Below are 288,358 nucleotides of genomic sequence, written 5' to 3' on the forward strand. Positions count from 1 at the left end.
AATTCTGTTATGGTACAGCTTACACTCCTGAAGATAATATAACACTTTGTGATCAGTATAGATGATGATTTTATGACCTAGTAAATAATTTTTAAACTTGTTGAATGCCCAATGTGCAGCCAAAAGCTCTTTCTCATCACAGTGTATGTCTCTTCATACTACTGCAATACTCTACTAGCAAATGCAAGAGACTGATGTTCAATAACACCTTCAATTTCAACTCCCTGAAATAAATGAGTACCCAATCCAACATCTCTACTTTTGTCATAACATAAAAAGGAAGAGACAAATCTGGTTTCTTCAATATTTGACTTTGACACAACTGTCCAATCCCAAACAGTATTCTTCTTCAAAGTTCACACAGGCATGAAGCACTCAAAGTTTGGCTGCTACAGAATTTTTTATAGAATCCCTGTAATCTAAAAAATTATTTAAGCTGTTTTTTGTTGCAAAGAGCAGGAAAATTAGCAGTAGCATCAAGTTTCTCTTTATCATGTGCAATTCCTTTCTCAGATATAACATGTTCTAAAAATTTTACTTCATCCACAACAAATTTACACTTACCTATTTTCAAAGTCATACCTCCTGATTCCAACACATCTCTTAACAGATCTAAGTGTTGTTCCCAAGTCTTTTCAGTGATCAAAATATCATCAACATACACAATTAATTTTGAACTCAGTTCACTTCCCAAGACAGAATATATAGCTCTTGTGCATTCAGCTACAGATACATTTAGCCCAAATGACACCACACAGTATTAAAAACATGTACATCCATACAAAAATGCAATATACTTTCTAGTACCAAGTTGAATCTGGTGAAATCCAGAGGTAAAGTCCAAACTATTCATGAATTTCACGTAATTATATTTGTGTAACAGATCGTCCATGTTCTCAAGATGGTCATTCTCACTTATGAGAAACTTACTTATTAGAGTCCAACACAATTCTCACTCCACCATTTTTCTTACTTACCACAACCAAAGGGTTATTGTAAGCACTCCTAGTTCTCTCAATTACTCCCCACATTTCTATTTTCTGAATTTCTTTCTCTAAATCTTTCCTTTCTGAAAAAGGTATACTATATGGCTTGAGAAAGAAAGGTTGATGATCTCTAAGATAAAGCATGTATTGATAACCTTTCACTTTCCCTGGTCTTTCACTGAAAACATTTCTAAAATCCAGTAACAAATTCATAAGTTGTTCCTTTTGTTGGTCATTAAGAGCTTTAACTTCCCTCACTTTAGAATCTACTGTTGTTGTTGTTGTTGTTGTGGTCTTCAGTCCGGAGACTGGTGTGATGCAGCTCTCCATGCGACTCTATCCAGTGCAAGCTGCTTCATCTCCCAGTACCTACTGCAACCTACATCCTTCTGAATCTGCTTAGTGTATTCATCTCTTGGTCTCCCTCTACGATTTTTACCCTCCACACTGCCCTCCAATACTAAATTGATGATCCATTGATACCTCAGAACATGTCCTACCAACCGATTCCTTCTTCTAGTCAAGGTGTGCCACAAATTTCTCTTCTCCCTAATTCTTTTCAATACCTCCTCATTAGTTATGTGATCTACGCATCTGATCATCAGCATTCTTCTGTAGCACCACATTTTGAAAGCTTCTATTCTCTTCTTGTCCAAACTATTCATCATCCATGTTTCACTTCCATAAATAACTGATAGTAAACAGATAGCAGACACATTTAACAACTACTTTCTAAGTGTCACCTCTCAAATAGGTTGCAGTGGTGCCCTTGGGGAAGCTTTAGATATTCTGAAACTTAACCTCCCACAATGTTTTAATGATATAAATGTAACACCCATAACTGTTAATGAAATTTAAAAAAATAATTCACTCATTGAAAAGTAAAGGATCTTCAGGTATAGATAATATCTCTAATAAACTGTTGAAAGCCTGCAGTAATGATGTAAGTGTAGTACTTGCTCACATTTGCAACACGTCTCTTTATGAGGGAGTTGTTCCAGAGAGAATGAAATATGCCATTGTGAGACATCTTTTCAAGTCTGGCGATGCTACAGATGTAAAAAATTATCGTCCTGTCTCTCTCTTAACAACATTTTCAAGGGTTCTTGAAAAGGCAGTGTATAACAGGATTATGATACATCTAGATAAACTTAATATTATTAACCATAGACAGTTTGGTTTTCAAAAAGGCGTTTCCACAGAGCGTGCCATATATTCACTCACAAATGATGTCTTGGAGTCTATTAATAGTAAGAAGTCACCAGTTGGTGTCTTCTGTGACATTTCCAAGGCCTTTGATTGTGTAAACCACAAGATACTCTTAGAGAAGGCCTATCATTACGGAATCAAAGGGCCTATAGGTAACTGGCTAAAATCATATCTTGAAGACAGGAAACAAAAGGTGGTTCTAAATGGCTGCAACAAAGGATCTCCTAATCTAGTGGATTCTGAATGGGGCAAAATTCAGCATGGAGTTCCCCAGGGATCTGTCCTTGGACCTTTGCTGTTTTTAATATATGTTAATGATTTACCCCTGTCCATTAGTAAAAATTGTGAATTCACAATGTTTGCTGATGATACAAGCATTGTCGTACATGGTAAGTCTACTGCTGATCTGGAGACTGATGTTAATGATATACTCAGAGAAGTTACAGCTTGGTTTTCAATTAATTCTCTTTCAGTTAATATTAAAAAAACTAATTTTATACAGTTCCACACAAAAAATAAAACTCTAGAAAATATAGTAATTGCTCATGACAACCAGGAACTAGAACAGGTGCAATCCACTAAATTCCTGGGGGTTCACATTGACAGTAGGCTCAACTGGGAACAGCATGTGTCCCTTACTCTAAAAAGGCTTTCATCAGCAACTTTTGCTCTAAGAATAATTACTCATTTTGGGGACATCAACATTTTAAAATCATCTTACTTTGGGTACTTTCACTCATTAATGAGTTACGGAATAATATTCTGGGGTAATTCACCAGCCTCAAAAAAAATCTTAACTGCTCAGAAGAGAGCAGTCAGAATCATGTGTGGGGTTCCTCCACGAACCTCATGTAGAAAACTTTTTCCACAGTTAGGTATTCTGACCACAACATGTCAGTACATATACTCTCTGATGAATGTAGTTAATAAAGACTATGCTCAGTATGAAACCAATTGTTCATATCATAACTACAATACTAGAGGTAAAGATGATCTACATGTTGAACTAAAAAATTTAACACTTGTACAGAAGGGAGTAAAGTATGCTGCTATAAAGACTTTTAATGCATTGCCTAATTATATTAAATGTACAATAGAAAATGAAACGCTGTTCAAAGGTATGTTAAAAAAATACCTGCTCGACCATCCACTGTACTCGTTAGATGAATTATTTTCCAGAAGTAATGCCCTCCCTTAATAATAGATGTATTTAGTCTCTTAGTTATTGGATGGATGATACAATATTATGTTAATGTCATAGTGTTAATGTTATAATGTTATATTGAGAATTGCTATACTAGTTTAATGACAGCTTGTAAATGAGATACTTATAATATCTATATCATTGTATTATATTACTATTCTGTAGCATTAATTGTATTTGTACAATTGTATTGACACATTCCACATCCAGGCAAATCACTCGCATGTACGGATCTATGGAATACGCATACCAAATAAAAATAAAATAAAAAATAAATAAAATAATTGGCTACACTCCATACAAATACTTTCAGAAACGACTTCCTGACACTTAAATCTATACTCGATGTTAACAAATTTCTCTTCTTCAGAAATGCTTTCCTTGCCATTGCCAATCTACATTTTATATCCTCTCTACTTTGACCATCATCAGTTATTTTGATCCCCAAATAGCAAAACTCATTTATGCCTTTAAGCATCTCATTTCCTAATCTAATACCCTTAGCATCACCCGAATTAATTCGACTACATTCCACTATCCTCGTTTTGCTTTTGTTGATGTTCATCTTATATCCTCCTTTCAAGACACTGTCCATTCCGTTCAGCTGCTCTTCCAAGTCCATTGCTCTCTCTTAAGAATTACAATATCATCGGCAAACCTCAAAGTTTTTATTTCTTCTCCATGGATTTTAATTCCTACTCCAAATTTTTCTTTTGTTTCATTTATTGCTTGCTCAAGATTGAATAACATCAGGGATAGGGTACAACCCTGTCTCACTCCCTTCCCAATCACTGCTTCCCTTTCATGCCCCCTTGACTCTTATAACTGCCATCTGGTTTCTGTACAAACTGTAAATAGCCTTTCGCTCCCTGTATTTTACCCTTGCCACCTTCAGAATCTGAAAGAGAGTATTCCAGTCAACATTGTCAAAAGTTAAGCCTACAAATGCTAAAAATGTAGGTTTGCTTTTCCTTAATCTATTTTCTAAGGTAAGTTGTAGGGTCAATATTGCCTCAAGTGTTCCAACATTTCTACGGAATCCAAACTGATCTTCCCCAAGGTTGGCTTCTACGTTTTTCCATTCGCCTGTAAAGAATTCGTGTCAGTATTTTGCAGCTGTGGTTGACGTTTTTATTCCTTTTTGCCTGCTTCATTTACTGCATTTTTATATTTTCATCAGTTAAATTCAATATATCTTCAGTTACTCAAGGATTTCTACTAGCCCTCATCATTTTACCTACTTGATCCTTTGCTGCCTTCACTATTTCATCCCTCAAAGCTACCCATTCTTCTTCTACTGCATTTGTTACCCCCATTCCTGTCAATCGTTCCCTCATCTTCTCCCTGAATCTCTCTACAACCTCTGGTTCTGTCAGTTTATCCAGATCCCATCTCCTTAAATTCCCACCCTTTTGCAGTTTGTTCAGTTTTAATCTACAGTTCATAACCAATAGATTGTGGTCAGAGTCCACATCTGCCCCTGGAAATGTCTTACAATGTAAAACCTGGTTCCTAAATCTCTGTCTTACCATTATACAATCTATCTGAAACCTTCGAGTATCTCCAGGCCTCTTCCATGTATACAACCTTCTTTTATGATTCTTGAACCAAGTGTTAGCTATGATTGAGTTATGCTCTGTGCAAAATTCTACCAGGCAGCTTTCTCTTTCATTTCTTTCCCCCATTCCATATTCATCTACTATGTTTCCTTCCCTTCTTTTTCCTACTATCGAATTCCAGTCACCCATGACTATTAAATTTTCGTCTCCCTTCACTATCTGAATAATTTCTTTTATCTCATCATATGTTTCATCAGTCTCTTCATCATCTGCGGAGCTAGTTGACATACAAAATTGTACTACTGTTGTAGGCATGGGCTTTGTGTCTATCTTGGCCACAATAATGCGTTCACTATGCTGTTTGTAGTAGCTTACCTGCACTCCTATTTTTTTTATTCATTATTGTACCTACTCCTGCATTACCCCTATTTTATTTTGTACTTATAACCCTGTATTCATCTGACCAGAAGTCTTGTTCCTCCTGCCACCGAACTTCACTAATTCCCACTATATCTAACTTTAACCTATCCATTTCCCTTTTTAAATTTTCTAACTTACCTGCCCAATTAAGGGATCTGACATTCCGTGCTACGATCCGTAGAGCACCCATTTTCTTTCTTCTGATAATGATGTCCTCCTGAGTAGTCGCTGCCCAGAGATCTGAATGGGGGACTATTTTACCTCTGGAATATTTTACCCAAGAGGACACCATCATCATTTAACCATACAGTAAAGCTGCATGCCCTTGGGAAAAATTACTGCTGTGGTTTCCCCTTGCTTTCAGCTGTTCGCAGTACCAGCACAGAAAGGCCATTTTGGTTAGTGTTACAAGGCCAGATCAGTCAATCATCCAGACTGTTGCCCCTGCAACTACTGAAAAGGCTGCTGCCCCTCTTCAGGAACCACACATTTGTCTGGCCTCTCAACAGATACCCCTCCGTTGTGGTTGCACCTAATGTACGGCTATCTGTATCACTGAGACAAGCAAGTGCCCCCCCCCCCCCCCCCACCACCACCACCACCACCAACGGCAAGGTCCATGTTTCATGGGAGGGTAGAATCTACTACACTTTCACAATCCCGATCTTCAGTCTCATCAAAATTTATTTCATCATAAAACGCCTGGTACTCACCTTGGTACACAATGTTTTGCAAATGGTTACAACTTTTCCCACAGTTTAAAACACAGAAATTAGTTTTCACATAAGTGTTACTTTTAGGTTTCAAAATAAACATTTCTTTAGCACTCCACCCAAAACAAGCCTCAACTTTCACTACCCAATCCATACCGAGAATTCTATTTCTTCCAGGCTAGGGATCACTAAGTATCCAGATTCAAAGGTCTTGTCTTCTATATTAAAAGTACCACAGATTTTACCAGTTTACCTCTGCTTAACTGTAGCTCCTCTTATCTTTACACCTACAATGCGCATTTCCACAAAATTCTTACTATACTTGATCTTGTCTCCAAATCAAACAGTTGCCTACCCACTGATCAGTCTTAATTTTAATGTAAGGACACCCAAAATCTGAATAATCCTCTCTGTTTCAGACACTTCATGCAAAAGATCACTTTCAATTTCATCAAATGCTATATCCACACTGTCTTCACAAGGTTTTATCAGCTTTGCAGGTATCATAAAAAATGGTTCAAATGGCTCTGAGCACTATGGGACTCATCTGCTGTGGTCATCAGTCCCCTAGAACTTAGAACTACTTAAACCTAACTAACCTAAGGACATCACACACATCCATGCCCGAGGCAGGATTCGAACCTGCGACCGTAGCAGTCGCACGGTTCCGGACTGCGCGCCTAGAACCGCGAGACCACCGCAGCCGGCAGGTATCATAACATTACTTTGACAACTCATGTTGTCATGTAAAGATTGAACACAATGAATACATTCCATGGCACAACTTACATCACTTGTTACAGAAAGTTCACACAACACGTTAATGTCAAAATTACACTTCCTGCTTAGATCCTCTTTCACTTCATTCCACCAACTGGGATACAAATTCTGACTAACCACAGCTAAATTATTCCAAAATGCACCTTTACCTAAGTTATCATCAACCTAATGCCACAGAAACTTCAAAAAGTTTTCACCTTCATTCTCCAGGCTCACAGATACCTCACCTTCACTGTTTGGGTCATTACTCTGCATGACATTAATGAAATACTGTTTTAACTGGACTGGTATTCCATGACCCTCACTTACAACATCATATACATCACTTACCTTACCCGTATTGTCAACGTCATTTACAAATAACTCTGAAACTTCATTATTCTTAACACTTTTGCTGCGACACCGGTGCAGGCGTGCAACTGTTCAGTGCGGCCCGGCAACGTGCGAGTGCGGGCCGGTAACACTGAAACGGCAAGTACCGCTAGGAGCCGATGCTCCTAAGCGCACCTGAGCTACAGGCTGCGTCATGCCCTTTTAAGATCTGTAGGGGCATGTTCTATACTGACTTAATGATGACATCTTAGATGCATTACTTCAAATAAGCTTCGACTGCATTGTGGTCATGTTTTAAAGCCTGTTTCCTGTCTGACACCTATAGGGGTCACAGGCGTCATTCAACTGTTCGTGATTTGTTGATAATGGAACAAAAAATACGATTCAAACAAGCAACAAATCCACTGCATTCAGGAAAAATTTGGATTCAAAAACGCAAATTCTTTAGACGGAAAAAAAGGAAACTGGATTCATTTGAAATTATATTTACTTCAAATGCTTATATTTAAGATTGACTCTGATAGAGGTCGTCAATTTAGTAGCATGTTTGTTCCTGGTATGAGAGAATTATCCATCTACGTTTATCACAAACGCCCAGGGGACGCCCGGATGTGTAGAAATTAGCGAAACACATCCTACGTGGAGGCTTCTCTCGTATCCCCCATCACTTCAATTGCAGTGCTATTAAAACAAATTTAGCACAACAAATTCTTTCGCAAAAACTGAAGTGAACGCTTTACAACATAATAAGAAATAAGTCGACTTAACACAAAAGAAAACCCCATTTTCTGAGTACTCGTGAAAAAAAGTTCCAACCTTTCACGTCATAAAAAGAAAACCATGCAATGTCAAAAGAAATAAAAGAAGTTGTCTTTGACAATCGGAATTTCCCCGATATTTTGGCATTTTTGCTACTTATGGGAAATTATACAGATATGAAGGTATCCTAGTAGATAAACCCAAAACGGTGGCTGAGATTTTTAATAAACACTTCCTATCAGTAACTCAACAGATTGGTTGCAAGCCTGATGTTGATGAAGCTGTAACTCTTTGTCAAGCTGTATATTCAAACACAATTTCAGAAATGCGCCTTAATCCTGTCACTGCAGAAGAAATTCAAAAAATCGTCTCTAAAAAGTACGAATTCTGCAGGGGCTGATAATATATCTAGTAATTTATTGAAATATTCTTGTGTGTGGATAAGGGACTTTCTCTGACATATTTTCAATGCTTCCCTTCAGAAAGGTGTTGTTCCCAGTAGACTTAAGTATGCCATTGTGAAGCCCCTGTATAAAAAGGGCGATAAAGCTGAACTAACTAACTATCGACCTATCTCTTTGCTGACAGCTTTCTCCAAAATTCTAGAAAAGCTAATACATGTAAGAATTACTGATCATCTCATGAAGAATGGAGTTCTCAGCAAGAGCCAATTTGGCTTTCAAAAGGGCCGTTCAACAGAAGACGCAGTCTACGCACTTGCAAATGAAGTCCTAGAAACCCTTAATGAAAAAATGCTAGCACTTGGTGTCTTCTGTGATTTATCCAAAGCGTTTGACTGTGTTCATCACCAGATTCTCTTGCAAAAAGCAAAATTAGTAGGAATAAGTATTGTTGCAGGCAATTGGCTACAGTCGTACCTCCAAGACAGAAAACAAAAAGTTGTGTTGAATAGCTCTGGTGGAGTATGTGACACTTCCTCAGATTCTGAATGGAGTTCCATTACATGTGGAGTGCCCCAGGGCTCAATTCTTGGGCCACTATTATTCCTGATTTTTATAAATGATCTACCATCATGTACAAGCCTGCCGTGTAAATTTACATTATTTGCTGATGATACCACAATTTTTATGAGCAGTAGAACAGACAACAATCTTGAGGAACTCATTAATCACATACTCTCAGATATGGTTAATTGGTTCAAGGTGACTGGTCTCTCATTAAATTCCAGTAAGACCAGCTTTATTCAATTCTGTACAAAAACAGAAAAAGAGAGAGAGATAAGTGTGACATGTGGTAATCAACCAATAGTTAGAATGGAAACAACAAAATTTCTTGGAGTGCACATTGACAAGAAAATGAACTGGTCTTCACATATTATTGATCTCTGTAAGAGGCTTAGCTCTGCTACCATTGCTTTACGGGTTGTCACTACATGTGTTGAACCTAACACTGCAAAAGTGGCATACTACGGCTATTTTCATTCTCTCATTGAATACGGAATTATTTTTTTGGGGCAACCAGCCATTAGCAAGGAAAGTGTTCATTTCACAGAAGCGAGCTTTAAGAATTATATGTGGGTTGCGCCCAAGAGACTCTTGTAGAAATAGTTTTCGTAATCTTAAAATATACACAACTACATGCCAATATATTTTTTCTCTCATGTGTTTTGTTTGTAAAAATATAGATATATTTCAACCAAACAGTAATTATCATGAGCATAACACACGGGGGAAGAATGACATACACAGTGAACTCAGAAATTTGAGCTTGGCTCAAAAGGGTGTCCACTACACTGGAGCAAAACTCTTCAATGCTCTTCCTCCCAAAATAAAGACAAAGATTCATAACAAGAGTGAGTTTAAGAAAGCACTAAAAATATTTCTGCTAGAAAAAGCTTTTTACAGTCTAGATGAATTTTTAACTAAATAAATTGTAATATTTTAATATTATATAATACAAGTTGACATAATGCCACTAAGAATTTTATTTAACCTGAGCTCTGTATCTGTGTGTGCTCTGTATCTGTTTTCTGTAGTGTTTTAATGATTCTAAGAAAATATGTATTTTCTTTTTCTGTATTGCTGCCCAAAGAATTTACTGTATAAATTTTTATATAATTATGTACTCATATTTCTGTATATGCTATAAGATTATCAGATTGTATTTGTAAAAAACTGACTCGTTCCACGTCCTTGCGTATCCAACACAGTTGGACCTATGGAACACGAAATAAATCAAATCAAATCAAATCAGTTCAGGCAGTATCCAGGTTTGTCTGGGCATGTTGTACACTCATATGGAGTATCAGTGCGCTTGCCTTGTTCCGCGCACTTCTTACACTGCTTCCTCATAACTTGCTTCTTCTCCGCAGTAGCTTCCCGCTTTTGCACAAAGTGTGTTTGTTTGTGATGTTTCTTGCTCACATTTCGTGGAACGTTCATTGGTGGAAGGAAGCCTTTTATAATGTTCATTCTGTAATCGTACGTCATTTTATTTCCTGAGTATTTGTTTTATAGATATAGAGAATTGAAAACTAGCATGTCAATGACATGAAAGAATAGTTTTTTCGGCCAGTGGATAGTCTTTCGTTTACATAAATAATACGATAACATCTGATGTTGTTTACCAGTCCCAGACATACAGGCATTGTACCTAATAATATGCATGGGTTTCGTGACTATTTGCTGGCGCGCATTCGTCACTTGCTCCGTAATATTTAGATGTTCTGTGGAAATGTAGGAAACCTCTCGTCAATCCTCCCATTTTCCAATCATAACTCCAGTAGAATACCACGCAATTGTCTCTCCTGTCCCAAGTTTTGCCGATACAGCGTCTTCGAGGGTATATTTCATATTTAATTTCAGAGTACCTGTGGAAAGTGTTGTTAGGTCCAACAGAGTTGTAGCTAAATGAAAACTGTTAGAAACCCTTGGGTAACAGAAGAAATATTGAATTTAATTGATGAAAGGAGAAAATATAAAAATGCAGTAAATGAAGCAGGCAAAAAGGAATACAAACGTTTCAAAAATGATATCGACAGGAAGTGCAAAATGGCTAACCAGGGATGGCTAGAGGACAAATGTAAGGATGTAGAGGCTTATCTCACTAGGGGTAAGATAGATACTGCCTACAGGAAAATTAAAGAGACCTTTGGAGAAAGGAGAACCACTTGCATGAATATCAAGAGCTTTGATGGAAACCCAGTTCTAAGCAAAGAAGGGAAAGCAGAAAGGTGGAAGGAGTATATAGAGGGCCTATACAAGGGCGATGTACTTGAGGACAATATTATGGATATGGAAGAGGATGTAGATGAAGATGAAATGGGAGATATGATATTGCGTGAAGAGTTTGACAGAGCACTGAACGACCTGAGTCGAAACAAGGCCCCCGGAGTAGACAACATTCCATTAGAACTACTGACAACCTTGGGAGAGCCAGTCCTGACAAAACTCTACCATCTGGTAAGCAAGATGTATGAGAAAGGCGAAGAAAAAATACAATAAGAAGAATATAATAATATTCAAGAAGAATATAATAATCCCAATCCCAAAGAAAGCAGGTGTTGACAGATTTGAAAATTACCGAACTATTAGTTTAATAAGTCACAGCTGCAAAATACTAACACGAATTCTTTACAGACGAATGGAAAAACTGATAGAAGCCGACCTCGGGGAAGATCAGTTTGGATTCCGTAGAAATGTTGGAACACATGAGGCAATACTGACCCTACGACTTATCTTAGAAGCTAGATTATGGAAAGGCAAACCTACGTTTCTAGCATTTGTAGACTTAGAGAAAGTTTTTGACAATGTTGATTGGAATACTCTCTCTCAAATTCTGAAGGTGGCAGGGGTAAAATACAGAGAGCGAAAGGCTATTTACAATTTGTACAGAAAGCAGATGGCAGTTATAAGAGTCGAGGGGTATGAAAGGGAAGCAGTGGTTGGGAAGGGAGTGAGACAGGGTTGTAGCCTATCCCCGATGTTATTCAATCTGTGTATTGAGCAAGCAATAAAGGAAACAAAACAAAAGTTCGGAGTAGGTTTTAAAATCCACGGAGAAGAAATAAAAACCTTGGGGTTTGCCGATGACATTGTAATTCTGTCAGAGACAGCAAAGGACTTGGCAGAGCAGTTGAACGGAATGGACAGTGTCTTGAAAGGAGGGTATGAGATGAACATCAACAAAAGCAAAATGAGGATAATGGAATGTAGTCGAATTAAGTCGGGTGATGCTGAGGGAATTAGATTAGGAAATGAGACACTTAAAGGAGTAAAGGAGTTTTGCTATTTGGGGAGCAAAATAACTGGTGATGGTCAAAGTAGAGAGGATATCAAATGTAGACTGGCAATGGAAAGGAAAGCGTTTCTGAAGAAGAAAAATTTTTTAACATTGAGTACAGATTTAAATATCAGGAAGTTGTTTCTGAAAGTATTTGTATGGAGTGTAGCCATGTATGGAAGTGAAACATGGACGATAAATAGCTTGGACAAGAAGAGAATAGAAGCTTTTGAAATGTGGTGCTACAGAAGAATGCTGAAGATTAGATGGGTAGATCACATAACTAATGAGGAGGTATTGAATAGGATTGGGGAGAAGAGAAGTTTGTTGACTAGAAGAAGGGATTGGTTGGTAGGACATGTTCTGAGGCATCAAGGGATCACCAATTTAGTATTGGAGGGCAGCGTGGAGGGTAAAAATCGTAGAGAGAGACCAAGAGATGAATACACTAAACAGATTCAGAAGGATGTGGGTTGCAATAGGTACTGGGAGATGAAGAAGCTTGCACAGGATAGAGTAGCATGGAGAGCTGCATCAAACCAGTCTCAGGACTGAAGACCACAACAACAACAACAACAACAGTAATATTTGTACAAGTAAATGTGATGACCAGCATGCAGGTTTTCTGCCGTCAAATACAAAACGACCTTTTCAGTGCATTGACCTTTTCCCCCCATATCTTCACTACTTCCCGTGTACACAGCGCACGTATTTATGAAACCGTCTGGATTGTTGAGCATAATGCCATATTTATTACGTTTACTTTTTATGTATTGTCTAAATGAAAATCTTCCCCTCCAAATAATCGTTGATTCTTCTTATTGATAAACCTCTTCCCGGGTAATACACTTGAGACATTCATGGTTTCGGCTCTCCTCGCAGTGGATTTTTTGCAAAATGCAGAGAGCGTAATATGATCAAATACCAGTCTCGCGTTGTACTCATCGCTATTCCTCTGTTCTCAAACAGCGGTACTTTCTTCCAGCAGCCTTGTAATCGTGGATATTTAACATTACCCATATGTAATGAAACACCCAGGAAAACTAGTAATTCGCCTATACTTGAAGGTTTCCATTTACATATCCTAGATCCCTCTTTTGTATTTTCGCTCAGCAATATGTAGACTGCGTTATCGTTCATTTCGTCAAGTACAAGTTGCAACAATTCGTCTGTTACCAATAATGTGAAGAAATCCATATGGGTGATACTGCATATTATGTGGTTCTTTATGCCAGGACTCACCTGGATTATCTCCATGTGACAGGTCGGACTCTTTTTCGTCGTCTATTTCCACATAATCATCGTGATCCGTATCCTCAGATTCGGAACTGTCACGAAACAGATTCAAAAGCTGTGCTTCCACGCTATCATCACTCTGCAGTTCTTCTGCAGCCTCTAAATGACAATGACAATTACTCGTCCTCACTACACAGAAAATCAGTGTCGTCTAATACACTAAGTAATTGTTCCTCTGTCAATTTAACACTTTTCCTGCTCCTTTTCACATTGGAAGGTCCAGGTATCGGTTCATTAGCCGCCATTGCGAACAACATAAGTTCGATAACTAACCACACAAAACAAAAGTTTACACGCTTTCATGCTAGCTTTGACGCTGCAACTAGACTGCAAAATCCGACAGTGAGCGCGGACACTTATAAGTGTCAGCTGCACTGGCTCATGGCTTGTTGTGATGCTTATAATTGTTGTGACACTTATAAGTGTCAGCCGCAGCAAAAGTGTTAAACTCAACGAATATCTGATACTCATCATCATAAGCTTCCTCCAAAATCACTTCATCAACAAAATCACCGGCAATACAAATCTCATCTCGATGGAAATCACTTACCTCACCTACATTCATTTGAAATAGGTTACCAGTCTTAGACTTGCCAGCCTCAGTTACTTCACAGCTCTCACTCAAACCCACATCAAAAATACCACCTAGCTCAGATCCAAAACAATCATCATCTGATTTCCAGACGTCAACAACACTGTTTTCTGCCCATGAGAAGAAATCATTACTACATACTACATCAAAATTCTCACATTCTGGTTTGTGATTAACACTTACATCACCGTAATTATCAAAACTTTTTATCAAAACATAAATGAGAACTCTGATATTCCTTTTGTTCAATTGCAGATACAAGTGCCATATCATAAACATTGTTATTGCTATCTAACTGCAAGTATAATATAGCGGTACTGTGTTTGGTACATTTCCTCGCACCAAAATTGTGGACTTTCATTGAGGTGAATTGCCATTTCCCGAGTAGTTACTTCTATGATTCTTTCTTCTATTAAAATACCCATGGTTATTCCCATTATTCCTATTCTGCTGCTGTTTAGAATTTCTGTCTCTGCTGACACTTTGATCATGATGGAAGCTACCATTATTTCTGTTTCTGTGATTACTCCCATTGTGATTTCTCTCATACCCATTATTATGGTATATACTTCTTTCTGCAGCCCTATCCAGCCTGTCAACGTATCGTAAAAACTGTTCAAGACAATTGTCAGGTTTGTGTATCAAATCCCACTGCTATCTTTCTGGTAAGTGCATCAATCAAGGTAATTTCATCAAATGGTTTGTCAAAATGTGCTAATTTTTTAAACTGTTCCTTATAAAACTCTTTCAAAGTTCTGTCCCTATTGCTATAATTAGGACCATTCAAAAATTCACTTCTGATTCTCCTCTGTTCTGCTTTCGACCAAAATTTATATAAAAGACTTTATATGTTTCCCACTGACTTAAATTTAAATTTATCCATGACAGAGCTTCACCTTCAAGAAATCTTTTAACAAATTTAATTTTTTGATTGAAATTCATGTCTGACACAAAGCTCTCTCTGCAGCGGTGCAGAAAATCCACTGGATGTAAATTATCTAATGGAAAACTTTTGATAGGAGTGTTGGACCATGCAATACCATTGTTTGCACACAAATTTTTGTTAATACAACTTTCCTGAACTACTTAATTTTTTTTATCTAAAACAGTTACATTAATTTGTATACTCGCCAGGCTAGCCGAGAGCACTAACGCGCTGCTTCCTGGACTCGGGTAGGCGCGCTGGCCCCGGATTGAATCCGCCTGGCAGATTAATGACGAAGGCCAGTGTGTCGGCCAGCCTGGATGTGGTTTTTAGGTGGTTTTCCACATCCCGCTATGTGAATTCCGGGCTGGTCCCCATGTTCCGACTCAGTTACATGGATCACAGACATCAGAACACATTCCCACTATTCCATGGATTACACTAGACGCAGACTGTTGGGGTACACTAATTTCTTCACGGGGGTACAAGGTGGCAACAGGAAGGGCATCCAGCCACTCCTTAAAATTAACATGCCACATCTGATTAACCAGCAGACCCCACCAGTCGGGATTGATGCTTGGAAAGAGAGTTACATTAGTTTGTATATTTTTTTCTACATTTAAAATTCTTTGGTTTAGACTGGCGACCATTTGTTGGGTGGTTGCTCCCAACACACACAGTTTTCCCACTACAGCCTTCTGTTCAACTCTGATGTCATCAACATTCTTTGACTGTTTCACTGACTCAGCTACAAACCCATTTTCTAAAACAATGAGTTCATTTTCTGAAATAACAACTTTTTCATTCACACTTTTTAACCCCTCTGACAACCCATTTTTTAGCTCTGAAACTTGATTACTAAGTTGACCATCTGATCTTGAACCCTGTCCATTTTACTATTGTTTCCAGTTTTCAAGTCATTTAATTGTCCTTGTAGCAAAGTAAATTTGTTATTTTTATCTGTTCTTATTTCAGTGAAATGGTCATTAATTGCACTAAATTTGCTATTGTTATCTGCCTTCATTTCCTCTAGTTTCGCCAAAATTAACTGGAAAACATTAGTCTTTACTGTTCTTTACTGTCTATGATTTCACTCCACTCAAACATCTACTGACTGGATCCTGCAGCTTTCAATTCTACCTCACGTGTGCCTTCATCCTATTCATTTTGTTAACAAGCACACAAGTCCACAAACAAATTAACTTCACAAGTAATTTGCACTTATCATTCTTTTTTGATGTTCCTGGTTGTAGCTGTAAAGTCCTCCTCACTTTCATTCGATTTAGTCCATCATTATTGATAGTACATTGTCACTGTTGGTATAAAGATCCTTTGTTAGGCAGCTTTCAGTTTTTCTCCATATGATCAAACATTAATTTCATATGTAAATTTAAAAAATCAACAAAATAAAACAATTTCTGCAACAGACAAAACTTCATTATTAGGCAATTAATCACAGATGATGCCCACACTTGTAATCTACCCGCCCCCCCTTTCCACCTATTGTCCACATTAAACAATGTCCAGTCCAAGCAATTAATAACAAAATTCTTTCATGAAGATTTGAGAGGAGCAAAGATTGCAATAAACTTTCTAGCTTACTTAGCTTGTCATATTGAGCTGGCTCCAGTTCTTCTTGTCTAGGCATCTGATTCTAGAAGATTTAAATGTCAATCATGTCCTCACAGTCTTTCATGAAGATTTGAGAGGAGCAAAGATTGCAATAAACTTTCTAGATTACTTAGCTTGTCATATTGGGCTGGCTCCAGTTCTTCTTGTCTAGGCATCTGATTCTAGAAGATTTAAATGTCAATCATGTCCTCACAGTTGGTTTGAACTAAACAAATCTGAAGATTGTTGTTGCAGAATTTTTTTACATAAATATATTTCCTCACATTTTAGTATATAATACAGTATTTTGATTTTTCACATTAAAAAAGACAAAACTACATTGTTCACACAAAAATACATCCAATCGCATCAGAGGCATGCTTACGATACTCACACTCTGTAGAAATAACAATATTCCATAATGGTTTACAATTTTTCTTAACAAATGAATTTATATTAGCTTTAATTTCGATCATAAATTCATAAATGAATCCAGAAATAAACATAGCAACCAGTACAGGATTGCATAATGAATAATAGAAATTTTAAATGTGGCAATAATTCGTAATTTCAGATGTTTCTAAAAAAAATAATTTTAACTTATTGATTATAACATTGAAACTAAAATGTTTTATAAAGTGACTCCTTTTCATAAATTGTAGCTTGAAGTATAACATACTGTGTATAAAATTACATGAAAGTCTTCAGAAAAGCAACTGAGATAATAATGACCTGTCCAAAACCCAAAAAATAGTACTGGTATTGGCAACTACTGCTAAGGAAAAGTAATGATAGAGGAGGATGTCCCGTTACACTACAGAACCACTATTGTACTGTGCATGTCTTTGTCCTAAGCACATCGGTGATCAGGAAAGTCTTTTTTTCAGGGCTCCAAAAATATGGAAATCATATGGAAAGAAATTTGGATTCTGGGGAGGATGTGTAAGAGCTTCCCAGCTGCAGTGTACTTGAAACAACCTTGGCAACATTTGGGACAGAAACAAAATGGCTAACTTGAGTGGAGTTGTGTAACTGTGTGAATGCTAACTAACATGTTGTGAATAAACTTTAAACACTGATGGAACTTTTTCTATGGACTTAAAGTAGTAAATAGTGTCTAGTAGAAACTGTTGTGAATTCTAAAGACAAATCTTGCTTTTTATTGTGTGTTACTGATTTAGTTATGTGAAGTAGTCAGGGCTGGTTCTGGAACATTTTTCCACACAAATAACTCATCACCCTTTCCCTTTGTACACTTTCATCCATGTCAGTTTTTGCCTACTAATTGTGATACTCACTGTATTCAGATCTTGCAATTGGTTACACTTCCCAGTGTAGTGCATAACTAACTGATTGTAATTGTGATATGTCTTGCTTATAAATGTAACACTTGTGGCACCTCTGGTTCGTGGAAGTAAAGCTACCAGCCATTCCTATGAGTCCAATGCAAAAACCAACATGGTAGCAAACTAAATAAGCCAGTATTCAAGAATCAAGATGTTAAGAGTTAACAAGTGGACAAGAACTCTTTTATTTATTCTGTCTCTGTGACATGACTGGATTATCTTTGGCTTTGTTTGAGAAAAGAATCAAAGTTTGTTCTGTTAAAAAGTATGCTTTTTTCTGCATATGAAATTTTTTCTCTCAACAAACATTATTGTGTGCAATGCAACCATTTTATTCTACTCCAACTATGATTATTGGCCCAGGCGTGCTAATAACAAAAAGAGAAAACTGCGTTAGTGTCAATTACACCCAATATAAAACACATATGTGTGGCAAAGATGAAACATTTGCCGATACAGACTAACTATTTTCTATTTTTTGTATTAGAAAAATGTTAATTGGTGATGCCGGGCTGTGTTCGTGAATCTCATGGAAAAGAAAATGTGTTGTCTTAACAACAGCCAGACAATTAGTGAAATATACAGGTGTGACAATGTTATTTGTCAGACAGCATTGGAAAAGTAAATGGAGTGAGTACGCTTCCTGGTCACACCACATGAAAATTATTCTAACATATTGTGATCTGTGGACTGTAATTGAGCCTGGCAAGGCAGGAGCTGGTGAAGGTGCACCAGGTGCTGATAAAAAGGTGGACACATGATGTCATGGACATTATATTCAATAAAAATAAAAAAATTGTGAATCTATGGACAATTATCTAGGACTGATAAACAAAACTGTAACAGATCTAGCAACATTGGTTACGAAATTGAAGACAGAGATCTAGCACTGACTATTCTACGTCGACTTCGGGACAAATGGAATGCAGTAGTTACAGCTTTGTGCAATGTGCCACTTAATGATTTCATGTGCGCCACAGTTAGAAAGCATCTGTTTGCTGATGGTGCTAGACGTCATGAATATAATGACGATAAACGTTCTGTAATGTCCTTGTTAACTAGTATTGGTAATCAAAGGTACTGAAGAAAGCTAGTTATGGAACAACGTGACAAAGAACAAGAATAAACAAAGAAGAAAGCAACGCGACATGGTACTTTTGTTTGTTAAAATTGTCATTAAGTTGGTCACATATTCAAAAATTGCCCTGAAAAGAGAAAAATCACAAAAGAGCGAAAGAAATGAGGTGCTGAACTGGATAGTCGATTCTGGAACCACTTGTCACATGGTTCCAAATGATAATTGTCTTCATTTATTGACAATAACATTTTAGCTAAAAGAATTTCTAGCCAAAAATACAATTTTTGTACCTGATGTCGACCACATAATCTTACTGTGATAGAGCTCACTGAAAATGACAGGTTATTTTCAATAAAGAGGGTTGCAAAATCTATAATGAATCTGTAAGACTGATCATTAGAACTCACAGAAAGGTTGTTTATATTACATACATATGAAGCCGTGTGCGGATGAAAGATCCATAAATATACTCAGAAATAATGAATTTAACATAAAATCACTAGACTTATGGCATTGTCAAATGATGCACATCAGTTTAAGAGTTCAATCAACAAAATGATACAAAAGGAAGTGGTCCTAGGATAACACTGTGAAAAGGTGAATAAATCCATGTGATGACTGTTTGACAGGTAAATTGACATTAAAATTGTTTCCAAAAACTTTATCACAAGATTCGAAGGAATGAATAATCACTTCAAAATCTGTTAATAGTGATCTCTTGGGACATACTGACATTCCATATTTGAGAGGCAATAGATGTTTATTGTTCAAGAAACACAGGACCAAGCTACCAGTACAGGTTTGGTGTGGCCTGCATGGCACAATCAGGATGCTGACAACAATATTATTCATTGTGTTTTACCCTCATTAACCTTTGTAACAGAGTAGACAGGGAGTAGAACATCCTTGGCTGTTTTAGGGTTGGTGCTGGTGCACAGAGAAGGATCTTTGACAGGGATGGCAATCATTCAAAGTAGCAACACAACACATACTCATTAAATAAATTTATTTATCATTGTACATATTTTATGTGAGTTGTATGACTACCAAATCCCTTATACACATATGGATGATTTACACCCGATACCGACTCTTTGTTGTCGAAACCCCTTTCATTATGATTGTGTCCTCTTACATATCGGCTAAAGAGAGACAAGAGTCACATGCCCTCTTGTTCCAGTCACTATTAAATGTATTGCCTGAGGTCCCTAGTTCACAGCCAGCTGCAGTCATTCCATTTATTCTGCTGTGTACTGAGTCTATGGCCAGTGAGCCTAACTACTAACTCAAACAGCCACTCAGCCTAATTATAATATCCCTGGTCCTAACTCATGGTAGGTAAGTCCTATTCAGCTAGTTTTTCTACTAGCAATCCACTACACTGCCAACTGAGACAGACAGACCGTCTCTGTTCAACACTATTCAGTGAAAAAAAAATTATACATATTATACACTTGTACAATTGCTACTCACCTGTCAGATGTTGTGTCGCCTGGTGTAGTACTGTCTTCTCGAGGATGAAGTGCTACAATTCCATCATTATCTACTGTCGTTCAAGTTGCTTGCACCTTCATTAATATTCTGCTTACTATTACTACTGACTACTCACTGACTCTATGACTGTTCCCTACTGCCCACAGATGACCCTTTATGTATTTCCTAAGTGACTTCTTCCGCTTGGATTGGGTTGCATATACCCTCTTCATTATTGTTTCTGGAACATTACATCTATATGTGATCATCTTAATTCTCACCTAGTACCCACAATCTGGAGCTGGCTTCTTCCTGTCAAGTGTTACCCATGTGTTGAAGTCTGGCAGGCCATCAAGTGATGACTGGGAGTCAGCTGCTTCTGAAGGAGTTATAATTTACAAGTATTCGGGTTTGCCTCGCCCTTGTGGCACCTGGCAGCACGTACTCATGGGCCTCTGCCAAGAAGCTTCATCATAACTGTTCCACTTATTTTATTAGATTTAACTAAAATATTCCCGGGTCATGACAGTTCGAACAAAAAACAAACTGATAAATACTTGAAGAGAATCCACACTGACAATGGCCTAGAATTCTGTTCTGGTCACAGTTCTTTGAAACTGAAGCAATTCAGTATAAAGTAACAATGACACACTCACTGTGGCAAAACAGTATAGCTGAATGCCTCAGTAGCATGTTAATGGATACAGTAAAGTCACAGTTGCTACAACACAATTTATTAAAGAGCTCTTGGGCAGAGCTGATTTCACAAGAAAGCATTTTACAAATTGCCACAACAACAAAGCAGCACCTTATGAATTATGGACAGATAGAAAGCCTGGTGTGTGACATTTACGTATGATAGGATGTGAAGTTTTCGCTCACATACAGTACACATTCTTATCGGATATTCTTTATATGACTGTGAATACATGATCTGGATGCCAGAAATGAAGCAGGTCGTGGAATCTAGGGACTGCATATTCAAAGAATTTTTGAATGGAAATTGCTCAACTGAAAATACAAAACAGATATTTTACTGAACTGTACAAAGAAGGAACATTACCATCCTGAAGTACAGAAGATGATATATGAAGTGACAAAGAAGATTGTAATACTGAAGATGAATTTTATGGTTTCTCAGATCAGGGAGAAAATGTGGAAGAAACTGAAGGTAATCAGGAAGTTGTGGAACATGCTGAAACTTCATGAAATCGATGCAGGCCAAGAAAGGATACAACAAAGAAAAAATGGATTTATGTAAATGTCATCTAATGACACAGGTAAAGCTTACACTGAAGAAGCACAAATAAACATACAAGAAAGGAATGATGAGAAACTGGTTTTGTATCATGAAGCAGCTAATTCTGATGCAGCAATGGAAAGGATAGTTTCAATAAATGAAGAATTAACTTCTATTAGAATCATGATGCTTGGTAATTGGTCGAGGTACCATCTGGTGTAATTACAGTAAAGAACAGACAGGTATTTAAAAAGAAGATAATGGGTGAGAAGCAAATTTTTCAAGCTTGTTTACTTGCAAATGGATTTAGTCAAGCAGAAGGTGTAGACTATAAAGAGATTTATGCTCCTGTTTCAATACTGAAACAATTCACCTATTGATAGTGGCCAAGGCTGAGAAAAATTGGCACATTGATCAGTGTGGTGTAAAGAATGCATACCTGCATAGTAAATTAAAATAAAAGATATATATGCTCCAGCAAGAAGGTTTCATCCTGAAAGGCCAAGAAAGTTTGGTTTGCACGTTAAATGAGTCAATATGTCAGCTGAAACAAAGTGGGAGATGCTAGAATGATCACTTAAATACTTCACTAGAAAAACTGAGGTTTATTAAAATGATACAGATCCACGTGTATACAAATTTGGTGCAAAGGAAGGGAAAGCTATTGTCAGTATATGTGGATGACATGCTTACATTTGCAGAGAAAGAGCTGAGACAAAAGGTGAAAACTCTTCTAGAGAGTTGCATTGAAATCAAGCACATGGGCATAGTGTCACATTAGTCTTTCTCAGAGGGAGTATACTAATCAACTACTTGACCCATTTGCACTTCAAAATGCTAAGGGAGCCAATAGCCCAATGGAAATGAAACCAAATTTCCTTGATGAAAAATGTAATGATGGAGTTAAAAATCTTCCATATCTTGAGTCTATTGATGGACTCTTTTACCTTCCACAGAAGACTCGACCACACATACCTTTCACGGTGACAAATTTGTCACAACAGTGTTCAAAATTTAGTATGAGCTACTGGAATGCAGTATAAAGGATATCATGATATTTGAAGGAAACAGCACATTACAAACTCTCATACTGTCCTAATGGTCGAATACTTGAAGAATTTGCTGATGCTGATTGGGCTACTTGTATAGATGATCACGAAAGTACTATCTAACTCCATCCAAACAGGTTTTGGAAGGCCCAACAATACTGACCAATCTCCGTGTTAGCCTAGTGGCATTACTGAATGCAGTTATGGAGGGGCATATGGTAAGCACAGCGCTCTCCTGGACATTGTCAGTTTTCGTGACCAGTGCCATTACTTCTTAATCAAGTAGATCCTCAATTTTCCTTACAAGGACTGAGTGCACTCCACTTGCCAACAGCACTCGGCAGACAATGTGATCATCCATCCAAGTGCTATGCTAGTTAAGCCCAACAGTGCTTAACTACGGTGATCTGATGGGAACCGTGTTACCACTGTGGCAAGGCCGGTAGCACAAAAGTATTATCAGATGTGATAATACTGACAAGAACCCCTGTGTACTGTGTGAGTATGAAATAAGCTGAACTTGCATTGTGCATAATTGAAGCAGAATATGTATCAGTGGCAGCCTGAACAAAAGAGGTGGTGTGGATGAGAAAGTTAATGCAGAATCTTGACCTGAACAACTGACTGGAGAGTCAACACCCGTGTGGTATGATAATCAAGCAGGAATTATACACTTCAAGAATCATATAGATAAATCAAGAAGAAAATATACTGCCATGAAACATCTTTTCATCAGGGAGAAAGTAATGGATGTATCCATTGACATTCGATATATATTTTGATGGACAAAAATCACGCAGACTTGTTAACAAAGCCACTGAATGAAAGTATTCGTGAACATCATTATAAGAAAATGTTACATGGATATACATAGTTACTTTTAGGTATTGTATACTGAGGAAGGGTGTGGAGCAAGTATTGGGGGAAGAGGGCATTAAGACAAGTGGACAGTAGCTCCTTTATTTCTTCTGTTTCCATGACATGATTATACTATCTTTGATACTGTTTATAAAGGCAATCAATGTTTGGTCTGTTATAAAAGAAGTTTTCTTCTCTGCCTTGATGGTGTACACAGTTTTTTTCTGTCAATAAATATTAATGTGTGTGATACAACCACTTTATACTATTCCAACACAGCATTAATCTAAAACTGGATGAAGTGGATGGTCTGTTTCCACCTGTCTGCTTTGACCCAAAACGTCCTGTGTTACATCATGAATTTATGTTGCAAAGAATGTAAACAGCTTGTTACCTGTGGTTGTCTTAGTCATTAGTGTGATCTCTGATGTTTGTACGCTATGCTGTTTAGTCCTAATGTGTCACAGTGTACAAAGGTGTGGTCTGAGTGGAACTTGAGAGCATAGATTAAATTGTTGATAGATTATTGGTTTTCTCACAAATATTGGGCTGTTTCTTACTGTATTTCACATGATTTCCAAAGTTAAGGTTAGGCAGCAACTTAAGAGCACAACTTAAATTGTTGAGTGCAAAATGATTAGTGAATTATAATTATCATTTCTTTCTTACTATTATTTGCCTGTTTTTGTAATGTGGCAAATTTGTTGAGAGTGAGGTCACCAAGGAACCTACGTGCATAGCTCAAATTGTCATGAGTGAAACGAGTAGTAATGTTATTTATAATTCTGGTTTTTATAAATATTTGGCTGCATTTTCCAAATGTGACACCACGGAGACGCTGTGTCTATGAAATCTATTGTTCTTATAGGGGTCATGTTGTTGTTAGCAGTGGAAGTGCTGGAAGTTTGTTTTTATGATGAGGTTTGTAATAATGGTTCAGTTGAATGGTATTGAGTCTTTGGTACTTTCTGGTTTTTTATGCTTTTGGGGTTTTTGACCTGTCGATTTCCTTTGTAGTGTCATTCCAATGCTTTTCATACATTTTCTTTTAGTTTATTCGTGAGGAATTTGTGTGTCTTTTTTTCTCTATTAAGTCATCATTTAATGGGGATGTGTCTGGAATCCCTGTCTTCGTTTTAGCTATATAGGTCAACCACAATATTAGATTTTTTTTCAGTGGCAGGTATCATTGTTTCCATGTTAGCTACATACTGTTTTTTTTTATTTTTTATTATTTTATTCTGGAGGTATTTGTATGTGTTATTGTTAGATTATGTCCTTTTTTAGTGGGGGGTATGTCTGGTATCCCTGTCTTTGTTTGAGTCGTATAGGTGCAGCATATGCTGAAATTCCACATGCATTTTTTTTTTTTTTTTTTTATGAGCTGTGGCCATCAAACTGCAGCCTGTGGGCTGGATGCAGCCAAAAGCAGTATTCGTGTGGCCCACAGTGCTCATCCATATCTTATAATAATATGCATAAGACCTTCGTAATAGTAAATGATGACTAACTGAAACCCTCAGCTGCCGACAGGTGTTGTTGATATACCTCGATGTGGACAGCTGAACATGTGTGCCCCCACCGGGACTCGAACCCGGGATCTCCCGCTTACATGGCAGACGCTCTATCCATCTGAGCCACCGGGGACACAGATGAATAGCGCGACTGCAAGGACGCTTCCCGTGAGACTCACATTCCCAACTGTCCACAATTCTACATATGTATTGTACCTTATAGACATTTGCCCATTCGCTCATTACTCGCGCACGCTTTGGCGATTCCCGTAAGAGTTTGGGCAACCTGTGCGTATTCGCACAAATGAAGGTCAATGGCTGGGTAGCCTTTAACTATAATATGAAGACAGTAACTGTTCTTGAAAGAACAGAATACTGTTGATGACCGTGCAGCTTTTCCATGGAATAAATGATGACTAACTGAAATCCTCAGCTGCCGACAGGGCAAATGTCTATAAGGTACATTACATATGTAGAATTGTGGACAGTTGGGAATGTAAGTCTCACGGGAAGCGTGCGAGGGATAAGTCCCTGCAGTCGCGCTATTCATCTATGTCCTCGGTGGCTCAGATAGACAGAGTGTCTGCCATGTAAGCAGGAGATCCCGGGTTCGAGTCCCGGTCGGGGCACACATTTTAAGCTGTCCACATCAAGGTATATCAACAACACCTGTCGGCAGCTGAGGGTCTCAGTTAGTCATCATTTATTCCATGGAAAAGCTGCATGGTCATCAACAGTATTCTGTTCTTTTGATAACAGTTACTGTCTTCATATACTTCGTAATAGTGTAATTCTAGTGATCAGTAACAAACAAAAGAAAACCTACAGAGACAGTAACATTTTAAGATGTGCTTAATTTTAATTGATGTTGGTGAACTCAGCCTCTCAGCTAAGTACAGTTGGCCACTTGTCTCAGTGACAGAGGGCCACTGTGGGGTTATAGAGGATGTAAGAGGGGGAATGTTTTACCATTTGTCTTCCAGTTCTGACACGCTGATGTGCACAACTTGATCAGCTACTATGGTATACGGACAAATCTGAAGTAAGGAATGCGGTCTGTTGTAATACAACGACATTCAAAACATTCAGTAAAGATTTGTGCTTGTGTCTCATTTTGCATAATGCATTTACATATAAGTACAATTACTGTTATTCATTGATTAATCATCCACTCACATAGACAACAAAACTGTACTTCATCTGGCAATTATAGTACTGTAACTCTGGGGTCACTGGTGTGGTAGTAATCTGAAATGGAGAACAGTCAACATGACAAATTCCGAATTTTGCTGACTTTTAACAATCAGATCTTGTGGGCTGGTGGCCAATTTATTTTCTTACTGTAACTAGTTTACTGGGGGTTAGTGACATACAAATTTATTTAGGTTGCCAATTAATAATAAGATCAGTACATATGCAGGCTGAGGTGTTGTCCCAGTATGCTGGTATTGCTCGTGAGCAAAAGAGTTTGATGAACACTGTTTTAGAGGCATCCATATGTGTAATTTACATGTGGTTTTCTTGGGGGAGGGGGTCTTGTATCTTAGTCTTCATTTGAATTACATAGGCCTAACACATGCTGCAATTTCACTTGTGTGTTTCTTTTAGTACTTACTTTCGGGTTATTCAGAAGGAATTTGTGTGTGTTATTTATCAATTATCTCATCATTTTCTGAAGGTGTTTCTGGTAGCACTGTCTTCATTTCAGTTACACAAATCAAGCAAAAAATTCGATTCCAAATGTGCAATGTTTGCATTTTTTGTTCAGTTTATTATAGAGGCATTCATGTGTGCAATTTCTCGTCCCCCCTCCCCCCCCTATTTTTTTTGGGGGGGGAGGGGGGGGGTTGTATCACGGGTTTTGTATGAGATACATAGGTCCATCATAGATTGTGATTCATCTGCTTTATTTTGAAAGAATTTGTGTATGTCAATTCTCAATTATGTCCGTGTTTTGTGAAGACCTGTCTGATATACCCATCTTCATTTGAGTTATACAGGTCAACTGAAATATTCAATTCCAGTTGTAAGTTCTTTGCATCTTTTGTTTGGTTTATTCTGGCAGAATTCATGTGTGTTATTATTTGATAATGTGATTCTTTTGTGGGAGAGTGTTCGGATCCCTGTCTTCATTTGAGCTGTATTGTTCAAACGAATAATTCGATTCCAATGTTGTGTTTTTTGTATATTTATGTCTGGTTTATTCTGCAGGAATTCGTGTGCATGAGTTTTTGATTGCTTTGGAATGATTTATTAACTATTTTTAGTTTGCTCCTGCCTGAAACCTGCTCATTTCCACAGTTTCGCCACTGATTTTATTTTATCAGCGGATTAAAATATTGTTTTTTTTATGTTTGTTTTTCACCATAATGGTCTATCTGGTGGCCGCCATCTCGAAGAATGTAATTGGCCAGTTATTAAGTGTTACCTGTGGTTGCCTCATTAACTCATGCCAACTATACTCCTTACTCAAAATATATCATCATGGGCTAAAGCAAACAGATGGAACCAGACATTGCTCTATTCCCTTAGAACTGGCAAGTTTCTTCACTGTGGGTTTCTTGTAACAGGACTGAAACAACAAATCTGTGGGAGCAATCACTATGATGGAACAGTTTCAGTTTGTTCACAATGTCCTGAATGAATTCTCATGGGGGTGCAGAGAGTGGAGGAAGCAAACTCCGTCTACCAGCACTCAGCAATGGGCACTCATGGAGGGAGAGGCAGCCCAGTGGAACAAGCCATACTTTTGTCATGCAATGCTGGCAGTATGTATGTGCTTACTGATTTGGCATGCCACTTCTTGACAATCACTCTATAACAGCAAATGTATACCCTGTACTGTAATATTAGATCAGAAGTATCGACAATGGCTGGACACAAAATATTAGCAGGCTGAAGTCGACCTACTTCTGCCAACCCAGAACTATGGAGCCCTGGTTCAGAAGTTGTAACAAACAGATCAAAGACCTCCCTTGGACAGTACAGAAGTGTTCCAATCTCTGGAAGCAACAACTACAAGAAAAATGAACATTACAAGTGGATTACTATGCATGAAAATGGAACCAAAAAATGCTCTGGATGTACCAAGGGAAGAATGAAGAGAGAACATACACTGAACAGTCAGCTGCAATGTCACTGCACACAGCAGCTACTAGAAATGACAAAAGCACCACAAGAGCTGTAGGCAAGGAATTAGAATTGCTGCAGTTGGCAAATATTTAGAATTGCAGCAGAACATGATAACAGTGCCACAATTGTGAGCCATGAAACTTGGCATAGTAAAGCTTACAGGAGAGTTGCATATTACACTCCAAAAAAAACTTGACAACGCATCACATAGGAATGATCCAAATGGGGCAGAAATTGGTAAATGTCATGCATGTGTACAGAAAAACAAATTATTACAATTTTAGGAAAACTGGATGATTTATTCAAGAGAAATAACTTAAAAAATTGAGATAGTCAATAATGTGGTGGTCCACCTCTGCTCCTCATGCAAACACTTATTCAGCTATGCGTTGATTGGTGGAGTTGTAGAATGGCCTCCTGACGGATTTTGTGCCAAACTCTGTCCAGTTGGCATGTTAGATTGACAAAACATAATGTTTGTTGGAGGGCACTGCCCATAATGCTCCAAATATTCTCAGTTGGGGAAAGGGCAAGGCACAGTTTGGCAAGCATGAAGACAAAGCATTAGGAACTCTTGCCATACCGAATGAGGTCGGGCATTATCTTGCTGAAGTGTTAGTCCATGCTGGCTTGCCATGAAGGGAAACAAAACAGGGCATAAAATATTGATGACGTATCACTGTGCTTTAAGGGTACTGCGGATGACAATCAAAGGCATCCTGCTATGAAAACAAATGGCACCCCAGACCATCACTCCTGGCTGTTGGACTGTATGGCGGGAGACAGTCAGGTTTGTATCCAACCGCTGTCTGGGGTGGCCTGGAATCTCATTAACTGGAACAGAATTGTCTCCAGTGACGAGTTCCACTTTGAACTGAGAGCCAATGACCAGCGAAGACTGTGTCTGGTGATGCTTTGGGTAGTGGTGGAATACCAACCTGGCTGTCACTCACTATATGGCCTGACCACCAGGAGTGATGGTCTGGGGTAACATTTCTTTTCATAGCAGGACCCCTTTGGTAGTCATCCGCAGCACTCTTACAGCACAGTAGTATGTTGACGATATTTTACGACCGATTTTGTTCCCTGCATGGCAAGCCATCCTGGTGTATATTTCAGTAGGAAAATGCCTGCCCATACAGGATGACAATTTCTAATGCTTGTCTTCGTGCTTGGCAAACCCTACCTTGACCTCTCACCAATTGAGAACATTTGGAGCATTACGAGCAGGGCCCTCTGACCAGCATGGGGTTTTGATGACCTAGCATGCCAACTGGAAAGGATTTGGCGTGAAATCCTACAGGAGGCCATCCAATAACTCTACCAATCAATGCCAAGCTCAATAACTGCTTTCATGAGAGCCAGAGGTGGACCAATGCTTTATTGACTTGCCCAGTTTATGAAACTCTTTCTCTTGAACAAATCATCCAATTTTTCTGAAATTATAATAATTTGTTTGCCTCTCTATGTGCATCACTTCTATTGATTTCCACCCCATTCAAATAATTCATTTGTGGTGTGTCTTTTTTTGTCTTATAGTGTGTTTAGGTAGGTATGTGGGGATAGAGTGTAAAGTAGAGTCATTAATACTGATAAATGAAATTAAACAAGATGACATGTCAGACTGAGAAGATTATCAGATGAGAAATTTAGGTAACACAAAATTTCTGCTAACATATAGCATCTTTGATGAAGGCACATGAAAAAGGACTACACCTCAAATGGTCACTGTCAAACAACATGCTAGAAAGGAGGAAGAAAGAAATTAAAGTGTCAAACAAAAGAAAAGGCGAGATAGAAAAACTAGAGAATACAAAATGGAGGTGAAATCAGAAATTCAAGCAATAAAAGACCGTCAGGAAAACCAACAGATGAACTTTGCAGATATGTTCAAAACATGAAAATAGGAGTAAATGAGAAAACAGAATCAGTGTGAGAAAAATAGCAGAATATTAACACTGAAATAAACTCACAGTTACAGAAAGAAGAAAAGGAAATACAGGAAACCAGAGAAAACATGAAAAACAGCACAAAACAATATTGAAGAGCATAGAGAATGTAGACATGCAGGTGCAGGTAAACACTCAGAAGCAAAAGGAGATCACATTACTTGTTCAGCAAGCAGAACAAATGTAGACACTCTTAGCCAAATTGTACAAGAAGTGTAACAGACAGTTGAAAAACTTGTAGAAGAAGCAATAGATAATAAACTGCACCTGAAAGCAGTTTCTGTTGAAGGAAAAATTGCTATAATCACTAGAAACAACCATCAAGTAGATTTCAATTGCAGCAGCAAACTTATAAATTTCCACTCAAAATAAAGTGCGTAATTGAAAAGAGGACTCATCAGTTTCAAGACATGCAGGATGATGAATGACGCATAGTACATAGGGCAGCACAGAGACTCCTATGCATCATACCATCAGAGGCACAACATTTGTAACAGTAGAACATGTGTGTATAATGCCCCGTACTTCCTAATGGAAGATTCAAGTAGCAACACACAGGTGCTTTCATTGGTGACTCATGAGTCCAATGCGTGAGCCCACTTGGTGCCCATAGGCGGGGCAAGTGTATATCACCCCAAAAGAGGGGTTCACCTGACGTGCTTGTCTACATCCCTCTTTCAAGTTAAAAGTTTTGGTGAGCCACATGCTGCCGTGGAACTTGCTGCCATTCCTGAGAAGTTTCCTTCATTTGTAGCAATCTTCTGCGAGCTCCTCCCATTTGTTACAGTCTGTATTAAAAGCATTCATATTGCATTTGATGCAATCTTTAAAGCACAGTCCAGATCTTCCAGCACATCTATTGGCAAGTGCTATCTCATTAAGTAATATGTGTCAGGGAAGACCATATTGATCCAGATGATGCAACAGTGGAACAAGAACATGTAATATGTACACAAATCAAATGAGAAATACACAGCCACCAAACGGGCAAAGATATAAAATGGTAAACAAGGAAGAACAATATTAACACAGCAAATACCAATAAGGAGAGAGCCAGAAAATCGAAATACAGTGGGGTATACAAAATCATCTGTTCTGATTGTGACAAATTTTACATCAGTCAGTCAGACAGAGACATAGCAACCAGGCTGGCTGAACATGAAAGCAGCTGGAGGTTGCAGAATTCTGACTCTGCATTTGCTGAGCGTGTACTGAGTGAGGGTCACAACTACCATCCAGCGTCCTTTGTACTTCACTTAGCAAACAAACGCCATAAACTCAACCTGCTGGAAGCCCTGGAAAACATCTTGCTCACAGTCCAGATCTAATCCTAAATGACGAGACACAGCTCAACACCTCCTGTCTCCTAAACTTCATATAATCATCTCTGTTGTTTATTACTTCTCACACTGTCTTTTCCTACATATTCCCATTTTCCTGTATTCATTAAGTTCTTTTGCTTTATTGAAGTTGTCTATGTATTCCATATAACTGCAGTATCAATTGTTAAGACTTTCTTTCAACTGGTATTTGTATTACTGCCCATGTTTAACACCTCTTGTAGTTGTCTCATCTAATATTGTTTATCTTTTACTTGGTTCATTTATTTAATGCAAACTGTTACATAGCGACAGTTTTGAATATAATGCTAATGTTAAAGTTTTATTTATTTAATCGTATGGCTAGAACATCTACTCGATTCTTATAATCTGATGACAGTAGTAAATTTTCCAACTAGAGTTACCGAGAACTGTAAAAGTCTGATTGAAAACATATTTATAGATAAGTCAACAATATAAGTGTACATCCAATTCTTGGCCTTTCTGATCATGGTGGTCAATTGTTTACTCTCACAGGCATCAATCTGAACAAGAGTTCTGAAAATCCTTGGAAATCTTTTAGCATAATAGATGATGAAACCCTCCAAAATTTCAACACCAGCCTGCAAAGAGGTAGACTGGAGTCCAGTTTTCAATGAAACAGATGTGAAAAAAAAAAGTATAATACATTTCTGAATGACTTTATGTCTATCTTTGAAGCCACATTTCCCCCCCCCCCCCCAAAAAAAAAAAAAAATAGAAAGAGTAATGTAAGCACTGTCAATAAGTCAGGATAACTGCAGGAATAAAAACATCCTGCATAAGAAAGAGGATGCTATATTATTCCCTCAGAACTTGTAATGATCCAAAGAAATGTCAGCACTACAGACTTTACTGTAGCACCCTAAAGAAGGTAATAAATAAGTCAAAAAATATGTGCATTAAGTCTGACAAAATAAAAACAATTTGGAATGTAATAAAGTGGGAAAATGGCAAAAAAATGGAGAACAGGACACCCATTGAATTTAAACCTAGAAACACTAAGCACAGGCAAAAATTGCCTGTACATTTTTATTTTTTAAAAATGTTATGGCAAATATCCTTCTATGTTTTTGGGTCTTTTTCTATTTGTCTGTTACCTTATAATACACAACGCTGTATGTTTCTTTGGTAAAATTTTTATAATTACAAGTACAAAATTGGAATTTTACGCCCAAGGGCACATTTTGCCTGGGGTTGGTACTCCACGTGACCATAATTCTTATTATCTTCCCTACAACCACCAAGCATGGGCAAAATTTGCCCGTACATTTTTCTTTCTTTTATTCAGTTGGCAACCTCGAACATGAGTTTCACAGTGGTTTGTTGAGCATCTAATAGTAGAGTTTCACTTTCATTGTTGATTTTGGACTTGCCACTATTACTATTAGCAGTTTGTCACAGCAGAGCGACGCCTTTATTTTAAAGTAGATTTTGTAAGATGAGTTATAGAGGCTTGAACGATGCAGAAGTTCTTGCAGAACTGTTAGCTGATAACGAATTATCAGATTTAAGTGATTTTGAGTCACATCATACAGAAGTAGAAAAGGATTTCAGTGAAGAAGCGGAGGACAATGAAGAAGAAACAAACCATGCAGGTAACGCTCCAAATAAATATGTTACAAGTTCTGGCAGAGTGTATCTTGCCGAAGCTCAGAGACATAGTAAAAGGACTTTTGGTAACATAGTCTTTGAATGGCAAGGAATAACCAGTGCTGAGAAAGTAACAAGCGTATGTGAATCATTTTTAAAAAATTTTCACTCCTGAATTAGTACGGAAAATACTTGACCATACAAATGAAGAAGCTGAATGAGGAAACGTATCTCCCGTTAGCGATTGTGAAATATATGCATTTATGGGAATTTTAATTCCAATGGGAGTTTACTAGGATGCTAATATTTCTTTATCTGATTTATGGTCGAATTTATTGAGAAGAGCTATTTATAGAGGAGCTATAGGTAAGTCAAGGGCATATCAGCTATTGAAAATTCTTCGCTTTGACGATAAAGGCACCAGGCCAGAAAGACGTGTATGTGACAAATTTGCGCCGCTGCATGAAGCATTGAATGGAATATTCCCACGGTACCTCAGAAGTGGACCTGACAATACAATTGATGAAATGTTGTCTCTTTTCAGGGGTCGTCGTCCTTTCAAAGTTTTCCTCAAAGACAAACCTGGAAAATATGGAATATTTGTCAGAATGCTTTGTAGTGCAACTGAACGATACATAATAAAAATGGAAGTGTATGCTGGAAAAGACAGTAGACCTGCCAGAAAACGAGGTCCTCTTGAGATTGTGAAGAGACTGGTGGAGTGAATAAAGAATACAGGCTACAATGTCACAACTGGCCGCTTCTACACTTCTGTGGAGTTGGCGGACATTCTCTATCAAGATTACAAACTTACATTGGTTGGGACACTCAAATCAAACAGAAAAACATGTACCACAGGAGCTTAAGATGACAGCAGGCAGAGATCTGTAATCCTCAAAATTCGCATTCACAGACCCATCTTCTAAGAAGCTGCCAGTAACAATTCTCTCTTACATCACAAAGGAAAAACCAAAGAAAAATCTGTTGATGCCTACACAACGTCGTAATGCAGGAGTAGAAGTTGATACACAAAAAAAAAAAAAAAAAAAGAAAACACGCATAAATCTATACTATAATTCCACCAAGTGAGGAGTGGATGCCGTAGACCAAATGGTTAGGACATACTCTACAAAAAGGGGTACGAGAAGATGGCCACTGTCAATGTTCTAAAGCCTACTTGATATAGCTGCAGTTAACTCATACACACTGTTCAAGAAGAATGCGCCTAAATGGAATGGAGGGGAACCAAACACCAGAAAACTTATCTCCATGAATTAGACCACGAACTTTTGAAACCATATGTAGAAGAGTGAGCCATGGATCTGAATGGACTCCAGTTGCATATTATTTGCGCGATGGGAGAGATCCTAGGAAAGGAACTAGAGGTAAACAAAATTGCTGCAAATGAAGAACCAACTAGGAAAGCAAAGTGCTACTTATGCTTGAAGAATGCAGGTAACCAAAGAGCAAGACACAACATCACAAAAACCAAGTTAACATGTGGAAGCTGTGGGTGCCATCTGTGTAAGTCTCATTCAGAATCAACCATTTTGTGTGCAGGAGGTAAATGTCATCTGTAAGTGAAAATATTCTCTCCAGGTGAAAAGTGTTTTCCGAGAGTTTTCAATGTACAACAACATGTATTTTAGCAAGTGTTTTCATTTCTGTTTCTAAAACTTTCTCTCAATGACAAAGCTGTATTATTCAGTTAATAGCTCAAAGACTGTGTAGAAAATTTCATTGACCAAGATTTGACCATTCTTGGTTGTTATATTCACCCTATGAGTGTTAAAAAATTAAGCTTTCAATTATGTTGTCACTATTTCCTGTTAAACTAATATCTCAATGGAAACAGAATTACATAAAATAAATACATATTACAACAAATTACAAGATTTACAACTTATTGTGACACGGGCAAAATTTGCCCTTGGTTGGTGCTCCGTGTAACCTAAAATACCTTGGTGTTTCTAGGATTAAACAAGGTACCAATATTGTAAAGAAACCTGAAATGGTTCCAGAAATCTTCAGCAGGCACTTTTTGTCAGCAGCAGAGAAGTCAGGCTGTACAGGTTCTGTAGATGACTCATTGGCTCTTCCACAGAAAGCTATCAGTAATACACCCCCACAATTATCCTTACCTCATGTTAAAGTAAAAGAGATTGAAAGGATTATTACCTCATTAAAAAATAAAATGTCTATTGGTGTGGACAATATTTCCTGTAAAATAGTGAAATATTGTTATAAATATGTAAGTCCAGTCTTATGCAACATATTCAGAACATCTCTGCAAGAACGAATAGTCCCCGACAGGCTAAAACTATCTGTAGTGATACCACTCTTTAAAAAAGGTGGGAAAAACAAGCTCCTTCTTAACCATCTTTTCAAAAATTCTTGAAAATCTCATGCACAGGTTGATTGTCAATCATCTTAGCTTCCACAATACCCTAAACAAGAGTCAGTTTGGATTTCGTGCTGGTCTTTCTACAGAACAAGCAGTATTCTATTTCACCAACCCAGTTCTGGAAGCCATGAACAAAAAAATGTCTCCAGTAGGTATTTTTGGTGACCTCTCAAAAGCCTTTGATTGTGTAAACCAACTAATACTTTTGAAAAAGACAGAATATTGTGGTTCGTGGCTCCAATCATACCTAAAGGACCGAAAGCAGACTGTAATGCTGAGGGGCTCATCCAGAGAACCTGCCTCATCTAAGTGGGACTCAGTAAGTTGTGGTGTGCCACAAGGCTCTGTTTTGGGTCCACTGCTATTTCTCATCTTCATTAATGATCTCCCACTTTGTTCTGATACAAACAGTAAATATACTCCGATTTTACAGACAACAACCTTGAACAAACTATGAATAAAGTTTTCAATGGTATTGTAAACTGATTTTCTTCAAATCGTCTCTCACTCAATACAGATAAAACCCTAAGAGATTCCATACTCCACAAATAAATCTGGAAGGAATTAACATTAAGTGTAGAGATCAAGAAATACAAAAAGCTGAGGTTTCAAAATTCCTGGGCGCTTATATAGACAGCAAAAGTAACGGGTCAGCACACATTGTTCATCTTCATAAAACACTTAGCTCAGCAATATTTGCACTACGGGTTATTGCTTGAGTGGCTGAAGTAGACACCATTATGGCTTCATACTTCGGCTATTTTCATTCATTAATGTCACATGCTATTATATTCTGGGGAAACCAACCTCAAGCAAAGAAAATGTTCACTGAAGATGGGGATCCTTACCACTGCCTCACAATATATCTTTTCCTTGTTGACCTTTGTCTGTAAAAACCCTTCTATCTACAAAGATAACAGCCAATTTCATGACTGTAACACAAGTACCAATAACAGTCTGCACATTGAAGTGAAAAACCTCACTATGGTTCAAAAAGGAGCTTATTACTCCAGCATTAAGCTGTTTAATGCTCTCCCACCACACATCAAATGCCTTCACAAAAGATTGCCAGCATTCAAACAAACTCTCAAGGAGTACCTGATAGAGAAATCTTTTTATACAGTTGATGAATATGTGAAAGAAAATGTATATAATCACTAAATTTGTAAGTGTTGTAAACTTAGTATAATTAATTTTAGGCATATGACAATTATTTATTGGTATTCCTGTATTTCCTTTGGAATGTTTAGTTTATCTTGACTCCTATATATATTACACATCCTTAACATGTGAAACAAAAATGTTTTGTTAGCTGAATGCGCTGTTGTTTAGCTATCTTATTTACATTGTATCTTTATTTATGTAAGATATATTTCAACTGTGTACAATCTGACACATTCAATATCATAAATGTATTACTTATCCTTAACATGTGAAACACAATTTTCTGTTAATTGATTGTGCTGATGTTTAGTTGATTTTTATTTACATTGTATCTTTTTATTGTATTTATACAAGTTATATTTGAACTATGCTGAATCTGACACATTCCATATCCTTGCGATTCACTTGATATCAGGATATATGGAACATGAAATGAAATAAAACAAATAAATAAAATAAAAATAATATGAAGAATGGATGAGGAGAGTGGGCACAAATTAGTTGGCTATTGAGGATGCAAGACATTCCCATTAGTTTCTGGAATGAAATCTGTAGAACCATATAAAGCTATTAGCTCACAATTAGTTCACATAATTAGCACAGTAGAAATTAAATGATGAAGAGTAGGATGTGGGAAACAACCTAAAAACTACATCCAGGTTTGCTAGTACACTGGTCCTCATCATTAATCCACTGGACAGATTTGACCTGGTGGCGTCACGCTCTCTGAATCCCGGAAGCAGCATACTAATGTGCTTGGCTGTTTAGGTGGGTAAAATCAGTACTGTTGGTGATCATTATAAAAAAGTGAAGTACTTATTTTTATATGAATTCTGATTTCATTTGTCAGTTACTAAAGAGAAGATTGTCAGTAATTAAACTGACACATACAGGTCTCAATGGTTCAGAATGCATCATCTATCATGAAATGAAACCTCTCAAAATTATATTCCTGTGCATACACCATTTGCACTTACAAGTCACATCTTACAATATATTTCAACTACATCAGCAAACCATCCGGTGTACCTAAAAATAATGAGAACTATATCTACGAAAAATGTTGAATATATGGTTATAAAATAATCTCAATATGAAAGAAAAGCTCAGATCAGATAAATATTTTCAGAACACAACCACCCTTCAATCACATACTCACCAAATTGTGGAATTAAGTTGTTTTTGTTTACTTCTTTTAGGATAATATTTATAAATACTACACTGTCAGTAACAAAAATAACACAAAGAAGTATCACTTATCAAAATAGCAATGAGCTGAATAATAATCAAGTTTTGTGTGGTACTATATTTCAATTTATTTTACTATACTTTGTATTAATGCCTCAAATAAGCTAGTATGGGAAGGAAAGGAAGATGGAAGACTGGAGTTTAACATCACATTGAGGTCATTAGAGATTGTAGTGGCAGCTTAGCTGATAATGGTATAGAAAGATATTGACTAGATTAGATTAGATTAGATTAGATTTACTTTCATTCCAATTGATCCATAGTGAGGAGGTCCTCCAGGATGTGGAACATGTCAGAAAAACAACAATACATGACAAATATTTACAACTAAAACAAATAAACTAATGTACCATTCCACAGGTCCCAAGTGGAATGATCGTCATTTTTTAATGAACACTATATGAAAGTCATTTTACAAATACTAATGCACTGAATTTAAAATAAAAAAGTTTTTTATTTATAAGGTAATAAACATGTAATACAACTACTATAATACTTATTTACAATGAACACATTACTGCACTGAAATGGTGCAGAAGTTAGATTGTACTTACACACACACACACACACACACACACACACACACACACACACACACACACACAAAATTTACAATGAACACATTACTGCACTGAAATTGCGCAGAAGTTATATATATATACACACAAATCAGTTGGTTTTACTGAGAAATTCATCAATGGAGTAGAAGGAGTTGGCCACCAATAAATCCTTTAGGCTTCTCTTAAACTGAATTTCATTGGTTGTTAAGCTTTTTATGGCTGCTGGCAAGTTATTGAAAATGTGTGTTCCTGAATAATGCACACCTTTTTGTACAAGACTAAGTGCCTTTAAATCCTTGTGAAGATTATTCTTATTTCTAGTATTGATTCCATGAATTGAGCTGTTGGTTTGAAAAAGTGATATATTTTTAATGACAAAATTTCATTAAAGAATAAATATATTGGGAAGCAGTAGTTAGTATCCCTAGTTCCCTAAACAGGCTTCTGCAGGATGTTATTGAGTTCACACCACATATAACTCCTACTGCACGTTTTTGTGCCCGGAAAACTTTAGCTTGGCTTGATGAATTACCCCAAAAAATAATCCCATATGACATTATGGAATGAAAGTAAGCATAGTATGCCAGCTTTTTCATTTTTATATCCCCTATGTCTGACAAAATTCCCATTGCAAACAGAGATTTGTTAAGACGCTTCAGCAGTTCTGTGGTGTGCTCCTCCCAGTTGAATTTATTATCAAGCTGTAATCCCAAGAATTTAACACTGTCCACTTCTTCTATCTTCTTGTCATCGTATGTTAGACATATACTCGTGGGACACCCCTTACAAGTTCTGAACAGCATGTAGTGTGTTTTTTCAAAGTTTAGTGACAAAGAATTGGCTAGGAACCAGTGATTAATGTCTACAAATATTTTATTAGCTGATATTTCTAAGACTACGCTTGATTTGCTATTTATTGCAATGTTTGTATCGTCGGCAAACAAAATGAACTTGTCATCTGGTAATGTTACTGATGAAAGGTCATTGATATACACAATGGAACCTTGTGGGACCCCCACATGTAATTAGTTCCTAGTTGGATGATGCCTGATAGCTTGATACATGCCTCTTTTCTAATAACACCTTTTGTTTCCTGCCAGAGATATAAGATTTGAACCATTTTGCAGCATTTCCTGTTACACTATAATACTCTAATTTACTTAAAAGGATATTGTGATTTACACAGTCAAATGCCTTTGGCAGATCACAAAATATACCAGTTGCCTGCAATTTTTTGTCTAATGAATTAAGCACATTTTCACTGTAAGTGTAGATAGCCTTCTCGATGTCAGAACCTTTTAGAAATCCAAACTGTGACTTTGACAGTATGTTAATTGAGATAAGATGGTTATAAAGCCTACTGTACATTACTTTTTCGAAATTTTTGAGAATGCTGGCAACAGTGAAATTGGACGGAAATTTGATGCTATTTCTTTATCTCCCTTCTTAAGCAGTGGCTTAACTTCAGCATATTTCAGCCATTCAGGAAAATTCCACTGATAAATGACTGGTTACACAGATAGCTTAATATGTTACTTAGCTCAGAATCACATTCTTTAATTAACTTTGTTGATATTTCATCATACCCACTAGATGTTTTTGATTTTAAAGATTTTATGATGGACATTATTTCTGTTGGGGTAGTGAGGGTCAAATTCATATTATGGAAGCTGCTTGAAATTTCTGGTCTGAAGTATTCCATAGCAGCATCTACCGAACCTGACAACCCCATCTTTTCGGTGATTAGATTAGATTAGATTAGATTAGATTAATACTAGTTCCATGGATCATGAATACGATATTTCGTAATGATGTGGAACGAGTCGAATTTTCCAATACATGACATAATTAGGTTAATTTAACAACATACTTAAGTTAATATAACATCTTTATTTTATTGTGTTTTTTTGTTTTTCTTTATTTTTATTTTTTTATTTTTTTTTATTTTTTTTAATATTTTTTTTGTTTTTTTTTCTTAATTTATATCTAAAAATTCCTCTATAGAGTAGAAGGAGTTGTCATTCAGAAATTCTTTTAATTTCTTCTTAAATACTTGTTGGTTATCTGTCAGACTTTTGATACTATTTGGTAAGTGACCAAAGACTTTAGTGCCAGTATAATTCACCCCTTTCTGTGCCAAAGTTAGATTTAATCTTGAATAGTGAAGATCATCCTTTCTCCTAGTATTGTAGTTATGCACACTGCTATTACTTTTGAATTGGGTTTGGTTGTTAATAACAAATTTCATAAGAGAGTATATATACTGAGAAGCTACTGTGAATATCCCTAGATCCTTAAATAAATGTCTGCAGGATGATCTTGGGTGGACTCCAGCTATTATTCTGATTACACGCTTTTGTGCAATAAATACTTTATTCCTCAGTGATGAATTACCCCAAAATATGATGCCATATGAAAGCAATGAGTGAAAATAGGCGTAGTAAGCTAATTTACTAAGATGTTTATCACCAAAATTTGCAATGACCCTTATTGCATAAGTAGCTGAACTCAAACGTTTCAGCAGATCATCAATGTGTTTCTTCCAATTTAATCTCTCATCAATGGACACACCTAAAAATTTGCAATATTCTACCTTAGCTATATGCTTCTGATTAAGGTCTATATTTATTAACGGCGTCATACCATTCACGGTACGGAACTGTATGTACTGTGTCTTATCAAAATTCAGTGAGAGTCCATTTACAAGGAACCACTTAGTAATTTTCTGAAAGACAGTATTGACAATTTCATCAGTTAATTCTTGTTTGTCAGGTGTGATTACTATACTTGTATCATCAGCAAAGAGAACTAACTTTGCCTCTTCATGAATATAGAATGGCAAGTCATTAATATATAATAAGAACAACAAAGGACCCAAGACTGACCCTTGTGGAACCCCATTCTTGATAGTTCCCCAGTTTGAGGAATGTGCTGATCTTTGCATGTTATGAGAACTACTTATTTCAACTTTCTGCACTCTTCCAGTTAGGTACGAATTAAACCATTTGTGCACTGTCCCACTCATGCCACAATACTTGAGCTTGTCTAGCAGAATTTCATGATTTACACAATCAAAAGCCTTTGAGAGATCACAAAAAATCCCAATGGGTGGTGTTCGGTTATTCAGATCATTCAAAATTTGACTGGTGAAAGCATATATGGCATTTTCTGTTGAAAAACCTTTCTGGAAACCAAACTGACATTTTGTTAGTACTTCATTTTTACAGATATGTGAAGCTACTCTTGAATACATTACTTTCTCAAAAATTTTGGATAAAGCTGTTAGAAGGGAAATTGGACGGTAATTGTTGACATCAGATCTATCCCCCTTTTTATGCAAAGGTATAACAATAGCATATTTCAGTCTATCAGGGAAAATGCCCTGTTCCAGAGAGCTATTACACAGGTGGCTGAGAATCTTACTTATCTGTTGAGAACAAGCTTTTAGTATTTTGCTGGAAATGCCATCAATTCCATGTGAGTTTTTGCTTTTAAGCAAGTTTATTATTTTCCTAATTTCAGAGGGAGAAGTGGGTGAGATTTCAATTGTATCAAATTGCATAGGTATGGCCTCTTCCATTAACAGCCTAGCATCTTCTAATGAACACCTGGATCCTACTATATCCACAACATTTAGAAAATGATTATTAAAAATATTTTCAACTTCTGACTTTTTGTTCGTAAAGTTTTCATTCAATTTGATGGTAATACTGTCTTCCTCTGCTCTTGGTTGACCTGTTTCTCTTTTAATAATATTCCAAATTGCTTTAATTTTATTATCAGAGCTGCTGATTTCAGACATGATACACATACTCCTGGATTTTTTAATAACTTTTCTTAATATAACACAGTAGTTTTTATAATTTTTGATAGTTTCTGGGTCACTACTCTTTCTTGCTGTCAGATACATTTCCCTTTTCCGGTTACAAGATATTTTTATACCCTTAGTAAGCCATGGTTTGTTACAAGGTTTCTTACGAGTGTATTTAACTATTTTCTTGGGGAAGCAGTTTTCAAATGCATTTACAAACATGTCATGAAATAAATTATATTTTAAATTGGCATCAGGTTCACGGTACACCTCATCCCAGTCTAACTGCTGTAGGCTTTCCCTGAAATTTGCAATTGTTAAATCGTTGACTGGACGTACTACTTTGGAGGACTGTTTAGTATTGCTGAATGGAGCTATGTCATATATTGTAACTAGCTGTGCACCATGATCAGAAAGACCATTCTCAACAGGCTGAGCATTTATCTGGTTAAACTTATCTTGGTCTATAAAGAAGTTATCTATCAGTGAGCTGCTATCCTTTACCACCCGAGTAGGAAAATCAATAACGGGTGTCAAATTGAAAGAACCGAGTAATACTTCAAGGTCATTTTTCCTATTACCCTCTTTCAGAGAATCTACATTGAAGTCCCCACAAATAATAATTTGCTTCCCCCTGTCTGACAGATAGCACAACAAGGAGTCCAAATTTTTCAGAAATAGATGAAAATTTCCTGATGGGGACCTATATACAGTTACAATTATAAATGTGCCTTTATTTAATTTAAGCTCACAGGCACATGCTTCTATATGTTTCTCTACACAAAACTTTTTTGTTTCTATACTTTTTGCACAATGATAACTTTTGACATATATGGCAACTCCTCCTTTCTCCATATTTTCTCTCTTTACATGTGCAGAGAGCTTATATCCACTTACATTTACCTTATCCATATCAGTAACAATGTGATGCTCAGACAGGCATAGTATATCTATTTCATTCTCAGCTTCTAAATCTTCTAAACAAACCAGAAGCTCATCTACTTTATTCTTTAAACTCCCAATATTTTGATGAAATATACTTACATTGTTTTTAATTATACTTTTATGAGAACCTTTCCTTATTCTAACATTTGCAGTACTCTCCTGTCTGAGTTTCTCATTGTGCTTAGGGCTAGTTCCTATACCAGTGGTCACACGGTGTTCAGAGAGGCAGATTATGTCAACTGGGTTGGGTGACTTTAATTCATCAATGCAATTACCTAGGACTGAGATACAACTTGGTGGAGATAAAATTTCTGGTGATTGGTGAAAATTTATAATTGATAGCTGTGATTGGTGATCCAATGTGCTAGAATTGTGCTGTTTAATTTCTTTCCTAAACTGAAGATTTGTTTCAATCCTGACCTCTCGTAGAACTTGACATCTTTCTGTCTTACCTATCCTAAAAAAGGTGCTGCTCCAACACCTGTAACCACTGGTATTTTACCATTCATGGCAGTGCCTCCCCCCCTTAAATTTCCTGCTATTACCCCAGCCAGTTTCCCCTTCCCTTTCCTGTTAGATGTAGGCCGTGCCTGGTATAGTCCCACCTACTGAGATAATCAACAGGAACCACACCAATATGAGCCCCCGCACCTGACCCAAGCAGCCGTTCCAACTCCAAATTAACTCTCCCAACAGAAGAGTTCAAATGAGGCCGGTCATGGCGTCTCAGGACAGATACGAACTCAACATTGGTGTGTCTCGATGCCGACGCAATCTTTACCAGGTCACACTCTATACTGTACCCAGGATCTCTGTCGATGCTGTTCCCTGGCCCTCCCACAATAACCACGGTGTCTTCCCTGGTAAATCCTTTACAGAGTGAACCTAAATCCTCTGTCACCTGATCCAGACTAGCACTTGGTTTGAAAAAATTTGTGACCTGGTATTCTGGTCCTAATTCCTCCTGCAGAAGTTGGCCTACACCTCTGGCATGAGAACTGCCTAACAACAAAACTTTCTTCCTTTTCGATGACTTTCCTACATTCTTTTTCAATTTCCTATTGAAAGTTTGTTGTGTCCTGTCTACACCTACCTCTGCTTGAGGCTCATCAGTTTCTAACTGAAGCAACAGGTCAAACTTATTTTTGACATTCACCACAAAACTGTCAGACTTAGTTCTAGGCCTGTTCCTTCTGCTACCTGTTGCCACTTCCCACCTCTCTTTGCCCTTCTCCCTCCTTAACCTGTCCAGATCTTCCCTAGCCTGATCTAGCTCAGCCTGAAGGGCAGCAATTTTCCCCTCCTGTTCCACTATCTTCCTATCTCTGCTGCAAATCCTACATAACCACTGATGAGCCTGATCCACTTTCCCAACACCCACGCCACTGCAATCCCCCCAATGAAAAAAACTACTACATCCATCACACCAAACCCCGGAACTAACAATTCTACGGCAAGTCAGGCACTTCTCACTCATGGCAAAAATAATACTTTAGCTAGAATAAATCAATTAAATTACCGAAAATCAAAAAAGACGTTACAAGAATTAAGCCTATTCACAAATGTATATAAGCAAGTTTCTGATTTAAAATTCCGCTGTTTTTCTGAGATCTGTATTAAAACAATGAAGGTATACGCTATTTATTATATATTTCACTCGATTGAATGAAAAAAAGGACAATTAAACGAGGTACTTTAACTTTGATTCTCCAAAAACGTTACGAGAATTAGGCCTATAAACAAATGTATATAGGCGAGTTTTTGATATAAAGTTACGCTGTTTTTCTGATATCTGTATTAAAACAATGAAGTTATACGCTATTTACGGTAGTTTACTTATTTGTTACCGAGAAACTAGTTAAATTACCGTGAAACAATAAACAAACACGTTTACAAAATTTAAGCCTAAGCGCGACTTCGCGAAGTTACGATCTTTTCGTGTTTTCTGAAAAAATACGCAAAGAAAAGTCAAACCTTTAATGGCAAGACTAAACGATACACTAATGCACGTATTTAATTTGTTGTCGGCGTTAAACTAAATTATATTCCTGTATAAATCACTTAACTTTCTGGAAATGGTTTCTGGCGTCACTTACTCGGCGGCCATCTTGGAACAACCATGACAGTTATAAAATGTTTATTAAAAAATTCTGCAACACTATACACATCTGTCACCAATGTATCATTTACTCTTAATGCTATTTGTTCCTCTTCATGTCTGGTTCTACCGGTCTCCTCCTTCACTATATCCCATATTGTCTTTATTTTGTTATCTGATATGACTATTTTTTCCTTGTAATATATTTGCTTTGACATCCGTATTACAGTCTTTAATATTTTGCAGTATTTCTTGTAATGTGCTATAGCATCAACATCGGAACTGTTTCGGATTGACAGATACAGTTTTCTTTTTGTTTTACAAGATACCCCTATTCCTCGAGTAATCCATGGCTTTTTTGTAGACTTTGCTCTAACCTTGTTAAGTTTTGGGGGAAAACAGTGTTCGAATAAGGTAAGCACTTTATTAGCAAAAGTGTTATATTTTTCATTCGTGCCATGAGCACTGTAAACATCAGTCCAGTGAATGTCTCTGAGGAGTGTCCTAAAATAATCAATTTTTGGCTTATTGATCACCCTCTTGAGCTCAGATTTAACAGATTTTATATCCTGTTCAGTATTAACATTTAACAGAAGGAAGTGCATGTCATGGTCTGAGAGGCCGTTGACTATTGGTTTTGTAATATAATTTTGTTCATTGGACTTTTCTATGCAGATATTATCAATGGCTGTTTGTGAGCAAGTGGCTACCCTAGTGGGGAACTTAAAAGACTCATCCCAGCCTCTGTCTGAAGTATTTTATGGAAACAACAGAAAACTTACACTTAAATGTCTAGGCAGCAACTTAAATCACACTCCCACTAAACAGAAACCCCATCATATTACTGTATGCACCACCTTGCTTAGTAAAAATACAGAGAAATTTATGATAATTTAAAATATTCTTTGGTGTGCCTGAATAGTGCTTCTAAAACAGTTTACCATTTGTCATGCTCATTTTATAGCTGCAATAATATTGCAACTCATACATATTGATATCTAAAGGTCACTAATCAATTCTTTTCCTCCTATTAGGAAACTGGAGAAATACATGATTTTATACAACTTACAAACAAGATGAACTAAATATTAAAACAGAGTTCCACAAAAAACATCTAAAACTTCTCAATAATAATGTCATATATTAAGAAGATAATAAGGTATGGGAAAATAACATACAATACTTTGATAATGTTTGCTTTAAAACCATTTATTCCACTCCAATCATTTTGTAAATTCATTCTGGTTCCTGACAGTCACTAAAATGGACTTTTTAAGTTAGTTACACCACAATATAAAAACATGTATAAAGCTTATGTATCATTTCTGCTTAGTACATATTGAGTAAATTCTTTAATAAATAACTATTTGAAAATGATGATTTTTCCTTTGATTTCCTACAATTAAACTTGTACATAAAATAGCTAAAAATATTTAAAATCACATGTTTCAAAAACACAACATTTTCTGGATTCTGGCAGCTACAAATGCTGTTGTACAAAGGGTTAAATGATTGCATTTTGCTGCTGGACTGTCAAGATTTACCAGTAACTTTTGCACTGGTACGATGTTGTTTAAGGCACTCAATGGAACAGAATTTATACATGTTGTATTCAAATGGGGTACAGCCAGTGATATCTTTTGCACACTGAAAACAGCGAGAGATTGTTGGAAGAACTCCTCCGTTCTTCTCTGCATTCAACAGCATTCTGCGCTCTGCTGCCAACGCACACTGTCATTGACAAAAGGAAATTGAGTATGTCATGCACTGAAAACAAAAACACTGTGAGGCAGAGTAAAAAGTTATTCTGAAAAATGTTTGAATAATTTTCAGCCTATGGAAGAAGGTGGGGATACAAGCAACCAGGTTTCTGACGCATTAGCATTCAGTAGCAATGGAGCAATGGACATTGCAGCACAGCATGCATACTGTCAAAGCATTTTACCAAAAGAGTAGTTCTTATGTGCAGTCCTGTCATGCTTTTCACACCTATTTCCAAATTAATTGTAATCTATTGGTGCAATATTCCTGCGGGAATAAAAAGTGGGTTAAAAACTTTGCCAACAACAATAAAAAAGCCTGGAAAACCAAATACAGTGTGTGCTCTTGAAAACATTGAGCAAGTACGAGTTGTATTTGAAAGAAGCCCACATCACTTAGCTCAACAGTATGGCACTGCACTTGGGATTTCCAAGAGAATAATTAGGCGGATTTTTTACAACAATCTACACTAACATTCTTAAAAGATTCAAATTATTCAGGTTCTTGAAGATGAATTGGTGAAGACATGCTGAATTTAATTTATGCAGACAGAAATACTATGAACAATTTATGAATGAGTGACGAGGCCCATTTCCATTTGTCTGGTTACATGAACATGCAGAACTTTAGGTTGTGGATTGATGTGAATCCTACAACAAGAACTTCAGCAACCTTCTCATTCCACAAAAGTTGCTGTGGGGTACATTACATCTTCATCGGGGATCATAGGGACCTGCTTTTCCAAAGATTATGTGACAGTGACTTCACAAAGATATGCAGACATTTTGGAAAACTTTTTTACTCCATAGCATCCTCAGTATGAAGTAAATGAGGGAACTTTTTTCCAGCAAGATGAAGCAATCTTTCTCATGGCAAGAGTAAGCATGAATATCATTAATGCTTTGTTTCGAAATCACGTGATCTCTCAAAATAAGTTACTGCATGGTCTGCCTGTTCAGCGGACTCAGCAATGTGCAACTTGGGGGTTAGCTGAAGAGTAAAGTTGAAGCACTGAATGAATGGCTGAGAGGAGGTGTTCCATATCCCATTGGAAAAGCTGTGGAATGAAATGAATAACTTCAACGCTTGCGTGAAAAATGTCTAAGTCTGAACAGATATCATATTACTGGATTTATTTTTAAAACTTAGTTACATTTACTTAATTTTCTTAAACGAATTTTTAAGTAATATAAGGTGGTAAAAGTAAAATTTGGAAACATTAATCGGATTTTTTCTGCAGCTTTTTCAAAACTACTGCTTACTCTGCCTCACCCCTTACTAAAAAGTACACAGTTATTCCTAATATGCAGACTGTCATATAATTTCTTCACAAAATTAAAGGTTATAGAACATTCTTTAATGGACAAAGATTCTTCAGTATGATTCAATGTTAGAAAATTTGATGTTCAATGTTCCAAAATACATATAGAAAATTGTAAAAACTAAAAACAATACAATATTTTCTCAGTAAAATAAATCTATATTTTAGCAGCAAGATGATTATATCTATTTAAAACAATATTATAGAGTCATGAGCCAATTTTGTAGCTTTTATCATAGTATGAAAGCTCAGCAATAAGGAGACTCTTTAGATGCCTAACAAAATAGTGAAATGTGGCTAATGATCTCACTGTTCATGGGACAATCTTACTTTCATCACTTTTCTTTATCCTAGTTCTCGCCCTTGCCCTTGCTCCGTGACCCCTGCTTCTTTATATTCAGAAAGCATACAGCATAGGAGGGAATGTCAACCAGATATGATTTGAATGTTTGAAGTTATTTGTGTTACCTGTAGTCTCTTCACAGAGAAAAGTAAGTGGTCAAAGCATTTTTATGATCAAATACTTCACTGTCTTCTATGACATACTGAGGTACAGTGATGGATACTGTAAGTCATTTCTTTTTGTAGCATAATATTTATGAATGTTGCTGTTATTAGAAGAAAAAGAAAAAAATATTGGTGGAAGTAGTACAGGTATGTAAGTTGATCAGGTGAATTATCAGATATGTTAGAGAATGAGTTCCTGTTTTTGAAAGTACTGATGATTAGCTCCCAAATAATTTTCACAGTACAAAGGTTTTCAGCAAGTCCCCCTTGACATGAAATTAAATACTGTAAATCTTCACAAATTCAAACAAAAATTGGTAACACGTCAACTGACGTATCCACAAGCTGCCACCCATGACATAGCCACCAACCAGTCATGTATGATGGGTTGCTGCAGTGCCGGCCTGCTAACAACTCTTCCTCTGGAGACTGAACAAAAGCAATCTGACAGTCACACAAGGTTGTTTACAACTGAACTCCCAGCAGACGCCATGGTACTGTGTGGCACCAGCCTCACTGCCAGAGGCGCAAGCATCACTACAAACAGCACTGTCAGCACAGTACTACCTGGCTTCTGTGAGTCATATGCCTCCACAGGTGTATTGACATCAGGTGGGTACTTAGGATGTCACCCAATTGCTCTGCAGCGAGTTCACACTCTGTGCTTATGGCTGCTGCATCTGGTCGCCCACTAAACGGAGTTCACACAAGCTCACACTTACGGCACACTCTAGGCTTATGCCGCACGCCTAGCAGCCCATCAATCACAGTACATTTCGCTGAGCTGAACTAGGTGCATCTCCCCACAGTGTTTCACTGACTTTATCTACTCTTGAGCACTCTAAGTTCACTGTCACTGATGGCCTCATGAATTAGCAGCCCATACGAAGTGGTGGAACTCATGTTTTTAACAATGGAACACTTTCATGATTAGCATGACACATTTTGAGAATTTATTCTCATTGCCAATGACTGTGTGACCTGCTGGTGTGTGTGTGTGTGTGTGTGTGTGTGTGTGTGTGTGTCTGGGGGACAGGGGGCATGTGCACACACACACACACACACACACACACACACACACACACACACACACGTGTGAGCTCTGGCATGACGAAGGATTTATTCAGAAAGAGCTAGCAAGGTCCCCCCCTCCCCCCTTCTCTTTTGTGTCTACCTGTCGACAAATCAATGCTTCTGCTGTTCACTGAGTGGTCTTTACTCCTCAATTATCGACACCCTACCAGAACTTTCCCATTATATTTTTCCAACCCATTGTTTGATAAAGTTATGAAGAATTATGCAAGCATGGAAAGTGGTATATTTGATGTTACTCATTTATCATGCTTAGATGAGAAAGCTACAGGAAAATTTAGGTACAAAAACAGGCCACTTGTTAGGAAAAAAAAATTACAGGCACAAGAAAATAAATACTGTATCTGTTCAAAAAATTCCGGAACATTCATAGTTTCATGGCAATGGTGTGTTGGAGCAAAATGTGGTTGGCATCCCTGCAAATGCCTATGTTTAATGTGTAACTGCCAGAATTTTCAGTGATGCAAGTCAGTTAGTTATTGTCCAGTGCTGTATTGAGTAGAACGTTGCACCGCAGTTTGTGAATTTCAAGATGAGAGAGTTACAGGAGCTTTGTAGTGGTGGTGGAGCTTCACTGTTGCATTTAATACACATACTGACAGAAAGAGATCTGCAGCACTCATTCAAAATTTCTGGTATGACTCAGCATTTTTATTATTACATATTCTTAGGGCATTTAACATACACAAAAGACAGAAACAGCAACCCATATTGACTCATATGTAAATCTGCAATTACACCTGCTGCTTTTGTTGTATTACTATATAGTGGAAAAGCACTTTTAGAAATTTGCTTCACTATGGTCAATAACACACAGAAAAAAGTTCAATAACTGGAATAGAATATAATTTGTTCTTAGTAGTACCTTTTCTCTGTCACTGAGGCGCAAAAATCTCTCCTTTTCAGCCTCTTCTTTTTTTATTTTTTCTTCTTCCTGCTTCTTAACTTTCTCTCTTTCTCTCTTTAGCTTTCGTTGCATTCGACGTTTTTCTAGCATTTTCTTTTCTGTTTCATCTGTTAATGGACCTGGTATCTGCGACTAAAATTTAGGTATCACACTTGTTATTTCCAATTTAAGTGTTAATTGCGAGGTATGAGTAACAAGTTTGTAGCGATTTACCTTTCTGTAATTGTACTTATCAGGAAACTCTGCATAAAACAGCCTGAATACATTTTTCGTTTCTTTATTGTAAGATACAACATATGGTGTTTGCAACTTTTTATTTTTATGACATGGATCAGATCCAGCAGACAACAGCATCCTGCAACATTTCAAATTAATGTTACCAAAGAATCTATGGAGCATACAATTAGCACTTTTTCTTCCATTCATTCGCATCTTCTTTTACACACACACCTATTTTTATTTTTATTTATTTAGAAAACTGAACTTCTTTCTTCAGAATGCATAAGACCTTTCCTACTTATCAGTTGGTAGCCTAGAAGCCACAATCAGCCTGAAATTTACTCTCTCTCTCTCTGATGCTGCTGTTTTCAACCAGGAAAATAAGGAAGTTACATCTCAAGTGAAACTTGATGCTGAAAACATTAACTGGTGACATCAAATGAGGCAGTAGCAATAAAAATATATGAACAAAAAACTGGGATGATATGAAGAGCAAAATGTAAATCTAAAAAGAAGACCGACTACTTTGTGTCTGTAAATTAATACTCCCACAAATATTGTAATTAAAACAGAATATTTACACATTCAAGTAAGCAGATCTCAGCGTGTGAAAATAAAGAAAAGGATTCAAACCTTGTCCTTAAGCAAACTGAGAGACTTATGAGTCCATTCGGACAAGGTTTAAACAATGGAGGAATACTGATGGGAGTAGAGATGACAGTGATAATCAGCTTTTCTGAGTGAGTACACTTAACATTTTGCCAGTAAAGAAATGTTATAATTAAAGGCACCTAAAAAACAAGCTGTCAAAGTACTGCTAGAATAGTAAATTAATGGAAGAGAATGTGGAAAATAGACTACAAAGTAATTTCTTAACTTGGTGGATATGAACAATGTATGCTGAGCTTAGCGTATCTATCCAGCTATAAGATGACCCTGAATATACAATATTCCCACCTGTTTTGAAGATGCTTCCTGAGAATTTTCTTATGTGTCAAAAATTCTTGCTAATAAACACAATCCTACGGTCCTCTGTACGAGTTATCACACAACTCTTCACACTTTCCAGGCACACACGTTGAATATACGGTGCTCAGATCTGCTATGGTCCAGTGGCAGACTTGAAACCAATATATTCATTGTCATTTCTATTTGCTAGGCTGTATGGGCAACACCAATCAGATTTCTGTTTTGAGTTAATGTCAAAAGTTACAGTCAATAAAAGTAAATGCAAACTTATCATCAACACAAAGGTTGGTTTGAACACCACAGTGCTGTATTAGGCATAGTTCTACTGGACGTGGATGCCCTTGCTTTAATTTGACCTTTGAAATGACTCAGCCAGTTGCAAGTGACCCACAGTTTAATACAGACTCCAAACCGTAGTGCAACTAGGAAGTAAGGAAGGAAGATTGGGTTTAACATCCTGTCAACATCGAGGTCTTTAGAGACAGAGTACAAGCTCGGATGTGTCAAGGATGGGGAAGGGAAACAGCTGTGCCCTTACATAGGAATCAGTCCTGCATTTACCTGGAGCAATTTAAGGAAATCACAGAAAATCTAAATCTGGATGGCTTGGCATGGGTTTGAAATGTTTTCCTCCCAAATGCGAGTCCAGTGTGCTAATCACTGCACCACTTTCCTTAGTAAGGCCACTTGGGATTTTTCACATCAACAAATTGCTTCCAGCACTGAAACTAGCAATAAATGATAGAAAAGAATCCTAAGATCAAAGGAGGACCAAGCTCCACGTCTTTGGATTTTAAAACTGGTACTCAATCATTGGACTGTAGTGGGAAAGATGAATGGTTGACTTCAGTTTATTGGAAGAATTCTAAGAAAGTGTGGTTCATTTGTATAGGAGACCGCATATAAGGTGGTAGTGCAACCTATTCTTTAGTACTGCTCGGGTGTTTGGGACTGTACCAGGTCGGATTCAAGGAAGACATCAAAGCAATTCAGAGGCGGACTGCTAGATATGTTACTGTCAGGTTCAAACAACTTGCAAGTGTTATGGACATGCTTTGGGAACTCAAATGGGAATTGCTGAAGGGAAGGTGATGTTCTTTTCAAGGAGCACTATTGAGAAAATTTAGAGAACCAACTGGATTCGCGATTTTCTCTCAGAGGGGTCACAGTTCGTAGTGATAGATGGTAAATCATCGAGTAGAACAGAAGTGATATCTGCCATTCCGCAAGGTGATGTCATGGGACCTCTGTTGTTTCTGATTTACATAAATGATCTAGGTGATAATCTGAGCAGGCCCCTTAGACAGTTTGCAGATGACGCTGTAATTTACCGTCTAGTAAAATCATCAGACGATCAATTCCAATTACAAAATGATCTACAGAGAATTTCTGTATGGTGCGAAAAGTGGCCATTGGCACTACACAAAGAAAAGTGCGAGGTCATCCACATGGGTACTAAAAGAAATCCAATAAATTTTGGGTATACGATAAGTCGCACAAATCTAAGGGCTGTCAATTCAACTAAATACCTAGGAGTTACAATTACAAGCAACTTAAATTGGAAAGACCACATAGATAATATGGTGGGGAAGACAAAACAAAGACTGCGCTTTGTTGGCAGAACACTTAGATGATGCGACAAACCCACTAAAGAGACAGCCTACATTACACTTGTCCGTCCTCTGGTGGAATATTGCTACGCAGTGTGGGATCCTTACCAGGTAGGACTGACGTAGGACATTGAGGGCATTGCAAAGAAGGGCAGCTCGTTTCATGTTATCGCACATTAGGGGTGAGAGTGTCACTGATATGATACGTGAGTTAGGGTGGCAGTCACTGAAACAAAGGCGGTTTTCTTTGCAGCGAGATCTATTTACGAAACTTCAATCACCAACTTTGTATTCCAAATGCGAAAATATTTTGTTGACATCCACCAACATAGGGAGAAATGATCATCATAATACAATAAGAGAAATCATAGCTCGAACGGAAAGATTTAGGTGTTCCTTTTTCCCGCGCACCAATCAAGAGTGGAATGATAGAGAAGTGGTATGAAAATGGTTTGATTAACCCTCTGCCAGGCACTTAAGTATGAAATGCAGAGTAACCATGTAGATGTAGATTAGAAGTTGACTGCAGAATGATTCTGTTGCTTCCAACATAAATTGCACGTAAGGAGCATGAAGATAAGATATGAGAAATAAGGGCTAATACAGAGGCGTATAGACAATCATTTTTCCCTCGTTCAACTTGTGAGTGGAACAGGAAAGGAAGTGATTAGTAGTGGTATGGATACCCTCTGCCACACACTGTACCGCTGGTTCTGGAGTATCGGTGTAGATGTAGAATGTCTGGTCCCACATACTTCTACGAAAGTGAGACATGGGTCATTTACAAATGAGAAAAAAAAAGTAAGATTGAGATAGGTGAAATGATATTTCTTAGGGTTATGAAAGGCTGTACAGAGCAGATAGATTAAGAAACAGTGACACTGGGAGGGAGTTAAACATATTTAAAGCAAGTAACAAAATTGAAGATAACAGAAGAAACCAGAGTGAACATCTCAACACAGTGAACAGTGGCAGATTACTTTACAAAGTCAGAAATTATAACTGATTGACTGAAGAAATCTGTAAAGTCCAAGGAAGAGAAGGGCACGGTAACAGGCAAAGGGCTAATACTTGGAAGTGCATAAGAAGAAGAAGTTGAAGAAGAAGAAGAAGAAGAAGAAGAAGAAGAAGAAAAAGAAGAAGAAGATGATGATGATGAAGAGAATGAAACACCAGATGGAATGTCAGTAGATGTGTTTGATTTATCAGAACTTCACATGGAATCTTATAGATACATAAATGATGTGGTAATGTCTACAAAAGAGAAGTCAAAAACTGTAATATTTGCTGACGGCACAAGCATTTTAATCGTGGGTGCAACAGTAGACATACCAGAGACAACACAAATGATAGCTTATTATAACTGGTTCACACAAACAGTTTAAGTCTTAATATCAGAAGGCTCATATGGAGAAATTTTGGACAAGCGAAAATAACTTTGCTAGTACTAGAAGTAGACATTCATGGTCATACATTAAATGAAACACAATGTGTGTACCTTCTTGGGGTTCAGTAGGATGATAAATTAAAATGTAGTCAATACATACATAAACTATTCAAGAAGCTTAGTTCAGCATGTTTTATTCGTAGTTATTATATTGACTAAAGAGAAGATTGTTAACTTATTTGGTAGACTTAGACTCCATGCTGCACATGAAATTATCTTCTGGGACAGTGCAGGTAAAGTAAAAGAAGTATTTATTCAACAGAAGAGACCAGTGAGAACATTGTATAAAGTAAATAACTGCACAACCTCAAAAGGCCTTTGTGAGGATTTTTTACTTCTTTTTCTTGCTTCCCAGTATATTTACTCCTTAATGGTTTATGTTACTGACAAAAATCAGTTTTGGGTGAAATATGTTTTGTGTAACTACAATACAAGGTCTTTTGCCAGTTGTTCACGTCATTCTCGAATAATACTTCAATGGCATGGCTCGCTGTCTTCTTTAGGTGATCCCCGAGTCTGGTCCTTGGGTGGATTGGATGCAGTATTTATGCCTGGATGGTGCTACACACACAGTTTTCGGTCCACACCGCATCAGGCACTCCATCTGCGGTCTGTGCCTGACAGGGGCAGCTCTAGTTGTCCTCTCTTGTCGCTCGTGCTCTGACTGTCATCCACGTCCTCTGGTTTGGTTTGGTTTGGTTTAGGGTGCAAAAAACAACTGGAATCATACGCGCCCAATTCAAAAATCTATAGAACACGAAGACAGAGAGGAGAGAAAAAACGACTATACGTCAGTCCCAATTGACATAACAGAAGACAGCTAAAAACAGGCATGTGGAAAAAGAGCTAAAAAAGACACCGTACAAAAACAGAGGTCCAAAACTAAAAATTAAATGGCCTTCGCCACATTGCTTTGGTGGATAAAAAGTAAAACGCCCGTGCGCCATTTGCTAAAATGGCAGATAAATCAGACGGCAAACCCAAGCGGGTATGTAAACGGTTAAAAAAGGGCATTTCATCAGGATGTGGTGGGCAGTTAAAACTTGGGTACAATGTGCACAGTGGTGGGGTAGTGCCACTTAGCAAATGATGATGGCTAAAAAGGCAGTGCCCATTACGCAGCCAAGTTAAAATAACCTCCTCCGGTGGGAGGGTCGAGAGGAAGTCATCCAAGCTACTGGGAGAGGCTTAATAAGCCGGAGCTTATTCCTGTGAGGGGAGGATCACTGGTGATGCCAAAGGGGCACCACCTCCCGACAGATGGCAACACAGAGATCGTTGGAGGGAATACAGCCACTCGCTGCTGAGGTACAAGGACTGCAGCCTTGGCAGCAGCGTCAGCAACCTCATTTCCTGGTAGACCGACATGACCAGGAACCCACAGAAACATCACACTGACTTCACCAAGAGTGAGCCAGTGACAGTTTTCCTGAAACCGCTGCACTAAGGGATGGGCGATATACAGCACACACAGACTTTGAAGGCCACTGAGTGAGTCTGAGCAGAGGGCACAAGTGAAAAGGCTGTGTCACTGTATGTATTCTGTGGCCTGATACAAGACAAAGAGCTTGGCTGTAAATACTGTAGAGTATGCCAGAAGCTGATATCAAAAGACATGGGTGCAAATGACAAAGGCATACCCGACCCCACGGTCAGTCTGAGAGCCATCAGGGTATATAAAGGTAGTATCGCGAAGTTCCATGCGGAGGTCATGAAACTGAAGGTGATACGCTGAGGCTGGAGTAGTGTCCCTAGGAAGCGAATGAAGGACAAGGTTAACATGGGCCGTTTCACAAAGCCAAGGTGGTGAAGGGTTCACACCCACCGGGAAAGTTGCAGGTAGTGTGTCGATGCTCCAGGAGTAAAGACGATCAAGACATCACTGAAGACGCCGCTCAGTGAGACGGGTCCTAGGAGAACTGCAATAGATGGCAAAATCATCAACAAAAAGGGAGCCAGAGATGCCTGGCAGAAGACAGGCCATTACAGGGTTAATGGCGATAACAAAGAGGATGACACTCAGGACAGAACCCTGAGGCATACCGTTTTCCTGGATAAAGGTGTCTGACAAAAAGGTAGAACCCACACGCACCTTGAAAACTTGATCTTTTAAAAATTCCTGAAGGAAAAAGGGCAGGTGGCCATGGAAGCCTCACATGTAAAGAGTACAGAAGATACCAGTTGTCCAGCAGGTGTTTTAGGCCTTCTCCAAATCGCAAAACATGGCCACAGTCTGGAATTTCCGCAGATACCATTCAGACATGGGTGGACAAAATAACGAAATGGTCAACTGCGGAATGCTGCACTCGAAATCCACAGTGTGCATTCGTCAGTAAATTGCAAGACTCGAGCCACCGCGCCAGGCGGGCATGAATCATACATTCCATCACCTTGCAAATGCAGCTGGTAAGAGAGATGGAGCGGTAGCTAGAAGGAAGGTTTTTGTCCTTACCAGGCTTAGGTATGGGTATGACAGTGGCTTCACACCAACATCCAGGAAATGTGCCCTCTGCCCAGATGCGGTTGTCATGTTAAGCAGAAAATGCTTGCCCACAAGAGAAAGGTGCTGCAACATCTGAATGTGGATGGCGTCTGGTCCTGGGGCAGAGGATCGGGATGAACTGAGAGCATGATCACACTCCCTCATAGTAAAGGTGGCATTGTAGCACTCACGATTTGGAGAAGAAAAGGGTGTCATCCGAGCCTCCTCCGCTCTTGTCCGATGGAAGAAGGCAGGATGATAGTGGGAAGAGCTTGAAACTTCGCCAAAATGGTGGCCCAAGGTGTTGGAGATAGCAATAGCGTCCACAGTAACACTGTCTGCTACTGTGAGGCCAGAAATTGGGGAATGGATCTTGGTCCCAGAGAGCCGTCGGAGGTTGGCCAACACGACAGAGGAAGGGGTGGAACTGTTAAAAGAACTAGTGAAAGAAATCCAGCCAGCTGGTTTCCTATCCTGAAGAACGTGAAGACACTTTGCACACATCTGTTTATAATGAATGCAGTTTGCCATTGTAGGATGACGGTTAAAAATGCGGACAGCATGTCCCCATGCGCAAATTGCAATGCGGCTTGCCTCAGTCCACCAAGGGACTGGGACACGACGTGGTAAAGAGGCAGTGTGAGGAATGGAGCGTTCTGCAGCAGTAAGGATACCATTGGCAAGACATTACACCTGGTCATCACAACTGGGGAAATCTTGTTCTTCAAAGGTCACCAGGGAGAAGTAAAGCTGCCAGTCACCCTTAGTAAGCTGCCATTTGGGCATGCATGCAGATGGGGCAGGATCCAGCAAACAGAGAGCACACAGGAAATGGTCACTCGAGTAGGTGTCAGAAAGAATGGACCACTCAAGACGATGGGCAAGCTGGGCAGTGCAAAAGGATAGGTCCAAATGGGAATAGGTGTGCAAGGAGTCAGAAAGGATAGTGGCAGTGTTAAGGCAGAAGAGGTTAATTTGGTAAAGGTCAGCCAAGAGGGCATCTCTCTGACAGGTCCTCGGAGAACCCCAAAGGAGATGATGCACATTTAAGTTACGAAGTAGCAAAAATGGGGGAGGTAGCTGCCCAATAAGCTGAAGGAATTCTGCCCTGGTGACATCGAATGATGAAGGGACATAAATGGTACAGAGGGGAAAAGTCAGGCGGGGAAGGTGAAGGTGAACTGCAACAGCTTGAAGGGGGGAGGGGGGGGGGGCTGGTGGTCGGGGGGCTAGGGAGGGGGGTGCAACCTCTGGTGTCATGCCCATCATCTGTGCTCTGTTTCACTTCCTCCCTGTGCCATCTTTCTATCCTGCGACTGCTGCTGCCTTGGCCATCCTCTAGTTGTCTTCGGTATTGGATGTGACATCCTCGCAGGGCAGTCTTCCTGTGTTGCACTTCTCGTCAGGCGCTCCAAGCGTTTCATCTCCTTCATGGGAATGATCAGGTGTTCAGTTATACATCCGCTACTGTGGGGCTGGTCTAGGGTTGTTTCACCTCTGCTCGGTAGTTTCTGGTGCTCTATCCAAGGGCCATTTTCTCAGTCTCCACTCCCATTTCTCGCGGACAATGTGAATAAAAAGACCAGGCTCTTCTGAAAGAGACAGGCCTTCCTGAAAAGATAGAAAGGGAAGCTGTGCTCAAAAGCACCAGTGTCACCCAGACTGTATGGACTGCCCAAAGTTTTCAAGGATGGGATACCTCCGTGACTCACTGTCAGCAACATTGGCATGGCTAACTAGGGTAAAGCTATGTATCTGAAGAATATGCTTTCACCACATGCAGGGAAATGTGTACATTGAACTCAGAGCACTTCCTACAACATTTTACACAGCTGCACATCATGGACTCTGACATTATGGTCAGTTTGGATGTAGTGTCCTTCTTCACCTGGATTCCACTGAATGACTCATTCAATCTCATTGGAGAAAAGGTCACTGGGGCTCTCCTGGACTTATTCAGGCACATACTGATCTCCACGTACTTTCTATATAGGGGTCAATTTTATGAGCAAATTGAAGGGATGCGATGGGCAACTCTCAACCACCAGTGGTGGCCAATCTATTTATGGAAAGATCTGAAGAGGAGGCACTTACATCAGCCACACATCAACCCAAATGCTTTCTTGGGTATGTGGATGACACCTTTGACATTTGGCTCCATGGCAGGGAGAAGCTGGAACACCTGAATTCACACCAACCTAATATAAAATTCACCATGGAATTGGAGAAGGATGGATTACTTCCATTCCTGGATGTACTAGTCGAGGGAAAGGCAAGTGGCACCTTCAGGCATAGTGTTACTGCAAACCAATACACACTGACATACACTATGTGATCAAAAGTATCCGGACACCCCCAAAAACATATGTTTTTCATATTAGACACATTATGCTGCCACCTACTGCTAGGTACTCCATGTCAGTGACCTCAGTAGTAACTAGACACTGTGAAAGAGCAGAATGGGGTGCTCCGTGCAACTCACGAACTTCGAATGTGGTCAGGTGATTGGGTGTAACTTGTGTCATAAATCTGTACACCAGAATTCCACACTCGTAAACATCCCTAGGTCCATTGTTTCCGATGTGATAGTGAAGTGGAAACATGAAGGGACACGTACAGCACTAAAGCTTACAGGCCGACCTCTTCTGCTGACTGACAGAGACTGCAGACAGTTGAAGAGGGTCGTAATGTGTAATAGGCAGACATCTGTCCAGACCATCACACAGGAACTCCAAACTGCATCAGGATCCACTGTAAGTATTATGACAGTTAGGTGGGAGTTGAGAAAACTCGGATTTCGTGGTCGAGCGGCTGCTGATAAGCCACATATCACACCAGTAAATGCCAAACAATGCCTCGCTTGGTGTAAGGAGCGTAAAAATTGGACGATTGAACAGTGGGAAAATGTTATGTGGAGTGACGAATCGCAGTACACAATGTGGTGATTCGATGGCAGGGTGTGGGTGGATACAGAAGATGCCCGGTGAATGTCATCTGCCAGTGTGTGTAGTGCCAACAGTAAAATTTGAAGGCGGTGGTGTTATGGTGTGGTCATGTTTTTCATGGAGGGGGCTTGCACCCCTTGTTGTTTTGCGTGGAACTATCACAGTACAGGCCTACATTAATATTTAAGCACCTTCTTGCTTCCCACTGTTGAAGAGCAATTCAGGGATGGTGATTACATCTTTCAACATGATCAAGCACCTGTTCATAATGCACGGCCTGTGATGGAGTGGTTACACGATAGTAACATCCATGTAATGGACTGGCCTGCACAGAGTCCTAACCTGAATCCTATAGAACACCTTTGAGAGGTTTTGGAACACCGACTTTGTGCCAGGCCTCACCGACCGATGTCGATGCCTCTCCTCAGTGCAGCACTCCATGAAGAATGGGCTGCCATTCCACAAGAAATCTTCCAGCACCTGATTGAATGTATGCCAGTGAGAATGGAAGCTGTCATCAAGGTGTGCCAACACCATATTGAATTCCAGCATTACCAATGGAGGGCACCACGAACTTGTAAGTCATTTTCAGACAGGTGTCTGGATACTTTTGATCACGTAGTGTCTCTACAAGCCAATATTTGCCACCATTCGGTGCAGAACTCTAATCCATTGCGCACAGATCCTTTCAGATCCTGCCAGTTTGGCAGCAGCTATAGAACAAACAGTGTTCTGAAAAAATGTATACTCTTCCAAAGATATTCAGAAGGCAGTTCCCCCTGCCGCTGTGCCAGAGGGTCCATAAGAACAGGAAGAGACAAAGAAGGTGGCATATCTGCCATATGCTGGACCATCTCTTTCAAAATTAGCAGAAGTCTCTTGAAACACAACATCAGAAGTATATTTTGCCCATCTACTAGAATTGGTGCACTGCTGGGGAATATAATAGATGGCCCAGGGCTATGGAAGACAGGTATTTAGAATATACCATTCCAGTGTGGGTGGCCAGACCATCAGGACAGTGGACATCAGGTGAAAAGAGCACCAGAAGCATAATAGACCTAGACAGGCAACCAAATCAGTAATATCAGAGCACTGTCTAGGACTCGGTCACTCAAAGAATTACAATGACACCAAGATTGTGACACAGACTCCAAGATACGGATTGTTGTTGTTGTTGTTGTGGTCTTCAGTCCAGAGACTGGTTTGATGCAGCTCTCCATGCTACTCTATCCTGTGCAAGCTTCTTCATCTCCCAGTACCTACTGCAACCTACATCCTTCTGAATCTGCTTAGTGTATTAATCTCTTGGTCTCCCTTTACGATTTTTATCCTCCACACTGCCCTCCAATACTAAATTGGTGATTCCTTGATGCCTCAGAACATGTCCTACCAACCGATCCCCCTTCTTCTAGTCAAGTTGTGCCAGAAATTTCTCTTTTCCCCAATTCTATTCAATACCTCCTCATTAGTTATGTGATCTACCCATCTAACCTTCAGCATTCTTCTGTAGCGCCACATTTTGAAAGCTTCTATTCTCTTCTTGCCAAAACTATTTATCGTCCATGTTTCACTTCCATACATGGCTACACTCCATACAAATACTTTCAAAAACAACTTCCTGACACTAAAATCTATACTCAATGTTAACAAATTTCTCTTCTTCAGAAACGCTTTCCTTGCCATTGCCAGTCTACTTTTTATATCCTCTCTACTTCGGCCATCATCAGTTATAGTGCTTCCCAAATAGCAAAACTCATCTACTACTTTAAGTGTCTTATTTCCTAGTCTAATATCCTCAGCATCACCAGATTTAATTCGACTACATTCCATTATCCTCATTTTGCTTTTGTTGATGTTCATCTTATATCCTCCTCTCAAGACACTGTCCAGTCCGTTCAGCTGCTCTTCCAAGTCCTTTGATGTCTCTGAAGAATTACAATATCATCGGCGAACCTCAAAGTTTTTATTTCTTCTCCATGGATTTTAATACCTACTCCGAATTTTTCTTTTGTTTCCTTTACAGCTTGCTCAATATACAGATTGAATAATATCTGGGATAGGGTACAACCCTGTCTCACTCCCTTCCCAACCACTGCTTCCCTTTCATTCCCCTCGACTCTTCCAACTGCCATCTGGTTTCTGTACCAATTGTAAATAGCCTTTTGCTCCCTGTATTTTACCCCTGTCACCTTCAGAATTTGAAAGAGAGTATTCCAGTCAACACTGTCAAAAGCTTTCTCTAAGTCTACAAATGCTAGAAATGTAGGTTTGCCTTTCCTTACTCTATCTTCCAAGATAAGTCGTAGGGTCAGTATTGCCTCTTGTGTTCCTGTATTTCTACGGGTACGATGTCATAAAAAAAATCCATCAAGATCAAGGTCACAGGGAATCTTGTCAACCATGACATTAGATACCAGCACTCAAGCTTCTGAAAGTTCAACAAAGATAACACTGAGATTTTGTGAGAAATGGAAGCGGAGAATGAGAAAACAGCCCATGGACACTACAGACTGGCTCAACAGTAGTGGACACAGAACCAAGCACTGACCGTTCCCACAGAGGTGACAGAAAACTTGGTGTGCCTGATGAGAAGTATAACATCAGAGGCCTGCCCAAATAGGCGAGGACTTCACACACAATGCCCAAGACAGCTGGAGGATGGCCAAGGCGGCAGGAATCAGTGGATAGAAAGCCTTGCATGGTGTGGATGTGAAATAGAGCATCAGACAACAGGCATGACATCAGAGGAGACCAAGATACGTGTGGACTGCGGTCAGAGTACCAGAGGCAAGAGATCTGCCCCTGGCAGATGGAGTGCCTGACACAGTATGGGCCAAAAACAGAGCATCTAACACCATCCTGGCATAAGTATGGACCCAATCCCCCCACGGACCAGTCTCAGTGATCACTTGATGAAGACAGTGAGTCACACTGTTAAAAAATCATGTGAGAATGATGTGAAGAACTTGCAGAAGACCCGATTATTCAACATGTCTCAAATACAGGGTGTTTCAAAATGATCTTTCCACATTATCAAAAAGTGGTACATGAGGTTAAAGGAATCCACAAGTGTCACAAACAGGTCGAGTTCTGGGTATCTGGGCAAGAGTGGTGCAGGTATGGAAAAGGTTGGTTGCTTGGTTTTGGGGACGGAGACCAGACAGCGTGGTCATCGGTCTCATCGGATTAGGGAAGGATGGGGAAGGAAGTCGGCCGTGCCCTTTCAGAGGAACCATCCCGGCATTTGCCTGGAGTGATTTAGGGAAATCACGGAAAACCTAAATCAGGATGGCCGGACGCGGGATTGAACCGTCGTCCTCCCGAATGCGAGTCCAGAGTCTTACCACTGCGCCACCTCGCTCGGTCCGTGGAAAAGGTAAAACACCATTTATCTGGAGCCCAACCAAATCAGTCAAGCATTTTGACAGTTGCAGCTATCACCAATCATAGTGCACAGGGTGCTACACAAGAGACTGGAGCTTTATGTCTACAAGGTGCAATTGCTGCATATGCTTCAACCTTATAACAGACCAAACTGCAAAGCATCTGCAACTGATATTCTGAATTACATTGACAATGATCCAGGCCATCTGATATGTGATGTTCACAGATGAAGCTTGTTTTTGTGTGTCCGGAAGGTAAACCAACACAATGTGAGGATTTTATTATCCGAGAACACCCACTTTAGGATGGAAATTGTGCATGGCAGTCCAAAGGTAAATGTGTGGCGTGGTCTGCTTCATGACTGTGTGGCTGAACTGGTTTTCTTTGTAGTGGAGTCAACAACCTTCACTGTTTATTTGGCACGTTGAAACAGTTTACATTTCCACAGATATAATAACTGCAACTTGACATCATGCTGTAGCATGATGGTGCCCCTCCTCAATGGGATTAGATTATTAGGAAGACTCTGGATGACACATTTTAAGGTCAGTGGATCGGCAAAGGAGGACCCATTTTCTAGCCCTCAATGGTCTCCAGGCATAACGCCATTACATTTTTTTCGTGTGGGGTTTTGTGAAGGATGCTGCCTACCTGGCCACAGTGCGGGACCTGCAAGAACTTCGAGCTCATATCAGAGCAGCAATTGGACACATTTATGAGGACAGGCTAGGTCAGATTTGGGAGGAACTGGAATATCGCTTACATATCCTTCATGCCGTGGATGGTGCACATGCACATGTTAAAACAACTGCTATAACTTTAGGTGTGAGTGAATACTATGCTGAAAACCTTCTCATGTATCACTATTTCTGAAATATACTTGATCAAAATTGAAAATATCAGTTTAGAACACCCGCTATTAAGCTACCGATAGAAGATAAACAGCAACTTTTTTCAAAGTAGTAGTCCTCCTCCTAATTTACAGGGTTAAATTTGACTGGCATGAAATAGCGGTATAGTAATAATTTATAGTTTATATAATTAAGTTTCTACACATCACTTGTCTTTCCTTAATGTATACTTTGAATTGTTCTATTCCCTGAAGCTTTTCCTACTTAATGGGCTCTAAGGAACATACTGATTAAATCAACTTCAAGTGCTATGACTTCATTTGTTGCTAGGAAGGAGCTTCCACATGGAATTTCAAGTAAAAGCATTTATCCTATTTTTACTATTAAGCATTATTTTCTAAAAATATAGTGAAACAACTGAAAGAGCTCTACCTTATTATTTCACAGTAGCCTCTGCTTGCTGCAATATGCAGTAGAGTATTTCCGTCCTGATCAACACTTTCATTAAGACACATGTTCATCTCATCAGCTGTGACTGAATACCTTTGCTGTTCAGTCAATTTGCTATCAACAGCTTCAGCACCTGATTCAGTTGATTCTAGAGAACTTTCTGCAATAGGTGGCAAACTGCATTTCAGAAGACTTATATCACCCAGTTTACAAGCAGCTTTGAGATTTTTTCTAAGGCCTAATATCATATCACTGCATGGCCCTGAAACAGAAAATTAATCTTGATTTGTAGGCGAATAAAACTTTGAATTTATATCTGCTATCCATTTTTATAAAGCAAGCAATGAACAGACCCTGTGATATACTTTCCTAACTTATAATGTGTCCATGGAACCAGAGAGTATATTTATTAGCACATGCTTTATAATATGTATTACAAGATCAAAAGTAATTTAATTTATAAAATAGGTCAATGAAAGGGTGCACAAAAAAAAGCTTGTTATGCTTTTATATTGAAGGCAATGCAAATATAGGAACCATTGGATAATACGAAAGCACAAATGGCACCATCGTCTCAATAATTTCTTTTCACTTTTCCCCATATTTATGAACATTTACATTTATTGGAGGCATCTTCCAAATACACGAACATATTTACATTTGGTTATTATAAGTCTCATTGTGGTGATATGTGTGATAAATGGCATCTCTATTAGCTCTCTTTTCCCCTTCTCCATTCTTAGATGCTGTATATGAATAACAGTTCTTAATATGGTTTGCTAGTTATGTGTGCAATGTTTGACATAACACTTTCAGACTTCTCAGCAAAGACAGAAGTTTTATAGCAGTCAACCAGGCAACATATATCCATTCTAAGTTTGTAAGGATCCTGACAGGTGAATAAGATCTGTGATGTGGTTCACATTTACATCTACATGACAACGCTGCAATTAATGTTTGGCAGATGCTACAAATAACCACTTTCTGACTACTTCTGAGCTGTTCAGCTCTTGAATAGTATGTGGGCACAATGAATACACAAATCTTTCCATGCAAGCTCTGATTTCTCTCACTTTACTACAACAGTGATTTCTCTCTATGTAGGTTGTAGTCAACAAACTACTGTGGCACTTGGAGCAGACAGTTGATGATTAACATTTCGTGAAAAGGCTCTATTTCGTGATAATACAAACCATGCTGCCCTTCTTGAATTTCTTTCGATGTTCTCAACCTGTAAGGATCCCACACCCTGCAGCAATAATTGAGAAGAGGACTGAAAAATGTAACATAGGCATTGTCTATAGTATATTAGTTGCATCTTCTAAGTGTTCTGACAATAAAGGTTTGCCTTCCCACAACATTTTACATAGGATGGTTAGAATTTAAGTTATTTGTAATTGTAATCCCTAAGCACTTAGTTGAATCTACAACCTCTAAATTTGTGTTTTTATCATTTAACTGATATTGAACAGAATCTGTGTTAGTACTCATGTGGAAGACCATACACTTTATATTGTTCTGGGGCAACTGATACTTTATGCACCATGGAAATATACTGTCTAAATAATTTTGAAATTCTTTTTCACTATCTGATTTCTTTATCAGATGGTAAACCACAGCATCAACTGTAAACAATATAAGAGGGTGTATAAAAAACTTTTGAGGAACCCTAGGTATCACTTCCATTTCACTAGATGACTTCTCATCAATTATTACTAACTTTAACTTTTCTGAGAGAAAATAATGAATTCAGCTTAACAATAAGAGAAAAGATGTAGGGGAAAAACTGTAGATGCATTGCTGGCATGTGTAGTATTGGAGTGAGAACAGGGAAGGTGATAGGTAGGGGGGAGGACAGTAACTAGTAAAGGTTGGGGCCAGGGGGTTACAGGGACAAAGATTATGTTGTAGGGATTCAGAAATGCTGCTGATGGTAGGAAGGATCCAGATGGTACAAGCTGTGAAGTGGTCACTGAAGCGAACCACATCATGCTGGGCAGCAAGTTCAGCAACTGGTTTACTCAACTGTCTCTTAGCTACGATTTGGTGATGGCCATTCATGCAGACAGACAGCTTGTTATTTGTCATGCCCACACAGAAACTGATATCACTGGTAGCCCTGTCTTTGATGGGACAGGAAATGCCTCACAGGGCTGGAGTATGTGGTAGTGGGAGGATGCTGCATCTGGGTCTATTGTAGGGCTTTGAGCCGTGAGGCAAAGGGATGGACAAGAATATTGCATAGATAAAGTGGATGGTGAGATACCACTGTGGTAAGGGTGGGAAGGATAGTGATTAGGATGTTATTCATTTCAGCCAATGTAGTGGAGAGTGTAACTCAGTTGCTCCAGTCCTGGGTGATACCGACCCCTGAGAGGAGTGGCTGGACAATTTCCAGACAAGTCTGGGAGGGTCATGTTGATCTGCGAAGGCCTCAGCGAGACCCTTGGTATATTAGGAGAGAGAGACTGTTTATCACTACAAATGTGACAACCATGGGTGGCTAGGCTCTATGGAAGGAACTTTGTGGTATGGAATAGGTGGCAGTTGTCAAAGTGGAGGTGGTGATGGTGGTTGGTAGTTTTGAAGTGGACAGAGGAACTGATGCAACCACTCTAGATGTGGAGGTCAACATCAAGGAAGGGGGCTTGTTGGTTTCAAGAGGACCAGGTGAAATGAATGGGTTCTGGGGGAAAGTGGATAGGGTGTCCTCAACCTCAGTCCAGTTCATGATATCATCTACGAAACTGAACCAGTTGAAGGGTTTAGGATTATGGGTGCTTTGAAAGGATTCCTCTAGATGACCCATGAATAAGTTGGCACAGGTCAGTGTCATGCAGGTGCCCATTGTTATACCATGGACCTGTTTGTAGCTGATGCCTTCAAAGGAAAAGTAATCCTGGTTGAGCATATAGTTGTTCATGAAAACCAAGAAGGAAGTTGTAGGTTTGGAGTCAGCCACAAAGTTGGGAAGGGTAATGTTCAGTAAAGCAAGGCTATGGCACTGGGGATATTAGCGTAAAAGGAGAGAGGGCAGTAATAGCAATGAGCAGTGCTGGTTGGTAAAGGAAGAGGAATTATGGAGAGTCAGTGGAGATTAGGGGTGGAGCTGAGGATTTGAGAGGGGATTGGAGATCCTGCTAGATTTCTAGAATGGGGTCACTGTGGGTGGAAGTATCAGACAGATGGCAGAGTCCCTCCTCCAAGTAATTCTTGCAGTTGACAACCACAATGGTGGAGCCTTTGTCAGCAAATTGGATTATAAGATCAAGATCAGTTTTTAAGCAGTGGGGTGTGGTTCTTTCTGTGGATGTATAGTTGGTTTCCATGTTGAGGGATTCGGGGAATGATGGTGAGGCAAAGTCCAAGGTTAGGGAATTTTGGGTCACTGGGTGGAAGGTGCGGTGGATCACAGTTCAATGGAGGAGCGAACTGATTGAGGCAAGGTTCAGTGTTGGTTTTGGAATCTATCTCATTGGTAGGGTCGATGATGAAGAAGTGTTTCCACTATAGGGATGGGAGAAGGAAAGAAGGTCTTTAACAAGTCCAGCATGACTGAATTTTGGAGTGGAGAAAAAGATATTGACTTAAGAAAGGACTGAAATTTCTGTGGGACTGAGGCTTTTGGAGGACAGGCTCATGACTGTGTTACAGGTCTGTTCAAGTTTTGGATTCTGTATGGTAGTGCGATCGAGTTTCTGAGGGTCTGGTAAATGTAGCAAGTCTGCGAGGCAGGGTTTGTCGGCTTTGAGGGGAGGCTTGATGTAGGAATTGTACAGGTGGTGAACAGTGGTACTCCCATGTAGGAGCAAGAAGTGGCTGTTAACTGCTCTCAAGAGCCAAAACCTTTGGCTCACTACACGTAACCTATCCTCTTCTATAAAAGACACCAATCATTTCCTCCAGTGATTCTGTTTCTTTACCACCTAGTGCCCTGTTCGATGCTGTTTATGCCACTGCCATCTATGCTAATATCCCGAATGTGCAAAGCCTTATTACTACTGAAAACTAGAACATGAACACATCCTTAACTCCCGACTGACATCAAACCTACAACCTCCTTCACGGGCAGCATGGCCCACAATATCTCCAACCAATAATTAAATTACTTCCTCTTTGAAGGCATCACCTACAAACAAATCCATGGTACAGCATTGGGCATCATCCTATGCTAATATACTTACAGGACATCTAGAGGAATTCTTACTAAGCACACAGAATACCAAACCCATCACCTGGTTCAGATTCACTAATGAGATCATAATCTGGACTGAGGGCATGCAACCCTATCCATATTTCTATGAAATATCAACACCTCTCCCATTCGCTTCATCTGGTCCTCCTCAACCTAACAAGTCATCTTCCTTGATGTTGACCTTCACCTAAACGATGGTTACATAAATACCTATGTCCAAATCAAACCTACCTTTACTCTGACAGCCATCACTCTTTCCATACCAAGAAGTCCCTTCCATACAGTCTAGCCAACCGTGATTTCACATCTGTAGTGATACGCAGTTCCTCTCCTAATCTAGCGAGGGTCTCAGTGAAGCGTTCATGGACTGAAATTACACTACCGACCTTGTCCAGAAACAGATCTCCTGTGCAGTCTCTCTTATCACCTACACCATCCCACATAACAACTGTTCAGCTACTAAGGAGCACTCCTATCATGACTCAATACCACTCAGAGCTGGAGCATCTGAATCATATTCTATGCCATGGTTTCAACTACCTATCACCATGCCCTGAAATGAGAATTATCCTACTCACTATTCCCTACCCCTCCCACAGTGGTACTTCACTGATATCACACCTGTGCAATAACCTTGTGTATCCCTACTCTGCCCCTGTTCCCAACCCCTTGCCTCATGGTTCATATCCTTGCCATAGACCTAGATGTAAGACCTGTCCCTTGCATCCTCCCACTACCACCTACTCCAACCCTGTCACAGCATATCCTATCCCATCAAAGGTAGGGCTACCTGTGACAGTCATGTGATCTACAAACTAAGCTGCTACCATTGTGCTCCTCTCCATGTGGGCATGACAACTAACAAGCTGTCTGAAATGGCAATGGCCATTACCACAGCACAAGCAACAGCTGGATCACCAAGTTGCTGAACATGTTATCCAACACAATATTGGCTCACATCAATGGCATGATTTACAGCCCCCATGATCAGGATCCTTCCTATCAACACCAGCACCAAGAAACCACTTCTCATGAAAAGCAAAATAATGATTCAATGTTACACTATTATGAAAAGGAGAGTTGCTACTCACCATATAGGGAGGATGCTGAGTCGCACATAGGCACAACAAAAAGACTGTAACAAATAAATAAAGCTTTCGGCCATTAAGGCCTTCATCAACAGTAGACGCGCGCGCGCGCACACACACACACACACACACACACACACACACACACACGACCACAGTCTCAGGCAACTGAAACCTCACTGAGCAGCAGCACCAGTGCATGACGGGAGTGGCGGATGGGTTGGGGTAAGGAGGAAGCTGGGGCGGGGAGGGGGAGGCATAGTATGGTGGAGCGGCAGACAGTGAAGTGCTACAGGTTAGACAGAGGGCAGGGCAGAGTGGGGAGGGGAGGGTGGAAGTAGCAAAAAAGGAGAGAATTAAAAAGGCTAAGTGTGATGGTGGAATGACGGTTCTGTAGTGCTGGAATGGGAACAAGGAAGGAGCTGGATGTGTGAGGATAGTGACTAACGAAGGTTGAAGCCAGGAGGGTTAAGGGAATGTAGGGCATATTGCAGTTCAGAAAAGCTGGTGTTGGTGTGAAGGATCCATATTTAATGTCTGGCAGTGTGTTCAGCAAAAGAGTGGTCCACTTCTTCCTTGGCCACCGTTTGTTGGTGGCCATTCATGTGGACGGACAGCTTGCTGGTTGTCATGCCCACAGCACCATGGTTGCAGGTTAGCTTGTAGATCACATGACTAGTTTCACAGGCAGCCCCGCCTTTGACGTGATAGGTGATGTTCGTGACCGGACTGGAGTAGGTGGTGATGGGAGGATGTATGGGACACGTCTTGCATCTGGGTCTAATAAGGGGTATGAGCCACGAGGTAAGGGTTTGGGAGCAGGGGTTGTGTAAGGATGGACGAGTATATTGTGTAGGTTCGGTGTACAGCAGAATACCACTGTGGGAGGGGTGGGAAGGATAATGGGCAGGACATTTCTCATTTCAAGACACAACAAAAGGTAGTCGAAACCATGGCGGAGAATGTAATTCAGCTGCTGCAGTCCAGTTGGTACGGACAGAGGTTAATCAGTACGTATGGATGGAGTACCTCTGTTCACATCAAACCTACTAAACACCAGTAATACCTCCACTACGACAGCTGCCACCTGTTCCATACCAAGAAGTCCCTTCCGTACAGCCCAGCTACCCATAGTCATCGCAGCTGCAGAAACAAGCGTACCCTCTTTAAATATACTGAAGGTGTCACTGAAGCCTTCACACACCATAATTATCCCCCCCCCCCCCCAACCTTGTAAAGAAACAATTCTCCCTTGCCTTTTCTTTCCAGTCTCTCACCACCTCCCATAGTCTGCCCACAAAGGAGCATTCCCCTTGTAACTCAGTACCACCCAGGACTGGAGCAACTGAATTACATTCTCCACTAGGGTTTCGACTACCTTTTGCCATGCCCTGAAATAAGAAATGTCCTGCCCACTATCCTACCCACCCCTCCCGCAGTGGTATTCCACCGTCCACCGAACCTACACAATGTACTCGTTCATCCTTACACAAACCCGGCTTCCAATCCCTTACCTCATGGCTCATACCTCTGTAACAGACCTAGATGCTAGACCTGTACCATTCACCCTCCCACTACCACCTACTCCAGTCCGATCACTGACGTCACCTATCCAATCAAATGCAGGGCTACATGTAAAACCAGTCATGTGATCTACACGCTAACCTGCAACCACGGTGCTGCATTCTATGTGGGCATGACAACCAACAAGTTGTCCGTCCACATGAATGGCCACTAACGAACTGTGGTCAAGGAACAAGTGAACCACCCTGTTGCTAAACACGCTGCCAAACATGACATCCTTCACTTCAATGACTGCTTCACAGCCTGTGCCATATGGATCCTTCCCACAAACAATCAGCTTTTCTCAACTGTGCAGGTGAGAACTCTCCCTGCAGTAAATCCTACATTCCCATAGCGCCCCTGGCCTCAACCTTCATTAGTCAGTGTCCTCACCCATCCAGCCCCTTCCCTGTTCCTACTCCAGCACTGCACAGCCGTCATTCCACCAACACACTCAGCCTTTTTACTTCTCACCTTTTCCACTACTTCCTTCCCAACCTCTTCCCTGCCTCCGTCTAATCTGTAGAACTTCACTGTCTGCCACCTCCACCACCATACTATCCCTTCCCCTCCCCGCCCGTCTCCTACTTACCCCAAACCAGTCACCACTCCCATCATGCACTGGTGCTGCTGCTCGCAGTGTGGTTTCAGTTGCTTAAGACTGCAGTCTCGTGTGTGTGTGTGTGTGTGTGTGTGTGTGTGTGTGTGTGTGTGTGTGTGTGCTAGTGTGCGTGTCTAAGTCTACTGTTGATGAAGGCTTTAATGGCTGAATGCTTTATTTATTTGTGACAGTCTTTTTGTTGTGCCTATCTGCGACTCAGCATCCCAGCTGTATGGTGAGTGGCAACTTTCCTTTTCATAATACTGTTACATTCCATCGTGGATTTTCTATTGTTTGATTTAATATTCTGATTAATTTTTTCTTTGTCTCTTTACCTGAAATGGGCTGACGGACAGAGTGTCACCAACATAATATAATTACTTTAATATAAAATTTTAAAATTAAATTTACCTTTTGAGATATTATCCATTTTTTGTTTTTTCCTCACTTTCTTTCTCAAATCTTTACTTTTCATGTGCAGAGGTACAGTATCCTCATATTCTACCAAGGTATTATTAAATGGTATTTCAGTTGCAGCTCTCTCCATAGTTGTACCATCTAGAGAATGAACATCACTTTCCGAAGAACTTTTACCCAACAAAGTAACAATTTGTGGAAGTGGGCGATGAGGTGACTTTCGAGGTTTTGACCTGTCTATAAGTTTTTTATTGGGGCTGGTTTTCTTCCTACTCTCTCTTTCAGTGCTAGAACTAAGCTCCTCTTCAACTTTACTTAAACCATCATCATGGCTGTCTGCCACTGATTTGTTAGCATCATTATCAGCTTTCTTGCGAGGTGATGTTGGAAATGATGTTTTATAAAATTCTGCAGAACCTGAAATATCACAGAATTAATTCAGCAACATTACTAGAGCAAAGGATACAGATATAACATATGGGCTAATTGTAGACTCAGTAACATGCAAAATAAAGGATAGTTTGAAAAAGTAAGTTTTTTAATTTCTGCTGAATTTGTTTGTGACATTCATGGAAACTCACCATACATTTCAACTGAGGAAAGTAGGTCATGAACTCTCAACAACTCCTTGAAAGTTGCCCGGCGCGTTGCAAATGGTATCGTACGTAGGCGAGGATCTGTTTTGTCCAGCAATGCGTTACGACCTCCAAATAAAATATTTCGATTGTGGCCAACAGCTCGGTACAGCACGAGGTCACATGCTTCAAGTTCGGATGACCACTGTGTCATAATATCTTGAACATGCTGTGAAGTAAGTAAGTTCATGTCACCTCAAATCTATCATAAATAAAAAAACTAAATGTTGCCAATTCCATTGTAAAAACATTTTTATAAATTCTGCCTTCTGCAGAACATAATATTTTTCCTTTTTTTATTCTTTAGAAAAACATTTTTCAACACCTAAGTATCATCTGTGAAATATTATACAAAACTTTTGGTCATTTTTCTATTTTTGTCTTAAGAACTATAGCATGCACATTTTACTTTTTGTGATTGTTCACATAAAATTCCCTTAACTTTAAAAATGGGACTGTACAGGTCAGCCTGCTCTTATGTTTCTATTGTGCTCTGATCATGCATAGGTTAACATTGGTTTACAAATTCTAAGTTTTGATATGATGATAGCAGTAGACAAGACATCAGGTTGATTTCATTTCAAATCATACAGGTCATATCAACTCGAAGTCGTGAATTTCTCTGGAAAAAATAAATATTAGACCTCTATACCATAAGTGTTAAAAAGTAAAGCATTTTCATTTTATCTTAAATTTTTGAAAATGGTACAGCCCTTTGAAAAATGTCCATTTTGTAAACAATTCTTAAAACAGTTATTATTATTGTTGTTGTTGTGGTCTTCAGTTCAAAGACTGGTCTGATGCAGCTCTCCATGCTACTCTATCCTGTGCAAGTCTCTTCATCTCCAAATAACTACTGCAACATAAATCCTTCTGAGTCTGCCTAGCGTATTCATCATCTCTTGGTCTCCCTCTACGAATTTTACCTTCCACGCTTCCCTCCGGTACTAAATTGGTGATGCCTTGATGCCTCAGAACATGTCCTACCAACCGATTCCTTCTTCTGTCAGCCTCCGTAGCGCAGCGTTAGCATTACCGCCTACCAAGCAAGGGGGTCCTGGTTCGATTCCTGGCACGGGACTGGGATTGTGTGTCCTTTATCATCATTTTCATCATTGACATGCAAGTCGTCGAAGTGGCGTCAACTAAAAAGACTTGCAAAATGGTGGCCAAACCCTGAAGGGGACATCCCAGCCGATAAATGTTGTACGATCATTTCATTTTCATTCCTTCTTCTAGTCAAGTTGTGCCACAAGTTCCTCTTCTCCACAGTTCTATTCAGTACCTCCTCATTAGTTATGTGATCTACCCACCTAACCTTCAGCATTCTTCTGTAGCACCAAATTTGAAAAGCTTCTATTCTCTTCTTTTCTAAACTAGTTATTGTCCATTTTTCACTTCCATACATGACTACACTTCATACAAATACTATCAGAAATGACTTCCTGACAAATCTATACTCGATGTTAACAAATTTCTCTTCTTTAGAAACACTTCCCTTGCCATAGCCAGTCTACATTTTATATCCTCTCTACTTTGGACATCATCAGTTATAGTGCTTCCCAAATAGCAAAACTCATTTACCACTTTAAGTGTCTCATTTCCTAACCTAATATCCTAAGCATCACCAGATTTAATTCGACTACATTCCATTATCCTCGTTTTGCTTTTGTTGATGTTCATCTCATATCCTCCTTTCGAGACACTGTCCATTCCACTCAACTGCTCTTCCATGTCCTTTGCTGTCTCTGACAGAATTACAATGTCATCGGCAAAACTCAAAGTTTCTATTTTTTCTCCATGGATTTTAATTCCTACTCCAAATTTTTCTTTTGTTTCCTTCACTGCTTGCTCAAATACAGATTGAATAACATCTGGGACAGGCTACAACCCTGTTTCTCTCCCTTCTAAATAATTGCTTCCCTTTCGTGCTCCACAACTCTTATAACTGCCATTTGGTTTCCGTACAAATTGTAAATAGCCTTTCACTCCCTGTATTTTACCCCTGCCACCATCAGAATTTGAAAGAGAGTATTCCCGTCAACATAGTCAAAAGCTTTCTCTAAGTCTACAAATGCTAGAAATATAGGTTTGCCTTTCCTTAACCTATCTTCTAAGATAAGTCAAGAGGGTCAGTATGGCCTCGCGTGTTCCGACATGATCTTGCCCCCAGGGCGGCTTCCAAACTGATCTTCCCCGAGGTCGGCTTCTATCAGTTTTTCCATTCGTCTGTAAAGAATTCGTGTTAGTATTTTGCAACTGTGACTTATCAAACTTATAGTTCGGTCATTTTCACAGCTGTCAACACCTGCTTTCTTTGGGATTGGAATTATTATATTCTTCTTGAAGTCTGAAGGTATTTCGCCTGTCTCATATATCTTGCTCACCAGATGGAAGAGTTATATCATGGCTGGCTCTCCCAAGGTTATCAGTAGTTCTAATGGAATGTTGTTTACTCCTGGGGCCTTGTTTTGACTTAGGTCTTGCAGTGCTCTGTCAAATTCTTCATGCAGTAACGTATCTCCCATTTCATATTCATCTTTGTCCTCTTCCATTTCCATAACATTGCCCTAAAGTACATCACACTCTAGATACTTCTTCCACCTTTCTGCTTTCCATTTTTTGCTTAGGATGGGTTTTCCATCTGAGCTCTTAATATTGGTTTTCTGTTCTCCAAAAGTCTCTTTAATTTTCCTGTAGGCAGTATCTATCTTACCCTTAGTGATACATGATTCTACATCCTTAAATTTTTCCTCTAGCCATCCCTGATTAGCCATTTTGCACTTCCTGTCGATCTCATTTTTGAGATGTTTGTATTCCTTTCCACCTGCTTCATTTACTGCATTTTTCTATTTTCTCCTTTCATCAGTTAAATTCAATATCTCTTCTGTACCCAAGGATTTCTACTAGCCCTCGTCTTTTTACCTACTTGATCCTCTGCTGCCTTCACTATTTTCTCTCTCAAAGCTACCCATTATTCTTCCTCAATATTTCTTTCCCCTGTTCTTGTCAATCATTCCCTAATACCCTCTCTGAAACACCTTACAACCTCTGGTTCTTTCAGTTTATCCAGGTCTCATCTCCTTAAATTCCTACCTTTTTGCAGTTTCTTCACTTTTAATCTACAGATCTACATAGTCCACATTTGCCCCTGGAAATGTCTGACAATTTAGTGTCTCCAGGCCTCTTCCATGTATACAAGCTTCTTTCATGATTCTTAAACCAAGTATTAGCTATGATAAAGTTATGATCTGTGCAAAATTCTATCAGGGGGCTTCCCCTTTCATTCTTTACCCCCAGTCCACATTCACCTACTATGTTTCCTTCTCTTCCTTTTCCTAGTCGCATTCCAGTCCCCCAAGACTACTAAATTTTTGTCTCCTTTAACGATCTGAATAACTGCTTTCATAACATCAAACATTTCTTCAATCTCTTCATCATCTGTGGAGTTAGCTGATATATAAACTTGTACTACTGTGGTAGGTGTGGGATTCGTGTCTATCTTGGCTACAATAATGTAGTCACTATGCTGTTCGTAGTAGCTTATCCGCGTTCTTATTTTTTTATTCATTATTAAACCCACTCCTGCATTACCATTATTTGATTTCATATTTATAACCCTATATTCATCTGACCAGAAGTCTTGTTCCTCCTGCCAACAAACTTCACTAATTCCCACCATATATAACTTTAACCTATCCATTTCCCTTTTTAAATTTTCTAATCTACCTGCCAAATTAATGGATCTGACATTCCACGCTTCAATTGGTAGAATGCCAGTTTTGTTTCTCCTGATAATGAGTCCTCCTGAGTAGTCCGTGCTCGGAGATCTGAAAGGGTGACTATTTTACCTCCGGAATAATTTACCCACGAGCACATCATCATCATTTAACCATACAGTAAAGCTGCGTGCCATTGGGTAAAGTTATGGCTGTAGTTCCCCCTTGCTTTCAGCCATTCACAGTATCAGCACAGTAAGCTGTTTTGGTTGATGTTACAAGGCCAGGTCAGACAATCATTCAAACTGTTGCCCCCGCAACTACTGAAAAGACTGCTGCCCATCTTCAGGAACCACAAGTTTGTCTGGCATCTCAACAGATACCTCTTCATTGTGGTTGCACCTGTAGTACGACTATCTGCATCACTGAGGTACGCAAGCCTCCCCACCAACGGCAAGGTCCATGGTTCACGGGAGTAGGGAATGAAAAACTGTAAATAATATACCAAAAGTACTGGAGACCTGGCTGATGTTTTGCTTTGAAGCTCCCTCTCTGTGTATTGAAATTTAGTTGACACCCGCACACTTATGGGTTTCCTTTACCTTACAAATTTAAGACGAAACTACAAAACCTAAGTTAATTTTTCCGCATTAATTTTTTTCCCCCCTGATATGGAAAGCTGCAGAATGCTATCTTTTCTGTCATATTACCAGATACTACTGATGTAATTATAAACAGTATCTTCTCTGTTCCAGCTATGTGTATTATGTAAATATTTATTACTAAAAATGTAAAAAACTGCATTTTTACAAATTATTTACTCAAAAATTCCCATCTGAGAACTATTGAGAATTACACAAAATAGTGTTTGGTTAATATGTTAGTAGTCAGTACAAAGACAGTCTAAAATATTTTTCCATATAAAGTGTTAAAATTTTTTTCAAAATTCTGCATATTTCGCATCACTGAATGTCTAGTATAAAATATTCATGTTGGCAACACTGTTTCCAGTACTCTTCTGTTTACAACAAACGAGTGAGAATTTACACATAAGCCATTCTGCATCGAGCTTTGTGTTTGGTTTGAACTTTTTGTTAGATAAAATGTCAGTGGGGAAATATAGTAGTGAAAGAGAGGTGTGCAGACTATGAAATATGACAAAAGAAGGATGTGTTTAACAAAAGTGAAATCACTTCACAGTTGTTGAAAATCTGTCAGAGGTATTGCAGAAATATCTTGATCCTCAAGTAACGGTATTAGCATCACATCCATTGTGCAGGAACTGCTAACTCACTGCAGGAAGAAATTTAGTGACAATCCACCTGAACTATCACCAACCCACGAATGCAAAAATGAAGAAGACAGTGGAGATGTTTATATTCCTGGATGTGAAGTTGTTGACGCACTGAATGTTAGCACTTCTGCTGTAGCCCCTGCAATCCCCCCCCCCCAATGTCCAGGAAAGGTATGGAGCACAAGAAGAAAAGAGTATGTAAACAGAAAAGTGGAAGAAATTGAAACAAGTTTTATACAAGCAACGTCTTCAAAACTATGTGAAGTGTGTAACATAGATGCACTTCGTGCAGAACCTGAAGATAGTGATATGTGCACAAAATGTGATGTGTTGTTTGAAAACCTAGATACTGCTATCTCAACAGCCATCTATACTGAGAAGGTACAGTTACTGACACTGATACCAGGTAGCTACTCTAAATAGCACATACAGAAATACACACCCACTTCCTCACACTATTTGATACCAAAAGCTCATAAAATAAAGACTGAGAAAGGTATTTGGGCATGCCCAGATTTTTACTGTGGACATCCGTTGCAAGAAGATACGCTTTCTCTTGCTCTGGAATACTTCCTAAGTAATGACAAAGATTGCAGCAGGCAAAATCCTAACCAGGCTGATGTTATCTCTGTTAGCGAAAAAGGTAAAAAGATATATGACAATATCAATAAGAGAACCTGAATTTAAAAACTGTACTCACAAAATTCTACTCCTTATGACCAAAATGGGTAAAATGCCAGCCAGTGAATGAAGTAGGCACATGTATTTATTGCACTAATTTCAAACTTGTTTGTCTCATCATAAGCAGTGTCACAGGAAAGAAGTACACAGAGATGGACCTGATGTTGCAAGATAAATGTTGGTTGCAGGAATGTGCAATGTGTCCTGATGCTGAAGGGATGACTACTGAAGCATTACACCTTCAGGATACTGACAATGACATAATCTATGCATTGTGGGAAGGAGGAGAGCTGGTGAAGAAGACAGTAGAGCCAAAGAATTTTGTTACAGAGGTTAGGCATTGGGTCATAAAAGGAATAGCTCCCCATCACATCTGGAGGATTCAGAGACAGGCCATAGCAGAAGTAAAATCAGCCAAGTCCCAGAATACTGACATTAGTTGTACATTTTGACTTTGCTGAGAACTGGTCTGTTGCTTTGCTGAACAAAATTCGAAGTTATCACAGGCACACATCATAGGTATCAATATTAACATGTGTTGCTCACTTCCTTGGAACATCACACTGTTTTGCTATTTTCAGCGATGATCTTATTTATGACAGTGCACATGCATGCTACGCTGTCAGCACGATAATTGATGACACAGCATCTAGAGGCCATGCATTTCTTAAACATGTGTAAGTGACTGATGGTGCAGCATCTAATTTTAAAAACTGCTTTCAGCTTTATGAGCTTGGTCATCACTGTAGTACAGGAACTAAGACAAAAAAGCGGATATTTGCAGCAACAGGTAATGGAAAAAGTGCATGTGATGGGGTATGAGATCTCTGTAAACATCTTGCAACAAGATTTGAACTCCAGCATGAAGCTGTTGATGCTATAACAGATGCTACTGGATTTGTAAACATCATGAAACTCTTAATTCTAAATGAAAGTGCATTAAGGGAATTCTGTTTAAAAAAGAGAGAAGAATGGTCTGCTATGAAGCCTGTGGTAGGAATTCAATCAAGTAACTACTGGGTAGCATCCCAGAGTGGCACATACATTGCAAGAACAGTTCTCCATGAAATGCAGCCTGTTACTGGATGTGAAATTCAGAGACCACAGTATACATTAGAAGACTTCGTAGTGAGCTACTTCATTTCTTGTGTGTATAACAATTAGTGGAGTGTGGGACAGATAATAAGTGTCTCTCATGAGCTGCAAGATATAACCGCCTGCTTTGTGACACCTCATGGTCCTGCTAATGCTTTCAAATGGCCATCATAGAAAGATCACTGTGAAGTTCACATTTCCTAAGTACTACTCTTGTTGGATCATCCTTGTCCATGTGCAAACTCAGCTATATAAGTTCAATGAGAAGCAGATGAAAAAAACAAATGAACTCTCTTCAACAGTAAAGTGTTGGTTTTTACACTGTAGGCAATTTTACTTCATGGAAAGTCATGAAAAAGTAAAATAAAGACAGAAGACAATAATAATTTGTGAATAAATTTGTTATAAAATGCTTTTGAAGAAAATTATGAATTGTTTTCCCACACACTTATAATGTTGTAAAGTAATTATTTTGATCAGGAATACCAGTTTTGCATGACATTTACTTAAAATCACTGGCCATTTTACATACTTAAAAGTGTTCATGATTTTTTGACCTACCTAAAAAATTTCTCAAATTTTGTACAGACAAGTATTGCCCACTCTGATTGTACATTCTGTAAGTACAATGACCAACTAAAGTACCATGAAATTTTTAGAACATTTAGGGTGGGGGTTTAGGAGAAAATAATTTCTAAATAACCAAAAAATTTCAGATTCTTTCATCTTTATGTACAAATAGGTTGACAGTTTAAGAATGTCATGCATTAATGTCATAGCCGGCAGTTAGCAGCCCTTCAACTTTATCATTTCTCAACACAGTTAACATCCTGTGGCTTTTCATATTTTCAAAACATAATATTGAAATTCCAAAAAGATTTTGAAATTTGCAAAAAGTTATAAATTTTCATGTTTTTTTAAGGAAGCAGCTCAGAAGTGTGTATCTATTAATTATGTCTCTTAATATTGGGAACACAGTATTTATTGAATAAATTCATATCTCTGAAACTTTTTTTTTTATTAAAATTTTTCAATTTTCCCTTTCGTTACGACATTTGCAGAAATACTCTCATTTAGAGAGGTCTGTAGCATTTTAACAAATCATCAGAAATCAAAATATTATAGTTTTGGAGAGGTATCACGTGGAAATTCAACTTACACTTTTTGCGGCAAACTGAAATAATGATGTGGCACACTCGCTCTTGACCTGTATGATATGAGACAAATTCTTCCATCATAATAAATGTAAATATTGGAGATGCTAAGTGATTTAGACAGCTTTATTCCCAAAAATTCACACTGATTGCAGACTAGTTTATGGAATTTCTTTCCTTTCTTAATTTCCTTCACTTACAAGTTCATCATAGTAGCAAACATGGCAATCCACTAAATTATAATTCCCCCAGTTAAGCAGGTCCCCCAGCTTTCACTTTCTACATTATAAATAAATATTTTAATTCCATACAGTAACAACTGACCACTGCATTATCCTCCATCAGTAATATCTTGGGTGCCAGTAAGGGAAACTGAAATTAGAACACTGTTCTTCTGGATATTTATGTTGGCTTTTCCAAACTGGAGTTGTTACTTATCCTTCAAGTAGCTGCTCAATTGTCACCATAAGGCTGAACATGTTTTATTTCCACCATCCACCCAAGGAAAATTCCTTGGTAGCACCAGAAAACTAATATGAGTTCATTATTTGGCTGTCAGATACATATTTCTCACGCAGCTGCAGAATGTACAGTCCAATCCATGAAATAGATTTTACCAACCACGAAGTTTCAAAACAGCACAAATTTCTCTGCAGACTGAAAGATTCATTCTGTGTTTTAGACTGTTGTACCTGAAATGTGATAAGATCCTACTATTTCAAACAGTACTACTGTAATAGAAGGAAACTTTCGTCATGGGTAGAAATCCCTACATTCTAATTATGAAACTAATCCATTAACTTCTGTAGGAGTTCAGGAATCTGCAAATAATTTTCACCTGCAATAGTATATTTGGACCTTTAGTATTCAAATGGTGAAAATGCTCATAGATCTGGAAGGATCTCTCCATGTTCTGTTTTAATCATTTGTTGGACACTGTGGTAAAGCACTGAAGCAACATTCCTATTGACCAGTCTACATCATTTAATGCTGTATGTTTCAGTAGATTTCATCAGGAGTCTGCATTTATTCATTATTTCAAATTCTTTTAAAATGAATAGCACTAACACTATTAGTATGTCAACAAACAGTTGCAGTATGAGTGAGAAGTCCAATGTTGTTAAATGCACTTGTCATGACATTCCTTATCTAGCTTCTTTGACTTTTCCCAGTTCTGAAATGTGAGAAATTGTGGAACAAAATACACTCATTTTCACTGATTCACTTCATAAAGAGTTTTGATGATAGTGACACTTCAGTTATGTTCCACGAGTCACAGTTACATCTTGTAAGCTTAAGCTATAAAATGTGGTATGCAGACAAAACAGAAGACAAATTTGTTATAAAGAAGTATGCAAACACACAGTAAAGACACTATGACATGCCAAAAGAAATCAAATCTCTGAAGAAACCTGAAGCACTGAGAAGAATTTAAGAAGGGCAATAGCAGCATATCGATATGACTGCCAAGCAGCTCTTAAATAAGTATCAACTACCACACTCAGATATTCAGAGGGAAGATGGGATAACTGGCAGTAAACAGGGACAAAAAAGTGAGAGATCCTGGCCAGATACTTTGATAATTGGTTACATTGCAGAGGATCTTCAGATAAATGGTCAAGAATAATTCCATAACAAAGATACAATCTCAGAAGAGAAAAAAGAAATGGGTAAATTAGTTGGGGGAACTGAGATGCTGAAAATCACAAAGCCTTAAAGCAACCAGTAGAGAACAGCTGGGATTCTGAAGCAATTCCAACTATTCTGGTTCACCCTCAACGTACAAAAGATGATAAATGGATCCCAATTAACTACTGTGGCATTTTGATCATCCTTGTCTATATAAAGTACTACCCAAAGCACTGTCGATGTAGTCAGTGGAGCAAATAGGGGAATGTCAAGCAAGCTACCAAAAAGAAAGATCACACACTGAGAAGATATGGAGCCAGAAGAGAGTGCTGAGAAACTACCTCTGCAAAGATCTGGTACTGATAAAATTTGGAGCAGACACTAAAGTAATGGAAATTGTCAAGCAGATGTTAACAAGGACCCCTTCAAAGGCAAAATTTATGGGGGAACTCTCCAAAGAGTTTGATATTAAAACAGTATTCAGTCAGGCTGATAGGCTGTCTCCACATACCTTCAGTTGTGTTTTGCGCAACATCCACGTACAGGGAAAAAAGCTGGACAAGAAAGGGCCACTCAACCAAGTAAACACTGGAGGGACTGCAAGTGGTATCAAGATTAACTGCCTGGTAGTTGAGCAAGCAGTAAAGGAAACAAAAGAAAAATTCGGAGTAGGTATTAAAATCCATGGAGAAGAAATAAAAACTTTGAGGTTCGCCGATGACATTGTAATTCTGTCAGAGACAGCAAAGGACTTGGAAGAGCAGTTGAATGGAATGGATGGTGTCTTGAAGGGAGGATATAAGATGAACATCAACAAAAGCAAAACGAGGATAATGGAATGTAGTCGAATTAAGTCGGGTGATGTTGAGGGTATTAGATTAGGAAATGAGACACTTAAAGTAGTAAAGGAGTTTTGCTATTTGGGGAGCAAAATAACTGATGATGGTCGAAGTAGAGAGGATATAAAATGTAGACTGGCAATGGCAAGGAAAGCGTTTCTGAAGAAGAGAAATTTGTTAACATCGAGTATAGATTTAAGTGTCAGGAAGTCTTTTCTGAAAGTATTTGTATGGAGTGTAGCCATGTATGGAAGTGAAACATGGACGATAAATAGTTTGGACAAGAAGAGAATAGAAGCTTTCGAAATGTGGTGCTACAGAAGAATGCTGAAGATTAGGTGGGTAGATCACATAACTAATGAGGAGGTACTGAATAGGATTGGGGAGAAGAGGAGTTTGTGGCGCAACTTGACCAGAAGAAGGGATCGGTTGGTAGGACATGTTCTGAGGCATCAAGGGATCACCAATTTAGTATTGGAGGGCAGCGTGGAGGGTAAAAATCGTAGGGGGAGACCAAGAGATGCATACACTAAGCAGATTCAGAAGGATGTAGGTTGCAGTAGGTACTGGGAGATGAAGAAGCTTGCACAGGATAGAGTAGCATGGAGAGCTGCATCAAACCAGTCTCAGGACTGAAGACCACAACAGTTGCTGATGATTTTGCGATCTTGTTCTCTGAGCTGATAAACAGCAATAAAAAAAAGCCAATCTGCAAATTTCCTTTTGGGAGAAAAACCATGACAAAAACATCAAAACCTCCTCTATAACTGAACTCAGGGCATGGAAAGAAACAAAGAAAGAAAAAAAAATTGACTGCCTTAAATATCTCTGGGCAATTGTGCGACTGAAAACTAGCAAAGCAGATGCCAACAACATCAGGTGAGGGGAGATAGGAAAAGCTCATCACATGACACGCATTTTACAGAATGAAAAGTCATTTCAAGATGAGCTAAACTAAGGCACAACAGCTAAACTACGACACTATAACAACACTGTGACTAAAACAGTGTCTGTATATAAGTGAATGTCTCCAAATGACAGAAATGTATGTACCAAGAGAACCTGAGATATTCGACAGAAAGATCATTTGCAAGATAATGGGATGAAAGATCATGGATGGTCTGTGTACAATACAAGGAATGGAAGAACTCCAGCAAGAAAATCAAAGACTTATGGAGTTAATTGGGAAAAGAAGATTAGAAGTTGTGAACATATTTAGGACACATGATAAGATCTGGGTTAAACTGAGAGACATGCCAGAATGGAAAAGTATAAATCAGTGTTCAACAGTTTTAAAGACTTCCATGATGAACAGAAACTGAACAGTGTATAGACTGAGAAGGACGTCAAGCTGCCAGAGAAAGAACGAAAACATTTTCGGTTACAAAATAGGCTTTCAATAATGTGTGATTGTTATTCACTGTGGTCTTCAACTGTACATATAAAAAAGAAATGGAAAGTAGCCATAAGTCTTATGTCTGTGTAGTAACAATATCATTGGCAAGAATCCTTTTTCACACACCGGGAGTTATGAGAGTCACCTTCCATCTGTCAACAATGAACATAAGCCATTGTAAAAATCTGACCTGTGTGTGTGTGTGTGTGTGTGTGTGTGTGTGTGTGTGTGTGTGTGTGTGTGAGAGAGAGAGAGAGAGAAAATGAAATGCCCTATCTACTATCTTGTCTTGCGAAGAAAACATTAAATGAACATTCCTAACCGAGTTTTGGTTGCACCTTTTTCCACTTGTTTAAAACTCTTTTTGCTCTTTTGCCACATTTTATTACTAAAGAAATGGAAATACAAACATTACTATAAAGGCCAAGAAATGGAGAGGTTTCTGTTTGCAAAGTTATGTTCTATGTAGTTCCCCAGTTTGCTGCTAGGATCACAGGCTCCCGATACTGCTCTAGTGAAATATAAGCATGAACCTGGTGAGTGCTTGTTGAAGTATTAGCCTACCAGCCTTGTTAGCATTATGTACATAATGTTTTGGAATATGCTTTGACTTTTTGTAGCTCTAGCATTTTCCTGTGTTGCCTGCATTAGTAAGCAATTATGCTGAAACAGAAAGTGAATTCCAGAAAAATATGTAATATTGCTAAGCAGTTTAGTGCAGATGGAATTCAGAGTGACAGGTCTGTTCCGACATGCAGTGTTTGCGATATATCAATAACAACTGACGAAAACACTAATGTAATTGTATTACGCAGCATAAAATATGGGAAAAATAAAGAACTACAATGTAGTAAAGCAGGAGTTCGACTATGATTAATTGGCGAGGAAATGTCTCAGTCAAATTCACGAAACTAAAACCTAAACTCCACCCGAAAAGGTCATGAACTGCAAACAAAACCCACACAGTTGAAAATTTACTTTCTCAATGAAACAAACAATGCCAGTGTGATCCAAGGTTCAATGATGCATGTGTGAGAGAATTTCATGTCATATATGAAGTAAAACAGGTTTTGGTGATGTTTGTATGAATACTAACATATAAAACGTGCACCTTCTTTGACTAAATTACTGCATCTTTGTCGCGCCTATTTAACCTAATTTTTTCACCTAAAATTTCTAGCTCTAGTCATCAGAGATAGAGTACAGGTCTCTGTATAATAAGCATGGTGAAGGATATCAGCTATGTCTTATCCAAAGGAACTATCTTGTCATTCACTTTAACCAGAGTAGGTAAATCAGAGAAAGTCCTAAGTCATGATCCTGTTTTGCTCCATGTCGGGATACTCATTTACAAAGCTTCACTTTACATGAAAGACTACTGCTTCTTTAGGTATCTTTTTCCTTTTGTTTAAAAAACCTCATGTAATATAAACATTTAATACAAATGAGGAAATATCAAACAAAAATATAAATTAAAGTAAGAGAAACAGATGGAAATACTTGTGCGAAAGAAGCTTCATTGTAGCGCCGCAGACTAGCGCCAGCACTTTTAGGGTGGCTCCCACCACTGCGTCCATCTCTGGCACTCTGGGATCCTCCCTGCTTTGCCCGAACAGTGTAACTGTGGAAAGTTTTGTGCACAGTCACTCTTCCTCCTAGAGCACAATGAAGCCAAAAAAATGTTGGTATTAACATGCAGATGTATTCTTACAAGGTCTGAAACACGTTAGCAATAGTAATCACTAAAAGTGTAAGTTATTGGCAAACAAACATCTGAATATGCATAGGAGAAGCTAATAAAAGTAGAAAATGCAAGTAACTGAATAGCTGTCACATGAATGATTGAGCCTGAAGCACGATATAATCTCTCTCACAAAAGGTAGCAGTTCAATGACAAAATATTTTTTAAAATAAATGCAGTGCAATCATCATCATCATCATCATCATCATCATCAAGTTCTTATTCTTATTCTTCTTCAAAACAAACAGCAAGGTCCTACGGGTGTGTAAGCTACATCATTCTCAGGAATTAGAACACACACTCCTCAGAAATCCAAACATTCTCTTGAAATGTGAAAATACTGAAATTTTTACACCAGTGCACATATGTCTGCCAGAAATTCACTAAACTGCTAGAATGCGGTCAGTACAAAGATATTCATGGTGACTTCCTTGGACTGACTACAATCTGATATCAATGACTACAGTGCTGGTTTCACTGACTATATCTCATTGCCAATGATTTCCATGCAATTATCTTTCCAATAGAGGAGCACTGTGAAGTATACAGAGATGCAACACTGCACCACAGTGTGTCCCCTGAAATCATTCCTGATCTGCAGCCTCACAACTACTTTCCATGTGCCCTAAAAACCATACCCTCTCCTGCTTTAGATCTCTCTCTCTCCCTCTCTCTCTCTCTCTCTCTCTCTCTCTCTCTCTCTCTCTACAAACACTGTGATCTTTCCAGACGATCAAGTATACTCATAACACATCCATACCAGGCACATTTAGGAGTATAATGCAGTAAGATTACAGAAGGTAGCTTAACACCTAATTTAACGAAGACTCATATCATGCAGTTCCAATAAAAAAGGAAGGACTTTTCATGTATTAGAACTAGAGAGCAATGATTACACACCTGAGAGAGCTCCACTTGTGAAGTCCCTAGCCATCCAGACAGATAATAAACGGACATTGTATCAGCATGTGGATAAGCTAATGAGAAATCTCAAGAAATCATCTCTGCATTTAAAAATCTCCCTTGCAAATTTGCTCTGCAGATGGGATTACTAGCATAATTTCACTCAATGCTGTCCTATCACATATTCTTCTAAGGAAATGGACCTGAGGTCAAAAAAAACTATTTATTCTACATACATGTCACATAATAATACAGTGTAAACTGATAATTAAACACTTCAAGAAAACTCTTACAGGACCATAAGGATCCATACATTTCCATACCAGCAGATTTACTCCCTAATGATATTTATCATTAAAAATAAAAATAAATTTAGGATGAACTGTGAAATTACAGCTACAATGTTGTTGTTGTCGTCATCTTCAGACCAAATAATGGTTTGACGTATCTCTCCGAACTAGTCTAAACTTTGCAAATTTATTCATCTCTGCATAACTACTAAAAGTGAGATCCACTTCCATCTGCTTAATATAGTCAAACCTTTGTCTCTCTATACAATTTTTAACACCCACCCTTTTCCCTCCAAAGTTCACAGTTTTACCAATAAACAGAGTGATTACAAATGATTTCTTGGGTTTTGACGTATTATAGCTTCAAACATATAATGCCCACCCACTTGTACTAATAATCAGTCCAAAGAGTGTACTTTAAAGTTTTGTTTATGTCACTGCAGGTTTCATTTTGACTCACCAGATGGCAGGGGGGATGATAACAGTTTGCAAAATGGTGACTAATCGACAGAAAGCATGTTACGTATTGCAATATGAGAAGACAGAATCCATCACTACTGTGCAGCATGCATTCCAAAGGCATTAAAACATACAGCCGCTGACTGACAAAAGCATTCGGCAATGGTATTGACAGTTCAAGGACACTGCCTCTGTAAAGGAACATCTCCGAGCGACCACCTATCACGGAGGGAAGGAGGAGGAGGATATTGCTGTTTAACGTCCCGTCGACAACGAGGTCATTAGAGACGGAGCACAAGCTCGGATTAGGGAAGGACGGGAAAGGAAGTCGGCCGTGCCCTTTCAAAGGAACCATCCCGGCATTTGCCTGGTGTGATCTAGGGAAATCACGGAAAACCTAAATCAGGATGGCCGGACGGGGGATTGAACCGTCGTCCTCCCGAATGCGAGTCCAGTGTGCTAACCACTGCACCACCTCGTTCGGTCCTATCATGGAGAAAACAGTGGAGAGCATCCAAGATATGTTCCTCCATAGCCCACAGAAATCCACACGTTGTGCAAGTCGTGAACTGGGATTCCTAAGCCAACTCTGTGGAAGCAATTACATCAGAAACTGTTTCACTTACAGCTATTGCAAGGTTTATGACCAAATGACCGCACCATCAGATGCGAATTTTGTGAAAGTTTCTAGGAGGCAATGGAACTTTTTTCCTGCTGATCATGTTCAGTGATGAGGCAACACTTCACCTAAACGGTAAAGTGAATTGTCACAATGTCTGTGTATGGGGCATGGAAAATCCCCAAGATATTCCCCAAAGGCAATTATCTTCTGTGCTGTGTCATGTAGCAATGTTTATGTGCCCTACTTTTTTCATGGGGAAACTGTGACGGGTATGACATAAGTACATGTTACAAGACTGGTTGTTTCTGAGACTGATAGCTGATAACACACACTTCATATTCCAACAACACGGAGCTCTGCCTCATTGTTAGAAAATTGCACTGCCAAGTAAACAAAGAACTTCCAAACAGATAGTTTGGGGGATGTGCACTCTTCACTCTTCAGGTGGCCCCTAAGGTCTCCCCACCTTACAGTTTGTGATTTTTTTTTGCTTTAGGGATACTTGAAAGACAATGTGTACATACCACCTTTTCCAACAACATTGGCTGAGCTCCAGGATTGTAACACTGCTGCACTGGCAAACATTGACAGGGACATGCTTGAATGTGTATGGACTGAGTTTGACTACTGCATAGACATGTCATGTAGTGCGAGGACAGCACTTAGAACATTTGTAATGATGGATAAGAAACTTGAAAACGTGCTTTTTCATACACTGTATCGGTCACTATTTTGTATGTAATACTTTGTGAAATACATTCATCCATAACCCGATGAATCATTTACAATCAGCAAGTATACCAAATGGCGTACTTGAAAAAGTAATTATTTCATATGTGTGCATAAAAGCAAGTACAGTGCCTGATTGAGTTTTGAAAAATGTTACTGGCTACCTTTGATACCCTCTTCTTAGATCGCAAAATTGGATGTGTGTCAACATCAGGTTGTACACCTATTGTAGCTTTGAAATCATCTCAGATTTGTACAACTTAATTTTATTTTATAATCACCGCCATTTGTGTTCCTGTGATATAAGAATATGTCCAAATGTCCAAACTGGTATATGGAATACAGTTAGATACTATTAAATGAATCTTAAATCTAGAAACCAAATACAGCAAAGGGATTGATGTGAAAAATGTTAGCTTCTATAAAAGAATGAACAGTGGTGGCTTTTGCGTAAGAACGCAAGAATACGTGAAAACCACAACTTTTGACACTTTTCAGAATTATTGGTTATTTCTCTTTGAATGCTGTTAAACATAATGTAAATGTGGTAATCTGAAAAACACAGTGCTAAATCTACCACACTATCCTTCATTGCTACTCCTCTAGACTGTGTGAAACTTGCCACCAGGGTCGCGAGTACACTTTCTCTTGTGCTCGTTTTAAGGAGCTTTTTCACATTTGCAACTGACATGATGCAATCGCCTTATGGGCCAAATACATACAGATTTGATAAACAACGTGCACAGGCCATGGCGTGTACTGCTATCCATTACCACTCAACTACAAGTTTACATTAATGCCACCAGGTGGCGGAACACTGCAGCAGACTTTTATTCCCATTCACTTTGCATAAATCCCACTAGAAAATGGTAGCACACTCCTCAGATGTGGCAATTCACTCATTATATAGTAAAATTAGATTGGACATCAATACATGTTATAGTTATTCTGACAGAAAAACCTATTTTGCAGGATTATGAATGAGATATAATATGTTAAGTTTTGGATTTTACCATACACCCATTTGAGTGCTGAGCACTATAAAGTACATCATTGATTGTGAGACTGTAGCATTTATTCATGCTTCTGACATCTGTTGATCTTATGGTGGGTCAGGGTTATCTGTGCTGTAGGTCCACACTGTATATATGAACATTCACCAAAAGCTGTCTCACTGGTTTCTTTGCTATTCAGTTAAATGTGGGATCAACAGTGGTGTGCATTTTGCCCTCATGGTTTTCAGCTCCTCATCTTTATTCTACTAAGTAATCTTTTCGGTAGACAGTACTGCATGAATTTCATCATTTGCACGAACAGCAGTTTGTTTTGGAATTGGTTGTTTACTGTGCTGGAATCTGCTTTCATTTGTAGTATCAACATAGACTCTGTTGAACCTGTTTTAAAAAGAAAATTAACACGAAAAGTTAGCCACAAAAGAATTACGGCCTCCCAGGCCAGATCCATTGACTGAGAAAGTGATGAAATCAAATAAGCATGACTACAAGTGAACAAAACAGTATATAACAAGTGTGAGGTGGTGTGTGGGTGCAATGTAAGAATAACTGATTTTCAGCCTGCAAGTTAATTCATTAAGTAATACATGTGTTTAGATCTTGTACACTTCACCAAAAAAATTTAAAAAAAAGCATGAAAACTCCCACTTACAAAAAATGCCAATGGACAGTAAAGAAACCTTACATGTTATTTCATTCTTGCCCTAAACTGTACTTAATTATGTACAACAAAATTAGCTAAAAACAACTCTTTCTTTTTTCTGACAAGTTATGCACATATTATTATTATTAGCAGTGGCTGTAGTTGTATAAATACGTTGATGAGTGTAACTGTTATACAGGGATGCTATTAATTTCACACACTCATATTTATCTCAATCTAAAAATTTGTGAACACCCGGAATGCATGCTCACGAGCCGCCGCTGAGAATGAAATACCAGAAATGTTACATTTCTACACACTTTCTTATAACTCAGTAAGGGTAAGACTTAACCCTTGCTGTAGATAGTGACTCAAAGAGTGAGTCTATTTAATTGCTCCCACGACTGGTGGTGCCACAATTTCACAGCAGGCACAAAGCAGTGGACTTAAGATAGAGCCTCCTTTGCCATATTATATCACGTGCCATGACCTCTTAGACTCTGACTAGGACAAAGCTACCCACACAATGAAAACATGCCAGTATCATACTCACTCTACATGCTTACAATACATGTGCTAGATAACCTCTTTTGACAAGCAAAGCTGTGAATTTTGACTATCTTTGGTGTGTCACTCTTTCTGGATTTCTCGTAGCAGTATGGTGGAATTTGACTTTATTCACTGACTTACTTATTTCCACTGTTTTAATTCTTTGTGCAATTGCTGTCAGCCAAAAGTTAGTATTGTATGCTGAAGTATAACATATACATTACTACCTGTTTCTGTTACTCATGAATGATGGTCATAATTTGCACATAGAAATTGTGCTAAGTGCATGATAAATGCAAATATGCATATTGTCCTCAAATCCGTTTTTATGTGTGTGAAATTGGAACAATGGATGTCACGTTTCTACAAGTTCTGACAGCTGTTTATCGCTGTTCCTCACTTGCTGGGTCAGCAGTTGTTCAATGGAGGCACACCCCTTTTCAGAGACATGCAGTGCTCCACAGTACAATTACATCGCAGTACGAAAAAATAATAATTACATCACAGTACGAAAAAACTGCAAAGTGGTTGTGACCCACAAAATTGCTCTCACAGTGACATTTAAACTTTTGTGCCAGAGGTTTAACAACGGTTAAAGGATACAAATTATATGATAACTGTGAAGAAATTAAGTATTTTTATCTGGATAACTGAGCATGAACAAATAAATGGATGACATCATGAGAACATGGAAATAATGCTCAATTAATGTGACATACGTTAATGTTTATCAACAGAAATGTATTAAAAGTAGTGTTTCGTGCTGTCTTATTCAGTTAAAATAAATATTTCATGAAGGAGCTATATTTCTTATTTCCTGATTCAAGAGACATTATGTTTCCAGTGCCAAGATTTCTGTCCAGAGTCAATGAGAAAAATAAGCACGATACATAACCTAGTCAAAGCAAAAGGGGATCTCAGGTGATCGTAATATGGTTCCTGTAGCTTTTCATCTCCCACTTTTAATCTAACAACAATCAGCTGAGGCAGAACACAGGTAATACTTCATTCCTGGCAACCACGGCAGGACGTGAAACGTGCAGACTAGAAAAGATCGAGGGAAGAACAAGAGGGAAAATAAGAGTGCAGCAAATTGTAATTACATCACAGTATGAAAAAATCATAATTACATCACAGTACAAAAAAACTGCCAAGTGGTTGTGAGCCACAAAATTGCTCTCACAGTGACATTTAAACTTTTGTGCCAGAGATTTCACAATGGTTAAAGGATACAAAATTATGTGATAACTGTGAAGAAATTAAGTAGTTTTATCTGGATAACTGAGCATGAACAAGCGGGTTGTTGTTGGCAATGGGATCAACAACTTATACTGACAGCAACGCACAAACTGCGCACAAAACGCACACACTGCGCCCTCTCAAATCTTGAGTAAAGAAGAACATATTAGTCGAGAAAAAGAAGTACCAAGTTTCTCGACATCATTAATACTAAAGAATCAAGCAATAAATCCATGAGTCATAAGACTGACAGACACGCCATCAAGTTATTCTTATCTCATTGGGCACGCATCAATGTACTGGATGTCGAATACAGTTGCACAACTAATTTCAGCATTGGCCACAGCCAGCAGACCACTGGTCTACAGCATCGCAGATAGCAACGCGCACTGAACACTTCTGTGCTGAACTCTCATCCTGTACCAGATTTGTAACTACGGTTTTTGTTCAATTAAAAGAAATGGAAGAACCTTTGCAACAGCCCTTTGATGTAATGGTGTAATAACAGTAGTCACTATATGGTACTTGTTTCCTGCGACACTGTGGAGCCAATATACCTCTGTGGGTCTGCAGTCATCAGCATGAATCTGTGTAGCACTGAGCTACACTTAGTTGCACTCATCAGCTATTCAAGACAAAACAGCAACCAAATATCCTTGTTTACTGCAAGCACTGCATTCCAGAGGTGCAGACAGCTCCTGTAGCTATGACTGTAGAATTATTCGGAATACAATTTTTTGTGGCTGATCGAGTCATTAAAGTTGTGAAGGATGGAACCACAAAATTCAGCACACATTAATACTTTTATAATCATCATGAGCACAAAACAATTTTTTGGTGATTACCAGTTTCAATTTTTTTTTTCTTCACAGCATCTTCACATTACATCATTCACTTCACTGTGACATTAGTATATTTATTCAGTGAGCATGTCTAATGAGACCGTTTGTACAACCTGTGGTAATCAAAGGAACTTCGATCTGAAGATAACTGGCTAAAAATCTGAAATAAGTAATCTCAAAAATTTATATTGTGACCCTGATGATTAATAAATACTGTGCTGAAATAAGGAGTGATAATGGACTCTCCTATGCGCATTGTGTTTTTGCATATAAAGTGATGTAGAAAACAGCATCTATTTTGAGCAGGAACAATAATGCGCGCACAGATTCTTCAGTGTTTGTATTTTGTGGGACTGTGGACGTACTATTCCAACTGAAGAGCTGCTTGAGTGAGAAGTAGCAGCACCAGTCACAAAAACTGACAACAGCTAGGAGAGCAGTGTGCTGACCACATGCCCCTCCATATCTGCATCCGGTGACACCTAAGGGCTGAGGATAACACGGCGGTTGTTCAGCACCATTGGACCTTCAAGGCCTGCTCGGACAGTGTTTGTTTTTTTGTGGATGTAGTATTACCTACTTTATGACGTTTGTTGTCTTATAGGAACACAACAGTGGCATGGAAACTGAGGACAATGGCCAAGTATTGTTGTTGCACACAACAGTTTTTGTACAAATTTGATATATCTAACTCACTGTCAAATAATCACTGTGTGCTGAAGTCATTTTGAATCAGTGAGTGATGTTCACAAACTTATCTAAACTTGGAGACAATTGTTTAGTGCCTTTGCCCAAACACCCTCCTTTTGAGCAAGTCAAAGAAACTCTTATCTAATTAAATATTCACTAAGCAGCAGCATGGGAACACACACACAAAAAAAGGTTTAACCTTTACGAGCTTTCTGAGCCAGTGGCTCTTTCTTCTGGCAGAAGAGTTGCAGAGGAAGGAAGTAGGGTGAAGGAAAAGGACTGGAGAGCTTTAGTGAAAGGGGTACAGTTCAGAAAAGTCACTCAGAACGCAGGTAAGGGGAGACTTACTGGATGGGATGAGAAGGAAGGACCAATTGTTCAATTATCATTAGGCGTTATTATTGTACTATCATTATGCTATCATTATCATTATATTATCAATAATTGATTATTTTCACTGTTCTGATTAAATATTCAGTAAGACACACTGTACACTGTGTACTGAAAATTACGTTGGTAAGTAAAACAACGCAGATCGGTGACCCCACGGAACATATATGTTGATTTATTTTCTGCTGACTGAATCTTAAATAGACAGCTACTATTTTCTTTTGTTTGCCAAAATGGTTGATCAAAAAGACTACAAATGTTGTCAAATAATAGACTACTAAGCTTTACAAGTGGTCTCAGTGCACAGACCGACTCATAACAGTAAAGCGTCAAAGGAAATAATGACGCACATACTTGTGGCCACAGTGGAGTTTATTGTTTTATGAAATGTAATTAATTTCATTTTTATATAATAGAGGGAAACATTCCACGTGGGAAAAAAATATCTAAAAACAAAGATGATGTGACTTACCAAACGAAAGCGCTGGCACGTCGATAGACACACAAACAAACACAAACATACACACTTTTAGTTACATTTTGTTTTTACCAAGCCCATTTTCTATTTGTTTTACTCTGTGAGAATGTGTTAGGAATAAATACGTTGTTGTTCTTGGCAATTCCATCACTGTATCACCTGTGTCGTGTATGGGATCATACAGAAAGCTTCCCACCAAAGCTTCTGTCCCAACTTTACACTAAAATGCTCCTTTGTCATTTATCAGCGGTATTTTCTGTCACTTATCTGTTCTATGACTCTTCTAAATGGACAATTATTTGACAAAGATACTTATGTAAAGAGTGAAAGATGATGCAGATGCAAAGAAAGGAAATCTATGAAGGCTTTCCCGGCGTAATAATTGATAATATTCTTCTCGGGTATGCAGCCGGATCATAACGTCTTCATGACACAATATTTTCGCGCTCCAACTGGCCGCCATCTTCAGGTGAGAGTGCTGGTGCACGATCTCGCTGGAACTGACTTCCCAGCGCAAGCGGCGGCCCCTATATAGGCCGCAGAAGACCCACAATGCGTGCACGAGAAGGTGCCGTAACTGCCCTCTAGCGCAGTAGACATACCCCGCCGCCAGTGGTGGAAACAGGCGAAATCAAGATATCGCTGTCAAAAATTAAAAAATTTTACTCCGACAATCGAACCACAGACCGTTGTTTTTTAATGTCAGATAACACGGGGTTCCATGTCTTACTTAAAAGATAACCCTTGTCTCTATTAATAAGATTGCCAGATAAACGAATCTCTATGGATTCTTTTAAAACACAGTCCCAATAGCGAGATGCAGGGGCAACCATTTGTGTCTCGTCATATAGCATTCTGTGTCCCTCGGTGAGACAGTGTTCCGCGACTGCAGATTTCTCAGGTTGAAGCAGCCGTGTGTGCCGCTGATGCTCAACACATCGGTCCTGAATGGTCCGGATTGTCTGACCAATATAAGCCTTCCCACAGTGGCAAGGGATCTTGTACACACCGGGCTTCCACAAACCCAAGTCATCCTTAACAGAGCCAAGGAGTGCTCTAATCTTGGCTGGCGGACGAAAAATACTTTTGATATGATATCTTTTCAGAATCCTTCCTATCTTCGAGGAAATGCTCCCAGCAAAAGGCAGAAAAGCCACCGATTTGCAGGTATCTTCTGGTGGTTCAGGCGAAGGTCCAAACTGGAAAGCACGACGGATCTGTTTATCAGTATAGCCATTCTGCTTGAACACAATCTTAAGATGGTCCAATTCTTGTGTCAAGCTTTCTCCATCTGAAATGGCATAAGCTCTTGTCGCCAACGTCCGCAGGACCTCCGTACGTTGGAACGAAGGATGACAGCTAGAAGCATGTAGGTAATGGTCCGTGTGCGTAGGCTATCGATAAACACTGTGTCCCAGTGTCCCATCATCCTTTCTGTACACCAGAACATCCAGAAACGGAAGCTTTCCATCACTTTCCACCTCCATGGTAAACCTGATGCTAGGATGCAGGGAATTAAAATGATCTAGGAGGCGGTCAAGAGCCTCTCTCCCATGAGGCCACACCATAAACGTATCGTCAACGTACCTCCAAGAACAGGTTGGTTTTAAGGACGCCGTCTTCAGCGCCATATCTGTCGTGCTTTCCAGTTTGGACCATCACAAGATAGTATTGTGCTGTATATGTATAGAGTAAGTTTAAAAAAAAAACTTTCTTAAAATTTGCATGTGACTTGATAATATTTTATTACAGTAAAAGTAAAGGTAGCTCAAGATATCTTTAGCACGCCCTCCTTGAGGTTTTTCTGTACTGCCACTTACTGGATGAGGTTTCCATGTTTGAAGTTTCTAGGTGACCTGATGGGTAATAAACTGAGGTGACATCAAAAGTGAATATAACAAAAAAAATCTCAGTTCTGCCTGCTTTGCATTCAGAAATATCTTTCACTGTGTTAACCTACATACACAATTGCTAGCACACTTTCACTCAATATTAATATATGGCATAATCTTCTGTGTCAGTGCAACCAAGATGAAAAAAGTATTTATTATACAGAAATGTTCAATGCAAATATTGTGTAAAGTTGGCAACCAACACCTTGCAGATGCCTTTTCAGGAACCTTGGGACTTTTACATTCATGTACCAGTACATATACTGTCTAATACTATTTGTGGTTAATAACAATACTGGAAGTAAAAATAATTTCCATATAAAGTTGCATCCCTATCTAAGATTCAGAATGGAGTTTCAAACTCTGGTTCAAAAGTCTATAACAGATTACTAATAGAAATGAAATTTAAAACACTCAGATAATGGAAAACAAAGTAAAATATACCCTATTATGGACTATTTCTAAGGATATTTGGTACGTACAGCTCTAATGTTCGTATTAAGCGGATCTTGACTTGCCAGAATACAGACAGCTCTAGGGTCTGTGCAAGGTAGATGTTTTGTTTGAAATCCTTACATATTATAAAATGGATGTAAATATGTATTTATGTTCCACACCTCCTCCTAAACCACTAGACAAACTTAGTATTTGGAAAGAATCAGTGTGAGGGGGTGAGAACCACCTACCTATGAAAAGGGTGGGGTGGGGATAAAAAAGCAGTGTAGCCAACAACACTCAAATACCCATACTTTAGTCATCTCCCCACAAAATGGTGAAAGGATAAAAGTTTACTGCTTATTACATTATTGTTGTTCATGTAGTAAAACTGCCACATGAAGCATGATGTTTTAATTTATTACATCTATACTATTAAATGTAGTCATGACCCATTTTTTAAGCAGTATTCATATATGCCACTGAATGTGCCAGCAAAATTATATCATTGTACGACACACAATTCAGGAGATATGAGTCAAATACTTAGATGTGTGAAAAACTGTGGCATTATGTATGCCGTTTTAATTTATTACTTCTTTACTACCAACTGTGTTCAAAAATACATTTCACAGACAGAAGCAACATATACCACTGGATATGCTTGCAAAATTATATTGTTGTACAGCATAACAATCAGGAAATATGATGCAGATGGACCAGAAGGGAAGGAGCAAATGGACAGAGAGAATGGGGAGGAGGAGATGGACAGAGAGGGGGGGAAGAAGGAGATGGACTAATAGAAGATTACAATAAATACATGCCCGAGCAATGCTGGATACTTGTCTAGCATTAGATAAAAACAAGGGCTGAGTAGTATAAGAGAAGCAGCACTGGCTTTCTTCAATGTAAGTGTTATTTCACCTAATACATCTATACAAAGTTTTGTATAGGACAGTGATTCAGATCCCCTACCTAGCACGGATGTGGGCACGTCAACAGGTACTAAGGCTGTGAGTGGCAGCCCCTTCTGGTCTCAGGCGCTTACTGATTTGGAACACTCGTATCGCTACGCAGCCAACACTATGTCCAGGCCCTGTTATTGCTTCATTCACTTTGAGAACTCCACTTATTGTGGACTTATAGGAATGGTATTCATTTCATTTTGGTTCACTGTACCCACTGGAGCAAGTGGCAAACAGTTCTGCCCATGCCACACAGGACAGAAAACTGGCAATGAGCAACTTCCTCACCATGCTGTTTTGTTTAGTGAACCTTGGCTCCTGAGTCTGTCAAGTTGACAGCAGTAGTTGCAGCCCTAGCTGCAGCGGCAGCAGCAGCAGCAGCAGCAGCAGCAGCACACATTGCTTTACTGTTTCTCCAAAATCAACAACAAGTGGCAGCTATTGTCTCCATGCCTCTCCTTCTACCAGTTGCTTCCTTTACGAGGGAAGCAAGAGTTGGGAGGTCTATTTATGGCATTTCTAACTACACTTCAACACAAGTAAAACTGATGATCCTGAATGCCTTAGTGCACTATGACTGTCTTCTAGCAGTAAATTATACAAAGTGGTGCAAAAACTCATGCCCACTCTTGGTCTCTAGTAGTCTAAGGTTTTCTGAAGTTTGCAGTCTGCTGACTGAATACTACAGTCACCAAAAGTGTTGTTGCAGCAAGTTCAGTCAGTTTATTAAGCAAAGTAAACCATCCTAGGCACTGTGGGCTGCTGATTTACAAGGCTTATCTCGCAAATGTGATTTTGCCTGTCGAAAGTATGGCACATATTATGCAGAGTCTTTAATTCAGGACATTATAATCTGCCTGCCTCCGGATTGTGAAGTTAGTACAAAGGCTTTACAAACATTGGATTCTACTTTGAGTGATGTGTTAGAAACTGCTAAGGCATATGAAGTGATTGTCTCAGCACAAGCTCTGTTCTTGATTCTTCTGGTTTCAACACCGTTAGTGGTACCAATCTTACTCTTTGATCAACTGATGACTCCCAGTTAAGGTCATTATCCAGTTCACCAAGCTCTCATGTGTCCAGTAGTCCAGTGACACGGGATTCAGTACTTAGTTGCTGTTGTGCTTGTCATTCAACTGATGACTAAGTCAAGATCTTAATCTGTTTCACTGAGCTCTCATGCGTCCAGTAGTCCGGCGCCTTGGCATTCAGTAACTAGAGCTTCGTCTCCCTCTGCACTGTTATACTTGCAAAGGCAAAAGGTCCTTGATTTGTTATCGAAACCAGAAGAATTTTCCTCCCCGTCATTGAATGAGAACCCAGCACAAGTTGTGCTGTCACATCACATCCAGAGTGTGGCCTTCATCATCACTGGCATCACTGCCCATACCATAATGTCATCTGTGTTGCTCGCCACAATCCAGGACACCTCATGAGCGTCTGCCTCAGCTGGGTGACATTATTTCGGCCACTAGAATACTGCATGCCATCCTGCTGCTGCCAAGGAAAACAGAAGATGGGATACAGGGTTGTTGTTGTGGTCTTCAGTCCAGAGACTGGTTTGATGCAGCTCTCCATGCTACTCTATCCTGTGCAAGCTTCTTCATCTCCCAGTACCTATTGCAACCTACATCCTTCTGAATCTATTTAGTGTATTCATCTCTTGGTCTCCCTCTACGATTTTTACCCTCCACGCTGCCCTCCAATACTAAATTGGTGATCCCTTGATGCCTCAGAACATGTCCTACCAACCGATCCCTTCTTCTAGTTGTGCCACAAACTCCTCTTCTCCCCAATCATATTCAGTACCTCCTCATTAGTTATATGATCTACCCATCTAAACTTCAGCATTCTTCTGTAGCACCACATTTCGAAAGTTTCTATTCGCTTCTTGTCCAAACTAGTTATCATCCATGTTTCACTTCCATACATGACTACGCTCCATACAAATACTTTCAGAAATGACTTCTTGACACTTAAATCTATACTCGATGTTAATAAATTTCTCTTCTTCAGAAACGATTGCCTTGCCATTGCCAGTCTACATTTTATATCCTCTCTGCTTCGACCACCATCAGTTATTTTGCTCCCCAAATAGCAAAACTCCCTTACTACTTTAAGTGTATCATTTCCTAATCTAATTCCCTCAGCATCACCCGACTTGATTCGACTACATTCCATTATCCTCGTTTTGCTTTTGTTGATGTTCGTCTTATATTCTCCTTTCAAGACACTATCCATTCCGTTCAACTGCTCTTCTAAGTCCTTTGCTGTCTCTGACAGAATTACAATGTCATCGGCGAACCTCAAAGTTTTTATTTCTTCTCCATGGATTTTAATACCTGCTCAGAATTTTTCTTTTGTTTCCTTTACCGCTTGCTCAATATACAGATTGAATAGCATCGGGGAGAGGCTACAACCCTGTCTCACTCCCTTCCCAACCACTGCTTCCCTTTCATGTCCCTCGACTCTTATGCCATCTGGCTTCTGTACAAATTGTAAATAGCCTTTCGCTCCCTGTATTTTACCCCTGCCACCTTCAGAATTTGAAAGAGAGTATTCCAGTCAACATTGTCAAAAGCTTTCTCTAAGTCTACAAATGCTAGAAATGTAGGTTTGCCTTTCCTTAATCTAGCTTCTAAGATAAGTCGTAGGGTCAGTATTGCCTCACGTGTTCCAACATTTCTACGGAATCGAAACTGATCTTCTCCAAGGTCGGCTTCTACCAGTTTTTCCATTCGTCTGTAAAGAATTCGCGTTAGTATTTTGCATCCGTGACTTATTAAACTGATTGTTCGGTAACATTCACATCTGTCAGTACCTGCTTTCTTTGGGATTGGAATTATTATACAGGGTATCATGCTGCAATGAACATCAATGGGGTGACTTTAGAATTCCAATTGGACACTAGCACGGTTGTGTCCCTAATTAATGGGGATACTTACCAGTTCATTGTCTCCCCACCACTGTGCAAAGTGGGGATACACAATGGCCAAACAATCTCATGTGGGGTCAAACCATGCTGCAAGCTACATACAAAAACGTAGTTCGACAATGAAATTTACTTGTAGTTAATTCTACTAACATTTTTGGTCTCGAGACTTTTGTACTTTTTGGGTCCCAGGATGTATTGTGTGAAAATTTCAAACAGCTGTTTGAACCTACCTTAGGTTGTGTAACAAGTTTTCATGCACTTGTGTCTTTGAAGCATTTGGCAGTGCCTAAGTTCAGTTGAGCTCTTCCCATAACGTTCACCATATGCAAACAATTTAATGCAAAACTAGACAGACTTCAGAATCTGGGTGTAATCTTCCCAGTCTTGCCTAGTCAGTGGGCAACACCTACGGTTATTGTACAAAAATTGAAATGGTCACTTCAGATCTGTGGTGATTTTAAGTCTACCATCAATGCCAAAGTAAATGTGGCTTTGTACCCAATTCCTAGGAAAAATTGTTTGTTAATTTGGCTAGAGATCAGTATTTTTTCAGAAGTTGATCTCACGGATGCATATTTTTAATTACCCATTGATGAGCGCACAAAACAGTTTCTAGTGATTGACATGTCATTCGACATGTGCAGATATAACATACTGTCTTTGGGGTCCTTGCACTCCAGCAATTTTCCATGGCTGTCTAAAACAGTTCAATCAGGGCATCTCTAATTGTGTCAATTATTTGGACGATTTGCTAGTTATGGGGGCCACGCGGGAGCAGCACTTGCACAATTTATAACTGCAAGCCAATTGCTGACACTGTTGTCTTGCAAGTGAAATTTCTTCCACCTGAGAGTCAAGTATTTTGCTCACATATTAAGTAAAGATGGTCTTACACCCACACAAGACCATGTGATCACCTTTACTAATTTACCAGTGCCTAAGAATCTTAAAGAATAGCAATGTTTTCTGGGCAAAGTCAATTATTACACAAAGTTCATTCCAAATGCTGCTCATACTTCCCACCCACTTAACCAGTTGGGTAAAAAGGGTGCTCTATTTGTATTATCAGAAGTGTGTAAATTAGTGTTTGTGCAACTTAAAAAGTGTCTTAGGTTGGCCCCTTGTCTGGCGACATTCCAGCTGAAGGGACAGTTAGCACTGGCCAAAGATGCATCCAATTGTTGTAGTGGTGCTATCCTGTTGCATAAATTTGCTGACAGCCTGGAACAACCTACTGCCTTTTGCATCTAAGATGATGAACTCTGTGAACAAAATTGTTTGCAGATTGAAAAAGAAGTGTTGGCTATTGTTTATGGTGTCTGGAAGTTCCTTGTATACCTCTATGATACTAAGTTTCCTCATGTCTCCACTGTCATTGTTTGGCCCCCATGCAAAACTTCTGAACATAACGACACAGTGGCTGCAGCAGTGGGTGTTGTTTCTTAGCAACTACAGTTATGGCAACCATTATAGAATTACCACACAGCACTCTAATGCCGATGTGTTGTCTCATTTGCTCTGTGGCCCAGATGCCAATTTTGACAGACACAAAATGCTGTGCTTTGCCTTGGACACAAATCAGTGTCATACCCTTAATGTGTTACCCGTTACAGCAAGAGGCATAGTGACAGCAATGAGTTGAGGCCCACTCCTTTGCAGGGAGTTGCCCACAGTGTGGCGCGGCTCGCCTGAACATTTGCCTAAAAACACGGACCCAGAATGGTGAACTATATTAGACTCAATGTTATGGAAGGAGTTATTTTGTTGTCCACAGACAATGCTGAATGTTGGGTGGTTGCCCCTCCCATGCTCTGTCTCCGAATATTGTGACTTCTCCTAGCTGCACATTCGAAAATGTGCCAAACAAAAGCAATGACACGCCATCATGCATATTGGCAAGGCACAGATGCTGCCATTGAACTACCACCTGTAACTTCTACACCTGTGTGCACAACCAGTCGGCCCCAGCACAGCATTTTGACTCGCGGCTCTGCCCTTATAACTTATGGCAAAGAGCACATATAGATTTTGCCGGCCCTTTCCAGGGAGTGGTGTGATTGTTGGTCACTGACGCCCTTTGAAATTTCCCATATGTAGTATGGATGTTTACAACATCTGGTCTGGGCCTTACCTACCATCTTTGCTTTAAAAGGGACCGCAGATACATTGGTTTCTGACAACAGCCTACAATTTATGGCTTCAGTGTTTTGGGATTTTTATAGACATAATGTTATTTGGCACCTGATCACCACCCTATTTCATCCAGCATCCAGTTCACAGGGTGAGTGGTTGGACAGGATATTCAGGTCAGAGATAAAAAAAATCTTGACATTGGCAGCCTCAAGGTATGCACTCACCAGCTTTCTGCCCATGTACCAGTCCACCCCTATCAATAGATGTAGCCTGGTCATGATTTTGCATAGGCACCAACCACATAACGTGTCTGACCTGCATCTGGCAGCACAGACTTTGCCTACCCTCAACCCCATGTATTATCATACTGGCTCTCATGTGTGGACCTACACATTTGCCCGAACCCTACATGGACCCAGGGCATCATGTTTGCTAACGGGGTGACAGATGTGCGATGTGGTGGTCGCTCATGAGCAGTTGGTCTATCACCACAATCAACTTCGCCAACAGAGTGTGCCACCCCTAAGTCTTCCTCTGTCACTGGTGGGGGAGCACTGCTGGACTCATCCCAAAACCGTACCATCCTCTGGACCAGCTTTTCCCCCCTCCACCCTCTGTCCCAGTGCAAGGGGTCGATGAGAAGTAGATGTTGACATATGATGGGAGCCAATGGAAGTGGATCCCCTTCCTCCCACCATGCCGTGAATGGCTCCCTTCCCTACCACCAGTGCCAGCCGCTCTGAATGACTACAGGACCGTGAGTGTTCTTGGAGTGGGAAACTGATGGAGGATGACCAACTGGTGCCACCCTCTTTCATACACGATGGCCACTTCCCCGCAGGCTGGTCTAAATTGTACCCCATTGGTTGTTACTGGGCCTAAATCCATACAGATAGTGCCATCTCCCACTCTGACTGTAGAGGATGTGTTGCTCAAGCCAATAATGGAAATTTCAGTTTCGCCCTCTGCCCATCTTTGCCGCAGTTAGCATAGGTCAGGCTATTTCTGGCCCTACATGCTGACAAAAGGGGGGAGCGGTTTTGTATCTGATAGTGATTCGGGTTCCTAATCTAGCACAGATGTGGCCATGTCAGATGCACTAAGGCTGCAAGCAGCTGTTGCGGGCCACCATTAGAAGGGGAGAGCCATTGCTGAGATATGTGCATCATGTGGCATCACCCATGTACGTTAGTTTGTTTCCATTCTTGAGTGGTTATTGGCTTGGAACTATTGTATTGATATGCCGACTTCGCTTTGTTTCGGACTTGTTAGTCCTTTGTTCAGTTAATGAACTCATTTTGTAGCAGACTTACAGGAATGTGTGTTAGTTTCCCTGTGGTTTGGTGTACACACCGGAGCAAGTGATGATAAACAGGATAGAAAACATAGTGGTTTAGAAGTAATTCCATGGTTATCAATGTTAGTATTTAACTTTAGTGGTTGCTAAATCAGAAACTCAAGAGTTAATAATGAAAATAATGACATTTCAGAAGTAATGGCACAAGGGATGCAAAAGGATATGGGCACAGAGAAATAACGTTCCAATTAAAAACATTTTATAAATGCTGCCAAAGTAACACAGAAAATGTCAAAAATAGTTTACTGAATGCCTACAGAGGAAGAGATCAAAACAAGTGTCTTTACTAGTGATATAACACAGAGTACTACTTGGATACTGTGAAAAAAAAATGACAGAATGGAGTAATGAGAGTACAACTATGTAATTTTACTGTTCAGAGACATGAATATGAAAATCAGTCCTACCTTCAAAAATAGCAGCTGCAAAATGTCCACCGCCGAGCATAATAACAGCCCAGGTTGTTTTCTTCAGAGAGTTATTTGCCAATGACACCAGATCATGAATGTTATCTGGCAAGCCCTAGAATAATTCATGTATTTTAATGCCGTTGTGACAGTGAATATTACATATTCATACAATGCATTTATTTTACCTTCTTTCCAAGTAAAACACAACGATAAAAAGATATAATATTTCCATCTGAATTTTCAAAAAATACTTTAGCATGCCTAGAGGCTTGCAATGCACTGTTTGGTATCTGCTTTTCACTTTGATTCAATTCATTTTCATCTTTTTCTGCCGTGTTCTCTTTTTGTCTTCCTGGAGAATTTGACATATCTGAGGAGTCTGCATCCAATTCTTCACTTTCAGATTCTGAACCAGAAATGCTTGAAACATCATCTGCAATATAAATAATGTTTTTGAGTTTGCTTTAAAATATTGTATCATTTAGCTAATCATACAAAAAAAGACAAATTATATGCACTCCTCCGTTTGCAATGACAAAAAGATAAATAATATTCCTCCATTACCATATGTGGGTTATCCTGTCCACATACACATGTGCGTCCACACACATTACTATCCCCACTTTCATGTGCACCTCCATGTCTATCCCCCCCCAACACACACTTTAATTTTTACTGAGTGCCACTTGCACAAAAGAAATTTTATTTCTTTACCAGTTTCAATTGCCTTTCTTCAGAAGATTAGAATTATCGCAAATGTAGATGTATGCAGCATTGTACTGTAGTCAAATGGATCATACTGCATGTACTATGAGCCATATGACTGAAGTACCATGCTGCATGCATCTGCTTATTTTTTATGCTCGCTAATAATGCGATAATTCTAATCTCCTGAAGAAGGGCATTACATATACTGCAGTATTATATGCTGCATACATCTGCTTATTTTTGATGCTCACAAATAATGAAATAATGCTAATCTTCTGAAGGAGGACACTAGGTGCCTGAAACCAGCAACGAAATAAAATTTCTTTTGTGCACCTGGTTGCTGATTTTTTCCAACAAATATATTTAGAGTTGTATAAGATGGATAAAGTACTAGATTTCAGATGTTAATGTGCCTTTCAACCATTGAGTAATGGAAAGTTACAACAGAACACAAAAGTAAATTTTTGGTTCATTAAGTACACAAAGATTGCTCCAAATAATTTTACCTTTTGCATATCTTCAAAAACTGAACCTGGCAGTAATAGTAAAAAAATTTCCATACAAGATGATTTCCGCTCCCAACTGTCAGCAGCACTAGTAAATCAAACATTGCTCTTCATGTGTGTTTATAAGAAATCACTGTGCTGCATCATTCAAGGTTCTATTGCAGTGGCAGTGAATTAGTTTTGATGTGTGACTAATCTCGTCAACATGATATGTGTAAAATCTCAGTCCAATGACAGTCTTATTTGAGATGATTGTGTATCTAATCATCTGAGTTGACTGGGGGGGGGGGGGGGGGGGGGGGGGGCACCACAGGAACTGTGGCAAATTGTGGCATACTTAATATATACGAGGTCACTGATTTAAAAATTTAATTTATAATAAAGACAAGTGACATCTCTTCATATCTGAAATCAATACAGACTTTCATTGGGCTAGAATGGGAATCCATACCCAAACAACCTCATGTGACAAAAGGGTGTGTTGCAGCAGGAGTATTTGCAACACTTGTAAATTGTAGTTTTGGTGGGATGGGTGTAAAAGAGAAAGAGAATCATAGACGATACATCATGACAATCAATGTTACACAAAAATATACCAACAGTATTGAACAATATTATATCCTCTAGAATAAATGCAAAATATGAATTATGCAGACTATAAAATAATACGAGAGCAAGAACTTAACAAAGATGATAAGTAAACAAGATAACAAAGACAATTTTGTACTAACATTTGAGCTTCAGCTAACCAAGATTTAGCTTGTCATCTTAATTTTGGAAGAACGAGCATCATCCATATTACATGGAATGTCAAGCTCTCAATCAGAAGTATTGGGAATAAAGAAAATAATTTTTGGTTCAGGTTCAAATGGCTCTGAGAACTATGGGACTCAACTGCTGAGGTCATTAGTCCCCTATAACTTAGAACTAGTTAAACCTAACTAACCTAAGGACATCACAAACATCCATGCCCGAGGCCGGATTCGAACCTGCGACTGTAGCGGTCTTGCGGTTCCAGACTGCAGCGCCTTTAACCGCACGGCCACTTCGGCCGGCTAATTTTTGGTACTGTCAATCTCAGACGAAAAGAGTTCTGCATAATAAACAATTATAGTGACAGAAATTTAGCATGCACACACAAAATAAAACCTGTATTGTCAGTTAATTATTAAAACTTCTTATTAAAAAAAAGGAAAAGTTCAATAAAGAAAATCTTAAATACTGCAGAGGAAAAGTGTCTAACTGTTTTCTGAACTCAAGACAAGCCAACATTTCTACAACACATTTAAAAAGTCAAGCTTGTGCTGGAGTATAAATACTATTTAAAAAAATTAAATTCATTAACACACATCTTTTTAAAGGGTAGAATGAAGGGTAGAGTGTTAATTAAATTTACAAGTGTTCTTCTGACAACATAAAATTCTCCATAATAATAATGAATGGGGTAATTTGTTCACTGCAAGCACAACAAACTGTCATATGAAGCTATGAGCTAAGAACTGGCCAGTCTCCAGTGCACTAGTATCTGTGACAGGCTTACTGTTTTCCATTAGTTTGCATCTGCATTTTCAACAAGCTTGGAAGTACAAATCATTGTCTAAAAGACAACAGGCTTCAATTTCATCTTTTTTGCCTACTATTTTCATCAAATTTTAGTAGCAGGATGGATAGGGAGTGTGTATGGTGTGTGCAGAACAGGAGCAGCTGGCCACAGTTCACAAACAGCTGAAGACACTATTGGGTGTGGTCAGCTGTCTGAAGGCTCCTCTTTTGGGTACAGCAGCATTGGAGAATCTTGCATGTCACGCGGAACACTTCAAGTGTTGCTTGTTTCGCCACTGGCTCCACTGTCAATGCATCTTCTGGCATACCCAGTGTGGGAGAGCCATGCTTACCTCAGAGTGGGTGGCACAGAAAAATCAGGATATTTCAAATATTAAGATGTTAATAGTAAACTGCTGAAGCATTTGTAGCAAAGTCCCTGAAGGTACTGTCCCCCCCTCCAGGAAAGTTTTGAGCTTAATTTATACTCAGAACTGAAGCTGATGAAACGTGAAGTACGAAGCTCCAAAATATTTGATGAAGCACGGAGCATATCTCAAAAAGACAGGTTAGATGCCATAGGGAATAGGGTGGAGGGATAGCAGGGTGTGTACTAAAACCAACAAGAATATTGAGCTCAAAACTGAACCTGGCTGTGAAGTTATCTGGAAGTGACTAACCAGGCTACATGAATTCATGTTAATCATCAGATGTTTTTACCAACCATAACAATTGTAGAGTCATTCAAAGAAAGTCTACACTAAGTAGCACAAAAGTACATCAATCAAACATTTTGTGAAAGTGACGTTAACTTATTGGGTATAGAATGGCACATCTACAGATCCATAGCAGGTGATATGGACAGATAGTCTTGTGAAGTAGTTCCGAACATATTTTCCGAAAAGTGTCCTGAGCAGCTAGTTCAACAATCCACATGCAATGGAAATATTTTACATCTTGCACCTCTGGCCTGGCCTTATAGACAACGTCAGTATATAGACAGGGATTAGAAATCAAGTCGTAGCAACAATGGATAGTACAGTTAATACATTCATCATGAAGGCTGCAAGAGATTTTATGCTAGAAAGAGCAGATAAATAGTTGTTACCATCCTGCTTAGACAATAAGTGGACATAATTTAGTTCAATATGATTGACATAGAAGAATTAGAGGCAAAATTTAACCACACTGAAATTGCTGTCCGGAGAAGAAATTGCGTGTTTGCTAGATTTGTAATTAGTAGGTTTGTAACAATATTATGAAAAGGAAAGTTGCTACTCACCATGTAGTGGAGATGCTGAGTCGCAGACAGGCACAACAAAAATAAATTTAATACTGACAGTCTTTTTGTTGTGCCTATCTGCAACTCAGCATCTCCGCTACACGGTAAGTAGCAACTTTCCTTTTCATAATATTGTTACATTCCATCCTGGATTATCTATTGTTTGACTAACTGGTAGGTTTGATCAACACAGGAGTTATTATGAAAAGTGGAATCCCTAGAGGGAAGCCAACATTCTTTTTGTGAAATGCTATTGACAAAATTTACAGAAACGGCATTTGCAGCTGACTGCACCAGTGCACATTTTGTATAAGGATCATGAAGATAAGGTAAAGAGAATTTAGGGCTCATACAGAGGCACACAGACAGTTGTTTTTCCCTTGCTCCATTTGCAAGTGAAATGGGAAAGGGACTGACTGGTAGCGGTACAATATAACCTCAACATTGTACAGTATGGTGCCTTGCAGAATATATATGCAGATGTAAAACAATGCTCTATGTGGAGATGATATAGAATGACTTATATAAGGTTCACCTTGAATGAACAGGCGTTTTCACCAACTGTTGGTTTTAATAAAGATTGTTGTCTCTTAGTACTAGCAACAGTTTCTATCAACCAAGCACAGCTCTGTGTCACCACAGCTGGATAACACATTACAGATGAAAGGCATACTGCGATGTGTTCCTTGCAGGCACCATCTATTGCTATATCCGTTTACTCATTTTATCAAATTTCTATGTGCTCTGATATCCTGAAGAATGATAACTGCATCTTCTGCTGTTGTAGAAGGTGAAGAGTGTCATCTGAAAATGGGATGATTTTCTTACCCAATATATGTGATGTAATAACCAAATAACAGCAAAACACTAAGGGAATATGAGAAATATCCTTCCTCAATGATGCCACATTCTCTACAATGCATTTAGTATTGGTTACAGCTCAACACTAAATATTGTTAACTCATGAGAGAAAAAAAAAAAACTGAACCCTCACTGTGAGCTGCTATCTACTCTCTGCCTATGCACTCACCAGTCCTTTCCCACTCTTCTTCTCCCCTTTCAGCTATCTATAAACCGCCCCCCCCCCCCCCCCCCCCCGTCCCCCCCCCCCCCTGTCCAACAGCCTCCCAATGCTGCACCTGGCAGGCTTACCCTGCCGCCTTCTATTCCCTGCACACTTCGCCAGACGGCACTCTTCCCTCTCCCCCTCCCCCCACCCATACCCTCCTATCCCATGCCATTCTCTGACCCACTCATGATTGCTGCTTTCTTTCAACGCAACAGTTGCAGTCTGGTCTGAGCAGCCAGAGATAGCAATCATGTGTGTGTGAGGTGTGCATGCTTGTGTGAATGAGCATGTGTTTTCTTTCCTGAAGAAGGTGAGCAGCCAGAGATAACAATTATGTGTGTGTGAGGTGCGCATGCTTGTGTGAATGAGCATGTGTTTTCTCTCCTGAAGAAGCTAAGTATGTAACATTCTTTGACAGTTAGTTTCGACATTTAAAGTGTGACAAGATCAAAACTATCAATTTTTGCAAATGTCAATAACTTCTACTTATTTTTGTTAGCCTACATTCATAACTGCAGGATACTTGTTGACAATGAAGCATTGTAACAGTCCCAAAGTTCTAGCAGAGGTCCAATTATATTTGTTTCTTTTGTCCCAAAAACTTCTACTCATTTAAAGTTGCTGTTGCATCCAACACAGTTTTCTGCTTATACCACCTCAAACTTTTATTTTTGCTGTTCTTGTTCTTAATTATTATTATAGATTTATAGAGTTACATGTTCTGAACCACCTTCATCAGTGTTCACATAAATACTGAAGCTGAGTACCCCATCTCTCTCTCTCTCTCTCTCTCTCTCTCTCTCTCTCTCTCTCTCGTGTGTGTGTGTGTGTGTGTGTGTGTGTGTGTGTGTGTGTGTGAGAGAGAGAGAGAGAGAGAGAGAGAGAGAGAGAGAGAGAGGGAGGGGAGGAGGAGGAGGAGGAGGAGGGGCAGGCATGCGGGAGCATGTGTTGTGTTGAGCAATGTTTGCACAGTTGATTATGAAAGTGAAAGGAGGGAAGAGTGTAAAACTCAGTGCTGACATATAGACTTCTCATCTCAAACAGCACTCAATATGATATCGAACTTAATATTCCCTCTGACTGTTAACTGACAATTTCACATGCTTCTGCGATGATGTTTGTCACTTTAAACGGAATATTGGTAAACAGCCTCGTGATCATTAACAGTGTACTGCAAATTCCTCTCCCTTTCATAGGCAAATATTCTTAACACCAAGATTCAAATCTGCTATCCAAAAGCAGAGAACAACACAATAATTCATTATTTATGGCAAATGCTCACGTCTATTTTCCCCTACCTTGATGTGGATCTGAACTAAGTGCTACAAATTATATCAGCATACATAACAATCTTACAAAAACAATAAATTTTTGACAGTATAATGTAACCGTATAGATAAAAAATCTACTCGCTAAGTGGAGGCACAACACACACATAAAAAAAGGTTATAACTATTCAAGCTTTCGGAGACAGTGGCTCCTTCTTCCAGCAGAGAGGTTGAAGGGGAAGGAAAAGGGCTGGAGAGGTCTGGGAAAATGGGTAGTTTTTAGGAAAGTGACCCAGAACTGGAAGTCAGGGGAGACTTACTGGGCAGGATGAGAAGGAAAGACTGATTGTTGGTGACTGCACGGGATGAGGTTTGAAAACCTGAGAGCTTAAAGTTGGAAGACAGGGTAATAAGCAAGACAGAGATTACTGCTAAAGCATCGTGCATGAGTTAATATGAGTGAAAAGCTAAGTGCATTGTATATAACAGCAGTGGGAAGGAGACAGCAAAAACTAGATGAGTAACATATTGAAACAGGTAGAAAACTAAAATGGAGTGAAGAAAGTAGTAGTTATGGCAAAGAAACATTGAGACAGAAGAAATTAACATAATTTAAGGCCAGGTGGATGGTGAGAACGATAGAACTAATTTCCACCTGTGGAGTTCTCAGAAACCTGAGAACTCCACAGGTGGGAAGTAGTTCTATCGTTCTCACCATCCACCTGGCCTTAAATTATGTTAATTTCTTCTGTCTAAATGTTTCTTTGCCATAACTACTACTTTCTTCACTCCATTTTAGTTTTCTACCTGTTTCATTATGTTACTCATCTATTTTTTGCTGTCTCCTTCCCACTGCTGTTATATACAATGCACTTAGCTTTTCACTCATATTAACTCATGCTGGTTGTCTGGGGGGGGGGGGGGGGGGGGACCTGTAAAACGACACGTCATATACTAGATATCATGTAGACACTGTTCGACCTTTTACATCAGCATGACTACCACCAAATCATTAGTCAGGATAAATGCGCATACGCAGAGGGTGTATATTGGTAACACACACTATCCTGTTACAGAGCATGCTCTACTACATGACAGTCGTGACACTGGTGTCTGTTTCACCACAAGCGCTATCCAGTTTCTCAGAACTCCGAGGTGAAAACTAGCGCTACAACATTTCCTTGGTTTGCCACCCACGTGGCCTTAATTTAGATTAATTTCTTCTGTCTCAGCATTTCTTCATAGAAACTACTCCTTTCTTCACTCAATTTTAGTTTTCTGCCTCTTATTTCTTACCTGTCTATTTTTCACTATCCCCCTCCCATCTCTGTTACATACAATGCACTTAGCTTTTCACTTTTATTAACTTGTACACAATGTTTTAGCAAAAATCTCTGTCTTGCTTATTACCCTTTCTCCCACCTTTAATCTCCCAGGTTTTCAACTCTCATCCCATGCAGTCCCCAACAATCAGTCTTTGCCTATCATCCCTTCCATTAAGTCTCCCCTGACCTGTGGGTCTGGGTGACTTTTCCAAAACCTACCCCTTTTCCTTGCCCTTCACCCATTCTGCCGGAAGAAGAAGCCACTGTCTCCAAAACCTTGCGTAATTATAACCTTTTTTACGTGTGTATTCTGCTGCCACTTGGTGAATAGATTTTTTATCTAGCCAATTACATCAAATAACATCAGTTAGTACATTTAAGTAAGCAGCACCATCACGACAGATAATAAACGTCATAACTTACCAGCAAGTGATAGAAACTGATCCTCTGAGACATATTTCAGACCTGCAAGATTTTGTTTTAGGTTATAGCGATGCCAATCTAATTTATAATGTTGACGCTGATGAGACTGATGGTTAAAATTCACATTGCAAAATGAACAGAACAATGTGTCTGATACGGTAAGATCTTCCAGCCTGCTCAAAATATCAACCTCATTCTCTTTCCCTGTAAATAAATAAAAAATACATAAATAATAATAATAAAACACCATTAGAGGTATCCAGAACGAATATTCACTCTGCAGTGGAGTGTGCACCGATTTTAAACATCCTAGCACATTAAAACTGTGTGCCAGACCAATTCTTCAACCTGCGGCCTGGAAAGAGGTATTGGCAGAAGTAAGGTTTTGAGGACATTTCATGAGGCATGCTTGTAGCGCTTCCACAGGGCTCATCTGATCCCAGCCAACCCGATTAAGAGCTAAGACGGTAGTGGAGTAAAGAATCCCTTCTAACCACGAAGGTTCATAACAGTGAAAGTGAGAAGATTAAAAACATAATGAGCTCGAGCTGAACCTACAATAATAAAACAAGGTGAAAGAAATAATCAGGACAGAAGGTGGCTGGGGCCAAGTGAGCAACCTCAGGACTCAGCATGTGATGGGGGCTGTAACTCACATAGCCGTCCCACCCCCAATTCATTACAGTAAAGGTGTTAAAAGGTGGAAACAGCACCCACTATCTTGAAGGAAGTAAGAAAACCTGTTCAGTTGTTCTTTCATCATCAGCTAGTTGCAAGGGTAAAGAATCCTTGAGGTCTTGCCTTCATCAGAATGCTAGACCTAAGATCTAAAGGCAATTCAAACATAGTACAAAATGGGTGACCAACACAGCCGGCAGAGGTGATGGGGTCGAGAGTAACCGTGTGTGTGTGTGTGTGTGTGTTTTGAATAGCCACTTTCCTTCTCATAAGATTGTTACATTCCATCCCGGATTTTCCATTGTTTGATTTCAGACTGTATTATGAATATAGTATGTAGTACGAATGATGTCTGGGACCTCTTCCCAAACCCATGGATCAACTTCAAAAAGCGTTACCACACAAACAGCAAATTTCAATAGTGATGGAGCAAGAGATGAGCAGAGTGGAGAAGAAGTAAGAAGCGGACAGAGACAGGGAGGAGTAATAGGTGGGCAGAGAGGTGGTGGACAAAGAGATGAGCAGAGATGGAGAGCAGCAGGAGATTGGCAGGGAGTGGTCAGAGAGGAACGGGCAGAGAGGGCAAGTTGGAGGAGATGGGCAGAGAGGGCAACTTTGAGGAAATGGGCAGAGAGAAGAGGGAGAGGGGTATGGTCAAACAGGGGAAGAGGATATGGTCAGTGAGAAAGGGCAGGAGGAGATGGACAGAAGGGGAGAGGAAGAGTAGGGCAGAAGTAGAGAGGAGGATGTGGACAGCAGGGGAGAGGAAGAGGAGGGCAGAAGGAGAGAGGAGGATGTGGACAGCAGGGGAGAGGAAGAGGAGGGCAGAAGGAGAGAGGAGGATGTGGACAGCAGGGGAGAGGAAGAGGAGGGCAGATGGAGAGAGGAGGATGTGGACAGCAGGGGAGAGGAAGAGGAGGGCAGAAGGAGAGAGGAGGATGTGGACAGCAGGGGAGAGGAAGAGGAGGGCAGAAGGAGAGAGGAGGATGTGGACAGCAGGGGAGAGGAAGAGGAGGGCAGAAGGAGAGAGGAGGATGTGGGCAGCAGGGGAGAGGAAGAGGAGGGCAGAAGGGTAGAGGAGGAGGTGGACAGAAGAGGAGAGGGAGGAGGAGGAGGAGGAGGAGGAGGAGGAGGAGGAGGAGGAGAGGGAGAGGAGGAGGAGGAGGAGGAGGAGGAGGGGAGAGGAGGAGGAGGAGGAGGAGGGGAGAGGAGGAGGAGGAGGGGAGAGGAGGAGGAGGAGGGGAGAGGAGGAGGAGGAGGGGAGAGGAGGAGGAGGAGGAGGAGGGGAGAGGAGGAGGGGAGAGGAGGAGGAGGAGGAGGGGAGAGGAGGAGGGGAGAGGAGGAGGAGGAGGGGAGAGGAGAAGGGGGAGGAGGGGGGAGGAGGAGGGGAGAGGAGGTGGAGGTGGGGAGAGGAGGTGGAGGTGGGGAGAGGAGGTGGAGGTGGGGAGAGGAGGTGGAGGTGGGGAGAGGAGGTGGAGGTGGGGAGAGGAGGTGGAGGTGGGGAGATGAGGTGGAGGGCAGAAGGGGAGATGAGGTGGAGGGCAGAAGGGGAGATGAGGTGGAGGGCAGAAGGGGAGATGAGGTGGAGGGCAGAAGGGGAGATGAGGTGGAGGGCAGAAGGGGAGATGAGGTGGAGGGCAGAAGGGGAGATGAGGTGGAGGGCAGAAGGGGAGATGAGGTGGAGGGCAGAAGGGGAGAGGAGGTGGAGGGCAGAAGGGGAGAGGCGGTGGAGGGCAGAAGGGGAGAGGCGGTGGAGGGCAGAAGGGGAGAGGAGGTGGAGGGCAGAAGGGGAGAGGAGGTGGAGGGCAGAAGGGGAGAGGCGGTGGAGGGCAGAAGGGGAGAGGCGGTGGAGGGCAGAAGGGGAGAGGCGGTGGAGGGCAGAAGGGGAGAGGCGGTGGAGGGCAGAAGGGGAGAGGCGGTGGAGGGCAGAAGGGGAGAGGCGGTGGAGGGCAGAAGAGGAGAGGCGGTGGAGGGCAGAAGGGGAGAGGAGGAGGCAGGAGGGTGGAGGAGGAGATGGACCATGAGAGGGGGAGGACGAGATGTGTACACTAAATATGACATACAGGCATGCAAGCAGAGCTGTGGGGAAAACGTTAGTCTCAGAGTAAAAACATATTCTTCGAGAAAACAAAGCACCTATTCAACTGTCTGTGTATCATCCACTAATATTAGAGGAATGGCATCTCGAAGACCGTGCTTACCATGGAGAATCAGAAGGGAGGTGCATTCCACCAGGAGATTAGGTTACGTAAGTATGGCTCCACAACAACTTGGGGGGAGGGGATGTGGCTCAGTATAAATGATAAAACTATGGCTTAATCTGATATCACTGATGAGGAGGTGACATCGAACAGTGGATTCCTTCTAGAAGATGTGAAAGGAGCAGTGGCATGCAGCAGTAATCTCTCAATAGTGTATAGTTCATTAGAGGGACTGTAGCTCAGCAGATGGTGTTCCATCTCCAAGTAAGGTCAGATCTAACAAGGACCCACAAATGTGTCCATTGGCAAAGTGAATGTTGGGACAGAAATCATCTCTCTAGCCAAATGGTCAGACAGTTCATTCATTGGAATACCCAGAGGACATGGGACCCAGTGAAAGACAACTGAGCATGCAGTATGACAAAGGTTAGAGAGAACTTCGTGAATAACAGATATCACAGGGTGACAAGAGTAACATCAATCAACAGCCTGAAGACTATTCATTGAGTCTCTTCGAACTAAAAAATGGCTGAGGGAGGTCCATTTAACAAACTTTAGGTCTCTGTTGAGGACTACCTCCTCTGCTGTAAAAACACTACGCACTTCCAGCAACAGATGATGTTCCTGGGCAGCAGGAGGTTTGAAAGCAAGCAGGTGTACATGTTGAAAGGTTACAACGTTGAGTGAAATGAGTGGTCTGGGCATAGATCAATCTTAATTGATGGTCTGAATACTAATCAAAGGTGTGTGCAGCAAGACATGGAGTACATTCAAAAGGGTTAGGTGGAGGTCCCAGCAGTAGGCCTGTGGTGCTTTACAACTGATAATTCCACCTGAGCACAATAGGCAGGGGGCAATGCTTGTGTCTGCAAAAAGAATTTGGTAAGTTAGATAATTAGGAAATTATTAGAAACTTTGCATGTGATGATGTACCAACAAAAGATCTTCTAATATGAAATCTTATTCTACTACTACTTCCCAATAGTTTACAGATTGGGGCTAAAGTTGATAATTCTTATAAAAATGCCAAAACTGCATATTTTGAGCCCACTTTTACAAGAAAGCAATTATTGCAAGTTCTTTTAAACCATTTTCATTAGAACGACCAAGTTCTATATCACATAGAAAACTACATTTGGTTTAGAAAATGGGACCATATAAGGCTCTAAAACTTACGGTCTAGTTGAAAGTGCTGTAAAGTAGCCCATATTTTGCTGGCACTCAAATATGACATTCTTATTATGTTTTACAGTTGTTTAATACTCTCTAGGGAAGGTAATTTCAAAAATCATGACAAACTAGAAGTGAGCTAAAGCTAGAAGAACTCAGGAAAAAAGGACATCTTTTGTCACAACTCATCGTGACATATTTCAGAGTTTTTCTGCTGCAATAACTACAGAATGAAACACATTATAAACTTCAAAATTTAACTGTGCATTACCGATGCACTAGGGATCATGGTAGTAAAATTGTTGAAAAACAGCTGGAACACACTTTCTATGAATTGCCTTCATGTTTTACACCATTTGTCAATTTTGGTGAAGTTCACAGTTGTCTGACTGATATATTTTTTTTTTTTTTTTATGCTACCAACATACTGGTTTAATTCCAATCCCAGGTATAGCATCTTTTCTGTTTGCATAGTTTGTTGTTTATGTGGAACGTAAGTGTAGTGATGAAAAATTGTATAAATATGTTGCTATGGTCCATGGTGACTTAACCACTGCTGGTTTCTTTCAAAGTGAGAAAACCAGTATCCCCATCAGCATGGTACAATAGGGGCCATGCCCAAAGCTGTGCAACAGCAGCCATGGGTGGATTTCTTTAATACAGGATCCCAAGCCTAATAAGGGTTTCTTTACTACAGTATCCCAAGCCTAATAAGGGTTTCATTCCACAGGACATCAAGCCTGGTGATACAGTTAAGTGTCCCAGGCCAAATCTACAAGAGTTTCTTCTACGATTTTAAGCTTATGTTTAATACAACCTACTTCTTTTTTAGAGGTTTCATTAATACACTGTTGAATATAACAAGGAAAACTATATTGTCAGCCAGAGGCTGTCACTGAATGACCTGGAATAACTGCAATAATGTACTGTTCCAGAACCAAGCACTTGTCACTCCTTGATGGCTAATACAACAAATGTGCTGGACATGTAGGTGCACAAAGCTTATAATTGTCCTTCAGCTCAGTGGAAGCCTTATAGAAGTTTTCAATTCACCACTCTTTTCTATAAATGTATGCAGTGTACTGTTCTGTCAGATGTTAATATATGCCCTTCACTGTCACTAATTTTGGCTAGAAAAGAGAATGTATCATTTCAAACTCTGTGAACCTGAATTGTTTCATCAGTTAGCAAAATGACAATTTTTTGCTAGTTGCTACTATATTATGCCCACATTTCCACCTCTGTCCTTGTGATGCTTATTTTCTTCGATTTCTTCAATACTAATGCGAGCAAATTTAATACCATTAATGGTTTCAGTGCAGAAGCAAAACAGATCTACAACTGTAAAACTATGCCTGTTAACTGGTCCCTTCAAATTTGCTCTTGCTGCTAATCGCTTTTTTCTATCCCCAATACCACTGCAAGGTGGTGGTGATGTTTGGTTTGTGGGGCGCTAAATTGTGCGGTCATCAGCACTCATATGAAGTCCCAGTTTTTTTAAACAGTCCAATCCAACCATTGTCATGAATGATGATGATGATGATGATGATTATGATGATGAGGACACACAAACACCCAGTCCCCGGGCAGAGAAAATCCCCAACCCAGCCGGGAATCAAACCCGGGACCCCGTGATCCAGGGGCAGCAACTCTAGCCACTAGACCACGAGCTGCAGACCTATTGCAAGGTGACTTTCCATTCTGTATTTGTTGCAGTCTCTCTTATGACAACAAAGACTGACAAAATTTTTTAAAGTTATGTCTGGAGCCACTACTGAAACAATGGATGCGGGAAACCTATACAAGCTGTGTTTGTACATATTTGATCAGCTCTTTCATAAAAATATGATCAGTAATTGTGCCATGCCACAGTCAGTCACTGACAATGTAAGAACCTGTAGATTCCACCGTTTGATTTTATGGAAAATAGACAAAGAAAAGAGGACTGTTTTCTCAGTGGAAATGTTGCATTGCAACATGAACCAAAATTGAATAATTTTCAGCAAAATCCATTAAGACACTAAGATTGTCTTCATTTAGATCAAATTTAAGGACTTTAGGATACAAACTTTAATGATTTTAACCAACATGGTTAGAAGTGTCGGTGATCTGACTTGTGGTAATTACTTACGAAGAAACAGTCACGATCACAAAAATTATTTATTTAAAATGACTGGTTTTGGCACATGCAATAGGCCATCTTCAGACTGATCGCACAATTTGCTGGAGCTGGCGACGTGCTGAGCAGCTGCCTGTTATCATCTTGACAACACACAGCTGCTCAGCACATCGCCAGCTCCAGCAAATAGTGTAATCAATCTGAAGATGGCCCACTGTACGTGCCGAAACGAGTCATTTTAAATAAATGAAATTTAGTGAGTGGGACTGTTTCTTCACAAGTAGTTATCAAACATAAAGATGGCATGACAGATTCCAAATTTTTATCCCTACTTCAATTAATTCATCCACTGCCATTTGCTTCATGTCCAGAGTGTCCTGATCAGTATGGATTCATTGCTCATTCACGATGATTACCTGTGGATGAAGCTGTATGAAACAGATACCAACTGCAATGCTATTGTTTCTGGCCCAGGACACTTTTCACAGTGATGTAGCATGCATTCTTTAAATTGCACATGGCAAAGTCCCATGCTGAGAACCTCAAGTGATTATCTCAAATTATTAAACATAGAAAGAAGAGAACACCATCCCCATTATCAGATTATTTATGCTCTTTAATTTTTTGTAAAAAGAATTCCATAGATTAATTTTTAAGAAGTTTTTAAGGTTTTCTGTTTCAAGCTAATGTCTTTTTCATTAAAGCAACTGGTTTTACTTTCTCCAGACACTACTAATCAAACCAAATCTAGTGTTTTGGGTGGTTTAGAACAGGGTCTTTCTAACGGAAATGATTTAAAAGAGATAGCAGAAAATAATTTTTTGTATATATGGGATGAAAATACTCATTTTTGGCATTCCGACAAAATTGTCAACTTTGTCTTCAATTTATACACTATTCGAAGGAAACAGGAGAATGATATTTTATATTCAAAGACCTTGTGTTAATAAGTAACCACTTGCAAAGTTTCACATTTATCACACACTTGCTTCTGGAGATATAAAAATCTGAACTCCAGACTTTTTCAAGTGACTATTTTTTGGACAACTTTGCTTCAAATTATCTGCATGAAAACTGCCCGTGAAACCCTTTTTCATTATTCCATTTCTCAAAATAAATAAATAAATAAATATTCCCTCAAAATTATTTGAGCTCTGAGAAATCATTGGTTCTAACACTTACAAATTTGAAGGATATTCTCCTAATTATTGGAAATCTCAAAACTTGCCTCTTATTTGGCCTTGATGGTTGCTTTGCTATATAGCAAAACAAGTTGACAATGAAATAGTGAAATCACTACATAATATAATCAACTGCTCCGTGAACACTGTTGTTCACCATCAACCACATAAAACCTCCAAGCATGACATCAACTATCAACCTATTTTCCTTCTACCAACTGTATCTATGATAAAATAAAAAGTTTTGAACACTCAAGTAAAATTATTTCCTGAAAGTAACTCTCTACTAACAGAGCAACAGGCTTTTAGAGAAATAAATCAATGAGACACGCTTTTCATTTACTGACCTAACAGTAAATACATTTAATGAAAAACACTGCGTTTCAAAACTTTTCAATGATCTCATAAATTCATTTAATCTAATTAATCACACTCTGTTCCTACATAAACAGGAAGCTTATTGTGTAAGAATAGTCTGCAATACGTGTTTCAGTCATATTATTACAAGGCAGCTAGCAGAAAAAAGAACAGCTCTTTCAGGTATAATATCAGACACCTCAGGATTCCTATAGGACTCAACCTCAGGCATGCTCATCCTTTTTATTACTGATCTCTCATAAAACTTAACAGCAACTTTCCCTGTAATATTCACCGATGATACAAATATCCTCTCTTGCAACATTCTTCCCACACAGATGAGAGCTGGCTTCATCAGCAGCCTAGAAAGGCTACTATGCTGGCTCTATGGTAACAACCTCTTACTTAATGTGGATTACAGCTCATATGATTTTCTGCCCACAAAAGGACCATACAACACATACAGAATCACTAATCAAAGATAGTAAAGTTAAAAACCCAGCACTATGGGTAGATAACGCACTAAGAATGGTTTAAACAAGATCTGTTCAAAAAGTTCTGGAATTTCGTCCACAACATTTTTCTATGCTTACCTTTTAATTATTGTCCATGATCTCCTTCGAAATACTCTCCTGCACAACTGATACATCACTACCACGCTGTTTCCACTTCCAGAAGCTGTCTTGGTATGCCTCTTGCTGGTTTGCGTGAAGTGCGGTCTGCGAATTTTGTTTTGTCATCTATCGTTGCAAATCTTCATCCTTTTAACGGGTTTTCCAATTTTGGAAATAAAAAAAGTCAGCAGGGGCTATGTCTGGAGAGTATGGGGGATGAGGCAGCACAGTTATTTGGTTTTTTTGTACAGCAGTCATGAACCAACAAGGATTAATGTGTGGGTGAGTTATCGTGATGCAAGAGCCATGAATTGTCTCATCACATTTCTGGTCATTTCCTTCTCACATTTTCTCACAGGCATCACAACATGTCTCGATATTACCATTAACAGTTTGCTCCTGTGGCATAAATTCATAATGAGCTAATCCTTTAAAGTCAAAGAAATCTATCAGTATCGTTTTAACATTTGACCTGATATGATGAGCTTTTTTTGGTCTTGGAGAACCTTTCCCGACCCGCTGTGAAGACGGAATCTTGGTCCCAACATTATAACCAAAGACCCACATCTCATCACCAGTTGACACTCTAAAGGAACATCTTGTTCTCATTTTTGCAATCAAAAAGCTCTTCACAGATTGTGAGGTGGTCTTCTGGTCTTGACTCGCGAGCCTTGGGACAAACTTGATGGCAATACGATGCATTCCAAGACGCTGTGTAAGGATTTCATGACATGACCCAACTGAAATTTTACATTCCTCTGCAATCTCTCAGACATTTAGTCTTCCATTGTCACGCACAATTTCATTGACATTCCTGCCTGAGCGTCATCGGTAGATGTCAATGGGTGTCCTGAATTAGGGTCACCTTTAATTTCTGTCTGGCCATTTTTAATCCACGTGAACCATTCGTACTGTAAAGGCTTTTTTGGGTTTCACACAAGATTTAATGGAGATGTGTTGTTCCTCTAACTCTGCTATCTCAAAATTCACAAACTGTGCGACACAACACTCTACTCAATACAACACTGAACAATAACTAAGAGGCATACAACAATGAAACTTCCAGCAGTTAAATATTAAACACAGGTGCGTGCAGGGATGCCAACCACATTTCGCTCCAGCACAACCCTGGTGCGAAATTACTAATGTTACAGAATTTTTTGAACAGACCTCTCACATGCTGTGCAAAATGAGTTGCCTCTGCTATGACTTTGGAGACCTCACTTCAAGTGTAACTTGACTACCATAACAATTGTGCACTTTGCCCTGATTAATTCTGTCATTACACATAGCATCCCTTTCTTGTGGATCAATATACAAGAAAATGTTTGTCGTGCACAAATGAGTTGTGAAGATAATGACATTATTGCTACTGCATGCACCTACCGAGCCCATCTTTAAAGAAGTGGGACCATGCATACAAATCCTAGACACAGCTTCATTTTTAAACAATAATCTCTCCTTATTTGAAGCAAATAATGAGGTGCATGATCACCACACCAGTACCAGTGGTAACATTTATCTAACAAGCCAGAGAGCAAGTAAATGCCATTACACTGTGACATACAAAGGCGTCATACTCTATGAAAAATGATCTTGTTCATACAATAATCATAGGAACTAACTCAGGTGAAAAGTCGCCAGTGTAATGCTCCAGCACTATTTTTATTCTGTTGCTGAATTTATGGAGACCAATTTATGTCAAATATAATTCCAATTTTTCCACAATGCAATAATCTTGATTCTTATGGAAGTTAATTCTAAATTAATTTTATGATGATATGTGTAATGCATACTCTGTCCTCTACAGCACAGATACATTTAACAACTAATGTAACAAAAATATATTTGATCACAGTTTTTTGCAGTTCATACACACTTTTTGAAAATTACTGTAACAAAAAGGTATACGCTACATCAACAATTGCGTATCCCCTATCACAAACATGTTTTTGTGGATAAATACATAAAAATAAACACATTATACATGGTTCAGATCTCCACTATGAAAGAAAAATAAGTACACAAGAAGGAATAAGCTTGCGTACAACAGAACAATACAGCATACCACACTGGGCCTTCCACAGGGGAACAAATTGGTAAATATATTTAGGAAATTCTCATGCTGCCTCCCTACAGTACAGGTCTGGCTCCTCACAGTTACTACATACTTGGCTTTGTCAGGAATTATTTGTGAGAAGGACAGTACATCATCAGTGAGGCCTAACCTCATGTGCATTTTCATTAAAGAAGTATCTCCAAAATTCAGAACTGTACTTCAAGCAAACTGAAATGACTGGCAAACCTTACTGAAAATTAATAAACATACTAAATTTCCTGATATGTAAGCAGACAAGACAACATTTTTAAGCAATTTTCCACATTTTCCATATGCCTGTTACCCCACAGTGAATCCTCCATTTGGTTAGTATTGATCGACCCTTACATGTACACACAGTATGATCTCTCTACACACATTCAAATTACAAATTTGCAACTTTCGTAAGTTCTTGAGGTAATTCCAATATATTTCCGTTCAAAATACAAATTTTCACTCCATAGTTGTAACTTTCTTGATACACAGCCTTTCTATCATTCCACACTTTAAAGAATATAAGATTTTGTAATGTTTCTTGGAAATAATGAACTTATAGATACCATCAACATGCCTTGACCAATGTCAACATCGTAATGGCAGACATAAACCACTATGGAAATTTGATATGAATAAAATAAGAGCCACAACTTAAATTACAGTATTTAACCCATTCGCGGGCCATGGGGATATGTTCCTCACTGAATGTATTTCTTTACAGCATTGTGTTAATACACACTTCTGTACGCTCCTGGCATATAGTGGCAGTCCGCTGCACCAGCTGCAGTTTCTGTTTATTGTGAAATATGGCCTTCAAGACAATGGAAAGTATATATCCCACCAAACAATGGTGTTTTAATGATTCTTTGGAAGTATGGTTACCACCAAAGTAGTTTCTGGAAGGATCTTGGGAAGAATTTTTACCACAAAATTAATCTTGTCATTTGTGGTCCTTGGGAAGCATACTTACCATCAGATTAGAGGTATCCCGAAGTATTTGGGACTATGTCTTACATCTTGTGGTAGTACACTGCACCAGGTGTGTGTGTAAACCACTACAACAGTCAGTTTTTGTTTGTTATGGGACCAACTGTTGTCAGAATACATTGCTTTGCTTCTGCAATATACATTATTGTGACCCATATCAGCTCATATGTTTATGGCGCGATAAAGTTTCTAGCATTGTTTTCACATTGTGGTAAGTAAACTTTAATATTTGTATCAAATATTTTTAAAATAAAAGAAAACATAAAATACTGTTCATTATTTTTATATGTAATGGCAACACATAACAGCTCACAAAAGAAAAATGGGAAATCCATTTACCACCATAGTTTTAACACTTGTATGTACCACCATAGCTTTTGGTCCTAAATCACAAATATAAAATTATCAAAAATAAAATATAGTCAGTTGATCATAATCAGTTGATTGGATAGCAAAAAATATTATCTTTGCAGAGTTGCTACAAAAAATGTGCCCACCAAAGGGTAGTCTGCAACTTCCATAACTGTTCTTATTGAAGATACAATCTTCTGGGTTATGAGACAGTGTCATGTACAAATTATAGTTGTTCTCATGAAATCAATTGGCTTTACCAACACACAACAGTCACCTTCCAACCTAACCTAGATATCAGGATATACTACATATCAGCCTGTCACTATAACCTATACTCCAAAAAATAAATAAGAAGCAAAATAAATATTATCAGCATTCTGTTCTATGCAAAGCATATGACAACTTCCACCATCATATCTTACAAGTGAAGATCTTGCTAAGAACCGGAGAAAATTATGGTCCTATGTAAAATCACAGGTGAAACGCTTCTATCCACTCACTCGTAAACTTGTCCAATGTGGCAATATAAGACAGCAAAAGGAAAGCTGAAGTTTTAAATTTCACACTGAACAAACAATTTCAACAGGTGAATCAAACAGGCATACAATTGTTTGACCATCTAGCAGACTCCTGTGTGGAGGACAAATTAAGAGGCATTACTGGCATTGAGAAATGAATGACAGAGTTAAAAACAAGTAAGTTGCCAGGTCAGGTCCAGATGTAATCCCACTTCAATTTTACAGAGTGCACTCTACAGTGTTAGCCCCTTACTTTGCTTGCATTTACCACGGATTGTTCATGCAGTACAAAGAGCCAAGTGAATGAAAAAAGTGTTGATGATGCTTTATATAAGAAGGGTATAACAATGGACCTGCAAAATTATAGACCAAGATCCTTAATATTGATTTGTTGCAGAATCTTGAACAAGGATCAAGTTGGAATACATTAAATTTGCTTGAGGCAGAAAATCCTCTGTCCACAAATCAGCACAGATTTAGAAACACTGCTTCTGCAAAACACTATTTGCCCTCTTCTCACTTGAAACCCTGCATAACATGGATGGAGAGCAACAGGCAAATTCCATATTCCGAGATTTCCATTATGTGTTTGACTCGGCGTCACACTGCAAGCTGATAACAAAGGTTCAAGAATACGGAATAGGTTCTCAGACACATGAGTGGTTCAAAGATGTAAAACCCATTACACTGTCCTGGATGGCGAGTGTTCATCAGAGACATCAAAGGTATCGTCAGGAGAGACCCATAAAAATTTGATAGGACCAGTCCTGTTCTCTACATAAATAAATGATTAACAGGTAGGGTGAGCAGCAATCTGTGACTTTTTGCTAATTTTGCTACTAATTCAAAGCATTAGTATACAGAGAGTATTGTCACTGAGTGACTGTAGGAGTGTGCAGGATGATTTTGACAATTTCTACTTTGTGTGATGGAAGGCAGCTTGCTCGAAATGTAGAAAGATGTAAGTTACTGTAGGTCAGCAGGAAAACCGTTCCAATGCAGCATTAGTAGTGTGCTGTTGGACACCATCACATCAATTAAACATCTATATGTTATGTTGCAAAGCAATACAAAATGGAATGAGCAAACAGAAGTAGGGAAGACAAATGGTCAGCTTTGATTTACTGGGATAAATTTTGGAAAACTTAGCTCCTCTATAAAGGAGACTGCACATAAAACACTAGTTTGACCCATTCTTGAGTACTGCTTGAGTGTTCGGAATCCCTAACAGGAATACACTGAAGCAGTTTAGAAGTAGTCAGCTACATCTGTTACCAGTAGGTTCAATCAAAACATGAGTATTACAGAGATGCTCCATAAACTCAAATGCATGTCCCTTTGTGGAAGATGGCATTGTTTTCATGAAACAATATTGACAAAATTTAGAGAATTGGCATTTGCAGCTGATTGCAAACAGTTCTCGCCATCACAGTATATTTCTCATAAGGCCCAAAATAGAAGAGGAAAGGAAATAATTAGTAGTGGTACAAGATGGCTTCCACCATGCACCATACTGTGGCTTGCCAAGTATATGTATGTAGATGTAGACATATCCAGGTTTGTGCAGTTAACAATATTACATGCTACATCATTAGGTCAATACCGACATATAGTACTGACAGTCTCAGCCCACTCTGTTTCTCTTTGAAGCCAGATCCATCTCGTGCCACAAAAGTTACCAGCAACAGATTTATATGATCAACTACCCTTCATTTCATAAAAATGTTGGATATAGCTTACATACCAAACTAAATTCAATAGACTGATGATTCCTCATGTTGATCTACTATCTCACTAGCAAAAAAAATACCTTGGTGTAGATATCTGTAGACATATGAAACGGAATGATCATATCGGGGTGGATTATACACGCAGCAAGAGGCAGACTTCAGTTCAGTGGTAGAATACTGGGTAAATGCAATACCTGTAAAAGAGGATACGTACAAAACATTTGTGGAATCAATCTTAGTATTTTGTTCCAGTGTGTGGGACCCATACCAAATAGAACTGAGATGGGATAACATACAGGAAGAAGGGCAGCGGAGTTCTTTGTCCCATGGGAGGGCGTATCGGAGATGCTGAAGAAACTGAACTAGTAGATACTTGAAAATAGATGCAAATTATTTCGAGAAAGGCTACTAAAAAGTTTCAAGAACTAGTTTTGAGTGGTGAACTTAGGAATATACTACAAACCCTTGTGTATTGCTCCTCAAGGTATTGCAAGGACAAGAAAGAAACACTTATAGTCACAGCAAGGGGCATTTAAGCAATCATTCTTCCTGTGTTCCATACTGAAATGGAATGGAAAGGAGCCCTACTAACAAGCAAAATGGAGAGCTTCCCCAGTGAAAAAGACTACACTACGAGATGGAGACAATAAGATATCATTAAGGTTCACTAAGAAGGCAAGCCAACAGCTCAAGAACTAAAGCAGGTATTGGATCCGGGTAGTTGCAATGGATAATAAAAAATGAAACAGACTCAATTTTTGTTAACAATGTTGGCAACCAGTGCACAGTGAACATGTAGTTGTAGATATACCAAGTAATGTACGACACTAACACCAAATGTGGAAAGTCCATATGTTGCCTTCCAATTAACCCCGTAACTGCTCTGGACGTGTTAACATGCACATCTTTGTACCTGTCCCTGTGTGCTCTGAACGTGTTTACATGTGCCACCAGTGCATGCATAGACACATTCAGAGTACCAGGTAAAAGGACTGGTGGCACGTGTAAACACATTCAGAGCACACAGGGACAGGTACAAAGATGCGCGTTAACACGTCCAGAGCAGTTAAAGGGTTAACGCTAATATTCCTTTCTGAGCTAACTATGACTTTCATCTCAATAGCAATTTGATAAAGAAGAAGAACACAGTTTCACTTTGGTTAAAATTCATATGAAATTACAAAGAATCCCTTAAGTGTCAAGTTGTGATTGTTTGGTTTCACAGAAAATCAAATGGAAATAAAAACATAGTGTTTTGTTTAGAACTTGTATATTCAGCATTGTTGGGTATTCAAACCAAATTTTGGGTTGATAATGCCTTTGCTTTTTAATATTGCACATAATGTGCAAGATTTTCTCTCTGTATCAGCTTATTCATGCAGAAGACTAAAGTCACATATTCATGACAAACAGCAAGCAGCAGGCCTCAACTAACTGGATCAACATTACATCTAAACTCTGCAGGATATCATGAGATGCATGGCAGAGGCTACTTCCCATTGTACCAGATATTAGGGTTTCTTCCTGATCCATTCATATATGGAGTGTGTGAAGAATGACTGACTGAATGCCTCTGTGCGTGCAGTAATTATTCTAATCTTATACCCACAATCCCTTTGTGAGTAATACATAGGGGGTTGTAGTATACCCCTAGAGTGATCATTTAAAAACAGTTCTTGAAACTTCATTAATAGACTTTCTCGGGATAGTTTATGCCAGTCTTCAAGAGTCTGCCAGTTCAATTCCTTCAGTGTCTCTGTGACATTCTCCCACAGATTAAACAAACCTGTGACCATTCGTGCTGCCCTTCGTTGTATGCATTCAAATTTCTTGTTAGTCCTATCTGGTACAGGTCCCACACACTTGAGCATTATTCCAGAACTGGTTGCACGAGTAGACTGATTGCACTTCACCAGTATTCTACCAAGAAACAGAAGTCTACCATCTGCATTACCTATGAATGAATCTATACGATCGTTCCATTTCATATCCTGACGAAGTGTTACACCCAGGTATTTGTACGAGTTGGCCGATTCCAACAGTGACTCATTGATATTATAATCATAGAATATTATATTTTTTCATTCTGTGAAGTGCAAAATTTTACTGTTCTGAACATTTAGAGCAAGTTGCCAATCTTTGCACCATTTTGAAATCTTATCAAGATCTGACTGAATAATTATGCAGCTTCTCTCAGACAGTAATTCATTATAGACAACTGCATTATCTGTAAAACACCTGATTTTACTATTAATATTGCCTACAAGGTCATTAATACCTAAGATGAAGAGCAAAGCTTCCAACACACTTCTCTGGAGCACACCTGAAGTTACTTCTATATCAGCTAGTTACAGTATATGACATAGCTCCATGCATAATGCAAAAGAGTCCTTCAAAGCAGTGTGTTCAATTCATGATTTAACAATTGAAAATTGTAGGGAAAGCTTGCAACAGCTAGATTGGGATGAGGTGTACAGCGCACCTGAGCTAATATAAAATTTAACCTATATTGTGATGCCTCTGTGAGTATATTTGAAAACAGTTTCCCTAAGAAAACAGTGAAATGTAATTTTAAGACACCACCTAAAATGCCACGGCTTACTAAAGGGATAAAAATATCTTGTAAAGAGAAAAGGGAAATGTACCGGGCAATCAAAACGTCAGTATAAATTTGAAAACTTAATAAACCACAGAATAATGTAGACAGAGAGGTAAAAGTTGACACACATGCTTGGAATGGCATGGGGTTTTATTAGAACAAAAAAAGTATTGCTAGACGCGTGAAAGATCTCTTGCGCACGTCGTTTGGTGATGATTGTGTGCTCAGCAGCCCCTTTCATCATGCTTGGCCTCCCAGGTCCCCAGACCACAGTCTGTGCGATTATTGGCTTTGGGATTACCTGAAGTCGCAAGTGTATCGTGATCGACCGACATCTCTAGGGATGCTGAAAGACAACATCTGATGCCAATGCCTCACCATAACCCCGGACGTGCTTTACAGTGCTGTTCACAACATTATTCTTCGACTACAGCTATTGTTGAGGAATGATGGTGGACATATTGAGCATTTCCTGTAAAGATCATCATCTTTTCTTTGTCTTACTTTGTTATGCTAAATATTGCTATTCTGATCAGATGAAGCGCCATCTATCGGACATTTTCTGAACTTTTGTATTTTTTTTTGTTCTAATAAAACCCCATGTCATTCCAAGCATGTGTGTCAATTTGTACCTCTCTATCTACATTATTCCGTAATTTATTCAGTTTTCAAATTTATACTGACTTTTTGATCACCTCGTATCTTATAACTAGGAGCAGTAATGATCCAGAAACCGTGAAACATTATGAAAACTACTGCACTGTATTAAGAAAAGTTATTAAAAAGTCCAGAAGTATGTGCACTACGTCTGAGATTAGCACATCTGACAATAAAACTAAAACAAATTTGAATACTGTGAAAGGAAGACTGTATTTCTATCAAACTCTATGAAAAACTTGTTAACAAGTAGTCACAAGTAGAAAACATTTTTAATAATCATTTTTTAAGTGTTGTAGAGAAAATAGGATCAAACTATTCGTTAGAAAATGCAAGGTAGTATATGGAAGAGGCAGTACTTATGCAACTTGATAAAATTAAAATTCAATGCACCTCTCCTACTGAAATAATGAAAATAAAAGACTCACTAAAAAGTAAAAGCTCACATGAAATTTATGGCATTTCCAACAGATTACTAAAAGCTTGTTCCCAACAGATAAGTAGGATTCTCAGCCACATATGTAGTAGCTCAATAAAAAAGGACATTTTTCCAGATAAACTCAAATACGCTATTGTTAAACCATTGCATAAAAAAAGGGGATAGGTCTGATGCTAACAACTAGCACCCAATTCATTTCTGACAGCTTTATCCAAAAGTCTTGAAAAAGTGATGTATTCAAGAGTAGCATCATATATTTGTAGAAATGAAGTACAAACAAAATGTCAATTTGGTTTTCAGGAAAGCTTTTCAACAGAATGCTATACATGCTTTCACTGATCAAATATTAAATGCATTGAATAATCGAACATCACCCATATGGATGTTTTGTGATATGTCAGAGGCTTTTGATTGTGTGAATCATGAAATTCTTCTAGATAAACTTAAGCATTGTGGTATGAGTGGGAGAGTGCACAAATGATATAGTTCAGAATTAACTGGAAGTATGCAGAAGGTTGAAATTAACAGTTCAGATAGTTTGCAAAATTCAGCAGAATCCTCTCACTGGGAAGGTATCAAGAATAGTGTCCCACAAGGTTCAGTCTTGGGTCCATCATTGTTTTTAATATATATTAATGACTTGCCACTCTATATTAATGAAGATGAAAAGCCAGTTCATTTTTCCTTTCCTGGAACTCTCCCTCATTAAATCATATCTCAGTAATAGAAAGCAAACTGTAAGCTACAACGGTCAAAAGTCACAGTTACTGAATGTCACTAGAGGTGTACCCCAAGGATCAGTGCTTGGGCCATTAACTATGAAAAGACTAAATATATCCTTCAGCTTATCCAATGCTGATATTGAGTACACTTCTACCAAACTTCTTGGCATACACTTAGATACGAAATTAACCTGGCAGAGTCACATAGACAACATATCTCGAAAGCTTTTGCGAGTTATCTATCTAATGAAAAAATTAGGCACCTGTGTTTCTGAAAGCCTACTGATTAATTCCTATTATGCATTCTTTCACTGCCATATTAGCTATGGTATTCTTCTATGGGGTAATTCTCCATGGTCCAGGAAAATTTTTATTTGGCAGAAGAAAGCAATCAGGAGCATCTCTGGTATTACTAAAAATAACGTATCATGTAGGTCATACTTCAAAGAATTACAGATAATGACAGTCCCTTCTCTTTTTATATGCAGCTGCCTTTTGTACATAAAAGAAAACTTTAACAGTTACAACCTTAGGCAGTCCGTTCATAATCATAACACTCGTCAAACATTTAAGATAGACATACCAACAACACGACTCAAGAAAACACAAGACAGTTATGAATACATGGGAATAAGGCTTTTCAACACATTACCTGTGCAGGCACATTGTGTCTCTCTTAATATATTTAAAAGTAAGACTAAAAAATGGCTGAAAGACAAAGCTTTTTACAGTGTTAAAGAATTTGAAAACTCTTCAAAAATAGACCTGACTTACGAAACAACTTGCAACTCCGTTTGTACCTCTTCCTAAGCTTTTTTGGTCTCTGTAATTCCACATTTAATTGTTAAACATGTGGAGAAATCCTTATATGTGAAATGTATTTTTTTATTATGCACATTCTTTAAAATGCACACTTTAGTTATGTGGGATATCTTTATGTATCAAATGTATTCCTTTATTATGTATGTTCTTTTAAAATGTATACTTTAGCTTTGTGTGATACCTCACAATAGTTATATTTCTTAACATGTAAATTGTACATAACTCCTGACGATATCGATTGCATGTAAATGCTTAAAGATGGATAAATAAATAAAATAATCACACCCAACAAACAAGAATCAGTTAAGGAAATTGTAAATAATGTCTTTCAGAAAATTAGTAAGTGGTTCTACGAAAACAGACTCTCACTAAGTTTTGAGGAAAAAAAAGTACATACAAATCTGTACAGTAAACGGCATAATATCATTTATAAATATAGACTATGAACAGAAGTCTGCTGCAAAGGCAGAATATTCAGAATTTCTGGGTGTGTTCTTTGATGAGAAACTGAATTGGAAGAAACACATCTATGGTCTGCTGAAACGGTTAGGTTCAGCTGCTTATGCTACTAGGATTACTGCAAATTTTGGTGATAAACATATCAGTAAATTGGCCTACTATGCCTATTTTCATTCACTACTTTCATATGGCATCATATTTTGGCATAAATCATCATTAAGAGAAAAAGTATTTATTGCACAAATGCATGTAATCAGAATTATAGCTGGAGCCCACCTAAGATCACTTTGTAGACATTTATTTAAGGAACTCGGGACATTCACAGTACCTTCACAATAAATATATTCACTTATGATTTTTTTATTAATAATCCATCCCAATTCAAAAATAACAGCCAAGTGCATCGCTGTTGTTGTTGTGGTCTTCAGTCCTGAGACTGGTTTGATGCAGCTCTCCATGCTACTCTATCCTGTGCAAGCTTCTTCATCTCCCAGTACTTACTGCAACCTACATTCTTCTGAATCTGCTTAGCGTATCCATCTCTTGGTCTCCCTCTACGATTTCTACCCTCCACGCTGTCCTCCAATACTAAATTGGTGATCCCTTGATGCCTCAGAACATGTCCACCAACCGATCCTGTGCAAGCTTCTTCATCTCCCAGTATTTACTGCAACCTACATCCTTCTGAATCTGCTTAGTGTATCCGTCTCTTGGTCTCCCTCTACGATTTCTACCCTCCACGCTGTCCTCCGATACTAAATTGGTGATCCCTTGATGCCTCAGAACATGTCCCACCAACCGATCCCTTCTTCTAGTCAAGTTATGCCACAAACTCCTCTTCTTCCCAATTCTGTTCAATACCTCCTCATTAGTTATGTGATCTACCCATCTAATCTTCAGCATTCTTCTGTAGCACCACATTTCAAAAGCTTCTATTCTCTTCTTGAGAAGACACACACTACAATGCTAGAATAAAGGACGATCTTCACTATTCAGAGTTAAATCTGACATTGGCACAGAAAGGGGTGAACTATGCTGCCACAAAAATCTTTGGTCACTTGCCAAATAGTGTTTAAAATCTTACAGATAGCCAACCAACATTTAAAAACAAATTAAAAGAATTTCTGAATGACAACTCCTCCTACTCAATAGATGAATTTTTAGGTATGAAATAAAGAAAAATTAAATATTTTGTTTAAACAAAACTTTTGTAAAAGTGACACGTTCCACATCATTATGAAATGTCGTAGTCATGATCTATGGAAGAAGTATTAATGTATGCATGTATGTATCTGTGTATGACAATAATTCTATATCCAAGATACATGCTGCATCCTCCCTACCAAAAAGTCCTCAATACTTTAACAAATCTCATTCCAGTCACAAATTTAGCCTGATACCCTGTATGATTATACTTTTGACAGTAAGTATAGGTGCGATACGAAGTCAAAAACTTTTCAGAAATCAAGAAATGCTGCATCTACCTGGTTGTCTTGATCCAAAGGTTTCAGTATGTTATGGGAGAAAAGTGTAGGTTGGATTTCACATGACCGATGTTTTCAAAATCCATGCTTGTTGGCATTGAGGAAGTCATTCTGTTCAAGATAAGTAATTATGTTTGAGCTCAGAATATCTTCTAAGATTCTACAACACATTGATAAGGATACTGGATGGTAGTTTTGTAGATCACTTCTGCTACCCTTCTTGTACACAGGTGTTACCTGTGCCTTTCTCCAAGCACTAAGCACGCTTTTTTGTTCGAGGAATCTACGACAGATTATAGTTAGAAGCTGGACTAACTCAACTGCAAATTCAGCAGAGAATCTGACAGGTATTTCATCGGGGCCTGGAGCTCTTTTCAACTTTAATGATTTCAGTTGTTTCTCAACACCACTGATACGAATACTTCTTTCATTCACCTTTTTAGTGTCACTAGGATTAAATTGGGAGAATTCTCCTGTGTTTTCCTTTGTAAAGAAATGTTTAAAAATGGAGTTAAACATTTCAGCTTTTGCTTTGCTGCCCTCAATTTCAGTTTCTGCTTCATTCACTAGGTACCGGACACTAACTTTGGTGCCACTAACACAGCCCTTACATATGATCAGAATATCTTTGGGTTCTGCGAAAGATCACCTGACAATATTCTGCCATGGTCACTGAAGGCATCACACATTGCTCCTTTGACAGCCAAACCATGCTGTTTCATTCAGCATCTCTCTATCTATAGCCCAATGCTTTGTTTTACACCTGTTGCTGTTGTTGTGGTCTTCAGTCCTGAGACTCATTTGATGCAGCTCTCCATGCTACTCTATCCTGTGCAAGCTGCTTCATCTCCCAGTACCTACTGCAACCTACATCCTTCTGAATCTGCTTAGTGTATTGATCTCTTAGTCTCCCTCTACGATTTTTACCCTCCACGCTGCCCTCCAATGCTAAATTTGTGATCCCTTGATGCCTCAGAACATGTCCTACCAACCGATCCCTTCTTCTGGTCAAGTTGCCCCACAAACTCCTCTTCTCCCCAATCCTATTCAGTACCTCCTCATTAGCTATGTGATCTACCCATCTAATCTTCAGCATTCTTCTGTAGCACCACATTTCGAAAGCTTCTATTCTCTTCTTGTCCAAATTATTTATCGTCCATGTTTCACTTCCATACATGGCTACACTCCATACAAATACTTTCAGAAACGACTTCCTGACACATAAATCTATACTCGACATTAACAAATTTCTCTTCTTCAGAAACGATTTCCTTGCCATTGTCAGTCTACATTTTATATCCTCTCTACTTCGACCATCATCAGTTATTTTACTCCCTAAATAGCAAAACTCCTTTACTACTTTAAGTGTCTCATTTCCTAATCTAATCCCCTCAGCATCACCCGATTTAATTTGACTACATTCCATTATCCTCGTTTTGTTTTTGTTGATGTTCATCTTATATCCTCCTTTCAACTGCTCTTCCAAGTCCTTTGCTGTCTCTGACAGAATTACAATGTCATCGGCGAACCTCAAAGTTTTTACTTCTTCCCCATGAATTTTAATACCTACTCCGAATTTTTCTTTTGTTTCCTTTACTGCTTGCTCAATATACAGATTGAATAACATCGGGGAGAGGCTACAACACTGTCTCACTCCTTTCCAACCACTGCTTCCCTTTCATGCCCCTCGATTCTTATAACTGCCATCTGGTTTCTGTACAAATTGTAAATTGCCTTTTGCTCCTTGTATTTTACCCCCCGCCACCTTCAGAATTTGAAAGAGAGTATTCCAGTCAACATTGTCAAAAGCTTGCTCTAAGTCTACAAATGCTAGAAACGTAGGTTTGCCTTTTCTTAATCTTTCTTCTAAGATAAGTCGTAAGGTTAGTATTGCCTCACGTGTTCCAACATTTCTACGGAATCCAAACTGATCTTCCCCGAGGTCCGCTTCTACCAGTTTTTCCATTCGTCTGTAAAGAATTCGCGTTAGTATTTTGCAGCTGTGACTTATTAAACTGATAGTTTGGTAATTTTCACATCTGTCAACACCTGCTTTCTTTGGGATTGGAATTATTATATTCTCCTTGAAGTCTGTGGGTATTTCGCCTGTCTCATACATCTTGCTCACCAGATGGTAGAGTTTTGTCATGACTGGCTCTCCCAAGGCCAGTACTAATGGAATGTTGTCTACTCCTGGGGCCTTGTTTCGACCCAGGTCTTTCAGTGCTCTGTCAAACTCTTCACGCAGTATCTTATCTCCCATTTCATCTTCATCTACATCCTCTTCCATTTCCATAATATTGTCCTCAAGTACACTGCCCTTGTATAAACCCTCTATATACTCCTTCCACCTTTCTGCCTTCCCTTCTTTGCTTAGAACTGGGTTGCCATCTGAGCTCTTGATATTCATACAAGTGGTTCTCTTCTCTCCAAAGGTCTCTTTAATTTTCCTGTAGGCAATATTTATCTTACTCCTAGTGAGATAAGCGTCTACATCCTTACATTTGTCCTCTAGCCATCCCTGCTTAGCCATTTTGCACTTCCTGTCGATCTCATTTTTGAGACGTTTGTATTTCTTTTTGCCTGCTTCATTTACTGCATTTTTATATTTTCTCCTTTCATCAATTAAATTCAATATTTCTTCTGTTACCCAAGGATTTCTATTAGCCCTCGTCTTTTTACCTACTTGATCCTCTGCTGCCTTCACTACTTCATCCCTCAAAGCTACCCATTCTTCTTCTACTGTATTTCTTTCCCCCATTCCTGTCAATTGTTTCCTTATGCTCTCCCTGAAACTCTCTACAACCTCTGGTTCTTTCAGTTTGTCCAGGTCCCATCTCCTTAAATTCCCACCTTTTTGAAGTTTCTTCAGTTTCAATCTGCAGTTCATAACCAATAGATTGTGGTCAGAATCCACATCTGCCCCTGGAAATGTCTTACAATTTAAAACCTGGTTCCTAAATCTCTGTCTTACCATTATATAATCTATCTGATACCTTTTAGTATCTCCAGGATTCTTCCAGGTATACAACCTTCTTTTATGATTCTTGAACCAAGTGTTAGCTATGATTAAGTTATGCTCTGTGCAATATTCTACAAGGCGGCTTTCTCTTTAATTTCTTCCCCCCAATCCATATTCACCTACTATGTTTCCTTCTCTCCCTTTTCCTACTGACGAATTTCAGTCACCCATGACTATTAAATTTTCGTCTCCCTTCACTACCTGAATAATTTCTTTTATCTCGTCATACATTTCATCAATTTCTTCATCATCTGCAGAGCTAGTTGGCATATAAACTTGTACTACTGTAGTAGGCATGGGCTTTGTGTCTATCTTGGCCACAATAATGCGTTCACTATGCTGTTTGTAGTAACTAACCCGCACTCCTATTTTTTTATTCATTATTAAACCTACTCCTGTATTACCAATATTTGATTTTGTATTTATAACCCTGTAATCACCTGACCAAAAGTCTTGTTCCTCCTGCCACCGAACTTCACTAATTCCCACTATATCTAACTTTAACCTATCCATTTCCCTTTTTAAATTTTCTAACCTACCTGCCCAATTAAGGGTTCTGACATTCCACACTCCGATCCGTAGAATGCCAGTTTTCTTTCTCCTGATAACGACGTCCTCTTGAGTAGTCCCCGCCCGGATATCCGAATGGGGGACTATTTTACCTCCGGAATATTTTACCCAAGAGGACGCCATCATCATTTAATCATACAGTAAAGCTGCATGTCCTCGGGAAAAATTACGGCTGTAGTTTCCCCTTGCTTTCAGCCGTTCGCAGTACCAGCACAGCAAGGCCGTTTTGGTTAATGTTACAAGACCAGATCAGTCAATCATCCAGACTGTTGCCCCTGCAACTACTGATAAGGCTGCTGCCCCTCATCAGGAACCACATGTTTGTCTGGCCTCTCAACAGATACCCCTCCGTTGTGGTTGCACCGACGGTATGGGCATCTGTATCGCTGAGGCACGCAAGCCTCCCCACCAACGGCAAGGTCCATGGTTCGTTACGCAGTAATCTCAGTTTCTTTAGTGACTGTATACCATGGAGGTTCCCTCCCACTATGAATTGTTCTAGTGGGAACATCATTGCTTGGTCAACTACGTATTCTTTTAAACTTGAGCCAGAGTTCCTCTACATGCTCCTGACTTTTGCTGAACATTTCAAGTTCTTCACTGACATATGACACAACTGATTTTTCATCTATGTTATTGAACATATATATCTTTCCACTTGTTTTAGTTGTCCTTTGTACTTTCGTAATTGTTGTTGAAACAACCACGTCACGGTCACTGATATCACTTTTGATGTGGACATTCTCAAAAGATTTTGTTTGTTGCCATTTGATCCAATATATTTCCATCATAAGTGTGGTTCCTAACTACATGCTCTAGGTAGTTTTCAGAGTAGGCATTTAGTTAAGTTTCACAGGATGTCTTAGCATGCCCACCACTAACATTAAATTTTCCAATTAATTGTTTGATGATCAAAGTCTCCACCAATGATCACAGTATGACTGGGAAACTTATGTACAAGTGAACCGAGGTTTTTTGTGAATTTTTTGATTACATCAGGAGATGTGTCTAGTCAGTGATAGAAGAATCCAATTATCATTGGATGCAATTATGATTGGGTGCTTTTACACAAAGCATTAATTTTAGTATCTTTGGACATTAAGAAGGATTCAAACCGTGAGTTTCAAAGAATGATTGTGGTGGGTCAAAGGAACAAAATTCCCAACTGGCAGCAAAACAGTAATTGAAAACTTGGTAACAGTGAGTTTAAGCCAGTTACCAGTACTATTTTGTACACATTAATAATAGTCTGGACCTGGTTGGGACAGTGTGATGTTTGTCACGTGGCTTGGAGAGAATCCCATCAAGAGCTCCTCTGTTCAACAAGCTGGAGTGGCCATCTCTAGGTAAAACATCTACTCACTCACAGATTTCTCACTTATGAAACATTGTTTCTTTTGCACTTGAACCCAAGAATCATCAGAATAATGGGCATCACTGATGCTCCATAATTAAGAAAAGATGGAGGCTCTGGTTCAGGAAGTGTATAATAATACATTATTAGTTCACACATCATGGGCCCTTGTATAATTTAACAGCATACTTTGACTTCAACATCTGATTTTCAGTTAATATTAATATTCATATCAAACAGTGGCTTTTCCAGTGTAGAAACCTGATAGTGTTCTCTGAAATCAAGATGGTTACATAACACAATGTATTAACTTTTCTCCTTATATACAGGCCTTCACTATACAATTTGGCTGCTTGCAGCCTTTATACTGTGTAACTTGACTTATTCCACATCCTTGACTTGCTGTCTTTTAAAATGGGATTAAGTGAACATGGTATATGAATGAATGCAGTCCCGTGAACGAGCTATCAGAAGTAAACAAATTGACAATTTAATTTATCACAAAATTTTACGAACTTCAATAAATTCTCCCATTACATTAAAGTATTTACTATTAACCTCCCACATTTCTTCAGTATGAGTTAATATATCATAAGATGCATGAATGGTCAACCTGTTTAGGAGTAGAAATACTTTGTAAGCTACAAAAAGACTAACGTTCAATGTCACGAGCCATTCTAATAAATTTCGATTGATCATCAAACAAATTTTGGCCAGACTACAAGAACATTTTTCTTCCTTAATAGCTGTAACTGCTTATTATCCTTGTGAAACATGAATACAGCATATATGTCTGACAGAACTAATTTTAAATTAAAAACTGAGCAGTATCATCCCAGATAATAACATTTATTTACAATGGAGCATCTGCTGTGAAACTACACTACACTTTTTGGTTGTGGTAATGACATAGACCTACATGCTGTGGGGTCTCATTTATTTTATGTGAACCACCTCTCAGAACATAATCTGAATCTGGTTTTGGATGTCTTTATATTGGAACAGTTACATCAGATGAATACAACAATGTAGGAAGCTATTAAACTAGTTAACACAAGAAATATTAATTTTATCAACAATAACCACAAGACAGAAGTTTTCTTCAATTGATTATTTGTAAAAATTAAAATTGTACTTCCAAGTCAAAATATTTTCTGTAGATAGTGCTGCAGAGCATCAAAGCACTTAAAGAACTGGCATCATGAAAGTAGCACATGACAAGTGAGGATATAGCAGGATGTTAGATATGAGTCGTCAGCTTTGACCAATGACATAGGAAACATGTGCAAATGCCGTACACAATATGGTAACTGTAATGTGACCTTACTGGTGATTTATTCAAATGAGCTAAGCTACAGGTCAATCTGTTACCACAACCAGAATTTTTTTTTAATATCGCTAACAACAAAGTGGTGAATACATGGAGCAAAAGGTGAGGTGACAGCATCCATTAACATTACATCACTGGTCAAAGCTGACAACGCATACCAGAATTCCCCTTGACACAAAGATGCTATAATAAAAAACTTGATGTAGTGGTAATTCATGTCTTGAAGTGTATGATAATTCATTTATTAAGTTATTTCTGTGTTATAAACTAGTTACACGAATTTTCAATGTACTTACCACACGCAATTTTCTGATAAAAGTGTCGGAAATGATTGCCCTACATAATAAGCAGAAAATGAACACCTGAACTGCTATAAATGTATAGAACTATTACTTCTATAATGTATAACACGTAGAACTACATATAATACTGAAAAACTATCTACTGTAATAGCTAGAATCAAGGCCAGTATCATTTTGTCCATTGTACTACATATGATCAATGGACAACTAACTAAGTAGCTAAGTAAGTAAATAAATAAATAAAACTTGCTTATTTCTTGGTTTTCTTATTATGCTATTCAAATGCTCTCCATCTGCTGTAAAATACTGTACTTAGTAATTACATGAGTGTACTGATGAATAGTTAAAGAGTAGCAATTATAATGCAATTTCTGGCAGAGTTTTATATACAATAAACATTGTTTACTATAGCTGTAGGGTATCCATAACACAAATATTCACACAATTTACAAGTGTGAACAATATTACATATATAACTTAGCTGCAATTCCCGAATATTGCCAATTTACTATCTTGTATTTGTAGGCAAGTTCTTAAAAATACTTTTCGACAAAAATAAAGTGTTTCAGAGTGGGATGCACAACTCATTGGACATTATTTTTATATCTTATATTTTGAGAATGAAGGTTATGATTAATTTGAAACTGTCTCTTATAACTTGTCATGAATATCGCATCATTTACGGCGTATATGTAGTGCTATGTAAGTGTAAGAATTTCTAGTTTCTCCAAAAAGATCTTTGCACAAGGTTTAGGTGTCATTTGCAAATAATATTCTTATCGGTGGTGTCCATTCCCTGTTTGTGCCACAATATTAAATACAAGTACAACGCACATATACAAAGAAAGAACAAATCCACAATAAAACACCAAAAAATAAAGAACAAAACTGCGAGGCTCTAATTATATTGCAAAATTGAGTAATGACGATTACCAATGGGAAACTTACGTTCCCTAGTTTCTGGGTTATGGCTGTTATAGTTATATCGGAGAGAAGTAGAAATATAATAAAAGAATGAAAGCAGTTGTATATGTAGCATGTTTTCCTTACTTCTTTCATCTTCAATGGCTGAATCTGATTTCATACATTTGGCCACTTTCAGCCCCTGAATAACACGGGGTGTATTCTCAATATCATAAATTTTGTACGTTTTATGCTCCATTTTTTTGACACTGTAAATATGAAAGACACATTAATAGTTTACTATTCTCACAATGTGATGCAACAGCTGGACGTAAAAACTATCATAAATGTGGTTGGAATTATAGCGATTCTGCAACATCATAGGATGATATAGCAGTATTCAAATATGACACTATATGTGTATCAATAATATATATTGTTTTCAACATTACTGTACTTGTGGATTACAGACGTCATATTTCAATGTGACATATATGTCACACAGCCAAATATGAAAGCTTCTAAAATTTAAACCGACTGTTTACTTCCAACTCCTTTATCACTTAAAACAATCACAAAAACTAACATGAAGGTATTTGTTAAATTACTTACACCACACGTGCAACACGTCGTTTCTCTTACGATAAGGAAAACAACGCTGACGGCAGTTAGCAATTGAATATTATGATCTGTGGGAGAGTGATCAGTATTATCTTTGGCTTAGGAACTTGTTTTGTTTTCGTCTGGCGTGTGCCGTGTAGTGATTTGTTTATATGAGGCTGTGAGAGAGTTGTGAGAGTGAGTTGAAATTAATTCTTTATTTAGAGAGTAAGGCTGTATTCGATAAATAATACAACGAGTAATACGTGTACAATTTCGTTACATTATTTTTTTATACATCGCTCAGTTGTAGAACGGGTTTTATTTACTACTTGTTGTCTTTCAGTGCCTTTGCCACAGAAATTGGCCCTTCGCCTAGCAAAAAGAGGCCTGTTATCCACAAATGACGTTGGTAAGAAGAGATGATAGTTATTTCAGTTGATAATGTATTCGTAAATGCAAATAGTTATGAATGCAATGGATCCGTCTAGCAGTAGGCCTAAATGATTATTACGGCCTCTGCTACCTATGTAGTAATGTCGTGCAACCGTGCTTATATCGCTATCGGTGTAGACCATTTCTGATTTATTTCGTGAGGATTTTTGTGCAGACGTCACAAATAATAGTAAAACAACATTTTTACATGTACATCTATACTCTGCAAGCTACCGTGAGATGCATGGCAGAGGGCACGTCCCATTGTACCAGGTATTAAGGTTTCTTCGTGCTCCATTCACGTAGGAAACGCGGGAAGAATAATTGGTTGAATGCCTCTATTTGTGCAGTAATTATTCTAATCTTATCCTCACATTCCGTGTGTGAGCGATACGTGGGAGATGGTAGTATATCCCCTGAGTAATAATTTAAAGCCGGTTCTGTCAGTTCGGTTCCTTCAGTATCTCTGTGGCACACTCTCACAGATTAAACAAACCTGTGACTAGGTTTTCAGAAATTACTGCAACCAGTCGCCTTTTATGTAGATGTATTTTATTTAACCTGTTCACACCACAGTCGCAGTGCTCCACATCCACAATGGATAAAAGTCAAACCTGTGACTATTCATGCTGCCCTTTTCTGTATATGTTCAGTATTGCCTGTCAGCCCTATCTGGTACAGGCCCCACTTGTTTACACACACACACACACACACACACACACACACACACACACACACAAATGCAAATACAAAAGCGTCCGATGCCAGCCGCCTGTTTTGACCCATGACGTCACAAATATGGCGGAAACGACCATACACTACGACTCCAATATGGCGCCTATGACGTCATCACGTATATATGACCACAAACACGAAACTACATTGAAAATCCAGCAGACACATTCCACAAAAAACCTAATGAAACTAACGGGACAAGCATGGGAAATTGGTGGTTTTTGGGTGGGGACAAAGTAAATATAAACAAATTTTGACACACACCACCACACCAAACCACACAAGACGCCCGAAAAAACAGACAACTCAAAACTCCCCAAATTCCATTAAACGCAATATCCTGTGGAATCGGACAGTTTCCTTGACCTATATAGCACGACATCAGCTCCCGATCCCACCAATAACACTTCCGTTGACCTATATAACTCAATAGCAGCTCCCAATCCCACAAATTGAAATCGAACACTTCCCTTGACCTATATAGGTCAACAGAAACTACCCATACCAAATCATAAAACCCAAAATTAAAACCACGTCCACAATCATCACTACCTCAAAAAACACAACAAACCAACAAAATTGGAATCGAACACTTCCCTTGATCTGTTATCCTTACGACATCTCCACATACAGCCGTCCCTGGTTCGAGACGCCTGAACTTTAGTAAGCCTCATTTCTTCACCACATACTGAACACTTCATGAGTTCATCCAAAAATCCGTATAGTTGAAGGAATTTTATTAGAGACAACGCACTGTCCCCCATTATCGCCGACAACCAAAAACTGTTGACCTTGTCAGTCATATCCATACCTTCCAAAGACATAAACAAAGCAATTTACCAAAATTCACAAACAACGAACAGAGAAAGCACAATAATGTCGAAATAACAAAACTAAAATCGTTAACTCATTGAAAAATATTCTGCTGGAAGCACAGCCCTGATACTACACACGTGCAGTGCTATCACGCAAATGAACCCCATACGCCATGTAACACGCTACCCGTAAACATACCACCAGAGAGAACCACCGACCACAACAATGCGCCACCTAAAAAGCATGCCACACACGCAAACTAAACCAAAAACATCACCTAACACACCACCAAAGAGCACCACCGATCACATCAAAACAACACCTACAAACACGCAACTCTCACAAACTAAATTTCGTGCCGTCGTGACGTCACACACCACAACAGCCTTACATCAAGGGTCAAACCGATGAGTGGGATCGGACGTTTTGGTCGCCTTCCCCCCCCCCCCCCCCCCCCCCGCCCCACACACACACACACACACACACTTATGTATATTACAGATCATACACTACAACTTCAGATTGATTCAAACATGATCAGTATTGTATATTGCTTGAGACATTCCCCCTTAAGAGTGTTTTGATAAAGGTATAGGCTAAACATTTCCCTGTCAATGCAGAATTAAATTGTGTGTTGAAATCTTACTGCTCGCAGTTTGATAGTAAGTTGTGCCAAATCAGACCATTTATCAAGGCTTTGATTTTGTTAAAATTAGCTAAATTTTGTCAAGGTGATGTAATAACATATATCGTTGCAGTTACTTGCATAAGTTTATTGATCTATAATAAATATAATCAGTCTTAAAAAATGTAAAGAATATATTGTTAAGCATTTATGCTGCACAAGTAATTCACCAGTTTTCTACAGTGTACTTCATGAACAGATTTTAATGTTCTTTTTTTTTAAGCAGAAGTAGGCCTATTTTGTTTTAAGTAACACTAGGTAATTTCCAAGAATGTTTGGCTATTGAAGCCACGGGCTCCATACAATAGATATGGAATGTGCAATTGTAAATTGATCACGCGACTGTTGTGGCGGGTGTTATGATAAATTATTTGGGTCGACAGAAGCATCCGATCCCACGCATGAGCTTTGACCCGTGACGTAAGGGTGTTGTCGTGTGTGATGTCATGACGGCGCGGAGTTTGGTTTGAGTGTGGCTGTCTCCAGTTCTGTTTTATCTTATTTTATTTACTTTTCTGATCTGTTCGTTCTATCTCGTGAGATTTTTTTTTTTTTAATTTAAAAACACTTATTACTTATTTTAATTATGTTTCCTCCAATTTCTGTTTTAGTTTATTATATTTATCTTTCTGATCTGTTCGTTCTATCCCATGAGATTTTTTTTTTTTTTAAAGACAAAAAACACTAATCAGCTACTGAAGCATCTTTATCTTCTATGGGTTGCAGGGGTTACGACCCCTGGGGAGGTGGGTGTGTATTCATGCATGGCTGTCTTCACTTACACGTTGTAGCTACGCAAGGCGTCTAAATTTGTTGACATTTAGTTTGCCCACCACCCAAAACACCCCATTTCCCGCACTTGTCCCGTTAGTGTCATTAGGCTTCTTGTGGAAAGTGTGTGTGTTTGTTTTTTGTTTCCGCCATATGTGTGACGTCATGGGTCAAAGCAGACAGGCGGGATCGGACGCTTCCGTATTTCCAATTATTTGTGAGTTGCTAGGAAAACCCAGGTGATTTATGTTGGTAGTGAGTGGGATGTCTGGTGTTGATGATGTTTCTTCGGCTGATTGCCTCATATGGAAGAATCTAATTCCATTCTTATACAATGTAAAAAATTGTTTGACTTTTTGTCGCAAATATGGACTAATACCCGATGAGGAAAGGATTTAGATTAGATCAGATTAGTTTTCGTACCATAGATCCATGCTGAGGAGATCCTCGTGGGTGTGGAACATGTCAAATTTTTTTTTTTTTTTTTTTTTTTGAAAAAAGCTGAAATAACAATACTAAAAGCATGAATATATACAATACATAATTTGTTTCTATTAAAAAATTCGTCAATGGAGTAGAAGGAGTTGGCCACTAGTAAGTCTTTCAGGCTCCTTTTAAACTGATCTTTATTTGTAACTAAATTTTTTATGTTTACTGGCAAATTATTGAAGATGAGTGTTCCTGAGTAGTGGACCCCTTTTTGAACTAAAGTAAATGCTTTTAAGTCCTTGTGCAGATCATTTTTGTTCCTGGTATTGTATGTATGAACTGAGCTGTTTGTTGGAAAAAGAGATATATTATTTAGAACAAATTTCATTAATGAGTAAATACACTGAGAGGCAGTAGTTAGTATACCCAGTTCTTTGAAGAGATTTCTACGGGACGTCCATGAATTTACTCCACAAATAATACGTATTACACGCTTTTGGACTGTGAAAACTTTTGTTTGACTTGAAGAGTTACCCCAAAATATTATACCATATGACATTATGGAATGAAAGTAGGCAAAGTATGCAAGCTTTTTCATTTTTATGTCGCCTATGTCTGCTAACACTCGAATTGCAAATACAGATTTGTTAAGGCGTTTCTGCAGTTCTGTGGTGTGCTCTTCCCAACTGAATTTATTATCAAGTTGTAATCCCAGGAATTTAAGACTGTCGATCTCTTCTATCTGCTCTTCTTTGTATTTTATGCATATGCTGGGTGGAAACCTCTTACAGGTTCTGAATTGCATATAGTGAGTCTTTTCGAAGTTTAATGTCAGTGAGTTGGCTTTAAACCATTTATTAATATCCATGAAAATATCATTAGCAGATCTTTCTAGAACTACACTTGACATACTATTTATTGCAATACTTGTGTCATCTGCAAACGAAACGAACTCTGCTTCTGGCAGCGTAACTGATGAGAGATAGAGAGGAGGGTGTGTGTAGACTGCAGTGGGGCGAAGTGTGTAAAACTTTGCCAGAAGAGTTCTGATACTGAAATACCATTACAATTTCATTGTGGAAAGTGTGAAAGACTAATGACTATCAGGAAGAATACATGGTTTGACAATTCCAAATTATCCATCCAGACCAGCGTAATTCTTCAATCTTGTTGGATTCGAGACTACGTCCTGCAAGCAACAGCATCAGAAACTGACTTACGTACTAATACTGTGTGCGACTATTTCAATGTTTTGCAGAGAAGTGTGTTATGTAATAGTGACGAACGACAATTTACCGATTGGTGGACCGAATAAAGTTATTGAAGTGGACGAATGATACATAACATGAAGGAAAAACCAGTGAGGATGACCTTCAAAGAATGAAATCAAACATATTTGGGTATTTGGTGGTATAGAACGAGAGTCCCGGAAGTGTTTTGTTATGAGTTTGTTGTCCAGAGACAAGGTAACTTTAGTCAGTTTGATAAAGTACTTAATATTGCCCAGTAGTAAAGTCATTACAGATGGCTTTCAGTCCTACAAGACACTGAAAGCAGAAGGATTCAACCATGAGTTCGTCAACCACTCTGTAGAGTTCATGTCTTCAGATGACCCCCGTGTGCACATAGAACATTGAGCGGCTATGGAAATCTGTGAAATCTTCCATTAAAAGAGAAAGGGGGTGCAGGAGAAAGAGACGAACTCTACTTGTTTCAGTACCTCTATTCCCATAACTTGCGTTTGCAAGGAAAAGTTAACGCATGTGACACTCTACCCATATTTTTGTGTGACATTGGCAGTTTTTACCCAGGTTATGACAAAAAGGGAATGCTCTCCCTAGTATACACATCAGGACTTTCTCATGATGACAAAGTTGACGACCAGTAAGGTAAGTCATTCTTTTGTAATTACAAGTATTTTAGCAACACTTTCTTTTTTTGTTGTTGTTGCTGTAGTGACCACTATTAATATGCTCATAACGTCCGCCAGCACAGTCACGTGATCGATTTACAATCGCACGCTCGATATCTATCGTTTGGAGCCTGCGGCTTCAATAGGCAAACATTCTTGGAAATTTCTTAGCACTACATGTCCACTCCACTGCCCTCTAATTGGGCGGGTTGAAACTACATTTACTGGACTGGCATTTTGATCAATGACTTTATGATATACAGTGTGATTCTGTGATGATGTTACAAACTCTTGAAGGGTATGCAAATGCATAAATTTGAGGTAAGGGCCTTCATCTGTAAATGATCCATTTGAAAGTTATAAGCAACAAACGCCCTGATACATCTGGTAATGCAAGCTCTTTGCTTTCCATATTTAGGAAGGAGGAAAGAAGAAAGAATGCCTATTACACGTGAACTCTAAAATGCATACTTTAAAAACTTAAGCACTTGTTCAGTAGAGGAGACGACTCATGGTAGCAAAGGTAAACAAGTGCTCATAGCTCTTAAGGTATGAACTTTAGAGCCCATGTTTGCTGGGCATTTTTGTTGTGTTTTGCTCCATAGTACCTCCTCCCAAAGTGTGGAAAGCAAAGAGCTTACAGTGAAAAGGGTCTGACATCAGAGGTGTAGGAACAACTTTTGTTTATAACTTTCTACTCAGTTTTTCTGGATCAGGGTCCCTTACCTCAAATTGATACATTTACCCTTCTCCACAATCTGAAACAGTTTGTAATATCATCATGGAATCAACGTGTAGATCTACTCTATACTCTGTGAATGACTGGGAAATTCATGGCAGAGGGTACATCTGATTATACCAAATGAGATAAGAAAAAAAGAGAGAGATGTGTGTATGGGGGGTGGGGGCTGAAGGTTTGTAAGTATGCTTCAGTGGGATAATAGACTCCTCTGTTCCAAGCTTTTTCTGATTCAGAGTTTTCAGTTGAGTTAAACACATCTCTGACAATTTGTGCTGGCCACCCTTCTGTGTATAAGTTCAAAATCTCCCTGTTAGTCATATTTGGAATGGGTCCCACATCCTGGAGCAAAGTTTTCCTTTGTAAGCAGTATCCTTTGTTACCTATTTTCCAAGTATTCTACCAGTGAACCAAACTCTGCCTCCTCTTTTACATATGATTGAGCCTATGTAATTTTTCCATGTCATGTATTGTTTCGGTGGGGAGTTAGTGATATTGAAATCATAGGATACTATGTTTTCTGTTTATTGAAGTGCACAGTTTGTGAATAAATATGTGTTTATTTGTGGAGAACTATATCTTTTGTAGTTCTTCCTTTAGTTTTTCACATATAAGACAGATTTCTCTCACTAATATCTGCATCTTCCCTACAATCCTAGTGATGTCTCTTTTACTAATTGGATTTTTCCTTGGTAGAAGACTGGAGTTCCTGGACATCAACTTTACATTTAGTTCAAATTGATAGGTAACTTCTCGTAATGAGTCAAAAATTGTTAATTTTCTGGAATTGTGCACCTCATCATTCTCATCTGTTATTTACTTCAATTTAGACAGAGTACAAAATGTCTTAAGTGTTTAGATTTATCTTTATTATAACCTTTTGATAAATAACAGTACCATCAGTAATTACAAGCCCTTACATAAAGTGACAGTTATGCAGCTAGTCATCCAAATAGTTTGAATGAGTAAGTGCCTAGATCAGTACAGCACTGTCATTTATTTGTTTAGCAGTACAATTGTGGGTGTTGATACTCCATACCTTGAGTTGCTATGGGAATGTGAGAGGGTATGTCACTAGCTCATAAGCAATTAAAAACAAGCAAGCAGGCAGGTAATTTGTTTCATTGCAGTGAGTGTAAGCAGCTTTGTTAAATCAAACTTTTATACAAAGAGAGCTTTTAATCACTTGTAATTCAGTAAATTCGTAGTAACACTTCAGCCACAAATGTGTGTTGCTGTTGTAGCCAAATGCTGTTCAGAGGAGGATGCTGTTACTCATCATTGTACAATGGCTATTGTATTCTTAGACTGAGTTTCCAAATTATATCCACTCTGCTCAAAATATTTCCTGTTCCTCCTTAATCTATCTTCTCAAAAATATTTGAAAAGGTTGTGTTCAAGTGTCTCCTGCATCTGACTGCAAATAATATATTGTCCAAGTCACAGTTTGGATTTCTTAGGGGTTTTGATATATAAGAAGCTATTTACACTTACAGTGAGATTGTGCTAAATTCACTAGATAATAGGATATAAAAAGGGCTACTGGCATTTTCTGTGACCTGTCAAATGCCTTTGACTGTGTGAATCACAACATTCTCTTTAGTAAATTAGAATATGAAGGTGTCACCAGCAATGCTGCAAAATTGTTTGAGTCTTGTCTATCTAACAGGAAACAAAGGATGTCATTGCCAAATACCTGTGAAGTGAGCAGTCAGTCTTAATCTGATTGGCAATTAATTACATGTGGTGTTCCTCAAGGTTCCATCTTGGATCCAATGCTTTTTCTTGTGTACATTAATGACATCTCGTCTGTTACATTGCCAGATGCAAAGTTTGTTTTGTTTGCAGATGATACAAACATTGCAATAAGTAGCAAGTTAAGTACAAATTTAGAAGTAGCTGCTAATCAAATTTTCACTGACGTTAATAAATGGTTTGAAGCTAATTCATTGTCATTAAACTTTGAGAAGACCCACTGCATGCAGTTCGGAACCTGTAAGTGATGTGTACAACATATGAAGACATGCAGATCAAAGAGGTTGACAGTGTTAAATTTCTGGGATTACAACTTGGTAATAAATTCAGTTGGTAAGGGCATACCACAGAATTGCCTAAGCACCTTAACAAGTGTGTATTTGCACTGAGAATGATGTCAGATGTAAGAGATTTAAGTATAAAAGAACTTGCATACTTTGCTTACTTTCATTCTATTATGTCATACAGGATCATATTCTGGGGTAACTCATCAAACCGAGCAAAAGTTTTTAGGGTGGAAAAGCATGTGATAAGAATCATTTGTGGTGTAAATTCAAGAACCTGTTCAAGGAACTTAGTATTCTAACCACTGCTTCTCAGTATATTTATTCCTTAATGAAATTTGTTGCAAGTAACATATCTTTATTTCGCACCAATAGCTCAATGGATAGTATCAATACTAGGAATAAGAAAAATCTACATAAAGACCTAACATCACTTACCTTGGTCCAAAAAAGGGTCCAATGTTGAGGAACACACATTTTCAGTAAATTGCCAGCAACCATTAAAAACTTGGTTTCAGATAAAGCACACTTTAAACAGAGTTTGAAAGACGTTTTGGTAGGCAACTCCTTCTACTCTATAGGTGAATATCTTAACAAAGACTATTAAATCAAACAATGGAAAATCAGGGTGGAATGTAACAATACCAGCAAAGGAAAGTTGCTACTCACCATACAGCGGACATGCTGAGTTGCAATAGGCACAACAAAAAGATTCACACAATTCTAGCTTTTGGCCATAAAGGCCTTTGTTAGCAGCACACACACACACACACACACACACACACACACACACACACACAAATGCAAATTGCACACACGTCTGCAGTCTCACAGAACTGAAACCACACTGCGAGCAGCAGCACCAGTGCATGACGGGAGTGGCGACTGGGTGGGGGTAAGGAGGAGGCTGGGGCAGGCAGGGGGAGGGACAGTATTGTGGGAGTGGCGGACAGTGAAGTGTTGCAGTTTAGATGGAGGGAAGGTGCAGGGGGGAGGGGGGGGGGTGGTAAGTAAAGGGAAGGAGAGAAAAAAAAGAAGAAATTAAAAGAATGGGTGTGGTGGGAAATTATGGCTGTGTAGTGCTGGAATGGGAATAGGGAGGGGGCTGGATGGGTGAGGACAGTGACTAACGAAGGTTGAGGCCAGGAGGGTTAGGAGAACATAGGATGCATTGCAGGGAAAGTTCCCACCTGCGCAATTCGGAAAAGCTGGTGTTGGTGGGAAGGATCCATACGGCACGGGCTGTGAAGCAGTCATTGAGATGAGGGATATCATGTTTGGCAGTGTGTTCAGAAGAGAAGTGGTCCACTTGTTTTTTGCCCACAGTTTGTTGGTGGCCATTCATATGGACAGACAGCTTGTTGGTTGTCATGCCTACATAGCATGCAGCACAGTATTGTAACATTCCATCCTGGATTTTCCATTGTTTGATTTTTGCCTTACGGCTTTTCTTCGATCCTAACCCTGTGCTGTTTTCCTTTGTAACTACTTTCTTTTGCTTTGCTATACTCAATGTTCATCCTTTTTTCTTTTCTTTCCTGTATTTCTCTTGTTACCTTACAAACTGCAATGCATGCTCTACTTATGAGCCACACTGTATCAACCGTCTCAGCCGTATGCAACAGACAGCCTCGAGTATAATGTACTGCCCACTATCCTTCCCACCTCTCCTACCGTGGTATTCTGCTGTCCACCAAACCTACACAATATACTCGTCCATCCTTACACAACCCCTGCTCCCAGTCCCATGTAGGCATGACAACCAACAAGCTGTCTGTCCATATGAATGGCCACCGACAAACTGTGGCCAAAAAACAAGTGGACCACCCTGTTGCTGAACACGCTGCCAAACATGATATCCCTCATCTCAATGACTGTTTCACAGCCTGTGCCTTATGGATCCTTCCCACCAACACCAGCTTTTCTGAATTGTGCAAGTGGGAATTTTTCCTGCAATACATCCTATGTTCCCCTAACCCTCCTGGCCTCAACCTTTGTTAGTCACTGTCCTCACCCATCCAGCCCCTCCTTGTTCCCATTCCAGCACTACACAGCCATCATTTCACCGCCACACCCAGTCTTTTAATTTCTTCTTTTTATTTATTTCCTTTCCGCTACTTGCCCCCCTCCCCCCCTCCGCACCTTCTCTCCCGCCCTCCATCTAAACTGCAACACTTCACTGTCCGCCGCTCCCACCATACTATTCCTCCCCCTCCCCACCCCAGCCTCCTCCTTACCCCTACCCAGTCGCCACTCCCATCGTGCACTGGTGCTGCTGCTCGCAGTGTGGTTTCAGTTCTCTGAGACTGCAGACGTGTGTGCAAGTTGCGTTTGCATGAGTGTGCGTGTGTGTAAGTGTGTTTACTGCTGACAAAGGCCTTTATGGCTGAAAGCTACAGTTGCGTGAATCTTTTTGTTGTGCCTATTGCGACTCAGCATGTCTGCTATATGGTGAGTAACAAAGACTATTAAACAAGCTTAAGTAGAAATGTCTGCTAGATTTCAGTTTTGACAGCTCTTGGTCACAACTGTCAAGATTAGGCATTTTTTGTATAATCAATTTATTAATAGTGCATAACAATGTTTCATTCTGACAGCTTGTTAGTTCTGTAAATATTAGATGTTCCAGTTTACTGCATTGTATTCACCTATTTTGACAACCTCCTGAATCTAATCTAAAACACTGTTATACACACTTATCCTGCTTCAGCATTCCTTAGCCTATATGCATGAGAGTGGACCAGTTATAAATCCTACTCTGTACACCCTGAAATGTGACATGATATTTTTAGGATGGCATGTCCCACTTCCAGGCTTCCATGGTGAAGAAAAATGTTCATGATGCTTAGTAGTAAGTGTCAGGACATCCCACTATCAGAGATATTATTACAATATGTTCAGTTGGGAGAATGTCTTGAACCCATCAGTTATACAATGCAAGATGGGGAGTGACTATCTCCATGTGCTGATTGGGTGTGCTTGTTCCTTGGCTTCATGGTTTGAAGTTGTTCAGAAGACGAGAAGAAAAAGAAAGAAAGGTAATGGTGACAATGGACACCTTGACAAATAACTCTCAAATTGGCTACTGTTAAGAGAGATACTACTTGTCTTGCTTTTGCAAAAGCTACACATCTTTAAGGTGATAGGTCAAACAACTTAGTATACAAGGCTGTTGTAAGAGAAAGTGTGGGTACAGAAGGTTGAAGTTCACTTTTTTATGTCATTGAGGTAGCTTAGGAGACAATTAATGCTCTCTTTCAGCACACATCCACGCACAAGGAGACTTAGCCCTGGGACGACCGCTGGAGCATGGTTAGGTGAAACCAAATAGCAGCTCCACCTCAGCCAACATAAAAAAAGCAGCTGAAAGAAATTTTAGTAAATAAATCTGCTCATATCTAACATAAGATGACTGCAGCTTGCACGCAGGAAATGATACCACACCAAAAACCAGCCATGTTACATTTCAACCCATAGTACCTTTATTTATTTGTTTATTTTTTAGACCTGGTGCTGTCATCCTGTCTGTCCACTATTCTGTATTGCTGAGACCACCACGAAGCTCTCGCAGAAAATCAATGGCGAAGTAGTAGTTGATTCTCCATCTGTCTGTTTACAAAACTGTACCCCAATAAATTCCAATTATTGTTCACAGTTCATAGAAAAAGGCAAATACCTATATAACTAACTAACCAACCAACATACTTTAAGTTCCTGAAAACATGGTCAATGAGAGTTAAATGATAACTCTTGCTAATGCAAAAGAAAGCTTGTGTAAGAAGATGCATAAATATTCAGTCAGATCTTGGTAAGATTTCAAAGTGGTGCAAAGATTGGTAACTTGTTTTAAATGTTCAGAAATCTAAAATTATGCAATTCACAAAATGAAAAAACATAGTATCCTATGGCTATAATATCAATGAGTCACTGCTGGAATTGGCAAACTCGTACAAATACATGGGTGTAACACTTTTTTAGGGATATGAAATGGAATGATCCCATAGGCTCATTTGCGGGTAAAGCAGATTGTAGACATTGTCTCATTGGTAGAATACTGGGGAAGTGCAAGCAGTCTACAAAAGAGAGTGCTTGCAAATCACTCGTGTAACCGGTTCTAGAATATTCGCAAATGTATGGAACCAGTACTACATGGGACTAACAGGGGATACTGAATGTATACAGAGAAGAGCAGCATGAATGCCCACAGATTTGTTTGATCTGTGAGAGAGTGTCACAGAGGTATGGAAGGAACTGAATTGGAAGACTCATGAAGATGTATGTAAAGTATCCTGAGAAGATGTATTAACAAAGCTTCAAGAACCGGCTTTGAATGATGACTCTAGGAATGTGCTACAACCCCTTTGTATCACTCACATAGGGATCATGAGGATAAGAATGGAATAATTACTGCACGCAGGGAGACTTTCAGACAATCATTCTTTCCACACTCCACACGTGAATGAAACAGGAGGAAATCCTAACAACTGGTACAATGGGAAGTACCCTCTGCCATGCACTTCATGATGATTTGCAGATGCTTGTATTTTTTGCTGAAAAACATAATCTTCTGAAATGTTTTCCATCAGCTACCATATACCATCCTCCCATTGGCTACTGCCAGTTTGAGACAAGTTGGATTGCTGTCATTTGCACGTAACATTAGTACCTGCGTTACCTATTTTTCAGTTTAGCCCGAAATTGCATAGTTTAGCAACTCTGGTATCCCATTGCTGAACGTGTTTCTCCTATTATTCATTTTTATCTATTCCTTATGGTTTAATTTCTGTCAGCTGGACATTTTTACTCATATGAATGTGCCTAATGTTTTTCCTTCACATATTTTGTTCTTTGCTGTTAGAAATTGCTGGCTTCTTGAAATAGGAATTTTTTTTTTCAGTACTAATATATTTGCTTGTCTTTGAGAACTGGCGTATGATTGTTTTGCACACAAATTCCTCTAGGACAACATTTTTTGCTTTGCTGGCAGAATATGAAAAATATTTTTATGAAGTAAAATTGGGCATTTCTGAGCAAGATACACTGAAGTGCCAAAGAAACTGGTCCAGGCATGCGTATTCAAATACAGAGATACGTAAACAGCCAGAATATGGCACTGCAGTCGGCAACGTCTATATAAGACAATAAGTGTCTGGTGCAGTTGTTAGATCGGTTTACTGCTGCTACAATGGCAGGTTATTAAGATTTAAGTGAGTTTGAATGTGGTGTTATAGTCGGCACATGAGGGATGGGACACAGCATCTCTGAGGTACGATGAAGTGGGGATTTTCCCATACGACCATTTCACGAGTGTACCATGAATATCAGGAATCCGGTAAAACATCTAATCTCCAACATCGCTGTGGCTGGAAAAAGATCCTGCAAGAATGAGACCAATGACAACTGAAGAGAATCATTCAATGTGACGTAAGTGCAGCCCTTCTACAAATTGCTGCAGATTTCAGTGCTGGACCATCAACAAGTGTCAGCATGTGAAACAATCAACAAAACGTCATCAGTATGGGCTTTTGGAGCTGAAGGCCCACTTGTGTACCCTTGATGACTGTACGACACAAGTTGGCCCATCAAAACCGACATTGGACTGTTGAAGACAGGAAACATGTTTCCTTGTCAGACAAGTCTCGTTTCAAATTGTATATTGTACATGTATGGGTATGGAGAGAACCTCATGAATCCATGGACCCTGCATGTCAGCTGGAGACTTCGAGCTTGTGGAGGCTCTGTAATAGTGTGGGGCGTGTGCAGTTGGAATGGTATGGGACCCCTGATATGTGTAGATATGACACTGACATCCTGTCTGATTGCCTATATCCATTCATGTCCATTGTGCACTCTGATGGACTTGGACAATACCAACAGGACAATGCGACACCCCACACATCCAGAATTGCGACAGAGTGGCCCCAGGAACACTCTTCTGAGTTTAAACACTTTTGCTGGCCACCAAACTCCCCAGACATGAACATTATTGAGCATATCTGGAATGCCTTGCAACATGCTGTTCAGAAGAGATCTCCACCCCCCTTACAGATTATAGACAGCCCTGCAGGATTCATGGTGTCAGTTCCGTCCAGCACTACTTCGGACATTAATCGAGTCCATGCCAAGTTGTGTTGCGGCATTTCTGCTTGCTCGAGGGGTCCCTACGTGATATTAGGCAAGTGTGCCAGTTCTTTTGTGCTGTGCACATACAACACCCTTGGTGCTCCTTTCATATTTGTAGTTAGTTTCCCTTATTATTTGCTATTGCTGTTTCCTTCGAAATCCCACTTAAGTATCCCTATGCAACTCCTTCTAGATGGGGCGGACTTTTAGTGTAAGTTTGGTTCAGCCTTTCGTAGCAGCCTGTATGTTCTAGGGAATTTATTGCGGAGGTCTCACAAACTTCACACCTTGTAAATGGTGTTTTTGATTGGCCGTTTCTCTGTAAGGTGCACTGTATATATAAGCCTTATAGCCCGCCAGCTTGTGGAGGCATATTTGGACGTAAGCTTAAGATCCCGTAAAACAATTACCAATGGGTATCTTGTATTCTTTATCAAGTTTTTATAAATCCTAAAGCACCTTCGTCCATTGTAAAACTTGTTTGCATGGTTGCTGGCCATTGATTCTGTTATACTATATCTGTCTTAAATGTTGTTAACGATTTTTCAGTAGTGAAATTTTGTTAATTTAAGATTACTCCATGCTGCCAGAAGCTGGTGTTTAGGGGCGAGACATCTTTTATATTAACAAAATTTTACTGTGGTAGGCATTTATCTTTGGGCCCTTAGCAGTTTGTGTAGTTATTTGTTTGATCAATTGAAGCTCTTGGATTTGTAATTGCCTGGTAATGAGCAACGCTGTATTGCAGTTAATAATTCTTGCTTCATCTGCTTAGTACTTTAAATTATTTTGATAAAAAAAGAAAAGAGATTTTATTATCAATCCCCCAACATGTGGCAATCTTTGTTTTTTTTTCACATACCTATATATTTTTAAAATTGTATTTATTGCAGTGGTCAGCTTTGGGTTTATCAGTCTTATTTACTAGTCATCAGTGCTCCCAGTATTAAACTCTGTATTTACTAATTGTAAAGAGTTCAATTGTTTAAGTGTAAACAGTTTTTTTTAATCCTATACTTTACCACTCCCCAACTACCTCCCTGCAAGTGGTGGTGATGATGATGATGATGATGATGATGACGACGACGATTTTTCTTCCAAACTCAACAAAAAACTGTGTAAAAAAAGTGGTCTGAAGTTCTCAGATGTTTGTTTCTTCTTGCCCCACATAACATATAAAATTTATTCACCTTTATCTTGCAATAACATACTATGATTGTTAGTATTGTGATTAAAATGTTGTCATCTAAAATATAAAGTCCAGGATGTGAATGCGTGACTATAAAGGGTGTTTCACAATTTGCATTACACACTTCTAGAGGTTGTAGAGGGACTTAGTAGATCAAGTTTTACCCGGGAACCCATGTCCAGAAAGGTCATCCAACGACACTATAGAGAGTCAAAGTTGTAGGCGCTGGCACCTGTAAAATGTTTGTACATACAGGGTGATTTCATAATGATGTTACAGACTTTCAAGTGTGATGGAGAAGTGTAAATGTATCAGTTTGAGGTAAGGATCCCGGTACCAGCAACGAACAAGTTGAAAGTTACAAGCAAAAACTGTTCTAATACCGTGGAGTGCAAGTACTGATACTGTTGTTGCTAAGTATGTAGGGTATATAACTTTCAGAGGTGGTAGTGTAAATCAAGGGAAAAAAAAATCTAGTAAACATGGGCTATAAAATGCATACCTGAGGGGCTATGAGCATTTGTTCATCTTCATTACTGTGAAACGCATCTCTATTGAACAAGTGCTCATAGCTCTTAAGGTTAGAGGCCATGTTTACTAGACATTTTTTCTTGTTTTGTTCCATACTGCCACCTCTGATACTTGTCTACCCAACAATCTTTACAGAAACAGGGGCCCTATTTTATATCATTCACACCAATCGGTGCAGTAGGTTAGTCTTGGTAGTGACGTCATTTTCGGTTCTTTATCCGAATTTCATTATTCAGTAAGCTTCTGAGACCCGTTACTGAACGGTCCTCCCGCCGATTTTTTGACAACTGTACCGAGAGGTTTTGGATTTCGGTACAGCCCTGTCGTTCAGTTAGCTGTGGTTTATTTACACCTATGATTGGTTATTTTAAACATATTGAGTGGTTTTAGCTTTGGACTTAGTGATTGTGTTACTAAAGAATCACCACAGGACGCGTCAGATTGGAAAGTGAGTTAATAATAGACTACTTTCCTTTCTTAGAAATATGGTGAGGTTAGGTTGTTATAGTGAATGATAAATAAAAAAAGGTCAATATTCTCTCAAAATACCTGTTATTTTATGCAATTAAGAGTTTAAAGATCATTGAAAATCAAGACATCGACTCTGCTTAGGTATATTAAATGAGTGTTAGCTGAAATTATTAGTGACTTTGCACACTCTTTTCTGCAAATAGTTTACTTATTAATTATCGAAACGCATTTAAAACTTGTAAGTAACAATGCAAAAGAATTTCGTGAAGTCTGATAGAGGAAACCTTCAAAAAATTTCATGTGTTTATGGCTTAAGCCCGCATCATTCGGCAACGAAATCAGCCTGCATCTCTCTCGAATGGAATTACATAAAATAAAGCACTGACAGCATGCAAGTTGTAATAGTGAAGCTGGTAAGATGACGAACTCCTGTGGCAAAGGGCCTAGGTTCGTACACTGCTGGATGTGAAAATACCTTTTTTTCCTCTTCGTGTTTGCAACACATTCTGAGACTTCATTAATTGTCAAAGTTAAGCATTTTTCTGAAATATTTGTTGTAATTTTACACGTAAGAGCACGCTTTCTCAGTAACGAGTATCTCCTATTTCGTGACATCCGTATGTTTAAGAAATGAAAGATGAAATTACTGTGCGTGAAACAACTGGTAGTGCTACTACTTTTACAAATAATTTGCTATTTTTTTTTTTTTTTCGGAATACATAGCGATTTCCGAGAGTGTGGTCAGACAGGGATCCAAGAGCACAACGTAAATTACTGCAAATGAAACTAGGTGCATTCGTCTTTGTACTCTAGCTTGTCACAAGCGTTTATTTGTGATCGAATCGTTAACAACAGTAGACAGAGATGAAAGGTTCCTGCCACAATATTTTCGGACTATACCACCGTATATGAAACATTTTGATTCATCACATGCATGTTATGAACTACAAAGAATTTCTACAGCAGCACTCACCACATGCTCTCGAAAAGGCGATTTTTAAAATTTTGTTTTTATGAACCCGATTGTTTATGTATCATATAGGGAAGTAGGCTACTTCATCATTAGGATCTCTAGGAGCAAGCTACAACCACATACTATGCATCTTCTTATTCTTTTCGGGTTTGTGGAGATGTGTTCTGTCTATGCAACTAATTGAAGGCAGTTTATCCCCATACATGTTTCGCTTCTTTTATTTGTGATGCATCATCATGAATAAAGGAAGTGAAACACATATGCCAATAAACAATCTGCATTCAGTTAGTTGCATAGATGGAATGCACCTCCATGAATTTTGAAGCAACTAAGAAATGAAATAAAACAGAAAAAATGATGAATTTTTCGGATGTTTCTATAGATGTATTTGTACAATGTGGTACTACACTTCATTCCTAACTCATAAACATAAAATCCAAAACAAGACGTTGATGTGAATGAGAATAAAATGAGATAATGTGACATTTACGAAAGTTTCCAGAACACAGTCAGTATTGTATCATTATCGCGCATTCATGGAAGCCCGTGGTAAGTGAAATTTGAATAGTAAGAATGGCATGCCTCTGTCGACTGCTAGCTGCTTCAAGTTCGTGGTGCTGCAGTGCACGTGCACGGATCTGGGGCAGATTGCTTTCCATTGGTTGGCGCGAGGAGAACTGACAATAGTGTTTCGGTTTGCTAGGACCTTTCGGCATCGCTTTCAAAATGCTTACTGAATAATGTTGGTGGTCTGTTACAAAAACAAGACCATTTGGTGCGCTTGCGTACCGAACCAATCGGCAAAATGGCGGAAAGGAACATAACAGTGCCCCAGTACCAGTACATGTATTTCACAGTCATTAGTATCAGAACGGTTTTCATTTATTTCCTGTACAGGGACTCTTACCTCAAATTGATACATTTATCCTTCTCCATCATCCTTCTCATCCCATTTGGTAAGTCTCCCCTACCCCTGGATCTGGGTGACCTTTCCAAAATCTACCCATTTTCCTAGACCTCTCCAGTCCTTTTTTTCCTTCACCCTTCTTCCTTCCCCGTCAACCCTTCTGCCAGGAGGAGGAGCCACTGCCTTCGAAAGCTTGCAAGTTACAAGTCTTACATGTGTGTTCTGTCGCTACTTGGTGAGTAGATTTTTTATCTATCCAATTAAATAATCCTTGAAAGTTTGTAACATTATCATAGAATCACCCTCTATAGTCATACATTTACAGGTGCCAGTACCTACAATTTTGAGGCTCTGTAGCGTCGTTGAAAGATGTTTGTGGACATGGGTTCTTGTGTAAAATTTGGTAATAAATCTCCTTTACAGCCTTGAGAGGTGTGTAGCGTGAGGTGTGAAACACCCTGTATGTGAAGGATAATTGCTACTAATCACATAGAGAACATAGTGAATCGCAGAAACAGACACAATTAAAAATAAAGCAAGAAATATTACATCTTTTGGACAAAGTACCTCTCTCTCTCTCTCTCTCTCTCTCTCTCTCTCTCTCTCTCTCTCACACACACACACACACACACACACACACACACACACACAGGTGTGCATGCAGCACATAGCTATTGTATCCAGACACTAAGGCCCAACAGCGAGTGGGAGGTACAGATAGGCAGGTGACTAGCAAAGATTAAGACCATGGTGGTTATGATAGGGTTCCCATCTGTGCAGTACAGAAATGCTGGCAGAGGCTGTGAAGCACATTGTGTTGGGCGGCATGTTCAGCAACTGGGTGGTCCAGTTGTCCCTTGGCTACTGTTTGGCAATGGCCATTCATGCACATAGACAGCTTGTTATTTGTCTTGCCCACATAGAATGTGGAACAGTGGTTGCATCTGAGTTGGTAAATCACATAGCTGCTTTACGGGTGCTCCTGCCTTCAATGGATTTAGTAGACGTCAATGGCAGGACTGGAGTAGGTAGCAGTGTGAGGATGGTGAGACAGGTCTTGCATCTAGATCTATTGAAGGGATATGAAATATGAGGCAAGGGTTTGGGATGAGGGGTGGAATAGGATATTGTGTAGGTTGGATGGGCAGCAGAATACCACTGTGGGATATGTGGGGAGGATATTTCTCGTTGCAAGGCTTGATGAGAGGTAGTCTAAAACCTGGCAGAGAATGTGATTCAGTTGCCCCAGCCATGGGTAATACTGAATCATGGTAGGAGTGTTCCTCTGTGGCTGAACAGTGAGTGTGTAGGGGTTTGTAGATAACTGCCAGTCCAAGGCACTGGAGATTTGTTTCTGAACAAGGTTGGGAGGGTAACTTCTATCTTTGAAAGCCTCAGTGAGGCCCCTTGCATATTTGGAGATGAAGTGCTCATGACTACAGATGTGATGACCATGAGTGTCTGGACTGTAAGGAAGGAAGTGGATGGCAGCTATCGAAGTGGAGATACTGTTGGTGGTTGGTAGGTCTGATGTGGACGGAGGGACTGATGTAGCCATCCTCGAGGTGGGGGTCTACATCGAGGAAGGATGCTTATCGGATTAAGGAGGACCCGGTGAAGTGAACGGGGAAGAAGGTGTTGGATGTCCTGGAGGAAAGTGGATAGGGTGTCCCCATCCTCAATCCAGGTCGCAGTGTCAGCAATCAGTCTGAAACAGGTGAGGGATTTGTAATTTTGGGTGGTGAGGAAGGATTCCTCTAGGTTAGCATAGGAAAATGCCATGCAGATGCCCATTGCTGTACCACAGCTTAGTTTGTAGTCGATACTTTCAAAGAAGAAGTAATTGTGGGTGAGGTTATAGTTGACTAGCAAGGAGATTGTAGGTTTGGAGTCAATCAGGCATTGGGGAATATAGTGTTCAACAGCAGCAAGGCCATGGGCATTGGGGTTGTTGGGAAAGAGACAGGTGGCATCGACATTGGTGGACAGAAATGATTGAGAGGTGGGGGAGGAAATAGTGTCTGTATGTGGGTAGGTTAGAGGTAATGAGCTGTGAAAATGTTGCTCGAACCGTCCATGGGTGTACTGCCGGTCCATAGTGCCCAATGGGCACAATATTTCAGCGATCAGACATGTCGCTATCATCAGGTGTGCTGATGAACTGAGCTCCTGAGGGCGGGCGACTGTCTCAAATCTCCTCCCCCTGCAAGGCGTTCTCTCCGCGGTCCGCACTCGTGGCTGAGTGTCGGCGGTCGCTGAGACGCTGGCGTTGGCGTCTGTGGTGGCATTGCTGTAATCGCCTCGTCAACCCTGGTCGCCCGTCTGTTTTCTTTGCTGAGCATCTTTTTAGTTAGACTCTCTGCTGGTTCCCATGCCTTGCTGAGGTTATAGCCACAATCTTGGTTGATGAATCCGTCCCTGGTACAAATTTTGATAGCCTCTCTGACGACGCTATCCCAGTATTTAGATGTCTGTGCAAAGATCCTGGAGTGATATGTTGGTAGTCCATTTCATGATTTTCGGACAAACAGTGCTTTGCGACCACTGACTTGTTGGGGGTACCTAAGTCAAGTGTGCCTCTGATGTTTCCGGCAGCAGCCTTCGATGGTGGACACTGTCTGTCCAATATAAGTCTTCCCACACTGACACGGAATCTGGTATATGCCAGCCTTCCATAAACCAAGATCGTCTTTGACATTTCCCAATAATGTTCGTGTTTTATTGGGTGGGCAAAAGACAGTTCCTACTCAGTGTTTCCTCCATATTCGTCCTATTTTCCCCAATAGTGCGCCAGTATATGGTATATAGGCAGTGGCTATCTCTTCCTCCATGACTTCTTCCGTCTCCACACGCTGTACTGTAGAGGTGAGTGGAGAGCGCATCTAATCTGCCATTCCGAGTACCCGTTTTTCCGGAATACAGTTTTGAGATGTTCCAGCTCATGGGGCAGACTTTCTGCATCAGAGACATGTGCACCCCGTGCACCAGTGTTTTTAGCACCCCATTCCTCTGCGAAGGGTGGTGGCAGCTATCTGCATGGAAATACAGGTCTGTATGCATTTTCTTCCTGTATACCCCATGAGGGAGAAACTGTAGAATCACATGTGAAAATGTTGGTTCACAATGCCAGACATTCTCTCTTTGGGATCACAGTAACCAGCCACAATTTGGCATCCTGGATGGTTGAGTTTATGAACTTAAGGAAACATGTAGAAGGCAGAGGTGTGGGGAGTAGTGGGGACGAGGAGAGATATCAACTCACAGGAGAGGTTCTGAGATGTAGCTAAGGATTTAAGGAGGGATTGGAGATCAAGCTGGATTTCTTGAATGGGGTCACTGTGACAGGCCTTGTAGAAGGATGTAGCTAACAGCTTGTGGAGTCTCTCCACCAGGTAATCCCTGCAGTTCATAACCACAATTGTGGGATATTTGTGAGAAGGTAGGAGTATAAGTTTAGGTCAGTTTTTGTGTAGTGGTTTGCAGTTCTTTTTGTGGATTTGGGGTAGATTTCCGTATTCAGGGTTTTAGGGAATGGGGCGGTGTTCGAGGTTAGGAAATTCTGGAAAGTTAACGGAAATATTTTGGGTCAGTGTTGATGAATCATGGTTGGATAGAGCAGTCAGCTGAGCCAGGCAGGGCAAAGGACTGTGACTTCTGTGTGACTGAGGCTTTTGGAGGACAGATTCAAGACCGGGTTGCAGTACCTTTAGGCTCTAGGTTCTGTAAGGCAACAGAAGTGATTTTCTTAGGGTACGGTAAATGGAGTAGGTCTGCAAGACATGATTTAGCAGCTATGTAGCGATACTGAGATGGTTTGATGGATTGTCGTAAAGCTGAATCATTTCTGGCTTTCTTTTTCGTTGTGCCTGCCTGCAACTCAGTGACTCTTCTGTGTGGGGAGTAGCAATCTATCCTTTCCATATTGTTGGTATTCCACCCCCTACTTTCTGTTATTTGATTTTGTCTAATGACTTCCCATTCATCCAACAACCAGTGCTGTTTCCTTTTGTTATTATTCTCTGTTGCATTACATTACTCAGTAACCATCCATTTCTTTCTCTGCTGTCCTGTTTTACTGTCACCTTTCAAACCGCACACATTCTGACTTCCTTGCCACCCTTTGTGAACAGCCTCGTCTGCATACAAAACACAGTTATATGTCTGTGCAGATGACACGTGCAGCACCTCATGTCTCATGTTCTTCCCACAGATATAATTACCACTTGACCTTCAGATTGATCACACTACCTCCCTTCACCCTTGTGTGTTTTCCTATATCTCCCTGTGCCATACATACTTTGTTCCAGCCCGTTCCTAACAAACACCTCCACCTCCCCACCCCCTCCTCCTCCTGCTCTTTGTCCTTACCAAAGCACTTACCTTACTGACCTCGCATAATCCAATTACTCCTACTTCCTCTTCCCTTCACACATACCCATTGTCCTGCCCTCCACTCTGTCATCATCTTTTTATTTATTTTTTCTCTTTGATCTCATTCCATTTTCTCAATGATTTCAGTTAGTTTTCATTTTTGACTATAGGCCCTATTGCTCACTCCAGTTTCATCTTTTCCCACTATACTTCATCCATTTCATCTTTTTGTGATTTTTTTCTGATGCATTTTTATGTAATTTGAAGTATTTTTATGCATGGTTTTATCTTTTACTATGTATCCTTGCTCCTTCCGTCTGTCTCAGAACTTACTCTCAGATGCTGTTCCTGCATTGTTGCCCAGTTTGTGGAATCTATACCTACATGCATACTCCATAAGCCACCATATGGTGCATGGCAGAGGGTACCATGTACCACTACTTCTCATACCAAGCGAGGTGGCACAGTGATTAGCACATTGGACTTGCATCTAGGAGGACGATGGTTCAAACCCACGCGTGGCCATCCTGATTTAGAGTCTCCATGATTTCCTTAAATTGTTTCAGGCAAATGTGATGATGGTTCCTTTGAAAGGGCACAGCCGACCTCCTTCCCGGCCTTCCCTAATTCGATGGGACCATTGACCTCACTGTTTGGTTCCATCCATCAACCAACCAACTAACTACTGCTCATTTCCTTTCCTGTTCTGTTCGCAAAAAGAGCTAGGAAAAACCAACTGTCTAAAGCATCTGTACGAGCCCCCCCTAATTTCTCATATTTTATTTCTGTAGCCCTTAAGCAGAATGAATGTTGGCGCCAATAGAATCATTCTGCAGTCAGCCTCAAATGCCAATTCCTGAAATTTCCACAATTATGCCATACTAAAAGAGCATTGTCTTTCCTCCAACAGTTCCCATTTGAGTTCACAAAGCATCTCCCCACCTGGTGGGGAGTCCAAACACTCCAGCAGTACTCAAGAATCGGTCAGTCTAGTGTTCTATATGTTGTCTCCATTACAGATGAGCTACATGTTCCCAAAATTCTCCCAATAAAATGAAGCCAAGCATTTGCCTTCCCTAGTAACATGCTCATTCCACTTCATATACAAAGTGACTCTTATTAACCTTTAAAAACACCTGAAGTGATGTAGATGATGCTGAGACTAGTAATTTAATGTAAGACACATGGGGTTACACATGTCGGCGAATACCCCAGAAGTGGTGAACTGGTGACATCACCAGATGACGTATCTTACTGCACATGCAGTGGTGTGCTTATTTATCCTACAAGAACCAGTAGGGGCCAGTGCCACACATCGCTCTACTAGGATTTTCTGTTTTCATTCTTGCATTATCCTATGTGATACAGAAGTGCTCACGGTAGTAGCAATACAAGACTATGATGGATCAGTTTACATTTACAAAAAAAGAGCAGCCTAACGGAGCGATGTGTAGCCCTGCCCAATACCAGTTAGAGTAAGATCGACAAATCAACTGCTGAACATGGGGTGATTGACGTCATCTGGTAATGTCATATTTTTCAACATTCATCATTCACATTTGAGGCATTTCCCAACATTTGTAACTCGATTTGTCTTATATTAAATTACTTGTCTCAGCATCATCTACATCGCTTTGGGGATTTTTGAATATTAATAAGAATCACCCTGTATGGCTTTGCACGTAAATATTGTCGCAGAAGAAGCTGAGTAGCACAGTCACTGTAGTGTAGTGGTTATATGTTTGTCATTCATCTACTTACACCTTCTTCTACGTCACATTATTCTGGTGGAGGCACTGTGTATTGGAACTCGTGATACCGCACATTATCGACGACACAGTGTCTCGTATCAGGCTACGACAGAGCCACCGTTTACGTGGCGGGAAACCCGATTTCCAGCCATATTCAACATATTGCAATCTATCGGAGACAGAAGAAGAAGAGGACGTTGCAATGACAGCAACTGTGTGCCACCACATGAGACATCCTTTTGGGTTCTCTGGTGACGATGACCAAGATCCAGACAAGTGGCTGAAGGTATATGAGCGTATAGCCAAATTTGACAAATGGGATGACACCATGTGTTTGGCTAACGTATTTTTCTACTTGGAGGGCACTGCCAAGCAATGGTATGAGAACAACAAGGAGAAGTTCACAAGCTGGGAAGTATGCCAGGCGGAACTGCGCAAGTATTTCGGCGACACACGATGACAGAAGTGCAAGGCTGAAGATAAATTAAAGTGCAGGGTACAGTGTCCAGAAGAAACAACAGCATCCTACATTCAAGACGTCTTGGAGCTGTGTGAAATAGTGGATCCTAGAATGTAGGAGGAAGATAAGGTTGCACATCTCATGAAGGGTATTGCTGAGGACATGTATCAAGCCCTACTCCTGAAGGAGGTTTTGACAGCAGACGACTTCATAAAATGGTGCCAGTATATCGAGACAATGCATCAAGAAAGAATTACACGCAAGAAGTTTGAATGGCTTCCAAATATCGTATCGATGTCTATGATGGAGGAAGAAACTGATTTCACAAGTGTTATTCGTCAGATAGTGAGAGAGTAAGTTCAGAAGGCACTTGGATTGCACGGCAAGCAAAAAAAAAGAGACGCTTCAAGAGGTCATAAGGGAGGAAGTGGAACAGGCACTGAACACAATCTCTCATCCTTCATTTCCCTTTAAAACAGTAAAAAAGTCAAGACGCAGGCGAAGTTACGTTCCTACAGTGCTACATGAGGAACCTGTTAGGCACCAATGAAGACTGACATCATGAGGTTCAAATGGCTCTGAGCACTATGGGACTCAACATCTTAGGTCATAAGTCCCCTAGAACTTAGAACTACTTAAACCTAACTAACCTAAGGACATCACACACACACCCATGCCCGAGGCGGGATTCGAACCCGCGACCGTAGCAGTCCCGCGGCTCCGGACTGCAGCGCCAGAACCGCTAGACCACCGCGGCCGGCGACATCATGAGGACCCAGGATAACCAACCAGTATGTTTCCACTGTGGACGACCGGGACATGTGGTGCGCTATTGTCAAGAAAGGTGGCAGATATTTGATGACGCCGGCGCCAGCAGACAGCAGACCGATCTTAGCCAACGCCAACTCTGGGATGACGAAGGTGAACAAGAAGATGTGGGTGCAGGACGACGTAGGTCTCCATCGCCGCAAGCTAGCCGCTGGAGAGGACGCTCCCCAACATGCCGATCAAGGTGTCCATCACCGTTTAGAAGCTCCAGCCGATCTCATAGCCGCCACAACCTGGAAAACTAAAGGGTGCAACCTTCCTTGGAGGTGAGGCCATTGAAGAGAAAAAATCTCCTCCGTCGTCGATCACTACAAAAATGGCAGGAAACTATGTCGATATCCTCATGGATGGCCAACCAGCCCAAGCTCTTGTGGACACTGGAGCACCATATTCAGTCATTTCGGAGAAGTACTGTTGCCAGTTGAAGTAAACCGTATTCGTCGACAACAAAATATCTCTGCTGAAGGTGGCTAATTCTCGGATGGGACATTTTGAAAGCTTCTCAGGCAATTATAGATTGTGGTCGCTCGAAGATTATGCTAGACAAGAGGAGATACTGTGGACAGAAAGAAGCGCATCCTAGTGTGTGGAGACTAAGTGTGCTGGATGAAGTGATCATTACTGCAGTCACTGCTAGAAAGGTAACTGTTATAACCTTTAATCACCAATAATTGCGTGGATATTCAAACACACTCCTTAGAAACTATAGCTGGTTACATGATAACAACTCAGTATCTCTTATTCGACTGCCGTGACGTGAAGTGCGGCCGGCGCCGTTCGTAGCTAGGTGGTGCTCCTGTGCTCAGCCGAGTTGCGGAGCGCCTCTATCGCCGTTTGCGCGTACTGTCGTGGCGGCACTGTTAAATGTCGTGGCACTGTCACAACACTTTTCCCCCCTTGAAAAAAAAAAAAAAAAAAAAAAAAACAGTCACTTCCTTGGAGACATGGACAGTGCGGAGACATCCATGGCCTCTTGTGAAGCCCCGAGAAGATCCCGCGGAGAGACACGAGAGTATGGTCGAAAATGTCCAGGACGGAAGCTCGTGCGTGGAACGTTCCTCCTGGACGAGATGATGGGTGAAAACTCCGGAGCAGCATCCGTAGGTGTCGTGGACCTGGGGGTATGCTCCAGCGAGATGGGTCCTGGAGAAGGCGGCGTCACGACTGGGGCCGGTTCCGGCATACTCGGAAGCGGTGGCGACGTCGGCTGTGTCAACACGTACGGTAGATCGGCAGCAGTGACAGGACTGGCTTCTCGGGCTGGTGGAGGCGAAGGAAGGGGCGGTGGCACCGGCGTGGCCACCATTCATGGGCGCATCTGGTCGTAATGGTGAACAACCATGCCATTGTCCATACGTATTTCACAAAGCTGGCAGCCGCGAAGAGCCTTGACCACCCCTGGAATCCATTTAGGGCGAGATCCATACCCTCGTGCCCACACGTCGGTGCCCACCGAGTATTTTCCCGCACTAGGGGACACAGCACAAGGCCTGACAGGGTGAAGCAGGTGCAGGAGAGTGCGCAGTTGGTGGCCACGCAAGAGTTCAGCAGGGCTGCGATCACCCAGAGTCATGAAGCGATAAGAACTCAGAAATTGCAGCAGAGCGTCATCTGTGGAAAAATCACTAAGGAATTTTTTCATCTGGCTTTTGAAAGTGCGGACAAGGTGCTCGACCTCCCCATTCGATTGCGGATGGAAGGGCGGTGCTGTAACATGATGAATACCTTGTCCAGTACAAAAATCACGGAAGGCCTGCAAAGAGAACTGAGGTCCATTGTCCGTGACGATCGTGGATGGAAGACCTTCTAGTGCAAAGATTTTGGACAAAGCCAGCGTCGTCGCTGTAGTGGTGGGCGACGGACATCGAACAACAAACGGAAACTTCGAGAAGGCGTCAATCAACAGTAGCCAATAAGTACCGAGGAAGGGGCCGGCAAAGTCAGCGTGCACCCGTTCCCATGGCTGCGCCGGATCAGGCCACGGAGAGGGCATTGTATGAGGTGCAGCCAGTTATTGAGCACACTGACCACACGCAGCAACCATGTGGGCGATGTCCGAATCAATACCGGGCCAATAAACATGCCTGCGGGCCAGGGACTTAGTCCGAGAAATCCCCCAATGGCCTTTATGCAACAGTTTGAGAACATCTTTGCGAAGAGAGGCTGGCACCACGACCCATGGAGATGCGCCATCCGTGGCCAGAAGAACAACACCATCACGAACAGACAGACGAAGGTGCAAGGCATGGCAGGTGTAAAGGGGATCCGATGCCCAGCCCTTGGTCCTGTCCGGCCAACCCTGTTTAACAAAACCGATCACCTGACGCAGGACCGGGTCCCGCGCAGTAGCCGACGTGACCTGCGAACCTGTAAGTGGAAAACCCTCGACCGCACGACGTTCTTACTCATCAATGTGGAAACAGAGTAGTTCATCACGATCGAAAACCAGGTCGGGGCCCATCGGCAATCGCAACAATGCGTCAGCGTTGGCGTGCTGGGCCATGGGGCGATAGTGAATCTCATAGTGAAAACGAGACAAGTATAAGGCCCAACGTTGCAGGCGGTTGAGCTGCCTTATCAGGAAGCGACGCCGATGGGCTGAACAGAGAGACCAGCGGCTTGTGGTCGGTGATGAGGTGAAACTTAGAACCATACAAAGAAACGCTGAACTTTTTTAGAGCATAAATGATAGCGAGCGCCTCCTTTTCGATTTGAGAGTAACGCCGTTGCGCATCGTTGAGGGTCTTGGAAGCATATGCGATGGGTCGTTCCGACCCATCCTCATACCGATGGGCGAGAACAGCCCCTAGGCCATACTGTGACACGTCAGTCGCCAGAACCAAGTGCTGACCCGGACGGAATGTGGCAATACAAGGCGCCGACTGCAAATGAGCCTTCAGGCGCACAAAAGCCTGCTCACACTCGTCGGACCAACAGAAAGGGACGTTTTTGCGTAACAGCTGATCCAGAGGATGAGCTACCGCCGCCGCGGATGGAATGAATTTGTGATAATAAGCAATCTTGCCTAGAAACACCTGAAGTTCTTTGATCGTAGACGGCCAGGGTAGAGCGTTAATGGCCGCAACGTGCTGACGTAGAGGACGTATACCCTCACGGGACAAGTGGAAACCAAGATACTCAATGGAGGGTTGGAAGAACTGTGACTTGTCCAGATTGCACCTCAACCCAGCTGAATGCAAAACCCGAAACAGTGAACGCAAATTGCGAAGGTGCTCCTCAGTGGAGGCCCCCGTGACAACAATGTCATCCAGATAGTTTATGCAGCCGGGAACAGAAGCTGTGAGCTGTTCCAAAAACCGCTGAAAAATGGCCGGCGCACTAGCGACGCCAAATGGTAACCGCTGGTACTGATACAACCCACAAGGAGTGTTGATGACGAGAAATTCCTTGGAAGAAGCATCCAACGGCAACTGATGGTACGCCTCCGATAAGTCAAGTTTGGAAAAGAACTGGCCCCCAGCGAGCTTGGTAAATAACTCCTCAGGACGGGGAAGAGGATAAGTGTCAATGAGGCTCTGAGCGTTGACAGTGGCTTTAAAATCACCACACAATCGCAGACTCCCGTTTGGTTTAGAAACCACCACGATTGGCGATGCCCATTCACTGGAGGTAACAGGAAGGAGAATCCCGGAAGCTGTTAACCTGTCTATCTCAGCCTTGACAGGTGCACGCAATGCCACCGGAATAGGGCGTGTCCGGAAAAACTTAGGGTGAGCTGTAGGTTTAAGAGTAATGTGGGCTTCAAAATCCTTGGCACGACCCAGACCAGCAGAGAACATGGACGAAAATTCAGAACACAATACATCCAGCTGTTGATACGGAATATCCTCAGATATGAGGTGCACATCGTCATCAATGGAGAACCTGAACAACTGGAAAGCATCGTAACCGAACAGGTTTTCAGTGCCCGCATGATCCACCACATAAAACGTGAGGGGCCTAACAACAGAATTGTAGGCAGTGGAAGCATCAAACTGGCCAATGATAGGAATTTTCTGTTTATTATAAGTTCTCAGATTTCGCGTAACTGGAGACAAGGGAGGAGAGTCCAACTCCAAATACGTGCGAGAATTAATGAGAGTTACTGCAGAGCCAGTGTCCACTTGCATGCGAATGTCTTTATCCAGAACACGAACAGTAAAAAACAACTTATTTGTTTGAGAAAGCACACAGTTAACATCCATGTCCGATGCCTTGTCCTCGTCGACAGGAACTTTAGGGGTTTGACACACAGAAGCAATGTGGCCTTTTTTCCTACATGAATTACACGTGGCCCAACGTTTTGGACACGCGGCCCTGTCATGCTGTACGAAACAACGTGGACAAGAAGGAAGTGCGGATCGAACCTGCTTCTGTGGTTGCTGTTTTCGCTGCGAGCGTCGCGGCCCAACGCGACGTTGTTTACGCGAGTGAACCGCCGCCACATCTTCGTTCTCCTGTGAAACAGGCAAATTGTCCGTGTTGAAAGTTGACTGTACAGCGCCTACATCACACCACGCGTCTATTTGCGCGCCAGCAGTGTGAGACACTTCAAAGGATTGAGCGATGCTTAGAACTTCCGACAACGACGGGTTTGGCAGTTGTAGGGCACGTTGCCGAACTTCTTTATTAGGAGCAAGCCGTAGAATAGCATCCCTAACCATTGAATCAGCATAAGACTCATGATGAGTGTCCGTGACAAACTGACATTTCCTACTCAGACCGTGTAGTTCCGCCGCCCAAGCCCGGTAAGATTGATGGGGCTGTTTACGACACCGGTAGAACGCCACGCAGGCAGCAATGACGTGGGTGTTTTTTCGGTAATAGTTAGACAATAAGTCACATATTTCTTGGGAGGACAGAGAGGCAGGTTCCCGCAGAGGGGCTAACTGAGATAGCAGCTGATAGATCCGTGGGGAAATCCAAGATAGAAATAATGACTTACACATAGGAGCGTCGACAACGCCGAAAGCCAAGAAGTGTTGCCGCAAACGCTTCTCATAATCCTCCCAGTCTTCAGCGGCCTCGTCGTAAGGAGGGAATGGAGGCGGAGAAGAGGAAGACAGACGATGAGTAAGCGACGTCGACAACGCCTAAATAGCAGCCGTCAGCTGTGTTTGTTGTTCAATGAGTGCTTGCATAAACTGTTCCATGTCTGCCCCGTCACGAACACACAAATCCACAACGCAGTGAAAATATCCCATCCTCGTCGCCAAAAAGTGTTATAACCTTTCATCACCAATAATTGCGTGAACATTCAAACACACTCCTTAGAAACAATAGCTGGTTACATGATAACAACTCAGTGTCTCTTATTCGACTGCCGTGCCGTGACATGCGGCCGGCGCCGTTCGTAGCTAGGTGGCGCTCCCGCACTCAGCCGAGTTGCGGAGCGCCTCTATCTCCGTTTGCGCGTACTGTCGTGGCGGCACTGTTAAATGTCGTGGCACTGTCACAACAGTAACTGTCTTGTGTCATGCCATGCATAAACCCATGGATCTTGTAGTGAAATGTAATAGAAGAATACCACTGAAGAATAACTTGGTCATCCCAGCCTCTGTCGTCTTGTTTAGGAATGGATTCAGTGAATTGTGGATAGTTACCTTTCGCCGAGAACCGCAGATCCTTCCAAGACGCATGTGCGTAGCAGACGGCGGCCAAAAATTGCAGAACAGCTGAGTCTCATAGAAACCTCCCATGCCGAGTCTGTGGGCGAAATTAGCCATACCATGTGTCAGCAACAGAATATTGAATAATTCACGACGAGGCAGAGAAAATGGTGAAGAATGACATCATTCAACCTTCGCAGAGCCCATGGTCATCACCAGTGGTTCTCGTCAGGAATAAGGGTGGTGCTTTTGTGTTGATTACAGGATGCTTAATAAGACTAAAAATAAAATAGCTAAAAAGGATGTTTACCCTCTTCCACGAATTGACGATACACTAGATTGTCTGAAGGGGGGCTAGGTTTTTCTCAACCGTGGACATATATTCGGGATACTGGCAAATTGAAGTGGATGAGGCTGATCGTGAGAAAACTGCATTCATCACCCCTGAGGGCCTGTATGAGTTTAAGGTAATGGCATTTGGTTTGTGTAATGCACCAGCAACTTTTGAATGGATGATGGATAATCGTCTAAGGCACCTGAAGTGGACGATATGTCTTTGTTATTTAGACAACGTTAGTGTTCTCAGACATTTGATGAACATGTAAAAAGACTAAGGGCCGTTCTTAAGTGTCTCCAACAAGCCGGACTGAAACTTAATCCAAGAAAGTGTCTCTTTGGAGCAAAAGAAATCAAACTACTTGGACACCATGTGTCAAGCAGAGGTGTGCGGCCAGACCCAGAAAAGGTGAGATCTATAATGGAATTTCCTATTATTAAAAGTATTAGAGATGTGAGAAGCTTCCTCGGATTATGTTCTTATTACCGTTGTTTTATCAAAGACTTTTCTATCAAAGCCAGGCCACTCTTAAGAGTTGTTAAAAGCTGATCTAAATTTATCTGGTGTGGTGCTCAACAAGATTCTTCCAATGTGCTGCGAAAAGCTCTGATGACTGACCCTGTACTTGGTCTGTATGGTGAGAGAGCACCTACCGAACTACACACAGATGCCAGCGGGTATGGGATTGGTGCTGTTCTAGTGCAAATTTCCGATGGAAAAGAGAAGGTTATAGCCTATGCTTCTAGGACACTTACAAAATCCGAGAGAAACTACTCAACTACAGAAAGAGAAAGTCTTGCTGTGATCTGGGCCATGTGCAAATTTTGACAGTATCTCTATCGAAGGCCATTCATAGTTGTTACAGACCATCATTCACTTTGTTGGTTGACAGGTCTTAAGGATCCAACAGGACGACTCGCCAGGTGGGCACTACGTCTTCAAGAGTATGACATTACCATAGTGTACAAAAGTGGAAGAAAACACCAAGTGGCCAACTGTCTCTCAAGAAACCCTGTGCAAGACTTTGATGAAGATATTGACTCTCTGGCTGTGCTCCAGGATCTCTCTTCTGAGCAGAAGAAGGACGCCAAGATATCTCAAATTATACTTGCCTTAAATCGGCCAGAGGATGCAAGGACAATTTAAGGTAGTGAATGGATTCCTTTGCTAGAAAAACTTTGATACGTTTGGAAAGAGGTGGCTACCAGTGATTCCTAAACACATGCTCTTAGATGTTCTACAGAAATTCCATGACACACCTGAGGCTAACATTTAGGATTTATTAAGACATACAGTAGGATCTGCAAGAGACTTTTCTGGCCAGGTTTATTTAGGAGTGTCCGTCACTGTGTGTCGCACTGGCAATAGTGCCAGAGGAGAAAGGCAGTTTCTCAGAAACCACCTGGCCAACTCATACCAATTCCACCAGCGGAAATGCCTTTCCAGTGTGTTGGGATTGACCTCCATGGACAATTTCCAGCATCTGCTAGTGGCAATAGGATTATTGTTTGCACTGATTATCTGACACGCTATGCCATTACAAAAGCTGTGAAAACAGCCGAAGCACTCGAGGTAGCCAGATTCATCATAGAAGACATTGTATTAGAACACGGTGCCCCAAGGTCATTAATTACGGATCGAGGGAAAGTTTTTCAATTGAATCTTGTGACACAGATGATCCATCGGTGCAACATTACTCATCACATGACGACTGCCTACCATCCGCAAACTAACGGGCTTACTGAGCCCCTTAACAAGACCTTGGCTGACGCACTATCAATGTTCGTCAATGTTGAGCAGAGCAATTGGGATGAGGTGCTACCTTTCGTGATGTTTGCCTACAACACCACCAAACAAAACACCACAGGATTTACACCATTTTTCCTAGTGCATGGGCATGAGGCAACGACGATGATGGACACTGTTTTTCCGTTACATCCTGATGACGTGGACAACAACTACATCGGCCAGGTGTTAACAGAGCTGAGGAAGCTCGGCAGTTAGCCTGACTCCACACGCTGCAGGCTCAAGAAAACGATCGCCAAAGGTATGATGTGAGCCACCGCCCTGTTGTTTATCAGCCTGGTGACCTCATCTGGATCTTCACTCCTGTTCGGAAGGTTGGTCTCTCTGAGAAGCTCCTCAGGCGCTACTTTGGACCTTATAAAGTTGTAAGACAGTTATCTGATGTTACTTCTGAAGTTGAAGATTTTGACCACGACACAAGACAACGAAAGATCAGAGATACTGTCCACGTCCTTCGAATGAAGCCCTATAAGGATTCTGCAACCCAGGGTAAATTCGATGCTTCAGCGACAGGCAACAAGCGGAAAGGTGACGAAGAATGTAGCGACAAGGTAAGTTCTAAGAAGATCACTGCCAGGGCAAACATCAGTCATTGGGAGTCGGAGTATGCAGGACCAATGACTTGTTCCCGAACTAGGAGGGACGTAACACCGAGACGCTGTTCTCTTAAGGAGGGAGCAATATCGCAGAAGAAGCTGAGTAGCACAGTCACTGTACTGTAGTGGTTATGATACCATACTGTTGCATGAAGGGTTGTGGGTTCAAAACTCACCTGAACTGAAAAATTTTAATTTTTATATTCGGTTCGAGTACATTCTAGAAGTATCCACAAATGGCAAGAATCATTGTACTGGAATGTTCTGTAGCTGTATATATACCATATGTGTTCTGGCCGGAGGCAGTTCGCTCTGTGCTCTTGTATGTGCAAGTGTTGAATAAGCCTTTGTTAAGTGAAGTTAGTGTTCGTCATTCATCTACTTATACCATCTTCTACGTGACAACATTTAATTGATGTGCTTGTGTCACACAGCAACGTAATAATGCTGTATTCAAATGTTGCAGAATTGTTTTGCCTACTCATCCATGTTAACTTACATTTTCCTACAATTAGAGCAAGCTGCCATTCATCACACCATCTAGAAATTCTGTCTAAGTCATCTTGTGTACTCCTACAGCCATTCAATGACAACGCCTACTCGTACCTCACAGCACCATCAGTAGACAGGCATAAATTACTGCTCAGCCTGTCCATCAGATTGTTTATGTATATAGGGAATAAGAGTGATCTTAATACACTTCTCTGGAGCACTCCTAACAATACCATTCTCCCTGATGAACACCCACCATCAAGGACAGTGTACTAGGTTCTGTTACTTAAAAGATTATTGAGCCACTCGCATATGTGGGAATCTAAACAGTGTGTTTGGGTCTTCATCAAAAAATCTGCACTTGGGCGCCCTGTCAAACCTTTTCCGGAAATCTAAGAGTATGGCATCTGCCTGTTCCCCCTCCATTCATTGTTTGTACAATATCAAGTGAGATAACGGCAAGCTGAGTTTCACATAAGCAATGCTTTCTAAATCCACCCTAATTTGTGGAAAGAAGCTTTTTTGTCTCAGGGAAATGAATTATATTCAGACTCGGAATGTGTTTGAAAATTCTGCAGGAAACCAATGTTAAGGATTTTAGTCTTTAATTAAAGAGGCTGTTCTTTAACCGTTATTACATACAGGAGTCACCTGCGCTTTTTTTCCATCTGCTTGGGACTTTTAACTGGGTAAGAGACTCATTATAAGTGAAAGATAAGTAATCAACCAGTGCTGCAGAATACTCTCTGTATTCCATCTGGACCTGGCAACATTTGTTTTCAACTTTTTCAGTTGCTTCTCTACACCATGTATGCCTGTTTCTATGTCCTCCATGCAGGAGTCTGTACAACTGTCAGATGACTGTATGTTTGTATGATCCTCCTAGCCTCAAAAATGAAATTTATAACTTCAGCTTTCTTTCCCCCCAGATGTGCTGCCCATCACATTACCCATCAGCGGCTGCAATCCTTACTTCCACAGTGACCTCTGTCTGTTCAAATTTCGTCAGTTGATACCCGTATCCAACCTCATCGTGTAAAACCATACAAGTCAGGCCCAGACATCCTTGCACTACCTCCTATGTAACTGTAAAACTCTCTTGCTGTGCAATCACAAATGCCTGACTCCCATCTCCCAGACTGAAACTCTTGCATTCCAAGAACTAGAACTGTAAGCACACCACAACCTCAAAAACCTGTTCAGTCCATTCACCTCATACTGCCACCTTGAATTACCACTATGCACCAGCAGTATAAGAGCTTCCATCAAACTGTAGGGAGTATATGAGATGACTTGTGAAGAATTTTGAGTACCTGTGAGGAATGGTGGCTTGTTCTAAATGTAGAAAAATGTAAGTTAATGTGGACGAGTAGAAAAGACTATCCTGTAACATTTGAATACAGCATTAGTAGGGTGCTGCCTGACAGTCAGATCAGTTAAATATCTACACATAACATCACAATGCAATATGAAATGGAGTGTTCACATCAGGTTGGTGCTAGGGAAGGTGAATGCTTGACTTCATTGTATTGGAAGAATTTTGGGAAAGTGTAATGCATCCATAAAGGAGGAAGCATATAGAACACTAGGGTGACCCATTCTTGAGTACTGTTTGAGTGTTTAGGATCCCCACCAGATCGGATTAAAGGAAGACATTGATAAAATTCAGGTGTGTGCTGCTAGATTTGTTACGCAGCAGGTGTGATCAGTGTGTAAGTATTACAGAGCTGTTTCATAAACTCAAATGGGGTCCCTGGAGGGGAGCCAAGGTGCTTTTTGTGAAGAACTACAGTGGAAATTTAAAGAAATGGCATTTGATGCCGACTGCAGAACAGTTCTACTCTGTCCAACATACATTTTGCCTAAAGGCCACAAAGATAAGATGCGAGAAATTAGGGCATGTACTGAGGCTTTTAGACAGAGGTTCTTCCTTAACCCTATATGCAAGTGAAACAGAAGAGGAAATGACTAGTAGTGGTACATGGCACCCTCTGTCATGCACCATACAGTGACTTGCAGAATATGTGTGTAGGTGTAGATGTAGGTGGCCTTATAACTGCCAAATGCTGTCTTGCAGACCTAGTACATTTACCAAACATTCAGAAACTCCCACCGCCCTACAGAAACCAGAGTCTAATCAGACTCGCAGTACTATCATGAACCCATATTCAAAAAGAATCAGTCCTATAGAAGTATTAGCCCTTCCCAAAAGTCTTACATTTTGCCCCACTCCTAAATTCAATGACACTGGGCTTTCTTTCCTTCTCCCCATCCCTACAGTTGAAAGACTTATATGCCACTAACACCACCAATCAGGCTCAATCAAAAACCAATATTGAACCTTGTCTGGCTCTGTTTACTCACCTGTGATTGACCCCACTGCGCCCAAATGTGCCCCTGTTAACTTTCTAGGATTTCCTAACCTCGAACTTTGTCTTATCATCATTCCCTAAATCTCTCAACATGGAAACAAACTTCACATCTATTGAAAGAACCACAATCCACCGTCTAAAACCTGATCCTGACCTTGTAATCCTACCTGCTGACAATAGCTGCTCCACTGTGGTTATGAACCACAGGGATTACGTGCTGGAGGAACTCCACATGCTGTCAGTTATGTTCACCTATGGTCATGTCACAGTGACCCCATTCAAGATCTCCAAGCTTAATAAAGTTCTAACCACTTCCCGCACTTCTACCTTCTACATGCTTGATAAAATTCATAAAACCAACCACCCAGGATGCTCCATTGTTGCTGATGATTATGTTCTAACAGAGACTCTTTGCCCTTGTGGACCAAAATCTTCATCCTGTTATTTGTGAAGACACCAACCATTTCCTCCACTGACTCTCCACAGTTACTCTTTCTTTAACACCTGGAGTTGTGCTCGTCACTACCAATGCCATTCTCTCTACATTAACATCCCCATTGCCTATGGCCTTCCCACTATTAAACACTACTTTTCCCAACTCCCAACTGACTCCAAATGTACAACTTCCTTCCTGATCACAATGACCAGCTATATCCTCACTTGTAATTACTTCTCCTTTGAAGGCATCACCTACAAACTTATATGTGGTACAGCAATGGGCCGCTGCATGGGACATCGATAGGAATCCTTCCTAACCGCCTAGAATCCCAAACCACTCATCTGGTTCTCAGTGCATTGATGACATCTTGATGATCTGTGTTGCGGGTGAGGACACTCACCTACATTCCTTCAGAATCTTAAAATGTTCTCCCCCATTTTCTTCTCCTGATTCTCCCCAACTCAACAAGCTACCTTCCTCGATGTTGACCTCCATGTCAAGGCTGGTACCTTTAGTATATGTGTCAACATCAAACCTACCAATCATCACAATACCTTCACTTCCAGAGATGCCACGTTTTCCAAAGTAAGACATCCCTTCCATTACAGTGTAACCACTCGTGGTTATCGCATCTGTAGTGACAAGCAGTTGCTCTCCAAATATGCTAAGTGTCTCACTGAAGTCTTCACAGACTGAAATTACTCTTCCAACTGTGTCCAGAAATAAATTTCCCATGCCTTGTCTTACCAGTCACCTACAGTCCCCCAACTACTCACTGTCTGGCCACAGAGGATCACTCCTACCATAACTTAGTAATATCCAGGTTTGGGGCAACTGAACTGCATGCTGTGCCAGTATTCTACTACCTATCATCGTACCCTAAAATGAGAAATATCCTCCCCAGTCCTCCCACAGTGGTATTCTGCTAACCATCCAACCTACACAGTATCCTTGGCTGTTCTTATTCTACCCTTGCTCCCAGCCCATTGCCTCATGGTTCATATTCCTGCAATAGACCTAGATGCAAGACCTGTCCCATGCGTCCTCATGCTACCACTTCCTCTAGTTCTGTCATAGGAATCTCCTACTCCATCAAAGGTAGGGCCACCTGTGAAAGCAGCCAAGTGATCTACAAACTAAACTGCAATGCTGTTCCACTATCTGCATAGATATGACAAATAACAAACTGTCTTTCTACATGAATGGCCACTGCCAAACTTTGGCCAAGAGACAGCTGGACCACCCGGTTGCTGAACTTGCTGTCCAACACAATGTGCTTAATTTTCATGACTGCTTCACGACATGTGCCGTCTGGGTACTTCCCACTAACACTGGCTTTTCTGAGTTGCACAGACAAGAATTCTACCTATAACATATCTTCTGTTCCCATAACCTCATGACCCCAACCTTTGATAGTCCCTGTCCCTGTCCTTCACCTGCCTATCCCTTCCCTGTTCCCACTTCAGGAATATCCTTCCAATGCACCTACATGGTTCTTTCCCTTTCCTGCTTCTGTCCTTTCTCCCTTTCCTCTTCCCCTTTCTCCCACCCCCAGCACAGCCTCCTCGACCTACATCTAGCAGCTTTATCCTGTCTGTGTCACATTCCTGCACCCTCCCACAGGTAGCAATAGCGTCTTCTACCACCCCTACCTTGCTGGCCTTTTCCCTCCCTGCCCCATACCTCTTCCTTACCTCTACTACTCACTCCAGCTATATTGCTGCTCACCTCTGATGCAGGCCTTAGTGTCTGTAGACAGTGGCCATGTGCATGTATGAGTTGTGCTTGTGTGAATGTGTGTGTTTTTTCTATTTATGAAGAAGAATTTTCACTGAAGCTGAAATATTTCTTTTTTTCATTGTGTTGGCCTGCAAGTCATCCCGTCCTCTTAAGTGGGGAGCAGTAATCCGTCCTTAAGATGCTGTATTTTTTATACTAAACATTTATGAATATTTCATTCAGATATTAGAAAATATTAAGCAACTGATTAGCACATGAATCTGTTATATGTATTTTTTAATATTATGAACTACTATTATCTTTATGATATGTGCATATGTACAATAATTTACATCTCCCTCTGTTTTTTGAAGTAGCTAACAAAACAGCTACAGTACCTGCTGTTGAAGAAGTCATTGCTGAAGACTATGATGGGAATAAGAATACAACAAAGGAAAAATTTGGAGATGACTTTCTGAGTGATGTCGATCTCAAAATTATGGTAAGCTTGACACAGGCAGATCTGCTCTGTTCTTTTTGTCAACACTAAAATGTTGAATGTTGTTAAGAGTAGATGCAGTGCTGTTATTTCTTTGTTTTATGTGGTTGTGTTGCCATCACTCACTATGGTGTCTGATAGGAGTCCAAAGGTATGGCCACAGTTGGTTTTAAGTACCTATTGGGGAATAGCAGTCAGTCAGTGTGTTTCAGTGTTGTGAACTGAAGCTAATGTTTTGGATCTGCAGTTTATTATGAAGGGCATAGGATCAGCTGTCAGGAATGCGTAGCAGTAACTGCAAAACTGTAACATGTGGTTACTGTGATGATGTTAAAGGGAGTGAAGTCTTCATGTCACACAGTATGCACAGCATTGGAATAATTAGTGTGACTGAAAAAATTGCTCTCTGTAGCCGTAGTGCAAGAAACAGTTGCTGCAAGTTGTGGCAGCACTGTTAAACAGCTTCAGTTTGGTTGTGGCAGTTTGAAGTTAGTGATGATACCTAACTTTGCCAATATGGCCACAGTGTGCAGCGCATTCGAGTAGTGCGCTATTCAGCAACTTCAGGCACTTCCACGTGAGGCTGCTGACCACAGATGGTGGCTCAGTTGCCTGCAGCAGGAAACCAGTGGCTCCTGGCGGGCAAATACCTTCTATATTGTTTAGCATCTGCTCTGGATTGTCTCTCTTGTACACACAACCAAACTTTAATGTTCCGATTGCATTATGAATATCATGTTGTGACTCAAATAAAGCTGATTGGGTTTTCATGACCACATTTCTTATTGTGTTCAGAATTTGAGCAGTAGAGACTGTGGAACAATTCTGAACACTTTTGAAAGTTTCAGTTCTGGTACTAAAAAATTATGCCCTTCAACTTCACCCCATGCCAGTGGTTGAAGTCTAAACAACAGAAAATTTCTTCCTGCAAGAAAACTAGATATTATTAAAATGTGAACAAAAGTAATGTGCTATTTTGATAGCTCTACAACATACAATTTTGTATCGCACTGACAAAGCAGTGGTTGTAAAAATAAAGACAAAGTTTTTTATAATTAATTTTACTTGTATTTATAAAAACACAACATAAAAATTTCAAAACTGATTCTGTGCTACCATATCAACTTTTTATTTATTTGTTCAAATCAGTGGATGTGTAGAAAACAAATTATTTTATTATTTTCAGTTGGATCTGTATGCATTTATTTCAAAACTGAAACAGATCATCACCCTTTTTCAGGGTCACCCAGGTTGTCCAAATAAATACAACATTTACCATGAGTGTTCTGTATTTTGTCAAAAGCACTGGGGAGACGGAATTACAGAACCAGACTCCAAGTATCTAGCAAAAAAGAGAAAATTGCTGCGTAAATATCCTCTGCCACAAAATTGGATAGAACTCTATGATCCTGGAACGTAAGAATTATTTTTAATCATGCAAAAACTATTTGATTTTCTTTGTTGCCAACATCTACGTTTTAAAAAATCGTTAATTCTTTATAAATGTCCATATATATGTGCTACCAATATGGCAAATTGCATACTAATATTTGGTACACATTTAAACTGTAGGAAAAATACTCAATTTGTAGAGAGAATGACCAAGTGTGTATTTGCATCTCACATTAGTGCCCTATTTATTTATTTTCTGCATTATAACTTTCTTACAAGATTTGGATACACTAGTAACAGGCTTCAAGCTTTGAGATAATACTAGTATCTTAGTATAACAATAGATATCAGTTATAATCCAGCCAGTGGAATTAACAAATTGATTGGGATAAAAGATAAGTAATGGTGAACCACACAGATATGCAAAGTTTGGAACAAAAATTAAAATAGATGCAAACCTAACAGATGTTGAATTGAGCCTTTTTGTAACAGTCTCGTATAAAATATTTTGGGTTCATGGCACAACCACATAGTGGAGTTTTGAGTAATATATGACTGACTGACTGATAGATTCACTGATTCATTCTTGTATATATCTTGTTCCATAAATCCAATCAAACTCCATTCTGGATGCTAAACAGAGATTCAAGGAAATTATTTTTACTTCTAGTATTGTGGTTGTAACTTTCATAGTTCATTTAAAATTTACTCTTATTAATATCCATAAGTAACATGCTCGGGAATTAATGTATTGTTGTGTGAGTATAAAAATCACAATTTGCTGAAGCAGTTTTCACAATGTGTTTGTTTATCAGATTTACACAATAGTCTTTCTGTATGCTTCTGAAAAATAAATATTTTTCTGACCTTCCCCCACAAGATTATACCATAGGAAAATATTAAGGGAAGTGTAAAAAATGTACTAGCAGTTCCATTTGGGTCTCGACTTAGTGAGAATTACTTGAAAGAGAAAAGCAGACAACTGAGTTTTTTCATGTATCTGGTAGCATAGTTTCAAAGGATTACACAGAAATAAAATATATCAGCTAGGCCCTGTGTCTGCCAGTAAGAAATTTGGGAAGATCTGGTTAGATGTTTTAAACTGGTCCGTTCTTTTGCTTAGTTGTAATTTAATTCCTAGTAAAAATGACTTGAAAGATATTTAAGTTCTGATATATAAGATGACCCTGAACAACTAAAATGGGTTGCTTAGGTAAACCTTAATCACCATAGCAGTCAGCAAGTTTTTGATAATTTTGATTAAACATTGCAGTCATCAGAATTTTAGGTCAATGTGGTCTTCAGTAACCATTAATATTTTTCTTTTGATATGACCCCATAAAATGGCCATTTTCCCCCAGTTTTTTAGTGTCTAAATACCTTTCAGTTGAATGTTCGAGTTATAATAGGAAGTCCAGAATGGAATAACAGTGACTTGGAAGGGATCGATACTATTACACAACAAAACAGAAAGAAATATTTGTACTTTTAGACAATGTTCTTCCTCACAAGTAGAACTCTTTACGCATTCACACAGCTCACACACACATGGCCTCTGTCTCCAGACACTAAAGGCCTTAGCACTTGGAGACATTAGCCATGTGTGTGTGAGTTGTGTGAATGCGTGAAAGTTATACTTCTGAGTTATAATGGAGGGAAGAGATGACTTGATAATATAGCCAAATTGAAATTACTTTGTGATTCATGCTTCAGTGAGTCAAGTGGTAGCGGCCAGCAGGCAATCAATTCTAGTACTTTCATGAGCATCACAGGCTGCCTTTTGTGTTGCACATTTTGCAGGTATGGACAGTGCTTTGAGAAGTGTGGCTGGATGCTCGTCGGCAACACTGCCCCCCCCCCCCTCCCCGTCATTGCATTCTGTCAATCACGAAGTAAAGTTTTTAGCCCATTCACAGTTTTTTCACTAACTGCCATCATCATGAATCATGTAGAGGTAGCCTGATAATATTTGTGCAAAGGGATCATACTATTTCAAACACAAAAATTTGCATAATTACTCAAAGAATAATTGTTTTGATCCTAATCAACAGAAGTGCACTAGCAGAAATTTTTGCCCTGCTAAGGCTGTTGGGATGTCATACTGAGACCAGGTTGCCATATGATAATAAATATGAGAAACATCAACATTGCAACCACTCAGGGGCCCTGAGCGTGCTGATATCTTATGTAGTTATACAGGGATAAACAAGTATCTAGTGTGGCAAGACAAATCACAGTATCCATTCCTGTGAATGCTTGATATTATAGTTATTTTATCTCATTCCAAATGTTTTTGACTGAATTGTCATTCATGTATGTAGTGTCTCAAACTCATCACAGATGCTTCATAACTGTCAAAATATATGAGACAAACCCATAGTACTTACAACATCTTACTTGTCAACTCTTATAATGTAGACCCGCTGTTGCGACACATAGGTGTCAAACCCACTACTAATTTTGTTTTCTCGTGTGTAAATGACAAAATTAGAATAGACATACTTTATGAAAAGGCTTAGAATGCCACTCACCACATAGTGGAGGCATTGAGTCACAGACAAGTAGATGAAAGAGACTGCTAAACATTTAATCTTTTGGACAAAAAACCTCTTATTTGGAAATAGAAAACACACACATTCACAAGCACTTCTCACACATACATGGCCACTGTATCCGGGTACTATGATACTAGGATCTGACTGCAGACTGCAGCTGCATCTGATGTGACATGGGGTTGTGTGAGGTACTAGGGTATGGGTGGGGGAAAGTGCTGTGCTGCCTGTGGGAGTGTGCAGAGATGTAGTGGAGACAGGATGGGCCGCTAGGTGCAGAGTCTAGAGCTTGGGAGGGGGGGGGGGGGGCTATGGAGTTTTTTGTGGCATCATTCTTCTGACTGGTTTGACGCAGCCTGCCACGAGTTCCTTTCCTGTGTCAAGTTCTTCATCTCGGAGTAGCATTTGCATCCTATGTCCTCACTTATTTGTTGGATCTCTGGCTTCTCCTTGAGTATTTACACTCTAAAGCTTTGTCTAGTATCATGGAGATTATTCCCTGACGTCTTAACACATATCGTATCATTCTGTCCCATGTCTTTGTCATTTTTTTCCATATCTTCCTTTCTTCGCCAATTCTGCAGTAAACCACCTTATTCCTTCAAATGGCTCATCATTATTAAGTACTTTGGTACCCCACTTCCTTCCAGACTGATTCTTCTGAATGGTTGTCCATATCAGCAACTGGATACACTTTACAATCCAGTATTTTATTTTTGGAACGTCTTCTGACCGTGTGATTCTTGAACAGAGTATTCATTATTAACATCTGAAATTTATTGCAGTCCTCAGTTAGTCTTTCTCCTCTCTCATTCCTACAGCCCAGTTCATATCCTCATGCAACCTTTTTTTTCTATCCATTTCCCTGCAACTGTGTTCCAATCACCCATGATTATTAGATTTTCATTTCCCTTTACATACTGAATTACTCATTCAGTATCCTCATATAGTCCTTGGTTCTGTGTTCTGCTTAAATTTAGAATAAGAATCATCAGCAATGGCGGCTGAAGACTTACAGCATAAGAAGTCACCCTTGTTCTGCCAATGGCTTTGTCAAAGAGGACAAAGGAGTGACAGAGGTTCAGGGCGCTCTCTTACATTTGGGGTGGTGAACTGCCCTTAAAAGGCAGGAGAAGCAGCAGTGATAAAAGCTATGGTGATGGAGAAGCCAACTGAAACCACTGTATTGCAGACATGTGATGCTATCCATAGGACTTGTGGCCTGTAATTGAAAGTGTCATGATAATCTCTCCATTGGCAAAAGGTTCCAGATTAGTTCCCCAGTCAGATCTCTGGGAGCAGACTGCCAAAGGAGAGGTGATCATGAGAAAAAGATGGAGTAACCAATGAAGGGATAACTTCGTGTGAGACAGAGCATGGAATGTGAGGAGTTTGAACATAGCAGGGAAGCTAGAAAATCATAAAAGGGAAATGCAGAAACTTGGTATAGATTTAAAGGGGGTCAGTGAAGTGAAATGGAAAGAAGATAAAGATTTCTGGCCAGATGAATATAAGGTAATATCTACAGCAGTGCAATGGAGTAGGATTCTTTATGAATAAAAGCAGGACAGTGAATGAGCTACTATGAACAGTTAAGTGACAGGATTGTTCTCATTAGTGTCAACAGCAAACCGTTGCCAGCAACAAAAGTTAGGGTTTTCATGCCAATGTCGCAAGAAGATGAAGAGATATGAGAGACATAGGGAGGGAAAAAGACGGGTAGGTGTGTTGGTGTGATGGAAGGCATGTGTAGTGCTGGAGTGGGAGGAGGGAAGGGGATATGTAACTGGAGGACAAGGACTAGTGAAGGTTGAGGCCAGGAAGGTTACGGGAATGAAGGATATGTTGTGGGGAGAGTTCCCACTTGTGTAGTTCAGAAAAAGTGATGTTGGTAGAAAGAATCCAGATGATGCATGCTGTAAAGCACTCATTGAAGTGAAGCACATTGTGTTGGACAGCATGTTCAGCAACTGGGTGGGTGGTCTAGCTGTCTCTTGGCCACAGTTTGGTGTTGACCATTCATGTGGTCAGAAAGCTTCTTAGTTGTTATGCCCACACAGAATGTGGCACAGTGGTTATGACGTAGTTCATAGATCAGATGGCTGCTTTCACAGATAGCCCTGCGTTTGATGGTGTAGGAGATGTCTGTGATAGGACTGGAGTAATTGGTAGAGGGAAGCTGTATGGGACAAGTATTGCATCTGCAATGGACCTAGATACAAGACCTGTCACATACACTTGCATTGCTTGTGCGAGATGTGCCTGTGTGTATGTGTGTTCTATTTCAAAAGAAGGACTTTTTGTCCAAAGCTTAAATATTTAACATTCTTTTTCATTGTGGCTGTCTGTGACTCAAAGCCTCCTTTATGTAGTGAGTAGCAATCTGTTCTTTTTCATGTTACTGTTATTCTATCCTGGACTTTCCATTGTCATTACTTTGTCATAAGTAATATATGTAAGAAAGAAAATGATTAATTTTAATCTAATCACAAAATTCGTATGCAATGACACATAGAAAGTAGCCCAGTTACTAGGCACTGTATGATAGCACGGCCACCATCCGAAAGGTTGACACTGACAGATACCAGGGCTTACATCCATACCATTGAAATTCATTGACACATTCACAGCAGAAATAAAACAAGTGTAATTTTAAATGCAGATTTCTGTGAATGCCCATTATTATCTATCACTTAATATTAAACCAAGAAAAGTTAATTCAAAATAGAGACATTATAACCTCTTTGTACTGGAATCAATTTATCATCAGAAACCGTCCCATACACTCTTCTTTAAAGGATCAAACTCTCATGCATAAAAGTCATGTCTCCTGAACTACACTCCTGGAAATGGAAATAAGAACACCGTGAATTCATTGTCCCAGGAAGGGGAAACTTTATTGACACATTCCTGGGGTCAGATACATCACATGATCACACTGACAGAACCACAGGCACATAGACACAGGCAACAGAGCATGCACAATGTCGGCACTAGTACAGTGTATATCCACCTTTCGCAGCAATGCAGGCTGCTATTCTCCCATGGAGACGATTGTAGAGATGATGGATGTAGTCCTGTGGAACGGCTTGCCATGCCATTTCCACCTGGCGCCTCAGTTGGACCAGCGTTTGTGCTGGACGTGCAGACCGCGTGAGACGACGCTTCATCCAGTCCCAAACATGCTCAATGGGGGACAGATCCGGAGATCTTGCTGGCCAGGGTAGTTGACTTACACCTTCTAGAGCACGTTGGGTGGCACGGGATACATGCGGACGTGCATTGTCCTGTTGGAACAGTAAGTTCCCTTGCCGGTCTAGGAATGGTAGAACGATGGGTTCGATGACGGTTTGGATGTACCGTGCACTATTCAGTGTCCCCTCGACGATCACCAGTGGTGTACGGCCAGTGTAGGAGATCGCTCCCCTCACCATGATGCCGGGTGTTGGCCCTGTGTGCCTCGGTCGTATACAGTCCTGATTGTGGCGCTCACCTGCACGGCGCCAAACACGCATACGACCATCATTGGCACCAAGGCAGAAGCGACTCTCATCGCTGAAGACGACACGTCTCCATTCGTCCCTCCATTCACGCCTGTCGCGACACCACTGGAGGCGGGCTGCACGATGTTGGGGCGTGAGCGGAAGACGGCCTAACGGTGTGCGGGACCGTAGCCCAGCTTCATGGAGACGGTTGCGAATGGTCCTCGCCGATACCCCAGGAACAACAATGTCCCTAATTTGCTGGGAAGTGGCGGTGCGGTCCCCTACGGCACTGCGTAGGATCCTACAGTCTTGGCGTGCATCCGTGCGTCGCTGCGGTCCGGTCCCAGGTCGACGGGCACGTGCACCTTCCGCCGACCACTGGCGACAACATCGATGTACTGTGGAGACCTCACGCCCCACGTGTTGAGCAATTCGGCGGTACGTCCACCCGGCCTCCCGCATGCCCACTATCGCCCTCGCTCAAAGTCCGTCAACTGCACATACGGTTCACGTCCATGCTGTCGCGGCATGCTACCAGTGTTAAAGACTGCAATGGAGCTCCGTATGCCACGGCAAACTGGCTGACACTGACGGCGGCGGTGCACAAATGCTGCGCAGCTAGCGCCATTCGACGGCCAACACCGCGGTTCCTGGTGTGTCCGCTGTGCCGTGCGTGTGATCATTACTTGTACAGCCCTCTCGCAGTGTCCGGAGCAAGTATGGTGGGTCTGACACACCGGTGTCAATGTGTTCTTTTTTCCATTTCCAGGAGTGCATGTATTGTACAAAGTCTAAATATTTTCAGGTACATGCAATGGTATATGTGGATACTGTATGCAAAATGTGTCGTGAATAGAGTTAGCAGTAAAGAAATAATAATTTAAAACATCATGCCTGATGCTGAAGTTTCTCTACAACAGAAAAAAAATTTTTTAGTGATAAACTGTCTTCCTTCCATTATTTTATGTGGGAAGTCAGTGAGAAAAAGTTATAAAATGGTTTGAAATTATGTGTAAATTTTATGTAGCAAAGTGCTCTCATTCTCACGTACTGGATGTATCTAGTATGGGTTATTTGCACAGTGTGAATTACACTGCCTTGAAACATTAAAATATACAGTATCAAACTTGACTTATTGAAATACCTCTTCATTTGTAGAACAACGTTTTAAATTTTTATTATTTTTCCCGAGGGCATGCAGATTTACTGTATGATTAAATGGTGATGGCGTCCTCTTGGGTAAAATATTCCGGAGGTAAAATAGGCCCCCATTCGGATCTCCGGGCAGGGACTACTCAAGAGGACGTCGTTATCAAGAGAAAGAAAACTGGCGTTCTACGGATCAGAGCATGGAATGTCAGATCCCTTAATCGGGCAGGTAGGTTAGACAATTTAAAAAGGGAAATGGGTAGGTTGAAGTTAGATATAGTGGGAATTAATGAAATTCAGTGGCAGCAGGAACAAGACTTCTGGTTCTGGCACTGCAGTCCGGAACCGTGGGACTGCTACGGTCGCAGGTTCGAATCCTGCCTCGGGCATGGGTGTGTGTGATGTCCTTAGGTTAGTTAGGTTTAAGTAGTTCTAAGTTCTAGGGGACTTATGACCTAAGATGTTGAGTCCCATAGTGCTCAGAGCCATTTGAACCAAGACTTCTGGTCAGGTGAATACAGGGTTATAAATACAAAATCAAATAGGGGTAATGCAGGGGCAGGTTTAATAATGAATAAAAAAATAGGAGTGCGGGTAAGCTACTAAAAACAGCATAGTGAACGCATTATTGTGGCCAAGATAGACACGAAGCCCACGCCTACTACAGTAGTACAAGTTTATATGCCAACTAGCTCTGCAGATGATAAAGAAATTGATGAAATGTATGATGAGATAAAAGAAATTATTCAGGTAGTTAAGGGAGACGAAAATTTAATAGTCATGGGTGACTGGAATTCGACAGTAGGAAAAGGAAGAGAAGGAAACGTAGTAGGTGAATATGGATTGGGGCTAAGTAATGAAAGAGGAAGCCGCCTGATAGAATTTTCCACAGAGCATAACTTAATCATAGTTAACACTTGGTTCAAGAATCATGAAAGAAGGTTGTATACATGGAAGAAGCCTGGAGATACTAAAAGGTTTCAGATAGATTATATAATGGTAAGACAGAGATTTAGGAACCAAGTTTTAAATTGTAAGACATTTCCAGGGGCAGATGTGGACTCTGACCACAATCTATTGGTTATGAACTGTAGATTAAAACTGAAGAAACTGCAAAAAAGGTGGGAATTTAAGGAGATGGGACCTGGATGAACTGACTAAACCAGAGGTTGTACAGAGTTTCAGGGAGAGCGTAAGGGAACAATTGACAGGAATGGGGGAAAGAAATATAGTAGAAGAAGAATGGGTAGCTCTGAGGGATGAAGTAGTGAAGGCGGCAGAAGATCAAGTAGGTAAAAAGACAAGGGCTAGTAGAAATCCTTGGGTAACAGAAGAAATTATGAATTTAATTGATGGAAGGAAAAAATATAAAAATGCAGTACATGAAGCAGGCAAAAAGGAGTACAAACGTCTCAAAAATGAGATCGACAGGAAGTGCAAAATGGCTAAGCAGGGATGGCTAGAGGACAAATGTAAGGATGTAGAGGCTTATCTCACTAGAGGTAAGATAGATACTGCCTACAGGAAAATTAAAGAGACCTTTGGAGAAAAGAGAACCACTTGCATGAATATCAAGAGCTCAGATGGAAACCCAGTTCTAAGCAAAGAAGGGAAAGCAGAAAGGTGGAAGGAGTATATAGAGGGTCTATGCAGGGGGGATGTTCTTGAGGACAATATTATGGAAATGGAAGAGGAGGTAGATGAAGATGAAATGGGAGATATGATACTGCATGAAGAGTTTGATAGAGCACTGAAAGACCTAAGTCAGAACAAGGCCCCGGGTGAGCCAGGCCTAACAAAACTCTACCATCTGGTGAGCAAGATGTATGAGACAGGCGAAATTCCCTCAGACTTCAAGAAGAATATAGTAATTCCAATCCCAAAGAAAGCAGGTGTTGACAGATGTGAAAATTACCGAACTATCAGTTTAATAGGTCACAGCTGCAAAATACTAACACGAATTCTTTACAGTCAAATGGAAAAACTGGTAGAAGCTGACCTCGGGGAAGATCAGTTTCGATTCCGTAGAAATGTTGGAACACGTGAGACAATACTGACCCTACGACTTATCTTAGAAGAAAGATTAGGGAAAGGCAAACTTACGTTTCTAGCATTTGTAGACTTAGAGAAAGCTTTTCACAATGTTGACTGGAATACTTTCTTTCAAATTCTGAAGGTGGCAGGTGTAAAATATAGGGAGCGAAAGGCTATTTACAATTTGTATAGAAACCAAATGGCTGTTATAGAGAGTTGAGGGGCATGAAAGGGAAGCAGTGGTTGGGAAGGGAGTGAGACAGGGTTGTAGCCTATCCCTGATGTTATTCAATATGTATATTGAGCAAGCAGTAAAGGAAACAAAAGAAAAGTTCGGAGTAGGTATTAAAATCCATGGAGAAGAAATAAAAACTTTGAGGTTTGCCGATGACATTGTAATTCTGTCAGAGACAGTAAAGGACTTGGAAGAGCAGTTGAACGGAATGGACAGTGTCTTGAAAGGAGGATATAAGATGAACATCAACAGAAGCAAAACGAGGATAATGGAATGTAGTCGAATTAAATCGGGTGATGCTGAGGGAATTAGATTAGGAAATGAGACACTTAAAGTAGTAAAGGAGTTTTGCTATTTAGGGAGCAAAATAACTGATGATGGTCGAAGTAGAGAGGATATAAAATGTAGACTGGCAATGGGAAGGAAAGCGTTTCTGAAGAAGAGAAATTTGTTCATAGAGTATAGATTTAAGTGTCAGGAAGTTGTTTCTGAAAGTATTTGTATGGAGTGTAGCCATGTATGGAAGTGAAACATGGACAATAAATAGTTTGGACAAGAAGAGAATAGAAGCTTTCGAAATGTGGTGCTACAGAATAATGCTGAAGATTAGATGGGTAGATCACATAACTAATGAGGAGGTATTGAATAGAACTGGGGAGAAGTGGAGTTTGTGGCACAACTTGACTAGAAGAAGGGATCAGTTGGTAGGACGTGTTCTGAGGCATCAAGGGATCACCAATTTGGTACTGGAGGGCAGCGTGGAGGGTAAAAATCGTAGAGGGAGACCAAGAGATGAATACACTAAGCAGATTCAGAAGGATGTAGGCTGCAGTAGGCAGTGGGAGATGAAGAAGCTTGCACAGGATAGAGTAGCATGGAGAGCTGCATCAAACCAGTCTCAGGACTGAAGACCACAACAACAACAACAACAATAATACTATCAGTTAATAATTATACAAAATATTTAAATTAAATTTTTGTTGCCCCTGGAAGCCGTTAAGTAGGACCTTCAGCAGGGACCACACACTGTTTTAACCATTTAGTAATAGAGATTAGTCTTTTGTTGTAAATGAGCAAGAACTCAGGATTTTTGATTTTTTAGTGTGTTACCATGTAATTTTGCAGTTGTGTAATTGATGACATTTCTGTCCTATTGTACAGCGACATAGATATTATATAAACACTCTCTCTAAATTTTCTCCCAAGTTTCCAAGTTGTAGTGTCAAAGTTGTTATATGATGCATTACTACATTATCTTTCAGTTATTCCTGTTATCTTTCATTGGAGGTAAATAAATTTGCAGTAAGTTCTGATGCTTCAATACTTCAAAGAAAGACAAAAAAGTGTACAGATAACTAATCTACAGATACTGATTTTATGAGACACTTTTCAGAACTGACTTTTATTAAGTGTTCAACATATTTTTGCACACATTTATTCATATTTTTACTCATTGATCCAGCATATCTCAAGTGACATATCGTTTGCACTCCCCTTCTTTAATGTCTGTGAACAGCCTGAGCATTACTGTGTCGTGTGGAGTGGTATCTCAGAATGTGAAATGAAAATTTTACATCATTTAGCAAATTATAAATATTTCATTAAAACTGGCCTTCCTATCATATAACTTGCAAACAAGGTTACATACCTTTTAACGTGTATAAAATTCTCATACTTCTCACAAAACAGCCGCTTTGCATAACGCCAGTTAAGATAATATTTCAACTTCATAATGAAACTTATGAAGTTCCTAACGGATCGTTTTGTGTCTAATTAACTGAGTTAGATGGTGGAATATTTAAGATTCTGCCATAATAGTTAGGTCAGATCATCTCGTCACCCTGATTTAGGTTTTCTGTACTTAGCATGAATGCTGGTTAAGGGTAAAATTGTAACCAATCCGAAGATTAGTTGGAACATAACATTACTTTACTAGTGGTGTTTCAGTTCAAGATGGTATGCCCTTGCCTTATTTTGAACTGATTTAACCAGCTAGTAATACAGAGATATAAAGTTTATTCTTAATCACATTAACATATAATTGTCAGGGTAAAAGAAATAGTAAATGACAGAAAAAAATCTTAATTCAACTGAGGTTTTTATCCCAGATATTTGGACTTGTAACCTGACACTCATTCATTGTGCCACATTGAATGGCAGCATGATTCCTTAAACAGGCCATGGCTGCTTCCTAGCTCAATACTTTATTTTTGTAAATGAACAAATATCCACTTTTTCCTGATTTGACATCAAGATTCTTCCTGACAAGTGACATATCATATCCTCCCACCTCCCTAAGACATTTGTTGCCTTTCTTGGGCTCTTGATAAAATCTTAAAAAAATAAAATTAAAATGGAAATGCACTGATTTTAGGAATGTGTACTTCAGTCCTTAAAAACAGAATTCTTATAGGATCACTTTGCTGTCCATCTGTATGTATGTATGTATGTATGTATGTATGTCCGTCCGACTGTTAAATACTTCTTTTCCCAGGAATTGGGTAGACATATTGAGATGAAGTTTGTGTCACATACTAAAACTACTTGATCTTCTGTGCCAGTGGAAAGGATATGGACATTTGTGTCATGCAGTTGATACTCAAAAAAATCTGTAGGGTACTTCCCATCAACCTAGAATCATGAAATTTGCCAACAAGCAAAGTTTCGCAATACAAGTAAAGAAAAAAATCTGAAAATTGTTAATTTGTTATTGTATCACATGAATTTTTTTCTTTTCTTGTCTTCATATCTGTCTGTGAATCCCCCTTTATCTCAGGAACGGATAGGTGTATGAATTTCAAACATATGTCACATACTATATAAAAGATCTATAGTTCCTGCACAATGTAAAATGTTTAAGCTTCTACATCAACACTATCAAAAGATACAGCGTTTATGTCACGTATTTTTATATCTTGCCAGTATTGATATTGATAACAGGTAAAAATCACCAAACTCCTCAATTCCAGGGATGGATGAACTATTTATATAAATTATTACGTTTGTACAGAACCCTCATTGTGCGAGTCCTACTCACACTTATCCAGATTTTTATTTATTTTAAAATAAATTTCTGAATCTTATTCCAGTGTTAGATATTAAATGAAGAAACAATTGACCTACCAGGTGCAAAAAGGGAATATCGAACAAAATTTGAAGTTTTCATGTTTTTGCATCAGTGGATGGCTGGAGTGTAATTCTATGCACTGTCTGAAGGGTCACACTTACGTCCACTGGAACAAGGTTTTGTTGGCCATTGATTATCTTGAAAGTTGTGGACTGGACATATCTAGCACTGTTGTTCCCTTTCTGTAAAGTAGACAATGTCGACCATGCGAGATGGTTCATTTACCATGAAGGAATTGCAAAGAGAATTTCTGATGGAGGTTATAGGTCTTTCTTGGACTACATTCAACAAAATATTAATGAGCAAAATGTGCAGATTCTAATATTGTAAAGTAACACATGTTCTGGACGAAATAGAAATCGTACACTGGCCATTGTCTTCTTAATCTGTTTGATAACAATGTATTAAAAACTCTAACCCACTATTTTCCTGTATGAGGATGTTCCTTTCTGACCTGTGACGGAAATGTGAGGCTTTTAAACAGCTCATAAGGAAGAGTGACAGAATATATACAGTGTAAGAATACTGTGAGCTTATGAAAAAAAAGCAGTGTGCCTGGGAATTTCTCTTTCGAAGTAGATGATACTTTAGCTTTCGATAAATGGGTGCCTAGGCACTATAAAAAGATGTGTCTGTCAGATGAAACAGCAAGAAGTGATATTCCTAAAGAAACTAAAATTATTTTTCAATTGTCCAAGTTAAAACATATTGAATATAAGTCAGATTTGAAAGAAAAGAGTATATTGATGGACTATACAAGTGCACACATTCTCTGAAATGCTGCAATATCCCTTGGAACCTATGTCATGAGAAGGCGTACATCATTAGTAGTGCCCCAAAAGTGATAAGAAAACTGATCGATCTACAAAAACTTGTGTAACATATTCTTGCAGGATACAGTGAGTTTTTAGGACACTTTTCAAATGGCTCACACTTACACAAAAGAGAGGTCAATGAAAGAAAATAAAAGCTACCCATAATGTCTTTGTTTCCCCCCCCCCCCCCCCCCACTCTTTTTTTTTAAAAAAAGCTTCTTTGTGGTTTTACTCACATCCTGATTTTCTGTCATGTGAAATGATGATAAAAATGTTTTTCTGGTGGATTATTGTTTATTTCATTACAGTTTTTAAAATTTCTGTGACTGTAAAGCACATACTTTGCAAAAAGAACATATATACAGTATATGTAATGCACAATAATAGTCTTATACATCGCATGATAGAAAAGTTTTCTTTTCAGTATTGTGAGAAAACATGATCGCAAAGCAGCAGAAAAGTTTTGTATGCGAACTTTGTCTTTCAAACTATCAATAAAGTTTTTATTGTCAACTGAACATTTACACATTTATTAGATATGTCCTTCCTGCTTCTTGTAATTCAATTCATTTCCATACAAGGTAATTCCTCAGATCTTTAAAAGCTTTTAATGAAAATGTAAAGAACTAGATAAATTGATTCATTGTAGCTTTAATGAAAGTGTATCATCTATTAAACTAAGTGCAGAGAATGATAATATAAAATTTCTCAATGAAAATAATCAATTTTTGAAAATATAATGTAATGGTATACATAAAAATGTACTCACCAAGTGACAGCAAGAGAACACACACATATAAAAGGTATAACGTATGCAAGTTGGAGCCAGTGGTTTCTTATTTTGGCAGAAGGGTTGAAGTGGGAGGAAGGAGGGGTGAAGGAAAAGGACTGTTGAGGTTTAGAAAAAGGAGTAGAGTTCAAAAAAATCACCCAGAACCCTGAGTCAAGGGAGACTTACCAGATGGGATGAGAAGGAAAGACTGATTGTTGGGGACTGCACCATGTGAGATTTGAAAATATCGTAGCTTAAAGGTGAAAGATACGGTAATACACAAGACAGACTTTTTTATCTATCCAATATAAAGTTCCTGTTACTTGTTTAGTTTAATATTGGAAACTTTTAATTCTTTAATTTGTAAATCATTTTGTTTTCCATCGAAAAGGTGAAACAAAAGTTTAAAAAAATATATTGTCTATTTTATATCAACACAAGATACTATATGTTGTTATATGTGAAGAAAACTGTCCAATAAGTACAGTTAAATTTTATAAATCTGCCCTGAAAGTAGTTGAAATTTTTATGTAAGCAATTGAAAAGGAAAACACAAATTTGTGTGTGATACAAAACATTATATTATACAAGTCATCTATAATTTATACAGTTGTTAAGTATATGTACTATCAGTTTTCCCTTAGATAAAAATATTGTATTAATATTTTTCTTACCTTAAATTCTTTCATAATAGAATCTGAATCTACTGACTGCCAGATATCGCTTTCAGCGGCAGGGTCAGAATGATACATAAGTGTACAAAAGTGTTAGTGAAATGGCAGTAAAATTGTTTTTAAACAATGGAAAACGCAGGATGGAATATAACAATATTATGAAGAGGATAGTTGCTATTCACCATATAGTGGAGATGCTGAGTCACAGGTAGGCACAACAGAAAGACTGTCACAGAATGAGCTTTTGGCCAACAAGGCCTTTGTCAAGAAGGGATGACACACACACACACACAAAAGCAACTCACACACACATGACCACAGTCTAGCAGCTGAGGCCAGACTCTGGCTTCAGCTGCCACAGACCATGGTGGTTTGTGTGTGTGTGTGTGTGTGTGTGTGTGTGTGTGTGTGTGTGTGTGTGTGTGTGTGTGTGTGTTGTCGTCTTTCGACAAAGGCCTTGAGGCCTTGTTGGCCAAAAGCTCATTCTGTGACAATCTTTCTGTTGTGCTTATCTGTGACTCAGCACCTCCACTATATGATGAGTAGCAACTATCCTTTTCATAATGTTGTTAAAATTTCTTTTTGAAATATATGAAAATGAGCATTGCAAAAAACTTCCAGCAGGAAGAATGGCCACAAATATCAAAACTTCATCATTTAATTCCTTCTTATCAATGTAATATTCATTATCACTTAACATAGTATCAATATACATGCACATGACTTTAGTTTTCCACCATCCCACGTCTGTAGCTCTTGAATTTGATATAGAATTCTGAAGCTCTTACTATGGCAATCTGTAAGCTCAAATCTATCTTTCAGTGAGCAGATACCTGCATCAACAATTTTTGTTAAAGGAGCAGTCTGCTTCACATTCATCTATAAGTTAATCATTACATAGGTAAATCACTCCTTCACTCTCCTGTGACATTTTTTTAATTTTTTTTTGTTTTTTAAATCTGAATAAGATCCAAGTTTTTCCTCAAGTACTTTTGCATCTGTTATCACACTATTAATGCTCTTGTCTGATCTCATCTTCTTAAAAAATGTTGCAAACACTTTCAGCTATATCCACAGCACTGTGTAGGTTTTTACTTTAACTCTTTTGAGAGCTATGTTGATATGATTGATCCTAAACATAATTCATTACCAGACCTCTCTACAACAGAAGCATCTGAATTATTGTAGCATTTTTGCAATAGCAGTGCCACTGTTTATTTCAAAAACTTATACTTTGGAACCTTCGCTGACTTCATAATCATCATCATACACATGTTTAATGTAGTATCTATGAGGCTCCTAGGAATCTATTTGGCTTTTGAAATAGGTACAACTGAAAGGTTTTACAGTCTAATTAGACACATGCTGCTTTAAAATACCCCACTGATAGGTAGCTGTAGAAAATAAAGTGAAAAAACTTCTTGAACTGTTCTAGAGAATTTGACAGCAACAGGACATGATAGCCCTGCATTGTTTACGATAATATTTAATTAGTGAACCTCACTTGGAACAAAACATGCTTTAAAATTTAAGTAGGATTCTTTTCTGAACTCCTATATTTATAACTTTTATTTTCAAACCATTACCATATCGCTAGCCTTGCATATTTTTTAAAATAGCTTGCCTTCTTACCAACTTTTTAAAGAGAACATTAGTTGTACATTCGTCAGTAGTATGCGTAACTGGAATAAATCCAAGGAAATGTACTTTGATAATTATTTCTTCACCAAGCCGTGTCTGAATAAAATGAATGATCATTGTGAGTTGTTATTTGTGACTCGTATCAGGAGTACAGTCTCAATTAACTGAGTAGCTATGAGAACAAAGACTTTTCTCGACAGCACTGTTGTGTAAAACATCCTTGGTCTTCTTGCTGCGTCAGTCCAGGGTAAAACCTTGAGCTTTCGATGATAAAATCCATTGTCTTCGTCAGAAGCAATAGCAGCTGACTGTCAAAACTGCTGTCTTTTATAGCCCTTACACAGCTTCTGATTTGTCAGTAGTTATGTAATGCTTCTGCTGATGGTATTCACATCTGCAGTGGTAGTGCCACCACTCCTGTAGTAATGTAAACATTGTGATGAATATCTTTTCCACATTGAGACCTCCCTTCTGTCACTGCCAAGATTATGTCCACTGTCACAGTTGAAGTGCTTCCCGTACATTCTAATTTTCTACATACATTTTTATTTACAGAATCCCCGTATCTAGGAGCCTGGGACAGAACTTTTGTTTTGACAAATTGTATTTTGTGTTAGTTTGTGAGGCCGGTGCTCGACAACTGCAGATTTGTCCAGTTCTCAAAATTTAATATGCTGTTGATGTTTTGCAAAGCAGTCAGAAATAGTGTGGATGAACTGACAGCCGCACTCAGGCTGAGACTTTCCTTAACAGGGCTTAGCACCTCCTTTATACTCTTAGGATGTTAGAAAGTAGGTCTTATACTTTGTCTTCTCAGGACTCTGCTGGATGTAGTGCTGCAGAAAGGATGAAATACAGATTGAGATTTTCACTCTGCATCAGAGTGTGCGCTGATATGAAACTTCCTGGCAGTACTGTACCAAATGAGCTACCCAAGCACAACTCGCGACCCATCCTCACACCTTCAATTTTGCCAGTATCTCGTCTCCTACTTTCCAAACTTCACAGAAACTATTCTGCGGTAGAGCACTTGCCCACAAAAGGCAAAGGTCCCGAGTTCAAGTCTCAGTCCAGTACACAGTTTTAATCCGGCAGGAGGTTTCAGGAAGAAATACAGTTGGTGGCTTATCATGTGAATGCTCAATTTCCAACTACTTTGCAGAAAATTGATGGCATATTAAAATTCTAGAACTGGAGAAATCCGAAGTTGCTGAGCACAGCGTCACAGACTAACACAAGATACTGTTTGACAAAACAAAAGTTCTGTTTCAGCCTGCTAGATACCAGTATTCTGTCATTAAAGAGATTGTTGAAATTAGAATGTACAAGGAGAAATTCAACTGTGACAGTGGATGTAATCTTAGTGGTGCATGAAAGGAAGCTCTCGATCAGAGAAGAGGCAAAGATATTCGTCACAATGTTTGCACTACTAAAGGAGCGGTGGCACCACCAGTGCAGATGCTGACACCATCAGCAACAGCATTACATTGCTGATGGATCAGAAGATGTGTATGGGCTATAACAGGCCAGTCAGCAGCAGTTTGGACAGTCAGTTGCTCCTGGTGAAGATGATGGAGGTTATCATCGATAGCTTGAGGTTTTATTCTGAATTGACGTGGAAAGATGTTCAAGAATGTTTTATACAACTGAGTAGTATGTCACTTTTTTAAGTTAATTTGAATTGTAATCTTGTATACCTATTGATAACTTACTCTTTGCAAATACTCTTTCAACACATCAGACGTGTTCATATGTTCTATTAGTTTCAAAAAATTCCCACTATTTTCTTGTAAGAGTGTGTCTCATGTTTCTCGAAACACCAACCACTGTGTCCCCAGGAACTGAGTTCTGCAAAACAACCTTTCTAATATCTCATCCCAGTGTTCAGTCTCAGGCTGAATGAGTTTCTGATTTTCTTTATCAAGCTTTTTGCCTTAGCATGAACACCACTGTAACTCTAGTAATTGGTATGCACGTGTAACGCTTGGGAATTTTTTTCTGTTGGACTAGAAATCTGGACATATTTTTCCAGTATGAAAATCATGACATACCTGCAAGTGAGGTAGCTGCAGCATTGAAAAGTTTTTCGCATATCGGAATAAATATCTGTGAATTTCTTCACCATTAGAGAATTTTGTTTCGTATTTTGCTGGAGACTACCTCTCTTAACACCAATCACTTTAAAAGATCATCTTTCTACAAGTTTGTCATATGTCATCAGTTATTTTATCTCACAATGTCCACAGTTAGATAATAAGTTAAAAATATATGAGCCAAGTGGTCCTTCCTGCAACATAAAATTATTTTTTTTTAAATTTTAAATCAGTTGATAAACACCTCATACTGACAACAAGCAGGTGAAAAATTAATATTCTATGCACATCTTAAAAGAGGGAGAGCAAGAAAATCCTCCTACAGATGTGTGCTGAGTGGTATGTCACAGAATAGAAATAGGTTTCTGTATAACTGTGTCTATTTGTTCAATATGAGGGTGAAATAATTCCAAAAAGTCATTAAAATTTCTTTGTCCATTCACAGATTTTAAACCACCCCTTGAGCCAGGATCTATCATCTGCATTTATCGGTATTTTCATTTATATATATTAAGCAAAAGCACAGCAATAAATAATTATCCACTAAGTGAAGCCAGGTTTGACAAACTCAGATTTTAAGCTTGTATATTGTTTGTAAAACTCCTCAGCAGGTAACACAAAATTGAGAAATAAGGTTGATGGTTTACAGGGAAGTTTACGTACGCTGCTTCAACAGTTCTCCATAAAGTGTGAGCAGTCATGAATACTTAGTGTGGCGAGCACCTAACTCGTATAAATTACTCTTGTTGTAACTCTTACATCTTTAGTCTGGACTGCTATAGTAAATTATTTCTGTAATGATATACTTTTTTAGTAACTGCTGGAGAGCTCAATTTCTGTTTACTTCTTTAGTTGTAACTAAAGTAGTAATGCCTTTTTATTAAAGAAGTAAACCATTTCTGCACACTGCTGGCAAGTGCATTAGGTTCCTTCCAGGAAAATATTGATTGTTGGCAGACATTGCATCACCGTTTGCATAATTTATGTCCATCGCTATAATTTTAGAATCTAGAAATGATTATTAAATTGAATTATTAAAATTGGAAAATCTAAATGCTATTACACAAATTAATGATAAGATCTGTGTACTATGAAAAAGAAATGTGCTATTAATGGATGAATACATTGTTAACCATGCCATCTACAGCTACCAACATCAATTGTTGGTTGGTGACACCTATTAATTTAAATGCCAGTTTTAGATCTAGCAGCAACATGGAGGTAGCCAAGAAACATTCAAAAAACATACCAGAAAATGAAAAAGAGCAGTTTACTGAAATAATGAAAAAGTACATAACTGCTATTGAATCTAAAAAACATGATGTCAACATGCTAAAAAGGAAAAAGGATGCAGGGGAAAAAATACAGGCTGAATACAACGCAGAAGTTCTTACCCAAAGATCACAAGAACAGCTTAAAGTAATTTGGAAGGACGTGAAAGTGAAAGCAAAGAAAATGAAAGCTAAATGTAACCAAAAACAATTTCAAACTGGCCATGGAGTAAGTGAGATGAAGATCGACGATATAAGCCAAGTGGTTGTTGAGACATGATCCCACAAGTTTTCAAGGGGATAGCTGGAGTTAACGACAGTGACACATCTGAAGATGATGTGATACTTTCAAGCAACCTTGATGATGATAACTGCTCTGAAGGTAGCAATGAAACTGCTAAAGGTGGAACTTTATCCCGTGAACCTCGACCTGCATTCTCTGGTAAGAGCTTATCAGAAGATCCATGCAGCAAAAGAGATAGAGAAGATACGATTGTCGTGAAAAACCGAGAGTTGTTGAAAAAAGCAGACGAGCTTCATTCCTTAAAAATGCATGAAATATGAGAGGAAAACAATGCAAAAATTTTATTAGTAGCCTCCTGAGTCTTGAGATTTTTTTTAAAAATATTTTAAAAACGACATATGTGAAACATGTGTGAAAAAAATCACTGAATTTGAGAAAAATAGTAAAAAAATCCTACTTTGGTCATTTGGGCATAAATGCAAGTATGGTTCATTATACTTCAGGTCTCAGGATAATAAAAGCTGTGTATGTGCGGATGGATATGTGTGTGTGTGTGCGAGTGTATACCTGTCCTTTTTTCCCCCTAAGGTAAGTCTTTCCGCTCCCGGGATTGGAATGACTCCTTACCCTCTCCCTTAAAACCCACATCCTTTTGTCTTTCCCTCTCCTTCCCTCTTTCCTGATGAAGCAACCGTTGGTTGCGAAAGCTTGAATTTTGTGTGTATGTTTGTGTTTGTTTGTGTGTGTATCGACCTGCCAGCACTTTCGTTTGGTAAGACACATCATCTTTGTTTTTAGATATAAATTGTAGTGTGTAGATTAAGGATGTTGTTAGTGATAGTTTTCATTTATAACAGGGGAAAATAATGTTTAACACCATCTAGAAGGAATGTAGCAGTTTTTATTACATTATTTCGGTGGTAAATTACAAAGTACAAGTTCCACAAATACACGTATCAACGGTTATGAAATGCAGCAAAGCAGTTTCGCTGTGCATTTAAGCATAAAAACCCTTTGCAAGTTACACATTTTGTTCTACAAAGCTTTTTAAAATTCTCTCTACGACAGTTTTGAAATATTTTTGGTCCAATTGCCTCAGGCATGTGCTCTGTTTGCTTTCGGGTTTCTGGAGGTGGCAGTGTTATTGGTTTCCTTCTTTTTGGGGCACTAATCTCAGGTTCTTCTTTTCTTGCATTGTCATCATGATGCTCTTGTTGCTCTTGATTACCTACTGTTTTGTTTCGATTCAGAAGCTGTTGTGCAAGCATCATCTTAAAAGCTCTCAGTTGTAAAATCTCCTTTGCTGGTGTGTCGGATTTCTTGTGTTCCTCTTTGTACTGAAGCCAAGAATTACAAACTGCAACATCTGTGAAATGGTATATTGTTCTTAGTGTCCATTTCTTGGTCCTTGCACACACTGGGCAGTAGGAATTGAGTCTATCTGCCATATCCACACCACCCATGTTCTGATTATAATTTTTAATTTCACTGGGTTCCTCAATATGTAAATATTTGCCTTCTTTCTTGGATCACCTCTGGCATGTCTCACTAGTTTCAATACCTTGTGCAGTGGAAAGCTTCACAACACTTTTGTTGCCCATCCATTTTGTAACTGCCAACTTTTGATCACTTCTGACCAGCATGTCACATGAGCCTTGTCCTTCTTTCTGAAGATCCTTATCTGACTTTAGCCGGATCTGCTTGGGAATTCGGTTGTTCATAATGGTCCCTGCAGACCCAAGGCCTTTCTCAAGCAGCAAACCAGCTAATTTCGTAGACGTAAAAAGTCTGCCATGGTAACAGTACAAATGCCATGTACAAGCAACCCTTGAGGAAATGATGTTTTGCATTGGTAACAGACAAAATCACATAGTTTTCCATTGGGATTGGCCAAAACAAACACTTTAATGCCAAGTAGATTTGGTTTTCCTCTTACATACAGTTTGGAACCACAGTGGCCTTGAAATGGAACCACTGTTTCATCGACAGCGATGTGGAGAGATCTGGGTTGTAGAAAACATCCTCATCTGACCTTTTCCAGGAATGGATGCACTTTCTACAGTCGATCTTTCTGTATCTCATTTTCAGGTATGTCATAGCCAAATACCACTTTTAGGGAATTCCTGAACTGAAAATACCTATCCCTAGTCATACCCTCTGTTATATTAGATATCTCCCATTGTTTTTGCCAATATATACTTACTATAGGACACTGTAAGCAGGCCATCGCCATAGTTACAGCAAACCAACTCACAGCAAACCAACTCATGATCTCTTCTGCAGTTGTTCCAAGAGATTTACCATACAGCAAAGTATATGTCTGATTTGTTTTCTCTGAAATGAGTGTAAACAGGGAGAAATCTAAATACCGTAGAAAATAATCAAGACATGTCCATCCTCGATAGCTGATCTGTTGATAAGGTTGTAAATTTGGAAGATTTGGTGCCATGAAATTTCTTCGCCTCCGAGTTTCCCTGTTGTTTATAACTTCTGTAGCATAAGTATTCCACCACTTCCTCATCATCTAATTTTGAAAACATGTTATTTACAAATTAATTACAAATTGGAAATGTTAATTTCTTGAAAATATGAGTCTTGTATTAAGTATGTTCATCTGTGAGAGAGACAGAGAGAATGTAGTAGTAGTTTGAAATGTATGAGACAATGTTACTACATTGAAGCCTGAAGTATAGCACACTATACTTCATTGTTATGACCTCCCTGTTGCTGTTAATTGTATATTTATTATTCTTAACTCAGACAATGTTCAAACATTAATAAAGGCAACATAATTTTTTCAGCCTTGTGAAATGAAATTTATTGTGTGCTTACTTTGAAATTCACCGGATCGGTGTGTCTGCACCCGCTATTTTTGTTTCAGATCACTGCAAATACAATGTAAACATGTGTAACAGCTTTCTACATAGTCACAGTGATTGGCCTCAGATACTTGCCCCCACATGATGCTCTTGATGAAACGGCCCTCACCGATCTTCTTACACAGCTCCCCCAGCCGTTCATTATTTGTGGTGATTTTAATGCCCACAATGTGCTTTGGGGCTCTGCAATTACCTGCCCCAGGGGTAGAGCAATTGAGAGGCTTCTCCTGTCATCCTGTGCCTACTTGCTCAATGGAGGACAGAGTACTCATTTCTGCACGGCGACTGGGTCGTTCTCTGCCATTGATCTCTCGCTTTTCTCTCCAGCTCTTGCCGCCAGTGCTCACTGGGAAGTGGTTGCTGACTTGCACGGCAGTGATCATTTCCCAATCTGGATTCACCTGCCAGATGGCGTGGGCCCCGAAAGGAGACCACCACGATGGGTGCTCAGTGGAGCCAACTCGACACTTTATAGCCAGTTGGCCCAATTCGAACACTGTGCGAATGTTGAGGTGTGGGTGGATCATATTACCAAAATGGTCCACCACGCCGCTGCAGCATCCATTCCACAGTCCACAGGCCACCGGAAGAGGCCACCTGTGCCTTGGTGGAGTGCTGAATGCCGCTCTGCAATCAGGACCAGGCGTGCGGCTCTGCGTCGGTTCAAGTGTCGGCCGACTGCGGAGAATCTTGCAGCCTTTCGGGTGGCGAGGGCAAGATGTCGCCGCATTATTCGTGAGGGCAAGAAGAGGTCATGGCAAACGTTCCTGAACACCATTAATCGTTCCACCAAAAGTTCCATTGTGTGGGAGACCATCAGGAGAATTTCTGGCGGAGGAGGGAGGTGCCCCATAGCTGCTGTAATGACTAACAGCACTCTCCACACGGATCCGCGAGACATTGCCCAGACTATGGCAGCGTATTTTGCCACAGTTACTGCAACAACCAGTCAGGATCCAGGTTTCCAGCGCCATAGAGCGGTTGCTGAGAGATGTAGTCTGAACTTCCAGTCCACCTCTCATGAAGTTTACAACTGCCCATTTTCTATGTGGGAGCTGGATTCTGCATTGTCTGGAGCTCGTGACACATCCCCTGGTCACGACAGGATCCATTACAGTATGCTATGGCACCTCACAATGCGCAACAGAGAACTCCTCCTCGCACTTTTTAATGACATTTGGGCGTCGGGTCACTTTCCTGACGCGTGGCGTGAGGCAGTTTTAATCCCTTTTTTAAAACCTGGGAAAGACCGCACGAGCCCAAGTAGCTACCGTAGTATTGCCCTCACTAGTTGCATAGGGAAGACCTTGGAGCGGATGGTCAACCGCCGCCTTGTCTGGATGTTAGAATCCCGGCAACTCCTTAGTCGCTTTCAGTGTGGGTTCAGGAGGTTTCGTTCCACCTTCGATAACCTTGCCCTCCTGGAGGCGGCTATACAACAAGCTTTCCTACGCCGTCATCACCTTCTAGGTGTATTTTTCGACATCGAGAAGGCCTACGATACCACTTGGAGGCGTCTCATCCTGGAGTAGCTTCACGAATGGGGTTTTCATGGTTGTCTTCCTCTTTTTATTCAGTCTTTCCTCTCGCCACGATATTTTAGATACCGAATTGGTGATGTCCTGTCTGATCGCTTTGCGCAGGAGAACGGTGTCCCTCAGGGTAGCGTTTTAAGTGTGACTCTCTTTGCCATCGCTATTAATAGCATTACGTCCATAGTGAAAAGTCCTGTCCAGTGTTCTTTGTTTGTGGATGATTTCTCTTTGTTTTGCTCTTCTTCAAGCCTTGCAATGACAACTCGTCAGTTGCAACTTACGATTAGGCGTTTGGATGACTGGGCGCAGAAGAGTGGTTTTAAGTTTTCCACCGAGAAGTCTGTATGTGTTCTTTTTAACCGTTCTCGTTCGATTTTAACCTTTCCTGAGTTGAGGATGAGGGACACTATTCTTACTTTTAAAGACACGGTGAGATTTCTGGGGCTCATTTTTGACTCGAAGCTCACATGGTTACCTCATCTTAAAGACCTGAAACGGCGGTCACTTAAGGCTTTAAGTATTTTAAAATGTCTTAGCCACAGTACATGGGGAGCTGACAGGACTTGTCTGCTCCAGTTTTACAGGGCGTTTGTGCGATCTCGGCTCGATTATGGGTGCACGGTGTATGGGTCTGCGAGGCCTTCTTACTTAAAGTTGTTGGACGTTGTGCACCATGAAGGGCTTTGGTTGGCCACTGGGGCATTCCGAACTAGCCCCATACCAAGCCTCTGTGCAGAGGCTGGTGAACCGCCACTTCATATGCAGCGACGGCTACTTACAGTGCGCCAGGTGTATAAAACTTTGTCCACACCATACACCCCTGCATACCATACCGTTGCTCAGCCTCCTCTGGCACGATTGTTTCATAACCGGCAATGTGCGACGCAGCCCTATGGGAATCGCGCACAGGATTGCCTCGGTGCGATGTCTATGGCTGGTCTTCGTGTTTTACGTCGCGGTTGGAGCAGATCTCCACCTTGGCTGCTCCGGAGACCCAAACTTATTTTAGATTTGACTAATTTTAAGAAAGATGGCACACCAGATTTTACGTTTCAATCTCTGTTTTTTAACATTTTAGATGTGCATCACGGTTTCACTGTCGTTTATACTGATGGCTCCAAACAGGAGACTTTCCTTGGCTGTTCTGTGGTGTTCCCTGATCATGTTACCCGGATTCGCCTCCCTGCTGAATATACCGTTTTCGCAGCGGAGCTCCACGCGATCCTGAAGGCACTGGAGCAGATGAATCGTGTTCGGGGTGATCGATTTCTTCTCTGCTCCGATTCTCTTAGTGCCTTACAATCACTGCAGAACCTATACCCGACTGGGGAGATGGTCCAGCTGATACATGACCAACTGTACTTGCTCCAACAGTGGGGTAAAGAGGTATCCTTATGCTGGGTGCCTGGTCATGTCGGCATATGGGGCAATGAACAGGCTGATCGGGCTGCCAAGGAGGCCTGCAGAGAGCAGGATGTGGTCCAGTGTCCTATCCCCTTGCAGTCAGTCATCGCTACACTCCACAGGAAGTGCATGGAGTTGTGGGAGGACGAATGGCTGACGGTGACGGCCAATAAACTGCGGTCGGTAAAGTCAACCACTCAGCCGTGGCGTTCCTCCTGCCGGTTGCTCAGGCGGGAAGAGGTGGCCCTCACACGTCTTCGGATCGGGCACTGTCCTCTGACGCATAGCTATTTATTACGGCGGGAGGATCCTCCGTTTTGTGATGCTTGTGGTGTGCACATCTCTGTCCAGCACATTTTAACAGACTGCGTTTTATACCGTGATGCAAGGGCAGAAGCACAAGTTGATGGGGATCTGCCTTGTGTTTTAGCTAATGATGAGACATGTGTGTCTAGGGTTTTTAAGTTTTGTGATGTGTCTGGACTCTGGCCTAAACTTTTAGGCTGGAGGTTTTAGTGTATTGCAGAGTGGCTGACTCCTCCCTTTTTTCCTTGCGGTCAGCCAGCCACTTCCATCTGCTACATTGTTTTAGCTCCCTCTACCATTTTCTTCCTATGTTGTCCATGTTTTACTGCTGACGCCCTGCTTCATCCCACACTTCGGTGTGGGTGAGCACATATTTTTCAATGATTGTTCCCCGTGTTTTATGTTCCGTTTTATGTAAATGTTCTGAGTTGGTTGTTTTTTTGAGACACCCGTCTCACTATGATTCTGAACGGGCGCTGAAGACCTTGCTGTCGTGCGCCCACAAAACCCCTCTACTACTACTACTACTACTACTACTGGCCTCAGATGTCAGCACATCCTAAACCCAGTAGCAACCACCCAGGAACGTGCTGCTATCTAGTGGGAATTTTTGAAGTTTCAGGATGCGGAGTATAGTATACTATACTCGGGGACTCGGGAGGATAGAAAGACAAAGAGAAATCATGGAAGAAGAGCATGGCTATGAATAAGTTCAATAATGTAATGGAGCAAACTTCAGGTTTCAGTTCTTCATCCAATGTGCTCGAGAAATTTGGGATTTTGTGAATGAATAAGAAAATATTCATATGTATAAAACATCTTTTACTTCCTTGAAATTTTTTCAAATGGTTAATATGTTCTTGTTTCTTGTATGGCATAACATTTGTGTTTATCATTTCAGCATCCAGCATCGGTACCAATTTTTGTTAATGTTACATTTTAATATTTATCTGAATTTGCAATATTATAAATAAAGTAAGTCTTTTTTTTTTTTCCAGAAATAATCGAAACATTGTATGACTTTGTATACCCAATTAAGAAATAAAATGAGAATGTTAATACCCTAATGCAAAAAAAGAAAGAAAGAAAAAGAACATAACTATAAAATTACACATGGATAAAATGAGTCACTTTTCACTGCATTAGTGACAATCCAGTGGCTTATTTATTCATTTACGAAGGAAAAGTCTTTACACTAACTTCTAATTTTACTAGCAAACTAGGTACAATTTTAATTAAGTACAATAGACCTTCTGACAGCTTGGCCTGCAGCATCTGCTTCTGACTGAAGTGCATATTGTTCATTGTCATTCACCTCCACAGCATCAGGGTGAAACACATCTCTAACTTCTATTCCAAAGTTGTGTAGAACTGCAGCAGCCACAATAACATTCGCACACTTGTTTCGTTTAAATCGCATTGTTCAAGTGAGAATTTGGAAACATTTTTTCCAAACACTGAACGCTCACTCTATTACTCATCTGGTAGCAATACGGGCTCTATTGTAGCGCCATTCAACTCCCGTGTGGGCTCAGAACACCGGCATCATATGATGTTTGGAGAGAGCATATCCACTATCTCCAACAAGCAACCCATCATATTCTCCATTTTCAAATTCTGCAGCAACTCTACTATTGTCCCAAATGTGTGCATCTTGCATGGAACCCGGCCAATGGCTTGCCACATTCAAAATCTTCATATTGATATCACATATGGTTTGTGTATTGATAGAAAAGAAATTCTTGCGATTTCTGTATGTTTCTGCTTGCTCTCCAGAACGACAAAGTGTGGGTATATGTACACAGTCTATGGCCCCTATGACATTTGGAAACTCACCAGTTTCATAGAATTCTCTTTTGTTTTATGATACATTTCCGTGGCTCTATGGCATGGACACATACATTGGCTTTAAGGCAACTAAACTGTTTATCACACTGTTAAAAGCTCTTCCAGCAGTAGTACGATGGATATTAATGAGATCCAATGCTACATTTTTAAAAGTATTTGTGCTAAAAAATTTGCAGTCCACAAAGAAGTTACAGCCTAGGGGAGAAAAGCACAGTTCCTGCAGTTACGGCTCCAGCATACCAAGCAGCAACTCTAAATATTCCTTACGCAACCCAAACCGCTCTTTGAAATCACTGTCACTATACATCAAAAATATGTCTCTGCTCTCCATTACAACTGTCATTTGTGGGATGTTCACCTCTTCCTCCATCTCCATATGTTCTTCGTAATCCAGGTAGTGCATAGAATTCAACACTTAAAACACAGAACTCAAAGATCACACCTTGCTCTCCTACTACTGTCTAGGAGTAAATTTTGGCCTTATTTCCTCCTTAATTTACTAACATAGTAGTGTACTCTTCACTGGTGCTCTTAACCAGTAATGGAGTAAACAAATTTACTTCGGAAGTAAATGAAAAATTTACTCCTGGAGTAATTTACTCCTTTAGTGCAGTACTATCGACTCGAAGTCACCAATTTCCTTCTCTCTTATTACTTTAGTTTCACTTATCCCTGGTTGGTGCTCACCACCCTTAGTGTTCAAGCCCAGAGAAAGAGTAGTGATGGGCAACATGCACGGGAGCTCAAAATGTAGCATCTATGTTTGATGAAATTACTATCCCTGTTTTATTTTGTAAGTGATTGTTACAGGCGTCAGTCCAAAGACTGGTTTGATGCATCTGTTCCTGCCAGTTTATCCTGTGCAAGACTCTTCATCTCTGAATAATTACTGCAACCTACATCCAATTTGGAGCTGCTTGCTATATTCATCCATTGGTCTCCCTCTAGAATTTTTTCCCACAACACTTCCCCCTATACCAAATTAAATATTCCTTGATGCCTCAGAATGTGTCCTATCAGCCAGTCTCTTCTTTTATATATGTTATGCCATAAATTTCTTTTTGCCCCCAAAAGCTTCTATTTTCTTCTTGCCTGAACTGCTTCTCGTCCGTCTTTCATTTCCGTACAACACTACCCTCCAGATAAATGCTTTCAAAAAAAGATTTACTGACATGTAAATTTATATTAGATGTTAAAAAATTTCTCTTTTTCAGAAATGCTTTTCTTCTAATTGCCAGCCTGCATTTTATATCAGTAACTCAGAAGGTGAGTGGTGAAATGGCAGACTACACTTCCAAAGGTCTCAAGTTCGATCCCCCGTAAGTCGTACGGTTTTCATCTGTCACTAATCTCTTCTTTCACCTCTAGCAATGTCTATTGATGTGAAAAATGCCAAGCTGCCCTGAGATTTGGAATCCACATTAAGTTGTAGACCCCCATAACTGTCTGGGTAAGTTTGAACAAAGTTCAGAGGAAGGCAATGGCATACCACCTCCAAAAAGACCATGCTCATCAAGGCACTGTGGTGTTCAAAACAATCTTCAGAGTGATGACAGCTTTACATACTACTTCTGATATCAAATGTTATTTTGCTGCCCAAATAGCAAAACTCATCTGCTACTTTTAGCATCTAATTTCCTAATCTCATTGTCAGTTATCATCTGCTTGAATTCTACCACATTCCATTACTCTTATTGTAATTTGGTTGAATCTGATCTTATAACCTCTTTTCAAGAAACTATCCAGTCTGTTCGATTGCTCTTCCAGGTCATTTGCTGTCTCTGGCAGAATTATGAGGTGTTTGAGAAAAGTGGACTGATTTTCCATCCACTGAAGTTAGATTTTTTTTTTCCAAACAACAGTATTGTCCCTTTTAAAGTAGTTCCCATTGACAGCTATACAATGGCAGAGTAGTTGTTCTCAGCCTTAGTAGCAACGCTGAAAGGCTTCAACTGGTTGGGCCTTTAACATGTCAGTCACATTCTCTTGAATGTTCTCCAGAGTCCAAAAATGATGTCCTTTTCAGACATCTTTCAATTTTGGGAAAATAAAAAAGTCACGACGACTCAGGTAAGGTGAATAGGTTGGCTGCGGAACAACAGGATTGCTTTCTGAGGTCCAAAAGTCCATGATAGAAGTGACCTTGTGGCACAGGATGTTGTCATGATGCAGCATTTACTTGTCTGCAATGTCTGGACTCACTCGATTCACCCTTTCAAGGACATCTTTGTAAAATGTTTGGTTGACAGTTTGTCTTGGAGGTGCAAATTATTCATATGTGATACCCCTACTGCCAAGGAAGCAAATCAGCATTGTTGAATGTGTTCCTGAGCAAGATTCATCTTCATTGTCTTCCCTGCCTTCCAAAAATGATTTGTGCCAGCATAAAACTTGTGCTCACGATAAGGAACGTTCCCCGACGGCCTCTTTCAACTTTTCAGAGGTCACACTTACGGATTGTGTACAAAGAGCCAAGCTGTATATGGAAAAAAAGATTTAACACGAAAACAGCTCAAACAAAAAAATCATTTAACCCAAAATAATACTACAGTCCGTCCCAGTAGAATACTATGTAATTTCATACTTTTTTCTTTAATGTGAAATAGAAAGTTTTTAACTTTGAAAGATAATCAGCTATAACTGTCCAACAGTTGTTGCATTTCTCCGTAGATCTTGTGTGCGCTTTTAAAACCATAAGTCACTCGCAGCACATTTCTGTGTGGTGTCAACTGTAACTTGTGATTTTATTAGTATTTATTGATATAATCTTATAGTGTATGGTATGTGTGTCTTTATGAATACAGAGGACGACATTACTACTGGGAGAGTGAAAATGATTTGGTGTCATGGTTGCCTCCGAGTCATCCACGTGCTGTTGTTTCGGAATCAGCAGCTCACATGCGTGAAGAAATGAGGCTAGCTGAAGGGGATGATGAAGAAGAAGATGAGGCAAAAGATAGTGAAAATGATGAAGATGCAGAAGTGAGTTAAACTTTGTTGCTTTAGTTGTAGTTATCAATGTTAAGAGCTTAAAATACAATAATAGTTCATACTCATGGAGTTGACCCCAGTGTAATACCTGCTCCCAAAGAAGTATACACACATAATGAGAGTGCTGTCATTCAAATTAGGACAACTGGTTTTACTGGAACATCAGAGTATGAGAGCTTGCTTCACTGTTTTAACTATTGGTCTCTCAGCAACAGAACTTGACTTCATTATCTACCTGATTGAATGTATGCTAGATTCACATCATCATGTTGAAGGATTTTGTAACTGATCTGCAGGCAATCTGCTGCTTGTACTCATAACAAACTATAGTATCTCCCCAGGAGGAGCAGTCCCGCCCTGTCATCCAAATTTGCATCTTCTGTCATTTTTCTTTAATGTCAAAAACTATCCGTTTCCTTTAAAAAGACTGCAACTCATTTCCTCCCCATCCTTGTCTAATCTGAGGTTGTAGTCTGTCTCCAATAAACTAATTCTCTACCAGGTGTTAATTTCCAGAATGAGATTTTCACTCTGCAGCGGAGTGTGTGCTGATATGAAACTTCCTGGCAGATTAAAACTGTGTGCCCGACCGAGACTCGAACTCGGGACCTTTGCCTTTCGCGGGCAAGTGCTCTACCATCTGAGCTACCGAAGCACGACTCACGCCCGGTACTCACAGCTTTACTTCTGCCAGTATCTCGTCTCCTACCTTCCAAACTTTACAGAAGCTCTCCTGTGAACCTTGCAGAACTAGCACTCCTGAAAGAAAGGATATAGCGGAGACATGGCTTAGCTACAGCCACAGCCTTACAGAACTAACACTCCTGAAAGAAAGGATATAGCGGAGACATGGCTTAGCCCCAGGCTGTGGCTAAGCCATGTCTCCGCTATATCCTTTCTTTCAGGAGTGCTAGTTCTGCAAGGTTCGCAGGGGAGCTTCTGTAAAGTTTGGAAGGTAGGAGATGAGATACTGGCAGAAGTAAAGCTGTGAGTACCGGGCGTGAGTCGTGCTTCGGTAGCTCAGATGGTAGAGCACTTGCCCGCGAAAGGCAAAGGTCCCGAGTTCGAGTCTCGGTCGGGCACACAGTTTTAATCTGCCAGGAAGTTTCAGGTGTTAATTTGTTTTATAATTCTTCCAAGTCCGTGCTTGCAAAAAAAATGGCTCTGAGCACTATGGGACTCAACTGCTGAGGTTATTAGTCCCCTAGAACTTAGAACTAGTTAAACCTAACTAACCTAAGGACATCACAAACATCCATGCCCGAGGCAGGATTCGAACCTGCGACCGTAGCGGTCTTGCGGTTCCAGACTGCAGCGCCTTTAACCGCACGGCCACTTCGGCCGGCTTCCGTGCTTGCATGGCTACCTTGCATGCAAAAGACATTTTTCAATTTTCAAATCTATGTTTTTGCTATAAATGCTAGAGTCATAATTCCATCCCCCTTTGTTTTGTACTATTAGGAGTAACATGATCTTATAGTAGAAATATCAATTTGAGGAATGATGATTGGATGCAAGACAAGCATAAAAGAGCTTTAAAGACACTAAAAAGTATGTAGATGACTTGCAAAATGTATGTAAACCAGTGAGAACTGCATAAATAGTTTTGAATGTTCTGGACCAAAGATTAAATAAATCCATTAAGTAGTTTCTTCTCTGATTTTGTCTCGTAACTATTCGCGGCTGCTCATCTGTTTCGCACCCTTTTCTGATTTTGTTTCCCTCTTGCTTTTGTTGTCTTTATACACTTGTGTGTTGGGTATTTTACTTTCTACTTACCAGGTATTTCAAAATGAACATTGGAATTTTAATGCTTTGTAGCATTTATTACATTCAAGTTACAATTACAAATAACACTTCTAATGCAAGAGCAACTCAAACAGTTTTGTTTGTATACCTGTGTGCATATACATGCACTGTTTCCTGCGTCTTCCATTGGAAGGTGATAGTAGCAAAGATGGAAACTAGTGAACAGAATGCTTTTTGTGTTTTACAGAGTATAAGGATTGAATCTGTTGTTACAGTGCATTGTGCGTTTTGCATTTAAGTTCCACAGTAAGACTCCAAGCATTAGTAAGTCTGTTGATGGTCTCATCAGTGTGAAGACTCAGGCTGTTTTTGCAAAGGAAGAACATGGGACAACCAAGATTGACTAAATAATGTATTGAACGAGTGAGAGAGTCTTTCATGCTTAACCCCAAGAAATCAGTTCGGAAGGCTAGTTGTGAATTAGCAGTTTCAGTAATGTCTGTGTGGAGACTTCTAAGAAGATATTTACAACTATGTCCTTATTGTTTGCAGTTATTAAAGCTCTAAAACCTACAGACTATGGTTTATGTGCCAACTTTGCAGATAAAATGTTGCTGTATGATGATGAAGATTTTCAGGATTGTGTCATCTTCAGCGATGAATCGACATTGTGAACACACATAATGTGCACATCTGGGAGTCAGCAAATCCCCATGAGACGGTACAGTTGCAACTAGGCTCCCTGAAACAGATTTTTTTCTTTTTGTCCCATATCCCAGTGGAAAGTTTGTGAGCCTTCCTTTTTCAGTGAAGAAACTTAACAGGGGTTTGTTATCTTGATGTGCTAAAACTATAGCTCTTACCTCAATTGCAAGAAGCTGAACTACAGAACTTTATTTTGTAGCAAGATGCTTTGTGGCCTCACTGGAAGGAAAAAATGTTTGATTTGCTCTATTATTTGATGTACGAGACGTGACCCAAAATATCTTAGAATTTCAGTGTACCGGTCAAACCAGTACTAGCACAACTTTCTACCACTGTATGTCTCACAATACACGTCTTAGCTATTGTAGCACAAAGTTGTGCATCTTTGCTGCATGCAGTTGTGAGTTGTAGTGGTGTGTGTCAGGACGTGTTTTAGCGCTTTTGTGAATAGTGAAATGAATAATGTGAAGGGGCAATGGATTTGCATCAAACTCATTTTCAAGTTGAAGAAAACTGCAGCTGAAACCCTCCACATGCTGACAGAGACATTTGGTAATAGTGCACTGAGTCAGGCAAGAACATTGGAGTGGTTTAAGTGCTTCGAGGAAGGCCGAGAATATGTGGAAGATGTCAGATATTCTGCCCAACCATTGACATGCTCAGTACCAGAAATGATAATGAAAGTGCATGACATGGTTCATGAAGACCAAAGGCAGGCAATTCACAATGTTTGTAACAGATTTAGGCTATCACATGATACATGTTAGCAAATTCTAGCTGATGAACTGAACATGAGATGAATTGCAGTGAAGTTTGCCCTACACCTTGTCAGCTTTGACCATTGAATCCTCAAAAATTCAGACATGCACTGAGCTGCAACAAAGAATTAAAGAGTGTCCAAAATTCTTATCCAGAGTCATAACAGGTGATGAATCTTTGATCTACAGTTATGATCCTGAAGCAAAACAGTAATCATCACAATGGGAAACGCCATCTTCTCCAAGGCCAAAAAAAAAAAAAGCTCAACAAGTTTGCAGCAACTTGAAGTCACTGATCTTTTTCTCAACATTCGGGGAATATTACATAAGGAGTTTTTTTCACCTGGTTAGACTGTCAATGAGTAGTCTTACTGTGAGGTTATAAGGCAAATGAGGGAAAATGCTTTCTAAAACCATGCTGTTTTGTGAACATAAGTATCATAATCTCAAGAAAATTTATTATATTTGAACTGAGAATATGTTCAAGGACTCTACAACAAACAAAAGTTAGGTATATTGGTCTGTAATTCTGTGGGTCCTTTCTTTTAGTTTCCTGTATACTGGAGTCATCTGCACTTTTTTCCAGTGGCTTGGGACTTTGTGCTGGGTGAGAGATTCATGATAAATGCTAGCTAGGTAAGGGGCCAGTGCCTTAGAGTACTCTTTGTAAACTCAAACTGGGATTCCATCCAGACCTAGTGATTTATTTGTTTTCAAATCTTTCAGTTGTTTCTTTACACCATGTATGCCTATTTCTACGTCGTCCATACGGCAGTCTGTCCAGTGGTCAAATGATGGTATCTTTGTACGGTTCTCCTGTGTAAACGATTTCTTGAACATGAAATATAAAACTTCGGGTTTCGTTTTGCTGTCTTCAACTGCCACACCAGACTGATTAACAAAACTGAATGGAAGCTCTAGACTCTGCCAGATCTTTTGCTAAGGTGTGACAGTGGTAGTTGTTGTATGCTTAGCGCATAGATCTTTTCACAGGTGCATGAATCTCTACTAACCTTCCCATGTTGTCACTTGTGCATCCCCTTTTGAACCTAGAGTGGAACAGCCTCTGCTTCCTCAGCATCTTCTAAATTTTGTTATTAAACCGTGGTGTGTCTTTTACACCCTTTATCCCCTCACTAGGCACGTAACTTTCCAGACTTCGATTTACAGTCTGCTTAAACTTTGCCCATAATTCCTCTACAGCCATCTTACTGTAACTAAGTGTGCAGATTCACTGTCTAAGTGAGATTTTAATAAATGCTTATCTGCTCTATCTAGCAAAACACTCTGCTAGCCTTCTTGACTGATTTATTAACTTAAATAATCATAGTTGCTATAATGACATCATGATCACTAATCCTTGTTTCTATACTGACGTTGTCAATAAGTCCTGGCCTATTTCTAGTTACAAGGTGTAAGATATTTTCAGCTGCTCAAGACAGTTTTCAGAAAACATGTTCGAAAGTATTTTGCATGACTGTCTGTTTGTACCCCCAGCAGTGAATCCATAGACATCCCAGATTCCCTGAGGCACAAGATTGGCCTAGTCTTCACTGTTAGGTCCAGTATCAGTACCAGTTGTTTTTGGTGGCTCAAAATCTTGATCCCCCGCAGTGCTCCAAAACGAGCTTTCTTGATGGTAACAACACTCTCTGTGAACCATGCTCTCATAGTGAATTTCATAGCAAAGAGCATGTTTATCTCTGGCCAGCCTGAACATTTATTACAACTCCTGAAAAGTCACAACTTCTTCATGTTAATAATATTTGACATTGTGTATGTCAGCACAGTCCAACAGTTGTAACTTATCAGTGGTCTTGGCATGTAAAAGTACTTAATGTTTATGCATATTGGTAAATTCACGCGTGCAGAACAGTTACCAATAGAAATAATGATTTTTCCCCCTATCAGCATCTATCAGCCCCTGCAAAAAAGTTTCACTTGCCACCCAAGTCAGTGGGTTGAGTCCTTACACCATCAAGCTGTGAAATTAAACTATTGCACTATAAATTTAACTCATCCTGGCCCTCCTCTCTTTCAAAGCTGTTCAAATTAACCGTGTGAGGAAACTAGAATTTGTGGGGCAGATGTAAAGATGTCTTGTACAGTAAGAGATCAGAAGTGGCAAAAATTCTTCTCCATCAATGAAGGCCTGGCCTATCCTGCTTCCAATGTTTGTTACTGCTCGTACTCATATCCTTTGGAGAAAGGCATGATCCACCACAATTGGCACTTCAGTTGTTGGGCAGTGGTGGGCGCCATCTGTCCAGTTACAGTACAATAACCCCGACATTGGAGATAATATGTATAACAGGATGACCTACGAGTCTTATGTTCTTGGTAAAGCTGCATAATTCAGTTGAATAAAAAAGACATGAATTAGGCAATATAGAGAAAAAGAGATAATATATTTTAACAAAGGCCTAAGTATGACAAAATCTTTTTGACACAAGGTTCATCATTCACTGATGTTTTGGCAAATGGTGTATTATTCTATTCATTACATTATCTCACAAATTATGAGTGCACCAATTTTGTGACTTGACAATAAAATACCCATGAATATTTTTCAAGAGATATTGAGGATCATGCCTGAATGAAGAATGTTGTTTGCATTGGTAATTTTCTTGGACAGTAAAGTAGGTTTTGTTTGGATTATCAAGCTGGCAACTTGTTGTCCTAATGTTATACTCACCATATCGTGCCAAATGGGACACCATGTATGTTAAACTGTTGTGGAATATAGTATAAAAAATATACCTATGAAACATCTAGATTGTTCTGATTTCCTGACGATGAGAAGAGGCAGTTTGTCCACTCCCGTCGTATTCTTTCAATGAAGAATGGCGAGGTTCTTCTTACTTTGTTTAGCGCTCTGGCACTCTTCTCCTTTAAACATGAAGATTTGCTCTGGAAGGCACCTCTAAAACAAACCAGTCATGTCACTTTTTAAGTATCTTCCAGATAAGGTGGGAGCAAATAGCGGCCAGCAGGCCACAAGTCGGCTGCTAATGGGTTTTCTGTGGCCCATCAAGACATTCAGAATTTTTCTTTAACTGTTTATGTCTTTTCAGAAATGCGGATTTAACTAATGCATGCAATCATTTCAAAAAGTGTGGCCCTCCATTAACATCTGTTTCCACAATGTGGGCCCCTAAGCCCGAACTGTTCCCCGCTCTGGTCTAGATTATGCCCTTCAAAAGAAACTGGGAGATTTTTCAATCTACTGATTAAACTTGATGCAATCCACAGATTTCGTTTCTGCCACTACATTCCTAAAAATCAAGTAATTTAATTTTAAAACCATCTGATCGTTTCTAACTGAAAAATTCTGTAGGCCCAGAATTTTGGTGAAATCATAATCAATAGTGAACAAACCTTGGATAACCATTTTGCTCTCCAATGGACTATTGTTGAAAAGGGAAGCTCATGAGTTTACATATATACTGGCAGTACAGAATTTTCCAGCTAGCACTGGATGTTTAAAAAACAGAATGTGTTGGTTTTTAAAAAATTGGTCAGGGAAAGGAAATCTGTTGATCAAGGTGTGTGAAATTAGGGAACTGTAAATCTGCCAATTCCTTTGAAAGGATATAATCCAGACAGTACGTAAAACTTGTGCAAGATTAGTTTGTGTCGCAAGTGCCTTTTAAGTTTAACATTTTAAGGTTTAGCCACTTAGAAAATATTCAGTCCCAAAAACCAGCTATTTATGCCCTTATTTATTACTGGCACATATTTGTTTGAGATATCGTTAAGTGCAGGACACACTAAAATAGATCAAATTTCAAGGTTTGGTTAAAAAAAAAAAAAATCTACTCAGGAAGCAGCAGCAGCAGAAAACACAGTAAATATATGGAAATGCACAAGCTTTCATAGCAAGTTGCTCTTTCTTTTGACAGAAGGGCTGAAGGGAAAGGAAGAGGGAAGAAGAAAAAGAATTGGTGAGGTGTATAAAATGGGATGAGTTACAGCAAAATCACCCAGAAGTCAAGGTCAGAGGAGCATAGCTGGACAGGATGAGAAGGCTTTTTGGTACCTGCAGTGGACAAGATTTGAAATCTGAGAACTCATTGATGGAAGATAACATTATATGCAGGACAGAGAACACTGAAAAAAAGAGCAGAAATGTAAGTGCATTATACATGGTAGACAGAGTAGGGCAGTGGAATAGACAGGTCAAAAGATAACCATAAAAAATTAAAAAAGGGAGTGAACAGTAATAATTACTTAAAGGAAATGCTGAAACCACAGAAATTAACATAAATTTAGGCTGGGGGAGAGGGGGGGGGGGGTGAACAGAGCACATGTTGTAAAGAGAGTTTAATGTTATATGTGGTGTAAAACAGACACCGAGGTCACATCTATCATGTTGTAGGGCATGCTCTGCAACAGGATATTGTACATTCCCAGTGCCTAAGTTCAAGTTTATTTCTCTAGTCTCAGAATTTCCTTTCTGTGACTATTCCTGTTCTTTGCTCGTTTTTAATTTCTTTGTGTGTTCATTTCCAACTCGTCTATTTTGCACTGCCCCCCACCCGTTCCCCTCCATCAACCTATCTACCATGTGAAATGCACTTAGCTCTCCACTTTTATCAACTCATTTACACTGTTTTTTCATACAATTTGTGTACATCTGTGTGAAAAATGACTTATCAGAAGAAACTTGTTTGTTTTTCATCTTTATTTTCGTTCTGAATAAATTAAAAATTTTAATTTAATTAAAAATCCTCCCAAGAACCATGGACCTTGCCGTTGGTGGGGAGGCTTGCGTGCCTCAGCAATGCAGATAGCCGTACCGTAGGTGCAACCACAACGGAGGGGTATCTGTTGAGAGACCAGACAAACGTGTGGTTCCTGAAGAGGGGCAGAAGCCTTTAAAGTAGTTGCAGGGGCAACAGCCTGGATGATTGACTGATCTGGCCTTGTAACATTAACCAAAACAGGCTTGCTGTGCTGGTACTGCGAATGGCTGAAAGCAAGGGGAAACTACAGCCGTAATTTTTCCCGAGGGCATGCAGCTTTACTGTATGATTAAATGATGATGGCGTCCTCTTGGGTAAAATATTCCGGAGGTAAAATAGTCCCCCATTCGGATCTCCGGGCGAGGACTACTCAAGAGGACGTAGTTATCAGGAGAAAGAAAACTGGCGTTCTACGGATCGGAGCGTGGAATGTCAGATCCCTTAATCGGGCAGGTAGGTTAGAAAATTTAAAAAGCGAAATGGATAGGTTAAAGTTAGATATAGTGGGAATTAGTGAAGTTCGGTTGCAGCAGGAACAAGACTTCTGGTCAGGTGAATACAGGGTTATAAATACAAAATCAAATAGGGGTAATGCAGGAGTCGGTTTAATAATGAATAAAAAAATAGGAGTGCGGGTAAGCTACTAAAAACAGCATAGTGAACGCATTATTGTGGCCAAGATAGACACGAAGCCCACGCTTACTACAGTAGTACAAGTTTATATGCCAACTAGCTCTGCAGATGACGAAGTAATTGAAGAAATGTATGATGAAATAAAAGAAATTATTCAGATAGTGAAGGGAGATGAAAATTTAATAGTCATGGGTAACTGGAATTCGGTAGTAGGAAAAGGGTGAGAAGGAAACGTAGTAGGTGAATACGGATTGGGGCTAAGAAATGAAAGAGGAAGCCACCAGATAGAATTTTGCACAGAGCACATCTTAATCATAGCTAACACTTGGTTCAAGAATCATAAAAGAAGGTTGTATACATAGAAGAAGCCTGGAGATACTGACAGGTTTAAGATAGATTACATAATGGTAAGACAGAGATTTAGGAACCAGGTTTTAAATTGTAAGACATTTCCAGGGGCAGATGTGGACTCTGATCACAATCTATTGGTTATGAACTGTAGATTAAAACTGAAGAAACTGCAAAAAGGTGGGAATTTAAGGAGATGGGACATGGATAAACTGAAAGAACCAGAGGTTGTACAGAGTTTCAGGGAGAGCATAAGGGAACAATTGACAGGAATGGGGGAAAGAAATACAGTAGAAGAAGAATGGTTAGCTTTGAGAGATGAAGTAGTGAAGGCAGCAGAGGACATAGTAGGTAAAAAGACGAGGGCTAGTAGAAATCCTTGGGTAACAGAAGAAATACTGAATTTAATTGATGAAAGGAGAAAATATAAAAATGCAGTAAATGAAGCAGGCAAAAAGGAATACAAACGTCTCAAAAATGAGATCGACAGGAAGTGCAAAATGGCTAAGCAGGGATGGCTAGAGGACAGATGTAAGGATGTAGACGCTTATCTCACTAGGGGTAAGATAGATATTGCCTACAGGAAAATTAAAGAGACCTTTGGAGAACAGAGAACCACTTGTATGAATATCAAGAGCTCAGATGGAAACCCAGTTCTAAGCAAAGAAGGGAAAGCAGAAAGGTGGCGGGAGTATATAGAGGGCCTATACAAGGGCAATGTACTTGAGGACAATATTATGGAAATGGAAGAGGATATAGATGAAGATGAAATGGGAGATATGATACTGCGTGATGAGTTTGACAGAGCACTGAAAGACCTGAGTCGAAACAAGGCCCCGGGAGTAGACAACATTCCATTAGAACTACTGACAGCCTTGGGAGAGCCAGTCCTGACAAAACTCTACCATCTGGTGAGCAAAATGTATGAGACAGGGAAATACCCTCAGACTTCAAGAAGAATATAATAATTCCAATCCCAAAGAAAGCAGGTGCTGACAGATGTGAAAATTACCGAACAATCAGTCTAATAAGTCACGGATGCAAAACACTAACGCGTATTCTCTACAGACGAATGGAAAAACTGGTAGAAGCTGACCTCAGGTAAGATCAGTTTGGATTCCGTAGAAATGTTGGAACACGTGAGGCAATACTGACCCTATGACTCATCTTAGAAGCTAGATTAAGGAAAGGCAAACCTACGTTTCTAGCATTTGTAGACTTAGAGAAAGCTCTTTGACAATGTTGACTGGAATACTCTCTTTCAAATTCTGAAGGTGGCAGGGGTAAAATACAGTGAGTGAAAGGCTATTTACAATTTGTACAGAAACCAGATGGCAATAATAAGATTCGAGGGGCACGAAAGGGAAGCAGTGGTTGGGAAAGGAGTGAGACAGGGTTGTAGCCTCTCCCCGATGTTATTCAATCTGTATATTGAGCAAGCAGTTAAGGAAACAAAAGAAAAGTTCGGAGTAGGTATTAAAATCCATGGAGAAGAAATAAAAACTTTGAGGTTTGCCGATGACATTGTACTTCTGTCAGAGACAGCAAAGGACTTGGAAGAGCAGTTGAACGGAATGGACAGTGTCTTGAAAGGAGGATATAAGATGAACATTAACAAAAGCAAAACAAGGATAATGGAATGTAGTCGAATTAAGTCAGGTGATGCTGAGGGAATTAGATTAGGAAATGAGACACTTAAAGTAGTAAAGGAGTTTTGCTATTTGGGGAGCAAAATAACTGATGATGGTCGAAGTAGAGAGGATATCAAATGTAGACTGGCAATGGCAAGGAAAGCGTTTCTGAAGAAGAGAAATTTGTTACCATGAGTATTGATTTAGGTGTCAGGAAGTCATTTCTGAAAGTATTCATATGGAGTGTAGCCATGTATGGAAGTGAAACATGGACGATAACTAGTTTGGACAAGAAGAGAATAGAAGCTTTCGAAATGTGGCGCTACAGAAGAATGCTGAAGATTAGATGGGTAGATCATATAACTAATGAGGAGGTATTGAATAGGATTGGGGAGAAGAGAAGTTTGTGGCACAACTTAACTAGAAGAAGGGATCGGTTGGTAGGACATGTTCTGAGGCATCAAGGGATCACCAATTTAGTATTGGAGGGCAGCGTGGAGGGTAAAAATCGTAGAGGGAGACCAAGAGATGAATACACTAAACAGATTCAGAAGGATGTAGGTTGCAGTAGGTACTGGGAGATGAAGAAGCTTGCACAGGATAGAGTAGCATGGAGAGCTGCATCAAACCAGTCTCAGGACTGAAGACCACAACAACAACAACAACAAATTAAAAATTGTATAGTAACAATGACAGAAAGTATAATTGCCCTTAATAAGCATTATGTGAGGTGAGTTCTTGAGCAATGTGACATGCAATTGGCTATTTTATGGAAAAGTCTGAAATATTTAGGCATGATGAGAAGTATGTTGCAGACAAAGCAGTACCACCCTGTTTCTTACTTGCTTGCTTTGCCAATAGATTGTTTCGTCTTCCTCAAACAAATCTCTCAAACTTGTGTTGGATACAGATTCCTCTCAATTGCAGGAATTCTAACAGAAAAGTGTTGTTCTACAAGCCTACTGGCATTAGTTGCTATAGGAACACTTCCTTGAGCCAGTGTTGTACCTTCCTTAAAGAATCATTCACCAATTTCGTCAGACTATTCCCACCCAGATATGTCTCCCTTGAATCTAAATTCATTCAGTTCTTCCTCTAGAGTTTTCAGATTTATGATTCAACTATAAAATGTGTCATACTTACAGCACAGTTTAAAAAAAAAAAATCCAAACGTAGTGAGTACATGCACAAATCCTGCAACAATGCTATCACACAATGACTCAGTCAGTCACAACAGCAGCTCTTACATTTGCTACTGTTTGTATCTGTTTTGGGTCACTTCTGCTAGCCTTCTTGTAGACAAGTGACTCTGTGCTTTCTGCCAGTTGCTGATCACACTTTTATGTTTGAGAAGTGATCCAAAACATATTCTGAGCTTAAACATAATTAGGTATTTTCAACAGACTAATTTTCATGCCATCAAGCCTGGATTCTGAAAATATCAGTCATGTGAAATCCAACTCACAATTTTCTCACATGATTTCCTGAAAGCCATGGATCTAGATATTCAGGCAGATGCAGTATTTTTTGGTTCCCACATCAACATACAGTATAAAAGTATAATGCTATGGGATTTTTAAACGGAATTTGCGATGGTGTTCAGAATTACTTGATAGGAATGATACAGCACATTATCTTGAATGGAGAGTCATCAACATATGTAACAAGTAAATTCAGCCATACACCACGGAATTGAGTTGGGATTTTTGCTGTTCACTTTGTATATTCATGTCCTGACAGAAAATAAAAAAGTAACCTCAGGCTTTTTGCAGGTAATGTGGCTATTTATACTTAAGTATAGCTAACTCAGCTAGAAATTCTGTATAGAATTGATAGGGATTCAGTCAGACCCTGAGGTTTTGCTCAATTTGAGCTATATCAGCTGTTTCTTAGTGCAACCCGCACTGTTACTGATATCACTCATATTCACAGTGGTGCAAGAATTAAACTGGGGCAGTCTTCCTTTGTAAAGGAACATTTGGAAACACAGTTCAGCATTTCTGCTGTTGCTTTGCTACTCTCAGTTTCTGTTTCTGTGTCATCCACACATTTATGTGCTGACTGTAATGTTGGTGCCACTGACTATCTTTATACATGACCTGAATTTCTTTGAATTTTGTGAGATATCTTTCGATAAGATTCTGACACGCTAGTTGAATACTTAGTGCATTGCTTTTTCACAGCCAGATGAATTTCATTTTACACCTATCAGTCTTTAACCATGTGCTTTGTTTTACATCTTTTGGGCATTAGTTGATGTTTTTTTTTTAGAATTTTCTTTACTGTTTACTGTATACCATTTGGTGGTGGTGGTGACAGTGCACACTACATACAACTCAAAGTAATATATTGGTTGTCAGTTTGTGTAGAAAACATTGCTTCTATCTAGAAATGTGGAAGAATTTTGGAGATTTGGTTAGATTTCAACTGATTTATTAAACAAATGTATCAAGTCAATTTGTCATACTATTTTGTGAGATTCTGTATTGGAAAAATTTGATATTGTAATCATCACTACAGAAAAATCAAAGTGATGCATCAGTGGTTATAGTATTTGTTTCTTAGTCTGGGCACACCGTCAAACTTGAGAGTTCTCATTAGTATCCAAGGGTTCTCTGCTTTCAGTTGCTTAGTTGTGAATTATTTCCTCCTTGTTGTAGTTTTGTTGTTCACACAAAGTTCTTTTGTTCAAATGTTTTGTTACGCTTATTGCTTATTTAGCTCCCCCTCTCTCCTTCCATCCGCCCCCTTTTCTCTCACATTGTCCTTCATTTTTCAGTAATTTCAATATAACTGGTATTATGCTGACTTTCTCTCTGTGTCATGCTTCAAGAAAGGAAGGACAATAACAAAATGAATGCCAATTTTGAAACTTGGACAGTTATAGTTATTTGAGGCACGTTCCCTCAAGGATTTATCATATCGTATAGGTTTTTGTGAACTGACCTAATGTAGCATAGAACAGTGACAAGTAAGGATACAATGAGCTTTCCAAGGACAACAGATGACGGAAGAGCTATTTCTTGCAGAAACGTTGATAATTTGTAGTTTTAACTAGTTGCAGTTTTCAGTATTTTGATCTGGCTAATGACACACATTCACAAAATTCACATTGAATGAACTCATAAAAATTGTTGATCTTTCTCAGTCGAAATGAATATAGACAGCAGAATTGTAGTAGCAAGAAATGAATGTCCTTCACTTTTGGTGTCACATGTTTCTAACAACAGTTTCAAAATATTTTTCCATTGTTGCAACTCTAGACTGTATTGTCTAATAATATGAAAGACAAATCAGCCATCACACATTGTCAACTGTGTGATACTAACATGCTTCGCTGGATAGAAACTGTAACTCTAACGAAATGTCTTGTACTCAGTGTTAGAAGTACTCATTTGTCATACATTCAAGTTTTGTCTCCAGCAGAAACAGGCTACTGTAATACGGCAGACATGAAAGAAGAAGATGAAACTGTTTTAAGTAAATGAACGCAAAGTATATGTACCAAAAGTTTAAAACATTTTCAAAAAAGAGGCTGATGCGATCGTGGAAACAGTGGCAAAATATATGGAGCAGTAGTAAACTAAATTTTTGTGGTTAAGATATGTGTATAATCAGTCAAGAAAATGGGCGTAATATGCTAAAGAACTCCACAAATAAATTATTATGATTTGGACACTCTAAAAAAGGGTTTTAAAACATCACTATTCTTACAGATATTGATTATTACATCATAAAGGATAAAAATGTAAGTGCAAATAATGTCACTTCTCAGGAGAATAGAAAAACAGAACACAATTACATAAGAAAGTAATGAATATGTCGTGATCATTAATAAATCATACCAGGTCGGGACTCAAATCTGAGTGTCCTGCATTTTGCGAACAGTCACTTCAATCGTCAGGCTATCTGGTTGTACTTCCAGGCCTGACATAAACATTCATTGTCCTGATATTGCACCTATGATTTCCAAACGCTGCTGTCAGAGGCCCTCCCGCACATACTTGGTGCATGATACATCATGTGGTAATTTTTATTCTCTTATCACAGAGGGCATTAAAGAATTGTGATATTACTCTTAATTTGTTTAGTGATATATGTGAAAATCTTCCTGTTCATTGCTTTTATTTAAGAACAGCATGACATTAATGAATATCCTTCTGTGTTAGCTTAAATGAAAGTTTATTGCAGCCCGAATGATAAAGCAATACAGATATTATATGTAGTTTAAGTGATATGTACTGTATGAAAATTTATTTTTTCTCTAGTAATTTTGTTACAAAGGTTTTTTAACTGAATATTATTCCTTGAACAATAAAAAATCTTTATATTCAGGTTTTTTTCAATCCTAATTCAATTCCAAGTAGTCACTAATAAGTAATGCGATGACTCAAAACAATTGTGTATGGCCGTGACCACTATTAAAGTCAAACTATCTCACATATAATGAAAATTGGTTAATGGAAATTTCCAGTTTCAACCTGCAAAACTGTAAATCTGAGGAAAAATGTTAAAAATCAAAATAAGTACCAAGAGTCACATATAGGGAAAGGTCCATAGAAGAAATTTGGACAAAGTGAAGAAGGCATAGCTGAATTAATCGTACTTAGCTTTCTGATATTGAACTTTTGAAAATAGCCTCCCAGACAACTGTTTCATCTTCTTCTTGTGCAAGCTTGTAAAAATGTTTCTGCTAGTAGGTACAAGTTAATGTTTGCCTCTAAATAAATAATCTTGGCCATGTTGTCGTTTTCCACCACATGGTTTGATTCCAGATTCTGATACATTTTCACAACTGATTACAATATTCACACATATTAGTGATGACAACAGTTAATAGAACTTCTCTTTAACACACATGCACTTTGTAGCATCCCTGACAAATGCGTCTACAGCATCGATAGTCAAAGACCTCGTAAAACCTCCAGGTTCAGGCTGGAGTTGTTCTGGTTTTTGTTTATGAGACAAGTTAATATCATTACAAAAACTAGAAAAAATATGAAACATACAGGTTGAGAATAATTTGCACGGTAACTTTTGGTAATTATTAATGGAAATATGATGTTTATATTGCATTGACAATGGTACTCTTAATTTGATTTGGGCATGTTTTCCATGACTGTCAAACAAGTGGTTTCTAACAATATTATGAAAAGGAAAGTTGCTACTCACCATACAAAGGAGATGCTAATTTGCAGATAGGCACAAAAAAAAGACTGTTCCAAATAAAACTTTCCGCCCATAAGGCCTTCATCAAAAATACACCATGGACCCTCATGTGCCAAACACACACACACACACACACACACACACACACACACACACACACACACATATGACTGCAGTCCAAGACAACTGTAGCCACACAGTAGTAACAAAATGGTTTGCTGTTTTGAGTTTTTCTACAAATAGGTTACATCTGTTTTATGTTCCATATCAGGATTTCCAAATAATGAAAGTAATTTTGGTGTGAACAGTTTAGTGAATCAGCCAGGCTTTTGAATCAAAATTATGATGCAATTTTCTTATTTCAGATTTGGCTTTTTTTCTATTTGTGGTAGAACTGGTAAAATCTAGGAAGCATTTCAGTGATTCTGCCTGTCAGTTTTCGTATGAGACATAAAGTTCCTAAGATAATTTAATTAATAATTTAACATTATTGCACAGTTTGTAACTTTTATCTTTTGGTTTGTTATTGAAATTAACATGGCTGTCTCTGTGACACTAACACTCAGAGGTTTGTTTACCTGTAATATGAATTCTGCCTATTTCATGTTTTATGTTTTCTTGGTAATTGTGAGGTTGCAGGTTTGGTTGTAAGTCTACAGTCCATATTATATTTCATGTATATAGAACTTACAGGGTGCCTACATATGTTATCTGTCGAAATATTGTGGGAACAGTTTCTAAAGATAAACCAGAAACCTTTAATGAATCTACTGATACCATTTCCATAATGTTATAATGTGAACTAGAAATTTTCAGTTCTCAAAGCTGTATGAATAATTTTGTGTGTGTGTGTGTGTGTGTGTGTGTGTGTGTGTGTGTGTGTGTGTGTGCGCGCGCGTGTGTGCGTGCGTGCGAATAGTAATGTCAGTTTATGAATCAGGTCTTGTATATGTGTCAAATGATGATAAGCACAGAGTCTTCTGTTTGTGTTGTGTTTGGAGTTGGAATCTGTACAGTACTGTTTATTCCATATCTGTTGTGTTCAAGATGAGTGATGAAGAGGACAGGCCAGAGACATATAAAGAAGAACTGCATAGAAAGAAAGACAGAAGGGATCGGAATCACGGTCGTATGAAAGCAGTACCAAATGACCTAGATCCAATGGACCCTGCATCATACTCAGAAACACCAAGGTAATGAGGCACACTCTGTTGTTATAATTTTGCAGAACATTAATTTTTTATTGTTAAATTAATCTTCCTTTTGTTTTCATTTTGGCTAATGAATATTGTGTCTATTATCAAAACTTACAGTATGAAAAACTATCATTCTTTTAAATTGTGTCTGTGGATAGATACTTAAAAATATTTTGTATTATTTCAATAGAGGAACATGGGCAACTGGCTTGTGGAAAAAGAATGAAGCAAAAACTGGTGCTGATACAACAGCTGCAGGGCCTCTTTATCAGATGAGGCCTTATCCTAGTCCAGGGTCAGTGCTTCGTGCTAATGCTATGTCAAAGGCAACAGACAAATCAAGAACTGTCTCCCAACCTGAATTACCATCAAAGTAAAATTATAATCTGTGCATTGACATAATGTAATAATATAATTTAGACTTTTTCTTATTGTAAAATATTCTGATATTATTTAAATACAACAGAAATTCAGATTGTTAGTGCTAAAATGCTGTGTATTTCCTTTCTTTTCTGCCTCTGACAAATGTTTTTCTGCGCATAAAGTTATTTTTATGAGCAGCTCTTTTTTACTGCACCTATGAGGTGCAAGGTCTCCAAAGTGCTGGGGGCCACTAGGAAACTGTTTGGATGGCTGTTGGCCACACTGTTCTTTTTCCCCCTCCACTCTCAACAGAAACCACCACACATCCACTGGAGCTTTCAGTCTTGGCTTGGGAGCCAATAGTAATGGATGGTTCAAATGGCTCTGAGCACTATGGGACTTAACTTCTGAGGTCATCAGTCCCCTAGGACTTAGAACTACTTAAACCTAACTAACCTAAGGACATCACACACATCCATGCTCATGGCAGGATTCGAACCTGCGACCATAGCGGTCGCGCAGTTCCAGACTGTAGCGCCTAGAACTGCTCGGCCACTCTGGCCGGCTAATTGTAATGGAGCTCCCATTAGCCTCTTCTTCCAGGTCTGAAGCTCACACAGTTATTCAGTTTTTTAATTCAAATGTTAGCAAATCGACAATCAATGGAAGTGTCTGGTGAGTCGTGTATGGAAGTCAAAAATATCCACAAGTGGTGTTGAGGGTTTGCAGGTGGTTGTACTGAAACACATGACGAGGAAAGAATTGGTAGACCAGCAATTCTTGAAGAAACAATTGCAAAGGTTGAACAAATCATGCTTCAAGATCAGTGGATCATATACGAAGACAATAACTTGTTCTCGAAAGAACAGTTACTGTTAATGACCGTGCAGCTTTTCCCTGGAATAAATGATGACTAACTGACAACCTCAGCTGCCGATCAGTGGATCACTCTCAGTGAGCTCTGCAATGTTGTTCCTGAGGTTTCTGGAAGCACCATTCACCGGACTTTGACTGAAGTGCTGAAATTTCAGAAGGTGTGTGCAAAATGGGTCCCAAGAATGCTGACAGATCATCACAAATAGCAACTTGAAATTTCATGCTAGTTTCTTCAACACTATGCAGATGAAAAGGAAAACCTTTTGGATGCAGTAGTCAGCAATGATGAAACCTGGGCTTTCCACTTCACACTTTACACCAAACAACAATCACCTGAGAGGCGGCATTGTGATTCACCCAAGGCACAAAAATTCAAAAGAACACAGTCTGCTGGTAACATCATGGCAACTGTGTTTTGTACTGAATTTACAAAATAAAAATTAAGAACTTTTAAGCACATTTATTTAACTGACAATAGTTGCACTCAATGCTGTAGTGAGGTCAGGGTTAAAATAAACATACAGAAATAGGTTTACTATAATAAAATTAAGCAGTATCAACTTACTAGAAATAAGGCAGTTTCTTTAAGAACTTACCAACAGTATCATTCATTGTCCATCTGCTTGATCTAGGACAAATGTTTCTTTTATTAAAGCAGTTAAAGTAAATATGCCACATTTTGTAGTCCTCTCAGCAGTTTCTATTATATAATAAAACACAAAAGTATTTCCAAATGTATAAATTTTAATGAAATTGAGAATATGTATTGAATTTGAACTATGAGGTCTGTAATTCATACCTTTAAGCCGAAATCATCTTGCTATGAGAATTTTGTGTCATCTTTACATTGAAAGTGCTCACAAAATTACAACTTTTGTGAAAGTGCTCACAAAATTACAAATTGTGTGATATAATTTGTGGCTGTAGCATTTTATGAAGTAAGCACCCATGTAATTTGCCTTTACCTGTGTTACTTTTATTGTTATTCTTTCGATTGTAAAGGACACCATCTTTCCAGTAAATTTTCACCATTTCTAGCGATTGTGACTGCACACTAATCTTTTTCCTTTTGTGTTATTGTTAATCATTTGTTTCATTTATACATCGCCTTTCCAATAAAATTTACCACTCACTTTGTTGGACACTAAAAAATAATTATTATCCGAGTAGGTACGGGTGAAGTGTATTAATAACTGATTCACAATTTAATCTTTAACACACGTAATTTGAGCACATCAAGTCAAGTCCCCCCCCCCCCCCCCCCTCCATGAACCATGGACCTTGCCGTTGGTGGGGAGGCTTGCGTGCCTCAGCGATACAGATGGCCGTACCGTAGGTGCAACCACAACGGAGGGGTATCTGTTGAGAGGCCAGACAAACATGTGGTTCCTGAAGAGGGGCAGCAGCATTTTCAGTAGTTGCAGGGGCAACAGTCTGGATGATTGACTGATCTGGCCATGTAACATTAACCAAAACGGCCTTGCTGTGCTGGTACTGCGAACGGCTGAAAGCAAGGGGAAACTACAGCCGTAATTTTTCCTGAGGACATGCAGCTTTACTGTCGAGAGCTGCATCAAACCAGTCTCGGGACTGAAGACCACAACAACAACAACAACAACAACAAGTCAAGTCATTTGAATCAAGTTACATATGACACAAAATTACTCCTTGCGTATGGGATTTTAATGCTGGTTCTTCCTCATGGCTCTGTATCAGTGTCCTTTATGCAAATCTTACAATTCCGTTTGTGGGTGTCTTTTGATGGCACTAGCCATTTATTATATTCGTCTTGTCATGGCAACAACTGGCTAAACGCACACTTTCCAGGTATTTTAATCACAATTTTAAAAATACATCTATTCTGCAGTGTTGCCACAAAACAAGTAGGAATGGCCGATAAATCGCAGATTGATACTTTGCCACAGATATTGTCTTGTAAATTGAAGGGGATCACTGCTGTCAGCTGCGGTGGGACATTGCCCAAAATCAGCGGCAATGAGCAAAAATGTGTACTGATCTGGGATTCAAAACTGGGATCTCTTGCTTACAAGGTAGGTGCATTAAACACTGTGCCATCCAGAACACAGCATTATCAAAGTGTGCAGACTACCTCTGCATGGCTCACAACCGATCTACATTCACGTTGAGCGCAACATATCTGCAGTCCCTGTCCATTGACTCTGTGTTCGCTACTCTGAGGTTACCACAGGAGATTGGACATATTGTGCACCTGCACTGAAGGACGTGGATCCATTGCCCAGCTAGGGGTATCAATTATGTGAATGCATGGTGTCTGTTCTTTTGGACAATAGGTATTTTCTTGTCGCAGGTGTACAATTTGGTTAAGGTTTCCGCACTCCTTGGCATTGCTGCCAACATATAGTATCTCCCACTGCCAGCACTGCAGTAATGAGTTTATATACAGCAACAGTGTCAGTTGCCAGTAGTGTGTGTTATTGTACCCCCTCCCCCCCCTCCCCCCCACACACTCTATTCTATGTGCCTACGCGTCACGCAACTGAGTGACCCTCATAATTGCTTTGGCCTTTTTTTCACTTTTTTAACTTCAACAATTTAATTGATTTTTAAGTTTAAGTATATTTGCAAAAACAAAAATAAGGACTTTTATTGCACAGTATAAAAATTAAGTACTTTTATGAAACGTATGAACCCTGTTGTGGTTCCTGGGACAACAGTAAATGCCAACAGGTATTGTCAGACTCTAAAAAAACTTAAGGTGGGTAATTCAGAACTGAAGAACAGGAATGTTGAGCGAGGGCATAAGCCATCTCCATGACAAAGCTCACCCCCACATTACCCGTCAAACCATGGATCTTCTGCAGCAGTTCGAATGGGACATCATCATCCATCCACCCTATAGTCTGGACTTAGTGCACAGTGATTATCATTTGTTTCTCAAGTTGAAAGAACACTTCGCTGGAAGGCACTTCGGTGATGACAACAATGTGCAAGATGAGGTCCGAGGCTTCTTCAGTAGCATGCAGGCAAGCTGTTATGACATGGGTGTACAAAAACTGCTGTATTGGCTGAAATGGTGATATGTGGAAAAATAGAAATAATGTTCAAGCTTCAAAACTATGTACAATTTATTGTAAATAAATGTTTCTTTACAATTTTTAAAAAAAGATTGGAGACCTTACTTGTGGTATCACCCTCATACATTTCAGAAAACAGTGGGAAAATGTGTTGTTTCCATAAACAACCTGAAAGTCCAATATGGTCTCTTGAGGTAGTACCACCTTGCCATTAATGAGAGTATTTTTTTAAATTGCCAGTTTGAATTATTAGATTACTGAAAGAAGGTGCCCATTTTCCACTTTTTGGTGTATTAATCGTATTTTTTCACAACCAGTTTCAGCCTTCTAGACGATTGTCAAGAATCGACAATGGCCAGAATAACTTTAATACACCAAAAGTGGAAAATGCCATCTCCTTTAATAAAGTCATTGCTGTTGTACCTGCTATGAAGAAAAAAATATTAGATTAGTATTTCAAAGATGGCTCCCAGCTGCTTCAATCTGCTGAATGCACGTTCTAGTGGGTTTTAGGCAATGCTAGGCAAGACAGAGTCCCACACTTGTGGGATCAGACTGAACGGATAGCTAGAGACCTGACAATTAGGAAAGAGTTTTGTGTTTGACACCACTCATGTCAAATGTCAGTATTTTTTGTTTTGTGTATATTGATGGTGGTGATATTGTGTCCTGGCCAATAGGCAGGTCCCTCACTGCAAGATCCAGTTTCCCACCATCCTTTTCGTGGCTGCATGTGATGCATTTATGTTGATGTTACGAAATAACTGGTATCTTCTTCCTCTAGTCCTCTTCCAAATCACCATTCTGTCTAGTGCATCCTTTACAATGCAGTCTTCTCATCAAGTGTCCTAGCCAATTTCTTTTCTTCTCATTTATTGTTTATGTAGTTTTCTTTTCTTGTTCACCCTTTGTAACACAATCTCATTCCTTATTGTATCTGCCCATTCACACCTTCCATTCTTCTGCAGATCTAAATGTCAAATACCTTTAAGTATTTCTCCTCTTTCCACCACACAGTGTCAATGTTTTGACACCATACAGGGCAACACACTGCATAAAACACCTTGCTAATCTTCTTTTAAGTGTTTGTTTAATTGACCACAGAAAATACTCCTCCATCTGTAAAACTTTTTTTTTTCAGTACTAATCTTGGTTCCTATTTCTTGGTTACATGTCAGGTTTCTGGTTATTTTGCATACCGGGTACATGAAGTTATCAATTTGTCCCACTAACTCATCACAAACCTTTATTGTTATTGTCCTTCATTGCCTTGTCAAAGTCATTCTTCACAGTTGATGCTCAGTTCTTTTAGCATGGTGTTAGTTGCATTTTTATTTTCAGTTGATAATAGTATGTCATCATCAGATATTTTACAATTGTTCTTTCTTTCTTCTGTTGTCAAACCACTTTTTTGTTGGAACCAAATCACACTAGTTAAAATATGTTTTGAAGGGCATCTATCAGTCTTCACAGCAATTCTGATCCAGCCTGTTGAATAAATCAGTAGACTCCTGCAGAAAAATAGTATCCAATGTATGTGGCTCCCTTACAAAGATTAAAAAGTATTCCCTGTAACGATAAAGATGATCTAAGTCCCAGACAGCCAAGTACGTATCACATTCCACGCAAATGTGGCATGTGTTACAAGGGGCAAATATCAGAACAGTCAAGAAGAGATGCAAGGAACATCAGCAACACTCTTGAATTAAAAGCCAAGCAAATCAGCTGTCACTGAGCACTGACTCGAATATAATCATGAAACAAAATATGATGAGACTAATATCATGATGCAAGTGGCAAAGTTTTGGGACAGCATAATTAGAGCCTGTTGAAATAAAGATATGAGAACACTGATTCAATTAAAAAAAGAAAAAAACAATTGGGTGCGCACTCAGTTTATTTAAATCTCAGTGACCATCAAATCCACCAGAGCAGCAAAACACAGAGAATTTGCTTTTCGTGCAATATCCATGTGAGCTCTCAAAACAAAAAGGAAGGCATAGAGAGCCTGAGGAGTCAAACTTGCCTATAAATAGCAGCACAAGACACAACAGTAGTTCACAGTGTGACTGAAGTCCAGGCAACAAGTACATTTATCAGCCAAACTCGAACCACATGAAGAAGGTGGCTGGGGCAGTCATCAAAGTATTGTGCATAAAATGGAAACAGTAACTCAGAAAAATGCTCAGAAGCATACCATTAATCAATCACACCAAGAAAACCTGATAGATCACACCACTTCACTCTACAGGGAGGAGGTGTTCCATAACATACACAAGTTGGATAAACTCCACCAAAATAAGGTCAGCTTCTCATTACATTGACCTTCCCAACAAGATGTCAAGATGAGCAAGGTGTACCTATGTTTGCTAAAATGAAACACCACTTTAACACACCCGTGGCAAATAGGATTCTGTGCCATTTAAACTGGGTTTCCAATTTGCTAAAGAATTTGTGACACCTGGTTAATGCTAGATGTCACTTCAAGCAAGCATCTTCACCTACATCTTTGTTGTTGTTGTGGTCTTCAGTCCTGAGACTGGTTTGATGCATCTCTCCATGCTACTCTATCCTGTGCAAGCTTCTTCATCTCCCAGTACCTACTGCAACCTACATCCTTCTGAATCTGTTTAGTGTATTCATCTCTTGGTCTCCCTCTACGATTTTTACCCTCCACACTGCCCTCCAATGCTAAATTTGTGATCACTTGAAGCCTCAGAACATGTCCTACCAATCGGTCCCTTCTTCTTGTCAAGTTGTGCCACAAACTCCTCATCTCCCCAATTCTATTCAATACCTCCTCATTAGTTATGTGATCTACCCATCTAATCTTCAGCATTCTTCTGTAGCACCATATTTCGAAAGCTTCTATTCTCTTGTCCAAACTATTCATTGTGCATGTTTCCTTCCATACATGGCTACACTCCATACAAATACTTTCAGAAACGACTTCCTGACACTTAAATCTATACTCAATGTTAACAAATTTCTCTTCTTCAGAAACGCTTTTCTTGCCATTGCCAGTCTATATTTTATATCCTCTCTACTTCGATCATCATCAGTTATGCTCCCCAAATAGCAAAACTCCTTTACTACTTTAAGTGTCTCATTTCCTAATCTAATTCCCTCAGTGTCACCCGACTTAATTCGATTACATTCCATTATCCTCGTTTTGCTTTTGTTGATGTTAATCTTATATCCTCCTTTCAAGACACTGTCTATTCCGTTCAACTGCTCTTCCAAGTCCTTTGCTGTCTCTGACAGAATTATAATGTCATCGGCGAACCTCAAAGTTTTTATTTCTTCTCCATGGATTTTAGTACCTACCCCGAATTTTTCTTTTGTTTCCTTTACTGCTTGCTCAATATACAGATTGAATAACATCGGGGAGAGGCTACAACCCTGTCTCACTCCCTTCCCAACCACTGCTTCCCTTTCATGCCCCTCGACTCTTATAACTGCCATCTGGTTTCTGTACAAATTGTAAATAGCCTTTCACTCCCTGTATTTTACCCCTGCCAGATTTAGAGTTTGAAAGAGAATATTACAGTCAACATTGTGAAAAGCCTTCTCTAAGTCTACAAATGCTAGAAACGTGTGTTTGCTTTTCCTTAATCTTTCTTCTAAGATAAGTCGTAGAGTCAGTATTGCCTCATGTGTTCCAATATTTCTACAGAATCCAAACTGATCTTCCCCAAGGTCGGCTTCTACCAGTTTTTCCATTCGTCTGTAAAGAATTCGCGTTAGTATTTTGCAGCTGTGATGTATTAAACTGATAGTTCAGTAATTTTCACATCTGTCACAACCTGCTTTCTTTCGGATTGGAAGTATTATATTCTTCTTGAAGTCTGAGGTTAGAGTTTTGTCAGGACTGGCTCTCCCAAGGCCATCAGTAGTTCTAACGGAATGTTGTCTACTCCCGGGGCCTTGTTTCGACTCAGGTCTTTCAGTGCTCTGTCAAACTCTTCACGCAGTATCGTATCTCCCATGTCATCTTCATCTGCGTCCTCTTCCATTTCCATAATGTTGTCCTCAAGTACACCGCCCTTGTATAGACCCTCTATATACTCCTTCCACCTTTCTGCTTTCCCTTCTTTGCTTAGAACTGGTTTTCCATCTGAGTTCTTGATATTCATACAAGTGGTTCTCTGTTCTCCAAAGGTCTCTTTAATTTTCCTGTAGGCAGTATCTATCTTACCCCTGGTGATATGCGCCTCTACATTCTTACATTTGTCCTCTAGCCATCCCTGCTTAGCCATTTTGCACTTCCTGTCGATCTCATTTTTGAGACATTTGTATTCCTTTTTGCCTGCTTCATTTACTGTATTTTTATATTTTCTCCTTTTGTCAATTAAATTCAGTATTTCTTCTGTTCAGGTTGCCCTCCATGGGGTGGGTGCACGCAACGACTGTGGTTATATTGGGTTAGATAGAGCAGCAATCAGTCGTGGAATTAAGTTGTTTTAATATGACATTTATAGTCACAACACAGATCGGATTTCGACCTGTGTCAGGTCATTATCAATGCAGTGCGGAATTGTAGCAGTTGTTCGTGCTCAAGTAAATGCTTACACAGGTTACATGGTTGAACTGTGTAAGCATTCACTTGAGCACGAACAACTGCTACAATTCCGCACTGCATTGATAATGACCGGACACAGGTCGAAATCTGATCTGCATTGTGACTATAAATGTCATATTAAAACAACTTAATTCCACGACTGATTGCTGCTCTATCTAACCCAATTTCTTCTGTTACCCAAGGATTTCTACTAGCCCTCGTCTTTTTACCTACTTGATCCTCTGCTGCCTTCACTACTTTATCCCTCAGAGCTACCCATTCTTCTTCTACTGTATTTCTTTCCCCCATGTCAGTTGTTCACTTATACTCTCCCTGAAACTCTGTACAACCTCTGGTTCTTTCAGTTTATCTCCTTAAATTCCCACCTTTTTCAAGTTTCTTCAGTTTTAATCTACAGTTCGCAGCCAATAGATTGTGGTCAGAGTCCACATCTACCCCTGGAAATGTCTTACAATTTAAAACCTGGTTCCTAAATCTCTGTCTCACCATTATATAATCTATCTGATACCTTCTGGTATCTCCAGGATTCTTCCATGTATACAACCTTCTCTTATGATTCCTGAACCAAGTGTTAACTATGATTAAGTTATGCTCTGTGCAAAATTCTACCAGACGGCTTCCTCTTTCATCTCTTACCCCCAATCTAAATTCACTTTCTATGTTTCCTTCTCTCCCTTTTCCTACTCTTCCGAATTCCAGTCACCCATGACTATTAAATTTTCATCTCCCTTCACTACCTGAATAATTTCTTTTATCTCATCATACATTTCATCAATTTCTTCATCATCTGCAGAGCTAGTTGGTATATAAATATGTACTACTGTAGCAGGCATGGGCTTCGTGTCTATCTTGGCCACAATAATGCGTTCACTATGCTGTTTGTTGTAGCTTACCCGCACTCCTATTTTTTTATTCATTATTAAACTTACTCCAGCATTACCCCTATTTGATTTTGTATTTATAATCCTGTATTCGCCTGACCAAAAGTCTTGTTCCTCCTGCCACCGAACTTCACTAATTCCCACTATATCTAACTTTAACCTATTCATTTCCCTTTTGAAATTTTCTAACCTACCTGCCCGATTAAGTGATCTGACATTCCACACTCCGATCCGTAGAGTGCCAGTTTTCTTTCTCTTGATAACATCTTTACATCTCAGATATACTCTCTGCAGATTCTTTGAAATGAGTTTACAATACCACATGGTCACCAGCAGAATCAATGCAGTTGAAAAGCCTGCATGCCATAAAGCGAAATTTGATCTCTTGCACAAAAATGCAAGACAAGGTGCAGGCAGCCATACTGTAATTAATCTCACTGACAGACATCTGAATGAGGATACAGTGAAGATCCTTGTTAAGGGGCTAAATTTTGCACCCACTCTAAAAATGCTACCAATAGCAGCTCAGTGAAGCATGTTGTAGCTACTCTCCCAGCTGAAGAAGTTTGCTGCAAAACCTGTATAGCACTTACTAATGCTAAGATACATCTCCAAGTGATGAATAGCATCGAGGAATCTGCATGGAGGACAATAAAACTGTAGTTCTGCCAGCCAAAAATGGCAACACTATGGTCCTCATATCACGTGAGGGTTACAATATGAATATTTTTGATCTTTCAGATGACGTTGCATATAAATAGATAGATGTTGATTCTATGAATAAAATCGAGAGGAAGATGATGACTCTTGTCAACCAATGAATCAGGATCTCCACGCAACATCATTACGAGTTTTAAACCATGAACAGCTATGCCACCACAACTATAAATGTGGCCTTCCTGAGTACACAGGGAAAGAATTCCTCTAAGACCCATAGTAATGTTGGCACTCATAAATACCAGCTGGCAAAGTACCTGAAATTCATTCTCAGCGAATATGTGGGGAAGTGCAAATGCCACATTCACAACTCTACTGACTTTGTACACTGGATCAGTCAATAGTGGCTCCAGGATATGGTTAATAAGATCAGTTTTGATGTAGTCTCCCTCTTTACTAGAGTTCCACTTTCTGTGTCTTTGGAAGTAATCTAAAGTTTCATGAGTGTTTCGCACAACTTTTCAGGCATGATCTGACGTCAACTATTTCCTGTCTGACAAAAAATAATATGAACAAACCAGTGGTGTGGTGGTGGATGGTCCATTATCGTTTGTTGTGGTGAACCTTTACATGGAACACTTTGAATTAAAGGCACTAGAATCCACCACGTTGAAACCAATGTGCTTCTATCAGTAGGTGGATGGCAAGTTTGTGGTGTTGCCTCATGGAGCAGAAAAGCTTCAGCAGTTCCTGGAACATTTAAATTCTATCCATCATATATGAAGGAGCTTGAAAAAGAGGGCAAGAAACCTTTCCTCAGCATATTAATTGAAGAGAAGAACATACAGATCATTGGATCACCATGTGTATAGAAAACCTATGCACACTGATCTCTATCTGCTCACTTCGACCCACTGCCATTAGTCACAAAGAAATTTGGTGCTAAAGACCGGTCTATAGAGCTTGAACACTTTTAAACAAGGATAGCCTGCCCAAAGAATTACAACACCTAAGGATAATGCTCCGGAACACTGAGTACTTGTATTGTCAAATTAAATAGGCTATGCAGTCAAACTCAAGAGTGACTGGGTAAAAGGTTGAGGCGAAACTATGAAATAAAACCACCAATCGCTTATGCATATTATGCTGAAGCATTATGCAAAAAGATTAGTAAACTGCTACAGAAACTTGGTATCCGGTGTATTGTGCTCCTTTCAACTAAGATAAAAAGTATTTTTTGTAGTGTTAAAGAAAATCTAGATCTCTGAAAGCTGGACGTCTTATTGCATTCCATGCATCTTTCGTGAGGCAGACTGTCAGAACAGCCCAGAAGAGATTTGATTTGATTTATTATTGGTCCTGTAGATCATACAATTTGTACAGCAAAGCACATCAAGTCAATTTGAAAATTATGTTATATCTAAAAACAAAGATGATGTGACTTACCGAACGAAAGTGCTGGCAGGTCGATAGACACACAAACAAACACAAACATACACACGAAATTCTAGCTTTCGCAACAAACGGTTGCTTCATCAGGAAAGAGGGAAAGACGAAAGGATGTGGGTTTTAAGGGAGAGGGTAAGGAGTCATTCCAATCCCGGGAGCGGAAAGACTTACCTTGGGGAAAAAAGGACAGGTATACACTTGCACATACACACACATATCCATCCGCACATACACAGACACAAGCAGACATTTGTAAAGGCAAAGAGTTTGGGCAGAGATGTCAGTCGAGGCGGAAGTACAGAGGCAAAGATGTTGTTGAAAGACAGGTGAGGTATGAGCGGCGGCAAATTGAAATTAGCGGAGATTGAGGCCTGGCGGATAATGAGAAGAGAGGATATACTGAAGGGCAAGTTCCCATCTCCGGAGTTCTGACAGGTTGGTGTTAGTGGGAAGTATCCAGATAACCCGGATGGTGTAACACTGTGCCAAGATGTGCTGGCCGTGCACCAAGGCATGTTTAGCCACAGGGTGATCCTCATTACCAACAAACACTGTCTGCCTGTGTCCATTCATGCGAATGGACAGATTGTTGCTGGTCATTCCCACATAGAAAGCTTGACAGTGTAGGCAGGTCAGTTGGTAAATCACGTGGGTGCTTTCACACGTGGCTCTGCATTTGATCGTGTACACCTTCCGGGTTACAGGACTGGAGTAGGTGGTGGTGGGAGAATGCATGGGACAGGTTTTACACCAGGGGCGGTTACAAGGGTAGGGAAGGTGGTTTGGGGACTTCATAGGGATGAACTAAGAGGTTACGAAGGTTAGATGGACGGCGGAAAGACACTCTTGGTGGAGTGGAGAGGATTTCATGAAGGATGGATCTCATTTCAGGGCAGGATTTGAGGAAGTCGTATCCCTGCTGGAGAGCCACATTCAGAGTCTGATCCAGTCCCGGAAAGTATCCTGTCACAAGTGGGGCACTTTTGGGGTTCTTCTGTGGGTGATTCTGGGTTTGAGGGGATGAGTAAGTGGCTCTGGTTATTTGCTTCTGTACCAGGTCAGGAGAGTAGTTGCGGGATGCGAAAGCTGTTTTCAGGTTGTTGGTGTAATGGTTCAGGGATTCCGGACTGGAGCAGATTCGTTTGCCACGAAGACCTAGGCTGTAGGGAAGGGACCGTTTGATGTGGAATGGGTGGCAGCTATCATAATGGAGGTACTGTTGCTTGTTGGTGGGTTTGATGTGGACGGATGTGTGAAGCTGGCCATTGGACAGGTGGGGGTCAACGTCAAGGAAAGTGGCATGGGATTTGGAGTAGGACCAGGTGAATCTGATGGAACCAAAGGAGTTGAGGTTGGAGAGGAAATTTTGGAGTTCTTCACTGTGAGTCCAGATCATGAAGATGTCATCAATAAATCTGTACCAAACTTTGGGTTGGCAGGCCTGGGTAACCAAGAAGGCTTCCTCTAAACGACCCATGAATATGTTGGCGTATGAGGGGGCCATCCTGGTACCCATGGCTGTTCCCTTTAATTGTTGGTATGTCTGGCCTTCGAAAGTGAAGAAGTTGTGGGTCAGGATGAAGCTGGCTAAGGTAATGAGGGAAGAGGTTTTAGGTAGGGTGGAAGGTGATCGGTGTGAAAGGAAGTGCTCCATCGCAGCGAGGCCCTGGACGTGCGGAATATTTGTGTATAAGGAAGTGGCATCAATGGTTACAAGGATGGTTTCCGGGGGTAACAGACTGGGTAGGGATTCCAGGCATTCGAGAAAGTGGTTGGTGTCTTTGATGAAGGATGGGAGACTGCATGTAATGGGTTGAAGGTGTTGATCTACGTAGGCAGAGATACGTTCTGTATACCAGAGCCACTTCCTCATCTCCTCAAACCCAGAACCTCCCACAGAAGAACCCCAAAAGTGCCCCACTTGTGACAGGATACTTTCCGGGACTGGATCAGACTCTGAATGTGGCTCTCCAGCAGGGATATGACTTCCTCAAATCCTGCCTTGAAATGAGATCCATCCTTCATGAAACCCTCCCCACTCCACCAAGAGTGTCTTTCCGCCGTCCACCTAACCTTCGTAACCTGTTAGTTCATCCCTATGAAATCCCCAAACCACCTTCCCTACCCTTGTAACCGCCCCTGGTGTAAAACCTGTTCCATGCATCCTCCCGCCACCACCTACTCCAGTCCTGTAACCCGGAAGGTGTACACGATCAAATGCAGAGCCACGTGTGAAAGCACCCACGTGATTTACCAACTGACCTGCCTACACTGTCAAGCTTTCTATGTGGGAATGACCAGCAAAAAACTGTCCATTCGCATGAATGGACACAGGCAGACAGTGTTTGTTGGTAATGAGGATCACCCTGTGGCTAAACATGCCTTGGTGCACAGCCAGCACATCTTGGCACAGTGTTACACCATCCGGGTTATCTGGATACTTCCCACTAACACCAACCTGTCAGAACTCCGGAGATGGGAACTTGCCCTTCAGTATATCCTCTCTTCTCGTTATCCGCCAGGCCTCAATCTCCGCTAATTTCAATTTGCCGCCGCTCATACCTCACCTGTCTTTCAACAACATCTTTGCCTCTGTACTTCCGCCTCGACTGACATCTCTGCCCAAACTCTTTGCCTTTACAAATGTCTGCTTGTGTCTGTGTATGCAGGGATGGATATGTGTGTGTATGTGCAAGTGTATACCTGTCCTTTTTTCCCCAAGGTAAGTCTTTCCGCTCCCGGGATTGGAATGACTCCTTACCCTCTCCCTTAAAACCCACATCCTTTCGTCTTTCCCTCTCCTTCCCTCTTTCCTGATGAAGCAACCGTTTGTTGTGAAAGCTAGAATCTCATGTGTATGTTTGTGTTTGTTTGTGTGTCTGTCGACCTGCCAGCAATTTCGTTCGGTAAGTCACATCATCTTTGTTTTTAGATATATTTTTTCCATGTGGAATGTTTCCCTCTATTATAATGAAAATTGTGTTAAGATGGTATATGATGAGAGATGACAGTAGTGGTACATAACTCACATAGCAGAATACATACAGGATATATAGACAAAATATAAAAAAGGTGGTGTGTGATGAGAGATGACAGTGATGCGTACTGCACACAGCAGAATACATATAAGAGATACAGACAGAATAGGAGTAACAAACAATAATTAAATTATCTTACTAAGTAGAAATATCTACCAGTGAACATACAGCTTATTACAAGTAATTAAAATGTTGTGGTACACAGTTCACATAGCAGAATACATATATGAGATACAGACAGAATATGAGTAACAAACAATAGTTAAATTATCTTACTAAGTAGAAACATCCACAACTGAATAAACAGCTTATTGCAAGTAATTAAAATTTTGTTTCAAGAAATTCATGTATGGAATAGAATAATTTTGTGTTGTGGGCTGTAATTTGTAACTGTGTTTTGTTTCTGGTGTCATGTGTGTGATGGTCTGCATTTCTGTCGAGGGTGTGCAAGTGCTGTACTGTAAAACAAGCTAATTCCAATATATAGAGGCATGGCAGTGGCAGGATTTTTAACTGTTGAAATAGTGGTTTACAGTGTTCAGTTCTTTTTTTTACATTTCATTATTCTTACTACTTGTTTTTGTAACTTGAAAATTGTGAGAGAATCAGAGCTCTTTCCCCAGAAGATTAGGCCATAGCTCAAGACAGACTCAAACAGGGCATGGTACACCAGCTTCAAGGTATCTACACTGGCTGTGTCTTTTAATGATCGTAATAGATAGCAGGTTTTACTAAGCTTTTGTGACAATGCCTCAATATGTGGTTTCCAATTTAGTGTGTTACTGATGGTAAGTCCAAGAAATTTGGTGTCCTGCTTGTACGTAATGTCATCTTTGCCGATAACTATAACTGCATTGAAGGGGGTTAGATTTTATCTAGTATGGAAGTTCATGCTTACAGTTTTTTGAGTATTTATGAGTAGTCTATTTGCTACAAACCACGATTGTAAATGACAATTAGTTTCATTAACTGCATCTTGCAATGTGTCACCTTTACTGGTTATCAGGATATTTGTGTCGTCCGCATACAGAAAGGAGCTGGCATTTGGTATGCGTTCTGGGAGATCATTTATGAACAATATGAAAAAAACAGGGCCAAGGACAGATCCCTGAGGGACGCCATTTGTTGTATGTAGTATATCTGACCTGCAGTGCCTGAATGTCTCTGATTTTCTTATTTCTACATATTGCTTTCTTTGACTAAGGTAGCTATGGAACCAATTGTGGGCTACACCTCTAATCCCATACTTATGGAGTTTCATAAGCAGCAGCTTGTGGTCGACCATGTCAAAGGCCTTGGACTGATCAAGAAATATACCGAGAGCAGGTTGTTTATGGTCATCAAAACTTGAGCATTTTTCTAGAAATGAATACAGAGCATGTGTGGTGGACCTATTTTTCCGAAATCCATATTGGGAAGATGTGATTATGTTGTTAGAATTTAGACACATTTCTAATCTAGTTAACATACAGTATTCAAATATTTTTGAGAAGGCAGATAGTATAGCAATTGGCCTATAGTTTGTCATGTCCGCTTTCTCTCCCTTCTTGTAGAGAGGTATAATTTTAGCAAGTTTTAGCTGGTTTGGAAATGTTCCCTCTTGAAATGAGGTATTTATGATATTTGATAGGGGTCCACTGATGTAATTTGAACACTTATGAAGTAAGAAGCAGGGTATCAGATCATGCCCTGCAGAATAAATCTTTTTGACTCTTTTTTTTAATAATATCTTCAATTTCATATGGTGTTATAGGAGATAGGAAAAAGGAGTTCAGAGGAGTATTATTTTTGAGACAAGAGTGTGCAGTATTTGGAGAGTTAGTCAGGAGATTTGTGAGAGGAGAGTGAACAGTATTTGAAGAGTTGGTTAGGAGATTTGTGGAAATTTCTGAAAAATAGCTGTTGAATTTATTGGCAATTTTATGTGCATTTTCAGTCTTTTGTCCTTCTATATTTAGTGTGATTTTATCCTCTATCCTTAACTTTCTACCAGTCTGTTAATTTACTGTACCCCAGATGATCTTACATTTTTTGGAAGAGCACCTAATTGTTTTATCATTATGAGCTTTTTTAGCTCATTTGATAACTCTTCTGTATGAGTTTTTGTCATTTTTATAGTATACCTTGAACTCTCTGGATTTGCCACTGTCCAGTTTGCTAAGTCTGTGCAGCAGCCTCATCTTTTCTGATGTAAGGTACATCAGTGACACACCCAACTTAAACAGCCAAACAAATCAGCTGTCACTGAGCACTGCCTCGAATACAATCATAATGTGAAATATGATGAGGCGAGTACTGAGGTGGAAACAGCAAGTTTCAGGGACAGCATAATTAAGGAGTTTATCGAAATAAAGATGTCAGAAAACCTAACAAACAGGGACAGAGGTTTCAATTTAAATAATTCTTGGGATCCACCACTCAATTTGTTTAAATCTCAGTGGCCATCAAATCTACTAGAGCAGAAAAATGGTGAGGAAATTTGCATTTCACAGAATATCAGCGCAGACTCTGAAAAACAGAAGAACACTAACCTTCCAAACGTGGACAATTTTTCTCTAGAAAATTGCAGTTATATTTGTAAGGATAGTATAAAGAAGGGGTAACAAGAAAACTAAAAACTTAATGGAGCATTGATATTTAATGTACTGGTACATAATACAGAAAATACAAAAATCACACTCAGCGTTATAAAAGCCGAAGAAATGTGCTGACAAATTTTCTGAGTGTGGTATATACTGACTGAAGCAAGGTTCCACTCATGAAAATAGTTACAGAATTTCTGGCACAGGAAAATATATTTGGGTGAGACTTGAGAATGCGTGAAACACGACTGCCTGTATTTAAGAGCAAAAGAAAAATATTCAATGCAAAAATAGCAACTTCTGATGCCACAGAGCAATGGAAAAATAGCAGCTTCCAATGTTCCAGAGCAACAGGAAAATATGTGATGAGCAAATAGTGAATTATGACATGTTAACAAACCAGAAATTACATCTAACAATGGAAAATCCAGGATGGAATGTAACAATATTACCAAAAGGATAGTTGCTACTCACCATATAACAGAGATACTGAATTACAGATAGGTACAACAAAAGGGCTGTTGGAAAGTGAGCTTTCAGCCAATGAGGTCTTTGTCGAAAACACACACACACACACACACACACACACACGTGGAGGTGAAGAGGAGGCTGGGGGGGGGGGGGGGATGAATAGCAGGGTTGGGGTGGGGGATGGTAAAGTGCACGTCCAGATTCAATCATGTAGGATTCATTAAAGACCTTCTCTCCTTCTCCCAGTCTCTACAGTGTAAACACTTTTTCACCACCAACCCTACCAATCAGACTCAACCAAAGACCAGTGTTGAACCCTGCCTGGTTCAGTTCACTCCTCCATTCAACTGTGATCCACCTCCACTGCCCCAAAATCACCCCCTTTTAACTTTCTAGAATTTCTTATCCTCGAACCTTGCCTCACCATCATTCCCCAAATTCCTCAACAAGCTAACTAACCTTAAATCTGCAGAAAGAACTGCAATCCACCACTTAACAATCCTATCTGCTGACACTGTTGTGTTGAATTGCAAGGATTACCTGGCAGAAGGTCTCCACCAGCTGTTACATTCATCCATCTACAAACTGTGCCACAGTGACCCCATTCCAGAAATCCAGCAGGATCTCCAGTCTCTCCAAAAAACCATCCCAGAACCTCTCCCTGGAGTCCATCTCTCTCCTCACTCATACCACCCCCCACACTCCTACCTTCTACATGTTTCCTAAAGTCCATAAACTCAACTATACAGGACGTCCCATTGTGGCCGGTTACTGTGCCCTACTGAGGGAATCTCAGCTCCTGTAGACCAACACTTTCAGCCTATAACCCGCAACCTACCATTCTATAAAAAAGATACCAACCATTTCTTCCACCAACTCTCCAAAGTTCCATTTCCTTTACAATACTGTGCCTTGCTCATGCCACTTCCCTTTTCACTAACATCCTTAATGTGCATGGCCTTACTGTCATTGAACACTACCTTGTCCAATGACCGAAGTACTCCAAACCAACAACCTCCTTCCTGGTCATCTTGATCAACTATATCCTCACCCACAATTACTTCTCCTTTGAAGGCATTACCTACAAACAAATCTGATATATGGCTGTGGGCAACTGCATGGCACCATCCTATGCCAGCCTATTCATGTGCCATATATAGGGCCTTCCTAAAACCCAGAATTCCAAACCACTCACCTTGTTCAGATTCATTGATGAAATCTTCCTGATCTGGATTGGGAGTGAGTACACCTTATTCACGTTCCTCCAGAACCTCAATACCTTCTCCCTCATTCGCTTTATCTGGTCCTACTCAACCTAACAGGCTACCTGTGATGTTCAGATGCTTTATTTCTTCGTTGATTGACGTACTGCGTTGGTACACTGGCTGAAAAAGGGGTTTGTAATTTTGACACTGACTACTGTAAATATTGTAGTCAACAGGTGCACAATTGTGTTTCTCATTTCTTGAATTTCACTGTTAACAACCCCCCAATAAAACATAGTTATATGGCCAGTGCACTGTTGTTTAACTTTTGAAAAGCCTCATTAATAGTTTTCAGGCAAACATCCACATACTGCTGCAGTAGTTTCCTGTTGAACATCTATGAGTAGTAGTTCACAGTCTTTCAAATAAATTTAACAGACACTGTCATTGCTTTAACACACGGGCTATTGGTGTAACACTTATTTCACGGTTAAGTTGGTTTCCATGTTGTTGTTCTAACCAACACATGTTTCTAGTCTTTAACTCAGCTGTGGACTGACTGTCTCAGGATCAAAAATCAGGCCCTTTTATATCCTCACAATAACAGGTACTGAAACTACACATTGTTTGAAGTTAAATTTACGGAAATTACATTTAAAAATTAACTCACTTGGTTAACTGCAATACACCAAAAAATTGGTTCTTTTTAACAGTTTCTTCTACTACAAGAGTTAGGCCAAATTATTTGTTTAAATCGTGATATTAACAAATATCGTTATGCAAACAGTACTTTTGACAAAACTGTTAATTACTTTGGAATTAATTAAGGGCTGGCTTTGCTAAAATGTTTAAGAATAGAGCCAAATGAATACTTTAAGAATACTATTAGTTGTTCCTCCAAATGTTTACAATTAGTACAGAATTTATATTTGTTTATACATCAACAACAGAATATAAGTTACGAAACAATTACTGATTTCACCCTATAACAATAGTATTAACTAGAAATAGTTGAAATAAATTAGAAAATCAGTTACATACATAAAACTAATCACAAAATTAGATCTGTGTTATATTCTTTAAAACTGAGGACCAACCTTTCTCTTTTATGGAAATGCAGGTTATACTCACATGTATTAATAGTAATGAGTCAAAAATGAATTTTAAGGAGGCAGATGGCAAAACAAGAGGGGAAGTAAAAATATCCCAGCTTGCTTCATCACATACCTTCCTCAATATTGACCTCCACCTCAAAGATGGCTACATCAGTACCTCTGTCCATATCGAACTTACCAACCACCAGAAATATCTCCACTTTGACAGTTGCCACTCATTCTGTGCCAAGAAGTCCCTTCCATACAGCCTAGCCACCGAGGGCCTTCACATCTGTAGTGACAAGCGGTCCCTCTCAAAATATATCGAGGACCTCACTGAGGCCTTTACACACCATAACTACGCTCCCAACCTTGTACAAAAACAGATCTCCCATGCCATATCTTTCCAGTCACTCACCACCTCCCAAAGTCTCACTGTCTGGCCACAGAGGAGCATTCTCTCGTGACTCAGTACCGCCTAGGACTGGAGCAACTGAATCACATTCTCTGCCTTGGTTTCGACTTCCTCTTGTGCCCTGAACTGAGGGATATCCTATGCACTATCCTTCCCACCCCTCCCACAGTGGTATTCTGCTGCCCACTGACCCTACACAATATCCTCATCTGTCCCTATACAACCCCTGCTCCCAACCCCTTGCCACATGGATCAAATCCCTGTAATAGACCTAGATGCAGGACCTATCCCTTACATCCTCCCACCACCACCTACTCCAGTCTGATCACAAATGCCACGTATACCACCAAAGGCAGGGCTACATGTAAAACTAATCATGTTTTCTACAACCTAAACTGCAACCACTGTGCTGCATTCTACGTGGGCATGACAAACAATAAGCTATCTGTCTGCATGAACGGCCACCGACAAACTGTGGCCAAGAAATGAATGGACCATCCTTTTGTTGAGCATGCTGCCTGACATGACATTTTTTATTTCAATGACTGCTATGCAGCCTGTGCCATTTGGATCCTTCTCACCAACACCAGCTCTTCTGAACTGTGCAAGTGGGAACTCTCCCTGCAATATATCCTACTTTCCATAACCATCCTGGCTTCAACCTTCGTTAGTCATTGTCCTTACACATATAGCCCCTTCCCTGTTCCCATTCCAGCAATACACAACCCTCTATCCCACCAGTGCACCCAGTCTTTTTACTTCTCTCATTTTCCACTACCGCCCTTCCCCATCCTCCATTTAACATGCCGACTGTACGTAGCTGTCCTACCTTCTCTCCACCTCATCCCTGCACGCCCCCACTAGCAGCACTTCACTGTCCCCAATCCCTACCCTGCTAACCTTCCCCCTCCCTGCCCCAGCCTCAGCCTCACCCCCATCTGGTTGCCTCTCCCATCATGTGCTGCTGCTCGCAGTCTGGCTTCAGCTGCCAGAATCTGTGGTCATGCGTGTGTGAGTTTCATTTGTGTGAGTGTGTGTGTGTGTGTATGTTGTCTACTTTCGACAAAGGCCTTGTTGACTTAAAGCTCACTTTCTGACGGTCTCTTTGTTGTGCCCCTGTGGAACTCAGCATCTCCACTATATGGTGAGTAGCAACTATCCTTTTCATAATGTCAAGAGCTCAGATGGAAATCCAGTTCTAAGCAAAAAAGGGAAAGCAGAAAGGTGGAAGGAGTATATAGAGGATCTGTACAAGGGCAATGTTCTGGAGGACAATATCATGGAAATGGAAGAAGATGTAGATGAAGATGAAATGGGAGGTACGATACTGTGTGAAGAGTTTGACAGAGCACTGAAAGACCTGAGTCGAAACAAGGCCCTGGGAGTAGACAACATTCCATTAGAACTACTGACGGCCTTGGGAGAGCCATTCCTGACAAAACTCTACCATCTGGTGAGCAAGATGTATGAGACAGGCAAAATACCCTGAGGCTTCAAGAAGAATATAATAATTCCAATCCCAAAGAAAGTAGGTGTTGACAGATGTGAAAACTACCTAACTATTAGTGTAATAAGTCACAGCTGCAAAATACTAACGCAAATTCTTTACAGACGAATGGAAAAACTGGTAGAAGCCGACCTCGGGGAAGATCAGTTTGGATTCCATAGAAATATTGGAACACGTGAGGCAATACTGACTCTACGACTTATCTTAGAAGAAAGATTAAGAAAAGACAAACCTATGTTTCTAGCATTTGTAGACTTAGAGAAGGCTTTTCACAGTGTTGACTGAAATACTCTCTTTCAAATTCTGAAAATGGCAGGGGTAAAATACAGGGACCGAAAAGCTATCTACAGTTTGTACAGAAACCAGATGGCAGTTATAAGAGTCAAGGGGTATGAAAGGGAAGCAGTGGTTGGAAGGGAGTGAGACAGGGTTGTAGCCTCTCCCCGATGTTATTCAGTCTGTATATTGAGCAAGCAATAAAGGAAAATAAAAGAAAAATTCGGAGTAGGTATTAAAATCCATGGAGAAGAAATAAAAACTTTGAGGTTCGCCGATGACATTGTAATTCTGTTAGAGACAGCAAAGGACTTGGAAGAGCAGTTGAACAAAATGGACAGTGTCTTGAAAGGAGGATATAAGATGAACATCAACAAAAGCAAAATGAGGATAATGGAATGTAGTCGAATTAAGTCAGGTGATGTTGAGGAAATTAGATTAGGAAATTAGACACTTAAAGTAGTAAAGGAGTTTTGCTATTTGGGGAGCAAAATAACTGATGATGATCGAAGTAGAGAGGATATAAAATGTAGACTGGCAATGGCAAGGAAAGCGTTTCTGAAAGTATTTGTATGGAGTGTAACCATGTATGGAAGTGAAACATGGACAATAAACAGTTTGGACAAGAAGAAAATAGAAGCTTTTGAAATGTGGTGCTACAGAAGAATGCTGAATATTAGATGGATAGATCACAAAACTAATGAGGAGGTATTGAATAGGACTGGGGAGAAGAGGAGTTTGTCGCAAAACTTGACAAGAAGAAGGGAACGGTTGGTGGGACATGTTCTGAGGCATCAAGGGATCAAAAATTTAGCATTGGAGGGCAGCGTGGAGGGTAAAAATTGTAGAGGGAGACCAAGAGATGAATACACAAAGCAGATTCAGAAGGATGTAGGTTGTAGTAAGTACTGGGAGATGAAGAAGCTTGCACAGGATAGAGTAGCATGGAGAGCTGCATCAAACCAGTCTCAGGACAGAAGACCACAACAACAACAACTTCAGAAATGACATCTGATGTTATAACAGCAAGGCCCGTGAAACTGTTAAGAAAGAACTGAATGCAGATATCTACATCACCCATGGACAGAGGGTTAAATGGTGTAGGGAAGGTTTGGAGTCACTCTTGGCTATAAACAGCGATGTGAGACCAACAATAATGCACAGTCCAATAGGAGTACACATAACAGCAAAACTCGCAGCACTTTAAGAACATGACTGGGTCGCTCATCAAAATATAGTGCATAAAACTGAAACAATAACTCAGTAGAACAACCAGAAGCTTACAACTGATCATTCACAATGATAAATTGTACAGATCAAATTATTTTTTTTTTTTGCTCTCTTTAACTGTGGCCGATATTATTTCCGGAAAATGTCAAAAATGTGAGAACCACTCATGTAGCTCATCTTAACATGGTAGCTCATCTTAACATGGCAGTAATATTATTCATTCTGACGAATGTGTTCAGGGAAACTGTGTTTAATATCCCTGGTCAACCATCCAGATTTAAGTCTTTTTTAAGTTCTCTAATTTTCTTGAGACAGATACCAGGATGGTTCCCTAGAAAAGGACACAGCTGATTTCCTTCCCTAATCAGGGGCTGTGCTTCACTCTGATGATCTCATCATTGACAAGATATGAAATACTGATCATCTTACTATTTCTCAGAGCCCGTGCGTCATTCTAATGATCTTGTTGTTAACAAGACATGAAACACTAATAATCTTTCTATTTTTCAGTGACTGCATATCCCAACATTTTTTCTTTTTATGTAAATATTTATTTCATGCTAATCCCTAGAAATGTGCCATTGCCAATGTATAAACAGTGGCTATTACCTCACAGTTTTCAGCCTGAGTGTAAAAGCAATGTTGTAACAGTTACTGTCCTTACTTTAAAAACAATAAATACTTTTCATATAGCTACTTGATTCAGTGAAAAATATGAGTAATACATAGTTAGATGTAAAGGAGGGTCCTCTAGCATTAATCTTAACACAATAAATAAATCTGTAAATATGACAGCATAACATCACAAGGTGCAGAAGGTAATAAAGTTCAGCAGTGGCAAGAAGCTTTTCTATAGCTGGCCACAAGCACATTTGCAAAAGGAGGAACAGGAGGAATAATACTTGTTAAAAAGAAGGGCCCATCTGGCTCCATATCATTGCACCCAGAAAGGATGTGTAGGGTCCCACATAAAAAAGACTAACAACTTCAGTGACAGATGAAACAACAATCCAGAGCAGAGGAGTTCCTCTTCCTGATAGTGGAAGCTGTGCTATCAAATGAGCGCAATGCAGGAGACACACACTGTTGATCTAGTCATGACTAGATATTTACTGTTATGGTCAGGAAGACTTGAATGGCAGTAAAACTACGATGGGGAAGGCACCATTATGCTAATACAGTATGCCCTAGTGATTATAGAGACTACAGAGGACAATTAAGATATTATTGATCATGGAACTTTCAAACTGAGATCTGGCAGGGAAATGAGTGAGATAGCCAAGGTCTACAGCCAGCAAAAGCCACACTGTATGAAAAAATGTGACACCAGGAACATGAAATATAATGACATTTATAAAAGTTGTAAAATTAGAGTAATTCAGAATTATTATGAAAAAAATGAGATTGAAATTTTAGCACTGTGTCAAACCAGACAGCAATTACAAGGACTGTGATTTAATGGTTATTTAGTGAGCAAGAACTGTGATTTAATGAAAGTAAAGTACAACGGAGGAAAAATCCAAAGCAGAAAGGGGCGGCAAATATTTGGGGAAAAAATGGGTGAATGATGTTATGAACACCTACCATCCTATCATGTAACTGATGATAGGAATTGCAGCTAAACCTGTTAACTTAGTAATTGTGCAAGTCTAGTTTCCAACTGCTATACAGGATGAAGATGACATTGAAGAAATGTGTGAAAGTGTATAAAAGTTATTAAATGTAACAAGTGACAAGGGCAATAAATTGTAACCTTGCATAGTAAGCATAAACCATTCCAGAATCTTAATCATTATGTGACACAATTTATCCCGTATAAATTTTTATCTTATTCGTGCCAGTTATTCAAAGAAAATTATATGTACAGTATTACATACTTGGGCCGAATCTCTTTGCCTTTACAAATGTCTGCTTGTGTCTGTGTATGTGTGGTTGGATATGGGTGTGTGTGCGAGTGTATACCTGTCCTTTTTTTCCCCCTAAGGTAAGTCTTTCCGCTCCCGGGATTGGAATGACTCCTTACCCTCTCCCTTAAAACCCACATCCTTTCGTCTTTCCCTCTCCTTCCCTCTTTCCTAATGAAGCAACCGTTGGTTGCGAAAGCTTGAATTTTGTGTGTATGATTGTGTTTGTTTGTGTGTCTATCGACCTGCCAGCGCTTTCATATGGTAAGTCACATCATCTTTGTTTTTAGATGTATTACATACTTTATTACTCATGATACATAACTAATTCTATTTTACTAGGAAGCTGTCTATTTTGTCATTTGTTTCTGCCATGCTTCAACACCTGGAAAAAATGTGACACAACATTATCATCAAATAAATTTGTAGCATGCTTAGCCACTGCTTTATTGGGTTGTTGATTTTCAATGTACGATACAACCGATTCCCATGCTTTCAGAATTTCTCTTACTGTGCCAGAAGACTGCTGCTCTGCTGTTATCTCCTCCTCCTCTGAACTCCTCTCCATAACTTCTTGCTGTGAAACACACTGCAACTCCGTAAGCTCTTCGGTGATCATTTCTTGGCTGTGATCTCCCACAAGCTCATCGCTATCATTGTTATCCACTTCAAGTCCCATGCTCTTGGCCAAAGACACAATGTTGTTGACTACACGCTCCACTGGCACTGAATCAAATGCCTCAGAGTCGCATTCAACAATGCACACCAGCCAAAACTTTGTCCGAGCAGAAGTGAGAATTCTCTTGGTAACCCATTCCCATTCCTTTTCAATTATCTTGACGCAGGCAATGATGTTGAAGTGATATTTCCAAAACTCTCTGATTGTGAGATTGGTAGCTTTAGTCTAAGCAAATCAATGCTCAAAGTGTGCTTTAGTGTAGAGCTTCTTAAAGTTAGAACTAATCTGCTGGTCCATAGGCTGGAGAAACAGAATGGTGTTGGGAGACAGAAATTGGATCCTGATGAATTGAAATTCTTCAATGAGGTGGTCTTGTAGGGCTGGAGAATGGGCAGGGGTGTTGCCCATAACAAGCAAGATATGGGGTGCCAGATCCATCTCAAGTAAATATTTTTTCACTAAAGGACCAACCACTTCATTGATCCAACCACAAAAAAGATCACGTGTCACCCAAACCTCCACATCATATTTAACTTGCACTTCTGGACTTCACACTTCTTGAAGATTCTTGAAGTTTCTGAAAGGTGAACAAGTATCAGTCACTTGCACTGGCACAGAATAGCAGTGTGAGATGGTCTTTCATTGGCTTGTGAGAGACCATGTATTCTCCTCTTCTGTTATAAAGGCACACTCCAGCATCTTTTTCCAGAATAGACCCGTCTCATCGCAACTGAAAACCCGTTGTGGAAGATAACCCTCAGAACCTATGAGAAACTTGGAGTTGCTGATTAAGTCTGCTGCTGGCTTTGTGTCAGTGCTGGCTGCTTCCATGTGCCTTACAACACTGTGGTTGCCAGTTCTTCTCTTAAGCTTCTCGAACCACCCATGGCTTCTCTTAAACAATTCTTTGGCGGCTGATGATCCTGGCAACTTCTTACCGAGGTCAGCAAAAATTATTTTCACCTTTTAACTTGTTCTCATTAATAGCATTGCCTAGCAATTGCTTTTCAAGAGAATATAAGCTTTTCAAATGTGGTGCTACAGAAGAATGCTGAAGATTAGGTTGGTAAATCACGTAACTAATGAGGAGGTACAGAACAGAATTGGAGAGAAGAGAAACTTGTGGCACAACTTGACTAGAAGAAGGGAACAGTTAGTAGGACACGTTCTGAGGCATCAAGGGATCACCAATTTAATATTGGAGGGAAGTGTAGAGGGTAAAAATCATAGAGGGAGACCTAGAGATGAATACACAAAGCAGATTCAGAAGGCTGTAGGTTGCAGTAGCGGACAGCTGCATCAAACCAGTCTCTGGACTGAAGACCACAATAACAAGAACAGAAACGCTTTCCTTTCCAAAGCCAGTCTACATTTTATATCCTCTCTACTTTGACTATATATGTTATTTTGCTTTCCAGGTAGCGAAACTCATCTACTACTTTAAATGTCTCATTCCCTAAACCAATTCCCTCAGCATCACCTGATTTAATTCAACTACATTCCATTATCCTTGTTTTGCTTTTGTTGATTTTCATCTTGTATCCTCCTTTCAAGACACTGTCCATTTCATTCAACTCCTGTTCCAGGTCGTCAGCAAACTTCAAAGTTTTTATTTCTCCACCTTTATTTTCATTCATACTCCAAATTCTTCTTCTGTTTCCTTTACTGCTTGCTCAATCTACAGACTGAATAACATCTGGGATAGGCTACAACTCTGACTCACTCCCTTCTCAATCACTGCTTCCCTTTCATGCCCCATAACGCATGACTGCCATTTGGGTTCTGTTCAAACTGTAAATGGCCTTTTGCTCCCTGTAATTTACCCCTGCACCAACAGAATTTGAAAGAGAGTATTCCAGTCAACATTGTCAAAACCATTCTCTAAGTCTACAAATCCTAGAAATGTAGGTTTGCCGTTCCTTAACCTATCTTCTAAGATAAGTCATAGGGTCAGTATTGCCTCACATGTTCCAGCATTTCTGTGGAATCAAACTGATATTCCCCAAGGTTGGCTTCTACCAGTTTTTCCATTCGCCTGTAAAGAATCCATGTTAGTATTTTGCAACCATGATTTATTAAACTGATAGTTCGATAATTTTCACTCCTGTCAATACCTGCTTTCTTTGGGATTGGAATTATTATATTCTTCTTGAAGTCTGAGGGTATTTCGCCTGTCTCATACATCTTGCTCACCAAACAGAAGAGTTCTGTCATAGCTGGCTCACCTAAGGTTATCAGTAGTTCTAATGGAATGTTGTCCACTCCCAGGGCCCTGTTTCGACTTAAGTTTTTCAGTGCTCTGTCAAATTCTTCATGCAGTATCGTATCTTCCATTTCCATAATATTGCCCTCAAGTACAACACCCTTGTATAGACCCTCTACATACTCCTTTCACCTTTCTGCTTTCCCTTCTTTGCTTAGAACTGGTTTTTCATCTGAGCTCTTGATATTCATACAAGTGGTTCTCTCATCTACAAAGGTCTCTTTCATTTTCCTCTAGGCAGTATCTGTCTTACCTTTAGTGATATATGCCTTATCCTTATATATCCTTACATTTGTCCTCTAGCCATCCCTGCTTAGCCATTTTGCACTTCCTGTCGATCTCATTTTTGAAACGTTTGTATTCCTTTTCACCTGCTTCATGTACTGCATTTTTATATTTTCTCCATTCATCAATTAAATTCAATGTCTCTTCTGTTACCCAAGGATTTCTACTAGCCCTCGTCTTTTTACCTACTTGATCCTCTGCTGCCAAATAATGAATATTGATGAAACTCCTCTGACATTTGATGTGCTGAGTAACAGAACTGTTGCCATGAAAGGTGCTGAAACTATTAACAGGCCTGCCAACCCAAAGTTTGGTACAGATTTATTGATGACATCTTCATGATCTGGACTCACAGTGAAGAACTCCAGAATTTCCTCTCCAACCTCAACTCCTTTGGTTCCATCAGATTCACCTGGTCCTACTCCAAATCCCATGCCACTTTCCTTGACGTTGACCTCCACCTGTCCAATGGCCAGCTTCACACGTCCGTCCACATCAAACCCACCAACAAGCAACAGTACCTCCATTATGACAGCTGCCACCCATTCCACATCAAACGGTCCCTTCCCTACAGCCTAGGTCTTCATGGCAAACAAATCTGCTCCAGTCCGGAATCCCTGAACCATTACACCAACAACCTGACAACAGCTTTCGCATCCCGCAACTACCCTCCCGACCTGGTACAGAAGCAAATAACCAGAGCCACTTCCTCATCCCCTCAAACCCAGAATCACCCACAGAAGAACCCCAAAAGTGCCCCACTTGTGACAGGATACTTTCCGGGACTGGACCAGACTCTGAATGTGGCTCTCCAGCAGGGATACGACTTCCTCAAATCCTGCCCTGAAATGAGATCCATCCTTCATGAAATCCTCCCCACTCCACCAAGAGTGTCTTTCCGCCGTCCAACTAACCTTCGTAACCTGTTAGTTCATCCCTATGAACTCCCCAAACCACCTTCCCTACCCTCTGGCTCCTGCCTTGTAACCGCCCACGGTGTAAAACCTGTCCCATGCACCCTCCCACCACCACCTACTCCAGTCCTGTAACCCGGAAGGTGTACACGATCAAAGACAGAGCCACATGTGAAAGCACCCACGTGATTTACCAACTGACCTGCCTACACTGTGATGCATTCTATGTGGGAATGACCAGCAACAAACTGTCCATTCGCATGAATGGACACAGGCAGACAGTGTTTGTTGGTAATGAGGATCACCCTGTGGCTACACATGCCTTGGTGCATGGCCAGCACATCTTGGCACAGTGTTACACCGTCCGGATTATCTGGATACTTCCCACCAACACCAACCTATCCGAACTCCGGAGATGGGAACTTGCTCTTCAATATATCCTCTCTTCCCGTTACCCACCAGGCCTCAATCTCCGCTAATTTCAAGTTGCCGCCACTCATACCTCACCTGTCATTCAACATCATCTTTGCCTCTGCACTTCGCCTCGACTGACATCTCTGCCCAAACTCTTTGTCTTTAAATATGTCTGCTTGTGTCTGTATATGTGTGGACGGATATGTGTTGTGTGCGCGAGTGTATACCCGTCCTTTTTCCCCCCTAAGGTAAGTCTTTCCGCTCCCGGGATTGGAATGACTCCTTACCCTCTCCCTTAAAACCCACTTCCTTTCGTCTTTCCCTCTCCTTCGCTCTTTCCTGATGAGGCAACAGTTTGTTGCGAAAGCTTGAATTTTGTGTGTATGTATGTGTCTGTTTGTGTTTCTATCGACCTGCCAGCGCTTTCGTGTGGTAAGTCACATCATCTTTGTTTTTAACTATAAAAACAAGTAGATATGAAAAAATGCACTATACTCTTCTCTTTTCATGTTGTACTGATGGTACTAAACTTAATCCAATGATCATTTTCAAGTGCAAAACAATGCCAATACCTTCTGAAACACTGGCAGGTCTTGCTGTTCACATACATGACAAGGGTTGGGTGGATGAGGCTGGTAGAAAATTATAGATTAACAGAGTGTGGGAGAGAAGGAAAGCTGCTTTATTAAAGAAATGTTTTCTTGTGCTAGATCAGTTTAGCGGTCATCTGAAAAATTCTGTGAAAGAGAAACTGGGGCAGGGAAATACAGAGCTTGCTGTTATTCCAGGAGGACTTACTTCACAATTGCAACCTCTTGATGTCTCAATAAATAAACCATTTAAAATGCATAGAGAGGAATGGAAGAAATAGATGATGAATGAAAACAAACATGAATTCATGCTGAAGGAAGCTTTAAAATGACCTACAATCAAACAAGTATGTCAGTGGATAATAAACAGTCGTGGTCTAGAGTGAGAGAAGACATCGTTAAATCTTTCAAGAAGTGCAGCGTAAGTAATGCCCTCGATGGCAGTGAAGACCATCTTATATATGAAGAGGACAATGATGGGGAAGAGGAGGAGGAGATTAATGCTTAACATCCCTTCAATAAAAAGGTCATTAGAGATGGAGCACAAGCTCAGATTAGGGAAGGATGGAGAAGGGAGTTTTCCATGTTCTTTCAAAGAAACCATCCGGACATTTGATATAAATGATTTAGGAAAATCATGAAAAACCTAAATCAGGATGGTCAGATGTTGGTTTGAACCACTGTCCTCCCAAATGCGTGTCCACTGTACTAACCACTGCTTTACCTCACTCAGTGTGAAACAGGGCAAAGAAGAAGAAAGTTCAGATGATGATTTTCAGGAATTTTAAAGGTCAGTTTGGTTTTATAAACTAACAATTTTTTTAAGTCTGGTTCAGCAGTCTGGTAATAAAATGGTAAAAATGTTACTTTTTTTTAAATTGCTAAAAATTAAGGCATATCTTACAGTCAGTAGTAACTTATAGCCTGTAAAGTACAGTATAGTGTTTTTAGAAAATTTTTTCAGGCCTGCCCCGTAAGTCTTTTTACAAGTACATGGGATGCAAGTAAACAATCACCAAAGATACTGGCCCACATGTTGAGGGAGAACCACCACATGGTGATGAGATGGCACAGTTTCATATTATCAATATATATAAATTATTTCGGAGGCAATCTAGACAGCTCTATTCGCAGATGATGAAGATGATGTCATTTACCATGTATTAAAGTCATAAAAAGATCAAAATGAATTTCAACTGATTTAGATAAGATATCTCCATGGTACAAAAGTGGCAATTTACACTAAACAATAAAAACTGTGAGGTCTTCCATGAGACTGCTAAAATATTCTGTTAAATTTTGGTTACATGATAAATTACACAAATTGAAAGGTTGTGGATTGAAACAAGTACTGCGGGATTTAAATTACAAACAACTTAAACTGGAAGCAAAACATAGAACATATTATGTGGAAAGTGAACCAAAGGCTGCATTTTACTGGCTTAGAAGATGCAACACATCTACTAAAGAGGTTGCCTACAGTACACTTCCCCCACTTGCCCATCCACTTCTGCATTATCAATGTGTGGTGTTGAATCCTTACCCAATGGGATTAATGCTGGTTATCAGGAATGTTCAAAGAAATGCAGCTTCTTTTATATTATCACAAACTAGGGCAGAGTGTGTGAAAGAAATGATGAGTGGGTTGGGGTGGCCTCATTAAAACAAAGGCATTTTTTTGTTGTGGCTAGATCTTTTGATGAAATTTCAGCCACCAACTTTTTCCTCCAAATGCCAAAATATGTTGTTGTCTTCCATTTACATAGTGAGAAATAACCATGGTAATAAAATTCGAGAATTAACAGCTCTCATGGAAAGATTTGGGTGTTCAATTTTCCCACAGGCTGTTAGAGAGTGGGATAGTGAAGAATTTGTCTGAAAGTAGTTCTATGAATCCTCTGCCAAACATTTCATTCTGAAGAGCAAAGACATAATGTAGATCCTCACAATAACCACCCAAAAAAAGGAAACACAACTTTTTAAATGTTTATCTAGGAACAAAAATTTTTAACAAATATATCAAAAGAAACAAATTTGGTAAAGAAAACCTAGAGAAGGTCCAGAAAGAGTATGGTATAAGATCTACTGAAAGTAACAAAATTTCAAAATCATATTTCCTGAAAGACAGAAGTGTTTCTATCAAAGGTGTTTAGAGGTTGTAGAGGCAACATAGTCTATAAAGCTGTGATAAGGAACCCATGTCCAGAAATGTACCATTTGGCTGTAAAATAAGTCTGAAGTTCAGATCTCTTTCAGACCTCCCCTTTCACAGTATACACATGCACTAGAGACGATGGGCTCTGACCTGTGTGCTCTGCAGGTGGCCCATGGCTTGTGCTATGTTTTGAGTCTAGAATATTGATTTGGACTGGGTTGGTTGGTTTGGGGAAGGAGACCAGACAGCATGGTCATCGGTCTCATCGGATTAGGGAAGGAAGTCGGCCGTGCCCTTTCAGAGGAACCATCCCGGCATTTGCCTGGAGTGATTTAGGGAAATCACGGAAAACCTAAATCAGGATGGCCGGACGCGGGATTGAACCATCGTCCTCCCGAATGCGAGTCCAGTGTCTAACCACTGCGCCACCTCACTCGGTGATTTGGACTGGGTTCACAACCTTAGTATAATTATTGATTGAAGTCAGTCCGCATTTGGCTGTAAAAATATTTATTGGGTTGCAATTTCAACAAACAGTCATAGTCAAGCATTGTAAATGGTGACTGCGAGCTTTCAGAATGCTTCACAACTGTGGCAAAATTGCAACTGTAATAAATAATATTTTTAACAAATGGAGGATACCTCAATAATGTTTAGAGTAATTGGGTTGTCTTCTACATGATGAAGGATGTTTCCTTCAAAGTTGGGAGTATGGCGTGTCTGTGGAGCACCACAGCCAACCCTCCTAGTTTTGAACATACCAGTTTCTCTAAGCTATTTCTTTTTTCTATTTTTGTGTTGGTCAATTATGGCATGTGATATCATAATTATAATGGGGACTGATGGTGACACCCTCTTCTTAGTTTGTGTGCATACAGTGAAGCAGGAGATTTGAAAGTTATCCGATCATCTAACTTATTTTATATCCAAATAGAACATTTCCAGAGGTGGGTTTCTTATTAAAACTTAATCAACAAAGTCCCCCCTACAAATTCTAAAAACCTGTAACAGAAATTGTGAAACACCTCTTATAAGTAGAGATAGGCAAGTGAACTCATTTTCCTCCTTCCTCTGTTCCCAACACTTTTTTTAGAAGGTTGCTTACTACAGAATATTGAGCCACACTTAGAGAATAACATTTTAACAGCAATACAGATTAGGATTCAGAAAGTTTTCTCTATGGAGAAGGCAATGTGTCATCTTATAAACTCAGTTCTGGTAGAACCAATGAAGAAAAATTACCCTATAGGCATTTTCTGTGACCTCTCCAAGACCATAATTTATAGTGCTCATAAAATTTTACTGGGAAAGCCAGCAAGACATTAAAGGTATTCCCCTTGCATGGTTGGAGTCATATCTTAACAACAGAACAAATGATAAGACTATTTCACTTTAAAGTGTATTGGTAAAGGGTCCAAACGCACCCATGCCACACGCAGCCAGCAGAATAATGGAACTGGTCTGCAACTAGTTCACAGTAAACAGCTCAACCCTTGACCTTACAAAGACTCATATTGTGCAGTTCAGAAACTTACTAGTAACAGAAGTCAAGATCAATGGGTACACACTAGAACAAGCCCAATGTTTGAAGTTCTTCAGCATACAGATGAATAATAACCAGAAGTATCATCAGCACATGACTGAATTAACTAAAAAGCTCAGTTCTGCCTGCTCTTCAATTAGAACTCCCTAGAAATTTCTCTCATTGTGTTGATTGGTACACAGGTATGCCAGCATATTTATATTAGTGGTCATCAAACTTTTTTTGCTCAAGAACCAATACTGACATGGGGCAGCACCTCAGGCTTCATATGTACTGATCTATCTATATCCGAATCCTGCTCCAGCTACTGACGGGTCTGATTATTATTATTATTATTATTATTATTATTATTATTATTATTAATTAGTAACCTACATAAATTAGTATGTTTTGAACCCATAATAGACTAGTTATAGTAAGGACACAATAAGTTGGCCACCGGACCCCAAGTACTGATTGTTAAAAGTTGGCATTGTGAGGTAACAGGCGAATTGTGGTGCCCTGAAAATATTCTAAGTTCGGAGTTGGCATGGTCGCACGGGCCGCTCGGAGGCGCGGGCCACTCAGCAGGGTAACCACATGGTGCCGGACGTTGGCAGAAGCAAGAGGGGTCCAGCCTGATCGTGTGGCTGGGAATTCCATGTTGACGCTGTGACGAGGATGGTGCTATGTGTCAGTCAAGGAGATGTCTATGCCAGGAGTGCCAAAGATGACGGACATTGTGAAACCATAATAGCAGACATTTCACAGTTTGTATAGAAATTAATAGTAGCCAGATGAATTATGATACCTCAAAAAGAAACATTTACATTACCATTATTAGCATGATGATTCTGATGGTGTAATCAGATTTTCAATATCTTAATTAGTTTAAAGTTTAGTATCTGACTGTAAATTATACAAGTAACACCTACAATGAATTTCCAAAATCTAAACCATTCATCCGATTGCATCAATTGACATGTCTTTAGAAAGCTATTAGTGTAAACCTAAATTGGTATAAATTACAGGCATGTAACTTGAATAGTACATGAGTTATTGGAGGTCAAAGTGGCCGATTACTATCAGTCGCGTCAGGCCATAAGTACTCCACAGTTACATGAAAAAACGGTAGCAGCATGCTTATAAATATATTTATTCATCTATGTCTTTGTTTATTTCTGATATATGCTATTCATGGAGAAATTGGTTAAATATTTACTGTGTTTTAGAAAGCACAGAGACATTAGGCTACTGGCCTACCTTTTGTTGCTATTCCTTTGATATATGTTTATTTAATTTGTCTATGTATTTAATAATGTGTGTCAGAGCATGTTTATGGTCCAGCCATAGCAATATTTATTTTATTTCAAGTTATTTAAATGTAAATCCAGTATTTCAAATGTGCTTCCTTATGTTTGTGTGGGTGCATTGGCTTGAAGACATGGTGCGAGCACTCTAGCCAGTCGCAGCGCTCGTGAATGGGGAGACTCCATGGAAGTGGGAGAAGAGTGGAGGATGGTGCAGGACAGGACAGGGGGAGTGTTGGACGTGATGGTGCAACAGACGCACAGTCGTGGAAAGATTTGGACAGTGGAGCAGTTTTGCGTGTGCGTGCGGGAGATAGAAATATTTCGTAATGCCATCTTGAGATCTCCATGGTTTCCGCAGTGAAGACGTGGAATGCATTTAGAAGTGAATGTCTTGCGAGCTATGTTGTCATTCATAACTAATTTCGTGCAGTAGGAATCTATTGTTTCCCTGTTATTCAACTTACAGTTTATTCAACTGCTGGACCATCAACACCAATAAGTGTTTGGCAGAAATATACTGCATTCTCAAAAGTACCTCTACTATTGTACTCATCATTTAAACTCGTTAAGATAGAACCTGCAGATTTTATTTAATTACAATCTTTCATTTATAAATGTCTATATTACATTCAAAATTCACAATTGCTGAGTGATTAGGAACCTTTGACCATTCGATTCATGTGTATATTCATATTCTATATTGTAGACGCAGCAGTATTTGGCCTGTGATGCGGCAACTATGTATCCCAGCCCCTAGACAACGAAGCCAGCCAAAACTTTTAATATTTCAACTCTGAGTCTCAGGGAACATAGTTGAGGGCCATCACACCTCATTTCATTTTTATATTTGAAATCCCGCAGCATCATTCGGAACACTTAATATCAACTGTTGCTGTTTCTGTTTGCTGCCACCCTTGGCAACACGAAAGTTGTGAAACTGTAATTGCCTCACAAAGTGTTGTTGTATTGTCTGTAAGCTTATGTTTAGTTAGTTAATAAAACAACCAACACACATTTGAAATACTGGATTTACATTTAAATAACTTGAAATTAAATAAATATTTCTACAGCTGGACCATAAACATGCTATAACACACATTATTAAATACATATACAAATTAAATAAACATATATGAAAGGAATAGCAACAAAAGGTAGGCCAGTAGCCTAATGTCTCTGTGCTTTCTAATTACATAATAGTTAGGATCACAGATGGCCTCGGAAGCTCCTGGATTTCACACCTGCAGGAAAGAGACCGCCAGGAAGACCCAAGAAGTGTTGGAGGGATGGACTCCATGAAGGTATAATTATCTCACAAAAGTTTAAAACAAATGTACACAAATGGCCACAAATTACTTCATATAAATTTCGGTTTCGTATTACTTTATAGTCCAGTTCACTTGAGCCAAGATATTTAATTGATTCTGTAGGAATGTTTCCTCCAAATGAATGAATCACAATTTTTTTAATGATATAATAATAGATCCAATGTGACCCAGCATGATCAGATGTGTCTAAATTAGCTATTCCAGATTCATATTCTAATTCATGAATTGAAAAAACACTACAAAAGTATTTGATTTTTAATATTTTTGCAAATTTTTGTGTATCAAAATTACTTAATGCAGTAGGATACATATCAGTTATTTTTGCAGTTTTTTAATCCAGTGCCAGCACTCTTTCCGATTTCTAAACTAAATTTTTTTCTTGTAATTCTGCACCACCTTTTTTCTTGGCCATTACTACTTTTGCAATACCAGCTGCCCCATCAGCTAGTGAACCAATAATTTCTAAATATGATAATGCTGTAAATAATAAAGGCAGGAATCCTCCTACATATTTTATTTGTAATCTACCTTCCTTCTTTTTTTGTTAGCTATTTGATAATTTTTTTTAACAACAGGACTTCCTAATGTTATAGGTAAATTACTGCCAGTTTTTGTCTCTCTTTTCTTTGTGCATCAGTTAATAAAAAATGAATACTATATAACTGATCATTATTGAATTTAATTTTGATTGATTTTGGTTTACTTTTGCCACTACATCATTCATTTATACAGTTAAACATTTTAAGGGTAAGTATTTTTTATAGGTCCCAACCATTATCATCAATATCTAAAACCATATGTAATTTTCGCTTCCCATAAATTATTCCTCTAACTGCAGTTGCTCCTAATTCTTCTCCATTGAATTCTTTAGCTTCTGAATGAAGTTTGTCATAAGCTTTGTGTCTTTTTCCTAAATCTTTGTTATCTCTATATGTAATATCAATAGTTTACAATCTTCATGTAGTTGTTTATTTCTTGATCGTCTCTAACCAATCTTTCTCCTAATTGTGTTCCTGAACTACAATAATTATAACCAGGGAGAACCATTTCCAATAGTAATTTATCGACTTAAGTATTATTTAATCCTTCTCCATATTTTTCATTTTTCCAAAATGTGTGTGGCAAGTTATTCACATACCTAATCAAATATGCAATTACTTTTGGACTGTTGATAATAAACTTACTATATTTATTTGTTAACATTTGTTTTATTCCCACTTTTACATTACAATAATTTTTAATTTCACCTAATTCTTCTCCATGAATAATGGATAAACTGTCGATTAAATCTGTAATATCATGCACCCAAATATATTCAAAGGGTTTTTCTTTTTTTTATTATTAAGTCTTCACCTCTTTTCTGAACTTCACTTTCCATTGAATCATCTAGATTTTTTTGCCTCAGTGTTGGAAAAAAATCATCAACAATTTCTTGAACAACTGTTTATATTTGTTACCTTTACCTGATTTTGCTTTATTTGCATTATTATCAGAATATAATTCCTGGATGTTACAATATATCTGCATAATTTGATAAATCAGAACCAGTAAATCTCGTATTCATGTAATCCATGGTAATCTGCTTTTTAGTCAAGAGAGTCGGTAGTCCATGTGTATCTTCATATGTCTTATCACCTACTGTTACTTTATCTCCATCAAATTTTAATGGTAATTTACCAACGAATTTCAATGTAGCAATAACCAAAAACTGTTTTCACTGTTGTTGATACAGTCATCCATTCTTTACCTACTTTTCCTGTATCACCCTCGTTAATTTTTTAACAGCACCCTGAGCTTGAGCTTCCTTTTTTCTGTCTTTAGGCTCTTCATCATATTTTATCAATAAATCTACTATTTTTGATTCACTTAGCGTACATCAGGTTGAGGGCTCTCAAATTGGTTAATTTGTGGGTTTTCAACTTCTCTATTTGCTTCAATAGCTTTCAGCATATTATCACTTAGCCCTTCAATTCTTTGTCTAATTTTTTCAATTGCACCTTCTTTGTTAAATTTTTCGTATTCTGTTCTTGGTTGATATTTCAAAAACTTGAATCCTTTTTTCAATTCTTAAATTTTTTATATTTCGTTGAGTTTTTTTAACAACCATTGGGTCATTTTTCGAAAGCATTTACTAAGGCTATAAAATAATTAATGAATTCTTTTTTATGTATGGATTTGTAAAAATTAATAAAATAAGGCGTTCTGTTTTTACTCTTACCAAAATATAACAACCACAAATATCTAGTCCTTGAGTAACTTCATCACTAACTGTAGTAACACTGTTCACGTTACGTCGCACTTCACTTAGCGTAGACCGGGACTGTCCTAGGCATGCCTGATGTTAACTGAATGGGCACGGCCCGTGCTGCCGGAGTTGTTGTTGTTGTTCTTGTTGTCCAAATTCTCGCGTGCCCTCTGGTGGACGAGACTCTACTTGTGGCAACTACCGTCCGTGACGCGCCGAGCCAATGTGCGCCTCCCGCGATCTTTCTGGTGGCTACTACACTCCTCCTCCTTCGGGGGGTGAAGCCACTGTGAGCCACTGCGTCGGAAGGTGGAGCGTCGGGCAGGAGCAATGACCTCCACATCCATTGGATGGCCGGAGTCGAGGGGATCTGCCAACCCTCGAGCCGGAACCTTCGAATACGGCTGGAAGTGACCCACACGAAGAGGCCCCGGCGTCCCACAACTGGAGACCGGGACAGAACGGGCGACAAGCTGTCGAACTCCGGATCCTGTTCCACCTCGGGAGGGGCAAGACCCAGTGGCGGGGACGAAGGGGAAGGGACGACCACAGGTGAACTAGCCCCCTGAGAAACCGGGCCCGCTAGGGGGGCCGGCTCGCGCTGGGGCATCTCGAATGATGGCGATGCCGGTGCTGGAGCTACTGGAGGCTGCCAAGGCTGAGAACCATCGCAGTGCGGCAGAGTCACAGCGGGGAGAGGAGGTAACGTCCCCTGTGAAACCAATACAGGTGCCGGCAATGGGGAAGCCGGTGTCCGAGAGGTCGGAGGGTGGGTGCCCGAACGTGGACGTAGCTGATTTTGGTGACAACGTACCACCCGATCCCCCGCCTGCAAGGTATAGAGCCGGCGGCCATTTCGACGCAGGACCACCGCCGGTATCCAACGTGGATTGCGATCAAACCCACGGGCCCAGACCGACCTACCCAGTGGAAAGCCAGGTACTCCGTTTTGTGAAGACTGGCGAGGACCAGGCCAGAGGAGGTGCAGCAGAGTCCTAGGTTGACGCCCATGGAGGAGCTCTGCGGGGCTGCGTTCTCCCATTGGTGTGGTCCGGTATGCCGTCAAGAAAAACGTCAATGCTTCCTCTGCAGGAAATTCGTGCACATATTTTTTTATCTGCATCTTAAATGCGCGCACCATGCGCTCGGCTTCCCCATTCGATTGTGGATGGAAGGGGGGAGAGCAAACGTGCCGAATACCGAAGCGCCTACAAAAATCCTGGAAGGTCTGCGAAATAAACTGCGGTCCATTGTCCGAGACCAGGGTGATTGGCAGACCTTCCACAGAAAAGATTTTTGCTAGTGCCTGGATTGCAACTTCTGAAGTGGTTGAGGAGCAGCGAACCACATATGGGAATCGGGAATAAGTATCAATGACAATGAGCCAAAAGCCATTGAGAAACGGGCCCGCAAAATCGATGTGAACATGTTCCCATGCTTGGGTTGCCGGCGGCCATGAAGAGAACGCTGCCCTGGGAGATGCTTGTTGGCTCGCACACTGGGAACAGGCGGCCACCAAGTGCTCAATTTCTCTGTCAATACCGGGCCAGTACACATGTCTGCGAGCCAAGGTTTTAGTACGGGAAACACCCCAGTGCCCCGCATGTAATAACGTGAGGACCTCCCTTCGTAAACTGGCAGGAACAACCACGCAAGGAGCTGTATCATCGGTAGCCAGAAGGAGAACTTCCAAGACCGAGAGGCGGGTCAGCCGCCATTTCCCTGGCGACTCGAGAACTAGTGATCGGAAGCCATCAACCGCTTGGCGGGATGCCACATCCAAATGAAAACACATAATCTCCTCTCGATCGAACGTAGGATCCGGGCCCACCGGAAGACGGGAAAGAACGTCGACGTTGGCATGCTGTCCTGTAGGGCGAAAATGAATGTCATAATGGTACTTAGAGAGGAACAAGGCCCAGCGCTGTAGTCTGTGGGCCGCCCTATCCGGAATCTGAGAGGCGGGGCCAAATAACGATAGTAACGGCTTATGGTCAGTGATTAACTGAAACTTTGTGCCATACAAGAAAGGGTGAAACTTGGTAACAGCGTTGACAATGGCCAAAGCCTCTTTTTCCACCTGGGAGTAATGGGCCTGCGCTGGACTAAGCGTTTTCGACGCAAACGCCAGTGGTTGCTCGGAACCATCTGCGTTGCGATGGGCCAGGACCGCCCCCACCCCATACTGCGAAGCATCTGTAGCCAGGACCAACGGCTTATGGGGATCAAAAGTAGCCAAACAAGGGGCTGACGTGAGGAGGCCCTTCAACGAGGTGAACGCTCGCTCGCATGCAGGCGACCAATCAAAAGGAACACCCTTGTGCAGAAGGCAGTACAGGGGGTGGGCTATAGTGGAAGCCCTGGGAATGAACCGGTGGTAATAGGCTATCTTGCCTAAAAAAGCTTGTAACTCTTTCAGCGAAGTGGGCCAAGGAAGGTTGACGATACCTTGGACCAAACTTCCTAGTGGCTGGATGCCATGCCGAGATATGGTGTAGCCCACATACTCAATGGACGGTTGGAAGAAGGTTGACTTATGCAGGTTGCAATGCAAGCCCACAGACCTCAATTTGAGAAAGATGGTGCGAAGGTTGTGCAAGTGTTCCTTTGTGCTGCGGCCTGTGACAATTATGTCATCCAGGTAATTAATACAATGAGGGATTGTCGACGTGACATGCTCAAGATAACGCTGGAATATCGCCGGGGCACTGGATATTCCAAAGGCCAACCGCTGGTATTGGTAAAGGCCAAACAGGGTGTTGACGACCGCCAGCCGTTTGGAGTCCTCATCAAGTGGTATCTGATGATAAGCCTCCGACAGATCGATTTTCGAAAAATATTGGCCTCCTGCCACGGCGGAGAACAATTCATCAGCACGAGGCAAAGGATAGGTGTCCACCACCAATTGGGAATTAATGGTGGCCTTGAAATCGCCACAAAGACGTAATTTTCCCGAGGGCTTCTTGACAATAACACTTGACACTGGAAGAAACGGGAAGAACGACCCCTAGGGCCGTCAGCCGGTCTAGCTCTTCCTTTACCTGAGGGCGGAGAGCCAAGGGGATGTGCCTCGCGCGTAGAAAACGCGGGCGAGCCGACGCCTTCAACGTTAAGTGAGCTTCAAAATCGGAAACACGCCCCAGGCCCTCCTCAAAAATATCTGGAAAGTCTGAGATCAAAGATTCCAATGAGTGATAGGGAACGTCTTCGCAGACCAACTGTATGGTGTCAGCGATAGAAAAACCGAAAGCTTGAAAGGCATCCAGGCCAAAAAGGTTAGCGGAGCTCGCATCACTGACAACAATAAAAGTAATATATATACAAAGACAGTAACTTGTTCTCGAAAGAACAGTTATTGTTGATGACCGTGCAGCTTTTCCCTGAAATAAATGATGACTAACTGACAACCTCAGCTGCTGATAGGTGTTGTTGTTATACCTCGATGTGGACAGCTGAAAATGTGTGCCCCGACCGGGACTCGAACCCGGGATCTCCTGCTTACATGGCAGACGCTCTATCCATCTGAGGCACCGAGGACACAGATGAATAGCGCGACTGCAGGGACTTATCCCTTGCACGCTTCCCGTGAGACTCACATTCCCAACTGTCCACAATTCTACATATGTACTGTACCTTATAGACATTTGCCCACCCACTCATTACTCGCGCACGCGCTGGCGATTCCCGTAAGAGTTAGGGCAACCTGTGCGCATTCGCACAGACAAAGGTCAATGGCTGGGTAGCCTTTAACTATATATACAAAGACAGTAACTTGTTCTCGAAAGAACAGTTATTGTTGATGACCGTGCAGCTTTTCCCTGAAATAAATGATGACTAACTGACAACCTCAGCTGCTGATAGGTGTTGTTGTTATACCTCGGTGGGTGGGTGGGCAAATGTCTATAAGGTACAGTACATATGTAGAATTGTGGACAGTTGGGAATGTGAGTCTCACGGGAAGCGTGCAAGGGATAAGTCCCTGCAGTCGCGCTATTCATCTGTGTCCTCGGTGCCTCAGATGGATAGAGCGTCTGCCATGTAAGCAGGAGATCCCGGGTTCGAGTCCCGGTCGGGGCACACATTTTCAGCTGTCCACATCGAGGTATAACAACAACACCTATCAGCAGCTGAGGTTGTCAGTTAGTCATCATTTATAAAAGTAATAGGCCGAGTGACTGATTTGTAAGTCACGTCGGTAGTGAATTGACCCAGTAGGGGAATGAACTGTTTACCATAACCGCGTAGACGCCGGTAAACTGGCGCCAACGGGGGCGATCCAAGGTCGGAATAAGTGTGTACATTCAACAACGAAACTGCCGCGCCCGTATCTACGTTCTTGCAGTTGTAACCGGCGCAACCGAACCGACACCTCGATAAAGAGTTTGCGTGCCGATGCGTCGGGAGCCTGGCCCGATGAAACTTCCTGAATGTCAACGTCCATGTCCTCTGTACTTGCTTCCTTCGATGCTTTTGAGGCTGAGCGGCAAACCTTAGCAATGTGACCTTTTTTATTACATTTGCGACAAACGGCCCAACGCTGGGGGCACTCTGACCGATCATGATGTATATAGCACGACGCACAGGACGGCAACAGGGGCCAGCGGCCGGAATTCTGTTTACGCGCTGTGCGGGGGCGGCCGTAACGACCGGATTGTACCGCTCGCACATCGTCCACCCCGGACACAGTGGACGCGGCCGCGTCGCCCTGAACCTCCGCGACGTCGCACCACGCTTCCAGCTGTTGACCAGCTGCGTGAGAGACTTCATACGATTGAGCAATGGACAGGACTTCCTCGAGGGAAGGGTCTTCTAACTGCGGGGCCCGTTGCCGGACCTCCCTATCAGGGGCCGAACGAACAATGACGTCGCGTACCATAATGTGGGCATACGACTCTCGCGACTGCTCCGTGACATAATGACACTTGCGACTAAGACCGTGCAGGGTAGCGGCCCACGCCCGGTAAGACTGATGGGGCTGTTTCTTGCATTGATAGAACTCGACCCTAGCCGCCACAACATGCGTGCGGCGGCGATAATATGAAGACAGCAATGAACACAATGCGTCAAAAGACAAGGACGAGGATTCCTGCAACGGCACTAGCTGCCGCAAAACTTGATACAGTGAGGGAGATATCCAAGACAAGAAGAGAGCACGACATACCTCCGCATCGGCAACGTGAAACGCCTGGAAATACTACCGAAGGCGATGTTCATATGCGTCCCAATCCTCCGCCGTCTCGTCATACGGGGGAAAGGGAGGAGGGAACTGCGCCGGAGCAGACGGCGTGGAGAGCAACGCCGGAAGCACTTGTTTCATGGTGGCCATGAGCTCCGTCTGCTGCGCCACCAAAACCCGCACCAAATCCTCCATGCCGTGGAGAAGCTGCGAAACCGGAACAACGACGCAACACGCGAAAGAACGACCCTACTCGTCGCCAATTGTGTAGTAACACTGTTCACGTTACGTCGCACTTCACTTAGCGTAGACCGGGACTGTCCTAGGCATGCCCGATGTTAACTGAATGGGCACGGCCCGTGCTGCCGGAGTTGTTGTTGTTGTTGTTCTTGTTGTTACGCCGGCAGAGGTCGCGTCCGAATTTTCGCGTGCCCTCTGGTGGACGAGACTCTACTTGCGGCAACTACCGTCCGTGACGCGCCGAGCCAATGTGCGCCTCCCGCGATCTTTCTGGTGGCTACTACACTAACCATGAACAATTTGTATAATGTTAACCTTACTTAGATGCAACTTTTTGTAATTTTTCATTTTTTACATAATTAAGAGCTTCCTTAAACTCATTTATATGTTCAAGTAAAATACTATCATCATTGTGTAAGAGATATGCGATATCATCTTTTAAAGAACTCATTTAGTAATTAAATCATTTACATGATATCTGTATTTCCATTCATTAGGTTTCCTAGTCATATCTATTGCAAAAATCCAACTGATAATTCCAACATCTGCCTTATATTTCTTTAAAATCTTCAGATTTTAAATCACCACCAACAAATACATGGTAGATATGATTTGAATTTCTATCAGATTGTCTAAAAATATTTTTAAAAATTTGATTATCACTTACTAATTGTTTTGGTATTTTTGAATATGACTGAGCTAAATGCTTTATGTATTTCTCTAGTAAAATTGCCTCTAACTACATCTTGATTTTCAAGAATGAAATCACTGAATACTACAAACGAATTATCTTGTCATTTATCTAGTGGTGTAATGTCTTGGTTCATAGGAAAATCCAAGGATAACCACTGTAAGCGCCCATAAAAGATTTATTTTGCTATGCCAGAAGGCGAGAACAAATGATAAGGATCTCATGCAATTTTTTGTCACCTTATGTCTTGAGTTCTCATGGAGAGAGGACGTGTTTAGATATGAGATACGTGTAGTAGCTTTCAAGGTATCTGAACAATAATTTCTCTCAGTACAAAAATATAAGGCCTTTTAAATTTCTTCTGTGCTCCACAAATAGGTCATGTCACACCTGCTGCCTGTATATGAGGAAAAAGTCCGATAAATGAAAATTACGTTACCTACACAGTCAAGAAAGAGAAGTTTTGTGGCGTTGGAGGAAGAAGCACCTAACGGAACTGTGTGGATCTCGACAAGATGGAAGTAAGTTCAACTTAATACAGACTCAGAGGAGAGAAGCTATGAAGTTACAGAATTTGGCCATTAACTGAAAAACGAAATAGCTGACTTCTGGTTACAAAAAAATTAACTTAATTGTTTGGGTATTTTTATTATTACTAAAATAATTTGCACAATGATTTCGTCATTAATTTCAAAAAACATAGCAATCTTCTATTGTTTTTATCTTCAACCTTTTTACACATATTTATAAAATCTTGACTTTTGAATAAACATACTAGTCATTTACCTTATTCCAATTTAACCATTCTGGAAGTTGAATATAACTGCCAATCATTAATGTTGTTTTTCCAGAATAACCTCATCCTATTATAGCACACTGAATAGAATTATGAGAAAGTAAACCACGTTCATTTTTTTATTTCTTCTCTGGAATTTTTTTGTTTCCCAACCTATTTTCATCTAATTATATAAAATTTGCCTACCGCTGTGGCCGAGCGGATCTATGCACTTCAGCCCAGGACCAAGCTGCTGCTACGGTCACAGGTTTGAACCCTGCCTCGGGCATGGATGTTTGTGATGTTCTTAGGTTAGTTAGGTTTAAGTAGTTCTAAGTCTAGGGGACTGATGACCTCAGATGTTAAGTCCCATAATGCTTAGAGACATTTGAACCATTTGAAATAAAATTTTATTGGTATTATGTGAGTCGCCTATTGCAGTTGAGTGTTAAGTCATTTGTTCTCAAAACAAGATTGATTGTACCTATAGTAGAAAGTTTTAATAGTGTTGCACTGGTTGGTTTTTATACAACATTTCTAACTCAAAATATTACACAAAAAATAATAAATTATGTTGGGATGAAGAAACAGAAGAAATCTTTGTTGCTCAATATAATTTGAAAATCTTGAAAAAATTATTCATTAAAAAAGCCAAATATTTACCAATAAAGCAGATGAAATTTTAAACAGAATTATTATTCAGATTGACGTTGAGTTATATATGATATAAAAGATAATATTGCAATGTGTTTGTATTAAGTAACCAAGTTATTAAAACTGGTAAAAAACTGTAGCTGATGATGTTCCTAAATTTTTTTCTATTCGAATTGACATTTATAAATTTTAATCTTGCTGATGCTTGTGAAGCATACTGATCATTTTCATTGAGAAACTAATATTATTGCTTCATTCAAACCTAATTCCTAATTTGGTACACCAATAATTCAGGAAACACATTATCCTTCATCTATTCCAATGTTTAATACCACACAGGAATTAGAAATGACTGCAACTGATGAAAATAATAATTTGATTGTCTTCAGTGGTGCTACTGTAGCAGTTATTTCAGAAATGGTTTAAAAAGTTTTTATCTCTAATAAATAATACATAAAATAGAGAGCTACCAGTTCTACTCATTCCCTGTGAATGAGAAATCAAAAAATAGTCTAAATATTCCTAACAAGTATACATAAATGTAGGAGATGGATGGCTTTATCCTAATCATGCTCAGTTCTACATGATGATACAAATTATTGACCTAATAATGGAAAATCTAATAAAAGAATTACTGATAATTATGTGGTAAAGCTATTTTATTTTATAACCATAAAGTAAGGAAATAATATTTTGTCTAGAAGGGAGCACCCTTTTATTTCTTCATCAGATTTGTTATATATGACAACAGCTCTTAATGATAAAATAAGAATGGAAGGATGAGTACTTAATAATGGTGAAGTAAAGAATAAGAAAATGGTGTGCCTTATCAACTGAATATGCTCGGTGGTTTCTTTAGGGACTAAAAAACTTATGGGAAGGGTACTTTACTATAATTTTTAGCTTTACGTCCAGTGGTGGAAAGGTTCATGTTGATGTCCTGACAACAAAAGTGCTGGAAGAAGGTAAATTTCATGCACCTTTATTAAACAAGAACCGAATTATGAGCTTGAACAACGAGAAAGTGTACTGAAACATCCTAAAATGTACTGAAATATCGTAAAATTTCAATATCTTTTTATGAATTACGAACAATTGAGGTAGCAGGATTAAGGGGGCAGAAACAATTTGCTGCAATAAACCTGAAATGGGGTAGAGATAACATAACAGTTATCGGTGTTTACAGGCCACCTGCAGCAAATACAGATACCTTTTTTGTAAATCTTTCTGACTTGCTTGTATATATAGACACAACATTTTCTGGGCCAAATGGTCATGTAAATATTATAGTTACAGGGGATATAAATATAGATTTATTAACAAATGATGTCAGCACCAAAAAGTTACATCGTCTGTGTGATGGATTTAACCTGACCCCACTCATTCGGGAACCCACTAGAGAAACTGGCAATAGTAAAACATGTCTTGACAACATAATAACAAACATGACCCACCTATCCCACAGTGCATCAGTTTTAAAACTAGCCATCTCAGATCACCATGCAGTACAGCTTAAATTGGAATGCCATGAGGCCCCCACTGTCACCACAAAGCAACAGTTTGTAACTAAAAGAATAATGTATAATGACAACATAAATAGACTAAACTGGATGCTAGCACAAATAAAATGGTTTGAAAATAATAGCTTTTCATATGATAACTTTGCTGCTGACTTCTATTACTGCTTTGATACCACATGCCCAGTTGTAATCACAAAAATGAAACAAACAAAAAATATAAACAAAAATATTTGGATAAATAGTAATGTCACTGAAGCGAGGGAAAAATTAAAACTACTCCACAGTGCAATGCTGAATAATAGAGAGATTCCTGAGCTAAAGGAAGCCTTCAAAATATATCAAGCACACTATAAGGACTTACTTACACAGACCAGGAGCAACTATGTTGCAAATAAGCTTCAAAACTCACACAACATAACTACTGGCATCTCGGCAGTCATAAACAGTTTTAGAACTGGCAATGACAAATCCTGTATGGACTTTACTATTAACCACAATGGCATGCTCATAAAAGACCAACTGGAAATTGCAAATATTTTTAATGAATATTTTTCTTCCGTAGGGGAAGCCATAAATGACAAACATAAAAACATGCACTACAGTTTTAAAGGTAATACATGTGACCATAGTATATATCTAGCCCCCACAAACTGTGCAGAAATAATGGGCATCATTAGCTCTCTAAAACCCTCTAATTCAGCTGGGCATGATGGCCTAAATACTAATGTTTTAAAAGCCTGTAGCCAAAATGTATCTGTACCTCTGTCTGCAGCAGTCAACAATATAATAGAATCAGGCACCTTTCCAGACAGACTCAAAATAGCACAGGTAACACCCATTTTTAAGAAAGGTGACAACAACAAAATAGAAAACTACAGACCAGTCTCAATCCTTCCTGTCTTTTCCAAAATAGTTGAGAAAGTTATATACAACAGGATTATAAACTTTCTTAACAAACACAACCTGATGTTCGAAAATCAAAATGGATTCGTAAAAGGTAAATCAACTAGCACTGCAGCTGCTCAACTAATTGAAGAGGTGTTACGGGGTATCGAAAGCAAGGAACATGTGGCAGGTGTATACCTAGACCTGGAAAAAGCCTTTGATTGTGTGAACGTTGACATCCTATTAGACAAGCTATGGAACATGGGCATTAGAGGTGCTGCTTATGATCTAATAAAATGTTATATGAGCAATAGAAAGCAGTTTGTTCTACTTAAAACGGAAAGTGGTGTCTACAAATCAGAGATCTCTTGCATAAAATATGGGGTGCCCCAGGGCTCGGTATTGGGCCCCCTTCTGTTCTTGATCTATGTAAATGATATTAAATACTGTACTATAAATTCCAAAATTGTTCTGTATGCCGATGACACGTCCATTGTATGTAAAAAGGAATCATGTATTGAACTAGAGGCCGAGTGTAATAATGTGACAAAAAAAATTGTTCAGTTTTTTAATGAAAGCCACTTAAATGTAAGCACCAGTAAAACATGTTTGATGGAGTTTAACAAAAGTAGTTTGAATAATGAAATAAAATTATACATGGGCAACGAATTGGTAAAGAAAGAGTCTAGTGTAAAATTCCTTGGCATAACAATCCAAAGCAACCTGAAATGGGACACACATATTGACTCTCTAGCAACTAAGCTGTCAAAAAAATATATTTGCAATCAGTACTATTAGCAAGTTCTGTAGAGACACCGTAGTCCTAAAGACTGCATACCATGCTCTTTTCTCCTCTCACTTGAACTATGGTATTGAAATTTGGGGGGCAACAACCAAAGCTAATCTAGATAAGCTACTCATTCTTCAAAAAAGGGGTGTGAGAATAATCTGTGGAGCAAAATATAGGGAATCTTGTCGCAACTTGTTTCCAAAAACAGAGGTGTTAACTGTTATAAACACATACATTCTAAAAGCCATATTGCTTGTGAAAAGACTGCACCCAAACACTTATTCAGATTTCCACCAGTACAATACTAGAAATAAAGAAAGATTTTACATTGGCAGCCACAGAACAGCACTTTACGAAATGGGGCCTCAGTATGCAGGTATAAAATTAGCTAATGCACTGCCTAGAGCAGTCATGGCTCTTCCTACAATTAAACTGAAACATCAGCTTAAGAAATTTTTAGTAAAACACCCTTTCTACACATTAGAAGAGTACCATACTTATATGAAGAACAACAAATGCTTTGTGAAATTATGTGAACAGAAATAAGTAAACACCTTATTGTAATTTTGTTGTAAATTAATGACGTATTCAGAAGAATGTGTCTTGTGTATTGTACAAATAACTGTAATCATTACTGTTTCTTTGTACATGTGCAGTGTACCATTCGATGTTGAATAAAGCTATTATTATTATTAGGTACATATCACAAATTACTATAGGATACTGGAGTCTGATATGCCTTATATTATTTTTGTTGTGTTTCAAAATTATCGAAATTATCAGTTGATTGATTCTTCGCTATATGATTCTGCTACACTTCAGAATATTTATATTAAAAACTGAAGGAATGAAATATTTCCTCAAGAAATGTGGAATTTGGATTCCCAAATAATTATCTGAAAGCATATGATGTATTTCTTGATTTTAAACGAGTTACACAGTTGAAGAGCTATGTGATTAACATGATTCATAGAAAGAATATTGTTACCACTCAGAGGACTACTATGAAATTATATGCAACATTCAATGGTAGAATGCCAAAGGACACAATCGGCTACATTATGTATGGAAAGAAGAATGTCACATTTGATGTGCAACATAGAATATTAAACTGTTTAAACTTAATGGTTCAAAAAAGAGCAGAACATCCCTTACATTGCACTCCACACAACTTCTGTGTGTTTTGGACTATCTAATTTTATTTATTATATCTAATTTTATTTATGAAATCAAATGTTATTTATTGTTATTTTTTGAATAGCGTTTTTCGTGGAGATTATTTTGGCATTTTGAATTTTTAAAAATCGATTAATATTTGACTGAAATATTAACAAAAATCGATCTATTACACTGCCTAGGCAGCAGTTGCTTCACATAGGCCTGTGGTCTAAGAGATCTCTCAGCTATCTGCAGTGGGTGTGGATGATACCTGACCTCGCTTTCCACTTCACTCAGCCAACTTGCTCGCACAGTAGCTCTCTCGCTCACACAGCGTTGGGACCCAAGGAAGTGTTTGAAGTTCTGATTACTAGACGTCGCCAATGTAGGTTCATTTTAATAGAAAGTTTTAAGTATATTTTGCCTATTTCTTAGCTGATATTAACGGTTTAAACTTCGAATAATTACTATTTAAGTGGTTTACTATCAGTTCTAAACGTTGAAATTCAATTAGCTCTAAAATTAAAAAACGAAATTTGGGCAATCTGAGACCCAATCATACAGTTTGAATTATATGTGAGTACAGACGAAGTGGTCCCGCGTCCGGCCATCATGATTTAGGTTGACCGTGATTTCCCTAAATCACCCCAGGCAAATGCCGGGATGGTTCCTCTGAAAGGGCACGGCCGACTTCCTTCCCTAATCCAATGAGACCGATGACCACGCTGCCTGGTCTCCTTCCCCAAACCAACCAACCAACCAACAGACGAAGTGGTGTCCACCATGTATTTTAACTTAGAAAACTTGTCAACAGATGGGGCTAATGTAGCTTCCATTTACGTTAATAGGGGAACATGCACATAAGTTATTCTCATTTTAATGTTAATTTGAATAATATACTTAACATTACATATTACTTACGTTTCATCTCTTCAAATAGAATACAATAATGTGAAGAAAGTAACTGATTTACACCCAAAATAAACTGTTGATAATGACTTAATCTGAATCAAGTTTGTCACTCGCATACAAACAATATGTGCAACGTTCGAAAATCTTTACTTCAGCCAAATTCTACTTCATAGGTTGAACAAAGGGAAAGCGCATTAGTGGAGGTAATGGATCGACAGTGCTGCAATTTGGCTAAAACAACCAACACTCTCAGCTATTTAATTAATAGTGGCCTGAATAAATGGAGTGCTTCTGTTAACTCAGAAGTTAGTCTCTATGCAGGGCTGTGTACATAGTACCAGTAGAGTCCAAAACACACAGACATTGTGTGGAGTGCATTGTGGGGGATGTTCTGCCCTTTTTTGACATCTTATTAAAGGAAACATTTTAGGTAAATGTGGATAATTTTATTTTACTGTTTTATCTTCCTCCAGTCACCTTTTTCTTCAAACTTGATTTTTCAGAAAAAAGAGAATGTAAGAAAAAACAAAATCCTCATTCCTTTTTTGTATTCTCCACATATTTTAAAATAAAATTTATATTTTTTTTAAAATTTTCATGCAAAAATGAGTCAGAAATTAGGAATGGGATAGTAGATAGAATATGTAGTTCATGCTAATTTGGCTCAGTGAACCAAGATAGCCTAGTTCTGTTCAATCTACTCTTGAAATTTGAAGTTGGAGATTTGAGCAAAATTGCTCAAATTTGTGGGTTTGAAAAATATCTGTGCAGCCGATTTGGAGTGTGTGGATCGGAGATCGCCATACATCAGTCTAGTGTTCCTCTGTCTGTTTGTGCATAGCGAATTTTAAAATGCAAGATACACATCAGTGGTCTAGAGAGTTCACTGCAAAATTTATTGAAATGTGTCAGAGTCATACACGTTCAAGGAAAATTAAGAGCAGGGAACATAGCAATAGCGGTAAGATGCCAGTTGCATGCAATTTTTTAGTAGAGAAATTACGAGCAGATGACCTTACAGCAAATAAGGAGATCCTAATAAAAATAAATTCATTATGAGCTGTTTATCACAAAGAGCTTAGCGAAGTGACAAAACCTATTTGGTTTGACACCATGGGATTGCTAACATAATGTCTATCAGTACTGACCCATGCCCTAATTTTATATGGCAGTGTAAATGACCTTCATATTTATACTTACATATTTTGAAAATATGTAGTTATAATGGATTGAGGAGTATAGATTATTTTGAGTATGGCTCATTATGCGACAGTGGTAGGATGTACGACTTTGATCTATAAAGGTTTTGCCATTGCAGTTATGAGCATAATATTGTTAATTTAAGTGGTGAAAGTGTATGATTTTTCTATTACATGATGCATGAATAAAATCTGTGTGTGCATTAGCAATTATTATTTATTTAGTGAAAGGTGATTTGTGGCTTTCGCAGCAGCTCACTTTATTCAAAAATGGTGAAAATTAATGCAATAATGGCAGTATATACAGATAATCAGATTCTGATACTGGAAAATTCTGTGCTCTTTAGACCCTTGTCCATGGGATTTGAGGAACGATGTAACAAGGATTCGGTTCGCAGTATAATGTCAGACTGAGTGTAACTTTTTAAAAGGAAATATACTATAGTGTATTTTAGTGAACTTGCACAAAGCATAGCTCCAAAATTCATTATAGAATAAATTTAATATTTCGTTGAATGTAATTGATGTACAGCGTAAGAGAGAAAACACCACTTTTTAGATACGTGTTTAGAGCTTCGTAAATAGTAACCAACATATCACACAAAAACCTGGAAATTTTGGTTTTGAGAATGTGATAGTGGGCTAAATACTGGAAAGACGTAATAACCAGATGTACACTAAATTAATTAAGTTATCCAAAAGTGTATGTGTCTTTGTTTGAGAATGCTATGTACATTAATTTGTTTGATGTAGCTGTGATATTTATACATAAATTACAGTCCCAGATCCAACATTTGTGCTCTCTTCTCCTTACTGGAGTCTTGGCTCAGTTCTAGTACCATAACATGAATGAAAACATCAATCTCCATATGAATGATACCCCCTAACACCATACTAAAAGCAGTGTCTCGACAGTTTTGACAGGAGCACCTGAAAATAGCAGCACATGGCGCCATGATCTTATATGCTGCTATGTCATTTGCTGTGGTATCGCTGTTGTTGCTTCCCAGTGTGATGTACCAGTGAAAAGAGTGGACTGAATGGGGAAAGTCAAGATTGCATTTGATTATCCCGGATGAGACATGCCATTTGTGACTTACTGGGAAAGAATATGATGAAGACTGGTATTGGACAATGTATGCCTCGGATTAGATATTTGGCTCACTTTTATCACAGAGGTTCAGCCACACATGTCAGCTTTAACGCATTACAGTAGCTTGACTGCTTAATATACATAAATTGCCAGTGATCTTACATCTTAATTACCAGACATTGTGAAGTCACTGTGAACAATAATTAACATAAGGTGAAACTGAGTCTATTAAATAAAATAAATGTATCAGGTGATATCACAATTAAATGATGTAGTCGAACAAGAAGATTTTAAATGAAATGATCGGTTTTTTCATTCAGTAATTTTTTGAAATAATTTAAGGTGGGGGTCCTACATAAATAGTTAATAATAATTAATAAAATAAGTCACACAGTGAAGCTTCCTACAGTGTATTAACATGAAAATGTATCAGATTTCCCAATACTAACTGTTCATAAAGCTCAACTTGCCAGCACATCTCAGCTGCTGAATTTTGACTAAGTCCCACGTCACATGAATATTTTCAGAGTACGGACAACTGCTCAAGTATCTAGTGCGACCGCATCTGTCCAACTTGAACCATCAATGGCCGTTCTTATGACTGCCCAAAAGCAACTGTCTCTTCGTTCAGATAACATGAACTAACTCTTCACAAAATCTGCTGGCCACCTGCTGGCCTGCAGACACCCCACTATTGCTGCTCTCTGCCAATAAGAAGGGCAAATTCCTATAGGTCCATGCCAATGTG

The 288,358-nt window shown here is 39.7% G+C and overlaps 2 protein-coding genes across 4 annotated transcripts; one reads left to right on the forward strand and one right to left on the reverse strand.

Annotated features, from left to right (window-relative positions):
- Positions 1-46,681: 46,681 nt before the first annotated feature.
- Positions 46,682-143,942, reverse strand: LOC126252841 (ankyrin repeat and zinc finger domain-containing protein 1-like). Of its 3 annotated transcripts, XM_049953787.1 has the most exons (13): positions 143,821-143,847; positions 143,356-143,477; positions 142,300-142,339; positions 114,542-114,745; positions 106,604-106,851; positions 106,416-106,530; positions 87,204-87,358; positions 73,843-74,065; positions 73,256-73,678; positions 65,380-65,659; positions 51,251-51,392; positions 50,996-51,169; positions 46,682-47,180 (listed from the first exon to the last, which is right to left on the reverse strand). In XM_049953787.1, the coding sequence occupies exons 2-13, from the start codon at positions 143,362-143,364 to the stop codon at positions 46,983-46,985; spliced, it is 2,211 nt and encodes a 736-aa protein (XP_049809744.1). In that variant the 5' UTR covers positions 143,365-143,477; positions 143,821-143,847; the 3' UTR covers positions 46,682-46,982. The 3 variants fall into 3 exon arrangements, with proteins under 3 accessions (XP_049809744.1, XP_049809743.1, XP_049809745.1); XM_049953786.1 differs by lacking the exon at positions 142,300-142,339 and having other exon boundaries at positions 46,683-47,180; positions 143,821-143,942; XM_049953788.1 differs by lacking the exons at positions 114,542-114,745; positions 142,300-142,339 and having other exon boundaries at positions 46,683-47,180; positions 143,821-143,942.
- A 76-nt stretch (positions 143,943-144,018) lies between these two features.
- LOC126252842 (polyglutamine-binding protein 1) lies at positions 144,019-233,713 on the forward strand. Its single transcript, XM_049953790.1, has 7 exons — positions 144,019-144,036; positions 144,155-144,220; positions 183,718-183,845; positions 185,083-185,258; positions 216,103-216,280; positions 233,075-233,220; positions 233,414-233,713. Coding segments are annotated over exons 1-7 (882 nt in total). The 5' UTR covers positions 144,019-144,035; the 3' UTR covers positions 233,601-233,713.
- Positions 233,714-288,358: the final 54,645 nt, after the last annotated feature.

The sequence above is a fragment of the Schistocerca nitens genome, chromosome 4, assembly GCF_023898315.1.
Source record: "Schistocerca nitens isolate TAMUIC-IGC-003100 chromosome 4, iqSchNite1.1, whole genome shotgun sequence".
NCBI lineage: Eukaryota > Metazoa > Arthropoda > Insecta > Orthoptera > Acrididae > Schistocerca > Schistocerca nitens.

Bases quoted from the DNA above. Each gene is read 5' to 3' on its own strand.
- LOC126252841 (XM_049953786.1), bottom strand. From the start codon at position 143,467: ATGGAGCATAAAACGTACAAAATTTATGATATTGAGAATACACCCCGT. The intron at 87,359-106,415 runs GTAGGACTGATT...ATTGTGCTCTAG, and splicing joins TGCAGCTGCTATTTTTGAAG to GAGGAAGAGTGACTGTGCAC. The intron at 73,679-73,842 runs GTGAGTTTCCAT...GTGATATTTCAG, and splicing joins TTCCTCAGTTGAAATGTATG to GTTCTGCAGAATTTTATAAA.
- LOC126252842 (XM_049953790.1), top strand. The intron at 183,846-185,082 runs GTAAGCTTGACA...ACCCTTTTTCAG, and splicing joins ATGTCGATCTCAAAATTATG to GGTCACCCAGGTTGTCCAAA. The intron at 185,259-216,102 runs GTAAGAATTATT...TTATGAATACAG, and splicing joins GAACTCTATGATCCTGGAAC to AGGACGACATTACTACTGGG.